This window comes from Phasianus colchicus, chromosome 14, assembly GCF_987193195.1.
Source record: "Phasianus colchicus chromosome 14, bPhaCol1.hap1.1, whole genome shotgun sequence".
NCBI classification, from domain to species: Eukaryota; Metazoa; Chordata; class Aves; order Galliformes; family Phasianidae; genus Phasianus; species Phasianus colchicus.
In genome coordinates this window covers 18,946,926-19,211,546 of record NC_143449.1, presented here as the reverse complement: position 1 = coordinate 19,211,546, position 264,621 = coordinate 18,946,926, and the positions used below count along the sequence as shown (strand labels likewise).

The 264,621-nt window shown below is 51.2% G+C and overlaps 15 protein-coding genes and 1 long non-coding RNA gene across 57 annotated transcripts; 10 read left to right on the top strand and 6 right to left on the bottom strand.

Annotated features, from left to right (window-relative positions):
- Positions 1 to 25,613: 25,613 nt before the first annotated feature.
- NALF2 (NALCN channel auxiliary factor 2) lies at positions 25,614 to 41,263 on the top strand. Its single transcript, XM_031593976.2, has 3 exons — positions 25,614 to 26,394; positions 40,320 to 40,491; positions 40,633 to 41,263. Exons 1-3 carry the CDS (start codon positions 25,636 to 25,638, stop codon positions 41,019 to 41,021), a joined length of 1,320 nt encoding a protein of 439 aa, XP_031449836.2. The 5' UTR covers positions 25,614 to 25,635; the 3' UTR covers positions 41,022 to 41,263.
- Positions 41,264 to 46,785: 5,522 nt separating this feature from the next.
- LOC149916060 (uncharacterized) lies at positions 46,786 to 56,626 on the bottom strand. 4 transcript variants are annotated; one of them, XR_016471191.1, is made up of 6 exons: positions 55,448 to 56,626; positions 52,818 to 54,605; positions 52,548 to 52,709; positions 51,906 to 52,067; positions 48,735 to 51,499; positions 46,786 to 47,918 (listed from the first exon to the last, which is right to left on the bottom strand). It is a non-coding gene; the product is annotated as an uncharacterized LOC149916060 (long non-coding RNA). The 4 variants fall into 4 exon arrangements; XR_016471189.1 differs by having other exon boundaries at positions 48,735 to 52,067; positions 52,818 to 53,554; positions 53,653 to 54,605; XR_016471188.1 differs by having other exon boundaries at positions 48,735 to 52,067.
- Positions 56,627 to 56,802: 176 nt separating this feature from the next.
- EDA (ectodysplasin A) lies at positions 56,803 to 113,431 on the top strand. Of its 4 annotated transcripts, none has more exons than XM_031593979.2 (8): positions 56,803 to 57,186; positions 89,551 to 89,653; positions 101,713 to 101,742; positions 104,557 to 104,736; positions 105,314 to 105,348; positions 105,683 to 105,734; positions 107,797 to 107,918; positions 109,838 to 113,431. In XM_031593979.2, exons 1-8 carry the CDS (start codon positions 56,908 to 56,910, stop codon positions 110,087 to 110,089), a joined length of 1,053 nt encoding a protein of 350 aa, XP_031449839.2. In that variant the 5' UTR covers positions 56,803 to 56,907; the 3' UTR covers positions 110,090 to 113,431. The 4 variants fall into 4 exon arrangements, with proteins under 4 accessions (XP_031449839.2, XP_031449841.2, XP_031449837.2 ...); XM_031593981.2 differs by having other exon boundaries at positions 107,797 to 107,912; positions 109,838 to 113,430; XM_031593977.2 differs by having other exon boundaries at positions 107,788 to 107,918; positions 109,838 to 113,430.
- Positions 113,432 to 116,441: 3,010 nt separating this feature from the next.
- Positions 116,442 to 122,166, top strand: LOC149916059 (transforming growth factor beta activator LRRC32-like). Its single transcript, XM_031593982.2, has 2 exons — positions 116,442 to 116,591; positions 117,257 to 122,166. Exons 1-2 carry the CDS (start codon positions 116,484 to 116,486, stop codon positions 119,189 to 119,191), a joined length of 2,043 nt encoding a protein of 680 aa, XP_031449842.2. The 5' UTR covers positions 116,442 to 116,483; the 3' UTR covers positions 119,192 to 122,166.
- A 25-nt stretch (positions 122,167 to 122,191) lies between these two features.
- On the top strand, positions 122,192 to 133,371 carry LOC116229496 (protein Wnt-11b-like). 5 transcript variants are annotated; one of them, XM_090150521.1, is made up of 8 exons: positions 122,306 to 123,741; positions 123,956 to 124,191; positions 124,284 to 124,561; positions 125,164 to 125,456; positions 125,563 to 125,721; positions 126,070 to 127,519; positions 129,422 to 129,506; positions 132,355 to 133,371. In XM_090150521.1, the coding sequence occupies exons 1-6, from the start codon at positions 123,668 to 123,670 to the stop codon at positions 126,089 to 126,091; spliced, it is 1,062 nt and encodes a 353-aa protein (XP_090006647.1). In that variant the 5' UTR covers positions 122,306 to 123,667; the 3' UTR covers positions 126,092 to 127,519; positions 129,422 to 129,506; positions 132,355 to 133,371. The 5 variants fall into 5 exon arrangements, with proteins under 5 accessions (XP_090006650.1, XP_090006647.1, XP_090006646.1 ...); XM_090150524.1 differs by lacking the exons at positions 122,306 to 123,741; positions 126,070 to 127,519 and adding an exon at positions 122,192 to 122,297 and having other exon boundaries at positions 132,355 to 133,364; XM_090150520.1 differs by lacking the exon at positions 126,070 to 127,519 and having other exon boundaries at positions 132,355 to 133,370.
- Positions 133,372 to 133,408: 37 nt separating this feature from the next.
- IGBP1 (immunoglobulin binding protein 1) lies at positions 133,409 to 137,867 on the top strand. Of its 2 annotated transcripts, none has more exons than XM_031593986.2 (6): positions 133,409 to 133,635; positions 133,724 to 134,008; positions 135,447 to 135,642; positions 136,645 to 136,730; positions 137,029 to 137,141; positions 137,340 to 137,867. In XM_031593986.2, the coding sequence occupies exons 1-6, from the start codon at positions 133,448 to 133,450 to the stop codon at positions 137,483 to 137,485; spliced, it is 1,014 nt and encodes a 337-aa protein (XP_031449846.2). In that variant the 5' UTR covers positions 133,409 to 133,447; the 3' UTR covers positions 137,486 to 137,867. The 2 variants fall into 2 exon arrangements, with proteins under 2 accessions (XP_031449846.2, XP_031449845.2); XM_031593985.2 differs by having other exon boundaries at positions 133,413 to 133,635; positions 137,337 to 137,867.
- A 1,290-nt stretch (positions 137,868 to 139,157) lies between these two features.
- LOC116229501 (diacylglycerol O-acyltransferase 2-like) lies at positions 139,158 to 143,149 on the top strand. Of its 4 annotated transcripts, none has more exons than XM_090150517.1 (8): positions 139,158 to 139,358; positions 140,464 to 140,592; positions 140,656 to 140,763; positions 140,929 to 140,999; positions 141,206 to 141,410; positions 142,064 to 142,238; positions 142,321 to 142,523; positions 142,632 to 143,149. In XM_090150517.1, the coding sequence occupies exons 1-8, from the start codon at positions 139,319 to 139,321 to the stop codon at positions 142,808 to 142,810; spliced, it is 1,110 nt and encodes a 369-aa protein (XP_090006643.1). In that variant the 5' UTR covers positions 139,158 to 139,318; the 3' UTR covers positions 142,811 to 143,149. The 4 variants fall into 4 exon arrangements, with proteins under 4 accessions (XP_090006643.1, XP_031449857.1, XP_090006644.1 ...); XM_031593997.2 differs by having other exon boundaries at positions 139,165 to 139,358; positions 142,656 to 143,149; XM_090150518.1 differs by having other exon boundaries at positions 139,173 to 139,358; positions 140,464 to 140,566.
- Positions 143,150 to 143,497: 348 nt separating this feature from the next.
- Positions 143,498 to 148,690, bottom strand: P2RY4 (pyrimidinergic receptor P2Y4). Of its 2 annotated transcripts, none has more exons than XM_090150516.1 (2): positions 148,502 to 148,690; positions 143,498 to 145,185 (listed from the first exon to the last, which is right to left on the bottom strand). In XM_090150516.1, exon 2 carries the CDS (start codon positions 145,167 to 145,169, stop codon positions 144,045 to 144,047), a length of 1,125 nt encoding a protein of 374 aa, XP_090006642.1. In that variant the 5' UTR covers positions 145,170 to 145,185; positions 148,502 to 148,690; the 3' UTR covers positions 143,498 to 144,044. The 2 variants fall into 2 exon arrangements, with proteins under 2 accessions (XP_090006642.1, XP_090006641.1); XM_090150515.1 differs by having other exon boundaries at positions 143,499 to 145,185; positions 148,062 to 148,690.
- Positions 148,691 to 148,813: 123 nt separating this feature from the next.
- Positions 148,814 to 157,766, bottom strand: LOC116229498 (phosphatidylinositol 3,4,5-trisphosphate 5-phosphatase 2-like). Of its 2 annotated transcripts, XM_090150507.1 has the most exons (27): positions 157,647 to 157,766; positions 157,119 to 157,497; positions 156,290 to 156,353; positions 155,752 to 155,963; positions 155,532 to 155,676; positions 155,152 to 155,292; positions 154,966 to 155,053; positions 154,663 to 154,821; positions 154,338 to 154,442; positions 154,135 to 154,249; positions 153,880 to 153,986; positions 153,510 to 153,612; positions 152,983 to 153,179; positions 152,789 to 152,906; positions 152,612 to 152,708; positions 152,343 to 152,481; positions 152,172 to 152,271; positions 151,798 to 151,886; positions 151,504 to 151,585; positions 151,332 to 151,421; positions 151,144 to 151,260; positions 150,967 to 151,055; positions 150,751 to 150,838; positions 150,528 to 150,683; positions 150,381 to 150,453; positions 149,865 to 150,303; positions 148,814 to 149,665 (listed from the first exon to the last, which is right to left on the bottom strand). In XM_090150507.1, exons 2-27 carry the CDS (start codon positions 157,384 to 157,386, stop codon positions 149,450 to 149,452), a joined length of 3,597 nt encoding a protein of 1,198 aa, XP_090006633.1. In that variant the 5' UTR covers positions 157,387 to 157,497; positions 157,647 to 157,766; the 3' UTR covers positions 148,814 to 149,449. The 2 variants fall into 2 exon arrangements, with proteins under 2 accessions (XP_090006633.1, XP_031449849.1); XM_031593989.2 differs by lacking the exon at positions 157,647 to 157,766 and having other exon boundaries at positions 154,663 to 154,749; positions 155,752 to 155,890; positions 157,119 to 157,405.
- Positions 156,021 to 166,611, top strand: ARR3 (arrestin 3). Of its 8 annotated transcripts, XM_090150514.1 has the most exons (18): positions 157,906 to 159,138; positions 159,438 to 161,308; positions 161,477 to 161,507; positions 161,822 to 161,882; positions 162,205 to 162,249; positions 162,481 to 162,680; positions 162,774 to 162,833; positions 163,012 to 163,079; positions 163,365 to 163,500; positions 163,620 to 163,704; positions 163,809 to 163,881; positions 164,347 to 164,484; positions 164,688 to 164,771; positions 165,066 to 165,089; positions 165,197 to 165,249; positions 165,585 to 165,594; positions 166,122 to 166,124; positions 166,340 to 166,611. In XM_090150514.1, exons 2-18 carry the CDS (start codon positions 161,292 to 161,294, stop codon positions 166,437 to 166,439), a joined length of 1,188 nt encoding a protein of 395 aa, XP_090006640.1. In that variant the 5' UTR covers positions 157,906 to 159,138; positions 159,438 to 161,291; the 3' UTR covers positions 166,440 to 166,611. The 8 variants fall into 8 exon arrangements, 7 of the variants coding, with proteins under 7 accessions (XP_090006636.1, XP_090006635.1, XP_090006638.1 ...); XR_016471185.1 differs by lacking the exons at positions 157,906 to 159,138; positions 166,122 to 166,124 and adding an exon at positions 156,021 to 156,420 and having other exon boundaries at positions 162,481 to 162,833; positions 165,197 to 165,594; positions 166,340 to 166,406; XM_090150510.1 differs by lacking the exons at positions 157,906 to 159,138; positions 166,122 to 166,124; positions 166,340 to 166,611 and adding an exon at positions 156,021 to 156,420 and having other exon boundaries at positions 159,438 to 160,213; positions 161,263 to 161,308; positions 162,481 to 162,833; positions 165,197 to 165,612.
- A 150-nt stretch (positions 166,612 to 166,761) lies between these two features.
- On the top strand, positions 166,762 to 183,226 carry RAB41 (RAB41, member RAS oncogene family). 9 transcript variants are annotated; one of them, XR_016471187.1, is made up of 9 exons: positions 166,767 to 166,956; positions 168,349 to 168,407; positions 170,075 to 170,128; positions 175,592 to 175,700; positions 175,975 to 176,086; positions 178,094 to 178,187; positions 178,665 to 178,758; positions 180,398 to 180,464; positions 180,807 to 180,876. XR_016471187.1 is itself a non-coding variant. In XM_031594002.2 (9 exons), exons 2-9 carry the CDS (start codon positions 168,382 to 168,384, stop codon positions 180,869 to 180,871), a joined length of 630 nt encoding a protein of 209 aa, XP_031449862.1. In that variant the 5' UTR covers positions 166,798 to 166,956; positions 168,349 to 168,381; the 3' UTR covers positions 180,872 to 183,222. The 9 variants fall into 9 exon arrangements, 8 of the variants coding, with proteins under 8 accessions (XP_031449861.1, XP_090006655.1, XP_031449866.1 ...); XM_031594002.2 differs by lacking the exon at positions 178,094 to 178,187 and adding an exon at positions 171,849 to 171,954 and having other exon boundaries at positions 166,798 to 166,956; positions 175,595 to 175,700; positions 180,807 to 183,222; XM_090150531.1 differs by lacking the exon at positions 178,094 to 178,187 and adding an exon at positions 171,849 to 171,954 and having other exon boundaries at positions 166,798 to 166,956; positions 180,807 to 183,222.
- Positions 180,904 to 186,623, top strand: LOC116229502 (START domain-containing protein 10-like). 4 transcript variants are annotated; one of them, XR_016471186.1, is made up of 6 exons: positions 183,241 to 183,504; positions 183,579 to 183,726; positions 184,052 to 184,155; positions 184,395 to 184,790; positions 185,366 to 185,891; positions 186,013 to 186,554. XR_016471186.1 is itself a non-coding variant. In XM_031593998.2 (6 exons), exons 1-6 carry the CDS (start codon positions 183,361 to 183,363, stop codon positions 185,585 to 185,587), a joined length of 789 nt encoding a protein of 262 aa, XP_031449858.1. In that variant the 5' UTR covers positions 183,241 to 183,360; the 3' UTR covers positions 185,588 to 186,541. The 4 variants fall into 4 exon arrangements, 3 of the variants coding, with proteins under 3 accessions (XP_090006653.1, XP_031449858.1, XP_090006652.1); XM_031593998.2 differs by having other exon boundaries at positions 184,395 to 184,512; positions 184,738 to 184,790; positions 185,366 to 186,541; XM_090150527.1 differs by lacking the exon at positions 183,241 to 183,504 and adding an exon at positions 180,904 to 181,037 and having other exon boundaries at positions 185,366 to 186,623.
- Positions 186,624 to 186,946: 323 nt separating this feature from the next.
- On the bottom strand, positions 186,947 to 190,438 carry PDZD11 (PDZ domain containing 11). The gene is made up of 6 exons (XM_031594007.2): positions 190,284 to 190,438; positions 190,115 to 190,198; positions 189,484 to 189,540; positions 189,062 to 189,160; positions 188,831 to 188,891; positions 186,947 to 188,044 (listed from the first exon to the last, which is right to left on the bottom strand). Exons 1-6 carry the CDS (start codon positions 190,368 to 190,370, stop codon positions 188,010 to 188,012), a joined length of 423 nt encoding a protein of 140 aa, XP_031449867.1. The 5' UTR covers positions 190,371 to 190,438; the 3' UTR covers positions 186,947 to 188,009.
- A 72-nt stretch (positions 190,439 to 190,510) lies between these two features.
- Positions 190,511 to 210,022, top strand: KIF4A (kinesin family member 4A). 2 transcript variants are annotated; one of them, XM_031594009.2, is made up of 29 exons: positions 190,511 to 190,902; positions 194,297 to 194,487; positions 194,739 to 194,831; positions 195,224 to 195,390; positions 195,619 to 195,713; positions 195,917 to 196,036; positions 196,167 to 196,342; positions 196,936 to 196,997; positions 197,496 to 197,628; positions 198,110 to 198,168; positions 198,371 to 198,476; positions 199,160 to 199,225; positions 199,527 to 199,712; positions 200,329 to 200,432; positions 200,743 to 200,887; positions 201,381 to 201,491; positions 202,216 to 202,299; positions 202,784 to 202,897; positions 203,118 to 203,273; positions 203,672 to 203,766; positions 204,187 to 204,316; positions 204,900 to 205,070; positions 205,447 to 205,554; positions 206,269 to 206,337; positions 206,430 to 206,531; positions 206,974 to 207,129; positions 207,645 to 207,764; positions 208,485 to 208,607; positions 209,240 to 210,022. In XM_031594009.2, exons 1-29 carry the CDS (start codon positions 190,668 to 190,670, stop codon positions 209,423 to 209,425), a joined length of 3,663 nt encoding a protein of 1,220 aa, XP_031449869.2. In that variant the 5' UTR covers positions 190,511 to 190,667; the 3' UTR covers positions 209,426 to 210,022. The 2 variants fall into 2 exon arrangements, with proteins under 2 accessions (XP_031449869.2, XP_031449868.2); XM_031594008.2 differs by having other exon boundaries at positions 197,493 to 197,628.
- A 3,798-nt stretch (positions 210,023 to 213,820) lies between these two features.
- Positions 213,821 to 217,051, bottom strand: TAF9B (TATA-box binding protein associated factor 9b). Of its 2 annotated transcripts, none has more exons than XM_031594011.2 (7): positions 216,917 to 217,051; positions 216,765 to 216,846; positions 216,541 to 216,677; positions 216,351 to 216,461; positions 215,161 to 215,242; positions 214,792 to 214,905; positions 213,821 to 214,400 (listed from the first exon to the last, which is right to left on the bottom strand). In XM_031594011.2, exons 1-7 carry the CDS (start codon positions 216,965 to 216,967, stop codon positions 214,234 to 214,236), a joined length of 744 nt encoding a protein of 247 aa, XP_031449871.2. In that variant the 5' UTR covers positions 216,968 to 217,051; the 3' UTR covers positions 213,821 to 214,233. The 2 variants fall into 2 exon arrangements, with proteins under 2 accessions (XP_031449871.2, XP_031449870.2); XM_031594010.2 differs by having other exon boundaries at positions 216,351 to 216,485; positions 216,917 to 217,050.
- A 4,187-nt stretch (positions 217,052 to 221,238) lies between these two features.
- LOC116229508 (fibronectin type-III domain-containing protein 3a-like) lies at positions 221,239 to 258,877 on the bottom strand. Of its 6 annotated transcripts, none has more exons than XM_031594013.2 (28): positions 258,731 to 258,877; positions 253,974 to 254,127; positions 251,265 to 251,334; positions 245,617 to 245,755; positions 242,089 to 242,164; positions 241,277 to 241,353; positions 238,105 to 238,339; positions 236,950 to 237,222; positions 235,488 to 235,543; positions 234,191 to 234,345; positions 233,867 to 233,926; positions 233,079 to 233,217; positions 232,149 to 232,202; positions 231,365 to 231,486; positions 231,105 to 231,279; positions 230,220 to 230,306; positions 229,864 to 230,002; positions 229,435 to 229,503; positions 229,085 to 229,203; positions 228,882 to 228,987; positions 228,140 to 228,315; positions 227,403 to 227,516; positions 226,925 to 227,074; positions 226,334 to 226,614; positions 225,547 to 225,759; positions 224,708 to 224,874; positions 224,378 to 224,499; positions 221,239 to 223,826 (listed from the first exon to the last, which is right to left on the bottom strand). In XM_031594013.2, exons 4-28 carry the CDS (start codon positions 245,710 to 245,712, stop codon positions 223,509 to 223,511), a joined length of 3,579 nt encoding a protein of 1,192 aa, XP_031449873.1. In that variant the 5' UTR covers positions 245,713 to 245,755; positions 251,265 to 251,334; positions 253,974 to 254,127; positions 258,731 to 258,877; the 3' UTR covers positions 221,239 to 223,508. The 6 variants fall into 6 exon arrangements, with proteins under 6 accessions (XP_031449873.1, XP_031449875.1, XP_031449872.1 ...); XM_031594015.2 differs by having other exon boundaries at positions 245,617 to 245,752; XM_031594012.2 differs by lacking the exon at positions 251,265 to 251,334.
- Positions 258,878 to 264,621: the final 5,744 nt, after the last annotated feature.

Below are 264,621 nucleotides of genomic sequence, written 5' to 3'. Positions count from 1 at the left end.
ATAATGAGTGCTTTTCCTAATGCCCTTTTCAGCACGTTCTGTTGGTACGGATCTTACGATCTGCCTCCATCCATCAGCGTGCCCATAATGCAGCCCTTCTCCTCCGACCCTCGGAGCGCACCGAGCTGAGATCCAGGGAAGGTTCCCGAAGGATTTGCCTGCTTTTTGCTCCTGGATTTCCCCCACATCACTGTGATTTCTCTCGGGTTTAGACACCCACATACACACACAGAAACCTCTAGGAGGGCTGGGGGTGGCTCTGCCTGGAAGCAGCTCCCGGCCGGAGGGCTGTGCAGCAGCACTGTGCAGTGTGAACCAGCGGCGCCCGCTCCAATTGGCTGCACATCCCCTGCTATCATTTCCACTCCATAATTGGGCAAGCGATGCTCTTCATATCAGATCTCCAGCGCAAGCACCAACGCGTACCTACAAGTCCAACGGCTCTTGGGTGAATAATGAGGAATATTCAAGGAAAATCTCGTGCTTTTTCTCATCTCATTTCTGCCAGGAAACTCATTTTTTGGGCTACCTGCAGGAAGTGAAAGCAGCAGAGGCACAGGCCTACAAGTACGGGCAGCTCCTGCATGACTATTCCTGGTCCACCTTCAGGGTGTCTGCCTGAACACCAAGAAGATTTGGGGGAGAAGAAGAAAATCCACAGCCCCAGAATGCAGCGCTGGGGGAGCAGTGCAGCCACCAGCCCTCACTGCAGCTCTGCTGTCACAGAGTGACGGCATGGAGGAGACCTCTCTGCCAGCGCATGCAGCTCATTTATACTGCATGTTGTTTTTTTTTTCCCCTGACATTATTTAAATCTTGTTCCTTAATAACTCTACAACTAAAAGCAATCAAGGAGTTCAGTGAGCAGCATCAATTTCAGCTGTTCTCTAAAGCATGTCCAGCTGAGATAAGCCCCCGCATGCGGGCGGCAGGGCAGGGGCACCCCGTGCCAGGGCTCCATCCTTAGGGCTGCGCTCACCTCCTCGGCCCCAGCAGGGACATTTCTGCCCTGTGCCCATCTTGCTGCTGCCCCTGCTGCCCACCCATACCCTGAGGATTGCTCTGAACACCCCTGTGATTTGCAGACCCCTCGGCAAGGCTGGGGGCTGTGGTGCCCCACACACCCTTAACCAGAAGGTGCTGCTTCCCTGATAAATGATGTTTAAAACAAAATATAGGGAGGAAAACCCAATATATATATATATATAAATATATAAAATTTATTTATTTATTTTGCAAATGAAGCAGGAGATCAAAAGCAGCCGTCTCTGTGAGGCAGAAGATAATTACCAGCAATAATCTCCCCGCAGCCACCGGCGGGGAAGCAGAGCTGTGCATGATAACGGATTGGAGTGATGCACACAGAGCTGAGTCAGAGATGCGAGGGACAGGCACAAACCAGGGCCTGGGCAGCACATGGGGACAGCTCACATCCTGGGGATCAACCCAAAAGGGCCAAATCTGCAGCTGGGGCGCAGCAGATGGGGGTCCCCTTGTCCATCCTTCCCTGCTCAGGGAGGGCTCAGCACTTCTTCAGCTGCACAGCCGTGTGCCCCAGCCCTCTCAGCACAGTGCAGCTGCAGGCAGATGTTCTCCTGCACTGCTGCAGGACGTGGATACAGGCATGGCCGTCCCAGCGGGTAGAGAGCGTAGCCCAACCTGCTTTGCATTCTCTCTAACAAAGGGATTTTGCTTCCATCCCAGTCGTAATAAAAACCGAGGCAGGAGAGGTAACCTCTTCCCACAGCATTTTAATGAAGAAAACACCCACTGAGATGTGAGCGTGCAGCCTGCAGTCCTCCTCACACTGCACTGAACACCGCGCTGCTCACCGAGCCCGGCCGGCACCGGCGGTGCCAAACGGTGACAGCAAAGCCCATGGCCACAGTGTGACATCCCTGAGAAAGGAGGATGCCATATGAGGGATGAGGTGGCATGGGATGGAGGCAGCAGTGCTGAGGGTGAGGGGAGGGAATCTGCATAAATCAGCTGGAGGCAATTTGGCGCTCGTGCTCTAATCACCCACTGCACACGCCGCTCCGCAGAGCTAATAACAAAGCAGGGCGGTTTTAGCCCATAAGCGTGCTTAGACAAAATGGAGACACTGAGCTTTAAAGGTCAGCACATCCTTCATTAGCAGGGAGCGGGTACTTGATCCGGAGAAGCACGTGGGGCTTTGCAGTGAGCAGGAAGTGCAAGGCAGGCAGGAGCAGCCCCGTGGCACTGCCAGCACCTGGGGCAGGTCCTGCTCTCCTCTCATGTGCTCCTTCAGACAGCACACAACTGGGCTGCAGCCTGGTTCCCAGCTGTGTTATCCTAGCGTGGAGCCTGGATGCCTCCATTTACACTGCAGCAAAGTCATCTTTATCCTCAGTGTCACCACAGATGATGGGGAAGTGTGAAGAACTTTGTTTTCCCTCCCATCCCTCAGGACATCCTGCTCCCCCACCCCATCTCCTCCAATTCCATCCCACCCCATCCCACCTCACTTCATCCCATCCCGCCTCGTCCCACTTCCACACAACATTGCCTTTTCTCCACAAGCAGCCAGCAGCTCCCATGATGTCTTTTTGTCTTTCCTGCAAAAGTAATTTTTTTTTTTTAAAAAAAAAGGCTTTTTTTTTTTGCTCTGTGCTGAGCAGCCCCACCTGCAGCACCGCACCTGGACCAGCTCTGCTCCAGCTCCATCCCCGCTGCAATTCCCAGCTCCCAGCCCGGTTCCCAGCCTTCCCCTGGCCCTGAGATGCGCTCCCGCGGGTGAGCCCAGACGGGTGAGGCTCACTTCTGTCAAAACATTTCAGAACGAGAGTCATAAAGCACAGGCAGGCTTCAAAACAAGTTAAAACGGAGCCGCTGAGGTCCGGTCACCTCATAAAGCACAGATAAAGCCAGAAAGGCCTCGCTAGAGCAGGTTTGATCTTCCTCCCTTCCTGTATCTCTTTCATAAACATTTTTGGGAGCTACAGGAGAAGAATCTTATTGATGAAGTCTGAAAATTAACATCCTATGGATGCCAGGGGAGCCCCACGCACTATCCCACACTCCTTGCCCATCCACAATGGGGCCAACCCCGCTGTGCTCTGCTTCTGCTGCTGCCCGTCCCTCTCCCTCGTCCCTCTGTTTATGTTAGGCCGGTTCCTGTCTCGCTCTTTGTTCCAAAAGAGGGGAAAATCAAAACCCAAGAGGCCCATGTGCAGCCTGACTTCGGCGGGGTGTTGGCCAAAGGCAAAGGGTAATAAGGGCAACAGGGGAGCATCTTTAGCAGTGTCTGTGTGATAGGACAGGGGGAAATGGACTCAGACTAAAAGAGGGGAGATTTAGATTGGTTATAAGGAAAACGTTTTTCACAGTAAGGGCAGTGAGGCACTGGAACAGAGTGCCCACAGAGATGGTGGGTGCCTCATTGCTGGAGACATTCATGGTCAGGCTGGAGGGGGCTGTGAGCACCTGATGGAGCTGTGGGTGGCCCTGCTCATTGCAGGGAGCAGGACTAAGTGACATTTAAGGGTCCATTCCAACTCAAACCCTTCTATCTTGAGCTTTTGCCCAGCCCCAGGTGCTTCCCCAAGCCAGCAGGATGGAACACTGAGCCACTGATCCCATACATGGCACTGTGCTCAGGCAGTCCGACCCAGTGCCCACACTGAAGGGTTGCAGACGATGCCCTGGTGATGCATAACAGGGCAGTAAAATGTCAGGTCAACGTCACTGCCTGTAATTGCAAAGTTATGGACATGAAAAGCATTGCACTCATGCCTGTGCAGAGCAGTGGGCTCCGTGTTGGCAATTACTGTTCTCTAAAGGGATCTTGGAGACATTGCAGAGAGCTTTGAAGACATCCTTTCAGCAATTAGTGGGAGTCAAAGAAGGCAAGTGAGATGTGAAGGACTCTTAGAGCCAGAGAAAGAACAAAAAAGAAACCATCATGATTCCTTCATCTGGAGCTGGGGAGCTCCAGCAGCTCGCTCCAACTGACCCATGAAACAAGCAGACAAAGCGGCGCAGAAAATCACTGCAAACACTGATCAAAGGTTTGGGATGGTGTCTGCATGGAGTTAAAGTGGATTGGGAGCTCTCTGCCTGGGAAAGGGGATGAAGAGGCAAATAACGGCAAATTATAGAGGTTTGCAAAAGTACAAACGGAAAAAGTGACAACGCAATCTTCAGATGACAGCTTTACAGTCAATGAGTAGAAATGCTTTTCTCACAAAATGACTCTATGGGAAATGGCTGGAGCCTTCTAGGGACCTGCATGGCAGCGCTGTCTTGGGCTTTATTCCAGAGCTGACTGTGAGTTTGGGCACTGGGGTGTCCTCCCATACCCTTCATGAGATCCTTTCTTGCAAAATGCTACTTTTGTTTAGGAATTTTCCAGATCTTCCTAGGAAATCCTTGTTCTGAAGCCCTCAGTGAGCATGGCGGGGATGGGTCAGTGGCTGATGACTGTCTTTTCCAACCTCAATGATTCCATGATTCTATGATTCTCATAGGTCTTCCTTGTGCCTAGAACGTTCCCAGGAATACTCAATAAATTCACAGGTCTTCCTTAATCAGGAACATGTGAAGGAATGCCCCAGAGCTTCACTCATCTTCAACCATCTAGAAACTTCCCAGGAATTTGCCAGGCTTCCAAGCACTTTTCAGGTATTTCCTTATCTGCAGCCTTCCAAGGGGCATCCCGGTGCACTTCAAGAAGCCAAGAAGTGCCCTCGAGAAATTCCTCAGTCTAGAATCTTTCTACGACATTCTCCACGTGCTTTTCAGAAGTTTCTCCACCCAGGAAATCCTCAGCCTAGGACTTTTCCAGACATTCCTCAGGTGAGGGTCATTGTTGATATTTTCCAGGTGATTTTAATGTTTTTCTCCCTGATTTCTAGGATTCATCCACCCGCACTTCTAAGAGTTTACTCCTTGCTCTGGAGGAGTCCTCTCAAGCTCCCAGCTTTTGGGGTGCCAATCACCCCACACATCCCAAGCCTCTATGGGATGAAGCTGTGGGCAGGAGCACCTCTCAGCCTGCATCCCACCTGTATGAATTGGATTCTGTAGATTGGATTCAGGTGGTGGGAGCTCACTGCTCCCCTCCTGTCCCCAGACACCTTTCCTGAGCTGCCCAGAGCACAGTGTGAGGAGGCTGATCTGTCACTGCCACGCCGAGCCGTACCCTGGGACGTGAGCTGTGCTTCCTCTCCTTCCCACATCCATCACCTCCAATTAACAGGGCACACATGGGCTGCAGGCACGGGGCACAGCCAGCAGCAGAGCTGTCACAGGGCACATGTGGCCAGATGAGAGGAGAGAAAAGAAAAGCAAAGTTGTGACAAAGGCAAGATAAATAAAGGGTCCAAGCACCCGGATCGCTGCTGGTCACTCTCCTGGTTGTTGATGCCAGGCTGGAGTTCTCCAGGAGCACACAGGGGTTTGGGGGAAAAACCAAAGGCAGCTGTGAGCGCTCAGGTCTCCTCACAAGGCTTCCACACTCAGAGTCCAGGAGCCTGATGCTGGGTTCCTACTTCTACAATCTCCTCAGCAACCTGAGCATCCCCTCCTGCAGTGTGAGCATCCCCCCAGGGGTCACTGCACCCCCCCCAGCTCAGGGCTGCTGTGGGCTCTGCACAATGCAGGGAAGAGGAGAGGGGCTGGAGGAAGCAGAGCAGCCAGGAGCTGCACAGCCTGTGTCTTTTGGGGGCTTCCTGCAGGTGCAGACAGGACCCTGCACCGTCCCCTGGGAACACCCTGCCCGGCTGCTGACTCACACCGTGCAGGATGGACATGTTTCTTCTACAAATATTTCCTGAAATGAAACAGCCCAAGCCGTATTTACTCTGTTTATCTTTCTGCCATTATTTATTTCCTACCTGTCGATTAGGGGGCGGTCAGAGCTGAGCGAGGCGCTGGGGCTGCGTTGACTTTGGCAGAGGGAAGAGAGTGCGTGTGCCAATGTGTGCAGGGCAGGATGCAGAGCACGGCTGTGGTGAGGAAGAGGAGGCAAGGAGGGGAGGGAGAACCAACTGCTGGGCTCCTGGGGCACCTGCTGGTGTGCAAGCAGCTTAGAGAGAAGCCGCAGGATTTGTGTCTTTGCTTCGTGCTTAATTCCCCTAAGATCCATTTCCTTGGGAGGAAGAGAGGTTTCCTCTGCCCCAAACACAGGGGCCTTAAAACCTGACATAGAGCACCTCAGGAGGAGCTCAGAACCTTCCCTGGCTGGGACTGAGGGTCCCCATGCAGAGCACAGCCCAGTGCTGCCCAGACCAGGGCTGATGAGGGATGGCTGCTGGTGGCCACCCAGCACTGCTGCTGTGAGAGAGAGCCATTTAGAAAAGAGGATTGCTAATGAAGCTCAGCTCACATTGCTGTTTAACTTAAACGAAGGCCGTTTTCTCTCCAAATCCTCTCTAATTCCTCGCAGATATTAATTATAGCTCATTGTACCCAGCCCTCAGGAGCAGCAGCTCTTCCCCACGTCCCGGGCCGAATGCTTTCCCGGGGGCCCCATTTGCAGCCAGCACTCGTCAGGCTAAATAAATCCCTGCCCTAATGCGCTGACTTAAATTAGATTTGGACCCTCCATCCCCTCTCCACTGCTTTCTTCTCATTTCCCTAAATATGTAATGCAGAGAAAACAGAAGGGATTTGGAGAGGCGGATTTGGCCGCATTTTCCTCGTGCCGGGGCTGCAAGATGGGAGCTGTGCTGGTGGCTGCTCTGCCAGGACCAGCCACTGGCTGCAAATACAAGCAGGAGGGATGCTGCCCATGTCCCCATCAATGGACCATGGCCTGGACTCATTCCTTAGTCCTATCCATGCTGGCTGTGGTCCTAAAGGGCCAGGAGTGCATGCACAGAACAGCAGAGCTGCTGCAGCACAAAGTGCACTTCCCACCTGCACCCATACTTCCCTCTGTCTTTGCTGGGGGATGGAGGCAGAAAGGGGCGTAGGGGTTGGGAGAGAGCTTGCAGCCACTTCTAGCACCCTGCTCAGTGCTTTTGACTCCTATGCAAAGCTCTGACTTCTGCTAAAAGCCAGCCTGGGAGCACAGAGTTTAATGAGCTCATGCCACAGCCCTGAACACAGCTCTGACCAGACTCTGCTGGGCTCCCCACACCTGCCTACGGCCCCATTTAAACTTAGGGCAAAGCTCCCAGCTTTTTCCTCACTTTGGTTCTTCTATGCCACGTCCAGTGCTGCCTTTTGGGACACACATCAGCCCTACAGGGCTGGTACTGTACCTCTGGGGAGGGCAGGAGGTGCATATCCCAGCTTGCTTGGTTGCTGGGGGGCACTGAGGCCACACTTCACACATCCCCCCCAGCCCTGGCAGTACAGAGGTCAGGCTGTGTGTGCTGAATGTACTCTGTATGTGTTAAAGGGCAGGATGGGGTGGGCTGTGCCACAGAACTCCGAGTGGGGGCTGAGAGAGGCTGAGCTCAGGAGGGTTTTGTGCTGACCTTTCAGCTGAATGCCACTTTAATGAAGCAGCAGCTCCCCAGGAAGGAGAGGAGCGAGCTTTCAGCCTGTATGCAAACAGATGGCCCTGGCAGCAGCAGCAACCAGTGCAGTCAGCTATGCAGGCAGAGCACAGGGAGTGGAGCTGGCCCAAAGCATCAGCACCCGAGGGTGCTGGAAGCACTGTGATACAGGTCACAGCTGACTGGGTCACAGGCTGCACGCCTAACTGCCGCAACAGTTCTGCACAGAAGAGTTGCAGACCCAGAGACAAGATCTCAGTGCTGCACAACAGCCCCACTTTGTGGGAGATAAGGCTCCAAAATCCCCCCACGGGCTCTGCACAGCCATCAGCCCCTCCTCAAAGCAATCCTCCCACAGCACTGGTCAGCAGGGTCCTGGGGTGCAGGAACGTGTACGGGATGTGCAAGCCCAACACAGGCTGTTATTGCAGAGCCACTTCCCAGAGCAAACAGGAAGAACCCCAGGAATGCCCTTTGCCCACAGTTGGTGACCTGTGAGCAACACCTCACTGTGACCAGGCACCGTGCTCTGCAGAGAGCTCTGGGCTGCAGACCCTCCCCAGGTGGTGATTTCCAGGTGGCCCTGCCTGCAGAGCCCTGGCTGTGCTGTGGTCAGAGCTCCAGCAGAGCTCAGGGTGGATGAGACCCAGGGTCCTGCAGAGGACTGGGGGCAGGGTGCTATGGCAATCCCCTCTGGTGCTGAGCGAGCTGAATGCTGCCCTCCCGTTGCATAGAGGCTCACTTTGCTTACATGCATTCTCACTCCCTCCCCCTGGGGAGCACTTTAATTTCAGTGGGATTTTCATTCTGTATTTTTCCTTCTGTTAATGTTTACACTGCTCAGTGCCCAGCAGGGCAGGCAGAGGCACTCCCTGTGCACTCCGGGGTGCGGGAGCCCCTTCCCCATCCTCCCTCTCCACACTCTCCCTGTGCCAGCAGGCACGGCTGACTGCTTAGAACAGCCCTCTATGCAGAGCCGGTTCCCTTTCACCCAGGTTTCCCTGGCTCCCAGCTGGTTTCAGCCAGGTTTGGACTTGGGAGAGGCTCCTGCTAGCCCATACCCCCCCCTCAACTCCCCCAGCTGCATCCTGTACCAGCTGGGCATGGCCTCACCCTGTCACCCCTAAGGGCCAAAGTCCCTTCCCATGGGCTCCAATGGGTGCACCCAGCAGCCCCTCCCCACCATTCACCACCCCCCCCCCCCCCCGACCCCTCATTGCTCATTAACCAGCTCCTTTACGAAGGAATAATGAATCGTAAATCACACCTGCAGCCTGCCCTGACTTTACCCAGCAACCCTCGGTGTGGTGCCTGGGCTGCACCCATCCACGCTGTGCTGGGAAGTCCCCGACCCGCAGCACCCGCCTGACCCTGCTCCTCAAGGCAGCCTTCCTTGGGTTTTTGCAGCCTGCAGGCTCTGCCCTAATCTTGAAGCAAACAGTCACTGCTGATAAGGCAGCCGGTGACCCACCGAGCCCCCAGACCTTTGTTTTCCTTTTGGCATGCAGGTGTTTGCTGTGGGATCAGCCCTATCGCAGCGGGATGCCACAGTGGGCAAAGTCTGCTGCGGGTGGATGGAAGCCAGGCTCAGCCCTTCACCCCACCCAGATCTGCTCAGAACCCTGCTTGTTACTCCCCGTACCCCCTTGCTGCTACTATGAGCTCTTTCCTGGCTTTGCAGCAGGCGATGGTGATGATGCAGAATTTGAGGCTGGGCAGTGAGATCACCGTGATCCCTTCCCTTACTCCACATTTGCCAATTAATGCAGCTGTGACTCCCAACCCCATGTTTCCACTGGCATCCATGGCCCAGACCAAGGAAAAGGAGTTGGAATCGGTGGTGAGGTGGCCAGTGCCTCCAGCACATGGAAGAAAAAGGGAAAACTGCATGTTTTCAACATCTCCTAAAGAAATGGGGGTGGAGAGGTGGATAATAAAATTAAATTATTCAAGTGTAGCATAAAAGAGAAAAAATCCCTGGGTGTTGCATTCAAATTCTCCCTCTGCATTCAAGGTCCTGTGTCCAGACTGGTGACCCAGCTGCTCCAACACCAGCATCACCCCCGTATGACATGGTGAGGATGAGTGTGGCTGTCCTGCAGAGGATGGACCCATTTCCCATCCCTGTCCCCCACACAGCTCACATTGCACACGCAGCTCCCGCTGCCCCTTTGAACCTCCTCCCAAGATGAGCTTCTGCTGGGACACCTGAAAGCCATTATCCCGCAGCTGCTGGTGGGATGGAGCTGTGGGTGGCTTCAGATGTGCAGCAGGAGTGACCTGGCTTTGATCAGACCTTCTTCTGCTGCTCCATGGTGGGAGAAGAACAGCCCTCAGCACTGCTCTGCAGGGGCTGTCTGCACCCGTAGTGTGTGCGTCTCCTGGAGGTGTCTCATGGGGACCATCACAGCCCTTACACAGATGGCACACACACATCCCATCCTGCCCACCAAGACAAGATGCTTTTCCAAAGAAAAGCAAGAAAAGGCTGAGAAAAATGGGTTGCAGCAGCAGGAGGACAGAGACGGGCCCTCCACCTGCCTGTGGCTGGCACTGCGTGGCGTCCCTCACCCATCGGGGTCAGGCTGTGGGTGCTCTCCCATCGCCATGCGGTAGCTGGGACCACAGCTCTGTGCTGGGTCGGTGCTGGGCAGCCGTGTCGGTCACACTGCCCAGGCAGGAGCCTGCAGAGCCCATCGGCAGTGCAGTGGGGCTGGATCCCAGCTCTGTGTTTGGGGCTTTGTGCAGGGGATGCACACAGTGAGACCTGTCAGCAGCAGGGCAGGAAGGGCGGCTGTGCTAAATGGTGCATCCCCCCACCACCCCCACCCCAGTGCGGCTGTGCGAGCGCTTCCCGACACGGTTCAGGGCACAGGGGTCTTCCCCAGCCCCCGCTGTGAAGATGGGAAAACAAGAGCTCTGCCTTGCCCCATGTTCTCAGTACTGAGCAATCCCCACAAGCCCCTGGGCTCCCCCTGTGCTTAGGACGAGTTTGTCCCATGATTGATCTTCCCAGGAACCCTCTGCAGATCCGCTTCACACCGGGGAGGGGACATTTCAGCCACTGCCCCCAGTTTCTCTGGATTAGCAATTTAGGACATCTTTTCTCACTTTATATCCAAGGGAGAGAACCTCTGCTAGAGCCATTACTGGTCTCGCACAGCCTCGCTCTTTGTATGGGAGACATTTCCTCCGCACTACTTTCTCAAATCTTTCACTGAGGTATTTTTTTAGGGACCGCAAGCTTAATTAAAACCCTCATTATAACTTTAGCACCCAGTGGTGCCTCGAAGACTTTGCAGTCCCCCACTGAAAAGCCCTGGGATGCCAAATGGCTCCAGCACTGGTTGAGAAGAGTCAGGAGAAGCATCGCAGCCCCCACCCAGCCCCAGCCCTGGCACCCACATGCTGTCCATGGACAGGACTCCACGTCTGCAGGCATGGATCAGTTTGCACCCCCATGTCCTGGTAGGTACTTCCTGATGGAAGAAGCATTGTATCTCAGTCCCTGTGGGCTCCTGCCTCGGGATTCTGCCTTTCACAAAGCACTGTGGCTCCCAGAGCTCAAAGGATGCTTTGGGAGTTCCCACCACTGGGATGCTCTGTGTGTGTGGAACTGAAAAGACCCCAGGACAGACAGAAGGAATGATGGACCAATGGTCACAAACTTCTGGGTGTTGATAAGCAAGCAGCCGCATGGCTCAGTATGTGCTTCAAAAATTCTGAGCTGGATGCTGCAAAAAATCTCCATTGGAGGCACTTCAATCTTTTGTTGCTGTGCTACACTTTGCCCATCCCCAACTTTTCTGATTGATGTTAAAAGGTTTGGGTACCCGGTGAGGCAATCAGACATCAGTCTGTTACAGCACAGTGTCTCTAATGTACTTTATCGGATTTCTTCATGGGAATAGAGCTGCACGCAACAGGGCAGATGATAAGCCAGAGATTGGTGAACCCTAAACATAACCAAGATTTGTTCCCCAGAACCAGGAGGAGTGGGAGCAGAGGACACCCTGGCCCTGCCTTTGCACCCACCCAGGGCCAGGGTGTCCTGGCTCCAGCTGCAGGATGTGCCCACAAAACCCTCTCCTCCCTCCCCCAGGCTGAGAGTGGCTGACCCAGGGCAGCATCCCAACACACAGCCCCATCCATCAGGACAGCAGAGCCCCCGGGGTCCCGGACCTTTCAGCAGCCAGATGCAAAGCACCGCTCCTGCTGCCCAGGTACTTACTCATTTCCACTTGATTGAAACATAAATACAGGTCCTCAGCCTGATGGATCGCTTCTGCCCTGCGCAGCATTTACCTTTGAGGGGGAGTAACAAGGAGAGAAAATGGTTTCCTATGTACTTTCCATACACAGCACATGGAAAACATCACTGCTCCATGGATAAGATACTGATCTGACTCCTGGACATGCTGGTGTTGTCTCAGCAAAGCCGTGCTAGCATCTCTTGCTGCCACAGGTCTCTTTTTCACCATTTGTCCTTTCTCTTCAGATCTCAAACACTTGGGGCTGCTTTTAACCATTTGCTAGTGGTCAGTGCATCTCTAAAGAGCCCCAGCACCGAGGAGACAATGAGACAATGCAGAATCCCTTGCTGGGAGCCATCACCCCTTGCTGGAAGACAACCCTGTGGTTATGCCCAGCCCCTCATCCTTTCCATCCCAACGAGCCAGGAGTGCAGCGGGGCGAGGCGAGGGGCCAGAGCTGTGATAGCAGGGCGGAATTCCCAGATAACCCCGGCAGATATATGGTGGGGCAGAGGGACCTGCCCTCCCTGCTCGGTGAATTACAGAGGACATAAATTAGTGATGGAGAGCAGAGATAGGGGGCAGCCCTGCTGCTGGGGCCGGGTGGGGGTGCAGTGGTGTGGGAATGCTCCTTGCATGTGGGGTGAGCGTGTTCCTCGCGGGCGTGAGGAGATGGTTAATCCCTGCTGACCCCACAGACACGGGTCAGCACCGCAGCGTCCCACTCGGCCGGGGAAGCGGCCTTTGCAGTGACACAGAGCGGCACGGCTCCGTGCTGGGTGCAGCGCAGGATGCAGTCCTACAGCCCAGGGGCTGTGGGGAGGATGCGCCCAGCCCACCCCATGGGGGCACAGAGGCACTTTGCACCAGGACAGGCACCGGGGATGGGATGCAGACCCCGCAGGCAAAGGCAGCCTCATGCCTCTGGGCTCTGTTTGCACCACAGGGTGACTGCCAACCTCCAGCTCAGTGACACCCCTCCTGGTGCTGGGGACCCCCCCCCCACCGCCCCACACCTTCCTGGCAGCACTAATGAGCGCTGGCGCCAAGAGTGTGGGGCACTAATGAGCCCAGCTCTCGTTAGCCCAGCAGTACTGTCAGCGGGTGAGGGTGTGTGGGTTCAATCAGAGCCCCCCAGCAGCCCCTATAGCAGAGGAGAGGTGGAACAAAGCATCCTGCCCACAGCCCTGCACCCTTCCCAGAACCCACAGTTACCTGCCTGCAGCCCAGCACTGGGCAATAGCACACAGCTGCCATTTACCTGCCCGTCGCTCTGCGCAGTGATGGATGCTGTTGTAACCAACCCGAAATGGAACGGGGCAAAGATGGAAACCAGCCCCCACCTTTCCCAGCCGCCTTCCCCGGTGTTAACATTTTCTTGAGTGCATGGAGCGCAGATAAGAAGAAGTTAAATTTATCTTCAAAGAACCCCCAAAAGCAACTCGCTCTTAACCCCCTGCTCGCCGCCTCCCTCCTCACCCTTATAAATCTTCCCCTTATCTGAACTTGCGAGGAGCGGGGCTGGGCGGGGGAAGGAGCGGGAGCACAGTGGGCTTTTTTCAGCCAAAAACATCTCTGGTTCATATTAACAAGGCAGGATAAAAGAGCGCGAAGGTCCCACTGTGAGCATAAATAAGGCAGGATGGGCCCTTTGCTGAGATTTACGTCGGAGAGGCACAAACCCCAAACAACAACAAGGGGCACAGGGGGAGCTTTGTCCCCACGTGGTTTGGGATCTATTTGCCTTAAAAGGGAAATTGTGTCTCGGGGAAATCACAGCTGGAGCGATAGGCAATGGCTAGGATGAGGTGTGGATGGGGCAGCACCCAGCGCCTGTTGCTTCCAGCCCCCCAGCCCCACACCTAGGGAGCAGAGAAGGGTGGAAAGGGAGGGAGAAAGGCAAAGAGAAGGGGAGAAGGAGGGGAATTGCACCCACACCACAGTGACCTGCGTCTCACACGAGCACAACGCACCCCTGCTGATCGGACAAAGGAAACCAGGCAGACACAGACAAATTCCAGAAAATTATTTTTTCATTTTCTCCTTTATTAGTTTTTTATTAGAGGAAAAAATAAACGTAAGCTGACTCTGCCCGAGTGCTGTCTTCACCAGAAAAGCTCCCGGCTCCTCGGAGGCTCCCCCAGGGCTCAGGGCGCTGTGGGTTGGAGCTCTGTGGGTCTGGCTGCCCCCTCCCCAGCTCTTATGCAGGGGGGCACAGGGCTGCCATTCCCATGGCATCAGCAGCGGCTCGTCCCCTGCTTATCCCCAGGGCGTCCCATCCTCAGGAAGCTTAGCACAAAGGGAATGAGCACTGATGGAAAAGGGGGACAGGATGGTGGTGTGACAACATCCACAAAGTGTGGGGCTCAAGGAGTTCTTGGGAGCCACCTGGACATACAGTGGATGGGTGACTAGACCTCAGCAGGGCTCCTAGGGGGGGAACATCACAGCCAAGGGATGAGCTCGGAGCAGGGTCAGATGCAGCAGATACCACAGTGTTGGTGTGATGAGGGAGAGGTGCAGCCTGACGGGAACCATTGGAAAAAGTCTTTGACCTTCCTTAACCCTCGGAAAGATAGAAGCAACACCTCCATCCTGGAGAGCAGGGGGAAAGAGGAGGGCATGGGCAGGTGCAAGGACCCTACGCAAGGACACCTCCAGTGGCCAGGGACATCCTCACACTGAGGCATGCATGGTCCCACTACTGCAAGTCCTGCTGAAGGGCTGCCAAGAGCCATTGCTGTCCTGCAGAAACGCCCCGATGTCTGGAACCAATTATTCTCCAGGCCCAGGAATTAGCACATTACAAAATCAAGCTGACTTCAAGGACCAGGAACGGGATCCGTTTTTGCTCAAATTGTCACCTGCAGCCCCTGATCTGCCCTGGGCGTGGGGAGGGGCGGCTGCAGGGCAGCAGTGGGGCCATGGGGGCAGAAGCCCTCATCCACACCCAGCAGCTCTGGGCTGAGGTTACCAGAGAGGTGTCGGTGCTCACTCCCCACGTCAGAGGAATTTTCCTCCTTCCCACTGAAGCTCTGCAGAGCTCAGACCGAGCTGAGCAGTGCTCTCGGTGGGCTCAGGCACAGCACCCAAACCTCCCACGTGTCATCACCGTGAGGGGGCAATGTGTCCTCCTCCTGTGCCACACACCTCAACCTGTGCCACCGCTTCTTTGGGGCGCAGTGATGAGCTGGGGGTGTCCATCCCCTGGGTGCAGCAGCTGCTTACAGCCTTGCAAACACGCTTTACCAATCCCAACAACACCAACGGGAGGTGCCAGGGGGGCACGATGCAGCCCCCATGCTCTCCTCCCAAATGGTGTAGGTAAATTGCTGGGGCTGCGATGCCTCTATGCCCCACCCCAGTGTGCACGGGGTGCAGCCCAAAGCTCCATCTGAAGTGAAATGCTTCTGCACTGCTCAAGACGGAGCAAACCAACACAGGATTTGCATTAACAGCGGTCGCTACAACACGAGCACAGCCAAGCACAATATTAGACAGGCAGCTTCCCCTCCGTCCTTAGTGCTTCCAGATGGAGCCCCTCGCACAGACCAAAGGGCCTGGCTGCTGCTCTGCTCTCAGCATGGGCAGCCCCGTGTGGGCAGTGGGACAGATCTGCCCTTTGTTGGAGGCTGCAGAGCCCTGCTGTGGCCCCGCGACCGGAGCTGCGCATTTGTTTCCGCTTCCATTGGAGAAAGTTAAAAGAAAAGAAAAGAAAAAGAGATCAGGGTGTTCTGTAGGGCCCCGGGGGGCTGTGCAGGGGAAGGCATCCCTGGGACAACACCTCCGGCCCCGTTGCTGCCCTCTGAGCCCAGCCAGGAGCGGACTCTGTGGGCACTGGGAGCACTACAACGAGGAGATGTCGGCATGGAGCAGTCAGAGGCTCCTTGGCTCACACCTGGGTGTGTGCGCCTATATTTGCCATTAGAGCCCTGAGCTCCGATGTCTCCAGGGCACGGCCAAGCCCTGACAGCTGTCCCTCTCCCAGAAGCCCCCTCCCCAGAGCTGTCAGTGTTATCTGAGCTGGGGCTCAGCCGGGCTGTTGTGATGAGGACAGACGCCCCGTGCAGATGCACGGTGCAGCACCCACAGTCCCAGCGCTCTGGTGCTGCTGTGCTCATTCCTGCCCCCCCCCCCCCCCAGGCTCTGCTCACATCCCCTCATGGTGGGAGCTCACTGCACATGCGGGCTAATTTCTGTCCATGTTATGTTGCTGTGGGCAGCGGTTCTGCCCTCCCCAGCCTTCACAACATGAAGTAGATTCAACGCTTCCCCCAGGCAGCCTGAGAGCAGGCTGGGGGTTCATCCATCAGCATTAAGCTGGCCGCCTGCTGTCCTTGGGACCGAAAGCCATGTGTAACTGCCACCCAATGCCCCCAAACCACAGCACTCCCATTAGTGCTCATGCAGGATCACAGCCCCAACCGTGGACAAAGCACCTTCAGAGCAACATGAAAATCAAATTGAAGCCACAGTGTTCTCTTTCTTCCACCGGCAGCCTGCAGCCCTTCTTGGCAATGATGTGAGGAGTCGAGGCAGCGCCCAGGATGGATGCAGCCATTCCCATCCCATTCAGTCCCTCGGCCCCTCTGCAGCTGGGAGGGTTGGGGGGGTCCTTCCGAGGGTGCTCTCTGGATCCAGGCCCACGGAATGCAGCTTGTTTATGCGGCCGTGGCTCCTCCAGCCCCACAGCTGCACTGGGCAGGATGCTCAGAGCCCCCCCAGCACTCTCTCTGCGATCATGGGGTCTGGAGGTCCTCTGCCGGATGGGAGGAGGCTGAGGGGTCCTTCAGCCGGGGAACCCAGGTGTGCTGCAAGCTGGCAGGATTCCCAGTGCCACGTCTTACCCAAGGGGCCGCATGGGGTCAGGCTGTAGGAACACACAAATGTGTAGCCCTGGGGTCAGCGCACACCTGTGATGGGAGCACTTAGCAGCTGAAGAACAAGGAGAGGACAGAACACGCAGTGCTTCCCTTCCCCACGTACCCCCCAGCCTCTCACTGCTCCCAGCCCAGCAATCCTTCTGTGAGCAGCCCCCAGAGCTTTGCAGCTCTTCCCTTGTCTCCATCCTGAAGCAACATGGGATGAGATGGGTTTGTGCCACAAGGAGGTGCAAAAAGCACACAGCCAGGAGAGGAGAGGGACACTCCATCACAGCATCTTCCCACAGCAGATGCCATTTGCCAGATGGAGCTGGGGCATTTGTGCTTGCTTTTCTAACCCAAAGGAACAGGACAAGCCATCATCCTGGGAACCATAGACCAACTTCTTCCTGCTCCTACCAAGGCCACCACTACCATGGGAGCATTCCCCCACTGCTTTGGTGGGGCCAACAGAACACTGCAGGGCAGGAGCATGGGGCAGTGTGCTGTAGCAGTCAGGGAGGCCATAATGGTTGCCTTTACACACCCAGAGATACCAAAAGCCAACTCGAGGTGGATAATTGCTCAAAAAAAAAACAAAAAAAAAAAACAACAAAGGGTGCTTCATATTTCCTGGCTCCCTGACAGAATGAGCACAGCGAGCACTCCCAGGTTCTCTTTCATTCCTCTCCAAAAACATCACTTTCCTGGAGAGGGGAGGGGGAGGAGTGAGCAAAAGGGGATGGGAAACACTGCACCCCGGGGTGCTCAGCCCCACAACCCCCGCACAGAGCTCTGGGTTCAGCCTCCACCCGCAGCAACTCCAGGCTCTGCCCTGCCATGGCTGCGTCCTGCAGTGGTGGCACTGTGCAGCAGGCAGTGTGCCCACAGCTGGACCGACCCCCACTGGCAGGCTTTTCCTCCAGCTCTGCCATGCTGTGAGGCAGCGTGGGTCTCGCCCCCGAAGCCAGGTGTCCTTTGTAATGGGGCAGCCCCAGCACTGAGCAAGTTGCAGCCGGCCCAGGGCTGTGCCCGTGGTGCCAGGGTGCGGGTGGTTGGGGGTGTGGTGGCTGCAGGTGGGGAGATGCCTCTTGCCAGCACCACTGGGCAATGGGGTATCCAGAGCCCTAACCTGCAAAACAGCCCCAGACCCACAGTGAGCATCACTGGAACCAGGCTGGCGGAGCCTCCCCGCATTAAGGCCCCTCACGTTCACCCCAGTGAAATCCCTGCTGCTTGCCAACCCCTGCAGCTGGGGGTGCTGCCACCCCCAGGGCTCCCCTCCACCCCCCCGCTGCTGGATCTCAGCCCCTCGTGGCTTTTCAGGCCTCCCCATAAAGAGTGTTATTCAGGACTGGAATTAAAAAGCTTAAGTGTAAAAGAACGCTAAAGGGAGCAGTGGAAGAACCGGATTTTCTTTTATTTGATTTTTTTTCTGTTCTGAAGGATGCTGTATTGAGCCGAACATGACAAATATGCCAGGAATGTTTGCCCTCAGGGCTCAGGAGAGCACGGAAAGGCCCAGAGAAAGGCACCGCTGGCACCTTATCAAGCACGGCCCTGCAGTTTGTGCAATACCCAGCATCAGTGGCAGGTCCCTGTGCCCTGCCCAGGATGCCACCAAGTGCCAGGTGCCATCGAGGGGCCACGTCACCGCTGCGACAATGCCAACACTGCATGGTCACCCCAGGCACAGGGCAGCGCTCTGCCTGCTCCTAGAGATGAGAAAAGCAGCAGAAAATGTCACCTCTGTTCTAGGAACCCCGATTAAATGCACCACAATAGGAGCACATTGCCCCAGCACCATGCTGGCATCCTCAACACTGCTGTCCCCACCCGCCCTTCCAGGTCCCTCTGCCCCATCCCATTAAAACCTCTCCTCCTTGAAGAGCCTTCAGTGATGCAGAGCATCCTTTGCTCACACCGTGGTCTCCCTGCACTCAGGAGAGAGCCACTGCCATGCTGTTCCACACAGCAGGCTGGGGCCGGGGCTAATTAACAGCCCTCGTTAAAATATATATTGTGGTCTGTTGAAAAGAGGTTCCCCCAAGCCAGAGGAAGCTGGGGAGGGGCTGCAGAGAGATAGCAAGGCATTAAAGGGGGGGTGGGGGGAGGGGGAGGTGGTGGCTGGGTGCATTTATTTCTTTATTTACTTCCATTTCGAAAATAAAATAAAGTGCCTCTCTGTAGCTGTAGGCGCCCTCACGTCTATTAAAGTACCACATAGGAAATTGTAAAGTACAGGAAAACAACCCAATCAGCCTGACCCCTTAACAAACTCCAGCCAGAGCCAAAGTTGCAGAGTAAACAAAGCAAATCCGCCGCCGCCGCTGCGCCTGGCTGGGTGCTGGGGCTGCAGTGCTGGCAGCTGAACAGCCCCCAGCCCCATCCCAGCCCCAAAACGGGGATGCTCTCTCCAGTGTTACCCTGGTGGCATTGTCCTGATGGCTGCAGTGGTGCTGTGGGACAACTGTGTACAGCTCAGCACAGCTCGGCATATCTGGGCACATGGCTGTCCTTGCCCAGCCCGGCAGCACCACAGCCCCTGCCCCTCTGCAGGAGGCAGCTGGAGAGCAGCACTGCCTGACCACAGGCTTCCTCAGCCCCTTTGCCAAAGGGAGGGTGTTAAATGACTCAACAGCTGGCCTGAGCACAGGGGTCGGAGGGTAATATTTCCTCCAAGTCAGATTCTTCCTCTCCTCCTGGCTGGAGACACTCAGGACCCACCTCCCCCAATGCTGCCGTGCTGCCGAGCCACAGATTTGTCCCACAGCCCTCAGACACCCGTGGTCCCACTGCCAGCCGTGGGCATTGGTCCCACCCAGGTACTGCTCCGTTTCCCTGGACACAAATAATTCCACCAGAACCCAAACTATTTTCAGTGCATAATAGCCAGAAATTTGCTCTCAGCTGCAGGCTCTGAAATCAGCGTCCCAGCAGAGGCTGCCCACATTAATCAGGCTGGCCACAGCTTGGAACAAACCCGCTGATTGAGTCTTGGAAGAGGCAGCACCTGTGCCCCCTCCCCCCTGCACAGGCACAGTGATCAGAGATGTTCACAGAGCAAAAGTCTGCAACCTGCTGCCCCCTTCATCCCTCATCCCAAAAGACCTGGGGAAACTGCTTGAGCACGGGTCCTTCTTGGTCACTGGGAGGGGACAGCACAGCCTCTGCTGCCACCTGGCCCCAGGTGTGTGCTGGGGGGGAGGCAGGACGCCTTGAGCATCCCCACAGCCCCACATCCGTGCTCCCTTCCTGGTAGAACAGCGGATGTTTACATGATGGTTTCTTGCTGGTGAAGGACACACAAAGCCTCCAAAAAGAAGGAAGAAAAAAAAAGAAGAAGAAAAGGGAATAAAACACACACACACAAAAATCCCCTGTTGTTCCCTCCAGCAGATGGAAAGTAAACACAGCTGCTCCTCTCACCCCACGCACCCCAACCCCCGCCCATGGAGGCCCCCCCAGCCCCCGTCAGGCCTTGCAGCCAGAGGCCCTTTGCCTGCAGGGTTCCTCAGCACAGCAGGCACAGGAGAGGGCACTTCTGCACAGGGTGTCTCTCACACTGTGCCTGTTGCTGTAGCGTTTTGATCCTGCCACGGTTTTGCTGGGCTGTGGGTCTGCGCCTTGGGGTCACCCCCAGGGATGCTATGGGTCCCCTCCTTGTGGGGATGTTGGGCATGAGTGCATTTGGAAGAGCCACGCTCCAGCAGTGACGTGGAGGCCCCAGGTGCACCACCACACCTGGGATTTCCCATCTCCATTTCTTCTTCCTTGATTTCAAAGCAGGCAGCAGCTCCCAGCACCAGGACCTGCTGCAGCTCCGCAGCCCGAAGGTCCCCACCCCACCCTGTCTGACCTGAAACGAAAGAGAAATGAAGCATTTCCCATATTTACTATGCAACAGCAGCAGCTTCGGGGCAGAGCCGTGAGTGGGAACCTTCTCAGCAGCTTCCTCAGAGTAACACTCCCAGTTCTGGATTTGAATAAAGCAAATCTCAACCCCACACAACATGCAGAAGCACCAAATCTCCCCCAGCCCCCCCTTTTCCATCATTCACCTGACGGTGCGTTTGCAAGCAGCCCCAGCCCATCCACCCTTGGGTCTGGGAGACGTGTGAGCCCCGCGGGGTGATCCTGGGGCTGCGTTGGTGCGCGGGGCAGCGGCGATGCTCGGGGCTGCGGGCTCCTGGCGGCCGTTCCGTGGAGCTCGGCTGTCCTCTAGCGCCCGCCCGCCTCTATGGCACGGCGGAGCCGGGCGGGGAAACAGAAACGGAAATTACAGACCCGGCCCTGCGGAGCCCGACCGCCACTTCTCAGCCTCCTGCTCCATTTCAGCCTCTGTTTTTCCTGAGCTTCAACGGTTAGGGATGATTGTGGGGTTTTTTTTTGGCCTTTCGTTACCTGCTGGCATCCCAGCCCCATTTGGACCCCACTCTTTCTGGTCTCCCGACACCTTTTAGCCTCCCACACTTCTGTGTCCTCCCCTCCTTCCCAATTTTTCAGCCTCCCTGCTTTTCGACCCTCCCCCCTTTTTTTGGGCATCTCACCCTTTTTTTTTGGCCTCCAACCTTTTTTTCAGCCTCTCCTCTCTTTCAAGCCACCCATTTATTTTTTATATTTTTTTACCTAGACATTTTTTTGCACTTTCCACTCTTTTCCAGCTCTACTCTTTTTCTGGCATCTCCACCCTTTTTTATTCTGTCCCCACATTTTCAACCTTTGCTTTCGTTCATCCTCTACCTCTGGTACTTCGGGGGGGGCGGTGCAGGACGCAGCGTTTTCATTGCACAAAAGCGAGCTGGCAGAGCTCGTATTGCTCACAGCTGCTGCCTCCCCGGGGCTCCCCTACTCACAGCGATGCAGGGGGGGGTTGGGACTGGCGGGGGCTCAGCACCGCTCACGGGGCAGCCATCAGCCCGGAAGGGTCTCGCAGCACCGCCCATACGACCCAGAGGCAATGGGTTGTTCGGGAAGAAGAGGGAAGAAAAACCAAACCGGGTGACACCCCCAGCCCCGACGGTGTCGCTGTGCAGAAGCGGAGCGCGACCACGAGGGGGAAGCAGCGGGACGGGGTTGTGCGGGGCTGCCTGGCATCTGCGGTGCGGGGCCGGGAGCATCGCCCTGCTGGGGGGCACCGACCCTGCTGGGGGGCGGCCATCCCTGCTGGATTTCGCTCTGGTAACCCTGCTGGCTCAGCATCGCTTCCGCAGAGGTTTGTCTTGGAAAAGGGCGATGCCTCCCTGCTGGGCTGCCCGCTCGGCTGGACCCAGAAAGGACCCGGAGTGCTGCTGCTGCTGCTTCCACCTGCGTTCCACCACCGCGGTGTTGCCCTGTCCCAGCCCAGCTGTGTCTGAGGTCCGGGTACGAGGAGCTCCGCCCCACGGGATGTGCGTTCCCAGCCCTGCATGCCGAACGCGATCTCCACGCACTGCCCCCCCTCACCAGCCCCTTTCCCACCCCCACCATCTTCAAAGCCAGCGACCTGGCAGCCGTTCTAAAACCCGGGCAGAGCCTCCATGCCACAGCTTGGCACGCAGCTCAAAGGCTCAATTAGCAACATCTGCTTTTGTGGGCTGTAAAACCTGCTCTCTGCTCCCCTCCCTCGCTCCCAGTGCTCACAGCTGGGAGCAGCATGGGGCTGCAGCCTGCCTGGGCCGGGAGAGCTGCACTGGGCTGCCCCGAGGGGATAGATAGTGACACAAAGGGATGCTGCCCCGATGGGATGCTGAGGGTGGTGGGGCATGTTTGAAACTAGAAACTGGACAAGGATCAGATTTCTCACCCGAGGTTTGTGTAAGGATCCTTGTGAAGTGCATTCATGCTGGTCTCTTCCAGGAGATAAGAAATGTCAGAGAAAGAATTGGAAAATGCCCAAAGTAGCTGGCAAGGCAGTGGGGTGCATGAAGAGCAGAGGGCCCTGCAGCCCTCCCCAGTCCTACTCCTCATCTGCAGCTTGGCCACACTCAGATCTATGGGCTGGTGAGAGACTGGGCTGATTGTTACAGCTGCTGCTGCTCCAGGCAGCCAAGAGCTCCAGGTGAGATGCATTTCTCTTGTGAGATACAGCCCCCCATGCATCCTACTGGTGTCTGCTCCCTGCCACCAATTGGGTAGGGTGCACAAGGGGCAGTGCAGGAATGGGCTCAAGGAGTGGGGATTCACATGTATGCAAGTGGCACAGCCTGAGCCCCCCCTGCCCATAGGAATGGGGCAGAAGTGATTCTCCTGTCCAAGTTCTCCTCTGGGGCCAAACAAAACCAGGGCTCTCACAGAAATTAGGGCATGCCCTGGCTTATGCTGTTCTCCTGGCAGTTCAGGGCCCAGAACAGCCATCTCTTAGCCAGCTGATTTTAATCAGAAATTGTTTCCCTGTGTTACAGGCAAGGGCCTATGTACCTTTGGTACACCTGCAGTAGAAACCAGTAAATCAGCATTCAAAGTTTCATCCCATCTCCTTACATGTGCCCAGATTGGCTGTGCAGGTGGTGCACAGTAAGAGGTGACTGCTAAGAAAACTCAGCCTTTGCATCTCTGCTTGGTGTAAGAGAAGTGCTGATAGTGGCCCTTGGATAACAGCATCAGCAGAGAAGTCCAAGGAAGGCTGAGCAAACTGACCCATTTGCTCACAAGGGCTGTGTGTAAACCATTATTTTTGCAATAAAAGAGCAGGGGCTGGGAGGAGCAGTTAATGTTTTCCCAGCAAGGGGAAACTCCCAGGGGAAATAGCCCTGCACCCTGGAAACGGCCCCTTCGTCAAACAGGGCCGTGTTTGTGCAGCCTTATCTCAGCTCGGTGATGCTGAGCAGGGGCAGGCTCTGCAGCAGCACTGCTCCCAGCAAGAAGTGCTGTGAGCTCCTACCAAAGCCTGAAGCAAGATGTGCCTGGGCCGAGATGTGAAGATCAGGGCTGACCTGGGTTTCTTTGCCAGGGTTTTCCTCCCCTGAAAGCCCTTCCTGCTGTTTGTCCTTCTGCTTGCATTCAGCCCACTTGCACCCAAAGTGGCAGGTGGGATGCAAAGTCTTCTGGTCTGGGAAGAAGCTGAACGCTGAAAAAAAAACACACCCACTCTGTTGACCCAAATAGCACCTAATGTGAGGGACTTTTATTGGCAGCCAGCTGACCTTAGCAGAGCCTGGGAGAACAGAGTGGGATCAGCAGGGGTGCAGGACTCTGCCTTGCCACAGCCCCTGCAGAGAGGTGCTGGGACGGGATATGCGATCCTGTTCCTCTGTGCTCCATCAGCTGCCACAGTGCCCAGAGCAAGTATGTGGAGCACTTTGCTGTCAGCAGCATCTCTTGGGGTACAAAAGCCTTCAAGGGACTCCACTACTCCATCTAATCCAGCATCTCCTGCCGAGCTGGAGGAGCAGGAAGGGAGGAGAGGGGAGAGCAAGAGGGAAGCTGTGCCATGGGCTCTGTAGTGCTCTGCAAGTGCCACAGACACTCATGCCACGGCTGGGAGATGCCCATCCTCCAGCCTGGGCTGCAGCTTTGCCTACATCACTCTCAGTGATGTTTGCCATTTGCTCGTTCCGGCTGTAAAACCTCTCTTGGCTCTTCCCCAGCTCTTTTCTCACCTCAGTGCCTCAGCTGGAGCACAGCTACCTGTAGGAGTGCACGCAGCCTGGGCACGCTGAACCTGATGGTTAATGCACACTGAGATCCAGGTGACAAGAGGCCCCGTGGAGCAGCTTTCTCCTCCTCGGTTCCCCTCCTGACACAATGCTTGTTGTCCTCCGGAGGAGGAAAGGAAAGAGTTGGAAAAAAAAAGAAGAGAGCAGCAGAAGTAGGAAAACCCAAAACCCAGAGCTTTAGAAGGGAATTTGCCTGGATTGAGCTGCTGGGTTTGGGGCAGGTGAGAGGCAGCCCTATGCTCATCCATCCCTGCAGAATCCCTCCTGCCCCAGCCAGCCGGGAGACCCCAGGCAGCCAGAAGAGAACTGCAGAATCGTAGAGTCGTCGGAATTTGAGGGGTCCTTTAAAGGTCATCTGGTCCAGCTCCCATGCAACGAACAGGGACAGCTACAGCCCCTCCGCTGCTGAAGGGCTGCTGGCGCTGCTGGGCGGCGTGCTGTGTTAGTTCATCTGGGGACAGAGCTTGATGAAAGCCCCATAAATAGGAACACTTGAACCAGTTCCCACAGCCAGGTTAGCGCCCGAGGGTGAGGATGGGTTTGTGTACAGCGGAGTCTGGGAGCAGCTCCGCCAGCGGGGCTCGTGGCACAGCGCCGTTTGCTTCCGTTCCTGGGGAAGCCGATAGCTGGCCGAACGAGCCTCGCGTTCCACCAGCCCGCAAACAGCGTGCTGGCAGGGCTGGGGGCACACCGAGTGACCCCCCCCCCCCCCCCTCCCCGTTAGCTTCGGTGCTTCTTCAGCGCTCCCCGGAAATCCAGCGCTCGGGGCTGGGCTCCTCCCAGGGCAACCAGGGGGTGCGCAGCGCTCAGCCCGTGTCACAGCCGTGTCCGCGGCCGGGCCGTGCGGGGCGGCGCGGGGCGCTCCGGGAGGGCGGGCGGGAAGCGGCGGCGCGGAGCTGTCCTTCAGCACCACGGCACCTGCCGGCCGGCGCCGCTCCGGGCGCTGCGGGGCCGTGCGGGGCCGGCGGGCAGTGAATGGGCGGCGGGCGGGCGGCGGGGGGGCCGTGCGGGCGCGCAGGCGCAGGGCTGCGCGGCTCCTCAAGGTGTTGGCGGCGCGGCCGAAGATGGCGACAGACTGAGGGCAATGGGGCCCGGCGGTGGGTGCGGCGGAGGGGCCGGCGGGCTGGCGCAGCCCACGGGGAAGCGGAAAGCCGAGTGAGAGCGGGGCCGGGGCATGCCCACGCGCGGCGGGCCGGGGCCGGGAGCGGGGCCGGGAGCGGGGCCGAGCCGGCGCCGCCTCCTCCTCCTCCTCCTCCTCCTCCTCCTCCTCCTCCTCCTCCCGCCGCACCATGCCACGGCCGGCGGCGGCCTGTAGGCGCGGGCATGGAGGCGGCGGCGGAGCGGCGGCGGCGCGGCGGCCGCAGGTGACATTGGCGGCAGCGCGGCCGCAGGACCCCCGCGCCGCCCCCGCGGCATGATCCGCGGCGCCTGGATGTACCCCCGCGGGGGCGCCGGCGGCGGGGCGGTGTGCTGCGCGCCGCGCCGCAGCGACAAACCCGTGGCCGACCCCGAGCGGGCGCAGAAATGGCGCCTCTCGTTGGCCTCCCTCCTCTTCTTCACCGTGCTCCTCTCCGACCATCTGTGGCTCTGCGCCGGGGCCAAGCTGCGCGCGCGGGAGCGGAGCGGCGCGGGGAGGCCGCGGGGCCGAACGGCCCGAGCGCTGCAGGAGCCGCCCGCCGGCAGCTGCGAGGCGTTCCTGGGCAACCTGAGCCGCGCGCCGGGCCCCGCGCCGTGCCCCGCAGCCCGCGCGGACCTGGACTCGGCGTGCGCCCGGCTGCACTCCCTGCAGCGCCTGCTGGGCTCCTTCGCCGGCGTGCCGCTGCGCTCGCCGCCCGCCACCGCCCTCTTCTCCTCGCCCTCCTCCAAGAGGAACTTCTTACAGGCGTACTTTAGGAACTTCAACCTCTCCTTTTGTGATACTTACACGATCTGGGACCTGCTGCGGGAAATGGGAGGCCCGGACAGCTTGGATTGCAGCGTGGAGAACCTGATGGTGGATCTGGTGGCGGTGGCGGCGGGCGCGCTGGGCGGGGAGGCGTGCAGCAGCTGCGTGCAGGCCTACCAGCGCCTGGACCAACACGCTCAGGAAAAATACGAGGAGTTCGACCTCTTGCTGGAGAAGTACCTGCAGTCGGACGAGTACTCGGTCAGGTCCTGCATCAGAGACTGCAAGGTAGGAGCGGGGCCCCGCCAGGGCTATCCGCGGTGTGGCTGTGAAACGGGCCGGGGTCGTGGGGAGGTTGAAGGGAAGGGATGGGGCACTGGGCAGAGGTCCTAGCCACGGCAGGATGGCGTGCCCTCGTGTCCCCATACTGGTCCCTAAGTCCATGGTGTGGGACCGGAGCCCCAGGGTGGGACTGGAGCCCTGGGACGTGGCACAGTGCTGAGCATCCCCTCGCACCCACCCACCCACATGCACTGCAGACTCCAGCAACGCACGCAGGTTGAGTAGATCAGGTGTGAGACCTCCCACCTCTGCCTCTGGCCTGCACAGAGCGCTGGGGCAGCGCAGGGCCTTCCCTGTGCACTGCTGTACAGGATGTACAGATGGTGGTGACCTGAGATGAACCACAGAGCGGAGCCCCCTCCCCAGGGGCAAGGTGGGTGCGCAGACATCTCCCAGCACCTCAGCCCCTTGTCCTGGGGGTTGGACTGGTTGGTGTCACCCAGCATCACCCGCGCCCAGCCCAGGATGCATGGTACAAGGGGCCGGGAGCTCGCTCTGGGGCAGGTATCACCAGCCCTGCCTTTGGGGCTGTACCCCAACGTGTGGCCCCATCTCCATGCCCTGCTGCACCCGTAGAAGGTGACAGAGCCCAAGTCTCGCAGGCATCGCCTTGCTGTCAGCAGAGCAGAGGTCTGCGGGGCAGCCCATGTTCCTAAAGCCACAGGACTGCTTTCCAAGCATCTCATGGACTAGATGTTGCTCCTCTTGGGCATTCCTCTCCTTTCCCCTCCCTTCAGTGCTGTCTCCAGGAAGCACAGTGGTCCCGGTAATTAAACCTGCAGCATCTGGGAGCAGCAGGAGTGCCATAGCTAGGCACTGTGTGTGTGCGTCACCACAGAGGGCTGCAGGCACAGCATCCCTGGGAGTGGGACAGGACTGCCCCTTGCCTGGAGCATGTCAGGAGACACATGGAGCTGCACAGCAGTTCCTGGAGCAGTGTTTTCTCCTGGGGAAGCACAGACCTGCTGGAGGTGGTGCCTTTCACTGTGGGCATGGCCGTGTGGTGCTGCTGGGGCTCTCAGCAGCTCCTGCATGGAGCCGTTGTTGGGAGGGAGCTGGTGTTGGCATGCTGGACTGGTGCCAAGCCAGGTAATTGCAGTCTGCATGCTGAACTTCCCCCTGTGGTTCTGCAGCTCCTTAGTACTCCACTTGCACCAAAGGGTTTGGTGCTGCTGCTCTGCTCCTGACAGCAAAGGAAGCAATGTACCTCATGCCATGTGTGTGCCAGTGGTGCCCAGTGGGCTCAGTGGAGTGCAGGAGGAGATGGGAGGGAGCCCACTCTCTGCAAGGTGCCTGCGTATGCCCAGGGGCATTGGGATGTAGGCAAGCTTGTGTACAAACAGCTGGCACCAGTGGTTCCAGTGGGTAGTTCCTTCACCCAGTGTTATCCCACTGGGATTAAAAGATGGTGAGGAGAGGTTGGCTTTTTAGGAGAGCAGAAGGAGCATGAACACCATGTATGAGGTGGGGTTTTGGCAGAGCTCCCTACGTCTACTGCTCCCCAGCATCGCCCTTCCTGGTACAGAGACCTCGAGAGCAGTGATCAGAAAGAGAAAATAGACCTTGTCTATGGTAAAGAGGTGTTCTCATTGACTCCAGAGCACTAGAAACAGAGCCTGGCTCGGATGAGTTTTCCTTCGGTGTCCGTGGGCTGAGCATCCTCGATGAGAAAGCAGGAAACGAGCTTGGGAGCTGAAGGCAGCTCCCGACTCACCCGCTGTCACACTCACACTCTCCTCCTTGCAGCATCTGCGAGCACAGCTCTGGGCAGCAACAGGAGGGTGTGAGCAGCATGTGCAACCTGTGAGCGCTCACCCGTGTGAGATGCGGGGAATTTCCCATGCCTGAATTTTCCAAGGTGTCCGTGCAATCTCTCGGCTCTCCCTCTCTTTTCAGCATCTGGTGAGCATCAGGCCGCTTGCTTGAGGTGCTTCTGTCTGCATTGAGGTGCCTGGGGGCTTTCAGCAGTGGAAAGCTCAGCCCTGCCCTTTCTGTGTGAGTCCAGACTCAGTTTGGTGCGTTCTGGCCCTGTTTCCTCATGGCTCAGCAGGGCTAGACTGGCAGCACTGTCTGGCGGGACTTTGAAACAGCCAGGCTTTGCAATCCCTGCCCAAGCACTGAATAATATTGAGTTTTCCAATGTTGCTTTTGGCTGTGTGCTGCTGGAGTGAATACCTGTGTGCAGCAACAGCAGACAGCTGCTGCCCAGCGGTGGCAAAATGCGTGGGTCAGTGACAGCAAAAAGTGAGAGGAGAAAAATACAACAGGGAGGTGGCCAACAGCCTGACCCTGCCTCCATTCATACCTTCCTGCTCCGCAGCAGGGGCTGGGAGATGAGATGCCAGCAAGGAGAGCAGCTCCGTCCTGCTCACCCGTGCGCCCCTCAGTTGCTGTCCCACTGCAGGGCCGTGTCTTCCCCAGCAGTGACGTCCCCAGGGAGCAGCACAGCTCAGAGAGCAGCACTGGGGAACTGGGAGAGAGTGAACCAGCGTGGGGATGTGGGCCGTGCTGCTTTAACACAGCAACCGAAGTGGTGCGGGTGCCGCTCAGACACTTGGATGCTCCCCGTGTTTTGGGTGAGTGTGTCAGTTCTGCTGCCCTCCTCCTGCATGTTTCGTACCCTTTGTGGCTGCAGGGCAGGAGGGGCTCTGTGCACACAGTGGCTGTGCTCAGAAGGGCTCTGGCAGCTGGATACCCACAAACACGGTGGGTGCTGTGGCCACATCTCCCTGGGGACACCTGGGGCACGGGGAGCCTTTGCGCACGCGAACGATCTGCTCCATCTTTGCAGGATGCAGTGCAGGGGGAATCCCCGCTGCTTCGAGCTGCCATCCCTTGGGATACTTCAGGCTGATTTTCTTCCCTTGTTTTCTTGTCTTTCTGGGTAGACAGAATGCAGCGCTGCCTCTCACTGAGCTGCCGTGAAATGAGATGTTTGTTGCTTTAAAGGCGGTGGCACTGCGCGTGTGCTGCCCAGCGCAGCCAATCGCCGCCCGGAGAGCACTCCGAAAAGCACGCATCCCCACCCTCGTTAGGGCAAATAAAGATCTATGGGATGGAGCCTGGTGAATTAGGGACTCATTAAGCTGCGAGAAACAAAGCTGCAGAGGGAGAAAGCCTGACAGGCGGGAGCTGCTGGGCGATGCTGGGCAGCTGCCTGGGCAGGACCTGTAGCATCTCAAGGCAGATTAGAACAGCGGGGCTTCACTGAGTGCAGGGCTGGCACTGCATCGCCCTGCAGGCCTGGCTCTGTCCCCATGCTGGTTTCCTCATCGTCTGTTAGGGAGCAGGACACAGCTTTACCTCCCCAGGTTTTTGGGCAGTGCAATGAGAGATGGAGTTTGGTCTCCATGTGAGCAGTGGAAGCAGCTGGGATACGACGTGGGGATGTCTGGCTGAGCTGCCCTTCTGCCCTGCTGTTTTCTTGCTCTGGTACAGGGGGTCAGAGAGGAGGGATGGGAGCAGGGAGAGGGGTTGCAGCACCCACCTGCAGCAGGAAGGGTCTGAGGTGCATCCGGACCACTGCCATGCCCTGAGAGGTGTGCTGATAGCCATGGCCCTGAAAACAAAAGGAAAAGTGCTGTCTTTTCCCCAGAATTGCTCTTTGCTCTTTGCTGGTGATGGCATTACTCACATTTCATGAGGTGAACAAAAAAAAAAATCCCAAATAAACAGTGGATCAATGCAGTACTTAAATTGGGAATTTTAGCAAAGACCATATGTGCGGGCTTAGCCGAGCATGCAGTGCAGCACTGCACACCCATCCCCTATAAACAGAGGTAATCTCTTTCAGCCCTGAACCACGATGTGATTAAAAAGAAGGAATCTGAACCAAAGGAGCGTGCAGTTGGTGAGCAGTCGGTGTGCAGTTGCAGCAACCATGGCACAATTCATACACCTCATGCAAGATCTTTGAAAACTCAGATCAGAGATGGGCAGGGTCTTCTGCAAGCAAAACGGGAGAGGCAGAAAGGGAATGGGCTGCTGTGTCGTGCAAAGGGGGCATTCTGCTGGTGGATCCCACAGGGCAAAAAGGAAAAAAGGAAAGAAAACCAATCCAAGTTTCTGACCTCAGCCAGACTTTGTGCAGCAACAGCCAGGTTAGCAAATGGTGCATGAGAGGGTGAGAGCTCCGTCTCCATCGGCTGTCACCGGGCAGCTACAAGTGACGCAGGTGCCAGCGCTGCTCCAGTGCCTGTGTGCTGCAGGCGCATGCCGTGGTGCCGAGCAGCTTTGTGCCTCCAAGCAGGACATATGGGGTGAGGCTGGAGCAGCTCCCCGAGCCTCCAGCAGCTGGAGGTGATGGCTTTGGAGAGCACCCAGCATGCGAGGTGCTGCTGGGCTGCGGGCAGCAGGCGGTGAGCTCAGCAGAACGTGCCCAGTGCTGGTGAGCTGCTGGGCTGGAGCAGGGCCACCTCCCGCTGGGGCTGTGTGACAGGCAGCAGGACGTGCTGTCCCTGCAGACAAGGGGACCTAGCAGTGTCACGCTGCCTTGTGCAGCCCCGATGCTCTCTAGCACCCCAAGGCACTGCGCCAGGTGCGGGAGCTCATGGCAGAGCGTGAAGCCCCAGAGGCAGCGGGGCTCCGTGGCAGCGATGCCCACGGGGTTTTCCTCTGCTGGCAGCAGGCAGGATGCACCTGGGCTGTCACCGGGATGCCATTAGGATGCGGCTCATGCGTGGCTCTGCACAGAGGAAGCAGGGCTCCGCTGTCGTTTGAAGGGCAATGACTAAGGGACAGCAAATCTGTGAATGAGACACGGAGGCTGCTTCGGTGGGAAGGAGCCGACCCTGCCTGCCCACAGGCCCTGCTCACCTTCCCCTTCTCTCTTCCCTGGGCTTTTGCCGGTGTGGCAGTGGCATCCCCTGGCAGGGTTTGGGCGTTGCAGATCCCTGCCCGGTGAGCATCGCGGTGCTGCTGGAGAAGGAAGCGCTGCCTGCCTGCCCCACGCATCCCCGAGGAGGAAGGCATGTGCTTGGCATCACAGCTGACATCTCTGCATGGCAGCCTCTCAGAGCAGCTGGTAAATGGGTGCTGGGCAGGGGCAGCTAGAAATGGGAAAATGCTGCGAGAACTTGAGTGGGGGAACAAGCCACGGCCCCCAGGTTATCTCCCAGCCCTGGGTGCTTTGGGGGATGTCTCCCGCTGGGGAGCTCCTTGCTGTGTCACTGATGCCACGTGCAGCAGTGCTTTTTTTGTGGATCCCCACCAGTTGGCAGCAACTCCTTGCTGGGCAGCATCAGTGCATGCAATTAAGGGGTGGTTCTCCTGCACGGTGATTAAGGTGCTGGAGCTGGCTGTGGTCTCGGCCTCGGTGGCATCTTGCTGGACTTCTCTCCCCAGTGCTCCCTGGGGTGGCACCGCCGTTAATCACAGGAGGTAATGAATCTTCACATGGCGCTGTGCAGTCTGGTTCTCTGCATGTGGGTGGTGTGTGCCTTAAACCCTGTCTTGCATCACAGCAAGGGGCACAGCAGTTGGGCCGTGCAGGGTGCTCAACACCCTGCTCTTGAGCAAGGCCAGGGTGAGCCCGGTGAGCCGAGGAGACCCCTCTGTGCCAGAGAGACTTCTCCTAGCTGCAGCCTGCCATGGGTAATTTATCGTGTGTGGCACTGAAGTGTCTAGCCCTTATTTTTTTATATCCTATCTAATGTAACAGGATGTTCTCATTATCTGTATAAATGTTTAATCTGCTTTTGAATCCCAGCTGCAGCAGTATCTAATGGGGGTGAATTCCTCAAGCGCTCCTAATAGACGGCGGGCACCCGATTTTTTCCATCTGTCCCGACTCTGCCATCATCATCATCTTCATCTCCATAACCGTCTTTAATCACTTTGTCACTAATCAGCCAGCCAGCAGCGAGGCTGCAGCTCCCCAGCGCTTCCCCAGCAGCTGCAGCAGGGAGAGCTGCTCAGGGAGGCTGTGTGCTGGGGTAACTTCATTGCACGTCTGGGCCTTGCTGTGACGTTGGTCTGCTCCGTCCCTGGAGTCAGGCTTTGTGGATGGTTGTTGTCAATGGGGACGGTGCCTGCTGGATGCCTGGGTGCCCAAGTGGTGGGGAATCCCAGTGAGGATCAGTGGGCTTTCACGCGTGTCCCAGTGTGTCGATGCTGATCAGCTGTGGAGCAGCCAAGGAGGGGGGGATGCAGTGATGTCCCCCCCCCGGGTGATGGTGCAGATGTGCCCAGGGAGCAGTGGTTTGGCACACCTGGTGCACGCAGTGCCATCCATCCCAGTGTTTCCATCCCTCCATCCCTACAGCCCTGAGGATGCCCTGTCGGCGTCCTGTGGCTCCAGACAGCCCAATCCCCATTTGCTGGCCACCAGCTGCACGTCCCCCCTGCTGCCCACCTCCATCCCCTTCCCACACATACCTTCACGCTCCCCAGGCCGCGCTTCCTTGCTGCCCCTCTCCCCTCTCAATCCCAGCCAAACCCCTTCTAAAAGGGGACAGAAAGCAGCTGCCAGGATTTACAGCCGCCCCTCTTGCTGCGTGGGAGCGCTGCTGCCTTCTGCCTTTGCTCTTGGGTTCATGTGCATCTGAAGTTTCTCAGGACAGCGCCTGTCTGCTCCCCGCGTCCTGCAGCACAATGGGGCCTGCTTCTATAAGACTCAGTGTGCATTTTGTTTGCGTTCAATACATTTGTTTTACAGCACTGCCTGCAGGCAGCCCACCAAGACTGGGGCCACTTTGTCCCAGACGCTGCCCCAGCGTGGGCAGAGGGGACGGAGCTGGCTGCGGGCACCAAGCGCTCTGCCGGCATCGCAGAGGCATGGCACAGACTGGGGTCTGCACTCTCAGGAGCTCTTCCACCCCATTGAGTCCCCACTGGGAGGAAGGACACGTCTACCCCAAGGTGGCATTGAGTAATTAAATGGCAATGTTGTTTCGTGGCAACTAGAGTGTCCGAAGAAGCAGGGTGGTATCAAAAGCAGCAGCACATGGCCAGACCTTGGTGGCAATGGGGCCACCGTGGCAAGGCTGCACTGGGTGAACTGGGGGCTGTGGTGGGGGAGCAGTGGTCCGAGGTCCCACACTGCCAGGTTCCTGCACCGGGCTGCCTGCTGTCAGTGCAGGGGCTGCTGCCTCTCCCATCATCCAGTGGTGATGTTATGGAGCCATACCACCGGGTTGAGGTGCCCAGGGCTGTGTCCCCAAAGTGCATACCCAGCCACATTCCCAGGGGTTGCTTCCTGTTCTGATACAGACTACAAATAAGGATGATTCCTCATTTGCTGGGATAAGCGTGGGCTGAAGTGCTGCTCTGTGCTCAGCTCATTGGTGCTGAGCTGGGGCTGAGCCAAGGGGATTTCAGAGCTGCCCTGCATGGGATGCATCCTGCAGCATCAGTGCCACATATGGCTCCAGGTCGGACCTTCTCATGTCCTTCTCTTTGGGTGAACCAAACCACCTAAGCCTCACATTTCCCCCTTTCCCAGCATCCCCACAGTGGTTAAATTTTATGTGTGTGTGTGTGTGCAGAGGTCCAGGGGCTGGTATTCCCCTGTCTGTGTGTCTGCATCTGATCTGCGGTGCGGAGGGAGGATTTGTCCGAGCAGTGGAGGTGCATGGAGGTCGTGCTGTAAAGCTGTTTTCTTTGAGTTTTGAAAGAGAAGAGCTCAGGGGGCCGCTTGTGTCTCTGACTTGCTCTGAGGAGGGTTTTTTAACTGGGGAGGCCATATAATCTATAAAAGAATGGGCTTTATGCTGGCTTCTTTATTCCAAGAACTGGGCATTCAAATGAAGATGCTAAAAGCGTGTTTCTTCCTGCAGTCACGAAGGTCAGCAGTGCTGGGAGCAGCCTGACAGTGCTGCAGGGTAATCCTGGGGTGGTGAGGCCGGGATGAGGTCTGCTCCTGGGGTGCGGATGGCTCTCCTTCATGGTGCCGCCGCTCTGGATGAGACAGAGGATGCTTGGCTCCAGCACTGTCAGCACCAGGCACGGGAAAACACCATAAAAAACAGCATGAAGAAAAAAAGAAATTGCACGAAGTTATGTTTTTAGTTCCCCCCCTCCCATCCCAAAGCAGAGCTTGTGAATATGGCAGGGCCAGGCTAACGCGGCCACGACGCAGCTCCGGGAATATCAAAGTTACCGAAAAAACAGCTGTTCCCGATATGATGTTAGCACAGCCTATAGCAGGGCTAATGAGAAAAAAATACAACGCTGCTTAAAAAGCTCGACGTCGTTAATGTCAGAATTGCAGGCAGCGGTAATTGAATACAGCGCTAATTGGACGTTGCAGGCTGTGTTTGTGACTCCTGGCCGGCCGCTAGCAAGCATTCCCTTAATCCTCTGCCATCCAGGGGGCTCTTCTCTCCCCCTGCCGAGCCCTGCTTCCCCCGCTGCAGCCTGATGTGCCAGAGCTTGGAGAGGTGCCCAAGCGGCTCATTAGCAGTACTCATTTCCCTGTGTCCAAGATTAATGAGGCGCAGCCACTCCAGATGCTCATGGCAGGCCGTGGTGGAAAGGCGAGTCCTGAGAGCGGCTCCTCAGGCGCGGGCAGCTCCATCTTCAGGATGGGGATGTGGGGCACCGTGGGCAGGACCTGCTGGCTCTGTGTGCGTGGTGGCACTGCTGCTGTGCGTGTGCGGCCACGGAGACAGAGCTGCCATGAGCTTGGTGGCACCGGCAGTGAGGAGGAGGAGGAGGAGGAAGGGCATGAGCACAGAGCGGCGTGCAGAGCAGATCCACCCCAGCACTCCTGGATTGTTCTGCAGAGCTGACCTCGGTGCCTTCTCCCAGCACTCCCCAATATTACTGTGATTAAGTGCTGCTCTGAGCAGCTTTGCCAAGCTCTAAACTCAGGCGTGGTTTCTCCAAGCCCCCAGTTTGCCTGCAGCTTGCAGAACAGCTGGTTGCAGCCAATCCGTGCCCGCCTCCTGTGCAGCAGGAGGGCAGCACCCTGCTCACCTGCACAGGGACACACTGCCTTGCTCAGGCACAGGATGGCAGCAGGTCTGCCTTGTCTTTGCAGGACAAGATAGATTTGCAGACAAAGATTCCCTGCTTCTTTCCCTGCCCTCGTTGTCTCCCTCCCCTTCTGCAAATCCCTGTATGGAGAAGCAGATTTTGAGCCACAAGCAGAATTTCCCAGGGCGCATCCCCAGCTCCGTGTCCTGCTCTGGTGGGAGAGCAGCTGCTTGTTGGGCTCATTACGGCCATTGCCCAGGTGAGAGCCAGGGATGCTCCTTCATCCCTGCATTGGTCCTCCCAAATGTAGCTGGGATAGTCCAACAGCCATCACTGCTGTTGGCAAAACACTGACATCAAAACCAATCGAATTACTTCAGAACAAACAAACAAACCATTATCTGGTTTTGTGTGGAAATTCTCAGGGCACAGGAAAGGCTGTCTTTTGGGGGGGTTCTTGTGCACCTCCAGGATTCAAGTGCAGGCAGATAGCTCACCTTCCTCACTGCCTATAAATGGGGTCAGATGCTTGCCCCTTTCCCCAGCAGCAGCAGAGCTCCATGTGCTTTCATGGTCGTCCAGGCAGTGCTCTGAACTTCTGGGAGACCAGATCACTTGTGTTCACTTGGATGGGCTGGAGATCAGCCAAAAGCAAAAGCAGAATGGAAGAAACGCCCACCACAGCCCAACTCACTGCCTACAGAAACTGTAGAGGACAGGGAAAAATGGGTGAGCTCTCCGTGGTGAGTCAAGCAGGGAATAAATCTCCACCTGTCCTAAATTCTCACAAGTCTTTTAGAAGAGCAAGAGAAAGCAGGCTGCATGAGATAAGCTCAGAGGTATCGAAAGCTGCTGAAAACCTGAGCTGTAAGCTCAGTGCTTAGCGCAGGGAGCCGTGGCTTTGATGGAAAGATGCTGGTGCCTTCTTGTTGGCATGCACAAGTCCTGGAAATGCCCGACGCTCAGCCTGGCTGGAGGTAAGTGGGGCACTGAGCACCTGGCCGACCCCACGTGCATCCCACATGGACCTCACACACCCCTCAGCTGCTCCCCAGCCCACCTGTGTGCCCTGGGTGACTCATGGCTGTGTGGAGGCTGGAGGATGGTCTGGAGGAGACCGTGGGTTTGACTGGAGCTGCTTTTCCTTCTCTCCTAGCATGGCCAGGGCTGGGGCAGTGCAACTTAGGAGGAAGTGTGGTCGGTGGGTCCTGTCTGCTCACAGCTGGGGTGGTCACTGCTTCTGAGCAGCAGCACAGGAAAGAGACACGGATGATGAAAGGGAGGGAAGAAATGCGAGAGTAAATCAGTCTGGCTCGCCTAAGTTATGACTAAACGGGGAGTATGATACATCTGCAAATATTAGAAATGTGTAAACACAGAGGAGGGAGAGGGATGATTTATGGGATGATTGAAGGGAATGAACTTTTGGATGGGAAAATGTAGGTCAAGTAGCGAGGAGAACTTGCAGGCATTGAGATAACTGTTGGCAGCAGGAGCAGCTCCTCCTCGGGAGTGGGGCTGAAATCCCATGGCGGCAGTGGGGACTCAGGGGGGGCGGGTGGCAGCACGGGGGTCCCCCTGGGAATGGCAGCAGGGTGATGTGGCCCCTCCAGAGCAGAGCAGGCCATGTGTGGGCCGTGCACTGCGTGTGCAGTTTGGTCCTTTTCCTGTTCCTGCACCGTGTGGGGGTGGAGGCGATGATTTGTTGCTGTGTGCACAGTCAGTTAGTGTTTGCAGCAGGACCTCAGTGTAACACAGCGTGCTGTATATGAACCGTGCTCTTCACTATTTGCTATTTAGTATTTGTAACCGTGGAGCGTGGAAGAGAGCATGCAAGAGAGGCTTCAGTGGCTTTCTGTGCTGTGTTGTTGGCAGGCTGGCTTCAGGGGAAAAGCCCAAAAGATCGCTCACAAAAAGCAATTGGTGGTGAGTTGTCTGGCAGCGGATCTGTGGTTTTAGTCCTGGTGTCTCAGGCTTTATCTGCTGTCTTCCAGGCTCACTTTTCATAGAATCATACAATCACAGAATGGTCTGGATTGCAAAGGACCACAATGATCATTCAGTAACAACCCTCTGCTATGTGCAGGTCGCCAACGAGCAGCCCAGGCTGCCCAGAGCCACATCCCGCCTGGCCTTGAATGCCTGCAGGGATGGGGCATCCACAGCCTCCTTGGGCAACCTGTTCCACTGCCTCACCACCCTCTTTTGCCCTGAGACATCTCATGAGCTGTACCTAACTGTGTGGGAGCTGTTGATCACAGCCTGAACCTCTGATTGACCATCTGAGGTGAGCACTGAGTCAGCCCTGGGAGCACAGGTGAAGGCAATTCTCCTGTGCTACTGGAAGGGCTGGAGCCAGGCTGCACCTCTCCTAGGCCCCATTGAAGAACTGCCTACCAGTGGGGAAGGGTCTCTTCTGGAGATTGCTCCTCTTGGAGTATTCTTAGTGAGCCCAGGACAAGGGTAAGCTTTCCATCCATTCTTCTTTAGTGTGGTAACCAGTTTGGCCTAACTTTCTTGTATATTTCTCAATTATAACATCCGCATGTTTGCTGATTATACATTAACTCATTCTGTTTGTGGTGCAGCCGGCGCATCCTGTTTATAACCCCGGAAAGACTTTGGCTTTCAGGACAACTCATCCCACCCAGCTTCAGCCATTTGAAGTATCTGATCTATGCTGGCTGTCAGGCACCAAGCCCTGGAGCTGCCCAGCGCTCACCCTGGTTGGAGGCAGAGTGGGGCACTGAGCACCTGGCCGACCCCACGTGCATCCCCATGGCCTCAGCATCCCTCAGCTGCTCCCCAGCCCACCGGTGTGCCGCTGGGTGACTCATCCTCAGCAGCCAGCAGGGAGGGAGCAGCACCTCCTATACGTGCAGCCTGTGCCGGTAGCTCAGATAACAACTGCAGTAACGAGTTCACTTAGAAGGTCAGAAATCGAGTCCCGAACGCCTAACAGAACGAAACGTTTTGACCGGGGCGCGTTTGTGGCAGGAGGTGTATTTCATAAGGCTGCTGTTCTCGCTGCCTTTTCTTCCTGTCGCTCTGACAGCCGGGCCGATGCTCGCTGCCCGCCCGGTGCCCCGGACTCGCCCGCTCCGTGCCCGCGGAGCGCAGCTGCGTGCCGCCCGTGCCCCCTAACGGGGAGAAGGGGAACGCGCCCGGCCGGGCGGCACGGCGCCGAGCCCGTCGGCGGGATGGAGCGCCGGGATCGCGCTTCTCGTGCGGGCTGAGGGGCAGAAGTGAGGACTTGCCGAGCTGTAGAAGCACAGGGTCATCGGGTGGCTTAGATGGGACCTTAGAGATCATCCGTCGCTGTCCTGTCTGGCCAGCGGATGCTTTCTCCTGGTTCTCCTTCCTGCCTAACGTAACTTATCGTTACCTGCTGAAGCGCTCAGCGGTCTGCTGTGTCTCACCGAGCTCCCGCTGAGAGCAATGGGAGGCATTTCTTTCTCTGAGCAGAACCCACGTGCCTGCTGAGCACCGTGGGGCAGCTCGGTGCTGTGTGCTTCCCTGGGTCTCGTCCTCCTGGCTTCCCAGCACCCTGAGGAATGCAGGCTGCTCAGGAGGGCCGGTGCTGGTTATCCTTACTTGCAGTCCTATAATACCTTATCTGCAGCCTTACAGAACCCCGTCTGCAGCCCTTTAAGTCCATGTCCGCGCCATGGAGAAAGAGGTTCAGGAGAAGGAGGAGGCAGTGGGGTTGGGGAAGCCATTACCCCAGGCTCGCTGCCCTTCTCCCCTCCTCCTCGGCCCCAGAGAATGAGCTCAGTCAGATGCAGATCCAGAAGCAGAGCTCTGAGCTCTCCCTCCCAGCCGTGTCCTCGTGGGCTGATTACAGTCAGTCCCTCCTCTGGAGCTGTTCCACTTTGTCTAAATAATTAACATCCAGAGGGCCAGAGAGAAAAAGCAGGGCTGCAGCTGGAGCTCCACTTCCCAGCTGAAGCCCTGGCCACAGGGCTATTGCCTGCTCCGTGTATTGCATCCTGGCCCCCAGTAAATTTGATCTGATGAAAGTTTCAGCAAAGCACGCTTCCATGAAAATTCTAGTTTTCATGAATTGGCATTTTCCAGGAAAAAAAAAAAAAGGGGGGGGGGGGGGGGTGAAAAGCAATGGAAAGAACTTGCCAAGAATTTCCCAACCAGCATTAATCCTGAGACACTACTATGGTCCAAACAGACGATGATAAGGATCTATGGAAAACATGGGGAAACAAAGAAGAGATGTTTTTAAAGCCTCCAGAAAATAAAAATCCAGCTGGAAGGAGGGGCATGGGGTTTATCCCAGCACGCTCAGGAGGGAGATTCATTCCCTTTGAATCGCAGGGAGCCCTTTCTAGTTGGTTTCAAAGGAAGTTGGATGTGGTCATTAATGTGACCTTCATTTTGTTGCTAAATGATACGTTTGTGGATGAGCTGGAAATGCTGGGGAGGTGCAGCCTGGGGAAGCTCATTGCTCAGAGCTCTTCTCCAGTGCAGTTGGGCACTGCCCCCCATGCCCAGTGCCTGGGAGATGTGGGGGTGAGCTCTGCACTGTGGCCATAGGGCTGTGCCTGGCCCCACGTCTCTGCAGCTACAGCAGGCACTGAGGTGGGGAGGTGGGCATGGTTGTGTGCTTCTGAGTGGCTTTTCCAGCAGGCAGAGAGCTCGGAGATGCCCAAAAAATGGGCGGCTCCACGGGGAGGGCACCAGCAGCTCAGCACGTCCCTGCCCATCCTATGGCTGGTGCCACGTAGTTGGTTCACTTCTGTGATGACTTTTATGTGATTCGATGAGCTCTGCAGCCTCTCAAGTTCTCCTTTAGCTGGCGGTTAGCTCAGTAAGCAGCCCAGATGTGCCGACGAGCACTTCCAAGTGAGATAGGGGCCCTCTTCCTGTTAACCCAGCTCTCTGCATCTCTGGGTCTGCCAGGTGCTGGGGAGTGACATGTCCCTCTTGGTGACTTCCCCTAGGCTGTCTACAAGGCCTGGCTGTGCTCCGAGTATTTCAACGTGACACAACAACAGTGCCAACACCGGATCCCATGCAAGCAATACTGCCTGGAGGTGCAGACCAGGTGCCCGTTTGTGTTACCGGACAACGACGAGCTGATCTATGGAGGCTTGCCTGGCTTCATCTGCACGGGTAAGGATGGCGGGGCTGCGAGGGATGGAGGTGCACCTCATAGGGGTGCTGTATGGTCTTGAAGTCTCTTTGGGAGGGAGGAGGAGGTTCCTGGGCTGGGTCCCCTCCGTGCCACCGCACTGACCCCACTCCTTCCTGCAGGGCTGCTGGAGAGCCAGCTGCCCGAGGAGGAGGCCAAGTGCTGCGAGGTGCAATGGGACTCCTGCGACCACCCCCCAGACAGCAGCTCCGACACATCCCCCAAATCCACGGCGTCAGAGTCGCTCCATTACCACCGCCACGACCCCCACCTCCATCACCAGCGGCAGAACCACTACCATCTCTACCACCACCACCAGTACCACCACTCCCCGTCCTTGCTGCCGGTCTCCGCAGGGTCTCGCCTGGGCAGCAGCAGGATCCGGCTGTGCGTGCTGGTTCTGATGCTCCTCCACACCATGGTGTCTTTCTCGAGCGTGCACAGCGGCGGCGGGGGGCTCGGCCCAGAGACCCTGCCCTCCTTGGATGAGAGCGTGGCGCGGGACGAGTGATGCAGAAGGCAGAGCCGACCTCCGAGAGGAAACGCCAGATCTTTTTCCACGAAAGGGGGCACATGCTATTCCTCCAATGGGAGGCACGGGATCGGGGGTGACGCACACAGACACACCCCCACACATACCCCCAAGAGCTGCTCGCCGCGGGGCATCCCCGTGATGAAGAGTCTCTAATGCGCACAGAGCTGCGGGACTCGGCGGTGAGAAGGGTTCAGTCAGCAGCAGCCAGGCGGATGGGGATGGGGAATGGAGGGGGTGGGACCCCTCGGGAGGTGGCCCCATGGGTACCACATGTGCCTTGGGTACCCACCAGCTATGTGCCAGGAGCGTGGAAATCAGCCTAACCCTCATTTCTCCTCTGTCCATAACGCCCAGCACCCTGTGCTCCCAAATGGGTGGGAGGGTATGGAGACAGCATCTCTCTGCAAACCCTTCTCTTTCCTTCCCATCCCTGGGGAAAACCCAGCAAGGCACGGCAGTCCCTACATGGCCTGGCCAGGCTCCTGCTGCTGGTGGTGCTGGCAGGGCTGTAGGATGCTGTCCTATGGTGCTGGTGGGGTTGGTGGGGCAGGAGGATGCTGCGCTGTGGTGCTGGTGGGATTGGTGTCACTTGGCCCAGTGCTCCTTGCTTTGCAACATGATGGTTCCATTTACCATCTCTTGTTTGCTTTCCCCATGGGAGAGGCTGCTCTCAGGGAGGTGTTAGGGAGACGTGGTGAAGCTGAGGGTGTCTTCAGCTTGCAGTGGGATCAAGGCTGGTAACAATTGGATGAAAGGCTTCAAAGGGCATCCTTCCATGCTTTGCGGCCACAAATCATCTACTGGATGGCAGAAGGACTGGGTGAAGGGCTGGAGAAATCTGGCTGGTAGGGATGGTCTCCCACACAGAGCAGAGGCGCTAATAAGGCCCAGCTGGGGAAGGGAGTTCTCCCAAATGCTTTTTATCAATAGTTGCCCCCAGATCAGAGAACATTGAGGAACCCGCCCAGAGCAGCGGCGCTCGCTCAGGCAAGGTGCAGCCTCAGTCAGTGCAGACTTTTTATACCTGAGTTCAGCATTTCTGGGCATTCGGCCCCAAACGGACACCACGTCCCTCCCTGCCATGAAGCTCCCAAATCCTCCATCCACCCACAAGGCTCTGCAGGCAGCACAGAGGAGGTGGGGAAGCAGGCTGCAGACAGCTGCGGGGGACCGTGGTCACAGTGTGGGTGCACACCTCCTGCTTCCATCCCTGCCCCTTCAGGTCAGCCCAGGGTTAGGGTCAGGGTAGCCCTGTGGAAGGAATGAGGATTGTCCTGCTCTGCCCAGACCCATGCTAGGGCCCTGTGGAGCAGTGGGGAGGTTCAGGGCTGTGAGCATCTCTGGTTCCTGATCTGGTGAGGTAAAGCAAAGCCCCACGCACAGTGGGCAGCACCAGGAACTTTGCAGGAATGGCTGCTCCCAATGTTTCCAGCCCATTCACAGACCAAAGAGGCTCTGAAAAGCAGCTGAATGTGTGACTTCTGCTTTGACTTGAACCTCAGAGCTCTGGGGAGATGTTTACACACTACCAGTTACCTGTTACCAAAGTCCTGAGGATGCAGAGCCCATGGACTTGTTGTGCAGGGCTGTCGGGTAGGAGAGCTCACGCTTGTGGGAGGTGCAGAGCATTTCCCAAGCAGATTCTATTACTGTTGCCAGCCAGGATGAATAGGTAGGGAGATTCTTGTTTGAATATTCATGGCAGCATCCCTGTATTTGCAGACTGGTTTACACCAAGCTGGGAACTCAGACGTGCAACAGCTCAGCACACAGGAGTGGGGCTGCTCCGTTTGCTGCGCTGCGGCACCACGGCGTTGTGGCGAAGAGCAAAGGCACACAGCAAGATCGAAGGAGGGAGAGCAGCCGCGTCCCATTCCTTCTTAAGGAAATGAGATTTTTCATGTACTGCCAAGAGTGAAGCTGATTCCAGGCGCCTCTCCCCGAGATAGGCTGTGTCCAATCTGGGGGAAAGCGTGGCCCCGTGTGGTGCATCAGCGCACGGCCCTGACTCAGCTCTGCTCTTTCTCTGCCCGCAGCTTGCTGGGGGTGCTGGGCCTCTGCCCCACGGCTACACAGAGTGACAGCAGCGGGGACAGCTTGGGGACACTGCATTTGGGTGCAGGGATGGGGATCCCAGGCAGGGAGCAGCCAGCTCAGGGTGCTGCTGTGAGGGGCTGCGGCATTACCTAGTGTGACTGCAAGGAAAGTGCTGAGTCTTCACAGAGCAGGGCTGTTGGAAGGAGTTCTTTTATTTAGCAAGTCTGGGCTGCTGTCAATAAGTTCTGTGGTTTTCGGGCACCATATGCTGTATTCAACACTTTGCCAATGGCGTTAAACAGATCCAGACGTGGCTGTTTGAGGAGCGGGACGGAGCAGCTGGGAGCGGTGCGTGGCGCAGTCCGACACTGTAGGGCCAACAGATAAAAATCTTCCCTCTGCCCTGGCGCTGCAACCCCGATAACCCTCCGCATCAGCCTTCCCTTTGCTAGAAGAGAGAAGCAGAAAGCAGACCGGGTGCAGGCTCAGCTGATACCCCACGGTTCCCCACTGCGCCCTTTGCACAGCATCCCCAGGGGAGCGCAGCCCCACGCAGCCCATCCTGCAGGAATTCAGCCCACGTTGCTCCTCCTTTCCCTTCCACTCACTGATCTGATTTCTCCCCCCGGTGCTGGGGGTCGGGATGGTGCTGCAGGGAGAGGTGGCCACGGCCATGGCCCGTCTGCTGCGCCAGCCCTCTGCACTGCGCTTTAATGTCGCTGCCAGTTGTACAAATTAATTAAAAATAACTGAAGAAAAATCCCAAAGAAAGGCCCCGCTTCCTCTGGTGAAGATTAATCATTAGTTGAGCCTTTTTCTTATGAAAATACAGATCCATGGTAGCCCCAGGCAAAAGATTCCCAGGGAGAGCCCTCACCATTCGTGCTCTGAGTTAGGGAAATCGCTTTGAAAGCATCTGACAACTAAAGCAGAACATGTTGAGTAACTTGGCAACACTCTGAAAACATCTTGAAATGGTTTTTGTTCAACACATTTTGCTTCGCTTCAATAGGAGATGTCAGGGCAGTTCATTCACTGCCACTCAGGGCTGCGGGCGATGCCGGGAGATGGCTCCTCTGCAAAGAACTGAAAACCCCGATATGTGCTGCTGTGAGCCAGGGGCAGGGCGGTGCTGCCACGTTGGAGTGGCCTGGAGCTCCGCATGGCTGCCTGTGCTGCGCCCTCATCCCGCATCCCATATCCTCCATCCCATGCTCTGCATCCCACATCCCGTATCTCTCATCCTCCATCCCACCCACAGCAGCTCTGCCCTGTTCCCAGCTGCCTTCTTCAGCCGCTGCCCTCTCAGCTTCCTCAGATGCCCATCCACAGCTTGCATTGGATCTGATATGTGGCCACCGCCCCAGGAAGGAACACCCCTAGAAATTAAGAGACAAATTCAAAACAGAAAAAATATCTGGAGAAAATGGCTGTGAAAATCTATGCAACATGCCCAGCAATTTTGTTTATAGATTTTTTTGAGCTGCCCTATGAATTTCCATCCATGGGAGCATAAATCATTATTCCAAGTATATTTAGAATCACAGAATGGCCTGGGTTGCAAAGGCCCACAATGCTCATCCAGTTCCAACCCCCTGCTGTGTGCAGGTCGCCAACCAGCAGCCCAGGCTGCCCAGAGCCACATCCAGCCTGGCCTTGAATGCCTGCAGGGATGGGGCATCCACAGCCTCCTTGGGCAACCTGTTCCAGTGCCTCACCACCCTCTGGCTGAAAAACTTCCTCCTAACACCCAACCTAAACCTCCCCTGTCTCACTTTAAAACCTCCTGCCCTGTGCCCTGGATCCCAGCAGCTCAGGGCCTGCAGGCTCCATCTGGGTCATTCCTCAAGGATTTTGTCACAGTTCTTTGCACAGTGTTGGATGTGTCCATAGGGTTGGGCTGCAGCTCAGCTCCAGGTACTGGAAATGGCCCTGAGTGGTTCCCACCTCCTCAGCATTCAGAACACTGGCACTTCATGGCCATCCCACTGCAGAGCAGGACAGCTCTAACTTTGCTTGCTGTAAACTGAAACTCACCCTCCACAAATGTTTAATTTATTTATTTATTTACTTTACAAATTGGCTTCAGCTTATGAAATTTGGGTTTGGTTTGGCCATTTTTAAATGTATTTATCTGGGAGCTGTCCATGCTTGAATTGCAAAACAAAAAGCCATTTTGAGCCAGATGGCTTTTTGGGTTGTTTCTTTTTCTTTTCATTTTGAAATGTATCAGGATGAGGCATATTGATAATTAGCACTAATTTTTTTTTTTTTCACATTCAGAAATGTATCCAGAACTGCCCTTTCCCACAAAACATTTCATTTTCCAAAAAAGAAAGAAAGAAAGAAAAAGACAAAAATCAATCACACTTTTTCTGCTCGCAGTTGGAACTGGTGGCGGTGGATTTGGAGAGAATAGCAATTTGTCAGGAATTCCAACCAGCTCGACTCAAAATAGCAAAACAGCACCCAGCCGTTTCTTGGGGGCAGTGGGCTGAGCAGCGCCGTGGTGAAAGCAAACTGGAGAGCTTCCTTCCTTCCTGCCTCTCTTACTTCTTTCCTTCCTCCAACCCTTCCTCCCCTTTTCCTTCCTTCTTCGTCCCTTCCTTCTTTTCTTCCCTCCCTTCCTCCATTTCTTCCTTTCTTCCTTCTTCCCGTCTCTCTTCCTTCCATTCTTTTTCTCCCTTCTTTCTTTCTCCTCTCTTCTTCCCTTCCTCTCTTCCTCCCTCACCTCTTTCCTTCCCTCTTTCCTCCTTTCCTTCCTTTTTTCCTCCCAGCCTTCCTCTCTTCCTTCTTTCTCCCTTCCTCCCTTCTTCCTTTCTTCCTTCTTTTCCTTCTTTCTCCCGTCCTTCCTCCCACCCTTCATCTTTTCCTTCTTCCTCTCTTTTTTCCTCCCTTCCTCCCTTCCTTTTTTCCTTCCTCCCATCTTCCCTCCCTGCATCCCCAGAGCTGCAGACCTGACACCCCACCAGTGGCTGCAGAGATGCTCCCATTGCAGACCCCACTGCAGTCCGGTGGCTGTGGGCTGCCCGCAGCCATCCCTCTGACCACACTCTGCTCTTTCCCAACCCGCTGCATCCCAGCTCCTCCCGGCCTGCAGAGCACTCCTCCAGCACCGATGGGAAGCCCTCAAACCAGAGCGTTTTCCCACACGCTCCTCGGAGTTTAAATAGGGAAGGAAACAGACCCGTGGGTCTGGCAGGGACACCGCATGGGGAAAAGCGAGCACTGCAAAGAGCGACCCGAGGGATGCAAAGGGGAGAGCCGGGGGTTGGGGTGGCCCGTGGTGGCTGATGGTGACCGAACCCTTCTCACGCGCTTGGAGCCGTCGGTGGATGCAGGGCCTCAACCTGCAGGGCCCTCCCAGCGCTGCGAGGTGAACCAACCATACTGCTGAAGTCAAAGTACTCTTTCTAATCCCCCTGCCCGGTTTTCTCTTTCTTTCCAGCTTTCGTCCTCTGCCTCCCCCCCCGCCCCTCCCTCTGTTCCCACCCCCCTTCTGTTTCTCTTTCTCCCTTCTGTCATAAGAAAGTGACTGTGTCCTCGAGGGGACGGTTTTCTTATGCCATTTTATACACTGTGCTTCATGTTTAGAACTTTTTTGCACTAGTTCCTATTACATTTATTTTCCAAACCGGTTTGACAAAAAACAAAACAACAACAACAAAAAAACCAACAAAAAAAAAAAAAAAAGACAAAAAAAAAACAACAACAAAACCAACCGACAAAACCAACACAAAACCATGCTATAATTCCGTTGTATTAAAAATATTATCCTACTACTCTCTGTGTTCAATAGTCTCTGTACCTGTAATGCTTTCAGTTCTGTTGTATCCGGGGCAGAGGTTTGCTCCGCTCCTTGTTTAACCCAGTACGGAAATAAAATGTTAAGAGTTGACGATCCCCTGCCGCTCTCTGTGCCTCGCTCGGGGCTCGCAGGTCCGCGCTGCGCTCCGGCCGTGGCTGCCGGCGGAGCCGGGTCCGCTTTCGTAACCTTCCTTTGTATTTCTTTTGTTTTCTCGCCTTCGCATTTCTTGCCACGGGGCTCACCTCGGAACAATAGGGGCGAGGGCTGTCACCAAGAGATTCATCACGGAGCAGTGACTAAGCCGGGGTATCCAAACGATGCCCGGCCGAAGCCCACACCCGCGTGTAGTCTGGAATTAATTCATCTGGACGACAGATCTCGGCATGCGGCGGAGCCGAGGCTCTCTGCTCCAAACGGAGCGCTGCGTGCCCGCCTGCAAAGCTCTGAAGTTACGCTTCGGCCGTCCCCACCCTGAGCTGTGAGCTCTAAGATCGGGAAGGTGGAGAGAGAGAAGGGGGGAACGAAGGATAAAATGCCGTGGGTGCAGAAAAGACAACTCCAGCGTGCTGGAGAAGCAGATGGGGAAAAGCGGGGGCATGGGGGCACTGATGGGGCATGGGGTACTAAGGGGGCACGGGCAGCTGAACGGGGCTGGCACTGTACTGCTCCCATGCCATGGAAAGCCCCTGACCCGCTGCACGGCGCCGGTGGCAGCAGTGGGCGCAGGTGTGCTAACAGCCCTCCCTCCTACAGCTGTCTGCAATTACCAGCAACGAACCTTACCACACAAATGTGCTGCTGGGGGCACCTACCCACCCTTTGGTTTGAAGGAAGCAAACCGCCTGCGTTCCTCTGGGAGGGCGCTCCAGGAGCAGCACGAGCTCTGGTTGGATTCCCAGGTAACCTCATAACTTTGGTGTGGTGTCACACGGGAGCACTGGAGGTGTGGCACAGCTTGTTGGGTCCTTAGTCCTAAAGCCCATTGCTCTGGTTTGTTCCACGCTCATCGCTTTGATCTTACCGAGAACCTGGAAAGCAGATGCTGCAGATAGAGCCCTCGCTGTGCACTTGGGTTCCCTCACCCGCCCTATCGCTCCCTTTTTGTTGAGGAGGATCTGCAGAGCCCTGGGTGAGCCTTAGGCTGTGCTGCTGGCACAGGCTGTGTGGAAGCCCACGTGGATCAGAATGAGACACGTCCTCCACCTTCCTGGCTACGTTAGGATGTGGTCACTTGTACCTGGTGCAGAACCTGCTGCTGTCTGGTGCCTGGAACAAATCAGGTGCTTAGGAAAGGGAGAAACTCTACACACAGATTGTATAAGGGGGGCGATGCCACTTTCCTTAGAGTTTCCTCCTGTAGGAGGTCGGAAGTGTAATGTGGAGCACCGCACCCTGGTGCCCCAGTGTATAAAAATAAGGCCAAATGGAAATGGTCTCCATGAGGAGAAGAGTGCAGGAGCTTCTGGTGGAGAAGCACGGCTGCCAGCAGCAGGGGGTTCTCCTACCACTTGTGTAGAGGGGACCATGCTTAGACTTACAGCAAAGTATACACAGGGGTCTATGTCCAGAGCAGCTCTCAGGTGCAGTAAATGGGCTGAGGACACAGTGCAATACATTGTGCTTCTTGGGAGATGAGCTGAGGGTCAGCACTTCCTTCAAGCCATGAGCCACCACGTAAGTCATACAAATATGGAATGGGAAGGGATATACAGGGATTCCTGTCCAACCCTTGGCCCCACACAACACCACCCAAACCCTATGGCTGAGAGCAGTGTCCCAGCACTCCCTGAGTTCTGGCAGCTTCAGGCTGTGCCCCCCGCCCTGGGGAGTTGTGCCACACTCACCACTCTGAGGCCTTCCCCTGACTCTGCAGCTCAGCTCGCCGTTCCCTCGAGCCCCGTCTCCGTGCAGTCACCCCGCAGCACCGCTCCTGAAGCGTCAGCGTGCGGTTAGTGGGATCTGCGAGCCGAGCGGCGGGGATTGCGGTCACGTCCTTATAGAGCAGCAGCTCGGGGGTGTGCGGGGCCGTGCGGGCGCTCCCAGGATGTGCGGTACCAGGCCTGGCCGCCAGGGGGCAGCACCGCGCCGCCCGTAGGTCCCACCTGCACGGGCCGGGCTGCGCGGGGCGATGCGGGGCACGGCTGGGCGCGGGGCTCGGCGCTCCCGTGTGTCACAAGGAAGCATCGAAAGGAAGCAGTGCGGTCTTCAAGCGCGGACATCATCACGCCAACATCACAGTTGTAATCCAGAACCATTTCCGAGCTCCTGAAGCTGCTTTGTCTCCTCCTCGTCCGCAGCCACTCGGAGTTGTGAGGATTGGGCTGTGTGTCACCATGGGTTCCATACTGACACCAATGCTTGGATGCAAAATGGTGAATCCCAAAGTGATGCCTGTGAGCCATTGTTGCCCACGCTCCTCGTTGCTTTGCACTGAGCAGGGAGCCCATGGCTGTTCCAGGCCCTCTGAGTACCAGCGATGCTCAGAGCAGCGTGCCCTGCTGCTGGGATGAGCCCTTCATCGTTCCTTTTCATCTCTATCTGGGTTTTGTTGAGGATCAAACAGGTACCTTGTGTTGAGTGATGGGTTCTGTGGCTGGAAAGTTGGTGTGATGCCTCCTCAGAGGACCGATGAAAATCTTGTAGCTGGAGCTGAAGAAATTATTAATGATCGTAATTTCCCACAAGTTTTGCCTGGAGGACTCCTTTGTTCTCTTCTTTGTCTGAAACTTGTGTGAAGTAAGAGCTCACAATTTATTCTGCATTAGCAGCCTCTTTGCCATAGCAGAGCAGGCACTGGATGGGCTGTAGGTGGATCCACGAGAGATGCTCTGATCCAGATGGGGCTTTGCTCTGCTCTTCCTTCCTGGGCTCTGCTTTGCTTTAGCTCATCACCCAGGCACTGCATGTGGCACTCAGCATCCCGACTGATTTCGGAAGGAAGTTTCCATCACATCGATGTTCTCAGTGAAGGCGACATCAATGCCTTTAATTCAGCCTTATCTGAATTAACTCTAACTGCTTTCTTGGGCCTGAAGTTGTCTTCCCTTTTGCAGCACAGTTCCAACCAGGGAAGGTCTGCCTCTTGTTGCCATCCTCAGCAAGCTGCTGTTCCCTGCTATGTAGGCTGTGGCACTCTGAGAAGCTCACTCCTGGTGAGGGTGATGGAGAGCCTTCAGCTGGTGAAGGTGAGAGCTCAGAATGAGATTCTGGAGGTGGATTTGGTGGTGTTGGAGGAGCGGTGGCTGTGCTGTGCTCGTGATGCCATGTGTGCCACAGGATGCTTGGTGCTGGGAGACCCAGCCCTCACACTGCCCTGGGGCAGAGTCCTGCAGGGAGAAGTGCAGGAGGTGCTCTTCCCTTTGAGGTGAGGAAGGTGAAGTGCTACTGAGGATCACAGAGCCTCTCTGACCTGCTAAACCCAAAGGATGCCAAATTGCATCGAAACCATCTTCACTGTGAACAACCAAGACAAGGCCTGAACAGGATAGCAGGAGCTGCTGTATGCCAACGCTGCGTGTGGGAGAGGTGTCTTTGTGTCGTGCTGGGCACGTTGCCACTTACACCCTGCCTCCCCTGCCCCCAGCACATATCAGTACGAAATGATGCTCCCATCCCAGGAGCATTTGCTCTTTGCAAAACCCGTTGGTGCTCCGTCCCCTCTGGGAGCACTCCTGTCCTTCACCATAGGGAGGCTGCAGGTAGCCCCGCCACGAGCCTCTGCTGCCAGCCATCCCCTCACACGTTGGCATCCATCAGCCTGTCAGCATTCAGCTTTTCTTTCCTGCTGGGGGAATGGCTACTGTTCCTCGTGACAAACAAGCCTGGCGGCAGTGCCAGATCCAGGAGCTGTGCTTGGGGTGAGCCCACGTGCAGAGCTGTTACTGCATTGGCATCGGCTGTGGTGCAGCCGGGAAGCCAACGAGAACCTCTTTATATAAACTCTAAGGTTTTTTTTTTGGTTTTTTTTGTTCATAAAAGCCCTTCTAATTTGTACCAAAGAGGCTGGAGCACGCCCTTGGGACTGGTAAAAATAATAATAGCTTAAGTGGTAGAAGACTGTGAATTTGAAACAGAAGGTTATGAGACTTAAAAGTATTACAAAAACGTCAACATTGTATATCAATAAACGTAATTTAGATATACAAAGGAGATAGCGAAGACTTAAACAAAGAACTGTCAAGTTCTACCTCTTCAGATCTCCTTGAAACGAAGCAGATGTCTTCGTCCAATTGATCCCGAGAAGCCGGCCTTCGCATCCAAAAGCATTTCATTTAAAATCACAAATGAATTACTCATTACAAAAATTACATGGTTTGCTATTTTTTCAATCATTTTTTTTTTATTCCAAGATGAAACACACATGTTTGTGTTGGCTGCTCCAGCACAGCGCTCCCCAACGCTGGGAACAGGGAGCTGCGGCTGTGCAGCGATGGGGGATGGAGACGAATGGCTCTCATTACAGCCCTATCTGTTGGCTGCTTGAAATATGCCTCCTAATAAGCGGTTTAATTGTGAGCGCTGCGTGCCATAACGAACGGCTGCCGCCTCCTTCCAAGCCCTCCACCAGCCATCCAAGTGTCCCTCATCAAACCCTGATCCAACGCGGAGTCTGAAGAGGAAATTGCTGCTTTAAGGCCGTGTTACCACGGGATATTACGTCTGAGCCCTGTGATCTTCCTACTCGCATAAATCTGTGGCTGTTGGGACACATCTAAGAACAAGCATTCGGGCTTTCCTTCCCCGGGTTATTGCTGTCACACGCTGCAGGTCCTGAGGCTGCAAATCACTGTGCCTGCGCTCAGCTGGGAGCCTCTGCCCTGAGCGCAGTGTGCAACCAGGGGCTGAGCAGCTCTGTGTGCACCTGATGGCTGCTCCTGTCTGGGCTGCGATTCCTAGGATTTGCCCTTTGCAAAGGCAATGCTTCACCTCGTCACCCTGATGCCTCAGAGCAGGAATTATCCCAGCTGCAGCTCTTTGGGCAGGGCGGTCAGCTGCTTTGCTGAGGTTCATCTCACCTCATCTAGAAGTAAGGCTGCAGCTCTGTGCGTGGTGCGCCTGGGCTGTGACCTCACTTCCAGCCTTCAGCAGTGGGGCGGTGCACCATGAAGCACCCTGGAAACCCTTCACCCTGTGGTGTGCGTGCATGTGTCAGCCCTTCTGTGCCTTTGGAGGCCACGCTGTGTGGGGAATAATTTAATTGGGATCGTACCTCTGAAGAGGTAACCTGTGCCATGCATTAACAGAGACAAACATCAAACGACCAAAGCCATTTGCAGAGGAAACCACGGTGTGAGCCCCAGCCTGAGCACTGTATGCAGGGAGATCCTGCTTGGAAGGAGCTGCTCTTTTTGCAGGGGTGAAGGTGCACCCAGGGACCTCCATCCCAGAGGCTGAGAGGTGATTTTCCTGCAACCAGCCCAGATCTGTGGCGCTGGGCAGGGTGGGGAGCGCCCATCCATCCCTCAGCCCTTCATCCGGAGCTGTGTGCTGAGCTGCTCTCACATGGGCTGCTGGGACTGAGCACGGAGCAGAGCAGGCTGTAGGCTCCCCAAAGCGTGCCTTGCACAGAGCACAACCTACACCCCTCCAGGCAAAGATCCTATCACCTCCATTCCCAAAAGTGGATCCCAATGCCGGCCCTCGAGGCCGATACTCACCAGCATCCCGCGGTCGGGAGCCCAGGGCTGGGGGTGAGCAGCAGGCGTTGTATAACACAGAGTGGAATATCACTGCTGCAGCCAGGATGAGTAAGAGAACAGCTGACGTTGGTCACCGGCTGCAGTTCCGTGCGGCTGAGGGAGGGGGAGGCTGAGAGACGGCTGCACAGTCGAAAAAATAAAGACAATGAGTCTATAAAAGTGGAAGAACTGAATAGATTCCGAACATTTGCTTTTCATTATCACCAAATAACATATAAATAAACATACGACAGAAACGAGAGCAGCGTCCCAGCCGCCCTGTCCAGAAGGAGCCGTGTTTAGGCTGAACTGAGCGTTCTGTGGCCGGACCTCCTCCCCGTGTGCTCTGTGGTGGGACTGCAGCTCCGGCTGAGCTCCCATCCCAATGCAGAGCCAGGTGTGTGGGAAGCAGAGCTGTGCTGGTAGTCCTTCGAAGGCAGGAGGGCTGGGGGGAACGGTGTGCAAATGAGCACTGCCAGTCCGTGCACTGATTTGTGTGCAAATGAGCAGACCTGAGTCTGTTGTTGTTGTTTTTCATGATGATAATTAATAATGCAGCTCAGAAATGCTACCCATAAAGAACAGCTGGTTTTGCTTTTCCTTTCCCCACGTCTCACGGTGCAAAATGAGCCCTCGAGTGACGCTCAGCACGTGGCTCAGCAAATGGCTCAGGCTGGCATTGCAGCGGGTGCTGCACCACCAGCATCACTGCACGCTCTGCTCCGGCTCTGCTGTGCACATCCCACCCATGGCAGTCCCAGGGCTCAGCCTGGCACTGCTTTGCAGTGACCATCAGCCCGGGCAGGACCGCGGGCTCAAGGAAAGGAGAGGGCAGCTCTGTAGGTGCAGATGGAAATGGCAGAATTTGGTGGAAAGAAGGAATCCCTGTGGCTGCTCTCCCCATGCAGATCCGCTGCTCAGTCCCTGCAGACGGGCACAGCCTCTGTCACTGCACAGTCAGAGCCTGCAGTGACTGGGAGTACAGCCTTAAATAAAGCAGACAACATGAGAAATGTCAGCCCTGTAGCTGCAGCAATGGCTGGAGGCTTTCAGAAAGTCAAGATGCTTTGTCCTATGGGCTTACAGATGCATCTGAGGACACAATCCCTGCACGCTGTGATCTCAGGATCCAGGAGGCTGCGTTCTATTAGGGCTGCTAACATCACTGTGTGAGCAGAGGAGATGGCTTTCCTGCAGTTCAGCGGAGTTTTCCTCAAAGGAAAGTCATGAATTCCAAAGCTTTTAGGTCACGCATGTTAAAATCCACTCTGCTGCTGCAGCAGATACAACAGCTGGTGCCAAAACGTAAATGGGAAATGGGCTCAAAACTTATTTGCAGCATGCCTCGAAGAGATTCACTTAATCTCCTAAATATGCAAAGCGCTGGCGCTGCCCCTAAGGTGCCCCTGTTGTGCTGAGGGCTTTGCCAAAGGAAGGAGACCTGAAGCAATGATCTGCTGCAGGTTCCTCCTCCCGGCTGTTGTCTGAGCTCTGCTGGGACACAGCAGCTCTGGTATGGTGGTGCTGGGAGTAATGGCACGTTGGGAGCCAGGAGGGAAAGGCCAGGGGGTGAGAGAGGTGGGCTCCTCCCCCATCAGCCCCCAGCCATCCCATCCCCTGGGCTATGTGGGCTGCAAGGAACAGCGCCTTTATTTCTGGAATGTCTCCTTTTTCCTGGGTTTCTCCCTGTTGTTCGAAGGGAAACCAAGCAGGGGCAGCTGGGCCCGATGGATTCCTGCAGATAGAGGCAAAATCCAGGCAGGGGGACCTCCTCCTTGTGCAGCAATGCTGCTTTCTGATTTAGAACTGCTCCCTGAAAGCCATGCAGTCCATGCGTGAGGGCCCCTCTCAGGTCTGGGATGGCACATTCACTGCTTCCTCAGATGGGATTTCTCATTAACTGGTGGAGTTTGTAGGAAGAGCTCCTCGGTCCTTCATTCTGAGGGTTTGATGTGTCTCCCCACGAGATCCCAACGGAGGCAGCCAACTCAGCTCTTCTGGATGGCTCATGGATGGATGCAGACCCATATGCAGGCCCTAAAAGCATGGGCACAAAGTATTTAGGGAATCACTTAACCTCCCAGATTCATCCCAAAAGGGACGTGAATGACCCTTGAAAACAGAGCCAGGTTACTGCCAGCCTGAGGAAGTCACTGTTTGTAAATAATTTGGATCTCCATCTTGAAAAACAGGACCAACCCTGAGTGTGCAAATAATTACAGATGTCCCTAAAATAATTGCAGTGTTGTGTACTGAGAGTCCGTTGGCTTTTATTTGCTTTTTGCTCTGGAGCTGTCGGGGTTGGTGCTGGTTAATGCTTCCAGTTTTTCTATACAAATATTAGGGAAACATTTCTCTCTTAAATGAAAACAGAGACTCTCATATAATTCCATGACTATGACACAGAACTTAAAGGCAAAATAATAATAATAATAATCCCTATTGCAGAAAAATAAGTCTAGAAAGGAGTACAAAGAGGTCATCTGGTTCATCTGCTCCCCAAAGGCAGCACAAACTGTGTTCTTTATGGCCCCAGCCCATGAAATACGGAGTGCTGGAGACCCCCCGTGCTCCCCATGCTCCATCCCAGTGCTTGCAAGGCATTCTCAGAGCCTCACGTCCCCCTGCCCTGCCCTGTGGGGGGCAGCCCCCTGCTGCTGCTGCACTGTGGGTCCCACAGCATTCCCCCCCCCCCACCCCCGTGCTATGGGGACTCAGGGTTGTCCCATTTGGTGTCACAGCAGATTTCTGCTGGCACCCTGTTTTGCTTTGGGCACCTCTCTGATTTGCTAAGAGCACTGCTAATGCTTTATCCCATCAATTCCCAGAGACACCCCGCAGGATTCCGACAAAACACTGCTGTTGGTAAAAGTGCTCACGGTGCCATTTCCTCCTCTGCTTTCTTTTCAGGTTGGGCATTAGGAGAAATTCCTTCTCCAACAGAGCAGTGCTGCACTGGGGCGGCTGCCCATGGAGCGGTGAGGTCACGGGCCCAGAGGTGTCCCAGAACCACGGGGGGGTGGCACTGAGGGATGTGCGTTGATTCCTTTTTCCTTATCTCACCCATTGCTGATGTTAGCAGTTCCTGAAACACCAATTTTGAACATTTCTCATTAGAATTGCCCCAAACCTTCTGTCTGCTTCAGCTCCTTGCCCAGACAGCCCCTTCACCTGCTGTCCCTGCCACGTCACACACACTGACACCTCCACGCCCCCCTTGTTCCTTGTGTTGGTGACACCTCTGTACCCCATCCCTTCCCAGTCGCTCCCCCCACTGCCTGCTCCCTGCAGCTCCGTCCCCACACCCCCGTGCTATTCTTCTCCATCAGGAAGGGCCCTGATTTATACTTTCTGTGCGTGTTCCTCATTGTCTCCGAGATGACCGAGCTGATCTCATGCTATTCTTTCTATCTTGCCTCTGCCTTGGGATGTTCTGCAGATGTGCCCTTGTGTTAATCCCTGTGAGCAGCTGGCAGCTCCCCCAGCCCTGCGTTCCCAGGCACACCGACCCCCCCTGCACCTCCCACTCAGGCCTGTTTTCTCAAAGCCTTCCCTCCCAAACCCCACACCTCTGCCTCGTGTGCTTTTGCTGTCAGTGCTCAAGAGGCATTTGGATAAAGCCCCCAGTTATACACTTTAACTTCTGGTTAGCCCTGAATTGTTACTTGGTAATCCCTGTAGGTCCCTTCTAAATGAACTCTTCTATTCCATTCCATCCCTCTCTATTCTGTTCCATTCCCACCCATTATTTAATATTCCATTCCACTCTATATACCATTTCATTCCACTACTCCCTTCTCTTTCGTTTCTTCCCTCTTCCCTTTTCCCTTCCCCTCCCATTTCCCTTCTCTTCCCTCGTCTTTTACTATTTTCCTTCCCTTTCCATTTTCCCTTCCACATCTCCTTACATCTCCTTCCATTTTCCTGTCTTTCTTCTTCCCATTTCTCTTCCCTTTCCCACTCCCCTCCGTCTCCCTTTCATTTTCCCTTTCCCCTTTTCCTACCTTTTTTTTTCCTTTTCCCTTTTCCATCCCTTTCCCCTCCCTACCCCAACAACTTCCCCCTTCCCTTCCCTACCTTTTTCCCTTCCCCATTTCCCCTTCCCTATCCCATTTCCATTTTCCCTTTCCCATTTCCCCTTCCCTCCCCGCTCCCCCCTCAACCCACACTTCCCATCCCCGCCCCCCGCCCATTCCCCGCCCGCATTCCCCGCCCCGCTCCGTTCCCCGCCCCCTGGCGTGGCGGTGGGGCGGCCCCGGCCGCTCTGCCCCCGGCGCCCCGTCGCTCCCCGGCCGAGCATGGAGCAGTAGCGGAGCCGCCGCCGCTCCGTCCCGCGGCCATGGGTGCGGAGCGCAGGGGGGAGGCGGCCCGCGGCGGCTGCTCCTGTGCCGGCGCCGGGAGCTGGCGCCTCTTCCTCGGCTTCTTCGCCCTCTCTCTGGCTCTGCACGTCCTCACCCTCGGCTGCTACCTGGAGCTGCGCTCCGAGCTCCGCCGCGACCGCGGCCCTCAACCCGCGGCCCCGCCGAGACGCGACGGAACGGCGGCGGCCGCCGCTCCCGGAGCTCCGCCCGCCGTCCGCCCGCAGCGCCCCGCGGAGAGCGGCGACCGGCGGCAGCAGGTGGGTGCGGGCCGGGCGGGGGGAGCCGGAGCCGCTTTGGAGCTCGCGCCGTCCCCGGGCTCCGTTGGCGGTCGCTCCCCGCTCCGCTCGGCCGCCCGCGGGGCCCCGCGATGGCCGGGGATGCGCCGCGTTACGCTACACCTGCTGCGGGCGGCGCGGCCCGACGTGCGGCGCTGCGGATGGAGCCGCTCGCTCCGTGCTGCGCTCCGGCCGCGGAATCACCGCTGCGACGCACGCGAGGGGAGCCCCGCAGCGCCCGGCTGTGCGCCCGCGATGGTTGCGGTGTTCGCTTTTCCCGCAGCGTAGTTTGGCCGTAGCGGATCTCCCCGCCCCGTTTTCCCGCTGGCACCCAAAGGGCCTCGAAGTCGGAGGGGCTGCGGGCAGAGCCCTGCGTGTGCCGAGGGCCGTCAGTGCGGGGGCACCGCACGGGAACGGCTGGGAAGAACCCGTGGGTTCGGAGTCTCATCCTCCTGCTCGGTGTCTGCACGCTGCTCCGGCGCCGTTTGGGTTCTGTGGCTTCTGATAACGAAGCGTAAGCAGAAATTGGATTCGGGGAAGCCGGATTATGCGGGCATCTCCCTGCAATGCGTGTTTAAGCAGTGTCAGAGCGAAGGGAGAGAGCTGCTCGGTGTTGTGGTTGAGTTTGGGTTTGCCCTGCGGCTGCACATGGCCGGAGCTCCGTGTGTGTGTTGTCACGTGAAATGCGCTCGGGCTGCAGAGCGCTGGGTCACGGAACAGCACAGCGCACAGCTGAGACGTGAGTAAGTTACAGCCTGAGATAATCTGAGTTTGTGCTGAGACCTAAACGCTGCTCTGCGCAGCTGCCGTGCTCCAGAGAAGGGTCTGCAAGTTGGTCCTTGGTTTGCTGTGCGTCCAGTGAGGGCTTTTTGGCCGTCCTGCAGCGGTTGGTTACGAGAGAAAGTTCCCTGTTCCCATGAGCAGCAGGCTTGGCACGATGGGCAGGGAGCTGCTGGCACCGCACGGCGCTCTGACAGCATGCAGCTCGTCTTATTTGGAGCATTTCTCTGCTCTTTCTCACTGCCCTCACTGGAGGAAAAAAAAAACCAACAAAAACCACCCAACCCTCAATGCTGCAGCGTTTCATTAATACACCCATTTCCGGATGGCCGCGGTGAAACAAGGTGTTTGCAAACAGCCTGCCTTAAGGAGTTAATGACGGTGTAAAACTCCTCCATGTGCTCCCAGCAGCTCCTGCAGCCTCACTGCACACAGATGTGTCCCGAGGCATCAGCGCACAGCACCCGGCTCAGTGCAGGGCTGTGATGCTGACACTGCAGGGCTGCAGCCTGGGACCCCCCCCGGGTCGCTGTGCTGCATCAGAGCGGTGACACGGGCTATGGGAAGCCCTTCCCCTCGCTGACCCCTTTGTTTTATTTTCTCCTCACTGACCCATGGAGGAGGAGGGCGGCTGCAATGGTCAGCGCTGGGATTTTGGCAGGAGCTGCGCTGGGCTCTGTGCCAGCAATGACCTCATGACAGGAGCGAGATTTGGCAGCCCGATAGCGCTCTGCTTCCCTATCTTACAGGGTATTCAAATATGTAACTAATTTAGGATACAAGGGCAATTTTTCATGGCAGAGGTTGAGGCATTGTGCTTCACATCTTTGTCCCAGAAGCTGCGGGGTGTTGCGTCAGCAGTTTGGCCTCTGGGTTAAAAGTTTGTTAACGCCGCGTTAATTGGCTGGGTTGGGGTGGTTGGTGGTGCTGGGGAGCACCGCGTGGGACGGATGCAGCCCTGGCAGTGCAATCCTTAGCAGTGGGCGCTCCCCTGGGTGCTGGCACTGCGGCACAGGGCGGGCAGAGGGGATTGAAGCAGTTTGTGTCTAACCCACAGAAAGTTACTGCTGTGCTGTTTGAGTGTTGCAGTGGCCTCACGGCACTGAGCATCCAACACGATGCTCTGACTGCAGGATGGCACTTGTGGGCTGCAGTGGGGAGGGTGCAGCCCGGCGGGGTGGTGGGGCTGGAGCTCCTCTGATGGTGATGAGCATCCTCAGCTGGGCTCAGCAGGTGGGAGGGCTGCCTTAACAGTGGGAAACGCCTGCTGTGAGCATTGCTCCTAGCATGCAGCGGGCCCCAGCCCATCCCTTTTTAGGAGCTCAAATGAGGCTTTAGGTTTGCTCCTGTTCTCAGTGCAGCCCTGAGCTGGTGCTGTGCCTCCCAGCAGCTCACAGTGGCTGAGAATGGGGGTCAGGGGGTACAGCACTGTTTCTGCACACTGCCTGCCTGCAATCTGTTCTCTCAGTAATCAGTTTGGGGCAAGCAGTGCTGTGCTGCTGCTGATGGCTGAAGATCCACACACCAGGTGTGGGCAGTGTGAGGCCAGGATGGTGCCTGTGAGCAGTGTGTGCTGCTGTAAGCACAGGGAGCACACAGGGTTGAGTTCAGCACACAGCTCAAGCATATTTGCTCCCCCTTTACTGATTGCAGAGCCACAGGGTCTATGAGTGCCCTCAGAGTACAGAGCCTGTACACAGAGGGGTTTATTCCTCAAGCTGTTGTTTGGCTGCAGCTGATGACCCAACTGCCATTAAACTGCCCCCGAAGCATCTCCCAAAAACAAAAAAGCTCCTCTTCTGATGCACCCCATCCCCACAGTGTGATGGATGCACAGAGAGCTGAGCCATGGCCGTGGGACGTGTCCTGCTGGGGGCATCTCCACGGTGTGCATCCTTCATGCTGTGCTTTGTCATCCAAACTGGGGCTCTGCTGTACAGCGTTCAGCATTGCTGAGGCTGGGTTGGTCTTTGGGTGCAGTATGCCTGGAGGGCTCATAGAGAGATATCAAATAGGAAACATATTTGTGCTCCTAAGCCTAGGGATATTCTGTGTGAAATCTGGCACCGATCCGTGTGCTGCATTTCTTTAAAGAGCAGATAGTGCACAGCATTGGAGGAGGGCTGCAGGGGGCAGGAATAACCCAATTCATCATGTAGGGATCAGTGGTGCTGCTTTGGTTCCATCTCAGGTAGGGTGGTGGGAACAATTTCTTCTCAGAGCGGTGATGCACGGCTGCCCAGGGAGCAGTGGGGTCACCGTACCCAGGGGTGTCCCAGAACTGTGGGGATGTGGCACTGAGGGATGTGGGGATGGGCATGGTGGGGTGGGCTGGGGATCTGAGAGGGCTTTTCCTGTGCCCCAATGTCCCCCCACGCCAGTGGGTCGCACAGAGGGCTTTGCTTTGAGTGGGTTGCCCATTGGCCCTTGCACCAGGGTGGCATGGAAAGCATCACAGCACCAAGTGCTCCATCAGTCCAGTGGGATTTTAACCTCTTAATGTGATTTTTCTCACTGCACAGTACTATAAATCATCTCTGCTCCTCCGTACGCATGTAGTATCTTGTAGTGCTAATTAAGCTGCACGCCATCCTAATTTTGCTCTCATACTAATCCCATATATTTTTCTTGACTCGAAGCCAAACCCTGAGAAGTTCAGAGCATGTGAAGCTCCCAATCCTGCCTTATTATATGTTAATGACTTGGTGTTTTAATGTCTTTCAACACTTTAAGAGGATGTTATTTCTAGAGGTTTCTGGCTGCAGAAGGTGACCTATGTGTGAGTGCAAAGCAGTAAATGGGCTCTGTGCAGAGCATCTCAGCACTGAGATCTGTCAGAGCTCATTGTGCACAGATACAAATTGCAGCGAGATTTGGATGTAATTTTAAAATAGTTAACTGTCTTTATAGGTTAGGAAAATAAAGCTCCTGCCTAGACTTTACATGCTGCAGTTGTAAGTGCTTTCTTGTTAAACTCTTGGGGAAATGAACTGTTTTTGTGTGCTGATGGTGCTGATGCCAGTTGGGCCTGAATGCTACTATAACAAATAATTACTAGCAGATGTGTGCATATTAAAATGAGCTCTTTCCATAAGGCCAAATAAAATTCTGTTGTAAGTGCAAAGTACTAAATATGCAAGATCGTACTGATGAAATGCCAGTGCTCTAATGCGTTCCAAATGGCAAGTGCCAGCATCCCTGGCTCAGGCTGCACCTCGACTGCAGCTCCTCCTTCTGTGGTTGCTCTGCACTTCCTCAGCGATGGCTCATGCTATGGGAGGCATGGAGCAGCACCTGGAAGTGATGTGTGTGTCTGCGAGGGATGTGGCCCTGTGCAGTGCCTCCTGCCTTTGTGTAGCAGAGAGGGCTCCATGCCAAGCCAGGCTCTGTGCCCCCCACGCCTTCTGCTTGGGCAGAAGAGCTCAGTGTGGAGCTCACCTGTGCAGGAGGTGCTGCATAGCTTTGCAGCAGTGGGCATTGCACAGAGCAGCGTTGTGCTGCATGCCCTCTCAGCAGTGTGTGTGGCGTGGTGTGGCACGTCTTCGTTGGTGCACGGCTTTGTCGTGGTGTTGCATGGCTTTGCAGCAGGGTGTGCAGAATGGCACTGCGTGGCACTGCCATGAGGTGACGTTGTGTGCATGGCTTTGCAGCAGGGTGCGTTGCGTGGTGTCGATGGCTTTGCAGTGGCACTGCATGGCTTTGCAGCAGCAGGCATTGCTTGGTGTGATGTCACCGCGGGAGTTACATTGCGTGGCACTGTGGGCACTGCATGCTGTGATGTGTGTGGCTTTGCAGCACTTTGGTGCTTAGCAGTGGCTGGTACCACGTGCTCTGTGGTGTGGCAAGGGTGCAGGAGACGTGGCCTTGATTTGGGTTAAATTCAGGCAAAGATGATGATAGATCCAGCCACAGAAGTGATAGCAAATGTCAGCTTGCAACCTCTTTCTGCTGCTCTTACCAATTCCCAACAGACAGACCGTGCCAGTAGCTCACAAAGCCTCAGCCCATCAGTCAAACGGCATTAAATGCCAAACGTGCCCCAGGCAATGGGTGCTGGTCCCCATCCATCCCTGCTGCAGCCTTTGTTCGGTGCCCATTCATCCCAGCTCTGCCATTCATTCACCTCTGTGCCTTAAATCTCTCTGGAGGCACATAACAAGGGATGGAGACAGTGGGATTGTTGCTTAAGCCGTGGCTCAGAATCAGACATACCTCCAGAGATCAGGGAAAGGCCCAGTGAGGCATCCCTGCCTGCTCAGCCTCTGATTGTGGGGTACAGTGCTGGGGATGGGGATCACAAAGGAAGCCCTGGTAGTGCCAGGGCTGAGCTCAGGGCTGTTAACCCAGCACAGGTGCTGCTGGTGGGTCCCTTCCAGCTCAGTTATTCTGTGCTTCTGATCCAGGGAGCCGTTGGGGAGCAGTTTATTTCCACCTCACACATCAGCTCTGGGGTTTCCTCAGTTTCCCATGGGACAGGAGAACAGGGTAAATCCTTTGCAGCCGATTCCTTGAGCTAATGCTGCTCGAGCTCGCTGTGACACTGAGATGAATACAGTTCACGTTTATAAAGACATGTTTGTTACTGCTGTTTTAGGATTCTGGCTGTCAGTGCATTTGATCCATTGCCTCCTTCCACTTGGACAGGAGGGTTTGGGAACTTGGGGTTACCAGAGTTTGGAAGGGTTGTTTCTGTCTGGAAAGCCTTAACTCTCATTCCTTCCCACAAAGGCAGAAAAACAAGGTTGGAATGTGAATTGCAGGTTTGCCATTGGTGTGGTGTATGGAGGCAGCACGGTGGTAACACACAAGGAAAATAGTTTCTAAGTGCAGCTGTTAGTGCCTTTTTAGTGATAATGAACTCAATTAATCCAGTGCAGCCTCTGAGCAATGGCTGTGGGGGGACATGAAGACTCTGTGCTCTGCTGCCATGGCAGTTGGGTTGGGGGTGCAGAGGAGCCTTTCTCATCTGCAGGAAACAGATGGAGCATAGAGGTGTCTGTCAGTGAGTGCTGTAAGTCCTTATCAGTGCTACGTGTAGCAGAAATGCTGAGTCACAGCCTGAAGCAGTGATGCAGCACCTGGTGGGAAGGCAGGGCCAACCCAGGGGAGCTCAGGTGCATGCAATGTACTGAGTGATGGAAGGGATGGAGGCAGGATCCACCCCTTTTCAGACCTCATTTAAGGGTTGGCAGTGGAGGTGAGGGCATCTCTTGCTGGAGATCCCTGCCTGCCTGAGGCCTTCCAAAGGTAAGCAGTTTTTCCTCCTTTGTTTCTGTGTTCGTGGCTGCTGCGTTTGGGCTCGTTCTTATTTGCTGCAGCCTGGGTTTGTGCCACCCTGCTGTTATTGCTGTGCTTTCTATCTCATTATAGCATTACACTCCATCATGGCTGGTTGGTCATCTTTGGGTCACAAACCTACGTTGTTATGTTCTGAGTTTGCATTGGTTGCAGCTGTGTTCTCCCATGGCTGTGCTCTCTCTGCTGCTGCTGGAAGTTGTGCACAATTCCCTGCGCTGGGACCGGTCCCAGCAGCAGCACGTGTGGCTGATGGTGTGGCTGATGTGACTTCCTTGTGACACAGCAGGGCACGTGGGCAGCCACAAGGCCATTTCTCTGCTCTTTCAGTAGAATTTGTTTCCTACACCCTGAGTGCTGACTCAGTTTTTACAAAGGAAAGTCACTGTATTCAGTAATAAAACGAAAGGTGAGCCGGTTGGGTGCAATGAACAATGCAGAGCTGAGCAGGAGAATTGCCTCTCAGCTGCTGTATTATCAAAGGCAGCGTCTGAACACAGGAACCACAGGAAAGCAGCCACAGAAATGAGTCTTGCAATGCATGACAGAGTGCTGTCCCATGCTGCAAGTGGGTGACAGCTGTACTCACCTGCAGCTGGAAGGGAGGGTGAGTGGGGTAGGAGCTGGTTGTGGCACAGGCTGCATTTCTGGGCCCCTGGGTGCTACTGCAGCTGCTAGGAGTCAGCGTGGGTGTGCAGGGAAGCACTGCAGTGTTGCAGAAGTCTGTTGTTGTTAAGGGTGCTGCTGAAGCCTGAGCCCATTCTTGCAGACAGATTGCATCATGTTGTAGTGACTGCTGTGATATCTCAATTGGAGAAAAAAAAAAAAAAGATGGAAAAGCAAAGGCTAATAAGCAGAAACAAAAAATCTAAGGAAAAAAAAATAATTCCCCAAACCAAAATAAAAATCTGAACCAAACTATCCATGCTGATAGCCAGGAGGCTTTGCAGTGATGCTGCCAGAGGTACCAGCCTTACAACAGTTTGATTACAGCTTGCTTAAGGTATATTGAGAATGCAGCTAAGTGCATTTAGGAGGTGTTGAAAGCAAAGGTGATGTCCTGTGCAGCCTTTGGCAGTTGGGCAGTGAAGGCCTTGGGGACTCAGCACCAATCCTGCTCATCCACGCTTGGCTTTAGGTCTGGTGGGACAGCAGGCAGTGGGAAACACCAACTCTCCTGCTGTCAGAAGCACTACTGGGCAGTGCTGTGTGGGCTCCTGGTGAGCTCGGGGCACGTCTGAGTGCCAGGTTTGTAAGGTGTGGAGCAGCTCTGCCCCATCAGCATCTGCACCAGCACCAAGGGCGGCACTGGGCTGTGCCAGGTGTGCAGGGTGCTCCAAAATCAGGTGCCTCGTGCGCTAAGGCTGGCTGCTTAGCACCCCGAAGCAGGCTGCCAGATGCCCCCGAGTCAGGTGCCCGTAGCAGGGTGCCGTGCTGTGCTCCCTCAGCCTCACGCTATCTCCAAATGCTGCAGCCGCTGTCAGAGTCACGTAGCAGGGAGCAGCAGCCCACGAGCGGCTCTGAAGCCGAAAGCAGCACGCCTGTAATAAAAGCAGGCTCCGACTTCAAACAAATGTGTACTGCACAGTCCTTGTTAGCACTCTGATGTGCGGCTGTGGAGCTTGGACAATTTATAGGCACTGCATCAAGAGCCTTAGTCAGTTCCATATGTGCTGCCTTCGTGCGTTTGCCGGTATGGAGCGGTGGGATGAGATCTCGGAAGTTGAGGTCTTCAAGTGTTAAATACAAAGCGTTGCTCCTGCAGGCTCTGCTCTGCTGATCCAAGTGTCTGGCGCACATTGCTCACAACAGGCTGAATTTGCCGAGGAGAATTGCGCTCGGTGCAGCAAAGGGCTGCCGACTCTTTCCTCCCTCACCTGCCAGGCTGCCCTTCAGAAAGCAGTGGGTGGTGCTTGAGGTGCTGACTTTGGTAGTGAGTGATGGTTGCTGGGGCTGCTCGGGGAGGTGTGTGGGCGCTCAGCTCTCAGCCCGTTGCTGCACCGCCTCCCATTGACTCGCCTGAGCCGGGCACTCAATGGTTAAACGTTCCTGCTCGTGGTCTACAAGAGCAACCACGGGTATCTCCTGCTGGATCCCTCTGCTCCATCAAATCTGGCAAATAGCGCAGATTTTTATGCTGTGAACAGAAATGACGCCCCAGGGCTACGACTGAAAGGAGAGGTTGACATACTTACCTAGCAATCTTGTTATCACTAGCCGTGCTTTCTCCAAAACCCCAAATCCCAAGAACAACAGCAGCAGAAAGCATTGCAGGTTTTGTGAGCAGATGCCTGGAGATAACAAATTACTTTGCTCTTTGTTTGACTCCTTGGCACTTAGTCGTTAATTAAAATGAGGCCAAGTGTGCTTAGATGGTTCATATGGAAGGAAAAAAAAGCAAAGCTTGCTTGCGGAATGAAGCAAAACTGCCTTTGTGAGAAATGGGGGCACCATCCCATGCAAAGTCAGCATTAATCTTTCAGACTACGAAGCAGCAGCACTAATTCTGATCCAGCTCTTCCCCTTTTCAGTATTATCTTTTGTGATAGAGAGATCTGCTGATGTTGAAGTTGGTCCAAAGTACACCTAGGGTGCTGGGGTAGCACTGCCATGTGCAGCAGCGTGTGTTTCTAAGGATGGACTTGGAGGATTTGTGTACAAAGAGGAGCCTAAGAAGCGTGGTTCTCCAGTTGTGGTTGTAGGCACAAGTGCTTTGCAGTGGGGGATGTTACATTAGGGTTGCATACGTGCCTTTCTTCTAACTGGGAGCAAATGATGCTGTTAGCATTCAGTGTTTGGATATGACTTCTTCACAAGTTGGATGCATTGCGTGCCCCAGACTGAGTTATCCCTGTGCTTTAGGGAAGGCCCAGTGAGGAAGAGTGGAATGCGGGGGTGTAGCAGAAATGGTAATTCATGGCCTGAAGCAGTGATGGAGCACCTGGTGGGAAGGCAGGGCCAGCCCAGGGGAGCTCAGGTGCATGCAGTGTACTGAGTGATGGAAGGGATGGAGGCAGGATCCACCCCTTCCCAGCCCTCATGTAAGGGTTGGCAGTGGAGGTGAGGGTTGGAGATCCTACCTGAGGCCTTCCAGAGGTGAGCTGCAGGGTGGTTGGATGCTCTGTAGTGGTGCTCGTTTGTAGTTCTACATGCATCATGTCGTACTGCCTCAGAGATAACAGGCAGCTGGTTGGGTTGGGCACAGAGCAATTCAGCTGCACGAGGACTTGTGCTCTGCAGGGCTGTTGTCTGTGCAAGGGAGAGGTGCCTGTTCATACAGTTAATGCAGACTGCTGCCTCTGCAGGGGACCAGCACAGCTGGGTGAGGAGCTCAACATGACACACTGGGCAGCAGTGCACCTTCCAGCGTTCTGCTGAGGAGAGCCGGAGCTGCATGGCTGTCAGCCAGCACCAACAGCAGGACGAGCATCTCCTCCTTCCACTGTGGGGTGAAAGCAAGTGCACGTTGTGTGTCTGCAGCAGCATCTCCTCTTCACTGTCCCTCTTGCACTGCCTGGATTCTCCCAGACCCCATGTTCAGCATCCAGCTGCATTCCCAGCCCTTGCGTGGGCTTAATGGGAGCAGTGGTTGGTGCTGGGGGAGCACAGTGCTCCTGGGTTTGGGCTCTGGAGCATTGCTGCACTCCCTCAGAGCCTGAGGTGTTACAGTAGGTAAGGGCCAGATGTGTAGAGCTGATTGCTTTAAGTCTTCCTGCTGGTGCCTGGGAGCCTGTTGCTGTGTGTGCTGCGTGCTGTGAGGATCCCTTCAGTGATTGTTTGCTGTTGCCCAGTTCCATGCTAAGAAAGAACAAGAGCAGAATACTTGCTAGCAAATGACTTCTGAAGTCTTATGAATGATTCTGTTAGTGCATAAACTACACAGGGATATTGGTTATTTCTATTTTTCCTCCCTCCTCCTTCTAAGACCTAAACTTGGGCTTTTGTGGTCCTTTTTAAATGGTCCTTTTTGAATCGGTGTGGCACACAGGTGGGTTATTTAAGGGAATGAACTGTTTAATGAACTGTTATGCTCTAATCAAATGACAGAACTCTGTTTTTAGTGCTCTAGCGACTGAATTGGCCCAAGCCAGCAACTTAGAATCAAACCAGCCAACGCCATTGTGGTGGTTTGGGAGCAGGGACGCATCCTGTGGGTATCTGGGGAGGAATCTGAGGTGTAAACTCAGTGCATTGACCTAGACCGAGTGGCTGCTGTGCCCTGCACACATCCCATGCACTGCTGGGCTGCTCCACACCACCCCTGGCTTCAGAGCTGCCTGGGCTGATGAGTCCTGGAAGCAGAGCCCTGTAGGTGGGACATGCAGTTGGATGGTACCCATCCCTCCAAGCAGAGCTGCTGATGGCAATTAAAGCTGCTCTGATGATGCTGAGCATCTTCCCTCCGTGCTGGTTCTGGAGGAGTTCTGCAGGACGGGGCCATGCAGCTGGCACAGCAAACGTGCTGCCTCCCATCTGCAGCCAGAGCGGGTCCTGGGTGTTGAACAATTGAGGGTTCAGATCCCCTTCTAATTTTGTGCCACTTCTCATTGCTTTGTGCCTACCTGAAGCTCTTCCCTGCAGCAATATCTGATAGCAGAGAATACTCCACATTAGAATTCTTAATTAAAATTAATTGTTTGGGGGGCGAGGGGAGGTTGTTTATTAAACATGATAGTTAATGAGTGTCCAGTTGGAGTCTGGTGGAGGGCTAAATGCACTGAAATCCCCTGCTGGCAGTGCTGGGGTTAGGCGGGGTGATGTGGAGCAGTGCAGCAGAGGTGGGCATTACGGTAGGAGAACGTCCTCAGCAGAGCACGTGTTGGTGCCCACAGCCATTCAGCTTCATAATCTCGCTGTCTGTATCGACTTACAAATGAAAGCTTGCAGTAATTTGGAGCAGCGTTCGAGTTGCGAGTGGTGGTGGTGATGCTGAGCTCGTCTTTTAATACCGAGTTTGGAGGCTTTGAGGTTTGGATTAAAAAAAAACTTCAATGAAACCACAAAAAAGACATTGGAAGCATAACTGAACAGGTGGAACAAATTTGTTAAATCTGTTATTGGGAAAACAGCAACTTGCTTTTAAGAAATAAATCAATCTGCAGCTCAGCGTTTCATAATGAGGAGTGGGATAGGAAAATCTAAAAATATCTACAAATGGGAGCTAATGCTCTGAAGGAACAGATCCAAACTCGAAATATTGCCCATTGTGGTGACAATAAGCATTTTAAAGTTCATTGAGATCCGTGCTGGGATGCAGATGGGGCTCTGGGAGCCGGCGTGTTTCTCTTGCCTGGGTCCGGTTTTATTTGCATAACCACTTATAATTTGCATTGCCAGTAGCTTGCAGAGCTGGGGTTGGGAAACCACGATGAGTTCATCCCACTTGCTGTGCTCAGTGCATGAAATGGCAAATCTGGAGGGCAAATCTCTGCTCCCTAATGTGAGCGGCTGGCTTCTGTTCTCTGTCACCTGGCCGTGTTTGTCCCTTGAGAGCACTGGGAGCAGCCCTTGGTCAGCACAAGGACTCGTGCTGGTGGTGTGGGACGCGTGCACCTGTGTTTGCAAAAGGGCATCACTGCATCCTGGTCTTGGCTTTTTCTTTAGATTCCACTTTGATGTTTGGGCAGCATGGCCAGCTCAGCTTCCCCGTTTCTTGGAAAGCCGTCTCACAGCCCCGTGCTTCCCAGCAGGGTTTTCCTGGCCGTGTTGCATTTCCCCTGCTCAGCTATGGCACGCGGCAGTGCTGCCTTGGCTGCCATGCTCCATCCCACCTTCCATCCCAGCCTGCTATTTGCTGATGGCTTCTCTCTTCTCCTCTTGAGCAGATACTGGAATGCACGTGGACAGCTGTTGCTCAGAGGCACACAGGGAAGTGCATCTGTACGGCTCTCGCACGGTGCTCGCCTTTTGAGGAAGCCCTGTGCCCTTCTGGCACTAAGCCCAGGAAAAGCCCTCTGCACCATCCAGTTTTGGGATGAACGGTGCTTAGTCTGGGTGTGATTGGGGCACTTGGGGCATCAGGGTGGGAAATACCCCCGTTGCTGTCCATGCAGTGGGTAGGGATGCCCTGTGCAGGGCTGCTGGCCGTGTGCTGCCCCAGGTGGGTGCCTTGCTTTGCTCTGCAGGAGGCACTGCAGGATGCCAGCAGGCCCAGAATGGCACAAACAATACTTCTGCATGGCTGGGCTTTTCTCACTGCATCACAGCCCAGCTTTTTTCCCTCAAACCCATCACACATTTCAAATACTTTTTTTTTCTTAATGGTTTACCAAAACCCAGCCAAGCTCCAACTGCCATCAACCTGAGCATCCACGCGCTGCTCCCTGCGCGCATCGCGGCCGCTGCGATCTGCCGGCTGCTGCTTTAATGAGGACTGGAGCTGTGCTTTTGGGGCCCGCGTGGCAATTGTGCTGACTCCTCCTGATGCTTTTGGAAGCACTGCTCGCCTTCTGTTGTTGCCGTGGTTTGGGAGTGTTTTCATTTGATGCTCTGTCCCTGGGAGAGCATCCCCGTGGTGCAGCTGCGCGGTGCCCGGGGCGGAGGTGGGGGTCCCACGGTGCCCATCTGTCCCCCAGCCCTCACCCATGGGTGCGGGGGCTCTCGGGATGCCCTGCAGTGCTGTTAGGTTGGCAGCTGCTGAGGTCAGGGGTTCAGGGAGGCTTTTGTGTCCCCGCTTTGAAGCTCGGGTCTGAAAGTGTTGTAATGAGGTTTTATGATGTATTCTGGCAAGGGCTTGTTATTTTGTGTGTGGATTTATTGTATAATGAACGGAGTGATTTTGAAATGTTTTGTGCAACCATTTTTTGGAAGGGACATTGTATTTTGTTTATGGGGATGTGTGAGTTTTTATGAAACTTTATTTAGCTTTTAGCAAGAATAATCTTTATTCAACAAATAGCGCAAATAAATCTTTAATTGAACAAATATGTGCCAACTTTCAAACACAGCAACAAACAATGACATGAAACGGGGCAACTTTGGAACAGCATACGACTTTAAGCATAGTAAAGAAATAAGTAATAAAAGCTAACAAAGAGCAGCTCGGGCCGTGCAGGTGGGGGTGGGCCAGGCCCCCTCCCAGTGCTGTGCTCAGCCCCACGCCTGCTTGCACTGGGCTCCAGGCTGTGCTGATGCGTGTAGCTGTGGGTGATGTGGAAACGTTCTCCAGCAAAGCTTTGTGTCCCCACGGCAGCTCCAGGAAATACTTCATATATGGCGCTGTCTTTCCTCAGCAGCAAAGACTCCTGGGCTGGGGGGAGAGCTCTCTCCTTCTGCATCGTGTCCCAGTGGCAAAGCGCTGTGGGATGGCTGTGGGGAGCAGCACCTCATCCCTGTGCGGAGCCATTGGGGTCCTGCTGCGTTGCCATGACTGAGATGGGCACAGAGTGGCTGGTGGCAGCTCTGCCCGTAGCGTTTGCTGGTTTCTCCCATAAGAGCAGTGAACCTCACGGCACCTGGAGGTGGCCAACCTGTGGCCATGCTATGCCTGGGGCTCTCTGCAGCATTATGGAGCCCCCTCCTTCAGTTCTGCACCATCTTACCCTCTGAATGCTCTGCTTGCTGAAATGTCTTTATCAGGAGCAAATATGTGGAATTAATTCTGGGTTTCCCAGAGTTTTCCATTATCTGAAGATAAATTGCAGTGCAGAATGGCTCATCCTGATCAGAGATGTTTTCTCTTTCCTTTAGCTGTCCCAGCTTTTCTGCTTTACTTCCCTTTTTGGAGTGTTCCTTGTAGGGAAGGACAGAATCTTCTTTCTGTTCATTTCCAAGGCGGTTTCGCTCTGCTTCATTCCTTGCTCCTGCACAATAGCGGGGTGATGCTCATCATTTTACATTCTGGTTGCTGTCCCCAGTTACAGAAGGAACCTATTGGTGAGGACACGTGTCCCTGCCTGGCTGCAGCTTTCCCTGAGGTGTCTGGAATTCCTGTGCTGAACTTCTGTTTGTTTCTCAGACCTTCCTGCCCAACCCTCCAGTGTTGGCCTTCACCACGTTGGTCAGGGTGTAGAACAGGAGATGAAATGCATGAGGCCACGAAGCCAAAAGAACATCGCTATCCGTGGAGGAAAGAGACCAAAGTGCTTCCAAGTGTCTTTCCTACTTTCTAACCTTGGAAATACCAGGAACACAAAGCCTGATATTACTTATTTTTGTGGGAAATCTCATGTAGGCGAATCAACTGTTGAGGGAGGAACATTTTCAGCCCTTCGTTGGCCTTTTCAGCCCCTACAAGTTTTAACAAAAAAGCTTTTCTTCTAATAGTGAGCGATGGAATTGGGTGTTAATGAAAACAAATTAATTCTGAATGGAAAATTCCTTCTCGACTGTGTTGTGCCATTCTCTTCTAATAGTGCAAACCTGCCAGATCTCTCTCCCATCACCCGTACTTTTCCAGGAAGAAAAAATGAGACTTATGTTTCCAGAACCACGCGATAGAGGCATCTCTTGGTTTGTGTCCAGCCTTCTTCAGCCCTTCACAGTGCCCTGCAACTGCACTCAGCCAAACTCTGCTCTTTTCTGTGCCACTTCATTTTGGAACATTGATTTCCATTGAGGTCTCTCCTCCAAGTTGGCTCGTTCCTCTTTCTTGCACTTTGTAATTACTTTATATACCCGAAGAATCTGGTCAGGACTCTTTGTTGTTAGCTGCAAATTCAGCTTCTCTTTTGGTTTTGGGTCCTGATGTGATGTGGATGGGTATCTTCTCTGCAGGAGCTCCGTGGGACAGAAGGATTGTGTTGGGTTTGGGGGAGCTCTACCCCCCATTTGTCACTCATGCCTTACTGGAAGCCATCAGCCTTCCCTGGACGTGTCTCAGTGGGATGTCAGGCATGGGAGTGTTTGGCAGCTGAGCTTCCTCTTGCCTTTGGATCACAGGGGAGGATGGGGCAGATGTCCTGCGAATCCCATGTAGAGGCCAGAGCCCGGTGAGCAGTCAGGGTGGGATGCAGCATGCAGCCACGTGGGCAGCGAGGTGCTGAGCTTGTCCCATGGGTGCTGTTTGGAGGGGGAGGTGGGGGCTGTGTGGCTTGGAGGATGTCCATCATTGGGACAAATAGATTATTTGCACCGAGCTCAGCGTTTCGGTGGTCACAGCTACCTGTCTGTAACAGCTCTGCTGAAGCCCAGCAATGCTCAGATGTTTTGGTCCTCAGCTCTCATTTCTGCCACTTCAGACCTTGCTTTGCTCCAGGATCTTCCTTTGGAAAGAATGCGGTGCTCTGCGTCAGAGCCCTCAGATGTAATTGTGAGCTCTGCCTTCGGGGCGAGGATTCTGATCTGAACCTGTGAGTCAGAGCACGCACTTCTGCAGCATCCCGAAAAGTTTATGGCTCAGAGCTATTTATTGCCCGTTACAACAGGTTTTTTATTACGCTGGAAAACTAATTTGCATCGCTTGTTGTAATTAACGCTGTAAAATGTTTAAACAAAAGTACAGATAGAAATTAAATTTACAGGCCTTGCAAGCAATAGCATTAGAATATAAACTTTTGCTTTGCTTTTCTCCTTTGGCAAGAAAGTGATTAGCTCAAATTGAATTTACGGAGAGCTCTCTGCTCAGACGGAGGGACGTAAAGAAAAAAGCACATGGCAGAGCTGGAGAGTCTTCCACTTGCTAATCTGCAAATGGAGCCATCCAACCAACCCATCTCTGCCCTGATTTACGTGGTGGGCAAATATTATAAGGCAGGAAAATGGACTCTTGGTCACGTTGGGATTCTCTTCTGTTGTTTTTGAGTTGTCTTTTTGTTGTTTTATGGCTGTGATTAGCGTGGTTAGAACTGATTTGTTTGTATGAGATGATGTCCCTGCGCTGCCATGGGACCACAGGATGGTCCCAGTGCTCCTTTGGCGCTGTCTGGCAGTCCTTTTGCTAGTCCAAATTCAGTTAAAAAATTGGAGTGTGTGAGCATGGCTCTGTCCTGGAGTCCTCTGAGAGGTTGAGTTGCACAGAGGGTTTGCTTTTGGAGGAGAATTTGCAGCCATGGGGAAACACAGCCAGGTTGGGTGTTAGGATCAATTCCTGCTCCAAAGAGTGATCAGACATCAGCACCAGCTGCCCAGGGAGCAGTGGGGCCACCCAGCAGAGTTGCAGGGATGTGGCACTGAGGGATGCAGTGATGGGCACCGTGGCCTTGGAGATGGCTTCTCCATCCTGAAGGACTCCGTGGTTCTGTGGCTGTGACCTGGCAGTGTGTGTTCAAAGCCTGCTGTGTTGCTGCAGGGGTGGGTTTGGCAGTGGGTTTATGCCTGATGCTCTACGAGGAGGGAAGGGTGATGTTTGTGCCAATGACTCGTGGGTGGTTAGGATGAGATTTGTGGCACTGATAAAACTCTGTGACTGCTCCACCTGTGGCAATTTGGTAGCTCTATAATAGTCATATTCCTGAATGTCTTTTTTTTTTTTTTCTTTCTGGGTGAAAACCAACAGCAAAGAGCTGTCTATAGAGAGGAGCTTTTTAATTTTTGCATCAGTCTCCCACGTCTGGGAAGGTGCAAGATGGCAGCAAGCCTAACGTGGGCTGCAGGGAGAGAGGAGAGCTCCCATGTTGTTCCTCTCAAACCCTCCTTGCCTGGCTGAGAGACAGCATTTGGGACAGTGTTTGTATGGCAGCAGTGCAGGACTGAGCCCTGGATGCTGCTGGGAGTTTGCAGCATCCCTTGGACCCACAACCCCAGCTTCATGTCCTGCCAAGCACTGCAGGTGGGAGCACTCTCACTTCTCTCCTCACGCAGTATTTTCATTTTCAGGGCCCTTTTGCACTGCTGCTCTGCTTCTTGCTGTTTCCCAAGCAGCAGCTCTTTAAAAGTCCAAGTGTTGATGTGTTATCTGTGTTCATCTGAGCAGCTCATACAAAAGCTCTTTCAAACCCTGCCAGCCTGTCTGCAACCTGTTTACTTTTTTTTTTCCACAGCCCTTTGCTCATGTAGGCACTGTGTTTATGTGCTGCTCTTTCTCCTGATTAAATTCTCTTGCACCCAGTGTGACTCCGTGCTGGCTGAGCACATCTCCAGCCCATGTGTGCGTTGCAGTAATGCTGCTCAGAGTGGTGGTTGTGTCACTCGACAGTCTGTGCTTTACCTGAGTGACAGAGCCCTCCTGCTGTAGCAGAAATGGTAATTCATGGCCTGAAGCAGTGATGCAGCACCTGGGGGGAAGGCAGGGCCAGCCCAGGGGAGCTCAGGTGCATGCAATGTACTGAGAGATGGAAGGGATGGAGGCAGGATCCACCCCTTCCCAGCCCTCATTTAAGGGTTGGCAGTGGAGGTGAGGGCATCTTGCTGGAGATCCCTGCCTACCTGAGGCCTTCCAAATGTAAGCAGCTCTTTTCCTTCATTTCTGTATCTGTGGCTGCTGCATTTGGGCTCCTTCTCATTTGCTGTAGCCAAAGAGTTTGGCACCCTGCTATTATCATCCCATTATAGCATTACACCTGCCTCACCTGGGAGATGCAGAGGGCTGGGTAATGCAGCTACAGAAAGTAAGGCTTTGGAACAAGTGGTTTCAATGGGGTAAGTGGGAAGGAGGGGTGGGCTGGGCTGTGCTTTTCTCAGTGTGAGGGTGGATCTGTCGTGCCCTAGGTGCTGATTGTGAAGAGCAATTAGAGCTTTTTTTTTTTTTTGCTGGTTGGATTTGATTTTGCTTTTCAGGGCCCTGCTCAGGATTTTATGTTTAAGCCTCTGAATCGGTTGCTAAAGAGAGCTGTGGAATTGAGGAAAATGCAGTTTGATCATCAGATTCCAGGGAGTCTCAAAAACACTGAACTGCAGGTTTGGGTTGCATGATCAGCTGATGGAGAGCATCAGAGACACAGGACTTTAGATTTGTATCTGTGTGTGTGCTGGATGTTTTGTTTGAGAAGAGTTTCTCTGCATCTACAGTGAGGTGCTCAGACCTCGTTTAGCAGCACTACTGTTGGGAAGCTGGGCTCTGGGAGAGGTTTGGTCAGGTCCTGCTGGTGGTTTGCTGGGATGTGGGGGGAGTTCCTGTGTTGCTTTGTTTTGGCTCAGGTGTTGGGCTGCCATCTTTGGACCTCAGGCAGCCTCACAGCTGCTCTGACACACAGGGATTCCATAGCATCACCATGAGAGAGTGTGCACTGCTGCCTGGCTGGGCAGATGGGGAGCAGAACAGCTCTGCAGGGCGTTCACTCTTTACAAGCTGACCGTGCACGTGGATGGCTAGTCCTCAAACTTCTTGGGAAGCAGGGGGGGATCAGGGCACCCTCATGCACCCAGACCCCCAGCAGTGCCTGCAGTGGGGCAGGCAGCCCTCCGTGCATGGCTGAGCTGCAGGTGGTGGCTTTTCCATGCAGCCCTCCTCCTCCTCAGCCCATCAGGGCTGTCCCTGGTGCACAGAGCTTCCCCCACCGCCTTCATGGGAACACTCCACTATCAGGTAACGATGTGCTTGGAAGTCTGCTTGCTAGCAAATAACCTCTCTTTAAAAAGAAAATCTGGTGTTAGCAGTATGAAGGGGTGCTGGGAAGTGGAAGAGTGAGGCTGTGTCCCATTGCAGACTGTGGACGCCTGGGGAGGTGCTCTGGACCGGGCTTGGCGGTGGTGAATTAGAGCAGAGTGGAGGAGCAGCTCCCACCTCTGCCTTCTGCTCCTTCTGCTGTTCTGTTATCCAGGAGTGAAATGGGGTTGCTTTCTCTTTCACTTCAAGCTGAGCATTTCCAATTTGAGAAGCTCCGTGCGTCGCCTCAGTCACAGGGGCGAGAGCAGCTGTGCTGCTTTCAACTCTTGCTGCCTTTCATTTGGTATTCTGCCTAATGCACGTGTAAGGGAATTACAGTGCTGCTCCTGGCTAGGAGGAGAGCAGCTCATCCACAGAAACATGTGCAGCCCAACCTTTGTGGCTTTCCATTTTGCATAATTCTGCAGAACAGGATGTGTCAACACTCAGGTGTTTGACAGAGAGCCACTGAAGGGTGTGTGGATGAAGCGATAAGCTGAGACTGAAGGGTAGGTGTTGGGACATGCTGCTGGGTATCAAGTCTGCACAGAAACAGCTGTTCTATAAACCCCTGCTCTCCTTGTTAATGGAAAACTGACAGCATCCCAGAAGTGAAGTGAGTTCAGGAGGTGTGGGCTGGTCTGTGCCTCTGGCTGTGCTGTGTGTCCCAGCAGTTAGCTGACATTATTTTGGTTTTATGTTTGTGCTGCTGGGACACAGCACGTGCTTCATCCCTTTCAGATGTCCTTTCGCTGCTTTTCTTTCGCTCCCCCCACCCCCCAACTAGAAAAGTTGAAAGAGGGATTTTGTTTCTTCTGCCTTGAAATGCTGACCTTGTTGCATCACTTCTGCTCTTCCATCCAAGCAATTAATGTCTGCACCTGGCAATGAGGTGGTGGGGACTTTGTTTTGCTGCATTTCCATACCTGTGGTGCCCATCCTTTAGGTTCTCCTGCCAGTCTGGGTACAGCACAGTTTGTGCTGCTGATGGCACTGTGCATCTGCGCCATCCCAGCCCCAGTGGTCACTGCAGGGCCCTCCCAGCAGCTGCTGTGGAGTACAGCTGTGGCTCAGGACCCACAGCTTGCTTTGCCTTCCCATGGAGACTTCGTGGTTCTGCACCACCGCTGGGCCAGAACTCACCCTGCTGTTGTGATGTAGCACTTATGGTGCTGTACTTTCTGCAGCAGAAATGCTCTCTTGGTGACCAGCAGTGGTGAGCTGTTTGTGTCCAGCATCACAGAGCTCTGGTCTTGTGCCTCCTGCCATCTGGGTTAGGTTGTGTTTGGACTCCTGAGCATCCAGAAGTGTCTCTGTGTATTAAAGCTGCCCTTGTAACAACTCAGTGACCCCATTCTTGCACAGGGCACCTGTAGGTCGCTTGCTTCTGAGGGATGTGATTCAAATTAAGTGTTGGCTGAGCTCTGCGGCGAGGTGTTGACGTGCTGAGTTCATGGGAAGAAGCACGGTTACACTTGGCAGAGGTTAACCCCCGTCTGGGTAAATGTTTACTTTGCTGAGTGCTTCAGCACTTGTTCTGAGTGTCTTTGGAAGATGGATGTTGTGGGATTCCGGGGAGGAAGATGAGCATGAGGGGCTGAGCGCTGCCTTACAGCCTCAGTGCTGTACGGAGCTGTCAGCAGCAGCCCGCTGCTGGGAGCTGCTGCCCAGAGGAGTGCACAGCAGCTGCAGGAGGTCCCCAAAGCACGGGGCTCCTGTGCCTTCCTCCTCTTCCTCCTCCTCCTCCTTACTGTCTTCAAAAGGAGCTGCTGGAACCAGGACAAAACCCATCCTGAGCAGCTGAAGTTATTGCCTTTCCTTCCCATTATTTTCCTCCATTGTCAAATACCTTTGTTGTCTTCTCCAGTAATTATAACAGTATTTAATGTCAATGTTGGCTTATTCTGAGTAACAGGAAGTACTTACAAGCCATAGCATGGTCTGGCTGTCTCCTGGTGTGTGTTGTTTTGTACCCCAAGCAGTCAGCTCTTCAGGGCTGTGTTAACAGGTACAGATTTTCATAGAACATAGAATGGCCTGGATTGAAAAGGACCACAATAATCATCCAGTTTCAACCTCCTGCTGTGTGCAGGTCACCAACCAGCAGCCCAGGCTGCCCAGAGCCACATCCAGCCTGGCCTTGAATGCCTGCAGGGATGGGGCATCCACAGCCTCCTTGGGCAACCTGTTCCAGTGCCTCACCACCCTCTTTTTCAACATGCTTGAGTTATAAAATCCCATGAAAAGCCAGTGGACTCTTAATTAACGTGTAGGGCAATGAGTGTTGCCAGGCTGAGCTCCTTGTGGGAAACAGCCTCCCAAGTAAACCTGTGGGAGAAGGTGGTTCAGGGAGAGCCTCCTGGAGGTGCAGGCTATTGCTGCCATAGCTGCCAACAATGTAAATATTGGTGCCATTCCAAAACAATCCATTTTATAAGGCTTTTTTTTCTGGGTAGTTTCTATTCTTTGTTACTCTGTGGGTTTTTCTTTCTTTGAAGTGAGCACAATGAGATGTAGCACAAGAGGCTCGTTTCTCACACTGCCTGCGTGTCCATCACCACACAGCAGTTCTTTGGTTTGCTCATGCAGAAAGAAACAGCAGAAAAAACAACCTCAACCAAAGGCAAATTGCACTCTATGTGCACGAGATGCTAAGGAGGACCAGGAGGTTAACATGTAGGTCTCACCCAGACCTGCAGCAGATGGAGCTGCACAGCAGCCCCTCTCTGACAGTAGCTGCAGGATGAGGAGCAGACAGGACAACTGCTGGGACCCAAGTGTGTGAGCCGTGCTCTGCCCTTGCTGCCAGGGAGAAGCTCCTGAGAACCTCCTTCCAACAGGGGATGTTGCTTATTAAGGACTTGGATTGTTGCAGTGTGACTCTATGGACCCAAAGTGAGTGAGAAGGGGGGATTTTGAGGGGAAACCTGTGCTAGGAACCAGACCTGTGGTGTAATCCAGGCTGACTGTGTCCTTTTGGCTGTTCAGTGTCAGATCTTTGTGTTACTGATGACACCAGAAGTGTTTCTCGCCTCCAGAATCTGAAGATCTAAGCATGTGTGTTTGGGCATACATGTCCCAGTGATGTCCCAAATCCTTCTGGTTGCCCATTGCAACGCTGGGTTTCTGCTGTCCTGGGTGTCCATCGTGGGCTTCTCCAGGATATGCATGTAGTCTTGAGATTTGAGCATCTCATGTCCTTTGGTTGGTCCCATAGAAGAACCTCTCCCCCCGAAACGTCAGCACACAGCAAACCCCATTGTTGGCTTGGGTGCAGTTTTCACTCTTCTGCTCCTTTGTCTCCAGTGTTGCTGGAGCTGGGATTTTGTTTTCTGGAGGCAGAGCCTTTCTGCTCTGCTCCCTTGGAAGTGGCAAATGCACACTTTGGGCTGCATCAGGTCCTTCCTAGCGGGTGTGGGGCCATGTCCCCTATTTTTTTCTCTCATTTTCCAACACAAACAACTGTCTGAGACGTCCTTCTGCTTTATCTATCTTTTCAGTTGCTTTTTGCAGTTCCCAGCAGCATCTCGCCTCCTCTGCTGCTCGTTTATGTACAGTTCTGGTAAAACATCCCTTTCATTTGGGAGCCTTTCCCAGTCTGGCTGCTCCCAGGGGTCAAGGGAATAAAAGCTCACGGCACAGAGATCGTCTGACAGTGCAATGCCTGTAAGCAGGCTGGCTGCCCAGCTGATGCTGCAGGAATGGGGTTGTGGCCAGGGAGTGCCTCACCTGTGCTGGGTGCTGTCTGGTGTGAAATAAAGGCTGTGCTAGGCTGAACTTGGAGTGAAACGTGCCCAGCAGAACGTTTCTTTGTTTGGGTATCTGGTCAGTGCGCTCTTCCTCTTTGTCTGTTTAGGATGATTTAGAAAGCCAGCTTCAGAAACAAACAAACCCAAGCAAAGCTGCCTGAAAAAAAAAAAAAAAAAACCAACCCTGTGAGGATACATTTGATACTTTTTCCTGGCAAAAAGTAAACAGTTTCCATCCTCCTTCAGTTTCCAGCCTGCTAAGGTCTCCCGGAGCCCCTCGGTGTGCGTTGCCCACCCATGGCCGTGCTGGGGGTTGTGGGGCTGCGGGCTGCCCCCGCTGCAGGTGGGGCTGCACATTGCCCGGGGCTCTGCTCCATTCCACGTCCCCAGCACGGCCAGGAGGTGACCTGGGATGACACTGGGAGCAGTTGCAAAATTCTGTCTTTAAACAGTAACTTTTCTTACGCTCAGCCCGGAGCCATGGAGCTGTTGGTCTCACCCAGAAAAGCAGGAAAAAGCTTCCTGGCTGCAGGAGTGAGGGCTTTTTTTCCTAATTTTCTTTGCTGCAGCAGTGTTTCTCATTAAGCAAAGGCATGCAGAGTGCCTGGATGAGACCTCTCTAGCACGTGTGCCATACCGAGGTGCATGCCTACATATACATATATGAGATGCATCCGTGTGTGTACAGATAGGTACAAGGGCACACTTAGATGTCTAGGAAGCTTCGCAGCTGCCATAAAGCAGTCCGTAGCAGCACTTGCTTTTCCACGTCTGCTTCCCAGCAGTTTGCTGGGTAAAGAGGAAGAAAGGATAACGATAAAATGTATTGTTAAAAAGACAGAGCAGCACACTGAGGCTTCCTGGGCAGGAGCAGTGCGGGGGGTGCTGGGCTGTGTTGGAGGAGCAGCTCAGGGGCGCTGTGCTGTGCTGGGGCTGTGCTGGTGGAACTGCTATCACAGAAGGCTTCAGAGCCAGCTTGCAGCTGATGTGAGCCTGTTTAGTTGTCGTTTCAGGAATTTGGCACGGGCCGTGTTTATGAAATTTTTATTTCCTGGCTTGTTTTTTCTTTTATTTTTAACCTTCAGAAAGTCGCTTAACCTTTCCGTGCCTCGCTCTGCTGCTCTGCAGAAAGCAGCTCCCAAAGCAGCAGAAGCCCCTTTGCAAGCTCAGCATCACACCCCGATATCTAAATTCGCTTTGACAAACTCTCAGGACCCTACAAAGGCTCTGTGTGTCTGCATCCCTAAGTGCAAACCTGGGAGCAGCTCCCGGCAGCTGTGCCGCAGCTGGGCTGGCGCACGAGATGGGAACATCTGGCCGGCCTGACGTCCCGCAGCCCCGGTGTCGTGAAAGCTGCGCCGCTGCGTTGTGCACAGCATCTTTCTGCTGCTCTGCTCGCCTCTTTAGAAGGCGTGCTCTCTCTGTTTCAGCACATCAAAGCTGGAAGCAGAAAGGCTTGGCTTGCAGAAAGCAGAACGAACCAACGCCTCTCCTTTCTTGTATAGCTTTGCTGCATCTCTCGCGCACAGCCGGAGATTGAGCCTCGTACGTGAGCTTTATTAGCCCAGAGGAGAATGCAGTTCCTCTGTTAGCTCCAGATTGCACTTGCTAGTGCTCTGGTGGCTGCTGCCCAGGCTGCTGGGCCGTGGGAGGCTCTTTTCTCCTGATTACACACTCCTTGGCCTTCATGCGGAGAGTGAATGGGGGATGTTTTTCTGCTTACGGATCCATGTGGAGCTGACGCAGCAGGCGCAGGGCAGCCCCGGGGCTCAGCCTCTGCACATTGTGGATGCCTGGGACCAACTGTGCACCATCACAGAATCGTAATGGATTGCGTGCATTGTATGGAAAATTGAGGTGTGGATGAAGTCCCCAAAGGATTCCCAGCATTTTTCTCATGGGTTCCATAGTGTCATCACATCTCCTTTCCCAGACCATATCTGTACAGAGCTGTGGATCTGGGCAGGGCACAGTGACCACCGTGGTGCCCTCAGCCACCCCAACCCCTCCAGAACCAGCAGGTCTCAACAGTACAGCCTCGGCTTGGCGTAGGGCCATGCTAAGGGGATGCTGGATTCCCCCTGGTGCTGAGGTCCGGTGTGCTCCAGGACATCACTCCTTCCAGCAGGGCGCAGGCAGCCGGGGAAACCAAACAAACACAGCTCCGTTTGGATTTTTGGCAAGAATCGCCTTGATCTGTGGATGAGGTAATTGGTTTCCCAGGTGCCGTGCGCTGAGGAGAACCTTGGAGCTCTCTGCTCTCATGAGCGGGGCCTCCAGGGCCATTCCCTTTCCCCAGCCCTGTACCCCAGCTGAGTGCATGCCAGGTGATCCTCCAACTGATCATCCTCCCCGCATCTTCCCACTGGGAAGTGCTTTCCCCCTCCTCTCCGTGATGCACAAACCTCAGCCCTGTGGTGAGAGAGCTGCCAAAAGCACGAGACCTTCTGCTTCCAAAGCAATGCAGTTTGTGCTGGGGTTTCACTTTGTTGGCACTGCTGTGCCCCATGGCAGTGAGTGCTTTCAGAGCTCTTGGTCATGTTTGCATGCAGTTTGACAGTAATTGCAATGGATCTGATTAATTAAGCAACAAAGCATGATTTATTTAGCAGGTTAATTTGATAGAATTGAACTGGCAGTCGCTGCCTTGCACCACAATACCCTGAGTGGGTGTTCACCTTCCCTGCTGAAATAGGTGTCTCATAAAGGAATGAAGGATGTGCTGAGCAGCTGTGTGCCCCTCGGGGGTCAGAAGCAGCAGCCGACACCAGTGGCTCTGCAGCCATCCCAGTGCAGAGGTGTGTGGGCAGTGGTGCCACTGAGGCTGATGGCAGCCCCAGCTGCTGTGCTGCTGCTGGGCTGTGTGGTGGTTGTCACACATACAGTGCGCTTGGTTTTGTTTTATGGTGACGCTGTTTGGCTTGGACTACTTGAAGTCCTCCTCCTGTTTCCTTCCCTTCTGCCTTTCCTTCCAATGAAATGTCATAGAATTAATCACGGCCAAAGGCCTGGTTGAGCATCCAGATTTAGAAAATAGGGTTTGAAAGCCCTCGTGCTGAAAGTAAAGATGCGCTCCAACAGGAAGTCTTTGTTTTGTTACAGAGCAACAAAGGGAAAAAATAAAAGTTTTAAAAGTTGACAGCAAAAAAAAAAAAAAAAGTTGTTGAGGCATTGAAGATGTCCAAAGTTTGTGAGGAGCTGATGTGGCTCCGGGCTGTGCTGGGCTGCTGTGGTAGGAAGGCAGAACAGGGAAGGTCTGCATGGCGTTGGGTTGGTGGCACTGCGCTGTGCTCTGCAGCCTGTGAGGGCTTTGGTGGGAGGATGAGGGAAGCTTTGCTATTGATATGCAAGAGGAGAAAGGTGACCTCCATATGGAGGGGGACACAGCCCAGCTGGCTGAAAATGGGACTGAAAAAGGCTATGAAGGCTAATTAAAATGTGAAAAACTGAGAATTCGTGCTAATAGACAGCAGATCTCCGTCTGGCACTGGTTCACAGCTAAATCTGATTTCCTTGGGAGAGGAAAGGAACTGATTTAAGGCCCATACCTTGCACTGACACTGATTCTTCTCAGCCCTTTTACCAGCGTGTTCCCAGAGCGGGGTTGGGTTTCTGCAGGTCTGCCTGCAGCAGGAACCTCTTAGTGCCGCTACCATTAAGAAATTCAGCACAGGTGTCTTCCTGCATGGTGTTAAACTCAGCTTTGACCTCGTTCTCCCCCAACATCTGGGTTGTGTTTTTAGCTTTCCCTTCCCGTGCCAACAGGTGCAGTCAATTGAAGAACCCAACCATTGCAGTGTGCCGTGGGGCTGGAGCATCAGCACGTGTGGACAGCCAGCCTGCACTGAGCACGAGAGGCAGTGATGGAGATGCTAACCAGAACAGCTCCTGTCCTCGTAGGGATGGAGTTCCTATAGTCACAGCCACCATCACCCCACCACCACCTGTAGGGCAGCCCTTGAGACTGGGAGCTGTTGTTCTCTGCAGCTGGCATGGGTCTGTTTCCGTCTCCACTTGGCAGCTCTCAAGGTCCGTTCCCTTCAGCAGTGTGTGTTGGAGCTCGTGGTTACAACGCTGAGGCTTCCATATGGCTTTCACTCCCCCTCTGGGCTGAAGCTGTGTAAAAACAACTGCTGGTATGGATGAGCAGTCATAGCTGTATTCCCCCAGGCCAAGAAGGGGCTATCATAGGAGGAGGGCTGGACTTCTTTCCTAAGCCAGCAGAGATCAAGTCCCACTGCTGATCCCAGTGGCACCTCTGCACCCAGGGCTGCACAGATGTTGCTCTCCAGCAGGCTGCTCAGGCGTTCAGCCTGAAATATCTTAAGCAAGCTGCTAAGAAATCTCCCTCTCTGGTCTGTGATTAACATGCAAACTGCTGGGCTGAGGTGTCCAGTGCACGGAAGCATCTTGCCCTGCTCCATCCCCACCGTGCCACCATTGAGGGGTTCTGCAGCATGATGAGCAGCTCTGAGTCACCCAGAAGGCATTCATCTGTTCTTTCTTCTGTAACGTGAGCGTGTCGTTGACTGCGAGCAGTTAGCTGTGTTTGCAAAGTAGAAATGAGTTAATGGTAGAAATATAAATACTTGGGACGTTGCACGTTAAACTCAGCTAAATTTACGGGATGTGCAGGAGTCACTTGGTTAGCTGTGCAAAGCTGAAATAGGTGTGAAAGCACCAGGAGCCAGCACCACGCTGTGTAGGGAGAAGTGCTTTTGTTTTGAAGATAGGGATGCTTGTGGCTTGGAGAGCTGTGGGTGCCCCATCCCTGCAGGCATTCAGGGCCAGGTTGGATGTGGCCCTGGCATCCTGATCTGGTGGGTGGCAGCCAGCCCAGGGCAGCAGGTTGGAGTGAGATGATCTTTAAGGTCCCCTCCAACCGAAGCCATTCTATGAAGTGCTGTCAGGATCCCTTTGGGGATGCCCCTCTGCACCAAGCAGGCTCCTACCACAGATCCCCTCACTGAGCAGTAAGTGCTGCCCTGAGGAGGGGGAGGAGCAGGGTCAGGCTGCTTGGTCCTAGCTCAGCTCTGCAGGAGAGTTTACCAGCTGCGTGGTAGCCTCTAATGACCGTTAATTGTGTGTGAGTATTGGTTGGTAACGAGCCTTGAATTGATAACTGGCAATTGGGTTGAATGCTCTGCGCTGAAAAACACAGCGGCTTTCCCAAATAATGAAGTTAAAATACCAATAAAATCTTAGGAAAATATGCTCCCTCCCTCTTTTATTGTTGTCTGATCACTTTATGTTACCGCAGTGCCTCGAAGACCCAAGAGCAGGACTTGCTGGGGTCGTGTTTAAAGCCATGATTGCGCAGTGCTGCGCTGAGAGGCTGCTCAGCCATGGGCAGGAATGCTCCATCCCTCCGTCAGTACAGTCTGCCTGGATCACTTGGTCTGAGCTCAGTGGCATCTCTGGAGCTTTCATCTCCTGAAGTGGTTGTGGAGTGTGTCAAAGTGGAAGGGACCCACAGGGGTAGTGAAGTGCAGTTCCAAGGAGGTTGTGGATGCCCCATCCCTGCAGGCATTCAAGGCCAGGCTGGATGTGGCTCTGGGCAGCCTGGGCTGCTGGTTGGCGACCTGCACATAGCAGGGGGTTGGAACTGGATGAGCATTGTGCTCCTTTGCAAGCCAGGCCATTCTATGATTCCAGGCCCCACACAGAACATCTCAGAATGGGTAGGAAACGTCCCTGCTTATTGCAGGGCAGTTGGGCTAGATGACCTTTAAAACTCCCTCCTAACTCAATACTAGAAAATGTTGTTTGTAGAATTCCTTTGCCTCGTGGCTTTGAGAGGTGAAGTGTTTGAAGATGACTGTCCAGTCTAACAACCTCAGTGAGGATCCTTATGTGCAGATTAGAATGAGAGGGAATTGTGTTTTCCTTCGCCTTTTTTCCCCCTATCAATTCAAGAGCCACTGTTCTGTGCCTGTGGGACCTCAGGCTGCAGTGTGAATAGCTGGCATGAGCAACCCAGCTGCCATGCAGGGGGAAGGATGGCAGGCAGTGCTGAGAGATGGAGCAATAAGGCAAGAAGGGTTTTGGGTAAAGGAGGCTGGTGACTGAGCCTTTGTGAAGGAGGTAAGAGCCACAGAACGGATGACATGGGAAGGGACCCCAAAACCCATCTCCTGCAGTGGGCCAGCAGCTCTCAGGCTGCCCAGGACGCAGCCGTGACCTCGGGCAGCTGCAGGGATGGAGCACCCTGCTGTGGGCAGCCTGCAGGGAAGGGTCTGAGCCCCCAGGACGAGTCGGGGTGCAGCTGTGGGCTCGTGGCAGCTCAGCTCTGCCCAGGCGTAGGCTCGCAGCAGAGCTCACGTTTCAGGAACTTTGCATTCAGAGCCTGGGCTCACAAACACGGCGTGTGTAAATTCTTGTCGTGTTTTGTCATGTTGAAATGCGAATTGTTTACTCTTCCGCTCCTTGCGTTTTTATAAGAACAAGTCACGATGACAAAAAACAAGGCTGAAAATATGTTGAATGGCTTCTTTGGTATTAAAAAAAAAGCAAAAAAAAAAACCAACAAAGCTACTCCCCAAACTTCTTTTTTTTTTCCAGCCTGTTTGAAAATAAATAATCTCCTTCGGGTTTGACACCACGCGTCACCACGGGCGAATTCCTGCTGTAGGACAATGGGCTGCGATTCAGGGAGCTGCTGCTGGAACCGCAGGCTGTGCCTGCTGACCTCCGGAGCCAAAAAGCAGCAGCAGTGCTCGCAGGGAACGGCTCCGAGGAGCTCCGCTTGGCTCCGGGTCCTCTCACACTGCTGATCTGCAAAGCTGCAAATGAAAGCGTGAATTTAATTAGAAGGGCAGCTTTTGGTGGGAAGGATGGCTTGGTGCCTTCTTGCTGGTGGTCACGGCTTCCCCCCTGGGAGCAGTCGGACCCTTTGGGTCGTGGTGCCCAGTGGGTCTTTGTTCTGCTGTGATGCGTTGCCAAGGGCTGCGTGGTGTTGCAGAGGGGTGCAATTAAAGCCCCAAACCTTTGCTATTACTTATATATCCCAGCTCTGCTTTTCTTTTTCTTATTGCTTGTAGTTTATATATCCAGCCCTAACTATGCTCCATCTGGGTCTCATATCCTGAAGAAAGATTCCAATTTATGGCACCTTTAAAATGTATTTATATATATATCTATGTATATATATATAATATACAATAAAATGTCTTTATTCTTCCTTTTGCAGAGTCCTTTCTTACAAACCAGCCTGGCTTCTGAGCAACTGCAGGCGACGTTATTTTGGTAATTCCTATTGTATTCTCATGGCATTCCAGAGTGTTATTGTTTGGTGTTTCCAGAGAGGTTCTGCATGTTGCTGCAGAGCAAACCAGTGCTTTTGTGTGCACGCCTTTGTGTTTGCTTTATTCTGCTGACAGAAAGCAAGGTATCACTGATTCATTGCAGCAAGGCGTGCTTTGGGCTATTGTTCCACAGGTTATTTTGAGGTATGTTTTCCCCTGGGGGTTTTTCCTCTTTGCTGTTTGACCTTTCAGCGGCCCATGGAGATCTGTGTGATTAAACATAGGGAGTCATAATGGGTTTACACGGTGTTGGCAATTTGAGGCCTTTGGGTGGGAGGCTGATTGCTCCAGCTCTGTGTGTAGCTGTAGTGGAAGTGCAGCAGGAGCTGCTGCTGCTTTGGCTGCAGGTGTGTTTGCAGGGCTGCCTCAGTCTGTTTTTTGGGTGGTCCTGTGTGGAGCCAAGGGTTGGACTCTGATCCTTGTGGTCCCTTCCAACGCTGGATATTCTATGGTTCGATGGTGGGAAGGGTTGTTTGCAGTGCATCTGTGCTGTGACGCCGTCCTGGTGAGTGTTCTGCCTGGAGATGATGTCTCTCCCTGCATCTGTCCCAGTGGCTGCTCTGTGTTTTGCAAGCTGGGTGGCAAACACCTGCACTGGTACAGCCTCTGCTGTTGGAGAGAAGTGAAAAACAAGAGGGTAGGTGAGGTTAACTCGAGGCAGCGTGCGGCCCAACGGCCAGACTGAGAGCTGCAGACCCGTGAGCTGTGTGCTGCTGTTAGTCACATCTCAGGGGTGGTGGATGGGAGGAGCATCTCTGACTCTTCAGCCCCACACAGCTGTGCTGGACCCAAGCGCTGTTTCCGCCCGTGTGGGTGTGAGTTCTGTGTCTGAGAGCCCTATGGCCGGGTAGGGGCAATGGGGAGCATCGCTCTGGGCAGCTTTTTTGGCAGAGCTTTTGTGGCTGTGCCATGCTGTGTGTGCTGCTGGGAGCACAGCTCCGTACAACCACAGCATCGCTGAGGCTGGAAAACCCTCTCAGGTCCTCACCTCCCTACCACATCCGTGCCCACATCCCTCAGTGCCCATCCCCAGGGTTCTGGACTCCCCTGGGACGGTGACCCCACTGCTCCCTGGGCAGCTGTGTCAATGCCTGACTGCTCTATGGAGAAGAAATTGTTCTAATGTTCAGTGTGACCCTCTCCTGAAAGTAGTGCTGATGTTCCTCCTCCGTCCCGAGGAAAACCTCTCTCAGCCCATGTGTGTCACTTCCCGTAGGCTCGGTGCTGCTGTTTGCACTAATAAACATTGCAGAAGCAGTCCCAGGCCAGGCTCCTCTGTACGTCTTTTTTCCCCACACCACTTGTGTCAGTTTACAGTCCAGGCTGCAGTCAGTTCTGCCAGACAGCTTTCTTTCATTGGAACTGTTCTCAGACTGCTCACAGCTGCTGTGGTTGCCATCACTGCCATAAGCAATAAGCTCTGTTATTTTCCTAAGGCTGACTTTGTACGGTGACAGTGAGAGGGCAAGGGATCTGCAGGGTTAGCTGTTCCACCTCCTTGTCCTTCAGTCCCCTTTTGTGTGGTGTTCCCTGGAGATCACACGCTTACAAAAGAGGGGGAAGGAGTGGGGCAGTGAAAACTTTGAATGGGTTTTACAATCACCAGTTTTCCTTTTTTTTGCTCTTGTAGCTGGGTGAGCACAGTGAGCTGCACCCAAGCCTGTGTGGGCAGCAGGGGTCCCAAACTGACCCTAGCAGGGGCTTTTATGTCCTGTAGCTTCACATACTGCCCTTGTAACTGCTCATCCATGAAAGGGTTTGTTTCTTCCCTGCTATTTAAAGGCTGCTTTTGATGCGCTGGGTTTTGTTCTCTGTGCTGCTAAGCTTTGGTGCTGCTTTTGGAAGCCTCTTCGTTCCTTCCTTAGATGGATGCACGCTCGTTTGGTGTGGGTGTGTATTTATGGATCAATAAATGCAACCGAGTTCCTTCAGTGTGAGGAAGAAAACCCCACCCAGCTCACCAGCAATGCAGTGCAGGCTGAAGGAGGTGGCTGCCGTAGAATCATAAAATGCTTTGGCTTGGAAGGGACCTTTAAGATCACCCAGTTCCAACCCCCTGCTGTAGGCAGGGACGCCTCCCTGTAGCCCAGGTTGCTCACAGCCCCATCCAGCCTGGCCTTGACATGCAGTCTCCTGTTTTGTGGAGCAGGAGTGCATGGAGGAATGCCCCCAGCAATGGGCTGCTGCCACAGCTGTGCTGCTGGGCTGTGCACTGCTAACCACCACGGGGTCCCGATGGCAGTGAATGTTCTCCACCAATAGGAGATTGCTGCAGAGAAACGTTTCCCTCTTGGCAAAAGCTGTGTCATAACGATGTACTTGTTCTAGGTTTAAAGTGTTAATGATGTGGTATGCTGAATTGGATTTAAAGGTCCCTGAAGACCTCTGAATCTCAGTAGCTAATGAGGCTTACAGAAGGGAGCTCGAGAGAGGAAAACTTACTGGCAGTGAGCAGTACTGGTGAGAGCCCCAGGATTGAGCAAGTTTTGCAGAGGATAATTAAAAGTGATTGCATCAGCGTTTGGGGCTTTTGCTTATTTCCAGCTCGACCCTCCACGATCTGTGTGTTGGCTGCGGGCAGCAAGGTGGTTTTTACTGGGTTACCAAATAGGGAACAGAAATAACTCTTCTGGTGCAGCTCAGCCCTGTTGCGAAATGCCCAGCTTCATCTTCTGCCTCGTGCTGTGCATCGATGTGTCCATCTGGTTGGATGCCCAGGCTCTCCAGCAGCCTTAACCTTGTCCTTGTCTTGCAGCTGGCCTTGCTGAACTTCTTTCACCCTGAAGAAAAGCTGCATGTTGGAGAAGGCAGACGTGTGCGCCGGAACAAGAGGAGTAAGGGCAGCGAGGGGCCAGATGGTGAGTCCTGCTGTGTTCCTTGTCCTCTCCCCAGCAAGCAGGAGGACCTTTTCATTCTTATCATGGTTACATGCAGAATTCTGTTTGTAAAGGAGAAAACAAACAGCATTCGTGGTATATTGTAGTTTCTGCATGATTTTGATTGCCTTCCAGGGTGTTAATTCCAGCAGTCCTTATTTCTACATCCATAGGCTTAGTGAACTTGTGCAAAGTAGTGCTACTGGGTAGCCTTGTCCATTCCACCTATTCTTTCACAATACTCGAAGCTCTGTGCTCATTCCAGGTAACTGTTTGTACTTGTATGCCCATATTTGTTGCTCTGTTGGTCTGTTAGCTGTAGATCATCAAGTAGCTCTTCACTGCCTATCAAATGACTGCGAACATCTGCATCACAGAACGTTAGCTGTGCTCTAATAGGGTTTCAGGCACACTGGAGGATCTCAGGTGGCTTCAAAGCGTATGTTTATCTTTGAAAGCACACGTTTAATCTTTAACCTGGAAGCCACGGGCGGTGGAGCCCATTGCTGACATCTGTGATGGAGCTGGGCTGGTGCACGGGACACGGGGTGATACAGGAGCAGCTTCCACTATATGTGAGCTGCCTGCACGGTGCTGCCAGCAGATGTTTGGGGGATGAGTCTGGTCCACGAGGCTGTCGGAACGCCGGCTTCATGCTGACAGATGTGCTGAGAGCTGTGCGGTGAGCAGGAGCTGCTGAAAGCCAGTGGGCTGATGGAGGCTTTTCCCTCACTCTTGTGCCAAAGTGAGAGCATGCCCCTCTCCATAGCGCTGCTGCAGCCTTCCCACGTGTGCTGCAGGGCTCCCTGCTGTGCAGCGTGCTCCCACCGTGTCTGTTTGGAAGTTATATTTTGACTGTGCGAGGTGATGGGGATGGGCAGAATTGCCATAGCGATGGGTTGTTTCCTGGTGAGCTTAGCAGAAGGGGTTATGTTAGCAAGCAGTTACCTGGTGTTTGGCTATCGCGGTTTTATTGGGTAGAGAGGCATTTAACAAGTGTCAGCTGCCAGGGAAGGGACTGTTCTGCTAACAGTTGTGAAGTCAATAAAAAAACAAAACTGCATTCTACCCCATGTGATTGCTGGAGTTTGCTTTAGGTTTGCGTGCAGGAATCTGTTTTTCACAGAAGGAAAATGACTCATTTAAAAATATACAAACCAATGATACTGGTATGGTACCACTGTTTTCTCCATGAGTTTTGCAAAGCTGGTCAAACCTTTGATCTCCAAAGAGCCCCCAGAAGATAAAAGTGGATGCACTGCAGATCCCAGGAGGAAAGGGGTGTGCCTTCCATTGAAGCCCTGAGAATATTTGTCCAAAATTGATCTGGGGACCCTCTGAGCCCCTTGCCACGTGCAGCCCGAAGTGCTGGGCAGGGTGGCACGCAGCTGCTGCCCTTCCCACTGCGCCAGCACTGCGCTGGGCAGGGAGATGGGAACACGGGATGTGACACTGGGAAGAGAGTGTGGCTCCTTTCCTAAAAGTTGTTCTTTTTCTTTTAGGAAAATGAGTTTCCAAAGCTTTGACAGTGAGCAGGGCATTTGGAGGAGGGGTCAGAGTTGGTCCCATCCCCTCCGTGGGGCAGGAGGCTGGGATGCTCAGGAGGCTGGGATGCTCATGGCTGATGAGTGCATGGGCTTAATGCTGGTTGGTGCCCTGGAAGTGTCTGAACAAAGCCAGGGTCGTGTCCTGGGAGGAGGAGGAGGATGATTAGGGAGGAGGCTGCCATGGGCTGCCTTGCAGTACTGTGAGACCTGATGCCCATCCACACGCTGCCAAAATCAAGCTTGCACCACTGAGAGCTGCAGCTGCTTCTCTCTGCTCTTCAAGGAGCCCACCACTCTCCTCGCAGTGCCCTATGGTACCAACTCCACCTGCCTTAGCCTGCTCCACCCTGACCCTCTGCAGCATCTCTTTTCCCCTCCATCCTTTCCATCTTGGTGTATTTATGCTGCTGTGGAACTGCTGCAGCTCCCAGATGGACAAATCATTCTGGAGCTGGTAATTAGCAACAGTTGTGCTAAAAGGAACCATCAAGAATGTTAAATTAGTCCACTTTTAAATAAACTGTGTATGAAATGTTAGATCTCTATTCCCAGAGCTGCAGTAAAAGCGCTGCTGGCTCTTTGCTAACAAAGCCAGAATATGGGAGTAGCATGGTTGTAAGTACAGAGACAATTCCGTGCTCTTGAGGTTATAAATAATGACAGAACATTTACAAAGCAGATGTCAATAGGACTCTTTAAAAAACACTGCTTAAAAAAAAAAAAAAAAAAAAGCCAACAAAAAACTAGTCTCTTTTTCTCCTACTTTCATCTCTGTTCCCAGTGAGATCCCTGCAGTGCTGCTTTCCTGGTTCGGTTGGTTTGTGCTGTTTGGTTTGGGGTTGGCCTTTCTGTGTTTTTTAATCCCTTTCCTAGGTTTGTTCCTAGTGTGCTTGGTGAGAAACGCAGCTAATTGTTCCCTGCCCTTTGATGGGAGCATGGCAGCTGGGCACCGTCCTTAGCTGACAACACTTGGGTTCCTACTGCTTTGGCAATCATTGCCACCAGGGGAAGTCCTCAATGAGCACACATCGGTTTCAGTGCTGCTGGTGGGTTTTGCTGGGGTGGAAATACCAAGGACTCTTCGGCTGCTGCCCTCACACCCAGGGCTGCGCAGCGCGGGGTCAGCAGGGTGCCCACCATCCCTGCGTTGTGGCTCAGGTCGGTGCATGGCGCAGCGCTCTGTTGTGCACGGGTCACAAAGGGACTTTTCCTGCTCGCTTCCTCTCCGTTGGAAGGGGAAGATGCAGCCCTCCGACTGCAGAGCCCAGAACAATCAGTTCCTTTGTGCCGGCCCCGTGCAATTCCCTGCAGCCCAGGAATTCTCAGAAACGCAGATGGATGAAGGGCGATAGAGCCTTATTGTGCTCGGAAACCATGGTGATGAGCTCTCCATAAATAAAGAGCATTTCCTGGATACTGGAGCAGAGGAGACAGTCCCAGAAGAACCACCTCACCAGAACACACTTGGTCTTCTCTGGTTTCCCCCGAATTTCTCTGCGATTTCCCCCGGACCAGGAGGAGTTAAGATATGCCAGAGCAGATGTTGAGTTACCTCACATGTGAGGCCCATCACCTCCCCATGCTGACACTGTCAGTACTTTTATTACCACGGCTAAAACTGAGCCCACAGATCCTTACAGCCCTGTGCCTATGGTACACCTGCACTTGTTGTGATGAGGCAGGCTACCTGTGTGGCTCACCCAGCTCAGGCACTGCTCTGCCAGGACAATTCGTGGCTACAAATACAGCAATCTGATCGTAGAGCACAGCCTGGTGTCTGTGCTGTTCTAACTGCTGTTTCCACAGAGACGCATCCAGAGAAGCTTAACAGCTGTTGGAACATCCAGTGTGACATCCAGGTGGTGGTTCTCAGCTCTCTTGCAGCAGTGGCAGACAAACACCGACCCGTTGCTGCAAACAAACGGAGGTGGAAGTTGTGTTCAAGGAATCCTCTCGCTCCAGGTGTGACATGTAAGGCAGTGCACAGACAGCAGGAACATTTTTAGCTCATCCTCGGCTCAGACTGCTTGGAGCTCAGTTCTTCTGAAATTACTCGTTAATTCTGGAACCACTTTGAGGCCAAATCCGTCACAGTATCCATTAATAACCTTTGCTGAAGCCTCCCTTGGGCAGCCCTGGCCATCCTGCAGCAGAGGCATCATCTCAGGGATGCTCCACGTGACTCTGAGAGAGCAGAGATGCTGGCATCGTGGCTCAAGCCTCGCTGTTATTGCAGCTCAAAGGGTTTGGAGTCACTTTCTGCAGCAGGGAGGTGCATTCCAGCAGTGTGTGTTGGTGGTGTTTGGGTGAGGCTGTACTGCATCGGATGGTGAGGAGGGACTGGGGTCTGCAAACCAAAGGAGCCAAGAACTGCTCATTGAACTCTGATGGTTCATGGCTACCTCGGTAGCATCCCTTCCAGCTGTGACCTGCACTGTTCCAAAAGAAGCCTTGCTTCTTCAATATTCGTAAAGCTGTGATGGGATGCAGCTCTGTGTGTGTGTGTCCCTGCATTGGTCCCTTCCCATTCATCTCCCGTCCAGTGTGGGTAAGATGGGAGGACACCGTGCAAAGATTCAGAGATGCAGAGAAAACTTGGAAGGCTTGAGAGAGGTTTCTGTGCTCAGAACTCCATCCAGGCCGTGCTTTCAGGTCCTTGTGCTGATTCAGCTTTTGGATGGGTTTCAGTCCTGTCCTGCCTGGATCCTCAGCCCCGTATGCTGCAGCAGGCTGTGCTGGAACTTGAACTACTCTTTTAAACTTCTTTTAAAGCTGCGTGTTGAGCAGGGACCAATATCATTAGAAGTAATTGGTGACTCCATCTGAACTCCACTTGTGAAAACTGGGGCTTTTCATAACGCCTCTGGTCAAATGCTGACGTTTGAGAATCTCAGTTTCTTCTGTTACAAAGCATGGCCTGGGCTAATGAGAAGAGAACAGATGTTACAGCAGGGTGGGAATGTGATTGCATCTGAGCTATGTATGGATCTGGACTGTGAATGCCACGCACCAGGCTTTGTAAAGGCTGACTTGGACTGGTGGTTGGCAATTCCTTCCGCACAGTGTGCCAGTGGCTCTATTGTCTGTCCTTGGGAAGTGTTTGCAGCTGAGCTCTGATTTCTGTGCACGCTCTGCTCGCTGGCCCTGCAGCGCTCTGCAGGCGGATGGTGCTCAGCACGCGCTGTGGTCCATCTGCTCGCTGAGCTGTGCTGCTGTAAGAGCTGCTGGTGGGTGCACGCCTCTCCAAATGGATGCTGCTCAGGGTCTGTTTGGTGACAGCACGCTCTGCCTTCTGCAGATTTGGGATAGAATAGTATTTATCTGGTTTGCTGGCAGCGCTGCCTGTGGCAGAGGGCTTGGCAGTCGCTGATCCTCAAGGTCCCTTCCAGCCTGAGCCATTCTGTCATTCTATGAATGCACTTATTTTCAGTCCGTGGCAACCAGGGTGGGACTGAATGGCCAAACACAGAGCTGCAGCTCTGGTGATGGAATTGTGGAGTTGCCTTCAGTCATGGCCTGTCTGTGCGCTCATTAAAAACCCACTCAGTCATATGAGACCAGATACATTCACCATAAAAAAAGGAAAAGTTGCACAAAGCTGCAGAACAGCACCAGCGAGGAGCTCTTTGGGGAAAAAGTTGTGAATGAGGCATGGCAATTCCATGTTTTCATTAGGGCTTTGTTAGCCATGATGTATAGCTATTATTGGGTTTGTAGCTGGTGCTGTTAATGTGAGCAGGGCTCAGTTCAGTGCTCATTCATCTGTCTGCAGTGATGTGAATGGATGGAGTGGGGCAGAGCCAGGTAGCGCTGTGCTGGGTCAGAATGCTGTCAGTGAGGTCATGCAAAAGGTTCAGGCTTCCCGAAAAGTGGTCTCTGTTTCTCCCTTGGGTTTCTTTCAGCTCCTTTTCAGATACCTCCAAACATGAGCTCACGTGCATATTTATCTTCAGCAACAGGGCCTGTGCAACTCTGCATCATTAAAACCATCAGAACAGCTCAGAACACTGCAGAGGATTGCAATGTGATTAGATTGCAGGCAGGAGGAAGGAGAACCATGTCAGCTTGTGCAGAGGGAGGAGGGCTGGGTGGGTTTCCTCCCGCCTGCACTGGTTCCTCAGGCCTGGCTGTCTTAGAGTGCATTGGAAATAACCCATTGCAGAGCATCTTCCCTCTGCTCTGCTCCAACCTTGCAGCAGCACTGCTGGGGAATCGCTCCTGCAGGAATTCAGGACATATGTTACTTGTTTATCTTAGTGGGATGTGACTTAAAATGTCAGAATGTTTTGTGTTAAGCAACAACCGAATAAAACAAACAAAATAAAAACACAGCTGTAATACCACGCTTTAAATAGTTGCATTCAAATATGTGGTATTGATAAAGTAAGCAATAGGGTGCAGCAGTGTATAGAAAACAAGCGTTGCAAGGCCGGCCGGCCAAAAAGCAGCCTTGAGATACTCGAATTGGGAATAGTAATGCTGTTTGTCAGCTCTGCTCAGAGATCCAGCTCTTGGAATCCACCCGCAGCGCCCGAAGGGAAACAAAAGCACATCATATTCTTCCATAGCCAGCGAGAGCGCGGAGAAATGAAATCTGACGGCCGCAGGTTCTGCTGCGAGCCCCAGGAACTTGGCTGGGACTGGTGATGTGGGAACGGAGCTACGAGGGGCGGAGATCTGCGTGTGATTGGGTTTGTGTTGTTCTGAGAAGGCAGCGCGGCGATGTTCTGCCAGCAGCAGTGGCTGTAGCAGCAGCTAACTGGGAGCAGGACGGTGTCTGTGCCGGTGAGCGCAGTGCTGTGCTCACACCTGGGTGGGGTCAGGAACCCGCACAGCCCCCCGTGCTGGCAGTGCTGTGCTGATGCTGTCGGTGCACACAGAGGGCTGAGCCTGCTGCCACCTCAGCTCTTCCCTGCTGCCAGCCGTGGGGCCCCTCTTGCCTCAAATCCTTCAACGCTTCGGTTTGCTGAAGTTTTTCTGTTTTTTTTTTTTTTTGAGGCAGCGGTGCGAATGAGAACCTCCGGTGTGATGAAAGCTTTGAGTTTCAGCTGTTCTCCCAGCATGGTTTCGAGGGCTGTTGCAAAGTGCTTGCTGGGTTACCACGGCCAGAAGGGACAGCTGGAGCTGCCTGCAGGCTTCCTGCTGAACCTGTTGCTGCACTGGGGTGCTTACACCTGGAAATGTGGCACACGCTGTGCCTGCTGCTCTCCTAGGTCTGTCTGTTGTACTCCTGCTTCGCTTCGACTCAGCTGAACAGCTCTAACTGATGATTTTTTCCCTTTAATCTGATTAAGGACCATTGTAAAGTGCATCACAGCTGCCTGTCGCTGTTAGCCAGCATCTCTGCATTCCTGCCTTTCACTCATGATCTCGAGCAAGTTATTTCCATTGTGGAGAGCCTTGCTTTCTTAATCGTCAAGCCGGGTGGAAATCTCTCTGAAGCACTAGTAGGAGAGAGAAACAATGGTGACAGCACCAAACCTGCGAGGTGATGAGCTGTCATGCAGCCCAAGGCTGTCTGAGGAGAAGCACAGCGTGGCTCCGGGGAGCACAAGAGCAGCAGCAAGGAGCTGGGGCTGCTCCCACAGCAGTGCATGGGCTCACAGCAGCAGAGAGGGAGCAGGCTGCTACCCGTGGGGCTCCCGGAGCAAAACGATCATCTGGATGGCACATGGGTGTGGGTTTGTCCTCTGATAGATTGCTCAGAGGAGAGCAGTGAGGCAGCAGAAAGCTGCTCTGGTACCGAATTCACCAGCAGATAAATGATCTTCAGCCTTTGGCGCTGGTGCAGAAGCTCTCAAAGCCTCGTGGCTGAGCACGCAGCGACCCAGAAGTGCCAGAGGAGACCTCAGCATGGGATGCTTCCCCTGGAGATGTGTGGGGAAAGTCCTCTAGGGAGATGAAGAATGGCCTTAAAAATGGCTGGAGCCGAGGGAGTGCCTTGAAAGAGCACGGAGAGCTGCAAAATCCTCATCATCTTGAGGAAACTGGTTTTGAGTGTTAGTTCAGTTCAGCACAGGGGTGGGGGTTCAGAGCTGTGACAGATCTGAGTTGGGGCTGAGGCTGGGCTGGGCACTGAGCAACGTGTGGCTCAGCAGCGTGGCTGCGGTGGCACTGTCTTGTAAGCAGAGACCCCTGAAGTGAAGGACGTGGGGCCTATGGTGTGTGGGGGGCCATCGTGGAGCATCTCAGACAATGAAGGGTGACTGTGTCCATGTGTGAGTTTAAAAAAATAATCGGAACAAAAGCAGAGAGAGGCAACAATGGTGGCTGAGAATAACCGAATGGCCCAGGGCTCTGCCCTCTGTGCTTATACATCAAACAGCACCATTTCATCCTTTTCCCCCACTTTGTACAGTGAGCTCCCATTTCCGTCCTGTAATGTATTCACTGCATTTGGATTTACTGAAGTTACTCCAGCCTTGTACCTGGGACATCCCATCCCACGCTTGGGTTCACCCCTTCCTCCTGCCATTGCTGACAGCATCTTTCCTCTGCTCTCAGCAGAAGACCGCCCTTCCTCTTCCCACCCCTAAACCCCACTTTGCCAAAGCGTACCAGACGTTTGGAGCAGTGCATGGTATGTTTTATGTCTTGGATGCTTTCCTACATCCATAATTCATCCTATTTTCTGGAGTGATAATAGCAAATAAGAGCTGCTCCTCGAGAGCTGCTGCCTGGCTCTTTGGAATTGGTGAAGAAGCACTTTCTTTTTAGGGGAAAGGGAAAATTCATCCTGCTTCAGTATTTGTATTGCTGATATTTCAGCAGAGTCCAAGAAGCTTTCATCTGGCTAGACCAAATTTCCTGAAAATGTTGAAAACATATTGGTTCAAAACCTCCCCAAACCCACGTGTTCTGGATTAAGCATGTGTTGGGAGCTAACATCCTTCTTTCCCCAGCTCCGCCATAGTCTGGCATTAATAACACAGCACTTAGAAATGTTTGAAAAGCCTCACATATCTCATAGTCCCGTGAGTGGAGTGAACATCAGTGCACCAATTCTGCAAAGGAAATGATGGAGTTGTAGAGGTTGAAGTGGACCTTTCCATCTCATCCGCTGGGACAGCGTGTCAAAGCATGTCATAGATCTGTCATTGCTTGAAAACTTTATCTCTGGAGTAACAATTGAGCTTTTCTTGGTCTCTTCCCCACTCCCCCAGCATTAGTCAGAGAGGGATACAGGGCTCGATGGGAAGCTTACTGGGCAGGACTTCATTAATCCTTGGTTATCATCATGGTTCCTTCTGGTCTCACCTGCTGTGAAATGACAGTGTCCACCATGTGAGGTTACACCGACTGCCACAGCCTTCTCTTTGGGACACCTCAAGTGGCAGAAGGACTTTGACCAGTTGGTTGCTTCTCTAGTGATGCTTTCCCCACCACGGCCAGGTGGGACGTTGGGTTCTGCAAAACATCTCCAGGGGCCTCTGGTGGAGTCAGGCAGCATTCAGAGCTCCCTCTGGGATCCAGCAAGCGATCTCTTTGTTAAACCAGATGGTTACCAGGATTTGGAAAAGTGCTTTGCACAAATTCCCATCGCAGTTGAGACAGGCGGTTGATAAACCTGGCGTTCCTCTTGCAACCACAGCCAGAAGCTCCCGCTTCAAAGACAAGGCTGCAGGTTTTTGGGAGTGCACAACGTTGGGAAGATGTGCCTGCTGGATAAGTCACATGGAGCTCCTGCTTCTGTTCTCATCTTCAGATTGCAACTGTGCTGGAAGTGAAGTGTCTGCAAGATGGACAGGGAATCACTGGGTTTGGGTTCTGCCTGTCCCTGGGGTGAGGGTGGCTCAGCAGTCTCCCTTGGGACAGCTTCCTGCAATGGCCTTTTGCAGGTTTTACTCAAACCAGCGTGATTATAAAGATCTGTTCCTGTCAGTAAGACCAGTTTGAACCATTCTGAAAGAATTCAAGCTATTTCTCGTTAATCCACACACACAACTAATAAGTGAACGCAGGTTGGTTTGTGTTCTTTGTTATTTTAAATATGCTATTTATATCAGCACGTGACCTAAAGAGGTTTGGGGTATTTTTGTATTTATAGCAAATCACAGCAGCATGTAGCACACAGAAAGTAAAATCAAGGGGGGGAAAAAGTAAACTCTCTTAATCTTTCTAAGCGAAAACATGTCACGTGTAATATCCTCGAGTTGCATCACCATCTGGTTTCTCTGCAGCCCGTGGTGGTTATGCAGCAGATGTTGGGGCCGACTCCATCCCTGCAGCACTGTGCAGTGTCCTCTGCATTGCCACAGGTGCTGCCCTGCACAGCACTGACCCACCTGCTGCAGATCCCTCCCTTGGCGTTGGGAAGTGGCCACAGGGATTCTGCTGGTGCTGCCCCACACCTCCTCCCATGTTTGCCCCGCTGTGCCAAACCTCTGCAGGGTGGGGGCCGTGTTTGGGTTGGGGGTTATGAAGGATATTGTGAGTGGGAGAAGCAGCTCAGCTTGCTGAGCTTCGGTGCCTTGAGCCAGGTTAGCAGCCTGCTTCGTGGTTCTGTGCTAACAGCCTGCGGTGCCCATAGGGAAGAATTGTTTCCAAAAGGTCTGATGTTCTGTTGAGCCTTTCTGGCAGTGCCCTACGGGGCTGAAGGCTCACGCTAAGCCAGCAGACCCCTCCAGGCTCGTGCTGCTCCTCCTGGAGGTTTGGAATAGCCCCTCATTTCCAGCTTGGTTGCCTTTGGGCAGGAGCCCGTCTATGAAAACGTTCTCATTTGAATTCAGCTCTGCTCACAGGAGCTCCACCACACAGCAGCAATCTTCGTTCCGTGCGTGTGGGTCATTTGTAGGACTGTGCATCCTGTATGAGTGAACCCCATCCCATGCTGTGACCTTCAAGGCCTTCCTTCTGCTGCCCCTCTTCTCTGTCTCGGTGCTCCTTGACAGCTTTGCTGAAGCAAAGGGTTCCACAGAACTGCGAGCTCTTTTGAGGAAGGATCGCAGCATAAGAGCAGATTTCATTTCAGCTGAAGGGAAACAGAGAGGAGGATAAACTTCCCTCAGTTTGGTTTGGCCTCAAGCATGAACAGAAAGCTTGCAGGGGGGAATATGGGTGGAATATGGGAAGAGTGGAAGTCGAACACAATTACAAATGCAGAAGAGCCCTGTGCTGTGGCAGGAATTGGGGTGGAACTGTGCTTCCCAAACTCAGTGAGAGGCTGTTGCTGCATCACAGTCAGTTCAGAGCTATCTGATGAGCTCTGAGCAAAACCAAGCAAAGCTTTGGCTGCTGGTGCATCCCGTGAGCCCCAGGGCTCCCCGTGCAATTAAACTATCCATCCCTCCCTGTTGGGAGACGAACAGATGCAAACCCCAGAGGCTCAGAAGCTCCCAAGGCTAATAATATTGTGTTTTTTTTCATGTCAGAAGTATTTTTGTGTTTGTCAAAAGATTCACTCGCACAGCCGTAACATCTCTCTCTGCCGTGCCTGGAACAGATGCGTGTGTTGTAATATAGACTGCGAACATCCCCATCGCATGTGGTTCTCATTCCTCCCATTCATCTTTGAAGCTAATTGGTTCCATCCATCCCCAGTGTGTTTGGCTCGCCGCAGCTATTTGTACTTTCACTCTGGTTATGGCGCTAATGGTGTGATATATATAACATGAAATAAACTCTCGTGACTCCGAGGTCTGGAGAGGCACAGAGGCAGCGCTCGCCTCGTGCTGCCCGCCCTGGGTTGTTCTCTGGGTGATGTTCCCTGCAGCGTTTGCTTTCCCTGAGCACGGTGTTGCAGTGCTTGGCAGGTGTGGGCAGCATGGCGGTGGGCACCAGGTGTGTTGCCTGGCAGCTCGTCTCTGCTGGGCTGATAGGAAGGTGTATGTCTGTACATATGTATAAGAAATAATTTTTTAAAAGAGCAAATCAATAGAGGTAGTAAGTCTGATGATACCCTACATTTCCTGCAGTGCAATGTGTGTACTTGGGCTCCGGGGGTTCTGCAGGCACGTGGCAGGGTGGCACCTGGGGGTCTCGTTCTCATCCATCATTAATTGTGGGGGAAGCAGTGGGTTTCACACTCGTGCTCAAGAACTGTGCTCTGTCACAGCTTCTCTAGGAATGTTTCAGCCAGGAGCTGAGCTGGGTTCCCTTCCAACCTGCCCTCCCCAGGATGTTTGCTGTGCCACCAAGGCAGCAGGGTTCTGCACAACTTCCCAGCAGTGGCTGCACAGCATTCTGTGTTAAGGGATTGTGTTGAGGCTCAGGATTTCTGCTGTCCAAAAGCTCAATGTGCCCTATTGCATTGGAGAACCTCAGCAGATACACGCAGCACATCTGTGTGCAAAAGTCAGGCAGTGCTGCAGCAGAGCTGTGCACAGAGCATCTGCACAGAGCTGGGGGCTCTCGGCCTTGGCTGACAGCTTCTGTTCCCAGTTTTGTTCCAGCCAGAATCCTCTTCCCAAGTGCTACGGGTGGCAGTGGGGATTTTTGGGGATTAATTGATTACTGAATCTTACTGGCTTTCTTTTTTGTTTTTTTTCTTTGTAGGTCCAAGCTCAGTTAAAAACAAGAAAAAGGGTAAGTTTGATTTTTAACTTAATTTGACTTCCGCTAGCCCTTGGTGCACCTGTGTTAGTGCTCTGGCTACAAGTTCTCCAAATGACATGAATGGGAAAACCATTCGTTCACATCCCAGCAGTGGGCACAGCATCCAATGCAGCACTCTGGGGCTGCTCTCCATGCCTCCAACATTGCTGTGGCACAGCTGCATCCCCCAGCAGCGCTGTGGGGCTGGAGATGCTTACTGAAGTCTTCCTTAAAAACAAAGGGAACTTAATTGCATTGTATAGAAGTGATTCCCATAACAAACAGCTGTGCTGCCATGTGCCAGCTGTGGCGAGCTGCCTGCTCTCTGCAGCTCCAGCTTCCCTCTGCTCTGCCATGGGTCCTGCTGCAGTTTGGTGCCTCCTTCAGATTCTCTCCGAATACACTCTGCAGCTTCTGGTTGTGCACCAAATGCAGAAGTACTGCCTTGTGTTTCCATGCTGAGTGTGGGTTGGCCCACAGGTGTTGCCTGGCTTTCTCACCACGTTCCTCGAGCTGTTTGCAATGTGCACTTACTTCCCAAAATGCAGATTGGGGAGCTGTAGTGTTTTGTGTTTTGGGCACATGATTCCGTGCTTTGTGGGGTATCTGGTGCCATCTGTGTTTGTGCCTGGCTCCTTGGCACATGCAGCAGATGTACGTTGATCTGCTACCAGAACACAATCTAAAGATCTGGGTTGCTTTGTAGGCTTGTTCTCAAAACCAAGCAACAGCCATGGTTTAGGGGAGTGCAGTCATTGGCCCCACGCTGCTCCTCGCACCCATCAGAGCACCCATCAGAGCACCCACCCAGCTCACACCCAGCACACACCCACAGTGCCCTGCAGGAAGGTGCCAGCTGCGTGCAACTCAGGGGCTCCCCCAGACGTCTCTGCAGCACTCAGTGCTGACACAGGGCTGCACCCTGCTGGGGCTGTGACAGCACCTGGGGATGAGGCACCCAGGATCCCACACTGCACTGCTGCATGGCCCTGGCACTGAGCTGCTGCAGCTGCTGCACAGCACAGCGCTCTGCTCCTCTGCTCTTGCTCCTTGCATGCAGCCTCACAAACTGATGGCTGCCGCGTTCAGAAACTTGGGCTGTTGTTTGTGCTCCAGAGCTGCGTCACGTTTCGTGTTTGTCCTAACAGAACTCTGAAACCCCAAACCCTGCTAAATCAGCTGAGCTAACAGCAAACGATGGCTGCGGGATTCGTGCAGTCCTGGAGCAGCTGAGGGATCTCGCAGTGCTGTATTACATACAGCTGTAGTGCTGCATGGAATATTTTTGTGTTATGGTGTTGTCACTTTTTTTTTAATTTATTTTCGTTTTTTGGAGTTAGAGCTTATTATTTGTCAAATGGCAATTAGGGAAAGCACACGCTGACTGTGCTGCGCTTGGGTCGTGCTGTCTGTGCAATGCATGTGGCTCCTGGGAGCAGGGCTCCACCAGCAGCTCTGCCACACTGAGGGGCTCTAAAAAAAGTCCAGAGAGGAGAAAGGGGAAGCAGCAGCAGCAGCAGCATCTCATTCCTTTATATCCATGCAATGGAAATGTCTGCGGGCGCTGAGGGCTGCACTCCTTGCTCTGTGCTGCAACCCACCCAGCAGTGGTCTCAGCTGGAAGATGAATTGAGCTTTATGTTTTAGTGAATAACCACTTTTTCCCTTGTGATGTCAGTGAACGGGATTCCATTACAATGGAGGGGTAGTTGAAATTGCTCAAAGGAGCAAGAATGCCCAGAATGCAGCTCCAGAATGATGTGTGGCTGTTTTGCTGCTGAACGAGCAGCACGTCGAGCTGCAGACCCCCCTTCTGAGATGAATTGGTTGAAACAGCTGGCATGTGTATCCCCTTGGGAATGAAAGCAGGGGAGCCAGCCATGGAACAGCTGGCCCCACGTGTGTGAGCCTTCCTCAGCGTTGTCTAGGTTGAAGGAAAGGAATTTGCAATGTGCTGTAGGGGAGATAGGTGAGAGCTGGGACTCGAGCTGCTCATTTCCAAGAGCTGTCACCATCCTGGAGCATTGCTGGCGTAGACTGGTGCATGGCCAACACAGGTGTGAAGGCACAGCTGCTGATCTGGGCAGAAATATTGCAGGTCACAATTTGTCCCCCTGTTTTTATGAGATACTGGCATTACTGCCATATTATTTTGGTTATGCATAGCTGGTTTAACTTACTTCTCTGATTCAGAAGGTAACATTCTGCTTCCTTTAGCCCTAGACTTTACAGGGCTGGAGGTGAGTTGTATGCAGGGAGCAGCAATGTAGGGAAGGGCCATGAGGCACCGAGCAGCACAGACTGTCTCTCATCCCTGGTTCATGGCCATGTTGCACCAGGTTATATCCCACCAGTTCTGTGTGAGCTGAAATTTCCTGTGGTGTGCTGTGATGTGATGGTGATGCTGAAGGTTTATATATAACGCATCAGTATACAGCAGGTGGGAAAGACTGCAACTGTTTTCTATCAAAAAGCCTCAGTCACATCCCTGGGGCAGATGCTCCATCCCTCAGGTGGCCCTGAGCTGTGCTCCTTGTTGATCTGTGCTCCCTGTTTAGGTGTAATTGCAGTGCAGGTGATGACCTGTGGTGATGCACCAACACAGCTGCCCGGGGAGCAGTGTGTTCCCCTCAGAGGAGCTCCAGAGCCATGGGGATGTGGCACTGAGGGATGTGGCACTGAGGGATGTGGCACTGAGGGATGTGGTGATGGCATGCTGGGGTGGGCTGGGTGGGGTTGGGATCAGAGGGGGCTCTTCCAACATGAGTGATGCTGTGTGCTAACACTCGGCCTTGTGTTTTCCAGGTAAGAAGGCCGGTCCTCCAGGACCCAACGGTCCCCAAGGGCCACCAGGCCCCCCGGGACCCCAGGGCCCCCCTGGCATTCCCGGCATCCCCGGGATTCCTGGGACCACTGTGATGGGACCACCCGGCCCCCCGGGCCCACCCGGCCCTCAGGGTCCCCCGGGGCTGCAGGGCCCCTCAGGTGAGCGCTGCTATTAGAAAATGCTTCTTCAGAGAAACCAGGGCCGTCCGCCCACAGCTCACACAGCTACCAAGGGAAAGCTTGGCTGACGTCAGCCTCTCTCAGAAGCACAGGCCAGCAGCTGTGCAAGGTGCTGTGGTCCTCAGTGCTGCAGCGTGGTGCCCACGAGCAGCTCCCCTCTCACAGAGCTTTGGCTCGTGGAGAAGTTTCAGCACAGAGCGTGAGTGCAGCCAATGGCTGCGTTGCTGCCATCACACCGGTGTTGTTTGCATCCCAGAGCCTCCACTGCCAGAGCTGCCAGGAGCAGAGTGCTGCAGTTTGTCCTTCCGAGCTGGCTGATGATCTGAGGATGCTTCAGTGGTGCTGGGCAGAAATACAGGATTAAGACAGGAAAAAAGCAGGATGAGGCCTTTTCTTATTTCGGTGCTTTCTGACACAGCTGCTGGTGTCCTCCTGTTAAAAATGTGTCTTTTATGCTTATTATGGGGTAAGAGCAGGTTTGTGGGGTTTCTCTGAAGGAATGGTTACTGCAGCTCTTTCAGGCTTACCCTGCAACGATGTGAATTGCATTTTGCAGGTGCCACAGACAAGGCCGGCTCCCGAGACACCCAGGTTGGTTGGCTTCCTTCCCAGTTACCAGCTCTGTGGACTAACCTTATCAGCTGTGTTTACTAACACGTAAATCCCACCCTTCCTGTGTGTGCTGTGTTGTAGCTACCCCAAAAGGACCGGCTGAGCTGCCTCTTCTCATGGCTCAGAAGCAGGCTGTGTTAATCTGCCTCGGGTTTCTCACTCCTTGTGCAGTGCTGATGCTGTTCTTGGCTGCTCTGCTCTTTTGTGCTTGTGGGGAGCAGTAATGATCTCAGGGCTGTGGAGCTATGCCCGGTTACTGTAAAATGACACGGTGTTTCTGACCAACTTTAAATCCCTGTAATCTCGTTTGCAGCCAGCTGTGGTCCACCTTCAAGGCCAAGGCTCAGCCATCCAAGTGAAGAATGGTAAGGATCTCATGCTATTGGCACTTACTGGGCCCATCCTGCAGCCCCAGGCATATATGTGGAGCTAAGACCTCCCTGTGATGTGGGTCGGTGCTGGCTGACCATAACAGACTCATTCCCATTGCCCAAACCCCACAGAGGAGCCCGCTGCTCAGTGTCCTCCCATTTCTCCTGCAGGCAAAGTAATCCCCATGTGACAAAACATGGTTTGTCTCTGTGCATCTCCCACTAGTTCTGTCCTATTGGATCTCACTTTCCCTTCACTCCTCCCACCTGCCGTGAAGTCATCAGTTTTTCCTGAGTCCCCTCTGGCAGTCTCCTTTCCCAGTCTGTTTCTTCTCCTATTCTAAGCCTGCAGTGTGTCCTTTTCCCACCTCTGCCCCATTAGTCTGCGCTTTTCTCCATTTTCCCCATTAATTTATGTCAGGAGAAAATGCAGCTGTAATGGGAGCTGCGAGCACACAGAGATGCACAACCACCAGTTCCTGCTTTGCCGTGCTGCAGGCACGCAGCATGCAGCCCCTGAGCATCCCTACCCATCCATACCCACCCCAAGTCCTGCCGAGCCATCTCACATCCACCAGCACTTCTTTGCTCTTTTCCTTCCTCCCCAAACCCATCTCCGATTTCTGCTCTCATTCCCTTTGCCAACAGCTGGCTCTCATTCATGAGCTGCTGCCTCTCGGCTGGCGATATCTTGCTGTACTGGAGAGGAGCTGCCTCATCCCCTGCCCAGACCCAGGGAGCTCTGGTTCAGGGCTGCAAGAATGGGACAGGGCTGCAGGAATGGGTTCAGCAACCGTTGCCCCATGTGGGATGGTGAGGGCTGGCCATTCTCCTGTAGGAAGGCTTGGTTTGTCTCTCGCCAGACGTGAGCTGTGGGAGCTGACATTTCTCACGATTCTCTCTTCGAGCTGAATGTGTTTGCTATAGCAGGGTGGGGGGAAGCTCCCAGCAGCAAAAAGGAAATCTGCTGTTTCCAACAACAGCACAGGGGAAAAGATGCTGTCGTGCTTACATTTAAAAAGCAGTTATTCCATTATCAACAGGACCCTTCTATGTTTACAGAGCGTACGCTGCTCTCTAAGAGTGGGAATTACCCTGTAAGTGTCCTTCCCTGCTGCTTGGGAACAATCTGCTGTGCTGAGCCTGCCTTCCTCGGGCACTCTGACATTAATGCTGTCCAGCTGACAGAGAGCAGAAAGCACAGCCTGGCTGGCTCACAGCTGGGGGCAGGGAGCAGAACAGCAGATAAAGGCTGGGAAGGGGAAGAATGCATTTGATACAACCTGCAGACTGCAAGCTGTCCTCAGCATGTAGCAGAGCATGCCCTCGGATGTGTCTGCTGATGCTTCCAGTTGGCCCAGTGACAGAGGAGTGTGGGTGGTGGGTCTACAGACCCCTAATTGTGCTGAGGATCTATCCCAGCACAGGTTCATGTGGTGGGACGTGATGCCATTTCATGCAGGCAGGTTTGCCATGTTTAGTCCCGTTCCCACAAGGACAGGGATCACAGTTCTCCCCTAGTCTAGTTTAGAAAACATAGCAAATAGTTTGGAAATACTGGCACTGGTCTCTGTGTGCCAGAGTGTCCCTGCTGTGCAGCAGGGATGATGGCAGTCACTTTTGAAGAGAGCATCTTACTGGGGCTGGGAATCACTCAGGTACTCGGTTGTATCAGGAGAAGACAAGTCAGTCTGCACCCAGCCCGGGGGATGAGTGTGCAAAGGGCTGTGCGCTGCATCCCAAGGATGAGAATTACTCTTAACCAAAAGTGAGCAGAGATGCGGATCGCTCATCCTGTGTGCACAGAGCAAAGTGGGTGTCCCGTTCAAACAGCAGCAAGAGATGGTGCAGGTAGAGCTGTTGCCATGGGAAGGAGCCAGAGCTAACACAACACAGTGCTTAACTGTGGGGTTTTCTTACTGAGTTCCCCTGGCTTTCCCACGTGGGGCTGTGTCAGCTGCTGTGTATTGCAATGTGACTGTATTTGTGTGCTCCCGCGCTTCTCATCCTGACGGGTACTGAGTGACTGCCGTTTTCTCATACTGAGATCTTTCAGGTGGAGTCCTCAATGACTGGTCTCGCATCACTATGAACCCCAAGGTGTTTAAGCTGCATGCCCGCAGTGGGGAGCTGGAGGTACTGGTGGACGGCACATACTTCATCTATAGTCAGGTAGAAGTGAGTACGGTCCTAGGCCTAACTCCTATTTCTTGTGTTCCAATGGAAGCCTTGCATGAACCACGAGAGGGCCCCAGACAACTAGCGAATGCCAAGAACTTGTATGTGCTTTTAACCACTTCGTGCTCTAGGAGATGTGTGTCAGATGAAGAAGTTAATAGAGTTGGGAAGTGCGAGGTCGCACGTTCTGCCACAACACCAGCTGCAAGAGCCTAGTCACTGCGACACATGCACAGAAGCCCAACCAAATCCCATGTGCCACCAGTGCCTTTTTTTTTTCCCCTCTGCATTGTCTGTGCAGTCACTCACCCGCAAATCTAAACCTTATTGCAGAGCAAGAGTCCCAGCGGGAAGCTGGGCTCAGTGCTTTGAGAGGGATGTCATGCCAAAACCCTCATGACTTGGGATGTTTGGGCAACCGTGGCACTCTTTGTAAGCATAGATCTCCCAGCCCAGGTAATTCCATTTTGCCTCCACGTTCTGTGTGTAGCTTCAGACTGATGCTGTGCACCAGCAGCCTTGCTGTGCGGCGGGATGGCTCAGCGCCTGGCACCGGGGATGGGTGTACAGACCTGCTTATGCAGAAAGGACTGAACAAAGTAACAATTGCTTGTGTTATGATTTAGGACAGAGCTAATTAAGACACAATTTCTGTAATTTTCCCATTCAAAACAAAAAAAAGAAAAAAAGCAGGAGGTGCGCTGTCATTTAATGCAGTGCTGCTGGTTTCTTGCAAGTCTCTGACATGGAGCCTGAACTGCCACATTCTGCCCTTCCACAGCAGCCGGGGTGTTCAGACACCTGAGGGCTGAAAAACTGTCCGGGCTGTGGGACAGATCTCAGCACTCCTGCTCACGGTTTGGCTGCATTCAGTGGGCAGCCCCACTGGGATGGTACCTGCAGGACGGGCTGTGGGTGTCAGGTTAGACAGGGCTCTTCTGTGGGCATGGTTATGTGTCCGCTTTGGATGGTGACAGGGAAAATAACTCTACCTGGGCCAAAGTGTAATTGTTTCCCAAGTGCTTCGTGCTAATTGCTGGCCACCGAAGCCGTTGTCATTTGTAGTCCATCAAGGAAAATGGGGACTCGGCCTTGTTTAGCTTCTGTGGTCACACAGTGTAGGCTGAGAAGAACTGGCAGACGCATCCAAACTGAGTAGTTTCCTTCTATCAGGAAGAAGCAGCTCCCTGGGATGGACTTCTCTCTGTGCAGGCCTTTCTCAGGCATCCTGGAGTTCTTCAGAATCAGTACGTGGGAGATGGTTAAGTTCCAGCAAGCTGCACAGTCCTGGGGGCTTTGTCACCAGATCTAAGAGTTAAATCAGTACAGATACTATGAGGTCATTTGCTTCCAAGCTGTGGAGGTTGGGACAGTGTCTTCCCTGTAACAGCTTATGCCTTTGAGAGCACCTCAAGTCCAGTTACAAAGAAGGCAGCTCCCAGTACATCTTAGGGCATTGTTGATGTCAACTAAAGGAGGCTCAAGGGACCCAGAAAGCAGGACTTGCCAGGTAAGTGCAAGAGGACTTCAGTTAACAACTTTGTGTGTTTGTTGGATGAAAAGCTGTTTGTGGCAGGTAGATTTGTTCTCAGATTGCTGTAACTAGGCCTGCACAGGTTTGTACGTTCCCTATAATAGCAGGGTCTGGCATGAGGCTTCCTAGCTCAGCCGTAGAGATGCTTGGATTCACAGGCACTTGCATGCTTTTATTAGGATGAAATGAAATACGGAGTTTCCTTATGTCTCATTGGTTTGAGGGGCATTCAGACAAGTCAGCCTCCCATGAATGTGTGTGGCTGGGGGCTGAGGAGAGGATCGTTAGCAGGGGGAACATACGTATGCACCGAGAGGAGCGTGGGCTTGGTCCTGCTTCACAAACACACTGCCTAATAATCTTTCTTCTTCCTGCTTCACATCAGGTATACTACATAAACTTCACAGATTTTGCCAGCTACGAGGTGGTGGTGGATGAAAAACCCTTTCTGCAATGCACTCGGAGTATTGAGACCGGCAAGACCAACTTCAATACCTGCTACACAGCCGGGGTCTGCCTCCTCAAAGCCAGGCAGAAGATTGCTGTGAAAATGGTCCACGCTGACATCTCCATCAACATGAGCAAGCACACAACTTTCTTTGGGGCCATCCGCCTAGGAGATGCGCCAGCATCCTAGATGAACTTGGCACATCCAAGGAGACTCACAGAACTGCACCGTGCTGCTGTTCATAAGCGTATCAGTATTTCAGGGGGTTCTGTAATCCGGCCATAAGGAAAACTGATCCAGAGCTATTTATTCCTATATGTGAATGCAGGAAGCACAATGTCTTCTGTGACTTGCACGGAGACTTGGATCAAAAAGCTAGCTGAAAAAGCGTGGTGAGGAAGAAAGGCTGTTGTGTCCGCCTTGTCTCAGTATTTCAAGTATTACTGCACTGATATTCTGCTCTGTGATCTTCACGTGGGGCTTGTTGGGAGTGACGTGGCTCTCTGCTTTTATGTTGCACTAAGCACGAGCATCATCCCAGGCAGGAGCAGGAGAGAGCCCTGCCAGGCGGCCCTACCTGGCGCTCCTGCTTCTGCCCGCTGATGAGAGCAAGGAATGGGGTTTCTGCTTTCCTGCCTTCTCAGTTCTAACTGGAGCGGTGCACGGCGCGGGAGGAGGTGGGTGAGAGTCAGTGGTGTTTACATTCATCCTCAGGAGTGGGAGAAAGGAGAAGCAAAGTGCCTCAGGCAGAGCTGGGAAGCAGGCTGTGAGAGCAGTGCGGTGGAGGGGAAGGTGGATGCTGAATAGAGCAGGCTTAGCACATGGAGAACTGCCTCTGCATTCCAGAAATCACAAAGTCCCAAAGATAAAGACAATCCTGGTTCCAGAGCCTCTGCTACTTCCAGCTCCTGCCGTTACCCCGGAGCTGTGCGCTGCCCACCGGGGGCTGCCATCACCCACTGCTGCTGTCGCAGCTGTCGGTGGTTTTTGTTTGGGGGTTGGGCTTTTTTAATGTGTGTCTTTTTAATTAATATTTTGCAAACCAGAACACTTTTCTACAGGCTTCCCAGAGGCACGCAGAGCAGACACAAGTACTTGTGAGAACACTCTGAAGAAGTTTGTCATGTTTAAGAATAAAATATTCCAACAGGAAATTATTTTTTCTGTTTTAATAGCAGCTGCCCTGCTCTTAGATGTGGTTTTCATCCTTCCTCCCCACACCCCGTCCCTGTTGGCACCCTCCTACCTAAATTGCTCCAATGAGCAGTGATGGAGTCTCTAGCAAAAATGTGTGTTTAAAAAGCCTGGTCTAGCATGAAGTCACCGCTTTTCTTTGCTCTGAGCCCTGCTGGGTCTAGTCCTAACTCGATTTCTGGTGACTAATAGCAGAGCGAGGACGCTATTGTTTCTTTTGGCTTCTTGAGCAACTCTCTCCCGTCACCTCCCCTCAACTGCTGGTGAGATCTGAAGCTGGAAGTTGTGCTGGAGCTGAGGAGGAGGCCGGAGCACTCATTGCCCCGTCGTGCTCCTGGTTGTGTCCTTGGCTAAGCGGCCTTCACGAAGCAGAGGGGGCGGTGAGATTTCAGCCCCTGTGGCAAACACAAACAGCTGGATGGGGAGCAGAAGTCCGGGTGACGGCCAGGGCTGCCCCAGCAGCGCTCACCTGCAGTGTAAGCCAGCACTGCTGTGCCCCTGCAGGGTCCGCCTGCCCGCAGTGCTCCTGGCTCCGCTGCTTTCCGCGGCCGTGGCGAGTGATCTCACTTGCCAAGTATTGCAGTTATTGGGAGATAAATATTTCTTGGGGGCACCCGGCTTTGGCTTCAGCCTTGCTATTCACAGGAGGCGTGCAGTTTATAAAATAACTGCATGAAAAATTGCCTGCTATTTCTTTTTCAATATGTTCTCCTCCTTTCTAGCCTTAACATGTTGGGCTAGCGAGAGCCTTAGGGGCACTGAAGCAGCCTTTGTTGTTTATTTCCTTTAAAATCAATTAAGAAGGAGATGTTCCTCTGACAAGAATGAATCGGGACAACTTCTTATAGTGAGAACATGAAGCAAATCATTAACAGGATTGCTTTAGAATACAGTCTGAGCAGCGAGGCTTAGGGGCAAGCATAAATAACACGATGGCTTGGGAGAGCGCGATGGATGTCGCTGGCATTCCTCATCCCCCGCTGGCAGGAGCTGTGGTTCACTTCTGAATGTTCCTGTGAGCAGTAGGAGGCAAAGGGAGAATCCCTTTTGCTGTGAGCATCCCGGCACTGCTGCCATGGTCCCCTTGGCATGTGTGCAGGGAGCAGGGCAGCAGGAGGTGTTTGCTGCTGGCTGCAGGTGGCCATCCTTCCTCGCTGCCCCACGCCTGGCAGCCATGGACCCTTTGTATTTGAAACCCTGTGGCTGCTGCAGCACAGTTCTCATGGATGCAGTATTGTGGCACAGTTACCCAGGCTGTAGTATAGCTGCTTTTGTTTGATTCTGCTCTGTGCCACCGCTTCTGGTGCCTCTACACGTTTCCATCATTGGAGCCAAATGGCCTGGAAGCAGCTCAGGACAGCTGGAGGGGGTTCATTTGTGTGGAAGATTGTAAGCTCCAGCAGGAACAGGGCTTCACTCCATCCTTCCCTCTGGTGTCTCTCCTGCAGAACTCCCAGCAGTCCTTCAGCTCGCCCTCACCCACGTGCCTCAGCTCTGCTGCTCAGCCTTTGGCTGGACTCCAGTTGCAGAAATGTAGCAAGCAGCCAATTGGTATCTAACTCAGCATCTGAAATCCTTCTCCCTCTGAAGATCCCCAGTACAGAGACAGCCCGTATGGAAGCCAGCTCTGCTTTTGTGTTCGGGGTGCCTTTGTAGGAGGGATGCTCCCCAGCACACCCTTCAGGTCGTGGCTCTGCACCCACACATGCTGGCTGTGCTTCCTCCAGCACCTTCCTCAGCCAGGGTGGGGAATGAGGGGCTCCTGCCATCACCAGCAGCCCATCGGTGCTGCAGCACTGTCCTCTCAGCACTGAGCGTATTTCCCAGGCTGAGAGGTACAGGGCAGGTGCTACCCAGGGGCTGCTCTCAGGTGAGCTCTTTCCACGGCCCAACGAAATCCAGAGGTGCTGTCCCAGCTCAGCGCATGGGAGCAGGAAGGCAGCGGTCCCAGCACTCAGCACTGCAGGCTGAGCCCCTCGTGCTGGAGTTTGTCCCATTTCTTGGGCTCTCCCCTGCCCAAGCACAGCTGTGTGTGGGTGCTGCACCCTCTGGCCTGGCCCCACGCAATGCCCAGCCTCATCGCTTCCAGGGGTGGAAGGAAGCCCCTCCTCACCCCCCCAACCAAAAAGGAATGGGAGAGGAGTTGTGGGAAAAGATGCCCAACTCCACGCCCGTTTATCTGAGCTGCACAGAGATATACCAATGCTGTTTTGTGCTTCGACATCTTTATTCAAGACACTATCTGTATATAAAATATACATAATGTATATAAATTAGGATGTAAGTTTATGTAAATTGTCAATATTTTCTTTGCAAATAAAGCTTTTTCCTGATCTCTGGGCGTCCCTGGATATCAGCTGGGTGGTGGGCACAGAGGGGCTGGGCCCTGTGGTGTGGCAGCCCCAGCTCAGACAGGAGCAGGGCAGGCAGTGCCCTAAAACAGTGCCCCAAAAGAGAGGGGACAGGACGTGGGGAGTTCACAGGCGTAGGATGCAAATGGCCGGGGGTTCTCCACAGCAGTCCCTGCCTTTGATCAGGGACTTTTGGCTCATTTCTTCTTCCTGTGTGCTCTGCAGACCCGTACCCAGAGCTTGGGTGATGGCTGCTGCTCCCTAGGATGCACGGTGCAGAGGGATGAGGATGAATGAGTTCTTTGCCTCGGTCTTCACTGGCGGCCAGGACTCCAGTACTTCTCCCGTCCCTGAGCCCTGCATCCCTACACCTCTGGGTGGGGACTGGGGTGGTAAATCCCCCCTGCTGTGAGGACAGAGCAGGTCCCAGACCGCCTCATGAGACTGAATGTGTACAAGTCTATGGGGCCGGATGGTGTGCATCCCAGGTTCTGAAGAAGCTGGCTGAGGTGGTTGCCGAGCTGCTCTCCATCATATTTGAGAAGTCGTGGCTGTCTGGTGTGGTCCCGGATGACTGGAGGAAGGGTCACGTCACTCCCATTTACAAGAAAGGGAGCAAGGAGGACCCTGGGAACTACAGGTGGTGAGTCTCACCTCTGTGCCTGGGAAGATCATGGAACAGATCCTCCTGGATGACATGCTTGATCACATGAGGAAAGGGCGTGTGATCCGTGACAGCCAGCACGGCTTCACCAGAGGAAGGTCATGCTTGACCAATCTGGTGGCCTTTTATGATGGAGTGACGGCATCGGTGGACAAGGGAAAGGCGACCGATGTCATTTACCTGGACTTGAGCAAGGCCTTGACATGGTCCCCCACCACATCCTTCTCTCCAAATTGGAGGGATGTGGATTTGATGGGTGGACCACTCGATGGATAAGAAACTGGTTGAAAGGCCGCAGACAGAGGGTGGTCATCAATGGCTCTATGTCCAGGTGGAGGCTGGTAACGAGCGGCATCCCCCAGGGGTCTGTCTTGGGACCGGTGCTCTTCTACATCTTTATCAATGACATCGATGACGGAATCGAGTGCACCCTCAGCAAGTTTGCTGACAACACCAAGCTGAGTGGTGTGGTCGACATGGTTGAAGGAAGGGATGCCATTCAGAGGGACCTCAAGAGGCTGGAAAGGTGGGCTGGGTGAACCTGATGAGGTTCAACACGGCAAAGTGCAGAGTTTTGCACTTGGGCCAGAGGAATCCCAGGCATCCCTACAGACTGGAAGGAGCGGTCCTTGAGAGCAGCCCTGTGGAGAAGGACCTGGGGGTCCTGATAGATGAAAAACTTAACATGAGCCAGCAGTGTGCCCTTGCGGCTCGGAAGGCAAATGGGATCCTGGGCTCCATCAAAAGAGGGGTGGCCAGCAGGGACAGGGAGGTGATTGTTCCCCTCTACTCTGCTCTTGTGAGGCCCCATCTGGAATACTGCGTCCAAGTGTGGAGCCCCCAGTACAAGAAAGACAGGGAGCTGTTGGAAAGGGTCCAGAGGAGAGCCACGAAGATGATCAGGGGACTGGAGCACCTCCCCTATGAGGACAGGCTGAGGGAGCTGGGCTTGTTCAGTCTGGAGAAAAGAAGGCTGCGGGGTGACCTCATTGCAGCCTTTCAGTACCTAAAGGGAGCCTACAAAGAGGAGGGGAATCAACTCTTTGAAAGGGTGAGTGATAGCAGGACAAGGGGAAATGGTTTTAAGTTGAGGGAAGGGAGATTTAGGTTGGACGTCAGGGGGAAATTCTTTACGGAGAGAGCGGTGAGGTGCTGGAACAGCTGCCCAGAGAGGCTGTGGATGCCCCATCCCTGGAGGTGTTCAAGGCCAGATTGGATGGGGCCCTGGGCAGCCTGGTCTAGCATTAGGTGGGATGGTTGGTGGCCCTGCGTGTGGCAGGGGGTTGGAGATTCATGATCCTTGAGGTCCCTTCCAACCCTGGCCATTCTGTGATTCTGTGATTCTGAGGATGATTGGGGTCAGCCAGAGGCCTGTGGCTCCCGGGTGGAGCTGCCTGGTTCCACATCTGGACAGATGTGCTCTGAGAACAATCAGGGGTTGTTCTGCTGCAGCTGCCCTTGGCCCAAGTGCATCCACTGTGGGCGGTGGGAAGGGCTCAGCCCCCAGCACTGCATGGGTTCAGAGCCACTGTCTGTTTGTCCAGGAGGAACCACAGCCCAGAGGCAACAAAATGCTCTCCATGGTATGAGCTGACAAAGGGCAACCCCAGGAAAAGTCAGGCTGCTGTGTCTTTAGATATAATCACATGTGGAATGTGCAAGTAGGGGAAAAATGTTATTATCTATCAGTCTGCCAGGCACATCTGGGAACAAAGCAACCGCTCTACTGCTGCACCCATAACAGCCAGCCCAGCTTGGGCTGAGTCACAGCAGCTCTCTTCCAGGCCCACTGGGGATGTGTCACTGAGGAGCACAGCTCTGTGTCCCTTCTGGGGACAAAGGAAGGGCTGCGTCCACCCCGGCTCCCACCCAGAGCTTTGCTTTGTGCTCCCCCACCCAAGAGCTGAGCAGTGAGAGCACAGTGGTTGTGTCTCAGGGTGCACAGGAGGGGGATTTATGCCTCACTTGTGGTCCTGGGGTCCCCAGTGGGAGTTGGGGTGTCCAGGCTGTGGGCACATCCATGGCACAGGGCAGGGGAAGAGCAGCTCTATGTGGGAAACTCCTGCAGAGCCCTCTGCTCTCCCAAGCACAGCATTCCTTCCTGATGCTTCATTTCCACGGTGGTTTCTGTGGATCACCTGAGCCCTCATGCAGCCCTGCCTCCTCCCACTCCAGCGGTTTCTCTTTCCCTTCCTTGTAGTTTTGTGCAGTTTTTCCCCTCCATGGCCGTATATGTCTCCTTTCCCACTTCCGCAGCTGCTGACACCCCCTCTCACTATCTCCTTCCCCCATCCATGCCACAGCCTATTTATGGGGCTCTGTGCAGGGGCTGGAGCAGAGCGGCAGAGCTGCGAGCAGGGCTGGCGGTGCCACCATGCGGTGTGTCCCTGGGGCAGGACGCCTGCTGTTCTGCCTGCTTCCGGCCATCCTCAGGACCCAGGCTGGTGGGGAGGCGAAGTCCAGGCCTCCACCGTGCCAGCAGGTAAGGCTGCTGCTTCCCAAGGCTGTCACAGCACTCTGCGCTGGTTCACAGCACCCAACCCTCTGTGCAGCAAAGGCAGATCTCACATGCCTCTCCCCCACGGCACTTATCTCATCCAGCCTCCAATTCTACCCATCCTGTCTCCCCACCTTCCTGCTTCCCTCTGCTCTCCTGGCTTCAAGCTGTTTGCCCATAGCCTTTCCCAGCTACTCCCCATCACTTTCAAACCAATGAGAACAGTTCCAGGGATAGGATGGGACGGAGATGCTCTGCAGGGCAGCGCTGTCAGTGATGCCATTAACTTTTCATTCATTGCATGAAAGGACAGCCTACGGGGTCAGAGTGTGGGGCTTCTCACATCTCCAGGAGCACCATCAGGCAGACATCGCCTTCCTCTCCCTCACTTATCCTCCAGGGCTTAAGGCTAAGGAGTGCCGGTGATGACCTGCACCCAAACCAGCAAATTGCACCAGCACAAAAACAGATGTAAAAAGCAACATCCCTCACTGCCGAAAGCCCACCCTATGCAGAAGCTGCTGGTCTCCTGAGCAGCTTCTGGTAGCCTCGCCCCTTCCCATTGCAGGCACAGAGCAGATGGCAAAGAGCAGCTCCTCTGCCTGGAGCCGTGCCAGCTGGTGCTGATGGGTTTCCCTGTTTCTCTGTAGAGCCCCACAAAGGTGTCCTGCAGGGCTGCTGGGCTGCACAGTTTTCCCAAGGACCTTCCCCAAGGAGTGAAGCACCTCGATCTGTCCCACAACTTCCTTCAGAACCTGTCGGAGAGCCGCCTGCCTGCACTGGGGCAGCTCGAGCACCTGGACCTGCGCTCCAACCGCCTGGAGGCCATCTCGGGGTCAGTGCTGGCCCAGCTGCCACGGCTGCACTCACTGCTGCTGGGCTCCAACCGCCTGCACCAAAACCATCAGGACAATGCAGTGGCTTTCAGTGCACTGCAGGGTATAGAGGTGCTGGACCTGTCGGCCAATGGCTTGGAGAGCCACATGGTGAGGGGGTTTCTGAGTGGCCTCACTACACTGCGGGTGCTGCACCTGCACAGAAACAGGCTGAGCCAGCTGCCAGCGGGCATCTTCCAGGGCTCCCCATGGCTGAGTGAGCTGGATCTCAGCAACAACTACATCATGGACATCGAGGAGGGAGCGTTCGAGGCATTGCGGGAGCTGGTAGTGCTCAGCCTGGCCCTGAACTCCCTGCACTGCCTCTCCAGCTTCAGCCTGCGGCAGCTGCAAGTCCTGAACCTGAGCCACAACGCCCTGGAGCTGTTTGGCTGGGAGGAGGGACGGGGTCCCTACCTGCTCCAGGTGCTCGACCTGAGCCACAACCGACTGCTCTCCTTCCCACAGCTCCCAGCCGCGCACCGCCTTGTGCACCTCAACCTCTCCCACAACTTCATCACTTCGCTGGACCCCAGCTCACATCACCCAGCCCAGTTTGTGCTGCACTACGAGGAGATGGTGAGCTTCAGCACCTCGCTGGGCACCGCAGTCAGCCTGACCCGCCTGGCCGAGCTGGACCTCAGCTACAACTGCCTGCAGCTGCTTCCGCTGCTGTTCTTCCATGCCATGCGCTCCCTGTTCACTCTCAGCGTGGCCATGAACTGCCTCCAGGACATCACCATGGAGCTGATGACCAGAGATGGGGATGGGGACAGGAATGGCACAGCTGCGTGGCAGGAGGATGCAGCGCTCTCCTTGCGCTCCATGGACCTCCATGGCAATGCTATCCGTGCTCTGCCTCGTTGGTTCTTTGATGCCCTGCCCCAGCTGGAAGCCATTGACCTGGGCTCCAACAGCCTTCAGCCCTGCGGGAGTGACATGGGGGAGATACCAGGAGGGGGCTCTCCAAGGTCAGAACCCTGCACCGCCTTCCACAGCATCCCCCACCTGCAGCACCTCAGCCTTCGCAGGAACAGCCTCACCCAGCTGCTGCCCCGCACCTTCAGCCGAACCCCACTGCTCTCCTTGGACCTGTCTGAGAACCAGGGCCTGGCTGTGCCACGGGTGGCACTGGAGGGTTTGGAGCACTCCCTGCAGCAGCTCTGGCTGCGGGGGAACCACATGGACAACAGCAGGGCTGAGATCCCCTGCTTGGATGAGCTCAGGGTGTTGGACCTCTCGGGCAACCGCCTGAGCCTTCTGCCCACAGGTTTGTCCTGCTCCCCGCTGCAAACTCTGGATGTCAGCGGTAACGAGCTGCCAGCACTGCCCAAGCAGGCACTGATGGGGTGGACCCACAGCCTGCAGGCACTGTGCCTAGCAGGGAACCCCTTCCATTGCTGCGAGCTGGGCTGGCTGGATGCTCTGCAGGCAGCTGGTGTGCAACTGCCTGACCTGCACCGCGCACGCTGCATCCACCACAGGGTCACAAACAGGACAGCACCGCTCAGCAGCCGCCCGCCGTGGCCGTGCCCACAGCCCTGGGATGGCAGCTCAGTGCTGGTGCTGACAACCCTGCTGGGTGTCCTGCTGTGTGCAGGCTGCAGGGTGTGCTGGCTGCGGGGCCACGGGATGGGCATCCTGCTGCCCCAGCCCCAGACAGACAGAGTGGCCGAGGGGGGGCCAGCACAGAGCGACACTGAAGTATAGCCAGGGGAACCAACTGCAGCTCTGTGTTGTCAATAATACTATTAGTATTATGTTTCAGGCACCTCTCCCAACACGCTGCATGTTCTGCAGATGTGACTGCAGACACCCAGCGCTGGGCAGGCACCGGGCAGAGCTGAGTCCCTGCAGCCCATTCGTTGCTGGGAGGAAGGTGCCCCATCCTCAGGGCCATGAGCAGTGCCAGGAGAGGTTCTGCCCTCTGCTCATGGGAAGGGAATTGTCCCTGCAGCCAGGAGCGTGGTGCCACCACCATGAGTTCAGCAGCCCGGCTTCCAGCTGGCACCCATAGGGTCAGCAAGAGATGGACAGGGCAGCAGATGGGCGCTGGCTTTGCCAAGGGGCTGAGAAATCAAGGAGAGCAACCAAAGGAGGACAAAGAGGGACTGAGGTGTGGAAATCAACCCAGGGAAATGGTGCATGGTCCTCTGCATCTGTGTCTGATTCAACAAGCAGTTCTCCAGGCTGCATCCCATGGTTGCTCCCAGCAGAGCCCCATGGTTTTGGTGTTAGGAGCTTTCTCTTGGTTGAACATGAGGTTGAGAGATCCAAAGAACGTTGATGCCAAACTGAAATGATTGTGTCAAAATGCTGCGATTTGTGCCCAGCTGTGGGACAGTGCAATTCCTGGTCTGAGAGGAGTGCTGTGGCTGACAAACCCTGAGCATTACAGATTTTCTAGAGAATCAGTTGAGAAATCCAGCAAAACTAATTATTTCCAGTGGAAACCTTTCACATGTGACTGAATCACTCCATTTTCAAAGTAAAACAAATTTTATCAGAAGTTCCCAACTGGCTGCTCTGCTAACTTACGTGGAAATCGCCTTGCCTGCAACTAACTCGAGTTAAGGCATAGTTGAGCTTTACCCCCCTTTTCTCCATAGGATCAGGAGCCTGGCTGGGGGCTGTGGGATGCAGTGGGCAGAGTTCCCCTCGTGCTGTCCTCTGATGGGCACAGCTCAGCTCACACGTCCCCCAGCTCTGCTGTAGGGCTTGCTTGGGGCTGCTGTTCTCCCACTCTGTGTTGCACCCAACTCTCACAGCCACGATAGCAGAGCTGCTGCTGGAGCTGTCCCTACTTTTGAGTTTTTGCTGCTTCTGATCTTAAAGCCACCACCCCCGTACTGCATGCAGGTGGGATTTATGTTTCCAGCAGCTGTGGTGTTCGCTCTGTGGCTTCGGGATGGAACCGGGGCTGATGGCAGTGCCTCTTCCCAGCCCCAGCCCCATCTGCACGTCCTCCAGGACCTCTGCCCGGTGCCCTCCCTTCCGCAGGACGGTGCCACCGCTGCTTCCCATTATCGCTCCGTACCACCGCCTCTGCTGCGTGACTCAGTGCTACCCCCGCCAGCCACTCCTGCCTCATTGGTGAGGTCGAGCGTGTCATGCATGACAGTCTTTTCGTCTTTGCTGGGGCTCCGGCCAGACGGGGACCTGCACCGCCCTCCAGCAGCCGCAGAGCTGCTGGCAGCGAGAGGAGAGGGAAGGCAGCTCCCAGGCATCCCCTGCCTTGTTCTCAGGGGCAGCAGTGCGGATGCAGACAGCTGTTGTGCAGCTGGGTGCCCCCACCCCGACGCCTTCTATCCCCCGGTGCCCTGGGGACAGGGCGTGCAGCAGAGCCCAGTCTGTGCTGGGACACTTCTGTCACAGTCACCCCATGGCAATGTCCCCACGTGCTCTGTTCCCTTTGAGCCCGCACCCACAGCAGCTGCACGCCTGTGGTCTCTGTCCCCAGCTGAAAGATGCTGCTGACCCAGGCAGAGCTGAGCGAGCGCCGTGGGAAGTGGGGACGGACCATCACTGTGTGTCAGCATCCCAACAGCTCAGTTGATGGCACCTCGGGAAGTTCGCTGCCTCCCGCAGCCCTGTGAGCATCCGTCCTGCGCTGAGGTCACCGACACCTCAGAAAGAGGAAGGTGGTGGTTTGGCTCAAGTCAATTGTCACAACCACCACCACAGGGGCACCTCTGGTACCACCCACACCCCAAGACATGACAGAGGTGGGCATGGGGGCTGGGGCCACACTTCACAGGTGTCCCCCCTCTCCTCTCACCCGTACCTGTCCCCAGTTGTGCATCACTGCACTTTCTCCCAGGCAGAGAAGGGGACACCTTTCCCAGGCTGGGAATCCCCTTCCTTGCCTCCTCCTGCATCAAGGCAGCCCCACATGGAAGTGGAAGAGGTATTTTTAGCACTTGCCCTGTGCTCGCTTCATGGATGAGGCTAGAAAGAGGAAGTGACATCAAACGAAGGGCGGCTTTGGCTTTAAAAGGAATCCTTTCTTTCCTACTACTCAGTCGTCGCAAAACTTCTGTGAAGAGGAGTTGGTAGAAATCACCTGGTGGGAGGCAGCGAGTGGGAGGCAGGAGGTTGATGTCAGACATGGATGCTCAGGGCCCAACCGATGCCATCCCACTGCCACCTGTCACCCCTCCAGATCCCAGACAACGACACCATCTGCACCCCGAGCAGTTTTCCTGGCAGTGACACAGCCAATGGGTGCACGAAGAAGAGTGCTGAGGGTGGGACCTGCTGGCCCCCAGGAGGGAGAAGGCAGAGACCCCGAGGGGAAGGGGTGGCCCTAACAGCAAAGCCACTGGCCAGAAGGTGGCAATGTGCCCCCTCCGGCTGGGGCTGGCACTGAGCACCCCGCTAGGATATCACTTTGCCCATCTCTGTGGGCGCTGCTGCCCTTCCTGCCCCTCCTGCCCAAATCCCATCATGGCACAGCTGTGCTGACAGGTGTTTGTGAGGGGCAGCTGCTGGCCTTTCTGAGTGATTGCTGCCCCGTGTGCTTGGTGGGATGCTGCAGGCTGAGCACGTGGTGCACAGAAAGCACCCGAGCACCTCCCAGCACTGACAAAAGCTTCTTTTCCTCCTCAAGGAACTCCTCATTCCTCCAGAAGCTGCTCAGATTTCCCCCCGATGTCCCCCTCCAGGCACAAGGCAATTCTCCATTCCTTAAGGTTGAAAAAAGGGGATTTACGGAGAGAAAAATTTCATGACACCAGAATCTTTGGGGTTGGAGTGAAAGGCTCATTTGGGCTCACAGGAGGGAGAAGTGTGGACATTGCATCTGGTTCTGGCCAAGGTAAGAGAAGGATCTGCAAAAGTCGTGGTGTGAAGGTGGGAAGACAAGAAATATCAGGGACTTCCAGAGACCCTTGTGTGCAGTGGTGTCTATACGGCAAACCCATCACAGCAGGGGCTGCAGGGGGAAAGTGTCCCTTCACAGCCCTTGGCAGAGGTGGGTGGGATTCACAGATTGGTTCCTCTCTGCCACTCAGCACCTGGGATTTGATTTGATGGCCCAGAGTGGGTTTGCTTTACAGAGGATGGCAGTGCTGAGCCTGAGGTGTGGAAGGAGCAAAGCAAGCAGCTGCTGCCCCAGACAGCAGGGATGCTGCAGGAGGTGCTGAGCTGGTGAGGAGCAGCTGAGCTGGAGCTGAGGAATAGCCTCTGGCCTACAGTGCTTCTCTGCTCTGACCATGGAGGCTGTGCCTGGCAGGCTCTCTCTGCCTTCCTTTTTTTCTCTTTTTGTTCAGCCCTTTGTGCTTACACTCGGGATTTGTGACCCCAGCCTTTTCCTAGCAGGACCCCTCCTCATGGGCACAAAGCACTGTGGCCTTTCCATCCCAATAGAGCACTCTGGGGAGGTCAGCCATTCATGCTGTGCATCCCAGCTCTGGCTCACATGACAGCGAGTCAGTGGGAGGTCAGGGGGTGCTCACCAGACAGCAGCAACATCCTGCAAAGGGAAAGCACCTCCTGCTAGAAGGGAAGTGGCACAGCAAGGGAGAAAGCACAATTCCAAAGGAGAAGTCCCAGACATGAGCCCAGCTGCTGCCCTGCAGTGCATCCAGGCAGACCCACAGCGGCTCCTCTGCAGCTGAGAGCTGCATGCAGGCAACCTGCAGTACCAGGCTGTGAGGTTTCCAGGGCCCTGCTGGCTGGGAAGCTGGCTGTGCTGTGTTTAGGAGGAGTTAACAGCAAGCAAAAAAAGAAAAAAAATCCGGAAATAAGTATCATTCCTTGCCATCCCTTTTGTCCCTTACTAATGTCATCACTGCCTGATTCCCACTAGCCTACATTTCCTGCTTATGGGGACAAGTTTTTATCTGCTGAGAAAATAAGCGTGTGCTTGCTTTGCAAACAAATGGCTCTCCTTGAGCAGCTGAAGGTGAAACTCCCTTGCACCAAGCTGCTCTGTGCTCCCCGAGGAGCAGCTGTTTCAGGGCTGACTGCAGCAGTAGTGGGGTACTTGACCAGTGAGATCCTGCTCCAAGAGCACCCAGGCTGGGGACCAGAGCCAGTCAGTGGGGATGGCCACTCCATCCTCCCCCAACAGCTGTGAGCTGTGAATGGCACCAAAACTGCCTTTGTTCCCCTCCCCAGTGGGCAGGACGAAGGCCAGAGGGTATAAAGGGAGCTGAGGCCCTGCTCCCAGCCCCATCCCCAGCCATGGGCCGATTCACTGTGCCCACTGCTGCAGTGCTGCTCTGCCAGCTGGGGCTCGCCATGGCCATCCAGTGGCTGTGAGTAATGGAGAGCAATTGGGGAACAGGCGGAGGCTCCCTTGGGTGTCCCCTGCAGCAGCTCCCTGGGGTCTGCCCATCTCTCATTCCCTGGGTCCCCATCCCACTGCCTGCAGACCCCAACCTCTCATCCCCATCCCAGTGCCCATCATCCCTGTCTGCTCACCCCCATCCCGTGCTTGTGGTCCCCTCACAACACAACCTCTCTCAACAGAGCACTGGCAGAGAACGGCAGCAGAGCGTCCTGGGACAGAATCCACCACTGCCGGCTGCTGGCTGGGCTCGTGCCTGACCAGGTCCAGATATGCCGCAGGAACCTGGAGGTCATGAACAGCATCGTTCAGGCTGCCAGCGAGATCAAGAGCATCTGCCAGAAGACCTTTTCAGGCATGAGGTGGAACTGCTCCTCCATCCAGCGTGCCCCCAGCTTCGGTCCTGACCTGCTGAAAGGTAAAGAAGAAAAAACTTGCTGCTATTACACTGGTGTTAATCGTGTGCCATTCGATCTGCAGGAGATGAGACATCTCCCCCTTTCTTTCCAGGGACCAGGGAATCTGCCTTTGTCCATGCGCTCTCTGCCGCCGCCATTGCACACTCCATTGCCCAAGCCTGTGCCTCAGGGTCACTTCCGCTCTGCTCCTGCGGCTCCGTCCCCTCCGAACTCCCCGGACCTGACTTCAGATGGGGTGGCTGCGGGGACAACCTGCACTACGGCCTCCAGCTGGGTGCTGCTTTTGCTGACAGCCCCCTAAAATCCAACAAGCTGGGATCGCAGGCTCTCAGGGCCATGAATTGGCATAACAACGTGGCAGGAAGGCAGGTGGGTACGGCCCATGGCCCCATGAGGTTGGATATTAGGAAAAATTTCTTCTTGGAAAGAGTGGGATGCACAGCTGCACAGGGAGTGATGGGGCCACTGTCCCTGGAGGTGTCCCAGAACATGGAGGATGTGGCACTGAGGGATGCAGTGATGGGCATGGTGGGGTGGGCTGGAGCTGGGGATCTGAGAGGGCCCTTCTAACCTCAGTGATTCGATGATTCTGTGATGCAGGGTGCAGTGGTGCCTGAGGTAAGGAGGTAGGCTCCAGAGGAGGACATAGTGTTCCTGAGCCTTTGTGAGAGCTGGGGAAGCTGCCACTCCACTACAAGCTCCACCAGGGCACTTCCCAAAGGTCAGGTTCTTATCACAAGGGGAACAAAGCAGGATGAGTCCTCGATTGCTCCACTGAAAGAAGGCACTCTCTGGCTGTCCCAACAGCACCATGGTCTTTCGCCTCTAAATGAGAGAGAAGAAGTCTCTCTGGTGGCAGTAAGCAGCTCAGCTCTTCCATCTCTTGGAAATGACCATGGATGTTCTTACAAATCTGTCAGTGGAGTGGGAACCAGGAGCGGACACTAAATTCATATTTCCACCCTCTGCAGGTGCTGAGTGAGTCCCTGGATACCAAGTGCAAATGCCACGGTGTTTCAGGCTCCTGTTCGGTGAAGACGTGTTGGAAGGCACTGCTGAGTCTGGGTGAAATTGCCTCCGAGCTCAAATCCAAGTACCTGGCAGCCATCAGGGTGAGCCACCGCCTCGTGGGGCACAGGAAGCAGCTGAAGCCCACAGAAACAGACATCAGGGTGATGAGAGACACGGACCTGGTTTATCTGATCAACTCCCCCGACTACTGCACGCCCAATGTCCACCTGGGGTCTGTGGGGACACAGGATAGGTAAGGACCAGCTGCAAATATGCTCTAAGAGCCGCCCAGGTGGGCACCAGCACTGTGGGTGGGAGGCACGCTGCTTCGCTCTGACCTGTGCATCCCCCCTTGGCAGGCAGTGCAACAAGACATCTGCAGGCAGTGATGGCTGCAACCTGCTGTGCTGTGGCCGTGGCTACAACGCTTACATGGAGGAGGTGGTGGAGAGGTGTCACTGCAAGTACCGCTGGTGCTGCTACGTGGTGTGCAAGAGATGCCGGCGGCTGGTGGAGAGGTACGTCTGTAAATAGTGTGGGGCATCACAGCAGGCAGCAGGACTTGTGTTGAGTCTTCCAGTGTGCAGCCGCAGAACGGGCACCATCTGCAAACAGTGCTCTGAAGGGGATTATGCTGTAAGCCTGGACTCTGGAACTACAACAGAGGACCTCAAACTGGGTGATGATGGGAAGCCTCAAACTAGAGGACGACCTCTGTCCTGTCTCACCAGAGTGAGACAAAGGGCTGCCCTCCCGCAGTGGATCAGCATCTGGCCCTCTGTCTCCAGCTGGGGACAACCATTTATCACCCGGCCCTGTTCTCCAGGGGTGAACAAGGACTCTGCACTGCCATTGTCCTTTTGCAGGAGGCTTTTGACAGTGGCCTGAAAGCCAGGAGTGATGGATGAGAAGATGGGTAAAGAGTTCTACGGGGGGAAGGCTGCAGGAAAGAAAACTGCTGAGGTTGAGGGGGTCTTGGTAGAGCCTCTGGAGCCAGATTTCTGCTGTGGGTTCACCCAACACCACTGAATGTTCCTCCTCACGGGCAAACACTTCCAGAGCTCTTTGCAGCATCTGTAATAAAGAGCAAAGGCAGAGTCAGTTATGGCTCCAGGAAACAGAACTCATCTCTTTCCTCCACGACCCGCATGGAGGTGGCTGCAGGTCTCACAGTTAGAAGACTTCAGCTGTGGCTGATGGAAGTTGCTCCTTCCACCCCCTGACCCCAGGTGTGCTGGCACTGGCCTGGGGGGAGGACAGGATTCCAGAGTCCTGAAGAAATAAGCATGACTCTTTAGACTCAATGTAAGTGGGATTCCGGTGTGTATTGCTTAAATAAATGTACCATACCATGCCTCTGTGACAGACCTGCGTGTCACCTCCTCCCACAGCCACCTTGGCATTCAGCTGGCCCCAGAGAGAACAAGGCTGGAAGGAGAGTTTGAAGCACAGTGCATAAGGTTCTGGTAGCTGGAAACAGAGGCAGCTGGGGCTCATTTTCTGATCTGCGTGTATTGGGTTGGAACACAGTGTGTATCATAGATAGGGTCCTGATTCAGCTCATCCTTCCCTCAGTTGCCATGACTGCTTTTAGCAGGAGAGTTGGAGAAGCACTTGCATAGAATGAGATTCCAGTTTGCGCAGCCTTTGGAGAGAAGGGATGAACTTAAATGTGTGTGTGCCGAGGAGAACCCACAGCACGAGGAGTGCAGGTAGATGTGCCCAAGATCCCAGGATGGCTTCCTGCAGCTCCACCACAACCTAGAGGCTCTGGCAGCCTTGCGTGCGCCTTGTGTAATTTGTGGTTTGCACTGAACGGAGCTGGTTGTGCTCAGCCCTGAGTCCAGCTGTAAGATTACTCATTTCCATATTCATTCAATCATTTTTAACAGCCTCAGCTGGGTCACAGAATCAATTCACAAGCTTTTGTTGTAAACTATCCCCTCCATTTAATGTGCTCCAGGTTTCTCTATTAACAATGAGTAAGAGCTGAGAGTCCAAGGTGGCTCAAAACAAGGCTGGGAGCTGGAAGCCCAAATCCTCAGGGGTGAAGCACATGCTCACATGGCTAACCAAGTGAGTTAACCATCATTATCAGTTGTTAATGCAGCATTGACTCGGTCTGGCTGCTGACATACAGCTTTCCCAGAGCTACAGGAAGGCCACAGCTGGGAGGCTTCCGCTGCAGCTGCGAGGGCAGAGGAGCTATCTCCAGTTTGTCTTTTAAAATGCAATTAGGAGTTAGTCACCAGCATTCCTCAGAAAGGGAGGCTTCAGCTGCAACCCAGGGCCAGGCCGAGTACGGAGGTGATGCAGGTACTTAATTAGGAGGACTGCTTAAATACCTTCCCCATAACCACACCCACACTGCAAGATCACAGGGAGGTGAAACTGGGAGGGGCTGTGAACTCCTCAGAGCATTGCAAAACGAGCCGGGCAGAAGAAAAGAGGGGAAGGATACTGAGAAGGGAGAGATTCCACCAGGAGGGTGGGAAATGTGATTTGCATTTGGTAACTGCAAACACACATTGCCTGGGGTGGAGGAGAGGAGCCACAATAGCTAGGAGCGCCCTGGGGAGATGTCCTGATTCCCCTCCTAGAGAGGTCCTGTTTGAATTTCCGCCTGGGAAAAGGCAGGGTGAAGGGTGGAATATGCAGAGCCCTCTCCTCCTCTTGCTGCTTGCATTCTCGCTGCAGGCCCAGCAGGGAAGGGCTGGAGGGGCGGTCAGCAGTGGGATGCTGGGCTCCATCTGTCTCCTGCAGGAGATGGGGGAAGTGCTGTAATTAGCTGAAGGGTGCAAAGGGGTCAGGCTGGCAGGAGGGGCTGCGGTGGGGTGGTGGCAGTTCACTGACAATGTTTAGAATGGGAAGTGCTGCAGTCTGAGTTTGCAGCTGGAATTTCCAGTCTTGTGAGATTTGCTAGGCTGGAGGAGGCTCCTCAGGACTGGGAGCCAGAGCAAAATCCAGCAAAGGACCCAGAGGGAATAAACTATCTGCTTGGCTCCAAGGTCTGCTGGGTGTATCTTCTCTCTCTAACCCTGCCAAGGCAGGAAAGCCAGCAGAAAGCTGATAAGGGCACACAGAGCCCTGTTTCCCCAGGCCAGCGCAGGCACCCTCCAAGGTAAAAGATAGGAAACCTTGGTCCCTGACATCACCCTCAGGTGGCTTCCAGCACCCATCAGTGAGATGCTGCCAGAGAAATCGGTGCAGGAGGGCTTTACCTTAGCTGCCTACAACTTCACTGCCATCACAAACTCCTCAAGATGTGGAAGGTGCCACTTCATGACCTGAATTATATGGACAACAGTGGCAGCAGTGTCCCTGATGCTCTGTAAGGATTATGGCTTTGCAGCCCTTCAGACACATCCTGCCTTATTTCTTCTGCCCCATTTTCACAATCAGTCCTCTCCACACTGTGGCAGGCTGCTGTCATTACCCTCTGCTTCACAAACCCTCATTGGGCTCAACGCTAATGTGACAGATCTACCTCTTTGACTCCTCTGTCATTACCCATTTTCCACATGTCTTGTGGCTTTTTGTTTATCTCTGTTTGTCTCTGGAAATGAGACTCCCGGAGCTGAATGGTCATGGCAGAAGCTCTTCACTTTGCAGTGCTGTGAACTGACATGGGAGAGATGGCTCTGAATGTAGCTCGTGCACAGAAGAAAACCATCCCTCTGCATGCAATTTGATGAGAATCAGGCAAAGGGTTTGCTCTGAAAAGCCTCCTCTCTGTTATTGCTTGGCTTTTGTGTTTGAAAAGAGTAAAACAGGTGTGCACACGACTGTTCCCTGCTGGTTAAGGATGCTGCTTAACTAATTCTAGGCAGACAATCCAGGCAAGGGCAACAAGCTTTTGGTAAATAAGTAAAATCTATGGGAAAGAATGGCACTGCCTTCAAGGATGCTTTGGGATATTCCTTCCCTACAGCCCCAGAATGCAACTCTGAGGGGGGAGTGTTTGAAGACCTCCATCTGCACCAGCACAGCTCCTTCCTTCTGCTGGCCCCATGGATGGCTGAGCCAGAATAAAGGGAAGGCAGAACTGAGGTCACTGTTTGGAGCTCAGCTGTTGATCAATGCCTGTTCTGTTGTAAGGTTCTGGGGAATGTTACCTTGACCTTTGGTGTTTACAGTATCACACCACCAGATACAAACATGAGCAAAGACTTGTATTTAAGGAAAAACCCTTGCCTCTTTGTTCTCCTTTATTTCTAGGGTGTTCAGCAATGTCATGAAGTCTTGAGGATGACAAGTAACAACAGGGATTGCCCTTGTGGGGATCTTCAACTGAGAGATGTAGGTGAGTAACAGACATAAGACCAGAGGGGGAACTGGTCTGCAGTCTGAGGGCCCTTGAGCATAGCTTAAAGGGCAGCTGCAGCAATGGCTGTGCTGGATTCAGAGAGGAAGGAGACTTCCATCCCTTCCTTGAGGCTCAGCAGGCTGGAAACCCTACCAGCTCTGCACCCCTCAGTTCACCAAGTTGCAGGGTGAAAAAGGCTTCTACAGAGAACAGCACTCCTGCAGTGGAAATGCTAACTTATGGCCTGAAGCACTGATGGAGCACCTGGGGGGAAGGCAGGGTCAACCTAGGGGAGCTCAGGTGCATGCAATGTACTGAGTGACGGAAGGGATGGAGGCAGGATCCACCCCTTTTCAGACCTCATTTAAGGGTTGGCAGTGGAGGTGAGGGCATCTCTTGCTGGAGATCCCTGCCCACCTGAGACCTTCCAAATGTGAGGAGCTCTTTTCCTTCATTTCTGTATCTGGCTGCTGCATTTGGGCTCCTTCTCATTTGCTGTAGCCAAAGAGTTTGTCACCCTGCTATTATCATCCCATTACATCATTGTAACTCCGAAGTTAAAATCTCTCTTGGTGCTTGCTTGTTGCTCTCCAGAGCAAAACTAACATGTCAGAGAGCTCAGGAGCATGATGCCACCTGCTTCTGTTCTAGCACTCTGTGGCCTTTTCTAACTGTCTTTCTGCCAGTACAGAAAAGATGCCGTGGTTCTCCTTTTGAATGATGAAATTGTACCACCCTCCTTCTGTTTATCTATGGAGAAACTGCCTCTGAAGGCAGTCAGAAAGTGAGATAAGGTGGAATGAGAGCTGCAGAACAGCCTCCTCTACAAAGCAGAAGCAGACACAGGCTCATGAGCTGCCCAGGGTCTCTATGCCATGGGGCTTTTCCAGGCATGCCCTAAGAGTGCAGCCAGACGGATTTTGAGGACTTTCTCAGTTTGCATATGTGTCAGCCTTGACCACTGTGCAGTGGAGCAAGGGATTTCCAGACATGCTTCTCTCTGGCTGGAGCACTAATAGTGTGTAATACTAGTAATGCTGCAGGGGATAGCAGGAGCTCTGACACCTTCCAGGGTGGCTGGATGCATTTGTAATATGCATCCCCCCAAAGTGGGCCCTCCGGTTGTGCGCTGTCAGATGCTCTGCACATGTGCCTTAAATGCAATACACCACAGCAGTTCTAGGTTTGCTACATGTGTAGTGGAAAGCACGAGGGCATGTTTCATGGCTGAGAAACATAAGAGCTGTCCAGAACCTGTGGCTGGGCCCTGGATATTGCCTTCATGCTGACAACCTACTACGCTGAGACACACAGGAGAATGGGAGAGCAAGAAAAATCAATCCTACTTGTCAAAGCTGGGACACTCCTCCTTTTCACACGTAGCAGGACTAATCACAGCCACCATCCCTATAGTCAGGGTCTTGCTGGGTAATTACACCTCCCAGAGAATCATTTATTTTTCCCGAGTGTTAATGAATGCTACCTTTGTAATTGGAAGAGGCAGCTCAAAAGAATGCACGTCCTGCCAGTCTGTAAGAGGACACCATGCACGGGTAGGCGCACCTCATTATATTGAGGCTGGAGAGTAGATAGACCAAGGGCAATTTGGTCACTAGCCCTTAATGACTTCATTCTCTGCGGTGTAAGTGAAGCCTGTTCTTGACCATATGGGACAGCAGACAAAACCAGGGGTAGTTAACTGCTAGCAAGGAGCTTTAGGAGCCTCCAACTAGCAAACAAGTTTGCCCACTTGGCTCTTCCTTCTGCATCTTAGAGGAAACAGGGCTTTATGTAGGTTTCCTGCTCTCTCAGTCCAGCTTGTGTGGTGAGCAGTGATAAAGTGCTGCTCGAGGCCAGTCTTGTGCTGCCACTGATAGTCTGGTCAAAACTGACCCCTCCCTCCTTCCCGATTTTAAAGAGAGGGAAAGCAGGCTGAGGTCCCGTGCTCCATCATCAGCCTCTGCACAGCTATTTGGAGAGCAAGCAGATAGCTCCTCGTGAACCTGTCTGGCTTGTTCTGAAGGCCTCCAAGAAGAATGCCCAAAGGAGATGTTTAATCTTTAACAAACAGAGATATTCTATAAGCAATGTGATCTCTGAACTGCTTCGAGGCTATCTTGATAACACAAAGGTGAAGGCGTTCACTCCAGATTCTCTATTGCTCTGATCCTCAAAATGTTGTTGAAATTTAGAACCTTGGGGAGGGTGACGATATGATAGGTTTACTGTGGATTTTAAGTAATGCACACAAAGGTGAAAGATGCTGCATCAAGAGCATTGCTGCCTCTCTAATGAAAGTGAACTGGCTGTAATTATTGGGGATTTCACAGTTTCTTCTGCTAGTGAGCAACAAACGGCTGTAGATTCCTGGCCCTGTTCTACTTCCAGTTATTACATTAATTAGGTTTCCCACTGCTGGACATACTGTTTTTTACTTCCTGCCTCGTGTGCAGGATTACCACAGAATGATGTGTTAAGCTGTTGACATAGCTCACACCACTGGTGTCTGTGTTTTCAGTCAAAAAATGGTCACGCAGAGGGAGGATGAGAGAAAAGTACAACCATGGAGATGCACTCAGGACACAGCATGCAGGATCCTAAACCCACAGCTCTTCAGCTTTTATGATTAACTTTTTATCAAGCTATCTCATGCACGCACAAATAAAGCAAACAGAGCAAATCATAAACTGACTCATCTGTGGAAACTGAGTGCTTCCAGCCTGCCCCGAATTATTGTCACACCATATAAATTTTTCACATCTAGGTCAGTGACTTGTATCATGTTTCTGTGTTTGTAAAAGTCCAGCTTTAACCCTTACCTGTCTTACTCCTGTTTTAATTTCAGGGGTACAGAAGGGACTCAGGAGCCAACCAAAGAAAAGAACGTGTGGAGAAAAATTGGCAGCAGGCGCTGCAGCTGAACAGCAAAACACAGCGCTGTGCTGCGAGTGCCCACGGATGCTGTGTCACATTCCAGACCCAGGCTGCGCAGTGATGGCTGCGTGCAGAACAAGCCCCCTCGACGTCCCCAGGTGCCATCAAGGCTCTTCCAAGAGCAGGACAGGACCACGTGAAGCACCCCCTGTCCCTGGGGCAGGGCGTGCTGACTTTCTGACCACACGCTTCTGCAGCAGCGGTGATTCGGGGGCCCATTGAGGGACCCAGGCAGTGCCTGGTGTGTGGGTGCCACAGCGATGGCTTGGCTCCCTCTGGTGCAGCCACACGAGCAGAACACAGCTGGCGGCACCCAGCCGAGGGAGCTGAGCCCTGCAGGGCCCATGGGGTCCTTGGGCACCGCGTCTCGTTACCCCGATCTTTGATTGGTTTTGGCAGCATTGATGACGGTGACGATTCCCGATTCTGGAATGAGCGCGTCCAGCTCCAGCTTGGCTCTGCGCCGTGCGGGGGAACCCCGGCCTGCTGCTGCGTTTTTTGTTTAATTAACAGAAACCAGTGGAGGTAACAGAAAGACTCGCACCATTGGTGAGAACAGCGAGCAGTCATCTGCAGCAGGGTGGGTATTGGAGCGGTGGCCAAACAGCAGGGAGCTGGCGGGGCTCGGTGGGCCTGGGGTGGATGTGTGTGAGCCCCGTCTGCGTCGCTGCGTCGCTGCACGGCGCGGAGCTGCGGCTGTGTGGGGGAAACTGGGGCTGAGGGGTGAGCGGATCCAGATGGGTGCATCCCTAACTTTGATCTGCCCTCTGATTTGTTTCCTGATGCAACGTCCTGCTGTTAGTTACACTCAGGGCTCGGTTCGGAGCCATCCTGTGACCGCAGTTCCGTACGAGCGCGCTCACGGCCCGCGACGGCCCGGCCCTCACCAAGATGGCGGCGCCACTCTCACCAAGATGGCGCCCCGCCCTCACCAAGATGGCGGCGGAAGGGGCGTCGCCGCCGTAACCGGAAGCGGGCGGCAGGCGGTTCCTTCCCGGCCCAGCATGGCGGAGGCGCCGGGCGAAGGCCCGCGGCTGCCGGAGCTGCTGGAGAGGGGCTGGCGGCTGCTGGAGGAGGTGGAGGCCAGCACCGAGCCGTCCTCCGGAGCGCCGTCCGTGCAGGCCAAGGTGCGGCAGGGGCTGGGCGCGCTGCAGCGGGCGGCCGCCATGGTGGAGGAGCTGCAGCTGTTCAGGTGAGGCCGCGGGGCCGCGGGGCCGCAGCGCCGGGCGGGGTGGGAGGCGCGAGGCGCGAGGTGCGAGGCCGGTCTGTTCCGTCCGCAGTGAGAACGAGGAGCTGGAGGAGATCGCCTCGGCCGACCTGAAGTACCTGCTGGTGCCCGCGCTGCTGGGCGCGCTGACGCTGCGGCAGGTGGAGCCGAGCCGGCGGCGGGAGCACCTGGAGAGCGGCCGGAGGCACCTGTGCCGCTTCCTGGAGCTGTGCCGCTCCTACGGGCTGAGCGGAGCCCCGCCGCCCCCCGCCGCCCCGCGGGAGGACAGCGAGCCCGGGAGCGCTGTGCCGAGCAGCCTGCTGGGCATGGCCTCCAGCCGGCAGGCCAAGATCGAGAGGTGAGGGCCGCGGGCGGGGCTCTGGGGGCTCAGCCTTCCTGCGTGTGTCTGTGTGCGTGTGTCTGTGTGTGTCAGTGCGTGTGTCTGAGCTCCACCACAGCTGGCCCCACCTCAGCTGTGAGCTGAGCCTAAGCCCTGCTGTGAGCAGGTTCGTGCTTGACCTGCTTGGAGGACCAGCCGTTGCAGTTACAGCAGCAGCGACAAAACTTCCCAGAGCTCTGTGTCACCACGCGGAGCTGTCCCGTCCCAGGTGCCGTTGTCATTAGTTGACTACAGGGAGCTTGTCCTGCTGCAGACAAACCAGAGAGGGGCGGATTGCTTTGCCTCCCTGCAGCACAGGGCTGGGCAGGCAGGTGCTCAACTTCTTAAAATGTGTTTTTCAGGGTTTTCTGTAGAGCGTTTTATAGAACAGCTCGTAGGTTCTGTGTCCTTTCAGCTCCCATAGGCTGCTAATCTTTGGTTCTTACTGTTCATTCTGTGGTGATCCTGTATCTGAAGGATTTGCCCAGAGAGGCTGTGGATGCCCTGTCCGTTCCTGGAAGTGTTGAAGGCCAGACTGGATGGGGCCTTGGGCAGCCTGGTTTGATATTGAATGTGGAGGTTGGTGACCCTGCATGTGGCAGGGGGGTTGGAGATTCATGATCCTTGAGGTCCCTTCCAACCCTGGCCATTCTGTGATTTACCCTGGAAGTACGTTAGATAGGTAGTCCTCCTCCCTGCCCCCTGCTTCTCTTAAACAGACCAAGAAAATCCAGAAAGCCAAAAGCATAGTAGCTCATCTGCAGGCATATAACCATCTGAGACAGAAATTGGAAATGTGCTCAGTTGTCCTTTTAACCTCTGGCAAAGACTAGTAAAAATCCATTGCAGTGCCCAAGTTGGAGTTGAGAGTAGGACAGAATGGGGAAGGTGGGTGGAGAAGATCTGGACGCTGCAGGTATGTATATGGTCATGCATTTTCAAAGCCTTTGTAAGCACAGTGGAACTCTTCTGGTTTCTGTAGTTTTCATTCGTCAAAAACTTGTGTTGTCACTCACACTGAGGTGGAGTTGCATCCTCATGCTTGGTGTTCTGCCTCTTCCTTGTGCTTCTTTAGAGATCATCAGGAAATGACAGCTGGTATGATCTGCTGCTATGTTCCTGAAAGTCATTGCTTTAGCTCTATGGGAATGTTGGTCCCTTGCTATATGAGTGGGTCCTGCTCTCACCAGTACTTTCCTCAGCAATATGAGGCTCTTTATGAATATCTGGGATTTGTTTACCCTTGTGAACAGTGATCAGAAACTGGCACTTCTGTGAAAAGCAATTAACATGGGGCAGGAGATAGCTCTCTAACTAAATTTTATTCATGTTCAAGAAATAGTTTATTTTGGAAGACATGGTGGGCTATGCTAGAGAAAGTTTATTGGAATTAATTATTATTTTCTCTTTGAGCCAGATATAAGCAGAAAAAGGAACTGGAGAACAAGTTGGCCTCTCTGAGAACCTTTGTGGAGAGTGGGCAGGCAGATGAGGAGCAAGTACGGGAGCTGTATCTACTGCAGGTCAAGAAATGGGTCAACATCAGCTTTGAGGAAATTGAGAGCATCGACCAGGAAATGGTCATCTTGAAGAGCAGAGATACGATGAAGCAGGTATGAAGTCTCTCTTGATCTGCAGGTCCTGCAAACTCTGCTGTTAGATCTCATGATAAAAGCTGTTGTGGGTAAATGAACCTTGGAGGAATTCATCAGAGTTTCCTAAATTTTGTTCTTTGGATCCTAGATTAGAGTCTTAGCTCATGCACAACATGAATGGATGGGGCTTGGTTTAATTCTGAATGGCCAGTGGTGATTTTTGCATTAGTGCCTGTCTGGTGCTGCCACGTATCCTAGACAGTCGTGGATTGTTAAATGCTGGAGCACTGAATATCAGAGCATAGCTGGTCTGCACACAGAGGCTTTTTTCCACTTGGCTGGATTGTACCAGACCTTTAGTTCTAAAGAAGTAAATACATTTTTTAATTAAAACAAGACCTTCGTGGCTTTTATTTTTTTCAAGACTGCACTTCTAAGCCTATAGGAAATACTGATGTTAGAGTAAAACACGTCCATTCCATGTGAAGAAAGCTGCTTAGGCACCTGCTAATCATGTGTAGGACAGTTTTTCTAGACTTCATGCTACTCACCTCAAATGTCTGTCTAGAATTTAAAAATCTGAGTGTACCATAGTCCAGCTTTGGCACAGCTGGTTTGTGCAATTCTTTATTGCAGAGCTCTGCTGTTCTGTAGTGCCCTGGGTGATATCTTCATGAATGATGAGCCTGATTAGCTTTATAATGTACTATGTTTGATCCATGGAAAAAATAAGCTGTATTTCATGCTTTGATCTGAGCTGATCTGGTTTAGCTCTGTTGACTTTCTGCTTTGATCAGAATGAGTATAACAAAGGCACAAAGAGAAGTGATTTGTGGAAGCTCACAGATGGAGTTCATGATTTAAACTGGATTAAGGGCTGAATGGTCCGACTTGGGATGTTGCACTGACAGCAGAGGCATTTCTTTTCTACAAGACTCTTAGTAACTTGCTTGGGGTGGGAGGTAAAGAAGGGAACTCTTCTCTGCATGATTGATTTATGACTCTTGTTTGCAATTTCAGTCTTCAGCACCACCACACGGTCCTTCTCGACAAGTCAGGACTCCATTGAAACCTTTCATTCTTACCCGGGATGCAGTTCAGGCTAAGTATGTTGGTTTTTGACTATTTAAACACAGTGTGATGCAGTGTTGTGTTTTCATGGTGAGTCTAAGATACTTTTTTCAAATGCAGAAAAGCAGTCATTGTCTTCAGGCAGCGTTGTCACATCAAGATTGCATGTATTGTACATCTGGGTGAGGGATGGGGAAACTTCTGATACGTTTCTGTTGTCAGCATACTTCAGTGTCTCAGCTATCAGTACAAGTTGGGGTACAGAGTAGTTCCATGCATTGATATTGGTTCAGTCGTATAGAACGTTCCTTGACCATCTCTCTCTTCCTGTAGAGTGTTTGGTGCTGGATATCCTGGCCTGCCAACTATGACTGTAAACGACTGGTATGATCAGAAGAGAAGGGAAGAAGCAGCACGTGGTCAGAGTGCACCTCAGAGGCCACCAAGTAAGGCAGAATAGAGCTAAAATGGGAATAGAGAATTTGGTAACCCTTGTAAGGGGAAGGGCAAATGGGAATGTATTCAGGATGTAAAACACCCTCTAGCTTTCTCCATTAGGTTTGAGAACAAATGGGTTGCTAGGCTGCTCTGTGACATTTCCTGCTTTCTGTCTGGACCTCACCCTTGTTCTCGGCCTTTAGCAGACACAAATGATGAAGAGTTGCAGAAGGAGCAGCAGGAGAAAATAAAGGAGGAGGATGATGAGGAAGCTCTACAAAAAGCTCGGGACTGGGATGACTGGAAAGATACACACCCCAGAGGCTATGGCAACCGGCAGAACATGGGCTGATGCTTCAGCGGCAGAGAGAGCAGGGCCTGGAAATCCTGTAAGAGTTGCCTATGTCTTGCAGACGTAGGAATAAATACACTGTACATATGCAGAGGTATCCTTGGCTTCTCTGGGAGTCACTGGAATCAGAGGAGTGAATGTGACAGTTTGCTTTGGTTTACATGAAACATCAGGCTGAGAGTGTGCTTGTCCTGTGCATTGACACCGCAGAGCTCCTGACAGTGGGCACTGCGTGATGGGTCAGGCTGCCTCTGCCCTCCCAGTCAGAGGAAGGCCTTGAAAGAAAAGCAGCTGAGTTTGGAAACCACTCTTTGTATTGTTGGTGGATGTATTTATTTTTTCCTCTATATTTTAAACAAAATAAAATCTCTTGTGTTGCCTAGTTCTCCTTGTGAAAATCCCTTGCTTTTCATCCTGGTCTCTTCCAGGGCACGTGTGTCAGCAGGTGGGAAGTGTCAGCTGGACAGTTATTTTGGCCAAGGGTACTGTTGGCCCTTTCCACTGCCTCATCACTCTGTTCCTCCCCAGGTGGGCAGGACAAAGCAGTACCATATGCAGAGGAGTAATGCATTGATGGTCAGCATGCTCTGAAATATCCTTACAGAAATAGCCCTGAAGGATCTGGATTCCTCTAAAGCAAGCTAGTGGGAGCTCTGGCCTTGCCAGCTGTGGGCCAGCAGCTGCCATCAAGGTAGTTATAAATCTGTTAAAATGCAAAATATGCTACAAATGTCAGGATTAAAAAAAAACAACCAAAAAACCAAAAAACTAAGCACCTTTGCTGCTTGTGTGATAGCACGTTTCCCAGAGCAGTTTCAGTCTTTTATTTGGCCTCAGCAGAGGCTTCGTCAGCGGGCTGCTCCCTCACCTTTAGGAACAATGGGATTTTAGAAGAATTCAGCTCTTTTTTCTTCTTATGAGCATGATTCATGCACACCTGAGCAGCCAGCTGGGCTGCACAATTGCTCAGACATAGCAATCTCAGCACCTCTTGGTATGCTGTGGAGCTCTTTTTCCAGGTTTTTTTTTTTTATGATTTACCAGATCAGATTCAGATTGTGGATTTCTGTGGGTTCTGTACCTTCCAAAACTTTTTTTTGTTGTTTTAACAACGTGCACAATCTTGAATATGAATTAAATCCTCTTCTGTGTTGCTGTCAGCCTGCTGCTCCTGGCAAGTCCTTCTGGAAAGACATGGCTTCACTGGATGAAGTCCTGCAGGTTTTCTGTCCCTTTCACTGCTGGCCTGGGGCCCACTCTTTGGGCTGCTTCCATGCTGCTTTTGTTTCCTCCTTTTTTCATGCATTTGGAAGGCAACCTTTCCCATTTTTATTTTGTGAAGTTACACCCAATCTTTTTGGTCTTCCACACCTGTCCTTTAGCAAGCCAGGATTACATGCCAGCATGAAGGCTTCTTCTGGTGGAAGAAGTCTGGATGCCAGGCACCACCCTGGCCATCCTCCTGGTTTGCTGAGGAGGGAACCACTTGGCTGTGGCAGCTCACCAAGCTGCATCCCACCCCATTGAGCATCAGGGTGACATTTTCAGGCGACTCAAGGGGATCGCACCGGCAGAGCAGGACAGCAGGTTGTGAAATACCCACTGCCATTCCTGGGGGGCAACGGCCGCTGGTGCTGACAAGGAGGAGTTGTCACTGTGTGACTTCTCCCAAGGAGCTCCAGCACCCATCCTGGCCCTGCTCCTCTCACGCGTCCCCCTCGCATCGGCTGGGGCGGTCACCGAGGCTGGCTGAGCGATCAATCGCCGCCCAGGATTTCCAAACCTGCCTTTTAACCCGCTGAGCCGGGCTCCAAAGCAGAGCTTCCTGCCACCATGAAAACTATCATTGCAGCCTGTTCCCAAAATCTGAGTGGTAAGGAATATCCAAATGTTTGAATGGTTCCTAACTCTCCGGCGCTGTATGGGCTCGGGCAATTAGTGTTTGCTGTCACTTATTGTCTGTTTGCTTTAAGACTGCTCAGGGGAAAGGGAGGTGTTGGGAACAATTTGGGGTTAGCGGCACCAGAGGAAAACATAAAGTTGCTCAACAGGAATGGGATTTCTTAAGTTAATGCTGACCAGGCATTAGGAAACGCTCCTCCTGTGAGATGCTGCAAAGTGATGCCAGTTCTGCTCTCATCTCTGCGCTGCCCGGAGCTGTGGAGGCTGAGCTCCTCAGGGGAGGCTCCCACCACGACTGGGGAGCAGTGTGGGCACAGCACTGGGCATCGCCCATTGCTCCGCTGATGGTTTTCATTGTGCAGTCTGGAAACCAACAGAGTGCTCCAGGGGCTGTAAAAAGAGCTAAAAAAAGCAACTTTGGGGTAGGCACAGATGGGCTGTGTGTCTTTGCTGGAAAAGTCAGCAGGCATTGGGAAAGCTGAGAGCCACGGGGCTGGAGGATTTCTGGGAATGTGGCAGAGCAGGGGGGTGTTTGGAATGGGGACAGCACTGAGGGGGAGAGGGGGCAGAATCCTTCTGCCAGGGTGTCACATCAAGCACTCTGTTTTTCCCTATTGCTCTGTTCTTCCCAATTGCGCTGTTCCTGGTTTGGATTGAGGTGGGAAGAGCTGAGCTCCCCTCCGGGACTGCTGCTGGTCCTCAATGGGCACAGCTCCATCCCCTCTCTCACTGCAGATTTCAGGTTGTTTTTACAGGCCCTGCTGTGTCTCAGACCTTTGGCCGATGGCTCAGGTCCGTTTTGGGGAGGAGGGATGGGGCTACTTGTGGAGTTTGGATCCTGGCACTGTCTGGGGTGGTTAATGGTTCACCAGGTGGAGAGTGGGACCAGACTGTCCCTCAGGGACAGTGGGGGCAGCCACCCCTACTGCTGTCCTTGGCACTGCCGGGGGGGCAGACATCGAGCATCCCCAGCGCATCCAGCTCACGTCCCAGCATCAGCCAAACAGGGCTACTCCTAGCACGGTGGTGGCTCTGTGGATGGGAACGCTGAGCCCACCGTGTCTGTGTCCCCGCAGGCAGCCGTGCCAGCCTCCATGCCGCCCTGCGCACACTGCTGGCCGTGCCATGGCCCTCACAGAGGGATGTCCGTGCCTGGCTGCAGCTCCTTGCCGTGCTCCAGTGGGTGCTCAGCTTCCTGCTGCTGGGTGAGTGGGGCCATGGGGGCTGTAGGGCCGGGCTTGCGCTCACTCACCCACCCCATCCCACAGGCCCCGTCACCCTGGTGCTGCTCCTCTACCTGGTGTTCACCCGCTTCTGGCCCATCTCTGCTCTCTACCTGGCCTGGGTCATCTTTGATTGGGACACACCAGAGAAAGGTATGATGGAATGGGATGGGGCACCCTATGGACGCTCCATTTCTCTGGGTCTGCCCAGGGCAATGCCAAATCTTCCTCCTCCTGCCTACAAATGGCAGCAAAAGGGACGCAGTGCTCTGTCTGCTGGGATGGACTCTCCTGACCCCATTCCTGTCCCACTTGCAGGTGGCAGGAGGCTGCCATGCTTGAGGAGGTGGTCTGTGTGGAGGCATTTTCGGGATTATTTTCCTGTGAAGGTGAGGAGCAGGGTATGGTGTGGGGGTGACAATACAAATAGCTGTGGCACCATCCCAAAGGATGCTGTGCTCTCCAAGCAGTTCCCATGAACCAGATGGGAGCAGTGCTGTTATTCCAGGTGTCCCCAAGCCCTTGCCTGCAGCACACACTGCTACCACAGAGCACTGTCAGTCCCCTCTGTGCCCACAGCCCTCTGTCCCTGCAGTTGGTGAAGACACACGACCTGTCCCCCGGCCACAACTACATCATTGGCTCCCACCCCCACGGCATCCTCTGCGTCGGTGCCTTCTGCAACTTCATCACTGGCTCCACTGGCTTCTCTGAGCTGTTCCCAGGCATCCGGCCCTTCCTCACCACACTGGCTGGCAACTTCCGCCTGCCCCTCTTCAGGGAGTACCTCATGAGTGGGGGTGAGTGGGGTGGGGTCTGGGTGGGGGTCCGGTGCCTGCATCCCTGCTTCCAGCCATGACCTCTGGTCCCCAGCTGTGCCCACTGGCTGTGCTCCCAAGGAGCGGGCAGGGCATGGGCTGAGACTGCCTGCACCTGTGCACACTTTGCCTGCACCCTTTGAGCACCTTGTTTGCATCCTGCACATATCTTTTTTGCAGTGTTTACATCCTCTGCGCATCTCGCTTGCATTCTGATTGCACCTGTGTGCATCCTATGCTTACCTCCTCTTGTGTTGTTTGCACCATCTGCACACCTTGCTTACATCCTGCTCGCATCCTGTGTGTTCCTGATCTGTGCTGTCTGCACCTTATGCACACCCTGTGCACACCTGTGGGCACCTTGTTTGCATGCTCTGCACACCCTGCTTGCACTCATGCCCAGATTTTTGCACTCTTTTGACCCCCTACATGTCTTCCTTGCACCCGTGCACACCCTGCCTGCACCCCACGCCCGCCTTTTTTGCACTATGTGCACTCCTTCACTCTATGTGCACTGTGCTCACATCCCACCTGCAGCCCTGCTGTCCCCTTGTTTTGTCCCCTCCAGACATGATCCCTAGTGGGGTCCTTTTCACAGTTCCCCCCCACCCTACAGACTGTTTCTCTTGCCATAGGCCTGTGCCCAGTGACACGCCGTGCCATCGGCCACCTGCTCTCCAAGAACGGCACCGGCAACGCCGTGGCCATCGTCATTGGTGGAGCAGCTGAGTCCCTCTCCTGCAGCCCCGGTGTCACCACACTCATCCTGAAGAACCGTAAAGGCTTTGTCCGCATGGCCCTGCAGCACGGGTGAGTGTGGGAGCACTGGGAGGGCACTGGGTGAGGGGCATGGGGGTCCCAGCACACCCCTGAAAATGTGTGTCATCTGCAGCGCCTTCCTCGTGCCCTCCTTCTCCTTTGGAGAGAATGAGCTGTTCCGCCAGGTGGTGTTTGAGGAGGGCAGCTGGATGCGGGCCGTGCAGCAGCGCTTCCAGAAGATGATGGGCTTTGCTCCCTGCGTTTTCTATGGCCGTGGCATCACCTCGGTGCGCTCGCGGGGCTTCCTGCCCTACGCCCGGCCCATCACCACTGTAGGTGAGCGGCTACAAGAGGTCTGTGGGGAGGAGGAGGGTGTCTATTTGATGCCGGGAGGTGGAACTCAGCTCACGTCCCACCAAGCTGAGTGCTGCCCTGCGCCCACAGAGCTGATGGCTTCCCTTCCCGCAGTGGGGGAGCCGGTGACGGTGCCCAAGATCGAGGAGCCGAGCAGCGAGGAGGTGGATCTGTACCATGGCATGTATGTGCGCTCCCTGCTCAAGCTCTTCAATGACAACAAGACCAAGTATGGGCTGTCAGAAGGGGATGAGCTGCGCATCGTGTGAGTGCTGTGGGTGTGGGGACGTGTGGCTGACGAGGCCCTGCCGCTCCCCCTCCTCCTCTTCCTCTCCTGGCACCCAAAGGCTGGTGGATGCCCCAGAGGTACCACCCCAGGATTGCAGTGATGGGCACGGCCCCATACAGTGACCATGAGCGGAGGGAGGGCGTGGGGTGTCGTGAGGAAGAGGAGGGAGGTGGTAGGTTTGCATCCCCATGGCCGGGCTGCAGAGGTGTTCCCCCTTGGAGCAAAGGGAGGGACACTCAAGCACAGGGACCAGTGACAGTGGCCTCGATGTGGTTGTTGGGTGATATCTCTCATACAAAATTTCTACCCCCTCATCGTGTCCTGAGTGTGCTTTGGGGTGCTGGATGGATCAGGGCAGAGCATGGGGGTGGGTGGATGGGGTTTGGTGGCGCTGCAAGTAATGGTGACACACTGACGGTGCTCTGGGACCTCCTTCCCCAGGCATGGGCTGGGTGTGCGCTGAGGGGCAGGGACAGCCCCATTTATGGGCTGACGTGGGATGCAGCTGATAAGCATCTCCAGGCTGCTTGTCTTTACGCAGATCCTCAGTTAAACATAACTCTGGGTAAACATTTAGAGAGCAAACACCCATAAAGGCAGATTCTCCTGCAGGCCTTCACCACCCATCTCTTGTCACCCTCCTCATCCCATAGCCCCAAGCTTGCCCCACATTATGCCATGGTATGAAGGGACTACGCTACTGTCCCCTCACCACAGATATGTCCTACCTCTTCCTCCTGATACGGGGGGACCACGTGGAGAAGGGGAAGGTGCTTTATTGGGGTCCATTAGCAGCACAGCCCCTCATCACCTCCCCCAGGACGATGCTTTGGGGGACATCTCTGAAATGTGGCTCCATGCCCATCCCCCAAGTGTCCCCACCCTGAAGACAGTGCAGGGCATTGCAGCAGAAGGCTGAGCCCTGTCGAAGTGAGTGACAAAGTCTCAGGAGAGACCGTGGCCAGAACCATGACCATTCCTGCTGTCCCCACATGTCACCACCTGACACAGGGCTGCTCCTCCACTGTCCCTAATGTCAGTCTGTTTACTGCACTCTATGGTCAAGTACTCTGTGCGTGCCTGGGGAGGGACAAATGACTTGTTTTCTTGGTGACCTGGGATGCACCCCATGGCCACCCTCCCTCAGACCCATGGTCAGTGCTTCAGACAGGTTTGTGGGACCAGGGCTTCTGTGCTGTATCCCACTTCACTTCTCACTGCCCGCCTCTGCTCCACGCTGTCCCCATCCCTCGACTCTCACTGTTGCAGCAACTGCCGACCATGCTGCTGTCCACAGAGGGGGACACGAGGGCCAGCAGGGAAGTGGGCACAGGCCGGGGCCGCTGGGCTGCCCCCCGGCGCAGCCGTCCCCGGTACTTGTCCCCAGCCATGAAGTACAGGATGGGGTCCAGGCAGCTGTTGATGCTGGCCAGGGGTCGTGTGATCTTGTAGGTGAAGTTGATGATGTTGAGGGTCTGACAGTCAGCTTGGAAGTAGCGAGAGGTGTAGTAGAGGGTCCGGGTGATGTGGAAGGGCACGAAGCAAACGGCGAAGACGGTGAGCACGATGATGATCATCTTGATGGAGCGCTTCCTGTAGGAGGGCACGCGGGGGCTTGGGCTGGGGAAGCTGCGCTTACAGAGCCTCTTGGCCATCAGGCAGTAGCACACAACAATCACCAGGAAGGGAATACCGAAGAGGAGGGCCATGACAGAGGAGCTGTAGTGCACGTAATGGTCAAACTCCTCGGGTTTGGTGGTGTCATGGCAAAGGGTGCTGTTGTCCTTGGAGCTGGTGGTGACGAAGATGAGGTTGGGGATGAGGCAGATGGTGACAACCAGCCAGACGCCCACGCAGATGAGTCGTGCGTGTTTGGTCTTCACCCACTTGAGGGAGCGGATGGGGTGGCAGATGCCCATGTAGCGGTGGACGCTGATGCATGTCAGGAAGAGGATGCTGCTGTAGAGGTTGGCGTAGAAGAGGAAGCGCACGATCTTGCAGAACGCTTTCCCGAAGGGCCAGTTGTTGCGGTCAGCATAATAGTAGACCAGGGTTGGGAGGGAGAAGACATAGAGTGTGTCAGAGATAGCCAGGTTGAACATGTAAGTGGTGGTGGCATTCCAAGGCCTCATCCTGGAGACAAAAATCCACATGGCCCAAGAATTGAGGGGCAGACCCACCACGAAGACGATGCCATAGGAGATGGGCAGCAGGATGAACTTGAACTCCTCGTTGAAGACGCACTTCGCCTCTGCAGCAGCGGTTGTATTCCCTCCCAGCCAGGGGGTCGGCGTCGGCGTCCACGGGGCAAGTGAGAACATCCTCACCGGAGCGTCCATGTTCTCCCAGCCAGAGCTGCGGGAGCAGTTAATAAAAACACATTAGCTGTTGATCCCGACCATTGTCAGGCACAAAGCGGGGCAGGCGGCCAAAGATGCCAGATTTTCCCTCCCTCCAGGAGCTCCGGCCACTTTGATGCTTCTCTGTTTTTTCTCAGCTCTTGGGTTTGGGCTTGACACGTCCTCCCCTCCGGAGCCCTCCCAGTGACACCCGCGGATCGTAGCTCGGAGCAGCGCGCCGTGACACCGCGTGGAGCCGGGCAGGGTGCCCAGGGACAGCCAGCAGACCCGCGGCGCGGCGAACAATGAAACCTTGATCAGCAACAGCAGCTCCCGCACGGTGCCAGCGCAGCCTCTTGGAAGCCGGCTCAGCCTAATTGGCACCACCGTGACAATGCCGCCAGTCCCGGAGGGGTCCTCCCCAGAAGAAAGGCAGGAGGAGAAGAAAGGATTGTCTGGAGGGGTACGATGACCCTGAGAAATCCTCGGGGGGCTGTTAGAGGAGCCTTTGGGAGAGCATTCCTGGGAGCGAGTGGCCTCTAGCTGCCGGCTCTCCTCCCCAGGAGAGCAGTGAGTTCAGCTACACAGAGAGGAGCTGTTCCCGTGCCAAACCCCAGCCCGACACAGCGCGAGTTCGAAGCCATCGGGACATTTCCCCCTTTGCGCATTGTTCGGATCAAAGACCGGGATTCTCATCGTCCCAGCAAATTGGTCCCCGGGGGTGAAAAGCGAGGGCAAGCTGTAAAACGGCTGCACTCGCCTTTGGAGATGTCTAAAGTTCAGCGCCCGCTGCTCCAGCAGACACGGGGCAGCCGCCCTGGGCAGGGGTTGGCTGTGCCAAAAGCCTCCCCTGTCAGCACAGGCTGCTGGTGGTGGGAAGGGCTCAGGGAAGGCAGTGCTGATCCACAGGTGGGCACTGTGATGGAGCAGAGCTCAGCTCGGGGAGGGGATTCAGGATGCTGGTTTGGGAGAGGTGAGTAGAAAGCTGTGCCACCCCACGCTCCTGTCCCCCCCATCCCCTTTACCGCTTTCCTTTGCAGGGAGCACAGCTGGCAGGGATCTCCCCAGGGCACATCCGTGGCTCTCTTAAGCCATCATCCCACAGAGACACCCCACTGTTTGCAGAGATGATCATAAACTAACTAATGGCACCAGGACCAGCCCCCAGCTCCGCACGCAGCCCAGCAATCTGTTTGAGTTCTGGGCTGAGCTCAGCTTTGGGCCCAAACCCAGCACCCCTTCCTGCTGTGAACGGCTTAATGACGGGATGAGTTCAGAGAGCAAGAGGCAGGCCCTGATCAAACATTAACAGCGGGACCTCGCTCTGCTCTCCTTGTAGAGACTGGGAATGCCAATGGGGGCAGCAGGAACCAGGGGGTCCGTTCTTCTCTCCCACCCTCTGAGGATGGCAGAGGGCAGAGCAGCACAGCACAAAGCCCTGTAAGAGTAGCGGTGCTTCAGGTTGCGGCCACCACGGCCAATCTCTGCAAAGCTGCTGACAAACGAGGATGATCTGAATAATCCAATTAAAAAAAAAAAAAAAAAGACATTTGATGTAAGAAACGCACGAAGAAAATGTGGTGCCGGGTGGCTCAGTGCAGAGGGCAGGTGATAAGACAGGTGAAGCCTGAGGCCAGCTGCAAGCAGGCTGCAAGTAATTTGGCTGCTCCTGAGCAAGCTGCCTTCAGGAAAACCACTGACAAACCAAAATGCAAAAGAAGATGGCATCTGACAGTCTTGATCTCAGCAGTCGAGGTTTCCTACTTCCTCATCTTAGTCATGATCAAAGGCAGCGGTTTAAAGGGCTCTGATTTACGCCCATCCACCCTGAGGACACGTCACTGCTGTTCGTGTTCCTCGAGCACGGCCCCAGTGAGGCTCTTCCAGCCATTGCTTTCTCTGTGCTCTTTTCTGGATGGACCCCCTGCAGCAGTGAGGCTCTGAGCCCAGCTGGGAGCTGGCAGGGGATGATGCAGGGCCAGGGAAGTGATGCTCAGTTCTGCCCTGCCCCTTTTGTGGTTGCGCAGGGCTGTGGTAGGGGGATGAAGCTTTTTCCTCTTGCTGAGGGTGCAGCTGGTGGCACACAGGGATGATGGCCAGAGACAGAAGGGGGCTGGGGACAACCTCAGGGCATGTATCTGGACCATGTGCTGCCCTTTGGAGATGGGGCACAGAATAGACTGCAGAGGGGAGCTTGGGTGGGTGAGCCAAAGGGGCTCGGGGAAAACACAGGGCTTTTCTTCTCTCTTAAGCCCTCGGAAATTGCAAAACAAGGGGAAATTGTGCAAAACATCCTGCAGAAGGACCCTTGTCCCTAATCACCACGCGGTGAGCCCAGCCAAAGCCCTGGCACCAGGGGAGCGTGACCTGATTTCTCTGAGCTCCCTTTTGCTTGCCTGAGCTCCGTCCTCCCTGGGGCTGGTAGTGGTGCTGGGGCTGTGCATTACCCCACTGCTGCCTGCCCAGGTGCCCACAGGTGTCAGCAGGATGAAGGTGACAGCCTTTTCATCCTCAAGTGGGCTGTTCCAGCCCTTCCACCTCGCCAGGTTTGCAGCACTGAGCAGAGCTGCAGCAGCCCCAGGGCCAGCTTTGTCTTCAAAGGAGATGGCATTTGGGGGCTGAAGAGGAAGATGAAAGAGAGGAGGTGGCTGCCCCATGACATACAAAGGTTTTTGGTGATAGAGGATCACAGTGGTGTGATTGGAAGGAGAGATTTAGGGATGGGCTGATCCCACCCTCCTCCCCCCCCAGCCCTACACCCCCTGGATGTCACTGCCATTCTTCTCAGGGCCAAAGCTGCATCTCCAGCAGCCTGGCTAGGTCTGTATAGCCATGGTACCATCACAGTGGGACCATCCCAGCTGCTGCCCTCCCCAAGACCCCCCACCTCACCTCCACTCCAGGGATGGGGTGACTCTCATCTGCGGGGCACCCCCAGGAAACACCTGTCCCCCACAGGGCCCCGGGCCATGCTGCTGTGCGGGCCGGGCCGTGTCGTGCCTGCTCGTGCTCTCCCACGCTGGGAGCAAAGTGCCCGGGAGAGGCAGGGCTGGAGGTGGGCGGAGGCGGGGGCAGGAACCGGCGGTTCGCTACCCGCCGTGCCAGCGTCCCTGCCTGCCCCGCGGGCTGCTGCGGGGCTCAGCGCTGCTGCGCTCCCGTCCTGTCCCGCCCTGCGCCCGTGCAGCTTTCGGACTGGATGCAGCCCCCAAGATGTGAGATGTGTGCGTTTCCCTCTCGGTTACCGGGGACCTCAGCCCCACACCTACGGCGGCTGCGGTCTGCCACTCACGGGCACCGCGTCCCATTTATCCGTGGGTGCCGCATGCTCTCACCCACGGGATCACGGCGCCTTGAAGATGGGAACCAGCCGCGGCCCTTCTTCTCCCTTGGGGACCACGCGCCCTCAACCCTGGAGACTCCGTCCTCTCTCCGTCGGGGACAGGATGGTACCGCAGCCCTGCCAGGCTCTCCTGGGGAGAAAGGCGGCCACTGCCACCTTGAGGCCGGCCCGGGCATCGTGTCCCCAAAGCGGGCAGCAGCAGCAGCAGCCTGCGGTTCGGGAGCACGCAGATGCGTGCCGGGGCTCCCCGTGGCTTGGCAGAGCAGACGTGTGTCCTCAGCGTGTGTACGTGCACACTTCAGCGTCCTCCAAACCCTGAGACTTTATTCTGGGTGATAACAGCGCGGTGCACCCCATAGGACGCAGCCTCAGGAGCAGCTGCTGCAGCTTTCCTTGGGGAACTCGGCCCCAGCTAGGGTGTGCAGGGCCTCAAGGTCCAAACATCCAGTGGTTCCTTGTCCTGAGGGGCCTCAATATGTCCTCCTCCCCCCCCCCCTCTCCCCTGCTGGTAGGGCTCAGCATGGTCTTGGATTTCTTTGGGGAGGGCGATGGCGATGTACAGTGACACCCCGAGAGCATCCATCTGACGTCCATAGGAACCTCCTGAGACTCCCCAGCAGAGGCACAGCAGTCACTTACTGCTTGGCCAGGTCCACATCTGGGTGCTGGCCATGGTCAGGTGAGATGCCAACAGTGCTGGCAAGGGAAAACTATGGCACATCTCCAGTCCCACATGCCCAGGTTTAGGTGTTGGGTTTGGGGTGGGCTCCCCAAGGGGCTCCCATGCACTTTTCCATGGTGCAGAGATGTGTGCAGGGCTGAGCACACAGAGAGTGGACCCTTTTCCCACTTAAGTGAGGACCCTCTGAGTGTCCATGAAGATCTGGGGACACACAGTGGGTCTGTCTCCCCAGCCTCCTGCACCCTTCCTGGAGGGGGTTCACCTCTCATCCTCCTCCAGGCGCAGGGCTCTACTGGGGACCCTGGGGACAGCAGTGCTGCCCTGCTCCGTGCCTGCTGCTGCCAGCTCCAGGGCTGGGGGGTACCTGAAGACCTCAGTGCTGTCCCAGCCATGTGCACACAGTCCCTCCTCACGCTGCTGCGCTCCAATGTGGTCTGGCCCAGCGCTAGTGCTGCAGGACCTGTCACAGCACCACTGGGGAAAGAAAAACAAAGGAAGGTTTCAGCCCTGTCACAGCAGAAATGCCCACCTTTGTGTCCCCACAATGCATGAACTGTGCACCCCAGCACTGCCACCCCTCCAGCCGTCCATTTCCCATTGGTGGCTCTACAAAGGGACAGCACCCTGCTTCTGGGGATGGCTCCTTAGCCAGAAGCACATCCCATGGTTGTACCTCTCTGTGGTGGCCATCCTGGTAAGAGCTCACCCCATGCCCTGGCACCCGTTGGCAGCGTGGTGGGGGTGGCTGAGGGGCACTGTGGCTCTGGTGCAGCAGCATTTGGTGGCCATCCCTTTCACCCCTGGGGGCCATGTGGTCCAGCTGGCTCAGGTAGGTGGCCATGTGCAGCGCTGTCAGAGAGCAATCGCCCCTCTCTGGCACATCCCTCACCAGGATGGCCGATTTGGGGCGCTTCTGCCTGCCCACACCAGGAGGGCTCAGCAGGGACCTGCAGGGTGAGGGCAAAGGGGTCCGTGTCTGGGGGGGATGCCGCATGGGGCTGTCCTCCTGTGTGTCAGCACCCAATGCCCACGTGGCAGGCAGTCCCTCAAAGATGAAGTAGGCCGGGTTGGTGTAGCTGCTGGTCGCCTCTGGGAGGCTGCGGGGTCGGCTCCTGCAGGGCACAGCAACACCAGGCTCAGCGACACCTGGGGATGGGGCACGAGGATGGACCCCAGCCTGAAGGGGTACCTGAGGAGCGGCTTGGGGCACAGAGGGGAGTCTTCTGCTGGAGCACCCTCCTCCTCCTCAAAGCTGATCCACTCTGCAGAGCACAGAAGTGTCACTTCTCCCCACATGGGCACATGGCAGCAGTGGGGTGGCACGGTGCCACCTTACCATAGAGCCTCTCGCGGGTGCTGCGCCTGTCCTTGGGGACGCAGACCTTCATCCAGCCCCGCATGGAGCCCGTCTCCTCGCCGTGGTGGAAGAGGAAGGTCTCAAACTGCTGGGCCATGCTGCCGATCATCGATCGCATCGCAATGCAGCACTCGCCTGCACACGAAGCACAGTGAGCCCCACACCCAGCAGCACCCTGCCCGTGTCCCCATCCCGTGCGCACCATACGACTCGCAGCTCTCCACGCCCTTGATGCTGAGGAGCAGGTGCTGGTCACCCAGGTACTCCAGGTCGGGCAGGATGGGGTTCAGCTGCATGAAGTGAGAGGGGCAGGGTGGTAAGGAGTGCCTCTGTCCTCAGGGAGTGATCACACCATGCAGGGTTGGAGGGATGGGAACAAGGAGGTGGGAGGATGCTGAGCCCTCCCCGCCGTGCATACCACGGGCAGCTGCTTTGCTGACCAGCACATCCTGAGGAAGCCAGGGATGTCGCAGCTCTGCGAGGTGTTCTCCCCACTGCGCTGTGCCTCTGCCAGGGGAGAGCCATGGGGACAGCTCCAGCCCCACGCCGGGCACCGACCCCCCCTGCCCAGCACTGCAGCCGCAGGGCACCTCACCCTCCAGGCAGTAGGAGTGGAACTCGATGTAGCACTTGCTGCGGCTGGCAGTTTTGACGATCACCTCGATGCTGTCCCACTCGATGTAGGCCAGGGGCTCAGGGCCAGTGCCAGGAGCTGCAGGACATGGGGGTTCTCAATGGGGGCCGTGTCCCAGTGGGGGACAGACCCCGTCCCCTTGTCCTTACCCTTCTTAGGCACAAACTGCGACGTCACACCCACCTCAAAGGTGGCAAAGACGGGCGAGTGGTCACTGGTGACGATGTCATCAGTGCAGCCTGGCATGGGGAGAGGCAGCTGGTGGGCTGCCAGAGCCGTGGGACTGCACTGGGCTCAGCCCCATCCCTAGGTGCCACTCACCATAGGAGCTGCAGACCAGGTGGGTCTCTGGGAGAGACTTCCAGAGGATGCGGTCACACCACGAGGGGACATTGATCCTCATCTAGGAAGGAGAAAAACAACCACTATAGGTGTCCTCTTAGGATCAGAATGCTTTCTCCCAGCCTGCTTCTTCCTCACCACCAAGAAAATGTAAAGAGTGGCCCTAAAGCTTCACCTTCCCCCAGGGGAAGGCTGAGCACCCCATCTAGCACCGTCTGTCCCACTGTCCCCATCCCCCATCTGTGTCCACATCCCATTGATGTAGGAACTCACCCCTGTGGTCTTGAACTTCTGCCACATGTAGTTGTCCCGGGAGCCCCGCTCGTACCGGTAGGTGGGTGGGAAGGAGATGTCACCCTCACCTGGGAACCAAGACACACGGGTGACATGAGACCAGCATCTCCAACTATCCCGAGGTGCAAACTGCTCCTATGGAGTCAGGCCCTGAGTTTCCCCATGCCCACATGCTCCCAGCTGTGGGGGCACTGCCCAGGAGGGGTTCATGATGCACATGACTTTTCCCAGGTTTTTAGCACCTCGCACAGAGCCGTGCAGAGAGACAGTGCTGGAGGTGGCACTGGCAGAGAGCTGGAAGTGCCTGGGTACCACTGGGAAGGCAGCAAGCAGCCAAGCAGCCCCACACTCACGGAACTGCAGGAACACCTTATTCTTCTCCCGCTCCAGGTTGAGTTGGTCCATGGCTAGGAGGATGTCAAACTCCTTCTTAGTGACATGGGTCAGGACGTCCTGAGCAGGCATAGGAGGAGCAGTGAGCACCAGTGCTGGCACCCTGAGCCCAGCTCCCCACGGACACACACCTGCACATCCATGTCCAGGCGGTAGTTGAGGTCCCCGAACCAGAAGAGGTGGGTGAAGCGCAGCGTGAGGTCGAAGGCGCTGAGCCGTTTGTCACCCAGTGCCAGTGAGCGCAGGATGTCACTGTAGTTCTGATTCCGCCTGTGCCGTGCGGAAGGGATGGCAGCCACATGTCAACCACTGTGGGGTATCATGGGGCCACCCCTTGCACCTGAGGCAGGAGGAGGACGGGGTAACCCCACACCAGTCCACCCCACAGTGTCCCCATCACCTGTGGGTCTTCTCGCTGCCCGAGGCCAAATGGCAGTTGACAAAACCAAAGGAAGTCCCATTGAAAAGAAAGGAGACACCCACAGCCCCCTTGTTCCCTGTGGGGACACTGAGCTCAGGGGGCATGGAGGTGCCGTGGGGCAGCCCCCCCAGCTCAGTATCCCCACCTCTTCCCTACCCAGAGTGTTGGCAATCCCTGTTTTGACGCTGGAGGTGTGGACATGGCTGATGCGCCGCTCGTGCTCTGGCTTCACCAACACCACCATCTTGATGCTCCAGAGGCACTGCAGGGCCACCTGCGGGACGAGGCAGTCAGCCCGCCCACCTCCCACACTGCAGGAAGACAAAGCATCTCCAGAAGTTGGTCATTACCACTCGGTAGTCGATGGCCATCAGCGTCTTCAGGGACGCACGCAGGAACTCGACCCACTCGCGGTCACCCAGGGAGTTCTCCTGTGTGCCGATGACGTAGATGTCGTGTGGGATGCAGGCAGTGGTCTCGTCCTGTGTGTGTCCCAGGCCCCTCGAGGTCAGCCAGGAGGCGAGGGAGCGGGGTGGTGGTGTGCTGCCTGGGGATGGGGACAGCGAGTGACTGCTTCGCACCCTCCTGCACCCCAGTACCTACTGGGGATGGGAAGCATCACACCAGCACCGTTGTCCACCCATGCACATCTCAGACCTGCAAAGCCCTCCAGGTATTCGTGTCTCCAATAGCAACCAGGCAAGCAAATTCCAAACCCCAAATGGCCATGATGGGGTTTTCTACAGCCTCTCCCTCCCACTGAGGGAGGACCAGTTCACACCTCGCCTGCTCCCTGCAGACCCTTCCCAACCGTTCCAGGTTTGCAGTGGGCTGTGAAGATCCCCCAAGATGACATGACCTCAGCCAGGTCACTTACCCATGTTCCACGTCCCAACATAAACTGAGATGAGGTCAGGTTCATCCAGGTTGGAGTGTTGGATCTTCATCAGCTGCAGCAGCTGGCAGAAGGCTTCTCGCTTCTGGGGGCAATAAAGGGGTCTCAGGGCATACAGGGCTCAGGGGCTGGACCCAGGTGTAGGGGAGCACAGAAGCCTCAAAGGCAGACAGGGTCAGTGAGACAACAGCACTCAGGTGCCAGAGTTGACAGAGGGCTGGCCTTGACCTCAAGAGCACCTATTCCCTGCATGGCTAAATAATGGCTCTATGTTTCCAAAACAGCCTCTCTGGGGAGGTGGGGGGAGAGAGGCTGGTGGGCATCCCCCCACAAAGCCACCCGCATTGCTCACCTTTGCACTGGGAAAGATGAAGTCCTTGCTCAGGCTCCTCTGCAGGTCACGATTGTACACCAGCCTCACCTTGCTCTGCACGCTCTGGTACTTGATCAGCTGCAGGACTGAATGTGGGGCATGAGGGGTACAGGGGGACCTCCTGTCCGACAGCACATGGCATGGGACAGAGCTCGGTATGCAGCCCATCCCACGGAGCCAGGCCCAGCCCAGCAAATGCCTCGTGCAGAGAACTGGGGGGCAGCATCCCCTTACTTTTGTCCTGCGGGATGATCTCCTCTGGGGACCCACTGCCCCTCTTAGTGATGCGCACTGCGCCCTCCTCCACATCCACTGCCAGGGCTGCGCGCTGCGACTTGCCCACCTTCACCTGCAGCATGGACAGGGGGGGTTCCTGGGTCAGCCCCCACCCACGGGTGACAAAGACACCAGGGCCATATTGTGTCCCCTGTCCTCACCTCGAAGCACTGCGTGGCCATGGGCTTGGTGACTAGAGGCAGGGCTGCAGGGCTGGGCAGTGCCAGGTTGTGCCGTGACACCGTGTCCTGCAGTGACATCAGCACCTGCCAGCAGGAGGAGTGAAAGATGGGGACATGGTGGGTGACAGCCTGGGGGTGGCTGAGGTGCCCAGACTTGGGAGATGCTGTCACTGGGAGTATGGGGTAAGGGGCCCTAAGTACGGGGAAAGGTGCATGGCTGTGCAGCTGAGCAGCAATTTGCTGGAGGGATTAATTAGCTGAGGAGTTGGCCAAGCACAGCAAGGAGCTGGCAGCATGTGGGCACCTTCTTCTCCAGTGATGAGAGCAGGTGGTTGACAGCTGAGATCTTGCTGAGGAGCAGCTCCAGGTCAGGATTGCCAGCCAGGAAACCCTGGAGAGGAGGACTGGTGCTGGGGTTGTGTTCAGGATGTGCCCAAGGCTGGCAGGGACCTGCAGCCCCCTCCTGCACTGGGAGCACATAACTCCTTGTCCCCAGCAGGGACCTCATCCCCTCCTTTGTGCTCAGAGAGCATCACAGGGCACGCAGCACCCTCAGGCACCAAAACAACCCACATCCCCTGAAGTGGGATGAGCCTGCAGGGCTCACCTGCTCTCTGGCCGGGCTGCGTGGGGACACAGGGGGCTCAAACACTCTGGCCAGGGTCTCCAGCCCCGCCAGCGTGAAGTCGATCTCACTGCAGAGAGACAGAGGAGCACGAGAGCTGGAGATGGACAGGGACAAGCAGGCGGCTCCTCAGCCCTGCCCTCCTCCTGCCATCCCTGTGCCACTCACCTGTGCAGCTCCCGGCAGGCGGTGACGAGAGCAGCACTGAGATGACGCAGCTGTGGGTGCCCACTGCGCAGTGCAGCCAGGTCCAGCGGTAGGTGCTGTGTCAGGTAGTCAGCCATGAAGCCCATGAAGTCACTGGATGGGCTGTAAGGGGGAGCAGTGGCTGGGAGCGGAGGTACCCAGGCTCGGAGAGGTGCCAGCCTCAGCTCAGGATTTGCAAACCACAGGGAAAGGCATCTTGTGCCCTGCTCCAGCTCCAGCATGAGCAGGGCTGGATGTGGGCAGCACCCTTAAGAGCATCCTCTTGGTCTCGTGTTTTTGGGACGTGCCACTTCCATCCTGCTGTGCTGTGCCCACCCCAGTGCCCCCGAGGAGCGCATTACCTGCTGTGGATCTGCTCCTGAAGCCTCAGCTGCAGCTGCTGTGAGATGTGGGGACGTGTGGGGGGAGCACCAGGCCCTGTGCTCTCCCCATTAACCCTGGTGGGCACCATGCTGCCAACATGGCCACCTCTTCCATCTTCCCCATCTGCAGGCACAGATCCCAGCTCAGCACCATCGCCTCTCTGCCAGCAGCCCCAACCCTTTGCCCCCATGCCCTCACCAGAGTCCTCATCAGCTGCTTCCCGGAGCTGATGCACAGGGTAGAGCAGTGGTGTCACCAACCCATTGTTGGGCTGCTGGTAGGCGCTGATCAGCTCAGGGAGGCTGCGGAAGTGCTTGGCCTGGATACCCTTTATGGTCTGGGGGGGCAGAGGGGATGGTGGCCACCATGTACCGCATCCACAAGCCAGATGCCTCCAGCCAGGTTCATAGCTAGGGTGGGCAATGGGGGATGCGCTGCACGCTTCTCACAGCAGGGATAGTGACAGAGAGGAGACAACATTTTCACAAAGCCTCCCCCAGGTGCAGCAGCAGTGGGTGGCCGTGGGGCTACCCAAGTGGCATCGTTCCCAGGCGGCTGCGCTGCAGAAAGGGTTGGTGCAAAGCTCGCACATCCTGTGCTGCTGCACTCATGCAAAAAGCAAACCACACCGCTCACCACGTGCGGGAAGCTGCAGGCTGCACCTTGCTGTGTGCAGTGCAGAAGTTGGAGGTGGGAGTGAATGCCCCCTTCCCTGTGCACTGCTTCCTGCACTCACCTGGACGGAAAGCAGCCCCTCATCGTCAGGCAGGATGCGGTAGGTGTGGACGTGCCGCTGGAACCTACAGGAGAGCGGAGCATCTGCACCCTGTGCACTTTGCAGGTAGAGGAACTGAGCTCCTGCTTCAGGTAATGAAGCTGTCACCTTGTGCCTGCCTCAGGGTGCCCCGTGTGCCATGCTCCCCAGCACCATGTGTTTGCCATTTGCATCATGCACCTGGCCAGGAAAGCCACAGGGAACTGGGGGGCATCCTTCCAAACCCGCAGAAGCATTGTCTGTGCATCTCCAACACATCTGTGCAGTATGTCCCTCAGTTGTAGTGGGGGTCCACCTCAGCCAGCCCCAACCCTGTGCCTCCGCCAGCAGCAGTGATTTAGGTGCTGGGGCTGCTCAAACTGGCAGCTGAGAAGTTAATAGCAGGCACTGTGGTCCGGATGCTGGCGCGCCAGAGGCTGGACGCAGAGGGGATGTTTGTATTCACACAGAGAGCTGTGCTGGCCGCTTCCTCCACCCCACGCAAGGGCCAAGCAAGCACACAGATGCACCTGAATGTGGGCAGCCCCATAGGGCACAGCATGCTGCCCCATGGATGTGGGGTGGAAGCTGTGCACGGCCCCCCCACCCCAGACTGGCATCACCAAAAAAGCCCCATCACTGAGAGCTGAGCAAAGCAGAAGTGGTGGCTGCACCCTGCACACATCCTTTTTGCTGCCGAATGATTTGCAGCCCCAACCCTGCCTTGCTGTCGCTCTGCTCCATCCCCCCACCCTGCTGCAGGGACTGGGGACAAGAAAGAAGCCAAGAGCAGAAACGAGGCAGAACTCACAGGAGGCACAGGGCGTACGCCCCTGCGATGGACTCACTGTCCCGCACCAGGAAGCAGCCGTCCCGCCCAGCCTTGGCCAGCAGCTCCTCGGCCACCACCCTGCTGATGTCCCGGTGGTACCAGCTTGCTCCTGGCATCCTCGTGGGTGACACAATGTCAGCTGCACTGCGTTGTGTCTCCCACCCCACATGGGCTGACTGCCGAGGAAGGGGAAGGTGAGGGCCCAGAGGCTGGGGATCCTGATGGGTGATGTGCAGCTCCTGCTCATAGGGTGCCCTGCACTGATCTCCCCAGCTGGGCAGTGCAGTGGGAGTGGGTCTGGGGGGGCTGTGGGGTGAAGCTGGGGGTCCAGATGCTCCTCATCACGGGTGGCTGCAGCCTGCAGAGTGAAGGGGAGCAGAGAGGGGCAGATCAGGGACCCGTGGCAGCACCACCCCACCAGCATCCTGCCCCGCTGCACAACAAGCATGAGGCCACACGGACATCCTGGTGGCACATGGGACCCCGTATGTCACCAGAGGTACTCACCCTCTCTCGCAGACATGGCACTGCACCCCCTGTGCCCCCACCGCCCGTCCCCTGCAGCCAGGCCCACTTCTCGCCGTCCCCGCTCTGCACTGCTGCGCCTGCCCACACTCTTCCTCCTTTACGCTCTGCTCACTCCACATCTGGGACAGCCTCCTCGTTCCTCCTCCCACTCCAGCCCTACTGGCAGGAGGAAGCCGGCAGCCATGCAGGGCCCCGAGCACAGTGGGGGCTGCCCAAGCACCACCACCCCGCTGCCATGCAAGCCCAGAGCCCCACCCCACAGTTGTACCCAGCGGAAGGGATGGAGGGCTGCATGGCATCACTGCGCTGTGCCGGGGCTGGCAGTGATGGGGATGCCTGCACGCGGGGATATGGCTGCAGCGTGGGGCTGAGCTCCAGCCATGCAGAGATGGTGATGCTGTGGGCATTGGGTGGGTGAGAAAAGTAGGTACTCAGACAGAATCACAGAATTGCCAGGGTTGGAAGGGACCTCAAGGATCATGAATCTCCAACCCCCCTGCCACATACAGGGCCACCAACCTTCCCACCTAATGCTAGACCAGGCTGCCCAGGGCCCCACTGCTGCATTCACTAATTCTATGCAGGGGTGCCCTAGCTTCAGGGAGAGGGGAAGCGAGGGGCTCAGGGAGGGCATGGGGACCATCACACTGAGGTTTTGCTCCTCGTGGCTTGCAGTAAGCAGACCCCACGTGCCAAGAGCTGCGTGGGGCAGCTGCCAACAAGGCTGCGTTAGGGTGATTAGCACCACGGCACTGTTAATTACAGACAAGCTGCAGCCACCATCTGCTGCAGGAGAGATGGGATGGGGGCTTCACCACCCACGCCAGCCTGGTTCCTCCCTGCTCTTTTTGCACGATTTGCTCCGGGCAGTTTACAACACCAGCACGTGGGTACCCCCTGCAGCAAGCAGCACCAGGCACAAGGACATCCCCACCACCCTCTGCACAAACCTCTCCAAGGCATCCCCTGAGCTCCTGGCACTGACGAAGAACCTGGGCACCTCGAGGGGCCACCACCTGGTTTGGGGCTATCAGCTATGGGCTGGTGGCGTTCCCATCTCTCAGCCCATCCCAAGCACAGCTGCATGGCATGGGGCAGTGACTGGGGATTTCACCACCTGGAGACCCTCTCCCACCAGTCCTGCTTTCAGCTGTTACTTAACCATTCCTGTGGCCACGGGTCTGGCGGCGGGCAGGATTAGTGCTGACCACAGAACCTAATCCAGCTCAGGGCAGGAAGGCACAACGCTGCCAGGGGCTTTGGGAAATCATTGCTGTCTGTCTGTCAGCCCGCCCTGCAGCAGTGCGTGAGTGGAGCAGCACAGTGTGGGGACCTGCAGGTGAGGCTTCATGCCATTTATCCAGCAGGAGCAGGGCAAAGCCCAGCAATCCAAACACAGAGACAGGTGGGCTGCAGACCCTGGTGTCCCATTGCCTGTGCTGCAGCCGCACCGACGCGAGCAGGAACCCAGGTAAGGCTGCAGCCAGACCTCCACCACTGGGAAGGTCACAGTTCACGTGGCCCCTGCCCTTGGCAGAAATAGTGCCTGCTAATCTGCAGCGTAAGCAGCTCTGTGTGTGCAATTAAAGAGATCACAAGTCCTGGACCCGGTCAGCACGTGCTGGCAGCCGCAGCCCCGCACTGCCGTGTGCTCAGTGGGGTGGTTGTGGGGTGTTCCATCCCCACCACCTGTGTGTGTGTCCCCACACTGCGGGACAGCAGCCCCCAATATGGACCCACTTGGTACTTTCACAGTTTTCTTATTTGCAGATGTGCACCCTGAATTAACAACACGTTAACCAGGAAAGGTGAGGCCAGCCTGCAGCGTTATGAAATGACCACAGGACGGAGCCTGGTGATGGAGCAGCCCTCATGGGCGTGTTCACACCATCATCTTGTGAACCACTGTCCCTGGGCCTTCTCTCTTTGGTTTCTATTCTCCCTCCACCATCTGTCTGTGCGCTGAGGGCAGGATGGGGGTCAGGGATGCACACACCGCTCACTGCCCAGGGATTGATTCTGGGTCCTGAGGGGCTCAAGGTCCTTCCCAAGGTGGCACAGCTGTCCCAATACCTATAGCAGGATTTAGGAGGTGCCTGGCCTCATCATGGCAGCCCCACAGGGTGCACAAGGAAGGAACCCAACCAGGAAGCCCCTTCCTTCCCTTCTGCTGTCCCCATCCACCACCATGTGAGGACCTGCACCCTGCCTGCCAGGCGCTTCCACCCCAATTACCATCACTTCACCCCTAAGCTTTACCAATCTCCATAATCTGCTTTCCCAGGGCTCCAGCCACCACCCCATTTATAGCCCACTCTTACTCACAAAGTATCTCCCTGGTTAAGAAACTAATAGGATTCCAGCCCCAAAATACCTCTCCCATAGTGCACGCACACACATGGCACACCCCCAGCCAAAGCCTGGTGGGCGAGATTCGGGGAGGGAGCGGGTGGCTATAAGAGGGCACAGAGCTGGGAGCAGCCGTGCTGAGCAGGTGGCAGCAGGACAAGCAGGAGAGGAAGAGAAGAACGTGCATCCGACCCCAGGTGAGTGCTGCTGTGCTGAACGGGCAAGGATGTCCATGGCAGAGTGGTGGCTGGAAGGAGGGCAGCCTGCAGCTGGGTGGGTTTCAGTACGGGTGTAGGCATCCTTAGTGCAGGAGGGCTTGGCCAAGCCAGGAATCCCAGAGCCCATTCTTGGAGCTCTGGCACCCAAAGGAAGACGTCGGCTCTTCTCTTTCTCCTTTCATCCTCCTTTTCCCCATCACACAAATCCTGCTCTCTCAGCGCCTCAACCTGCTGCTCCCAAGGAATCCTGTGGATTAGGATGTCCAAGACCCACAGCCCACCTGAGGCCATTCCAGAGCCCATGTTTGGGACTGACCCTTTGTTTTCCCATGGGGAAGAGCATCATCATCTTCCCTCCACTTCCTCCCTATCGCTTTTTCCCTTCTCTCCACCATCACTGGTTACATAAAGGGGTGATTCTGCCCACGCGCCCCTGGGGCTTAAAATCTTGCCTGGCCTTAAGCCCGGCTAATGTCAGAGCTGCCTAAGTTTAAGAAGCAGAGCTCATCCCTTCTGATCTCCCCACAAATCAGCCAACAATCAGCAAGATATTTTAATGGTTTAATTCTGGACGCTGGTGTTGATCAAGCAAAAAGCAACAGCCCCCCCTCGGTCCTGTCCCACTGCGGCTCTGGGGCTGTCGGTGAGTGTGGGATGGGGCTCTGAATGGCACTGGGGTCCCCCGCCCGTGGTTTCCTTACTCCCCTGTGAGTGAGGACAATGAGTATGCTTCTCCTGGTAGGTGATGGCAGCAAATTTCCAGCAGCTGCAGTCTCCAGCAGCTCCACCACTGGGGTGTACCCCCAACCCCATAAGGTCCTGAGGAAGCATGGCAGCTTGGGATGCAAATAGAGCATCTGAGCCCTGCTGAGCCTCCAGCCATGCTGCTCACAGTGCCAACCCCCAGGAGGGCCATTGCCAGTGGCTCTGCAGAGCATTGGCACACGAACCATTGAGTCCCCATTGCTGGTGATGGCCAATGGGTCTCCTGTTCCCACCTCCAGCATTTCCCCCATCTCTCCCTGCAGGTTCCTGGCTGTGTGGCACCTGACTTACAATGGCAGAAGGATCAAAGTAAGTGTAAGGCCACATGCTGAGGGTCTGTGCTGTGAGCCTGTAGGACACCGAATCCCAAGGCTGGGACATATCTGCCTGCCTGGGCACAGCTCCTGGGGATGCTCCTCTCTGGGAAGAGAGCAGCGCTGCCCCCAGCCTCACCACTGCTGTGTGCTTTTCCTGCAGGGTATTCAAGAAGACCAGCCCCAACGGGAAGGTGAGTCCATCGGGCACGTGTGGGTCCGTTCCCAGTGCAGATGAACTGGTGGTGCCCGATGATAAGGCTGCAGGGGCCTCATTTGGGGGGACAGAGGACGCAGCCCAGGTTGCCATTCCCTCTGCAACCTCCTGATTCCCCTATGCCTGCTATGGTGCCATCGCTGGGGTCACTTTTCAAAACAAGTGTTTTAAAAAACACACACAATTCCTACAATGCGATGCCTGCTCCTTCACACCAAACACCTGCAGCATCACAAAGCTCAGCACCCACTAACCTGATGTGTTGTTTCCATTTGCCATGGGCTCCTCCAGCTGTCCATCTACCTGGGGAAGAGGGACTTTGTGGACCACGTGGAGTCGGTGGATGCTGTGGGTGAGTGGGGTTCCCAAGGTGCAGAAGGCAGTGAGTGGCCTCAAACGCTGCTCTGTGTGGAGGGAGGAGAGAGGGCAACTCCAGAGGAGCAAACATCTCATTTTCCTACAAATATCTTGGAGCAATACTAATAAAGCAAAATCCCTTTGCAAGTAAGCCCTGGGGGTGGAGATGCTGAAGGAAGGGTCACCATCCCCATGCAGGCAGGTTCCCTGGAGGCAGCTCTCCTGGCTGAGCATTTTGACTTCAGAGTATTCTCACAAGGACCTTCCCTCTCTCCAGCACACCCAGTTCACCACCTCTTCTCTCCTGTTATTTGCAGATGGTGTCTGCCTCATCGACCCGGAGTACCTAAAGGACAGAAAAGGTAAGAAGGCACAAAAGCCCACGTTACACAGGGCAGGGACGCAACCCCTGTGGGTAGCCATGCCTTGAAGAGATCTGATGAATCTCATTAACTTTCTACTTGGCGTCTGAGATCTGCTTTTAATGCCAGTAAGCTATAAACACAGCTTGTCTTTCTTTCCTCCTTTCCCAACCCTTCCCCTGCTCCTTTCCCTCCTCGCTGCCCTCCATTCTCACCCCACGCTGGCCCCAGTGTACGTGACACTCACATGCGCCTTCCGCTACGGCCGAGATGACCTGGATGTCATTGGACTGACCTTCAGGAAGGACCTCTACGTCCTGACCACGCAGATCTTCCCACCGGTGCCTGAGCAGGTGCCCAAAACCCTCACCTCTCTGCAGGAGAAGCTTCTGAAGAAGCTCGGCGAGAACGCCTACCCCTTCACCTTTGAGGTAAGGGTTGCTTGGTGCTTCCCAACCACGCATCTCTATGGGGATCACCCTTGGGCACACTCTCTGTCTGCTCTCTGTCTCTGTTCTGCCCAGATTGCCACCAACTTGCCCTGCTCAGTCACTCTCCAGCCGGGACCGGATGATGTGGGAAAGGTCAGGTGCTGTCCCAGCCTGTCCCCCAGGTTGTTTCTCTCTCATGGGGAAGAGGTTGGAAGGGATGGACAGCTGGAAGCAGGGCTGGGATCTGCAGGGATGTGGTGGGGGAAGGAGGGGAACAAATCAGAACCTCGTGCAGCTCAGAGCCTCTTTGTAACCCAACATGTCCTCCCAGGCCTGCGGCGTGGACTTCGAGGTCAAAGGGTTTTGTGCTGAAAACCTGGAGGAGAAGATTCACAAGCGGTATTTGAGGGGAACCCTTATCCTTTTCCTCTGCCCTGAAACTGAACAACTGCACCATTTGGGGGTGATCACCTCCGGAGCTGAGACAAGGCTGCAATGCCTGCTCGTGTCATGCTTGGGCTGGGGACTTTGCCTAAAGGAAGGGTGACAGTCCCTATGCCCGTGTCCACCCCATCCTCAGAGCAGCCTGTAGACTGCACTGTTTGAATGGAGGAATTGAGGTGCTCCATAGACAAGCCATGTGTGCCCGGGGAGGCCAAGGGGTGACAGCTTCTCGCCCTGCAGGAACTCCGTGCGCCTTGTCATCCGCAAGATCCAGTTTGCACCTTTGAAGACAGGCCCAGGGCCCAAGTCAGAGACCACCCGGCAGTTCATGATGTCTGACAAGCCCCTGCACCTCGAGGCCACCCTGGAAAAGGAGGTCAGTGGGGGGCTGCTCCCAGCTCCAGCTACCATGTGTGCTCCCAGGGATGGGGACCAGGACTTCTTTGTCCCCAACCTCACTTGCCGGCCACGTGACTGAGCTTCTTCTGACTGCAGATCTACTACCATGGAGAACCCATCAACGTGACTGTCAATATCAACAACACTACCAACAAGATCGTGAAAAAAATTAAGATTGCAGGTGAGAGGAGTTGTCCCAGAACCACTGTGTTGGGTTGGAGATGGGGAATGTGGGCCTGGGTCTCTGCCGCCATGCCAATGCTGCTCCCTCCTGTCTGCCTCCAGTTGATCAGATCACAGATGTGGTTCTCTACTCTCTGGACAAATACTCAAAGACTGTGTGCATGGAGGAGATCAAGTGAGTAAAAAAGAGCTGGCAAACAGCTGAGGGAGAGGAGGGAGGGAGAGTAAGAGAAGCTGGTGGTGGTAATGGTTTTACACTGAGTAAGATCAAGGTTAGAAGTGCAGATGCGAGGAAGCGGAGGAGAGGGAAGGCTGCAGACACTGAGGGCCCAGCTTGAGCCTGGGGACGTCCCTGGGGAAAGGTGCACAGCTGCCCCTAGGCTGCTTCCTCTCCTCGTTTTGCATCTTGAGCCCAGCCGCAGCCTGACGAGGTCTCTGTGCTCCTCAGAAAGAAGAGTGACAGAGCAAAGGTGGGAAGGCAGAAAAAAAGAAGTGGTTGTGGGAAGGAGCAAAAGGAGGAAATGAGCCCAGGCAGCTGCGCGGGGAGGGGAGGACGGGGCGGGAAGGACGTCACACTGCACGGCGCTGAGCACCGATCGGGGGGTGCTGGCTCTGAGCTCTCCTCTCCTGACCCTTCTAGTGAGAATGTGGCAGCCAACTCCACCTTCTCCAAAACATACTCTGTCACCCCCACGCTCTCGGCCAACCGGGAGAAGCGAGGCCTGGCTCTTGATGGCAAGCTCAAGCACGAGGACACCAACCTGGCCTCCACCACCATGTAAGAGCCTCTGCATCAGAGCAAATCTCAGCTCAGGCACCTCAAGTGGCCTCCAGAAGCTGTGGCCTCAGCCACTGATCATCCCTTGTGTCTGTCTGCCACACTGCTTTGCACTACAACCTAGTGCACCCCACATCAGTACAATTGCTGTAGGGGTCATGAGGTTGGCTGCGTGTCACAGCTCCGCTCTGCCTCTCTCCTAGCCTGAGACCTGGCATGGACAAGGAGGTGCTGGGGATCCTGGTGTCCTATAAAGTGAAGGTCAACCTGGTGGTGTCCCGAGGAGGGTGAGCTCTGTGGGCATGGTGGCAGGGACCCCCTCTTGGGTCATGCCATGGGGTCTTGTTCCACTGGGCTGGTGACGAGGGGATGGATGCAATGAGAAGGAGCTCATGCTGTGGGCTCCTTTCTCCCTGCCCATTTCCAAGGACTGTGGAGGCAGCTGGGGTCCACATCATCCTCTCCGTCTCCATCACTACTGCCCCTCACCTATTATAAAGCATTTTATTTCAAAGCAAAAAAAACTGAAACCCTTCTCTTCTTCCTTTGCTGATTTCTTTCCTTTCTCTCCATGGCCACAGCATCCTGGGGGATCTCACTTCCAGGTAAGGAGGGAGCTGCCCACAGTGCTCAGTGCCAGCACAGTGCAGAGCCAGAGCCAGCGTTGTGCAGCACTGGGTGGGTTCACTGAGGGAAGTGCTTCTGCTTCCAGTGATGTCGGTGTTGAGCTGCCCGTCATCCTGATGCACCCGAAGCCTGTGGATGGTGAGTAGCACCTGACATGCTGCAGAAACACCAGGGAAGAAAATGTAGTTCCTGTTCATGGGGGAACTGATAGGACTGATGGCTCTGGAAAGTCCCAATGGTTGGATGACGTGCTCCAGAAAATGAGACACATGTGACTCATCAGCCACGTGCTGCTCAGGACCAGACAGCGTGCTGGAGGAGCTCTGCTCCCTGCTGCCACCCACCCATGGCTGGCTGCCCAGAAAAGCACCTGAGCATTGAGATGTCTGTTGAATGTCATTTCTGTACTAACTATAAACATCTCTATTTCAATCCCTGCCTTCCCATGCCGTGCTTATAAACGGACTACACAGATAAACCAAGGTAAGTTTACTTACACCTCAGACTGCGTTTCCTCCAACACGCAAATCACACAAACCCATCACAGACAGTGAGCTGCTCCATTCCGCTTTGGGTGATGGAGGTGTTCTTAAATTAGAAGATCCACGCCAGAAGCCTTGTGCACGTGTCACAGCAGACAGCACAGCGTCCCCTACAATAGCACAGCCGACAGGATGGGGGTTGTGGGCCTATTGATGGCAGCCATGGCTACCAGCTCCCAGAGACTGGTTCTGTGTTTGGTAACACCCTGCACTGGGGCACAAATATGGGGGTTTGTGGCCTGGAAGCTCAGTCTGCAGCTGTGGGGCTCTCGTGCTGCAGACCAGCACCGCCTCAGCTCAGCAAGGACACGGAGGCTAACAGAGAAGAAAAGCTCCCGCTTTGCCCCCACGTCACACCCCGCAGATTTCACCGGGTCATTTCATATTCACACGCTCTTGGATTTGCTTTTGCTGACTCTTCGTTTCCATCTTTTCCTTTTGTGGCTCTCCCTGGCTGCCTTTTGCAAGGAGGTAACGAATCCCTTTGTCACCACTTCAGCTCCCTTCCCTTCCTTTTTCCCCTTGACACTGCAAAACGCTGCCTTGAATGAAACCCCCCGAAGCTGCCGGCCCTCCCCCGGCTCCTGAGCCGCCCCACCTGGGGCCGCACGGCCGCAGGGTGTCTGCGGGGGGAGCCGGGTTTGGGGTGGGATTCAATCGCTGCAACTGCACCGCGCTCCTTGCAGCGAGGAGGACATCGTCATCGAGGAGTTCGCCCGCCAGAAGCTCAAGGGAGAAAAAGACGATGAAGACGAGAAGGAGGAAGGCGAGAAGGAGGAGAGCTGAGCTGCCCGCAGACGGAGGCGCGGGGGGCTGTACCCCATAGCACCCGCAGCCCTGCCCGCGCTCAGCCCCGCGTGCCCCGTAGCTGCCCTGCCGTGCCCTGCCGTGCCCTCCTGCCCCGGCGCTGCTATCGGGCTGTCCGTTCTCGTCCGTCACCGGTCTGAATTACGCGATGTTTTCGGTGCGTTTATAAATAAACCGACACGAAACGAGAAACGGAGCCGCTTTGTAGGACCGCTACAACGGGGGCGGGTTCGACGCCGCCGCCGCCAGGGGGCGCTGTGCCGCGCCGGTGACGCCATCGCGGCGGCAGCGGAAGTGACGCCATCGCGGCGGCGGAAGTGACGCGCGGCGCGGCGGGCGGGGGGGCGGTGCCGGTGTGTGCTCGGCGGCCTCCTCTTCTCCTCAGTCACGGCTCCGGCTCGGCCTCTCCGCGCCGCCATGTCCGCCCCAGGCAGCGGCGGCGAGTTCGGCAACCCGCTGCGGAAGTTCAAGCTCGTCTTCCTGGGCGAGCAGAGCGGTGAGCGGGGCGGGGGTTGGGCCCGGCGCTGAGGTGCCGTTAGGCGGGGCGGGGCCGGCGGGGCGGCGGCCGGAGCGGGGGGGGGGAACCGAGGGCGGCGGGGTGGGTCGGGCCGGGGGTCGGTGAGCCGGGGGGTGGGGGGGCTCCGCATCGCCTCGCCGCCCGCGGCTGCGCTGTGCCCCCGGAGGCGGCGGCTGCCTCCCGCATCCCGCACTGCCGTCGGTTTCCTTTCAGCCGGACGCCGGATCCGTTCCGTGCCCCTTCCCTCACGGTGCCTGGATGAATTGCGTCATTTTCTTGAAATCGGGGTGTTCTGTCTGTGTTGCTCTGCCGTATTTATCATCTCCTCGACCGCAGGGCTGCGTCTTACAGGAATTTCCAGAAGTTTTCAGGTTGAGCTGCCTCAGCGAGGCGGGATCCATGTTGCTGCTGACAATTGCTTGCCTTGTTCGTTGCTGGCACTCACCATTTCGCTGCTTTCTGCAGTTGTTTATTCCTTTCCTTTCCTCCCAAGAGGAATTGGGGATCTTTGGTTCCCATTCTCATCAGTTCTGCACTTTGTCTCTTGGTAACATTTGGATATGTGCATTTTCTTAAGCAAGCCATCAAAGTTCACGGAATCACAGAACAGCTCGGGTTGGAAGGGACCTCAAGGATCACAAACCTCCAACCCCCTGCCACAAGCAGGCCACCAACCTCCACATTTCATGCCAGCCCAGGCTGCCCAGGGCCCCATCCAGCCTGGCCTTGAACACCTCCAGGGATGGACAGGGCATCCACAGCCTCTCTGGGCAGCTGTTCCAGCACCTCACCACTCTCTCTGTCAAGAACTTCCCCCGACATCCAACATAAATCTTCCCTCCCTTAACTTCAAACCATTTCCCCTTGCCCTGCTATTATCTACCCTTTCAAAGAGTTTATCTTATATCTAAAATCACTTTATGGACAAATTATCTCAGTATTAAATGCTGCTTTTCTGTGGAGCCAGTGACAGCTAATTAGTGTCCAAGGCATCACTGTGTCAGCTTTTGATGCTTGCATCTGCGAGTCCCAGACTTGGTGATTACATAAGTGCCCAAATATGAATAACAAAGCAGATTTACCGCTTGCTCAAAGCAAACAGGCAGCTCTGTGTTGTTCTCATCATAACGTACCTAAATTGAGGGTCACGTTTCCATAGTGATTAATTTTTTTCTTAGATTCATTTGACTTAGTGCTCACCTATTATCTTATGAATGAATTTCTCAGCTGGTTATTTCCCAAGTGGGAGTAGCTGGGAAGTAGACTTATGTTGGCAACATCATTCTGGTGATCAGTGGTAGCAGCGTGTCAGTCCTGAACAGCAGATTCTTCCACTGCTCTTTGGAAGTAATTTTGCCTCTTCTTTTATAGTTGGGAAGACGTCTCTGATCACCAGGTTTATGTATGACAGTTTCGACAATACTTACCAGGTATGTGGTAGACACTTCTCTATGAACACATCTACTTTCCACTACTAAAATGCATTCCTGTTGTGCACATCTCCATGAGATATCAATTGAGTATCATACACAAGTTTGTAGTGTGATTTGAAATGTAGATCAAACTGGGATTAAGTCCCAGTGTGCTGTCAGGCTGTGCAGTGTATAGAAGAGCTGTGAGGTTTCGATCCTGTTTGAGTATTGGAGAACTTTGAGGAAAAGAAGCATTGGTTTATGAGATCAGTGAACAAAAAAGACAATGGTGAGGATGAGCGAAGGTCAATATGGAGCATCAGGAAATAGGAAATAAGGTACACATGTGCTTCTGATAGTTCTTGATCTCTGGTATCTCTATAAACTTCCTGTTGAAATAGGAGTAGTTGAGTCCAGACTACATGGATAGACCCCCAAGAAGTCAACGTGGTATATTTTCTCTCTGTGTCACTCTCTTTTTAATTTTTAAATGTATTTTTTGTTTTTTAGCTGAAAGGCTATAGATAGAAAAAGTCAGGGAAATTTTGGCAAGGCGAGAGTAGGGTAGGGATGGAGAGACTTCAGACTGAAAAGCTCAAGATGTGTAGGAGGCGCAGAGATCTTGGGAAGAGTTAGCTGAAATAAAATGACTTAGTGGTATTTCAAAGGAATACTGAGTATCTTTAAGGAAAATGAGACTGGGGTGGCCTCTTTTAATGCAGGCCAGAAAGAGTTATTGGTTTCAGTTGGAGTAATTTCAAGCTGGAAGATAACAGAGAAGATGGTTTTTTCGAGGACGAGTCATTTACTGAAACTGGATCCACTTGTGCTTTGTGTGCTTTTCTTTTATTCCTAACTCTTGTTAGATGCTCTAGAGGGTTTATCTTGTTGTAAGCTGTCTTGGCTGCAGAAAACAGGGCTCCTAGAAAAGAGGTAATGACTACAGAAATTGACAGTTGTGGTTTGATCCGATATCAGCTGGTTCGTGTTCTAATGGATTCTTCCAGAACACATGATGCTGCCTGTGTTTAAGTCTGGAGATTGTATTAAAATCTGTTTAGTAATCAATAACTTGTTTCCTGGTGTTGCGATGGGCAAGGATACCTGCTTGATTTAAATGCCTGCAAATATTTAACACCTCTAATTTAGTAAGTTACTTTGGGTTTTCTGTACTGGAAAGTCTGTGCAGCAATGGAAACGTGAATGGAAGGAGGTAGGTGGAAAGAATCGCTTGGGAAATGAAGCTTCTGATTGTCCTTGAAAAGGAAGAGCATTCTCTGTTTTTGGATAGCCTTGAATCAACGTTATTTTTTAGGTTTCAGCACAGTTGCTCACAATTTATTTGCTCTACCTTCTGGTTATTTCTAATAAGAGTAATGTTACCAGAATTAATTGCAGTAAAGCAGAGGGAGATGACAGGACAGATACGATCTGTGCTGAGATGCATGAATGTCAAGGAGGTAAAATTAGAATTTGGAGGATCTTGTGAGTTGAGAAGTGTTGGAAGAATAGTGTGAAGTAAAGATAGTGGAGATACCCAGATTGCTTTGTTTTTATCAGCTTTTTTGAAGGCAGATGACTTCAACAGCTAAGTTACAAGTTAGTGAACGTTTTTTAGAGATTGTGTAGAAAGATTTGATTTGCAGATACTGGGAGGCAGTTACTAATGCTTTTCTTCTTTTCAGGCAACCATTGGAATTGATTTCCTGTCAAAAACAATGTATCTTGAAGATCGCACGGTAAGTGAGGCATCTGTGTGATAGTGTGGCAACTGTGCTCATGGCAGCAGCAGCTGCTGTGCGTGCTGTTTGCCTGGCCAGTCCTCCAGTGGCTGCTGAAATCCCGCAGCAGCCTTCAGAGGGACAGCCTTCGTTGAATGAAATCACTGAGCCATACTCTTTCTGGTACCCACTTGTATGTAAGACCTCTAGCACTAAGCCTAATCCTTTCATGCAAAATTGGAGCAAGCTCATGTCCATGTCCTGGGGGAATGGCTGTCTGCTCTGCTTGATAGGCATGGTTTGCTCCCAGAATTTGCAGCTCTGTCTGTAGGGATTGTCAGTGTGAATGGATGTGGACAGACCGCAGGTAGCAAGTCCAAGTTTTGAAGTCATTCAGGATTAACAATAATGGCACGGTTCCCCTTTGCAGAAAGATCTATTTGTAACACAATGCTGACTTTCTGTTAATAGAGCATTTTTGAATTTAGCTTGCAAGAGACTCCTTTTTGTATAAAGAGATCCCTTGTATCTCTCTCCTGTCTTTCAGCATCTGTCCATTTGTTCATGTTTTGCTAGTAGTTGCCTTTTTGCTCATTTTATTACTGGCCAAGAAGTACAAAACTGCTGGCAGGAGGGAGGGGTCACTGGAAGCCTTTTGTATTGTTTTGGGTCTGTTGCTTTTGAAGAAATCTCATCCCTGTGTGTGGCGAGATTCTCCTGAGTGCTTCTCTGCCATCTTACCAGCAACTGATTGTTAGAAAAGACCTTACTGAATCTTTGGGAGAACTACTTGGAGAATGTTCTTCAGTGTTGTTAGCAGATATTGAGAATGCAGCTTGACACCCGTTAAGGTGGAAGAACCTCAGAACATGAGGTTAATCGTAGCAAATAAGCCTGTGTCTTGTTTACAGCAGTCTGTAGTTCTCAAGTGTAGTTGTGGTTCCTTATGGCTGTGTAGGTCACGATGCCATGCACCTCCTGGCCTGCTACCCAGAAAAATGGCTGGTATACTGTTAGCTTTCTTAATTATTTATCCTGTTAAAATAATGAGAGGTGCCGAGTGAAAGTCAGGAGGGAGAAATACTAGCACACCAAGCTAGGCAATGAAATTGTTTCTCAGATATGGCTCATCCTGTATTTTGCTGTAGGCTTTGTCTGCTTGCTGTACTTGAAGAATGTGAAGCCTCCAACTGCAACTTATGGTTTGACATACATGTCTTTATGCCAAATAATATGTCCTGTATGTAGTGGATTGTACCCCACTACTGTTCCTAAGCACTTCACATCAGAATTTCCAGTGGATTAATCAAAACTGTATCTGGATGATGCACTCCTTAGGATTTGGAGTGACCACATCTAGCTAGCTGTAGGCTACAATCTGTATGACTTTTGTACCTGGAGTCCCCATCTGGCAGAATGCACTGAGGTATGTATGCATATTTCCCTCCTTAGCAGACAGGTTTGAAAGGTATTGTAGGGATATTTGGGAAATGGAAGAATGTGCCTGTGTACAAGTTCCTGATGGTCGTGTGGAGGGGGAGAAGTTTCTCTGATGTGTCAGGTTACAGTTAGAGATATCACTGGCTCTTTTCACGCTTCTGTTCCATTTTAACTTTCCTTTTGTTGCATTTTTTTAACCTTGCAGTTTTTTTTCTTTTTATTTCACTTGAGTTTCGGTTTTGTTTTCCATTTTCCTGCCCTTTCCTTTCCCTCTTCCCTGCACTTTTCCGTTTCCCAGATCAGGCTGCAGCTGTGGGATACAGCCGGCCAGGAGAGGTTCCGCAGCCTCATTCCCAGCTACATCCGTGACTCTGCTGTGGCTGTCATTGTCTTTGACATTACAAGTAGGTATTGAGCCTGAGTGTCTGCAGAGGCCTTGCTTGTAACGTGTGCCTTTTATGCTTTGGAGGCAGTGGTGGTTTCTGAAAGTAGTTAAGTGCAGCGTCTGATGCACGGACTCAGATGTGAATGATCCAAATTGTTTATTACACGTTCTCACATCACTTACATACCTTCACAAGTTTTCTAGCTTTCCCATCCACCCCTACAACTTTCCCATTTACCTTTCCATGTCAGCAGAGCATTCTACAAAACACTCTTCAACCATTCACATGGGCGCTTTTCCAATCAGAGCCACGAGACATTTTTTCTTCTTCTAGAGGTGTCCTTGGTTCTCATGCTGTTTATCTCGCTCCACAGCTTCTGCTCTGAACAGTTTTTCTTCTATTCCCACAGTTAAGATAGAACATCAGCCCCAGAACTGCAGGTGTTTTCTGGGCTGAGGGGGAAATAGGTGAGCATCTAACCCCCAAACCAATGTAAACTCCATCTCGTGACACCTAAACTGGGCAGACATTTAACCCTTGTCTGCTCAGAAATCAAACTGTGGAGATGATACAGAAAACTGCCCTGGCAGGTGGGTAAATAGGGATTGTGACTGTGTGTGACTTCATGGAATAAAAGGTGGCTGTAGCCTTTAGAAAACTTCTTAGCTTTTCTGTTTTTTTTTGTTTTTTTTGGTTTTTTTTGGTGGGTTTGTTGTTGTTTTTGCTGTTGTTTTCATGCTTTCTTCCTGTTTGGTGGTTTTTTGTTTCATTTTTCAAATCTTCATATGTTTTTTCCACTCTGGATAACTAGAGAGGTAATAGAGGTGACAATTTCAGAGGCCAAACCAGTGAATTACTGCCAGACTAGGTAAAACACTCATTTAAATAGAAGCAACGTGGTGACTTGTGAGTATTCAAGACTCCCATTTCATTGAAGAACAGAACTGACAATTCATGTGAGTCACCAGAGAGCTTTTGAGAAGGAATTCCTCTCGCCACAATTTCTAAAGAATAAATGAGTTTATATGGAAACTGTCTATAACTCTTGGCATAAGCATTTTAGTACATGAAAATAATTATTTCATGATAACTCTGTTATCGTTTCCACTTGCTCTGGCTTTTTCGGCTAAGTGAGCTACAGTATCAGCTAGACAGGGTTCATATCCCCTGAATTAAGCCGAAGTGAAGAAAGTACCACAGATTTAAACAAATAAAACACCACTCCTTTGGCTTGCCTTCCTTCTGTCACAGACTGTAGCTTATTGTGAGTCCTTATGGATCAGGAGTTTGTTTCACTTTGGAAAATGGAAGTGCTTAACAGATGATAACAAACTGCCCTCAGAACATGAGGTTAATTGTAGCAAAAAATAATTACAGTGTTTCAATTCTGTAGCTTAAGTATTTAGGGAGGATTTCTGGTTTGGTGTAAAATATTGTAAAGCTGATCTTTTGGGGTTTGAGGGGTGCTGAGATGTGCACGTGATGACATGCTGGGAATTGATTTACATGAGCAGAGTTCCAGGCTGCATAGGCTGGCATCTTTTCCTCCCAGCTGTTGTGACAGGTTCAGGAGGTTGTTTATCCAGGCAGGTGGAACAATCTTGCCACAGTCCAGGTTGTTATTAACAACTTCCAGACATGTCAGAAATAATTAAATGATAGCTGATCTCAGCATGCCTCAGTAATGGTCTGATCTTTTCAGATAACATCATTTTTTTTCCTGTTAGTGCTCTTTGTTCTGTTCTTAGCAACTAAGAAGCTTTTAGTTTTCTCATGATAGTGAAGGAATACGCTTATGTACTCTTGAGGGCATAATACTGGTGACTGAGGGGATTACAGAAATAGTTTCCAGTCTGAAGAGCTGTGCATTTGCACTGTCTTTAGTAGCAACTGTATTTGGGAACCTCAGTCTTCTCTAAGTTAATGCTGATCACAGTTGTGTAAAACGAGGACAGTCCCGTGAGTACCTGCCAGGATGCTCTTACAAGTACAGGAAGAACTGCTGGCTCCACTAGTTTTTCCTTTTCAACAAGATTAGCAAGGCCAGCTAGTCACCTTTAGTGGCTTTTTTGATTGTGAATCTGCAGTCTAGAGCATTTAAATCACCACCTTGGTAAATTTTGTGGGTGAAAAAAGCTGGCGTAGCAATAATGTTTTGGACACTCTATAATGAATTCATTGTGGAGTTCAAAGCCCAGAGCCTGAAAGTCATTACTATCAGTCTGATCTGCCAGCAGAGGTGTGATATTGTCCAAGTGCTCGGAGTTCATCACCCTGAGTTTCCAGGGGTAGTGAGGAGCCCTGATTTTTGCTACTGTAACAACAGCTGCCATTAGGAGGAGAATGCTTCAGCTGTAAAGCCCTAATCTTCCTGAAGTCCTTGGGCAGCCATGTGGGTATTCTGATATAGATGTGTCTTGTTTAATCTGTTTTATCAAGACATTTTGCAGACACGTGCATCTATTTAATTTTTTCTTATAAACAAACCAACCATCAGACCTTCAGAAACCGTTTTCTCCCTTGTAGCCTATCTCCTGCCAGCTCCTTACCCAGCAGCATTCTGTCCATAAGGAGCCACTAGCCCTCATCACTGCACAAGTGGTTTTGTGAGCACATCTTACCAATTCCTGTAACTCAGCTGGGATCCAGTATCTGCCTGCCTATGGAAGTCGTGGCTGCTGAGGATGCAGTGTGCTCCTTTTCTGGCAGCCTGGCACTGCTTGTACAGCTAGCTACGTGGGGTGATAACTTGGGAGGAGATGGTATCACTACCAATTGCTATAAGCTTTTGTTTAGCATTCCTTGTGATAGTCAGGCATTTTTTGGCTGTTGTGGGTCCCAGCATCATGTGGGCAAAGTGGTGGTTAGGACTGCATGCACCACATATTCATACATACTAAGAGGGAAAAAGGATGGTAGTAAACGAGATGCTAGTGCTGTCATATAACTTGGTTTGTGTTTGGAAATCACTGTGGTTCTGGAGATCAAGCTGTATCTTATAGCATTTGGTACTTGGTTCTGACTCTTGTGCTTATTATAAGGGGAGAGCCCAGTGCCCTTTTTGCACATCAAGCCTGTATTGTAGCATTTGCTTTTTCTTCTGCTGGAACTTAAGTTATCAGTTGCCCTGATATTGCATGAAAATCTCCATTACCATCTTCTGGCTGCATAATGCTGGGAGAATGGATGCTGTTGCACTACTTAGTGTCAGACTTGAGGTAGTTACGTGTCTGCCATGTGGTAAATGCCCAAAGAGTTTTAACTGGGTCATGGTGGGCCAGGAGCACCACGGAGATCTTGCATAAATAACCCTGGGTACAGTAGGAAGGTAGCTCTGTTATGTACCTGCTGCCTTTAGCAGCAGTGGCTGGAGGTGGCAGCTGTAACCTGGAGCTCCTTGGGATGTGGTGGCCATGGGAGTAGGAGAATCTCTAGGCAAGCAAAGGAGGTAATGAAAGCACATTATGTGCAATCAAAATCTGAAAAGCCAAATTCTGTGGTGTGTGGGTGTTTGGAGCTGGATTACAAGGTCACTATCAGCTTCTGAGACTGAGCTGCATATAGTCGGTTCTAGAAATGGCCTTTTCTCTAAAGGACAGTTTCCTCCTTTCTTTTCTCTCCTGCGTTCTCTCTGCTCTCCCTGGCCTGGTACCAGCAGGTTCGGCTGCAGCTCTGGGACACAGCAGGCCAGGAGCGGTTCCGCAGCCTCATTCCCAGCTACATCCGCGACTCCACTATTGCTGTGGTAGTCTATGACATTACAAGTGAGTGATGCTTTGGTGTCTCGTTATTTGAAATACTGCATGTGAGCAGAACTGCTTCCACAAGTTCTGCGTAAAGATGATTAACTGTAGAAATGTTTCCCCCCCACCCCTGCTGGTTTTTCTGTTCAGGCAGAAAACAATTTGTGGGTCATTTGTATGTGATGTGGGGAGACTTGGAGAGCATCTGGATACAGGCATACCCAGATTCATATGTTTTCTTTCTTGCTTAAAAGTAGTTTTATCCTTAGTGTTCCCATTTGTTTCTTCCTTACAGACTTGAATTCCTTCCAGCAGACCTCCAAGTGGATTGATGATGTTCGGACAGAGAGGGGAAGTGATGTCATCATCATGTTGGTGGGGAACAAAACTGATCTGGCAGACAAGAGGTAATAGAGAGGAGCTGGTGGCCTTGCTGCCCGACCAGGAAAAGCAGGGAACTGGCTGACTTAGACTCTTAAAGTCCCGTGGATTTCACATCTTAGGGCATGTTGTAAAATGTTTGCCTTTAAAATTCTTAATTCTGTGATGCTGCTTCAACTAACAGCCACCATAATAGCTTTTCAGAGGACCATGTTCTGCATTTCTATTTCAAATTCATCTCCTTATTGTTGAATTAAGAAAACATATTTAATGTTTTCAGAGATTTTCCTTTATGAATGCATTACAAATAGTGTAGATAATGAAAAATCGTTTATTTCAGTGGTCGACTTCACAATTAGTTGACAAAAAGAAAATGGAGTAAGCAGCTCCTGACAATCCCAGTACTTTAACCTAACACATGCATGTATATGGGTACTCTAAGATGTGTTCATTGCCTTTCAAAGGGTATATGAGACCTTGAAGTTACAAGGAATTTTTATTTGGTGTAAAAGAATCTCAGAAAAAAAACAAAACTGGGCAGTGCCTGGATCTCACAGTAAAATAGAGTCATATGAAATTGAAACCTGGCTGTTCATGAGACGCTTCCAATCAAAAGATAACATCTTCAGAAGCTGTTTTCTCAGAAAAGAAATCCTGCACTATTATCTGAGTTGCCTGTTTGTTTACTTTTCTTCTCAGTATGATGTGCCTAACAGCAGTCTGACTGTTCCATTATTGGATGTTGCTATGTTTTAAATTATAAATTTTGCTTTATTCACTCCTGAGATGTAAATAGTGCTATGGGAAATATTGTGATGCTTTTGTTTTTTTCCTTCCCCTTACATTTTTTGTGTTGTACAAATGCTCATGTGAGACAAGAGCCAGCATCCCTGGCTGTACAAGGATGCTTTTTGCCTTTTGTCTCTGTGCAAATCATGCTATTAGTTTTTAGTTTGCTGTGCCTAGCAGGAAAAGCATAGTACTAAAACTCATGATAAGTTTTCCTGAGTGCTGCATGGGCTTCTGTACTGATGATACTTGTGGAAATGTTTCCTCTGCCCTTCACACCTTCTTATCAATTGTTTCACTTTTCCCAGCTCCATTGGAGGCCAGTGCAAGTAACCTATGCCTTACACTTCAGAAATGTTGGAAGCTTGGTGCCCCAGAGCTTCAGAAATGTGATTGATGTATAGAGCTGACTTAGATTAAGAAATCCAGGTAGCAAGAACTCAGAATGGTCTGGCCTCTGATTTCAACTCCTAAAAGCATCTGAACAAAATCTAATGGGTTATACTTCATTCATCAGCTCTGTATGCTGACCAGCTGCTATCACTTATGCCCTCCCAGGAGCTGGAAATATCTGCAGCTCTCTAACTGAAAAATCTGGAGTTCAGATTTGAGGCTAATTTGTATTAATTTCCATTTTTTTGTAGAACTGTAAAACCCAGTGGGATAATTCCTGTCTTGTATTATTTTCTGGTGGTGCAGAAGAGTATGTGCAGAACAGCTGTTTCATCTCTGCCATACAAATATAAAAACCAGGAACATAGCTGTGGTTGGAGTTGATGTAGCACTGAAAATCAGAAGCTTAATTAAGTGTCAGCAGTCCTGGCCTAGGCTTGAATTTGCCATTTCATGTAAATCCTGATATCAGTAAAAGAAGCCCCATTGTCTTGACCAGAACTGTAAAATAAAAGCAGCTTTGTGGCAAGCTGAAATGCTGGGCCTCTCAATGCTGGAAAAACAGTGTCAGTCTGAATCTTATCACATTATTTTTTTGTTTTAAATACTGTACAGCATATTGGAACCCATTCCCCCTGTGGTAAAATCAGTGATGATTCAGGTTGAGTTCTAGTGCCAAAAAGCTGAACTTAGGATAGCAGTGGTTTTATTTGCTGCAGCCTGTTAATTTTTCTTTCCTGTCAGTGTTGCTTCAGTTGGTGGCTGTTTTTTGCAGTTTTCTTTTTATCAGTTTTGGACTATTTTTCTTTGTTTTGGTTTTTCTTTTCTGTGATTTGTTCTCATTGCTGTAGACAGGTTTCTATAGAGGAGGGTGAGAGAAAAGCCCGAGAACTGAATATGATGTATATTGAAACCAGTGCTAAATCAGGATATAATGTGAAACAGGTATGTACAGGGCATTGGTCAGAGATGCATTTGCAGGTGCTTGCACACAAGCTGTAGCTGCTGCTGGAGCCTTTCTGATTTCTTTCTGTAATCTTGTGGAGTTCCCTTCTGTTGGCTTTTGGGAAATGGCTTTTTTGCAGCAGGTGTAGCTAATGGGGATTCTTCTTCCCTTGAGAGTGCTGTGAATGAGACTCAAATGTACTGCATAAAACTTCATCCTGTGCTGATCATCTTTTAGTAATGGTCTTAAGTCCAGGTGTTTTCTGAATAACTTACCTGACATTGTCTCCTTAGCTGGAGAACTCAGGGGTCTTAATTACCCAGAGGTTCTGAGCTCTCCGTTTCTGGACTCTGCACTCTGGTAATGGGCAGTGAACGGGTCCTTTCATTGACGAGTGTCTCACTCACAGATGTCTCTAATTCCTCTTGACTGTTTTTCCTTTCTGTCTTTCTGCTTCTGTTTGCACCTTTGTCCAGGCAAATCACTACAGAAGAAGGGGAACAGAGAGCCAAAGAGCTGAATGTGATGTTTATTGAGACCAGTGCAAAGACTGGATACAATGTGAAACAGGTAGATCAATCTTCTGTTCTCAAGGCAGGAAATTTGTACTTTCCTTTTGCTTTGTGGGAGAATTAAGCTTCTTCTTAGGGTTCGTGTTCTGTCTGATACTTGCTTGTATTTACTCTCAGCCTCTGAAATGGTCCTTGCCCAGTGGTCACTGCTGCTGCTTTATCTAGTGAAAGCTTCCTTCGTGTCAAATCGGTGAATCCCTGTTAAAGCTAAGGAAACTTAACTTACCTTGAAAGATAAGAGGATCTAAAAATAAAATATGCTGAGGAATAGAAATGGCAGTACTTAGTGCAGCCTGTCAAACATCATTTTGTCCATTCCCTTTGCTGCTGTTAACCATTAACGCACTGTTTTCTAAAATCAATTTTGACACGTCAAGATAGTAGCATATGCTGATGCTTAAAGTGGAAATTTCTGGTTCTGTTGACAAGCCACAAGAAAAAAAATCGCAGAATGATTGAGGTTGGAAGGGAGCTCTGGAGATCTTGTCCAGCCCTCATGCTCAAATCATAGGCAGCTAAAGCAGGCTGCCCAGATCTGACTCCAGTTGGATTTTGAGTATGCCAAAGAATAGAGACTCCATCTCTTCAGGCAACCTGCCCCAGTGTTCAGCTACCTTATAGCTAAGGTAAAGGATCTGCAGAGAGCATAAGCATGATTAGTGTTGGGAAGCTGCCAGCTGGGAAACCTGCTTAAGTTTGCTGCACACCAGCTGGCTGGAAGAGCCTGGTGATAGGATTAGGGGATGATTTTTGTTTCTGTAGCTGTTTTGGTGCTCAGTGGCTTGATTTTTTTTTTTTTTTTTTTTTTCCAAGTAACATGTTTTGAAAGTGTGGATGAGAACCGCTGCCAAGCTACTGTGAAGAAAAATCATTGTCAGCTGATGATTCCTTTAGTTCTTTAAATGAGAAGCTTTTACACAGCATCTTTCACTTGACTGTAGCAGTGTCTGCATTGTTTGCTGCTTCATTAATGGTGGCAGGAGGAGCCCTAAGCACTGGTTTAAAATTATGCACAACCATTTTCTGTCTTCATGAGCATATGCTAGTCCTTCCCAGCTCTTGTACATCCTTAATAGCTTAAAGCAGCTCACCCAAGCTGGCCATTCTGCTCAGAGGTGGCTGTTTCACAGCAGGACTGAACTGAAAGGTTTAGCTGTAGAACCTTGGTTATTCCATAGACTTTTGGAGCACACCTCTCAACAAACTGAAGGTTTGTTAGAGGTCCTGAGCCAAGCATTGTAATGTAGCTGTGTGTAAAAGCAGTTGAGGCTGGAAATAGTAAATTGTAGCCTCTAGCACGCTTACCTGTATGCAGGGGGGGTTTGTTTTTATACATCCCTAGATGAACAATTTATAATGAGAATGAACTCCATGTTCAGCTCAAGTAGAAGCAGATAAAAGCAAGCCACCTGTTTGGTAGGCATTCAGTAGCTTCATTTCCTTAAGCAAGCTTGTTAAATTGTTTGTGGAAAAAAGTCTTGTGGCATTTGATTGTTGCTTTGCTTGCTAAAATACCCACATAACAAACCTGTAAAATGCTCAGATCTGCCATAGAGCAGCGGGTTTTGTGTTGTTTTTAGTTTTTGACATGGATTTCTTTCTGACAAGCTTTCAGTTCACCTGTTGCTACCTTTCAGCTATTCCGTCGTGTGGCTGCTGCCTTACCCGGGATGGACAGCACACCAGAGAAGAGCAAAGAAGACAGTATCCTTGTTTTTTCAACAATAATTTTCTGGATATCGTAGGATTTGGCAATTAACACTTTGTGAGTTTGGGCTTACTGTCTTGTTGATACATCTGGGGAATAGGCCTCAGTGGGGTTTTTCAGATACCTGGCTGAAAACAGTGCAGTGTGGTGCACTGCACCGGCAGCCATGAAGTGTGGCCCCTGCTTGTGGTCTCTGTGTAAATATACATAACTACTTGTACATGTGCTCTGCTCTTACCAAGAAGGGCTGCTGACAACTCTTTAAGATGCTGATCATGTTCTCTAGGTATTTTTTCTTTTCCCTGGGACAGGTGATTTCCTTAACTTACCTCCTGCAGTGATTGACATCAAACTAGAGAAGCCTCCTGAGCAGCCAGTAACGGAGAGCGGTTGCTCCTGCTAACAGGCCCGTTCTGTAGCAGCACATTCCCCAGCTGGCCAGTCTCACTGAAGAACATCACTGCTCATTGGCTAGGCAACCCTACTTTGGGCTGAAAAAACAACCTACTAAGCGAGCGAACTCCCTGTTTATGGTGGGGAGCAGCCCTGGCCGCCCCTCTTACTGCATGGTATGAGCCTTGAGTGCAGAATGAGTGTCCTGTCTTTTATTTTATTTTTTTATGTTGTTGCACTTTGGCACCGTGGTGCCCTTTACACTCCCTCTTTCTCTCTCTTCCTCTCCTCCCCTTTCCCACCTTGAGCCGGTCTGCTCAGATGTATCATGTGAATGCAATGGAAAAGCCACCAAGTTAGGGAAAAGAAAAAAAAAAAAAAATAAAGCTTGGGGGTGGGTTTTCCACTTTCCTTTACTGCCTTGCATATTAACTAGCTCCTGTCCACTCCAGTCTTGTCTGTTCTGCATCCCCACTTCCTCTGTTTAAAGGCTGCTCCTTTTACACCAGTCAGTTTGACTTGGCCTTGCTGTTTTGGGCAGTACAGGTTATCTGTTTGTAGGCTTTTGCTTCCTGCGAGGCACACACACAGTATTAGCTCTTCAGTTTCTCCTTTTTGTGGATGATCTTGGCTAAGTTTTGCTTATGACTTCTGGGTTTTGTCCTATACTCTGACCCTCATGTGATGCAAAACTGGAAACTCCCAAACTCTTAGCTTTGACCTTGTTGCTCCCATCTGTGTAGCAGAGACATCCCACAGATTGCTCCTTGTGGTGTATCTTCCTGCGTGGAGGATGCTTGGTGAGTGTTGGCAGTAAGATGTGGGGAAGGAAATGGGTACAGAGACTTTGCAGCATGGAGGTGGGTGGGGAGAAATCCTCAGGGTGATTTGTAGGGACCTTGGTCTTATCTGTCAACAGCAAATGCAGACAGCTCTGTGGAGCTCATCACTGCAGGAGCAATACCTGGGAATTGTGTGTGGTGATTAGGTTCCTTCGCTAGTCTCCATCCTTCTGTTTGTAGTCACATGGACTAGGAGCTGCTTCCTCGAGAGCAGGTGGGCTACAGCAAATTGAAGGCCAGTGATAGCTGTTCTGGCTTCATATCTAGGTTGCTGCTTAATGAAATCACACACAGCTGCTTCTGCTTTTGCTGTGGTCTCACAGAGAGTGAGGGCTAGTACCCTGTTGCTTTTGGTGGTAAGCTGTAACAGAGATAAGTGCTAGCAGGGATTTATTATCATATGTGAGTGGGGAAATGTACACTGCTAAAGTGCATTTTATTGTCACTTCTGGATGCCTGAGGTTGGGAAATACCTCGCTTTTCCCTCGGCTCTCTGCCCTTGATTTCTAACAGTGTTAGTAGAGCTCTTTGTAAACTTTCATTGGGATTTTTTGTGTGTGTGTGTGTGTGTGTGTGTGTATGTTTGTGTGTCCATCTGACCAATCCAGAAGTCAGGAGGTCTGTTGACAGAGAGGAGAATAGAACAGCCAGGTGGTTTTAAGCCATTCACCAGTTCTTTCATCACCCAACCTATGTATCGCCACTGGGATGCTGGTGGGGAGGAGCACAGCATGCCACAGTGTTAAGGGTACAAACAGGGACAGTGATGTTTGGGTTAGTGAGGCTCTCCTAGCAGGATGCCTTGTCGGTCACTGACATAGTGTGTGCACTTTGAAACCTGTGGGCTGGGGAAGGAGGGGAGGGGGTGGCCTTGGGCTGGGTGCTGGTGGCCTTGTTGGAGAAGCGCCTGGTCAGAGTGCCATGGCTGCTTCCTGGTCATGTTGGCTTACTGGCATCTGGTGACCAAGCTGCAGGTGGCTGCCCTTGTTCTCAGAGAGCTTTGTCCCTTCCCCTCCACATGAGCTGGCCTGCAGGAGGAAGCTGGGATGTCATTTCCCCATTTCATTCTGGAGTGTCCCTACCCCTTACCCACACTTCCAGCTGGCGTGGCTGGGTCCTCTGTGCCCAGCCCCAGCAGTAAGTCAGCCCCCTCCTCTGTACATACTCCTGTCATGTGGGAATTGCTGATATTTGTTGGTGTGTGTGCGCGTGTCTGCTGTAGAACAGGTTTTGCTGTCCCTTTCTCATGGGCAGGTGTGCACTGTGCCTGCTCTTGTATTGTTCTGAGTCACGGGCCTGGGGGGGGAAGGGGAGAACCATAAGTAATGGGGGGAGGGGTAACTAGTGAAATAAAATAGTTCACTTCCCACTGTCTTCTCTATGGATGTGTATAATATTGAGTGTGTGTCTGGCCCTGCTGTCTCCTAGCTGTTAGCCAAGTAAGTGTGACTATTACTATGAATATGGACTGTCTGACCACAGCCGTGTATCACACTAAATAAAGTTATTTCACCAACACCTCCTCTGTCCTGCTTCAGCAGCAAGCCAGTGTCCTACTGGCAGCTTTGACGTGGCTGTAGGGGGCGGGAGCTGCTCTGCCCGGCCCCGGGGTGGTGACAGAGTGGGGCTGGGAGGCTCTGTCCTGGTGCAGGGCTGCATGGAGCGGGCACAGGTGCCCGACGCCGCTGCTTTCCGTGCCTTCAGGCAGCGCTGTCAGGATGGCAGCTGGCAGCGGGACCGCGGTGGGCTCGCTGTCTGCCTCCAACTGCCGCCGCCTGGCTGTGCCGTACACCAGCTCAAGGTGAGGGCTGGGGGCAGCACCAGGCTGGTGGTCGGGTTCAGAAACCTGTTCTGAGCTCCCGGTACTCCCTGCAGTGCCGCATCGATGTCCCGGACGTGCCAGCAGAGACGATGTACGACGTGCTGCATGACAGCGAGTATCGCCGGGAGTGGGACAGCAACGTCATCGACACGCACGACATAGCCCAGGTGGCTGCCAACGCTGATGTGGGCTACTACGCCTGTGAGTGCAGGGGGCCAAGGGGTGGGGTGGTGCTGGCCTTCTTTTGTCAAAGCCTTGGTCTGTGTTCAGCAAGGTACACCCCTAACACCCCTACCCAGCCTGCCTGGCAGGAGGGACGTGATTTGGCATGGAGGATGCAGCTCAGAACTGCTGTTATGTGATGTGAGGTGGGCTACTGAGGGATAGGAGTGGTGCTGTGTGGAGATACTGAGATAGCAAAGCAAGGTTGGGTGGATGCTTGGGCACGGCAGGAGCCTCTTGAGGGGCTGCTGACCTCCGTGTGGTGCTTGGGCAGGGGAAGCAACTTTCTCCTTTCCTCATCCAGGGCGATGTCCAAAGCCCTTAAAGAACAGGGATGTGGTGATGCTGCGAGCCTGGCAGGTGGAGGATGGGTATCACACCATTATCAACTTCTCTGTCAAACACCCGGTGAGTGAGGAGCAGGCTGGGCTGGAAGGCTGTCCTCTTACAGGATCCCACCTATGTCTGGGATAAACTGGAACTCCTAGAGCCCGTCACAATTAGCTTCCTAATTCCTGGACGAGACCCCAGCTGGAGGCAGCTGATCTAGCCTGGTCGTTGCTCTGTGTATTTAGTGCCAGACCTGAGAGAGGGAGAGGGCAGGGAGCGTGGAAGCCAGCATCTGACTGCCTGGTGTGTCTGCACAGAAATACCCTCCGCGCAAGGACCTGGTAAGGGCGGTCTGTCTCCTAACGGGATACCTGGTGCATTCAACTGGGCCCAACAGCTGCAGCCTCACCTACCTGGCACAGGTGGATCCAAAAGGTAACTGGTGCTGCTGGACTTGTGTGGTAATGCAAATTCTGGTCAGAGTGGAAATCTGGCTTATAAGCCAAGAGTGCATCTACATTACATGGCACTACGCTCTGGTTCTGGACGCTCTGGTTAATGCTAATGCCACAGCTTGCTATCAGGGCTGTTGGATACTTGGCAGGAATAAAGTCATTTTCTGGTGCAATAACTTCTGGTTTTCTCCCCAAAATTTACTAGGGTCACTGCCAAAGTGGGTTGTGAATAAAGCCTCGCAGTACCTGGTGCCGCAGGTGAGTGGAGCATTCCTATGGTGTGTATGCCAAGTGCCACCCCACTGGCTGGAGCACAGGGCTGGAGAGTGGGTGTCCCTGGGCAGTGGAGCTGCACTAGGAATGTGCATCGTGGCTCACCTCAATGTGACATTACATTCTGTCAGCCTTACCAGTCCCGACAGCTGACTGATTCATTTCCGAAGCCAGAGGGAGGTGAATAATGCCACTATTCCGGTTTCCAGTTGTGCAGTGTTCTCCCTCACCTCTGCTGTTCATGCAACATCTGAACAGGACCTCAAGGCTCAGGAGCTTTTGGAGGTCCTGAACCACACAGTAGAGCAGGACAGACACAGAGGATTTCTGTGCCTTGATGGTTTATAGAAAGTTTGATTTGACTTTCCTAAGGCAGCTGATGTCATCAAGGGATCTGAGCAATTCGAAAATGGTCCTACAAGGGAGTTAAAAACTGGCCTTTCCTGAGCTCCTATGCAGCCAGAAAAGAAGTGCAGTAGCTGTCAGTAGTGGGCAGATCGCCAAGAGTTTTTATAAGCTGCCATAGTTGTTTCCCTCTGTGCTTCCCTGCTTTTGATCAGATGTTAAAGAAACTGCACAAGGCCTGTGTGCAGTACCCTGCGTGGAAGCAGCAGCACAACATAAACGTGAAGCCCTGGCTGTACCCTGAGCAGAACAAGCTTCCCGTGCTGGCGCTGTCAGAGCTGGCACTGCAGCGTGCTGCGTCGCTGGAGAACATCGACGAGAGCAGCCTGGCTGAAGAGAAGGATGAGAGCAGTGACCACAGTGGCTTGGAGAACTGATGTTGCTCAGGCTTGTCTAGTGTTTTACAAGAAGGGGGGAAAGAGTTTTTTACTGAAAAAAGAAATCTTCATGTTTGTAGCCTTTTCTCATGAGCCAGCTGCATGGCTCCTGGCTTGCTGGCTCTGCTTAGTGCAAGGCGCTTGGGATGATAGTCCTGACCTGGTAATGTTATGCTCTGGGAGAATTCATACCACCTATTTCTCAGGTGAAACCTACCCTCACAGAATACAGCTTGTTCTGGACCTGTTGCTCCCAAGAGGTCAAGTTACCTGTGGTAGCTCTGCCAGGCTGCTCTACCAGCTGGTGAGTTACTCATTGACAAACTGCTCTTTGCCTCTGTTTTGTGAGTGGCTGAAAGATCTTGTGTTGCTGGAGCTGTTGTTTTCCCAAAGGGAATCAATAACTACCTGGTGTTTCCCTCCAGCTCTGAACGATGAAACAGACTGGTGACAAGTACAAGTGACAAGTACTGCTCTGTCCATTAAAGATACTTAAGCCATGAATGGTCCTTGAGAAGAATCCACTCTTTCCTTGTTAGCCCACAGCCAGTTGTGGGGGCTGCAGAAGCACCTGAGCAATTCTGAGTATTAGCAGAGGAAGCTGCCCTAGGCAGGGCTGATTTTTTCTGGTGCTCCTGAGAGGCTCTGATATAGGATTAACAGGTGGGAGTTGTATTTGCGTCCTCTGTGCAGTGAGGTCAAAGCCCTCTTTGCTCCTGGGCAGTGTGGTTGTGCCAGAAGCCTGATGTGTGCAGTGTTTGCTGTGCTTTCCACCAGGCAGAGCACAGGGGTGGCTTTGGAGCCAGGGATCAGCCCTTGAAACTTCAGCTTGGCAAGCCTGAACACAACACCAGGGGAAAACAGAGCAACATGAAATGTCATCTTGTAATTTGTAAAGCTGGTGTGAGACTGGAAGCATATCTGCTCTGCATTTCCATAGAAGACCTCTTACTTTGCTTCTCAGGGTATCACAGTGGGAAAGCCTGGATTTCTCTCGTAGAAAAACTGACTTCTTTATCTGATAGTCTTTTTCCTAGCACTTTTAATTCTACTTCATCTAAGGCAAATCTAGCAGGCAGAGCTGAAGCTGCATTAGGGCTGCTGCTCCTAGCTGTCTCAAGTGAGGTAACACAGACAGATCCTTCTGTTGCAGCCCTTCCTCTTCCTGGCAGCACTGAAATGCCACTCCAAACTAATCACAGGCTGACTTCCATCACAGTCAGAGGAAAAACACCCTTATAATAAGGCTGCACCTGTATGGGTTCCCTGCATTTTTCCTGCAGGCTGAAAAGGTAATTGGGGCATGCTGAGGGTGGCAACAAACCCTTCAGAGACCTCCTGAGTGAGAATAAGACAAAGTCTGGTTGCTGTACTAGTTTTATTATTTCAGTTATTACAGTAAGTGGAAAACACTGTAGAAAGCCAGAGCAAGGCCTGTCCTAAAACCATTTACAGTATGATACTATCCTACACTTGTGCCCATCTTTGCTGATAAACTGTAGTGTTTTCATCTGTGCCCTCCCAGCACAAGGCACAGCAGGCTTTGTCCACCTTCTCAGTAGAAGAGCTACCATATCACCATTTCAGCAGCAGGAGAGTGAATTGTCCCAGCAGGAGAGAACATACCCAAGGTAGAGGAAGAGGGGAGAAGTTTACCTCAAAGTGGCAGGGAGCTCTGAGGGGAGCACCTGAAAGGGATGGGGCTGTGCCAAGTGAAGGAAGCAAGTTCAGCAAGTGAAACTTTAACAGTGGAAGCACTGCATGTGAGGGAACCTGACTATGTGCTACTGCAGATTAGAAACATGCTCCAAGCATCTTTGTTCTGTATCTCAGGGGTGGATAAGCAGCAACAAGGTACGCACGTGCCTTGGCAGACTAGCACAGCTAGAGTTGTGCATTGAGTTTGACTGGATTTTACTCTTGTTTGAGTACCAAGCAAACCCGGTAGTGTAGAGCAGAGGTAGAATAGTGGAGAAGGAAAAGACTTCATGTCACCAGAGAAGTGAACAGGTTGATCTCTTAGAGAAGGCCACGCTCTGCTGAAGTGCACTCAGGCACTCCTGGAGTTACATCCTAGTAACAGGGGCTAGATCCAGAACCAGCAGTACATTCCTTTAAAGTACTATCCTACTAGAACAGAAGCATAGGTCTAGCAGGACAAGCTGCCCCCCCCATACCCATTTTCATGCCAGCACTGCCAACTTGTTTAATCATCCAGTTCCAGAACAGACTGAAGCCCCATTCATCTTCCAGCTAAATAGACTGTGGTGTTCCTTCAAAGAGGAAGCAGAGCTGACAACTGTGCAGTTGTGCCTCCAGTGACAACTGAAACTTAATACGTCATCTCAGATGTTGAGGAAAGGTAGTGGAGAGTTTCTTGCAGGACAGTTCCTCCAGAGAGGATGCCGCAGACAGCTGCCTACTAGTGAACAGTTCTTTCTTTCTGTCTCTGGTAATCTGGACAGGAAAAAGAAGGCAAGGCTGAAGGGGCACAAGAGCAGTTGCTGATGGTGAGGAGAAACTAGCCAAGATGTTACAAGAAAACAAATTCTGCTTATACTTCATTAATAGAAACTGTTTACTGCCTTCATAGATAGCAGCTGGTTTTAAAATAGCACATTTGCATCTCAGCTAGTTGTTGAAAATAAGCATTGAAATAACTTGAAAGTCCTCTCTTCCCTTGCTGCTTATTTTTCTATACTTACATTTAAGGGTCAGTTTCCAATTTAATAAGAATCCTTGTTTGGCTTCATCTGACCTTTGCCCATTCCTTCTTTCTTCCTGTGAGTATTTCTGGACATTATGGGTTCAGAAATCAATAGCTAAGAAGTTTTTTCCCTCTTGGCAATATTCAAACATCCTTATAGAGATGGACTGAAAACACAGGCAGTGTTTATCTATATCAGCACAGGTCCGCTAGCAACAGAACTAGTTCCTGTGTTAGTCAAGGATAAGCAGGTTCTTGTACACTTCCATGAGAAACCATCTCAGCTTTTAGCACTGCTTTCTTAAGACCTGCTCTACAAGATTCTATGCATGAGCAGTTGAAGCTAATCCCTGCTGTTTTGATTTGATAACTTTTCTGATCCCCAAATCAAAGACCAGTGTTGTCTAAAATGAAGACTGCTTGTGTGACAACACCTACGATTTCAGACTCATCACTGCTAAGCCCAGGTGAATCAGCAGGGATGCAGAACAGTCTGCTGCCCAAGGAGAAGTGATTTGGAGCTAGCAGGCACTTACTGTAAGGGAAGTAACGCACACGCATGGTGATTTCACGGGCTGTCTTCAGGATCTCCACAGCCTGAAAGCAGAAAGAGTTGATCAATGCTCAAACTGTTTTGGAGGATAGGAAACAGCAGTGCATCAGTTACGCAGTGCCCCCAGCTGAGCTAGTGAAGGAGAAGGTGCGTGCACCACTTCCCCTCCTCCTGCTTGGGAGGAGAGCACATGCTGGGGAGCAGAAGTACTCACCTTGCTGTGCTCGATGTCCTGGAAATCCACATCATTTACAGACAGCACCTGATCTCCTTCCTGCAGCCCAGCTCTGTGTGCATCTGAGTCAGGGATCACCTGCAAAGGACAGAGTGGATACAGCACTGCTGACACACTATGGTCAATACTGCAGGTCCAAGAGCTTGCATAGCATGCTTATGCAGTGTGTTTACACAGGGTGGGGGATGACGTGGAGAACAGGGACTGCAGTGCTCCCTGCAGGCTAGGGAGGGGTAAGCAAATGGTGCAGCATTGCCTGCGTGCTACCTGGAAAGTGGCAGATTACAGCTCTGAGTCTGGAGATTCATATAAAGGCAGATGACAGCCTCCACACACACCCAGCTGGCTCAGCAACACCCAAGGGAACAGACAGAACAGAACACAGAGAAGCATGAACACACCTTAGAGATGAAGATCCCCAGCTGTGAGGCCTTTCCTCCCCGGATGTTGAAGCCCAGCTGTAAGACAAACCAGATAAGCAGTGAAACATCACTTCTATGGCAATCCCACCCCCAGCGCCTACAGGGTTGTTCTCTCATGCTTCTCCTTTACCAGCTCCTCTCACAAGACGCTGCCATTCCCTATGGCTGTCTCCCTCCTCCATACACAGCACTCCCAGCAGGGCAGCAGTCCCTCCCCCCCAGGCCCAGCACCACAGAATCACAGAATGGTCCGGGTTGGAAGGGACCTCAAGGATCACAAAGCTCCAACCCCCTGCCACACGCAGGGCCACCAACCTCCACATTTCACAGCAGCCCAGGCTGCCCAGGGCCCCATCCAACCTGGCCCTGAACACCTCCAGGGATGGACGGGGCATCCACAGCCTCTCTGGGCAGCTGTTCCAGCACCTCACCACTCTGTGCTGACCATCCAGGCTTCACCTCCACGTGCTCTCTGGCACTCAGTCAAAGCTTATCGCTCCCTTACAGCTTTGCCAATTTAGGGAAAACAACGTGAATTCAACAGGAAAAAAGGCCACACCGAGGTCAAGAGTGACCCGGTCAGTGCCGCAGCGGGGTCCCACAGCCTCACCTGCGCCCCGGGCGGCTTCTTGAGCACGACGGTGCGGGGCAGGAACTGGGTGAGCTCGTTGTTGTAGTCGGGGTGATAAACCCTCTGCAAAACAAAGCGGCGGGCCTGAGGCGCTGCCCCGAAGCCGAGACCCGCCGAGCCGGACCCCCCCCTCGGAGCCTCCCCTCACCTCGTGCGGCGGCACCCACGCGGGCGGGCTCTCGTAGGGCGGCAGGAAGACCACCGGGAAATCATCGTAGGGCAGCCGGCCCTCCATGCCGCGCCGCGCCCTTTCGGCCTCTCTCGGCCCCGCCTCTCGCGCGGCGCGGCGCGCGGTGATGACGTCGAGTTCCATGATTGGCGGAGCGGTGCGCGGTGATGACGTTTAGCTCCGTGATTGGAGGAGCGGCGCGCGGCACCGGTTTGAAAGCGGGCGGTTGGGAGCGCCGCCATTTGCGATCCGGTGGGGCGGCACTGAGGGCTGCGGGCCGCTCTGCGCTGTGGGGCCTGCTTGCAGCCTCACGGGCTCGGCTCTTTCCGCGCCTCTCAGCCCGCTCCGAGCCTGCCCGAAACGATGCAGGAGGACGAGAAGGGGATCCCGGTGCGCGTGGCGCTGCGCTGCCGCCCGCTGGTGCCGAAGGAGACGAGCGAGGGCTGCCAGATGTGCCTGAGCTTCGTGCCCGGGGAGCCGCAGGTGATCGTGGGGAGCAACAAGGCCTTCACTTACGACTACGTGTTCGACCCGTCGGTTGAGCAGGAGGAGGTCTTCAACACCGCCGTCGCTCCGCTCGTACGGGACATCTTCAAAGGTCTGGCTCTCGCCCTCCGCTCGCGGCCGCTGCCTCGGTTCAGAAGATAAAACGCACTGCTGAGAAGGGCCGAACCGTGGCTGGTATCGCAGAACGATCGAATCGTGGAATGGCTGGGTTGGAAGGGGCCTTAAAGCCCGGCCGGCCCCGAGCCCTGCGCTGCAGGCTGGGTGCTCGCTGCTCAGGTTGCTCAGAGCCCACGTGTGGCCACGGGCACCCAGCTGTGGGCAGCGGGCAGGCTGCCCTCAGAATTACCCCCGAGTTTCTAATACAGATCTACCTTCTTTTTGTTCTGAGCCCCTTGTCCCCCCTTGTCCTCTGAATTCGTGAATTCATAAGCATCCTGAACTGCTGCTGATGCTGCAGTGCAGTTAGAATGACAGAGAACTCATGAAAGGTGAGAAGGGCCCCACAAGTGAAAGTAAAAAGGCAAGAAGGCTTCACAGTGACTGAGAATAAGGAGAATGAAGGGGAATAGTTAGAGAGAGTTTATAGAAGCAAGAATGTAGAGCTTGTTAGAAAGTAAGAAATAGCAGACACTGTGTCTGGGATAGTGAGGGTGATGAAGGCCATAAAGATAAGGGTTTGAGAACAGCCCGAGGGCTTTTGGCCGGGAGGTGATTAGATGTCCACAGGGCAAGAAGAAACCAGTTTAGGGGTTGCCCCCCAAACGGTCAGAAGTTTACAGCGAGAAAGGTCAGAAGCCTTCACAAGGAAAACAGCGAATCTTCATCCCACGACCCACTATGCACACGCAAGAGGGGAGGGTCTGCATGCTAACTCTCAGGGGTGTAATAAATATGTATCTGAATTCCAGGAAAATCATTGATTATGTTTTAGCTCAGCCTATATCTGTAGCACGATTTTTCCAGATGGTGTGCAAGTTAGGCAGATCTATCTCCCTTGCAGCCGGTGTCTGCTCAGCACTGAATAAACCATGCCTGCTTTGTAATCTTACTTGGGTTACAGAGTTTGATTCCACACGTCAGTTTGGCACCCCAGATGGGACACCCTCTGCTCGGCTGCAGGACCGGTTGAGAAGAGGGATGCCTTAGGTGCGCCCCGAGATTTCTTAGAAGGACTCCCCTTCCTCATCTGATCACTGCGGGAGCAGACAAGGACCATCCCTCAGCAGATGGGCTATGTGTATGGAATGAGGGGACCCGTAAGTCGTATGGAAATGTCCTACGCTGGGTATAGCCTTTGTGCTGCCCCTGGGTTGGTTAGTGAGCTCACAGGTTTGGTAGGTTGCCAGCTGGGCTGGGCAGGCTCTGGTGAGCAGCTCCTTGGGGGAGCACCCACAAACGGACCTTGTAAGCCTTACACGGGGTAAGGGGACAGGACATAGTGGGTATCCTGTCAGATGGCTATCTGGGTTCTTCTGGTTGTGATAACAGGAGTTATAGGTTATATAATTGCTATTACCATCTGCTGTGATATTCGGTACCGTGTATCTGAATCAATACCATCAGAATATTTGGGATATCCTCTGAGGAAATTAGAACTACAAACTAAGAAATTTTGAACTTATGTTTTGACTAAGCTGGCATTGTGTGAGTGGTGAGAGTGAATTGTAGCTGAGCTATGGAATGAGAGTGGAGTACAGATCCACCGTTTTGTTCTCCTGTGAGGGAAATGGCCAGAGACAGATGAAGCAAAAGTTGTTTTTATTCTCTGTGTTATTTGTTCATGCGTATGTATTTCCTCAGTTTAAATGATTGGGATGATGATGGAAATACATGTTATAGATCATAGGAAAGGAATATAGAGGGAAGGTTGGGCCCTGGAGGGAGGCAGAGGCAGGAAGGAAGGATCCTGAGAATAAATTGTAGTGATTATTGTCACTGTCTTTGTGATTGTTAAATGTTTATGTCATGAAAATGTTATCTATGAGGCTGTTATGGAACAAGGGTTGTCTAAAGTGATACCGAGAAGACCTCCTGGGTTGTATTTTGGCTCACTGGAGAAACATTGCTGGTGAGCCAGGAGGAATATTGAATAAGAAACCAGGAAAAAATGGAATAATGGGACCAGTTTTATAATTGAGTACCCTAATGATGAGACCAAGTGCTGGGTGTTTGTGGAAGTTGAAGAACTGTAGTGTTTGATTTGTGGATTTTGAAGGGAATGGGACAAACTGTTTTGATGGTATAAGAAAGTGTAATTGTTAATGGTATACAGAAGTAGAATTGAGGGTATGTGGAAGTGTAACTGAGGGTACGAATAGTGGAATAACGTACAAAGGGAAAATGGGTTAAAGAGAAAGTGAGTTTATCTGTGCTGGCATGAGAGCATCCCCCCTGCAAGCAGGACTTGGTGTGAGAGAGAGAGCTGGGGATGGAGACTGATGCTGTAAACAGCATTACTTGTGAAGGGGGAGGTGGAGAGGATGGGGCAGTGGAAGTGAGAATAGGCTCTGCAGAGATCTAGGAAACCCAAAATCCCAGTGTTAGCACTGGACGTGTCTGGAGAGGAGGAGGTAAAACTGAAATATGATGTTAGTAGTTTATGTAATGAGAGTATGGAAAGTGAAAAGTTTGGAAAGGACACAGGCTGAGGAAGGCAAAGATGAGCAGGGTGTAATGGGGATGTCAGAACTGAAGGGAGCAGGATAAAGAGGTTTATCTTTTGGTGGATACGGATGTCTCTTAGCACTGTAGATGATTTGTAAGAGTAATAGGAGCTAATGCCCAATAAGAAAAGGCTTACTTTTGGGATCAATTAAATATAGGCTGAGAAAACAAGTAGGAATACATAAATTCTTGTATGTGCCAGGTTACATTGGCAAGAAATTGAATAAAACTGGAGCTAAGGATCAAACAATATTAACTGATTGAGAATTGTAAGTCTGCCTTTAACACAAGCTGGGAAAAACAGGGTTGTAGCCCCAGAAGTTACAGAAATCTTGAATAAGATTTGATTCTGCATGTCACTCATACTGGCTCTAGTGAAGCAACAGAGCAAGCAAGTTTCTTTGTTTTTAAAGAACTGACATACTGATTACTTAAAATACTTTTCATTCAATCTACTTCTTAATGTTGTTAAGTTCTTTGCTATGAGAGTGGTGAGGTGCTGGAACAGCTGCCCAGAGAGGCTGTGGATGCGCTGTCCATCCCTGGAGGTGTTCAAGGCCAGGTTGGATGGGGCCCTGGGCAGCTTGGACTGGTATTAAATGCTGAGGTTGGTGGCCCTGAATGCAGCACAGGATTTGGAGCTTCATGATCCTTGAGGTCTCTTCCAACCCGGGCCATTCTGTGATTCTGTAAATATAATCTGTGAATAAAAGTTGTATAAACCAACAGTGAGTTGCTTTTCCTGGAGTGCTGCTTTTCTTGTTGAAGTTTCTTCTGGTTTCTGCTTCAGCATCTGATCTGGGCGTCCTTTGTTCCCTCAGGGTACAATGCCACAGTCCTGGCCTATGGACAGACAGGATCTGGAAAAACATACTCCATGGGAGGTACTTACACTGCCAGTCAGGAACATGATCCCAGCATGGGGGTCATCCCTCGTGTAATCAAGCTGCTGTTTAAGGAGAAAGAGCAGAGGCAGGATTGGGAATTTGTCCTCAAAGTCTCCTATTTGGAGGTAAATGTGGTTTTGATTATCAAACTGTTATAAATGTATGAACTGCAGAGAAGGTGATTTTTTAACAAGGCCAGGTCTATGGCAGACTGCATAAGATCTTGTCTGAGTGCTCGATATCTTCCTCTAAAAGTAAGATGAGCACACCATCATGTGAATTTAGCCCCGATTTCAGTGTAGTTGTACATCATTCTTTATGCAAATTGCTTTCTCAAAAAGCTGCTAATTCTCAACTGCTGTTCTGATGCTTTCAGATCTACAACGAGGATATTCTAGACCTACTGTGTTCATCGAGAGAACGGTCTTCTCAGATCAGTATACGGGAGGATCCTAAGGAAGGCATAAAGGTCTGTTGGGCTGTCAGAAGCAGTTTGGGGGCAGTGTCTCTGCAGACAAATGTTTCAATGAAACCAGTCAGCCTGCTTGAGCACCACTTCATATTAGTGCATAGGAAATCGCTGGGCTTCTCCTTCCAATTGAACTCTTGATGCTCCTTATATTTACTTAAAACATAACACCAGTAGGGTTACACTTGCATGTAGAAATGTGATGGGTGAGGGGTAAGGGACTTAAACCCCTGATACAAACTTTCTCTGGGGGGTCCATACCAAATCTCTGTTTTGAACTGGGACTGTGATGCTTGTGAATGCACGTGTACACTGAAGATAATTTTTGTGATGCAGAAAGTTAGAGGTGAAGAGGAAGGAGAAGATAAATGATGCTTTCTTTCTGGATGCAGATTGTAGGGTTAACAGAAAGAAATGTCGCCTGTGCACAAGATACTGTATCCTGTCTAGAGCAAGGGAACAATTCCAGAACTGTGGCCTCCACAGCAATGAACTCCCAGTCCTCTCGGTCCCATGCAATATTCACCATTTGCATTGATCAGAAAAAGAAAAATGACAAGTAAGTCATCCCACAGCTTCTGGGAGCCATACTTATAAAATTGCATTCTCTTGGTATTCTCTCTTGGTAGCTCAGCTGAGCTATTCTTGAGGCAGTTCTTTTATTTAAACTGCCTCAGATAACAGGTACATTTCTAAGCCCTGTAGCTCAAGTGTAGTAATTGCTGGACTGCTTCTTTCCCAACTGTATGTTTACTTCAGCAAGTAAGATAGTCTGTTTCTGCCATAGGAACAGCAGTTTTCACTCCAAGCTACACCTGGTTGATCTTGCTGGATCTGAGAGGCAAAAGAAAACCAAAGCTGAAGGAGACCGGCTGAAAGAAGGTCTGTAGGAAAATGAAATAGCTTGGCTTCTAAAATTCAACTTCATAAATTGAGTCCTTGTCAGGGAAAGAAAACACTTCTTAAATATTTTTTAATGCATGCACTTTTTGAGTAAACCTTCTGGTGCTTTGTAAGAAAGGCAGGAACTGAGTGGTTTGTAGCTACTGAGGTGGCTCGACTCACCATCATTTGTTTGTGCACAGGTATCAACATTAACAGAGGTCTCCTCTGCTTGGGGAACGTAATTAGTGCTCTTGGTGAAGAAAATAAAAAGGGTGGTTTTGTCCCCTACAGAGACTCAAAGTTAACAAGATTACTGCAAGGTAAGAGACAGATAATGACAGAGCCTAAATCTACAGGTGCAATTTAAATAACAAAGTACCAAAAGAAATAATTTACTAATTATTTTTGCTTTTTCTCAGAGCATTGATCATGTCCTGTTTTCCTTCTCAGATTCTCTGGGTGGTAACAGCCACACTCTCATGATTGCCTGTGTAAGCCCAGCAGATTCCAATCTAGAAGAAACTCTAAATACTCTGCGCTATGCTGACAGGGCAAGAAAAATAAAAAACAAACCAATTGTCAATGTTGATCCCCAGGCTGCTGAGCTGCATCATCTAAAGCAGCAGGTATTGGTTGCTTTCTTCATGTGGCAAGAATAGATCTATCTTTTTGGTAATCAGCTCAGTAAATAGCAGGCACAGAGATAGGACACCTGCACAAAGTATGGGAAATATTCAGTATGTGTTTACCATCTCTTGAGATGGCTGTGTAAGTGCTGTAGGGAGAGTATGTGAAAGCTGCTCATAATTCTGCAGCAACTGTTCCACGTGATAGAAAAACAGTAACAGTGATTGACATCTTGCTTGCCTGCCCATTAGCCTAGAGTTTCTCATGTAATGGAGCAACAGCATTGGTTCAGCAAAGTGTGAGACCTTCCCTTTGGTTCACCAGTGGGACACCAGTGCATGACCTGATCATGACACCATGCTCAGGACAGCCTGCAGGTGACTTAGCATGCTGTGATCTGAGCACTCCTGGTAGGCGAGGGAAGAAAATTACTTTGCATGCTAGAGAGACATGATCCCTTCCCTCAGGAAGCAGTGAAAGCACAGTAGTGGAGCACATGACTCATATTAGGTCAGAGGTTCTTAGTTATTTTCCTTCAGCCATCTAGCTACTGTAAGAGAGACTTGAAAGCACTGTTTGTTTGTATTTCTAGGTGCAACAGCTACAGGTATTATTGCTGCAGGCCCACGGAGGGACTCTCCCAGTGTCTATCAAGTAAGCTTTGTAGATAAATTCTCAGTGTAAACGATGGCCAAAATCAGCTGTGGGAAATAAAAAGAAACTAGGCACTGTATTCCTGTATGCCTTTCTCGGGCCCATCCATTCTTCCTCCCCCTTTCAGCACTAAGAATTAGGAATCTCCATCTCCACTGTTTGTAAAAGCACAAAATAAAAGGAGGAGTTTGGACTGTGTGGGTGTTTTCTCCTGAATATATTTTAAAATCCAAATGCAGTTTACAGACTTAGCATTGGTTAAGCAACATTACTATGTTAAAAAGATGTTTTCTTTTCTTGCAAATGTCTGCTTTCAGTAGCCTGAATTCCTCAGAGACTTTGAATTCAGATTAGTCTTCCTCCAGTTTTTCTATTCATCTGCAATAATATGTATTTACTGTAAGTTATTTAAGAAACTTGGAGGCGGTTTCAGTGCTATTACAAAACCTCTGGTGAAGTCATGCTCACAAACAAAATGGTTCCTTGATATTTCAGTAGCATGGCACCTTCAGAGAACCTGCAGTCTCTGATGGAGAAGAACCAGTCACTAAAGGAAGAGAATGAAAAGCTGAGCAGAGGGCTGAGTGAAGCTGCTTGTCAGACAGCACAGATGTTGGAAAGGATCATTCTGGTAAGGCTCAGTTTCCTTAGTAGAGCTTTAATTTGTGTGATTTTTCCCTTTAGCTGAAGATTGATCAATAATAACTCCTGCACTGATGACATGTTAGCAGTCTCTTCAGAGTTCCACGCACATTTATCTCAGATCTTTAGCTATTGGGTAGTCAGAACCAAAAGTCTTCTGGAGTCTGTCAAGGCCTGAAGATCTGGAGACTACAGGAGAAGAAGGAAACTGGACTCTTTCAGCTCTCCTGTTGCTTTAATGTTTTAAAGATGCTTTTGAACTTCTGCTCTCTCCTGTTTTTCCTTCCTCTCTGTTAATTCACTGCTGTGTATACACCTGCCAAAATAGATATTGGATCAAGGTAATCAAAGTAATTGTGGAAAACATTTCAGCGTTTCAGACTGGCAGTATGTCTTTTGCTACAAATTGATTGGCTTCTTACTTTTACATTGCACTTCCTACAATTCACTGTAATTCTGTTTTCTCTTAGACAGAACAAGAAAATGAGAAGATGAGTGCCAAACTAGAGCAACTTCAGCAACATGCTGTGTAAGTCTGTTACCACAGCCTACTTGTTCTGAGGAAATGTCTTACAGCAATAAATATCATTTTTGGGATAAGCAGAATGCCATCAATTTGTTGATCCAGAACTCATTTGTTTATTCTATGGGAAAATTTGTTACTTACTGGTGTGTGTGACACGAACTTGCCAAATAAAACTTGTGGACTTATTCCTGTGTCTGCTTTGCAGATGCAAGCTTGACCTCCAGAAGCTGGTGGAGACTGTGGAAGATGAGGAACTGAAAGAAAACGTGGAGGTGATCCGTAATCTGCAGCAAGTGTTGGCTCAGTTCCAGGTAAGACCAAATTCAAGGAGAGAAGTGTGTTTGTCAGGCAGCTTCACTAACAAAACCCAATTCCCACCTGGTCAACCTGTTGCAGCAGAAACCTCCCTTAAGGAGCCCACATATTAAAGCTATTCAATGACTCTATATGTCCACTTCCAAACAAAGCTGCCATTCTGTGCTTTTAGTGCAACAGAAGGGCCACTTGTGCTCAAGTGTCTGCATGTACTGGCAGAATGGAAGGGCGGTAAAGGGAAATGGGAGCCTCCATTAAAGAATCTAATGACTGGGAGAGCAGTGTGGATTTCCAATCCAAAAACTGAAAGCTGAATTAAAAATCTGGTAGCTGAATGGGCAGCCCCAATTGCAGAAACCTGGAATTGTTTTATAGAAGTTGCCAGATCTTTGTCTAATTGAGAACTTCTCTGTACTACCTTACTAGATATTTTCCCTCCTCCCTCCTGCCCCACATTCCTTGCTCTTGTGTCTGGGGAACACAGGCAGAATGCCTTGTCAGGAGGGGGAGGCTGCTCACTGTACAAAAGAAGAAAGTCAATGACATCCTCTTCCCAGAGATAGCTTTCTGGGCAGAGGAGGGTAACTGACTTTGCTGTTATAGACCAAAAGGCTGCTATTAACTTCATCTTAATTTTCCACTTTTATACTTTTTTTTCCTCCCTTTTTTTCTTATATAGAGTGAAAGTGCTGCCTCAGTGGAAGCTGCTACAGAGATGGCAAACTCTGAACAGGATGCTACAGGAGTAAGTGAGGGGAGTCCTCAGTCTGTAGCACAGTCCTACCAGTGGCATATCTTTGCTCTATTGCTCTTCTCTAATCTGTCTTTTTTTGCTACTTTTCTGATTCAGGTAACTGTGAATAATGTGTCACTTTTGTGTGTACTGCTTTTCTTCATCCTTCTACACTCAATTCAAGTTCAGTAACCTGTTCTAATTAATGAATACCTATTTTTCTTAATGTAAAAATGAATTTGTTCTGTAGAAACTAATTGTTATCCAAGAGCTTTAGGTTGGCCATTCCAACTCATTGCTGTGTCTTCTCCAGGAAGGAGAAACAGGCCAGGTTACCAAGAGGTCCTCAGATGACTTTACCACACAGCATGCCCTCCGTCAGGCACAGATGTCCAAAGAATTGGCTGAACTGAATAAAGCCCTGGCTCTGAAAGAAGCACTTGCAAAAAAAATGACACAGAATGACAGTCAGTTGGAGCCCATTCAGTCCCAGAACCAGGTAAATTCTTTCACAAGTAGCTCCTTTAAGGGTGTATAAGTTTTGTTTTTGTTATTAACGTATCCATTGTGCATTGAAGATCTACCCTTTCATGAGCATGGTTTTTTTTGAGTCTCTTTCCTTAAGTTTTGGCCATTGCCCTCTTGGGCGTGGGAGGATGTTGACTATAGGTCAGCAGAGGATGGGGAGAAATCATGTCTGATTATCTAGAAGCAGACCAGCAGAAGATGATCTTTTCCCTGAAATAAATTATTAGCCACTGGATGTTTAATGTGAAGTAGGTTCCTTATTTTTTCTTCAAGATTTACTTGACCATACTAAGCTAACGTGCAATACTTTATTATTAAACATCCTAGTGTAGCTAGCTGATCTGACTTTCCTTGTCACAAGCTGTGTTGGGATCTCCCTTCTCTGAAACTGTTCATTTTTAACTTTTAGTTGATGTTACAATGGCTTTGTGCACTGACTATAGTTTCAGATGTGCTGGTTTTAGAAAATGTCCTACAGTCTGTTCGGAAGAAACATGGTTCCCCAGGGTGTCCTGCCTTAAAGCTTTATCTCTAGGAGGGGGGTTTTTAGGTTGTTACTGGGAGGTTGACTGCTTCTGTCTTTGTAGGCTAACGTCAAGGATCTGGAATTAGAAGTCAGCAATTTGCAAAAAGAAAAGGAGGAGCTGATGCTTGCCCTGAGCATGGCAAAGAAGGATGTCAACCAAGCCAAGTACGTGTGACTGTACAAGCTGCATGCCTTATAGCACTGAAATTTGTGTTAATGCATCTGAGAAAATTCATTGTCTTAGCCTTACTTTAGCTACGTGGCAAAGCTCTTATAAGCACAGGATTAAGTGCACCTCTCATCCATGGTAGTGTGACATGCTAGTGAGTGATTGCAAACACTGCAGACATCTTTGGTAGGGTATGTTTTGAGGCTTTGGGAGGAGAAAAATCTGTTTGCTAGAATATTTTTGAGAATACTTGTTTAAGAATAACGGTAGTCAGAGGTCTGTTATTGAATTGTGGCTTCTTTACAGGCTGAGTGAACAGCGTCGGAAAAGACTTCAGGAGTTGGAAGGGCAAATTAATGAGCTAAAGAAAAAGCTGAATGAACAAGCAAAGCTCCTAAAGCTGAAAGAATCAACAGAATGCACAGTCTCCAAACTGAACCAGGAGATCAGGGTAACTAACCCTAACAGTTCTCGGGCTTGCCCCTGTTTAGATAAAGTAAAGTGGCTTCCAGACAGAAGATGCTGATGTTCTCAGTGTAATAAAGCAGAAAATGCCAGTCTTTTGGCAAAGTTATTTTGGCTACATGATCTCTGTTGCTGGTGCAGTGCAATAGGGAGGGAGGTGACTGTGAGATGGAGGAATAGAAGAAGACAGAAATGTCTTCTACCTATTCTGATAGTTTGCTGGCTTAGTCAAGTTTGATTTCTGTGTCACATCATGCATGCTTTTTTTTTTCCCTTTATGGCTTGAAAATGAATTCCTGGGGTTTAGCACTTTGAAAGCATCCTTAGGCATGTACTCCAAAAGAGCAGTATATTATAATGCTTTCTGTCCACCACCACTTCTGGTAATCGCATCTATCAACCCACAGCATGGGAATGCGGGTTGAAACTACCCAGAGTTGAAATATTGGACAATTCTTCCAGCCCTCTGTATTTTCTAGGAAATGAAAAACCAAAGGGTGCAGCTGATGCGCCAGATGAAAGAGGCTGCTGAGAAATTTAGACAGTGGAAACAACAGAAGGACAAGGAAGTGATCCAGCTGAAAGAACGGGTGAGCAAACAACAAGCTTCCAAACTGTACCTCTTCGGAGTAAAACAAATCATTGATGCCTTTGCTGTAAGGCTTTGCTGAATTTACAAGCATCTGGAAAAACATCTGGGGAATGCTTTGAAGATAACAAAACAGTTCATATGGTTGCCACCTTTTACCAGTTGTAAAAGGACTCTCGTGCTTATGTCTGGAGAACTTAAAGCTATGAACAGCTATCATTCAGCTCTAAAGCAAAAGACAAAAATATTTATATTTTTAAGTATTTCAAGTCATAAGGTTTGGCTGTAAAATAGGAGTATTCAACCTTTCAAAGAAATATTCAGTCTGCAGGTGAATAGTGAGTCAGTTAAATCCATCTGGCTTGTACTATTCAAGTCTAATAAAGAGCATCCTTATATACCATTTGATTTCTGGTCTCACAGGAGATCTTAATACAAAAAGTTTAGCCCCCAGTGCTTAGGGATGCTACATTTTAAGCTTGTGATTTGCAGTCTCTTACAAGCTTCAGGCTCCTAAAGCTTCTTGGTAAGAAGTGTGGAGCCCTTCTACTCTAAGCCTAACAGCCAACTGTTAACAACAGTGCATGACTTTAAGCTTGCAGTGATCAATGAAATCACTGTCACGAAGCACTTATATATGTTGTTCTCTATCAAAAAGTGTGAAATTGGCCACTGCTATTAAGATGAGAGACAATTTCCTGCATCTTGGATGTATTTCTTTGCAGGATCGCAAAAGGCAATATGAGCTACTGAAGCTTGAGCGAGACTTTCAGAAGCAGGCTGGTGTTCTTCGGCGCAAAACAGAAGAGGTAAGGAGCCATTATCTGCTAGAAACTGCTGACTGGTTCCAAATGTCTGCACAGGGTGTTTGGAGGTTGTGATGGGATGTGCAGAAACATCCAAACAGCAGTTTGGTGGTATATAAGTAGGGAGAAAGAGTGGCAGCCCATAGGGAAAATGCTGTGCTTCTGTACAGTGAGCTTTGGATACACTGGATTGCAATTCAAAATTCCTTTACAATGCCTGAATAGAAGAAATGAATCATGAAACCATTTTTTGGTTCTTCTACCTTCTTGCATAGAAGCAAGTTGTCTTTAAAGCAAGACTTGTAGCAAATGAAAATATGTCAGGGACTCTATAGTCTGTGCTTAGGTCTGAAGTTGTTTCAGTTTTATTATCCTACTTTCTCATTGTGTCACAGAGCCTGGCTTGCACTGTGAATACCCCATGTTTTCAGCCATTAGATATTAAATAATAAACCAGCGTTTTGCTCCTGTGTAAATTCTTTTGCAGGCTGCAGCTGCTAACAAACGCCTGAAGGATGCTCTGCAGAAGCAACGGGAGGCTGCAGATAAACGGAAGGAGAGTCAGAGTAGAGGAATGGAAGGAGTTGCTGCACGAGTGAAGGTGTGTAAAACAGGTTGTGCATCCCAAGGAATAACAGCAAACCTAGTTCTGCCAACTTATGAAGTGCTGCTGGGGTTGATGAGTGGTTATTGACGTAGTTATTGATTCCTGTTAATGGGAGGTAACTTAATCCAGAGGATTAGCTGTGAAGGCATTTCAGATAAGGAACCACTCCTGAAGCTGAGACTGCCATCAACTGCTGTACTGTTTTTTCCTCCAGAGCTGGCTGGCAAATGAAATAGAGGTACTGGTTAGTACTGAAGAGGCTCGCTGGCACCTTGCAGACCTTCTGGAGGACAGAAAGATCTTGGCACAGGAGCTCCTTCAGCTTAAAGAGAAGAAAGAGTCTGGGGAAAACCCACCCTCAAAGCTCCGGGTAAGAAAAGGAAATGCCACATTGCCAGTCCCACACCAATGGCTGATTAGCAAGTGCCATAACTTACTCCTACTTGAGCATTATTACAGGAAAGGGTTAATGTTCTTATTTAATGCCACAGACTCTCTTGAATTGGATGGTACTCTTAAAAGTTGTCTAGTCCAACTCTCCTGCCGTGCACAGGGGTATCTACAGCTAGATAAGGTTGCTCAGAGCCTGGTCCAGTCTGACCTTAAATGTCCTCTATGTGTTGGGTTTAAGCTTGGAAGAAATGCTTGGAGGCTTTCGCAGTAATATCTCTACTTTTTGCTGAAATGCAAAAAGTAAATAAATGAAAGCTCAGCCTTGCATGCATTACTAAAACTACTGCTCTCTTCTGTCTTGTTGCAATTCTCTAGAGGCGAACCTACTCCATCACAGATTTGCAGGCATCAGAGATGGACATTTCTTTATCAAAGCAGATAGAAAGCCTGGAGACTGAGATGGAGCTCAGGTAGGGTAGTATCATAAAGCTGATTTCCACAGCCTAAGGGTGCTTTTTTCTGCTTTATGTCTACAACTGTTCTGTGAAACAGAAGAGCAATTAAATATTTTCCTTGTCGGTGTTTGAAATTATGAAACAAAAAGAAACTGTTTTTCCTGGTTTAATTTTTTTCTAAAATGCAGGTGTTTGAGGATACTGCTCAGTCACTGAGATTTTGTCCCTCACTGTTTGCAAGCATTTTTGACAGTTGCAAACTTATTTTAAGTGGAGGTGTGGATGGGAGGGGAGGAGAGAATCCCTGTTGTAGTGCATAGCAGCTGTAATCTGCATTTCTACGTAGTAAAAATATTAACTTCATCTAACTTGTCTAAAATTCTGATAAGTTTTTTAACCTGTGTTGTGACCTCAAATATATGTGCTCTTCCAAAGGAGTGCCCAAATAGCAGACCTGCAGCAGAAACTCTTAGATGCAGACAATGGAGACCGTGTGAAACAACGCTGGGACAATATTGTAACCATCCTAGAGGCTAAATGTGCTTTGAAGTATCTCTCTGGGGAGGTAAACTGAATCTTCCTATTTTAGAGCCTTTATTTTTAGTGGTGAAGTCTAATTATCCAGGAATGAAAGAAAGTGAGTAATAGATAGTAATCTGAATGGAGTAAAGGGCAGTGTTATCTGAGACCAGGCTGGAAGCAGTACAGTGAATGTTGGGGCAGCAGACCCTTAAACAAGACTGGAAGTAGAAGACAGTAAGAATTGGGCTGACACTAAATCAGGGAAAAAATCAACTGAATGACAGAAACAAACTGCAGTTCCTGAAACCTGAAGGCTAAAGGAAGAGAATGAAGGTAGTTATACTGGAGAGCATTTGTTTTTGGGTTCTTTCTCCACTTAAATATTGAGGAGAGGATATTAGAACTGGCTAATAATATTTCCTGTTACCTGTTCTTCACTTCCGTACTGGCTTTCAGATGCTAGCTCAGGATGTCTCATCTATTCCCTTTGTTGCTCAAGGGGCTGTTCTACTACTTAGAGTGGTTGGCTGTTAAGCAGAAATGCTCCGCATTCAGACTCCATTATTTCTGTCCCAAGTACACTGTGAAATGTGGAACCAAGCAACCATCTTACATTTGTCTTTCAGCTGGTTTCCTCCAAAGTCCAGGAAAGCAAACTGAAGAGCAACCTCCAGCAGAGTAAGGCCAGCCGTTCAGACATACAGAAGATGCTGATTGAAGAGCAAAACCATGCAATAGAAATGGAGGCTGAATTCCAGAATCAGCTTCTGCAGCAGGAAAAACAACACCAGGAAAAGGTGAAGCACAAATTAGAAGTCTTGAGAGCCCCTATGTTTAGGGTCCTCTGGTTCCCAGATCTACTTATAAAGGCAGTAGTCAGGACATGCTGAAGCTGATCTATTGCTATATGATAAAAATTTGTTAGGCTCTTGCAGGTAAGGTAGCAAAAGCCCAAGAAATCTTCTGTCTCTTAAAGTTATTTTATTCAATAACTTGCAAGTGAGGATGTTGGACTTGAGCACATAATAACTTACATAGTGGATCAGGACAGAATAATACTGGAAGTAGCAGAGAGCTTCTTTCTCAAATTGTTCAGGCCTTTAATGGCTGAGATGCCGGGTGTCACTTTAGGAATTCACACCTGTTTTGTCTTTGGTATTAATTTGCTTGTAGATGCTGTACCTGGTCAACAAATTTCAGCAAAAAGAAGCAGCAGTGAAAAGATTGGAAGATTCCCTAAGTGATCAGGAGAAGCAGATGCAGGAGAAACTCAAGTTTCAGGTAGTCTTTGTGTATGGCAAGGTTCACCTGTTAATTGGAATAGTATCCTTAGAGTGAGGAACATGCAGAGGGATTTGTTGAGGGTGTTTGCATTTATAGCTAAGATTAATGCTGTTACTATTATTTTAATGTAAAAAGAGACATAAGAGGAATGATGCAGGCTTACTGGAGCTTGAATAGCAATTGTTCTTCAAGATCAGCAGTGTCTGACCAGCTCATGCAAGCATCTGTGCTCAGAGCACCTTTTGTTAGGATAGTCAAAATGCTATTACAAATTCTTTGCTGGGAACATCTCCACTGTGATATCTGAAGCAGAGCAGCTTTAACTTAATCATATGTGCATGGTACAAACTGCATCTTGTCTTCTTGCTTCCTTCAGAAGGGCCTACTTGGTGATGCATTGAAGTAAAACTAGTCCTAGGTGCACCCCATTTGCCAGTAAGCCTTGGAAACAGAGGGAGCTTTAGATCCTCAGTGGTCACTTTAAGAGAATTGACTTCTTTCTGTTATGTTGATAATGTTATGCATGAAATGAGATAGCAGTGCTAATGATTTTCCTGACCTAGAATGCGGAGCTGATATCCTGTTGTAGAGTATATGGGAAACCCCTCTGACACTGCAAGAAAGTTGGAAACACAAAAACATTTCCCAAACTCCTATTTGTGTGTGTCACCCCTGTGTAAGCCTGCTGACTTCATCTTGTCTTGCAAACAGGAGGAAGAGCTGGAGAAAATGAGGGAGAAGAACCAAGAACTTCTCCAGGAAAATGATATTCTTAAACAGGTAGAGATCTGTACAGACATAAGTGATGTAAGGGCATCTTGGCAGTTGGGTTAATACATTTTAACAAAGCTAATTTTTGTCCTTCTTAACAGAAACTGCTGCTTGTCCAAGTTGCCAGTGGACAGAAGCTCCATCGCATTCAGCAAGTGTCACCTGAGTCCCCAGACTCTCCTTTTGATTACATTCCACCCAAAGTAAAGCTGCTGCATAGCAATTTTCTTCTATTGTCCAAAACTGCATGTTGCTTAGTAATCCAGCTGTTTTCTCTGTAGCACTCTGTCGAATCCTGGAGCAAGGCATCTGTTGTGGCAAATGTAATCATGGCCCTGCAGAAGATCCAAATCTTAGTGCTGAGAAGATTAAATGATACAAAGCTATTTTGCCAAGACTATGACACAGATCAGTTAATTTTTCTGATGATTTGTCAACTGCATTTTTACAGATTCTCTAGCAGTTTAAGCTGACTTTGAATGAATTTTTAATCCTCACCACTATGATCATTGGTCTCTAACCCTGTAATTCCATCAGCTGAGAGGAATGAGGATGTGGTAGTGGGACTTAATTGTAAAACCTTAAAAGGTGTAAAACTGCTCTTGTGTGTTCTGAGACTTAAACTTGTGTGATTTCTGTGTGCAGCCAAAGACTCGCTGGCAAACAGTGGCAAAACCATGTGCATCAACCCCAGAAATGAATGTGGAAGAGCTGTTTTCTGACTCAGAGTCTGGAGAGGAGGATGATGCAGAGTGGGTTCCAGTAAAAGCAGTCAAAGGAACAAAGAGGAGTGTAACAGGGGTAAAGTCACTTTTGTCACTTGATTATCTATGAGGGACTTGCATCCCTGAGCATTTAGTAGGTGTACAGCAAAGCAGTGAGATTGTAGTGTCTGCTGGGCATCTGAGCTGTGCAGTCTGCTATTGCTTCATGTACCCAAGCTAGCAAAGAAATGTTCCTCAAATATGCCATGAAACAGCTAAATTGTCTCTTCCATTTAGATAGAGGGCTCAGGGTATGGTGGTAGTGGTTTGCCTCTTATTGTCTTCTTGTTAGCTTGTTCAACTGGAACTGGATTCCTTTGGGGTTACTTGAAGTCAAGTTCTTCAGAACCAAAGATTTTTATTTTCCATACTGAAGGTGAAGAGAATATTATTTTTCCCAAGGTGTCAGACTAGCAATGAAATAATGAAAGGTTTGTGGTAGTTTGGGGTTACTGTCCTTCAAATTACTCCAGGTGTTGACAGCTGTAGCAATCTAGATACAGCCTATAAAACACTGAAGCCTTTTCTCTACAAAACTCTTCCTTTACTCAGTGCTCCTGCAAGGGCCGATGTGGGAACAGACAGTGTGGCTGCAGAAAGCAGAAGGTGGGCTGCACTGCGGGCTGCAGCTGTGACTCAACCAAGTGCAGAAACAGAGACCCTGGCTTTCAGGTGAGACCTGCCTGTGCCCAACACTATTCAGTGTATTAAAGCAAGGTTGGATGGATAGATGAGCAGTTTCTGGACCAGCCCACGTGCACAGTTCCTCAGTCTTCCCGAGGCGTTTGTAAATGTTACTGTAATTTATGGTTTTATCCATGGTAGAGTTCAGAGTCTTCCACTGCAATATAGAAATTCTCACACCACAATACAAAAATCTGGGCAGTGTCCAAAGACACTTATATACACCCAGTGCTGTCAGCCACAAATCTGAGAACAATTTGTCTTTTTTTCTTTAATCCTTCTCAGTAAATGAAACTTTTATATCTTGCACTTCAGATTGTACAACAGCTTACCCCTTCTAAGTGCATATGTACTCACTCAGTGCTTTATTTAAGGAAGGAGTAGAAGGGATAATTAAGGCTTCTAGCAATAATTGTGGCATCAGGATGGTCTGTGAACAACTGATGTTTGTGAGAACTGCTAGAAATCTCTGCCTTACTCCTGGATCTTAAAGATTTGAAAGATGATGATGAGACCTCCATAGTAACTCCTTAATTACTTACTATTTCATGAAACTAGTTGGCTGATGGAGGCATCTGCATTCTGTAATATGAATGACTTGGGAACTGGAGAAAAGATGACTTAGGGAGCTGTAGTATTTCCTCAGCTGTTGGTGGGGAAGGGGGAGGGCTGGGTAGAAGAAGTATTCAAAAGAGCACTGCCCCACAGGATGCCACAGTGTGTGAGGACCAAACAAAGGACTCAGAAGGTTCCTTCAAACTGGAAGGCCTCCCTGATGTAACTGCAGGAGAGACCTTCTTTCAGCCTGTGTATATCTCTCCAACTATGAAGGTACTGGCTAAGGTTTTTTATAATTATTTTCTTCTAAACAAATGAAAGAGCACCAAAATGCTGTAGTGTGCACGCATTCAGAAACATCTGTTAGATTTAGTGATGAATCTGGGGAAGAAGGGGAAAAGGGGTTGGACATGGAGAAGTTGATGTGTGCTAGAATACTGAACAGACTACAGCTGTCAAGCCAGTTTGTATTTCATTTTTAAGTCTGCTGAATTCTTTAGTTTTTGTAGTAAAGCTGCCATTCAAGCTTTCCATGAAAGGAGCTAGAGGCAACATGCTGAACTCACCTATACACACTCATGTTGCCATGCTGTCCTTTCCAGCAGTAAAAGGCTGGGAATGGAGGAATGAGGACTAAGTCCCATTTGTGTCCAAATGTAACTGCACTTAAGTTGGTATGTGCTCTGCCTTGGCAGCTGTAGTTTTGCCTCAGATAAACTGCGTTGTTTACTTATGTGTATTCTCTGTACTTTATTCTTTGGAGGTTTGACCTTGAAAAATAAATTAGGCAACTTCTGATGCAGATCAGGCAACTTTACGTGCTGCCCCCAAAATCCAATGCAAGCAGGTTGGCTTCCTCAGGTCTGTGACAAACTCCAAAATTGTCGTCTTTGCTTTCCTGATAGGTCCTGAAAGATATCACAGACCAAGGTGTACTCATGAAGAAGCCCAGCACTGCTGCTTCCCTGCTGGTGAGGGATGAGGAGTCCCAGGAGAACCAGCTTCCATTTGTAAAGAAAAAGAAGAGAATGCTGAATAGCAATACCAGCTTCTTCTCAGGTTGTACCCCAATCAAAGAGGAGATTGACTGATGAGCCACGTGTCTTTTTTTTTTTTTAAGTGTTGGAAACTCCTGCTGAAGAATAGTCCTGTGGACTGTCCTGCCTGACAGCTGGCTTCAACAAGGGAGTCAAACACTAATTCCTACTAGAACTAGATTGCGTCCAATTGTATGTAAATAATTTGATGTGTAGGACTTGAGTAAATGTCTTCTACCAGGACCACGGTGAGAAACTTTCCTCTTCAAAAATTCTGGAGCAAGTGCAGGTGACTTATCCAGGTTGCTCATTACAGCTGCCTTCCTCATGCTGAGCTGTGAACATGTTGGGTACAGATTAATCCGTGATCTTGAAATAACTTTGTGCACTGGAAATCTAGGCATTGCCTTCCAATGCAATTTGAGAAACTGTTCCGAGCTGCCACATGAGATCTAATGGTGCTTGATGGGGAGGAGGTGCTGGCAGAAGTCTTAAAGTAGCTAACAGATGAGAAAAGCCAGTGTTCCTGTACTTGCTGGGGCACTGGCATATCCTTGTTCAATTAAACTAGAAATTTGCTAGAATTGTGAATTTCATAGTGGTTTTTAACTTGTTGAAGCTTTAATAAAGGAAATACTAAAAATCTGAAAATGGCCTCTGTGGTTCTCTGTAGCATCTCTTGTTAAAATTGGTCTCAGAATGGTTCTGGCAGTTTCTGTGCTCACTGCTAGTAGGCCAGCTCTAGGTCTGTAATGCTGCTTTCCTTTCCTACTGCACTGAGAGCAGCTTGACCTGCTAAGAGAACTGAGGGTGAAGAAAGGGGTGTACAAGCTCTGGAAACAAGGCTGTGTCACCTGGGAAGAATACAGGGATGCCGTCCGGACTTGCAGACGTGGGATCAGGAAAGCCAAGGCGCAGGCAGAACTGAACTTGGCCAGGGACGTGAAAAACAATAAGAAAACCTTCTACAGGTACATTGGCCAGAAGAGACAGGCCAAAACGGGCGTACCTACTTTGGTAAATTTAAAAGGAGAAATGGCTTCAACAGATGAAGAGAAAGCTGAGGTGCTGAATGAGTTCTTCACCTCGGTCTTCACTGGTGGCCAGGATTCTAGTCTTTTTCACGTCCCTAAGTCTTGCACCCCCATACCTCTATGTGGGGACAAAGGAGGTAAATCCCTCCCCACTGTAAGGGTTGAGCAAGTCCGAGAGTGCCTCCTTAGACTGAATGAGTATAAGTCTATGGGGCCAGATGGCGTGCATCCCAGGGTCCTGAAGGAGCTGGCTGAGGTGGTTGCTGAGCCGCTCTCCATCATATTTGAGAAGTCGTGGCTGTCAGGTGAGGTCCCGGACGATTGGAGGAAGGGTCACGTCACTCCCATTTACAAGAAGGGGAGCAGGGAGGACCCGGGTAACTACAGGCCGGTGAGTCTCACCTCCGTGCCTGGGAAGATTATGGAACAGATCCTCCTGGACAATATGCTTGATCACATAAAGAACGAGCACGTGATCCTAGATAGCCAGCATGGCTTCACCAGGGGAAGGTCATGCTTAACCAATCTTGTGGCCTTCTATGATGGAGTGACGGCATTGGTGGACGAAGGGAAGGCAACTGATGTCATTTACCTGGACCTGAGCAAGGCCTTTGACATGGTCCCCCATCACATCCTCATCTCCAAACTGGAGGGAAGTGGATTTGACGGGTGGACAACTAGATGGATAAGCAATTGGTTGAAAGGCCGCAGACAGAGGGTGGTGGTCAATGGCTCTATGTCCAGGTGGAGGCCGGTAACGAGCGGTGTCCCTCAAGGGTCTGTCTTGGGACCGGTGCTCTTTAACATCTTTATTAATGACATCGATGAGGGAATGGAGTGCACCCTCAGCAAGTTTGCTGATGACACCAAGCTGAGTGGTGCAGTCGATACGGTGGAGGGAATGGAGGCCATTCAGAGGGACCTTGACAGGCTGGAAAGCTGGGCTCGGGTGAACCTAATGAGGTTCAATAAGGCAAAGTGCAAGGTTTTGCACTTGGGCCGGAAGAACCCCAGGCACCTGTACAGGCTGGGGGGAGTTGTCCTTGAGAGCAGCTCGGCAGAGAAAGACCTAGGGGTCCTGATAGATGAGAAACTTAACATGAGCCAGCAGTGCGCTCTGGCAGCCCGGAAAGCAAATGGGATCCTGGGCTCCATCAGGAGAGGGGTGGTCAGCAGGGATAGGGAGGTGATTGTCCCTCTCTACTCTGCTCTTGTGAGGCCCCATCTGGAGTACTGTGTTCAGGTGTGGAGCCCTCAGTACAAAAAAGACATGGAGATTTTGGAAAGGGTCCAGAGGAGGGCCACGAAGATGATCAGGGGGCTGGAGCACCTCCCCTATGAGGACAGGCTGGGGGAGTTGGGTTTGTTCAGCCTGGAGAAGAGAAGGTTGCGGGGCGACCTCATTGCAGCCTTTCAATATCTGAAGGGAACTTACTCCCAGGAGGGGAGTAAACTCTTCATAAGGGCTGATAATAGCAGGACACGGGGAAATGGTTTTAAGTTAAAAGAGGGAGGATTTAGGTTGGATGTTAGGGGGAAGTTTTTTACTAGGAGGGTGGTTAGGTCCTGGAACAGGCTGCCCAGGGATGTTGTGGATGCCCCGTCCTTGGAGGTGTTCAAGACCAGGTTGGACGAGGCTCTGGGCAACCTGATCTAGTAAAGGTGTATGTTTGGTGGCCCTGCTAGGCAGGGGGGTTGGAACTGCATGATCCTTGAGGTCCCCTCCAACCCAGGTCATTCTGTGATTCTGTGATTCTGTGAGAATGCTGACAAGGTGAGAGAGGGTTCCTGTTAGTAACAATGCAAGCTGTAGTCTGTCTGACTGGCTGGGTGTTAGCATTGTGCCTGAGCTGTAAGAGCAGGTTAGGTTTATTTTCTCTGGCTGTGTGGCTCTTTGGTTGGTGCAAGGTGAGTGTGGTTCTTAACATGGAGCTGTTCAAACACGTCTTTGTAAACATCAAAGGGTGAGAGGACAGTTTTTTTTCTGTGTGAAATTGGTACTGTGCCTCTTCCCTTTGCTCTCCATCACCTCACAAACCTTATCTGCTGTGGAAGGGGATGTGGGGTGAGTCAGGCCTGATTCATCACTGCAAAATGAAGATGGCACAAAGGAAAAAAAAAACTCCAGGTAAAGTAGCTGGGGCTTCATGCCTCTGGCTGCAGGGAACCTGTCCTACCTGCTGTGCTGGGTGTGCCATGCCTCCCTGGGCATGAGAGCACAGCAGATGGGTAGGATAGGTATACAGGTATACAGGTATACCTACATACAGGGGTGGGAGGGTGAACAGAGACCCACAGGCAATGGGGGTGGGGAAACTGATGTGTATAGAAAGTATGGCATGATAATGCATATGTTACCTCTCATATCATGTGCTTTGTGTTCATCATATGTTATAGCTTCTCATATAGCAAAGATTGGGTACCTGATTGTATGCAGGCATATAAACAAGGCAGTGTTTGTGAGAGTGTGTGGTTTTGTCCATTACATAGGGCTATATTCTGTTACATGTATTGTGTGACTGTGAAATTCCATGTAGATACATACATACATGCATATATTACACAAAAATGAAGTGTATGCATGTAGTGTGAGTCTAAAATGTATATAAAAATGAGCTTTGTGGGAGAGATGCTTTACATATACACATAAAACTATATTATCTAAATATGTATTGCATCACATGCAAGGCAGTGTGAGTACAGCTTAGTACACACAGTTGCTGTACAGCTAATGATTAACTATTATACTTTCTATTGTAGGTATGAAAAATGGTATCTGATGTGGCAGAGCATATAAATGTACTCATGCATTTATATGGAAAGTGAGAGGGCTTTCAGAAACACACAATCAACTATATAGTGTATATACATGTATGTATCTCACAATTATATGACAACATATAATACAGTGTGTAACACAAACTGTAATTATAACCATTGCAATTAAGCATTATGTAGTGCCACCTATTACTATTTTATACAACACTTGTATTGCTGAGACCATTTTGTTCCTTTGGTCTTTAAACACAGAGAAACAAGTTGAACTTGTTCTTCTGTTTGTTTATTAGAGCATTCCTGGGACCTTAAGACACAACAGAAACATCTTCCAGTACAAAAAGCCACCAGCTGATCCTCATCAGCTTCACCTGCTTTGCCATGAGGACAGAAATGGTTTCCACAATGCACATGTAAAATACAAGCTTGAGGAAGTGCCCACTGCTGCAGAGCTCTTTGGAAACACAGAACAAGGAATCTGGGAGCTGTTACCTCTTCCCTACCTGTTCCTGTCTGTATTTCTCCTGTTAAAGAGAGCACTGGAACAGCACATGGAGAATAATGTATTGAACCTGTGCAATCAAGAAGCTTTAAATGCTTTTGGGGGAAAGGGCGGAAAGTAACCAAGACACTTCCCTCATCCAAGACTTGATTTTTTATTATTTGATATGAAATGAATTAGCTGTTGTATTCTATATCACCCCATTCTCTAAAAGTTGTGGGGGTTTTGGCACAGAACAGCACTTTGAGCATTCAGCTCACCAAGCTGCAGGGAGGACTCTTTTCTGTGTGAAACAAGGCAAAAGAAGAGATGTGAGGGCTGCACTCCTCTGTGACAGTCACCACTGCTGTAAAGTCCAAAAGCCTTCAAAGACCAGATGAAAATGCAAATTGCTTTGTAATTCTTCCACAGTTCAACCATCTGTATACCCAACTGCATACTAACAGAGTCCTGACATGCTATTGAGTAGCTTACAAAGAACACCTGGGGGGAAAATACCCTTTCAGACTCAATATGAATCACTGAAGAACAGGAGGGATGGGGCAGCTTCCTCACAAATTATCATAATCATCATCATCCTCGTGCTTCCTTTTCAAGGGATTCGATTCATTCGCTGCATTCTGTGATGATACCATATTTGTAGTAATAAGAATGTTCTTTGGTCCAATTAATGATGGATTAATTAGCACATTCTGAACTGTTGGAGTAGTTGGTGTGGCTGCAAAGATGAAAGAAAGAAGTCAGTAACTGAACATGTGGAAAAATGATTTTCCTACACTGAAACCCAATTTCCACTCTGAAGCTGTCAGGGGAGAGAGCAGAACTGTGAGGGAATGCAGAAGGGACAGTGAAGGGATAAGGGAAACCTGTGCAACAGTGCATGCTCTGATTGACATCCCTGTTCTACAGATGGGAACTAAAAGTAGGAGTTACCAGAATGACTGACGAGATTGTCTCACATGAGGAGATTAAGGAGATTTCTAATACCTAACACTGGAAGTGAAATAATTTCCCACACTATTACTACAAATTAATTTCTTTTCTGCTACAAAGAACACCGGGAAGTTGTGCAGAACTGAGGAATCATTGCTTGGTAGTTTGTCTCTTACCTGTCTTGACTGCTGCCTGAGAAGAGGGGATCTGCACAGTGAACCTCTGCCCCGTGAGCGACACCGGAGTGCCCACTTTTGTTGAAACAGACACTGTTTGTGCTGAAGGTGTTCCTAAATTCAAAACGATTCACTCAGAATACACAGGAACACACTGACACACACAGTGATGTAGACTTACCACAGGTTACAACAGTCGTTTTAAAATAAACTTACTTGGTTTTTTTGATGCTGTCAGTTCAGGTGCCAAATGCTAAGTTCGTGTGGCACCCACCATTACCAGCTCCCTAAGCATGCTTTAAAAACACTTCTCAAGACTTTTTCCTTCACCAAATCACCATGGGAAACCCCCACCGAGCTGCTGCTTACCTAAGGTGGGTGTGCTGGGCCTGCTGCTCACAGCTCCGACGCTCAGGCGAGGGACTGTGATCCTTCCTGCAGAGGAGGCCACCTGGCAAGAGAAAATGCTCAGTTTAACATCGCATTTGGAATGAATTAACAGCTCTTCACATGCAAGTGGGAAGTGGTTCCTCCCACAAGGCCACAGACAGCAATATTTTGTTAGACTGCAATCTCTGTTCCAGTACTGAAGTTCTCAGACTCTGATGTGAATCCATGAGCTGGAGAGCTTGTGGACAAAGACCTGCATAGAGCTGATCTGCCAGCAGCACATAGGTCAATCAAGTTAGCTTCTACAGGGGAGAATAACTACAACACTGATCAACAATGACACTTCTACCCCTCATCCAGCACCAAGTCACATCCCTTGTTGATACCAGCAATCTAACCTTAAGCCCAGTGTTTACAGTTCTTTCTTTAAAATGAACAGAGGCATTCGATACTATTCAGTAAGCAAAGTGAATCTTCTCCCTCTAAAACAGATTAAAAACTAAAACATAAGTAAGTAAGTTCAAAACACCTTTTAGTATCTGTGCTACCAAACACCTTACCTTATTTTTGCCTTTTCCAAGCAGAATGATAAGGCTTGTAAATTTTGCTGTAAGACTAAGAAAACTCACAGATGCTCTTTTTATACTATTTGTATTTGAAGTTAATCAGCAGTTAGCATACCTAGAAATCCTTAGAGACAATAACCACTTACTTCCAGCATGCACAGGTCGGTATTCATAGAATCACACCATACCACAGCCTGAGTTGGAAGGGATCTTAAAGATCAGGCTGCCCAGAGCCCCTTGGGCACCTCCAGGGATGGGCACCCCCAGCTCTGGGCAGCAGTGCAGGTCACTGCAGTGCAGGGTAAGTGATTTTCCCCTCACATACGATATAAATCTCTCCCCTTTTAATTTAAAGCCATTCCCCTCTTGTCCTGTCACCATCAGACTGTGTGAAAGTCACCCTCCCTCTGCTTATCAGCACCCTTTAGGCAGAGGAAGGGCACAACAATGCCTCCCAAGGGCTCTCCCTCCCCAGGCCAAACACACCCAGCTCTCAGCCTGTCTCCAGGGGAAAGGAGCCGCAGCCATCACACCCCCCTTTCAGCAGCACTCCCTGCAAACACAGCGTGCTCTCCGTGCAGCCAGCCCTGCCCAGCCCCTCACCTTCTTCTGCAGGGACTTCAGGCGGTAGTTGGGTGCCGTCAGGCAGTATCTGTCAGGGGGCAGCCTGGGCCCGGAGTAAGGTTTGATCAGCGGCAGCGGCGTCTGGTTCTTCTGCCTGGCGATGTCCAACAGGAACTGAACGCAGGGCGTTACGCACCCGCCCGCCCCGCCGCCCCCGGCCGTAACTCACATCGCGGGGCGGCGGGGACGTGAAGGACTGATCGGTGCGGCACTGGATCGCCAACCTCACGTCGTCCGCGTCCACGCTGGTCTTCTTGGCGTGGCTGGAGTAAATCTTCGCGTCCTCCAGGATCGTGGTCACGTACCCTGGGGAAAGAGGAGGCTGGGCTCAAACCGTCCCCGTCCCCCCCCCCCCGGCCGGGCCCGGCCGACCCGCAGCGCCGCCCCGCTCACTGTAGGCGAACTCCAGCATCTGGTTGATGACGCGCGGCTCGTACTCCGTGATGCCCATATCCTTCAGGATCTGCGCCATCACCTGCGGGGAAACGCGCACCGTCACCTCGGCCCGGCCCGGCCCGATTCGGCCCCGCGGTCTCGCTCCGTACCTGCGCGTCTTTCGGAGCGCTCTTGGGGGACGCCATCTTGGCCGGCTCCATCGCTTCCGCCTCCGCAGGTCGGCCACTTCCGGTTGCGTCATCAGGGGGCGGGAGCGCCGCTGCGGCGGCCGGAAGTGCAGGAGGCGTTGCCATGGAGACGCGGCTTCGTTGTTGGGGGAAGGGAGGGAGCGGCGGGGCGCGCGGCCTGCCCGCATCGCAGCGGCCGCTGCCTTCTTTCCGTTTAACACGCAGCGTAGTGGCGCGGGATCAGTGCTTTTAACATAAATACATCGGTGGGGAAAACGACAGCCACGGCAGCACCCCCTTCGGGCCCGTGCTGAGCACAGAACGATAGAACCACAAGATCACCCAGTCCCACCACACTGTTACCACAAGCACTAAAGCACATCTCGCAGCCCCTCATCCAGGCGCCTCCTGAACACTGCAGGGACGGCGACTCCACCACCTCCCTGAGCAGCCATCCCAGTGCCTGGCCTCTGGCTGGGAGAAAAAGTTCTTCCTCACGTCCAACCCAAACCTCCGCTGGTACAACTTGCAGCCATGCCCTGTTCGTTGCCTGGGAGAAGAAGCCAAACCCCTCCTCACCACAGCCTCCCTTCAGGAAGTTGCAGAGTGCAGTGAGGTCTCCTCTTGCGGGAATGGATATTAAAGAGAGCAGTCGGTTTGAAGAAGTAGAACATCATGCATTTGTATTCTGTAACTCATCCTTAGAGATAGTTGATCTAAGAAGTAAAATACCATATACGTTAGCGGCGTGTTTTAGGAACATTATTCCTGAATTATGTGATTAATTCTTTCTTGCAAAACTGGAATAGTTGTTACATGTTCCAAACAATGCGAGTAGAGTGTTAGGGATTAGCAAACATATCGTAGAGCTGTTCTGTTAGCATAAGCAACTGCCAGCAAAAGAAAAACATCAGAGAAGCTATGGCCTCTACACAAGGCTGGACTGTCTCAGTCCGTGAGAAGGTTGGGGGTGAAGGCAGGCACCAAGATACTCCCGTCTTTCTCCCGAGCTGATCTTTGTGGAAGGAAGGACAAGCAGATATCTGCAAAATAATCACAGAATGGCCAGGGTTGGAAGGAACCTCAAGGATCACAAATCTCCAACCCCCTGCCACATGCAGGGCCACCAACCACCCCATGTAATGCTCGACCAGGCTGCCCAGGGCCCCATCCAACCTGGCCTTGTACAGGTGTGGAATAAGTTAATTAATTAACTGGAGATTTACACCTATGCAGCAAAAATTTATGTTTGTCCAGTGTTTCCATGTTTAGTGAAGCATCGAGAAGATTGTGAACCTAAAACACTCAGCCAATGAGGAACCAGGGGAGAAAGAGATCAGCGTCGGGGAATAGGGAATAAAAGATGTAATTCTGTTTTCTGGGTGCTCTCCTGCCTGCAGGAGGCCCGCCATTGCAATTGCAAATAAAATCTGCTTTATCAGAGATACCGTCCTGGAAAATTATTTGGATATTTCCTACACTCTGAGCCTCCTCTTCTCCAGACTAAACAATCCCAGCTCCCTCAGCTGCTCCTCATAAGCCTCGTGCTCCAGACAGCAACTGATCCCCGCAGCCTGAAGGAGCCCAAGGACGGCCCTTCCCACACAGATTCCAACTGAGCCCCACATCTGAATAGAGACAAACAGCCGCTGTGACCCCGCTGTAATGCCACAGCTCCGCGCTGCCACGCACTGCAAAGCCTTCCTCAGGTTCTCATTCCCACAGAGAACATTTCATAGAACCACAGAACCGTTAAGGCTGGGAAAAGACCTCTGAGATCACCACGTCCAATTAAGTGCCAACCTGTCCCCATCGTGCCCACCACACCTGGAAGCTGCAAACGCAACCTACACAGAGATGCAGGCACAGCTCTCAGCACCGTCCTGCAGTGAAACAACGCCAGCTGTGGGGCTGCAGCAGGAGGGGTTCCCCATCCCGGGGTTATTGCCTGCACTGCAGAGCATTGCAGAGGGCAGAGGTGGCCCCGTGGGGCTCGAGGCGCTGGGAGCAGCACGTGTTGGTGCTGGACGTGCAGACAGCCAAGTGCTGCTGCTGAGCTCTTTGGCTGGAAGTGCTGCAGTGCTTTGGTCCAAGTCATTTGACTTTCATGAGTCATAGAATATTACACAAAAACATCCTGCAAGGAGGGAACGGAGGATGAATTCCAGACACTGACCTTAGACAACAAACAAAACCCACTTTTTCCTCTCATCTTAGCATAGAGGAGGAGGGGAGCTTTTCCTCCGTGAGCAGGACACAGGCTGGGGATTAGGGTGAGACTCGGCCTCAGCAAGCCATCTGCCAACAGCGCCTTTTATAAGAGGCAAGGCACTTCATATGGGTTTACCTCAGAGAGCAGCCAGAGGCCCTTTTGGACCCAGAGGCTCCATCCCTCCGCTTGGCCTCAGAAGCTTCCTCCTCGGCTCCTGTCCCCTGGCCGTGCCATGAATGTCGGCGTTCAGCTCTCCGTGAGCACTCTGCCTGCTGCCCGAATAAAAGAGCAGTTGCTTCTCATCTCTGCCCAGACACTGAGGTTTCTTTCAGAGTTAGAAAGCAGGAAATCAGGTCACAGTGAGGCCAGGCTGAGCACTGCCTCCTCCGATTGCCTCCACTGAACCAGTGACATTCATCAGAGGTGACTCCCCAGGCTGGGAGCTATCTGCTTAGACACTGTGCAGCCCACAGCCCACCCCACCTCACCAGCACAGCATCAGGTGTTGAGATTTCTGAAGGATTTTTAGAAGTGCTTAAGGAGCAGCAAAAAAGTGCAGCCTTCACACTTGGGCAGCTTGTCTTGTCTTGAGGCACTGGGATACCTCGATCTCTTGAAAAAACAGCCAGTGCTTCAACCTCTTGGAAATGACAGCAGAAATCCTGCTAATGTTAAAAGCAAGGCTCTGTCAACATAATGCAGTGACTGTGTTCAGCACTGACCTTTCAAGCCCAAATCCCACACTGTTTGGCTCTGCAAAATGCTGGGTTTGGGACAGTCTTTCAGACAGAAGAGCTGTAAAGAGTACAGCTCCAAGGAGGAGGTTTCTTTCCTACCAGGCATCCTGCTCACTTCATTCAGGGTTAGGGAGGAATTCCTGAAGAGCGTGGCAGGACTCACCCTGCTGCAAGCTGAGCAGTGAGAGCAGCATCTCAGATGCTGAGTTGAGTGCCATTAACCCACTGCTCCCTGGAGGCTTCCCTTGTTTTCTCTGGAATGATCCCATTTCCCTTCGCCTCCCCCAACCTGGTGCTTCCAGCTCGCAATCTCTGATCTTTTCTGAAGTGGAAAGTAAATCAGGGCTCAATGTCAGGCTGTCTCATCCTGAAGACTGATGTTCAAATAAAGGCTTTTCCATCCTAACTTAATACAGCCACTAGCAATTTATCACCCCATGGCATCTGCTGGGGAAGAGCTCAAGTGGGAAAGGCCCTAAATAAACACAGAATGATGGAAAACTGTGAAACTGGTCCAAACGGGCTTGTTAATTTTCTACTATCAAAGGATAAAACAGTTCTATCTGTGACTGCAGGTACCCTTTGCAGGGTAAGAAGGAAAGCAGAATGAAGGGTGTGATTTAGTGCAGCACCATTAGCAGCACACAGGGAGGAAAGGATGGATCGCTGCACAATAGGCAGCATGGGAAACAGCTACAAAAACTCAGACAGCTCTGGCTGCTGTCCTCAGAAACTGTGCTCACAAATCTGGTCAGCTGCCCTCCCCTTATGGGACGAATGTGGGTGGCAGTGGCCTTCTGGGAGTGCCATCTGCTTACAAAGCCACAGAGCTCCTGTTCTACCCTTCCCAAGGGCCGAGGTGCAGCCTGTCCTCAACCACCTGCTGCTCAGCACCGGCTCTGGTCCATGCCCTGCCACAGCCCCCAAGGAAGAGGGTCTGCAAAGTTCTGAACTCATCTGCTGGACAGGACTTACTGCCACAGGATCACCAGAGCACCGCTGGCTGCGTCACGTCATGGAGCCCAGAGCCCAGGTTCTGTACCCAGCGCCTCTGCAGCCTGAAGGCAGTCACTCTGAGTCCTGAAGGCAGAACAAAAAGCCAAGCATTAAGGAACAAACTGAAACCTTTGATGGCACGAGACAAAACGTAAGCAGTGATAGAAGGGTAAGGGCACAACTCCTTCCCTAATGGCCCTCCAGGACACCTACCTTTAACTTTTCTTCCAGAAAGAGCTGCATAGATTCAGCTGTGATGCTTCGCATGATACTACGCTCCTCCAGTTCAATTACACGCTTCAGAAGCGACTGCTCCCAGATAAGGACAAAGCCCACAAGAAACACACAACAACCCTGTGTTCAAATCTGAATACATTCGTATTATTTATTGGCTGTATTAAATATATTATCTATTTGATAGTTACAATTTAGTAATACAATGCATGGCAGCTTTAACATAGAGATACCTCAAAATTACAATACAGAAGAAATGAAGATACCTAACACATTAATGCCACTAGGGTGTATCGTTCTGGAATGGATAAGAGCTGATGTCCATCTGCACTGCGGGAGGCTCTCCGGTACATCTGCAAACATTGAGTACTTTGTGGCAATTACAGAAGAACTTTTACTTTTTTTTTTTAGGAGCTGTCCCTTGTTAGTATTTACTTTGCAATCCTAATTTACCTTTTAAAATCATCAGAAATAGTATTGTGAATTAACCTCTACAAACTTCGTTCTAAGAGTTAAAAGAAATAACCCTTTGGCAACAGAGATTTGCTGAAGGCGGTCGTATTTGCTAAAAGTAGACTATAAAGAGGAACAGAGACAGACTGTAAACTCTTCTGCAAACTAAAGACACTAAGATCTGTATAAAACTCTTTCCAAAAGCGGAGGGAGAGATTTCTATGATATAATAAATGATTAACTTAAAGTTCTGCTACAAGTAGAACAATACATTCAAACATACATTTTTCCAGGACTTTTAATCAAAATAAATAGAGTACAAAATGAAGAGTACATTTTGAAAAGATTAATTTCAGATTGCACCATAAATCTACTTTTACGAGTATTAAGCGATACTATGTCATAATTTAGGTTCTCCACATCTGAAATACAACACAATGCCTCGAACTACAACGCAACATTATTCATCAACTGCCATAGGAGAAAGACCCTTAAAGTGATTAATTACTGGCAATCCCTAGCCTGCAGCACTAGCACATCCAGCACTCCACGTACAAGTGCCTCGTTCTGGTGGGTATAGTGTGATAACCCTCACTCGAGCTTTCTATGCCACGCTCCCATGCTGTTAGGAAGACCCATTCTAAATGCTTTCTAAACTTGCGAGCTCCAGCTTTCAAAGCCTTTGGCACGGAGAAGACAGCTGTCAGATTCACCCGCAGGTATTCGCAAGCAGAAGTAACGAGAAGGGCAGATGTAGTGCACAGCGCCCACCCAAAATCCCCCCTGACAAACAGGACACGTCTCAGAGAAGCTCATAGCAGGCTGAACATTCCCATCTAGGAAACAACGGAATGTGAAGCTGCTACCACCGGGATAGCAGGTCGGTTAAAACATTGTACAAATGTTAGCTAAAAAGAGTTCTTTCACGTACAATTTGATCATTCGGGTTACGTAAGAAGGGCATCCAAAAGCAGTCTGAAGTTTTATTTTTTAGGTTAATAATAGTACAAAAAACATTTGCTCAGTTTGAGCCAAATAGTGTAACATTTATCATAAATGCACTCTTTCTCCTTAAAGACAATACCTGTGCTTTTCTGGAAACGCTGCAAAGATTTCATCCAAAGCACAGGAAATTACTTTTCTCTCAGGCACTGAGAGTGAAATGTGGATTGGGCCAACAGCTGCTCACCACCAGCAGGAAGCACTGCGTTCACAGGTGTGCAATGCAAAGGGGCCTTTCCTGCACTGCCATATCCGAACGCGGCTGCTGCATGGACATGGCATCCTGCTAACATTGTGTCTAAGCATCTCGATTCAAACCCTACAAATGCTGGCACCCGCTACTTTAAACGCTCGAAATGATTATTACTGAATCCAAACTTAAAATAACTGTAAAGTAGTAATATCACTAAGTCAAAGTCAATATTCTGCTTTCCTTCTACAGTATATTAAATGTGGTATGCTCGAGTAATGTTCTGCAATACAGTACTGCTCTAAGCTTAAGCATTTGTGCTGCTGTATGTCACGTATACCGAACTGCGACGATGCCTGGTTACACACTGCTGATGGGCTACCACTGCTCTAGCTGTACTTGGAAAGGACTTGCTCTAATAACGCCGTCCCTCTCTGACTGCCCAAGGGGCCTCGTGTGAATTCAGAGAGAGCAGAGCGTGCACACACACACACCAGTGTGCACAATAAGGCAGTTTGTGCTGTTTTCTTAACAGCTAACCCTGATTATAGAGGACAAAGGATTACCCTTTCTACAAGAAATCTGTGTTCAGTATTTGGAAAGGATCTGCCGACCCAGCCTCGCTGTCAGCCAGCAGCAGGGCGGAAATGCGCATATCCACACATTACCAGCTAGGATTTCAATTAGAACTAACCATAAATACCCGAAATAGCTTCTGTACAAAAAGCTGAGCACTGAGTAGGTTCTTGTCTACTTGATCACAAAGTATTGAATAACGACAGCAAATAAAATAGCAACCACTGCGAACCCGCAGAGAAGAACGATGGCGATGAAGCGCTCCTCATGCAACGTCTTCTTACTGTCTGCCAGCTCCGTGGGCACGGCGGCACACTGCGACTCCAGCTCCTGCTTCTGAGATGAGAACACTGCACTGGGGCTGTAAGGTCCATACAGTTCTTGGGATCCAGCAGCGTCCTGGGACTGACGGCCAGCGCAGACTCTGATCCGGTATTCACAGTTTGTCTGCAGGCCCGTGAGACGGAAGGAAGTCTCTGGTCCCTTGTATACCTGGTCAGCACAAGAAGAAAGAGAACCACTCTAAACAGGATTCGTCTTACAAACTGCCTTTGCAGCCATTTGCTCTGACAGTACAAGCAAAGTGTCAACACAGATCTGAAACACTGTGTTTGCTTAACAGATTATTTCCACATAAGTGCTTCTACTTGAAAGGAAGAGCAGAAGCAGCAGGAATTTGCCTGCTGACAAAAACAACAAGCTGAAGAAAACATACAGTTGTGCAATCTGTGTTAGGCTTGAGAACAGCACTCCAAAAAGCCTGCCCACCCTTCCCTGCCAGGACATACATCTGCAGTGATGCTGCTTCCATGCAGTGTGACTAACAGCAAACAACTGGTATGAAACATTCAAACTAGTGCTGCTACTTGGAGAGCTACTGCTCTCACGTGAGCTGAGCAAAGGAGGATGTGCTTTGGAATAACTTAAGAATTTAAAACGTTATCAGATTCGTAAAAAAAACCCTGAACAATTGAAGAGGAAAATGTTGGCAATCCTTTTTATAGGTAAAAAGCCTTGAGTTCATTTTGTGAAACAGAAAGTACCTGATCAAACTCTCTCCCAGCAGCAAGCTGGAGGATGTAAACAATGGAATCTCCTTTCATCGGCTGTAAAGGTTCCCATGTGATTTCATAAGTGTTTTCTTCCAGCTGATTTGCTTTGGGTGCTAGAATAGAAGCAATTTGTTGGTAGATTAGAAAATCGTCTGTAAGGAACCGGAAGGAATAAGCCAAAATCACCAGTGACAGTCATTCATATTCAGTTTCCTTGCTTACAATAATCCCTTAGTTTGCACATGTTCCATTTTACTGGGAAAGTGGGTTTTTAGCATCCACCCTACCACATACGTGCTCACTGAGATCTCTAATGCTCACCTTTAAGAGATGCAGGGGGAGACTTGGTTGTAGTGAAAGCGTAAACGTCAGAAAACTCTCCCTCTCCAGCATCATTGTATGCCTGGATTTTGAAATAGTACGTGGTGGATTCACTGAGCCGCTGTACTTTGTATGTATGACATGGACCACTATAAACTGTAACAAACCTGGAAGAAAAAACAGACAAGTCAGAAGTATTCAGGGATCACTAATTGGTATGTGTGACGTTAGCACAACAATGCTGACAATGCATTCCTTGTGCCCCAGCATCACACACACACGTGCTGTGCACAGCAGGCAGCTCAGCACTGCTATTGTGACCAGTGGTTCCTTATGTGCACTCCTCAGCAGCACGCACCATCCATGCTGCTTCCAGACTTCATTTATATTCCCCAGACAGTCATTAAACTGGCAGGGCACTGAGCTACAGCACCCCACAGAAAATACACGGCCAAACTCTGGGTTTCAATGAAGAGAACCACCCCTGTGTATGCTAGGTTTGTTTGTAACTGCAAGTCAAGAACAGCTGTGTGCCTGTATGCAAACTGGACTTCATTTCAGGATTTTCAAGAAATACAAAAACTGACAAGGCTGTCAGACAGTAACGTGTTATTATCTGAGCAGTAAATAGGATTTACTTTTTACAAGTACATACAAGCACAGCAGCTATTCACAGCACTTCTATAGTTGAAAGATGGGATGCCAAAATTGCAGGAACATTTGGGAGGTCCGAGCAACTCACTGGTGCAAACATAGGTGAGAATAGTTAAAAGGTCTTAAAAAACCTGACACAAAGTTTTAATGCGTCAAGAATATCCTCAGTGTTCCACTTATCTTACCTGCCAAACCTGTCCTCCATCTGCAAGTTGAACTGTGTAGGGTTGGTAATTAAAGCTCTGCTAGGACCTTCACCCCATTTAAGTTTAAGGCTCTGGTAGCTGAAGACCACACATTCAAGGTGAGGAGGGTCAGGAGGTAGTGGTTTCGTTTTGGCTTTAATGGAATGACTGAAAGGACCAACTCCAAAGCTGTTTATGGCCTGTATTCTCACCCTAGAAACATGAGAAGAGCTATATGGTTATTATCGGGCCCTGAAAAATGCTAGGTAATCAGTTAACATCTGTAAAGAATATAACTACGAACAATAAAGGAATTAAAATGCAGTTAAAAGTTAAAAATAATCTATTTCAAAACAAGTGAAAATAATTGTAATTTCAACCTAATAACATTTCAGCATTTCTCAGCATTGTTCAGGTTTACACTGTGAACCAGCACCCAGCTTCTCCAAGGCGATGATCAGCCAAGAGAGGGGCTCTACCCCTCTGCACACACAGACTCTCTTTTGGTGAAGTACCAATCATACCAAATAAGCCATCAGGAATTAAAAGAAGCCCAGAGCAAAGCCTTGGCTTTGAGAACCAAACGACAGTCTTAGTGCAGCAACCTTCCTGCTAAATGTCAAGGCTTAAAGTCTTGATATGATGATTTGATTTGTTCAGAGTTGCAGAGTGAACCAAGCATATTCTGTAAGCTGAAAGACATTACTACAGAGTTTAAAAAAACTGCCCTTACAGCTAGTGAATGAAAGCTGCTACAGATGCAGCTTTAAAAGAAAACTGATATTACCTGTAGAGAGTATCAGGCAGCAAATTCTCAAGAATGTGGCTTGTATTCCTTCCAACAGTTACAAGCTGCTTTTCCCCATATTCTATATTATATCCAGTGATCTCTGCCCCATGACAACACGGTTCTTCCCATTGAATTGCAAGGCACGTTGATAAAGGAAGAGAAACTTCCATTTGGTCTTCCTCCAGCAGCTGCAGTGCGGACACGGCCGCAGGCACTGATGCAGGGGTTGTCACCACTCCAGTCTCTCCAAACAGCCCAACCCCAGCCATGTTCACAGCCTGGAAGGGACACCATGGATTGTTAACTGAATCCACACTTTTCTACTCAGTACATTTACCATGCTTCCTTCTGCATGCCATCACCAACATGGAAGAGCAAGGGAAACTGCCCAAATACATTGCAAACATGACACCTGGTATTTAATGCAATATCTTATTTTTAGATACATGTAGTTAGGAGGGACTGGGGGGGAAGGAAAGCCTTAATAGATGGCAGTATATAATTGCATTGATCCAGAACTGAAGTTTTTCTTCCACCTGTATCTACCTGCTCATTTGGTTACTAACACAAAAAAAAGGCTTTTCATACCTGTACACGACAGTAATATGTGGTTGCAGGTGTGAGACCCTTTACTTCATAGCTCTGGCAAGGGCCTGTGTAAATGACATGCATTGATCCTTCCACCTGTCCCCACTCCAGTCTGTATTCACTGATTTCTGCACCATTGCACGCAGGACTCTGCAGGTTTCAAGCAACAAATTACATGTTCATCATACAAATATGGTCTCTCACTACACTGAACAAAGACATCAAAACAAGCACTGGGGTTGAAAAGCTGAGCTTGAGAGAACAGTCTGTCTTCTCAGATATGACACTCTGGCACTTTACTACTGCTAGTACAGTGCACCAAATCTACAACAATAACATATGCCTCTACACAGAGATGTCCAAAATACTGCACCCATACACTTATCACTTCTTCCATTTCCATGCCAGTGTGTATGCTAGCATGATTCTAAGAGCCACACAGTAATTTCTGTCTTACTGAACACCTGTTAGCACCTACCTCCCAGGAAACTGCAACACAAGTTGCATTTTTACAAGTGATTGCAGGTTTGCAGCACTGATCAGGGGGGCCTGGAGCAGTAGAGATTTCTGCTCTGTCCGAGTGAGGACCAAACTGCAAAAAAAAAGTACAACTTCATGAATATAGAAACAGTCAAGCAAAAACTAACAGGCATGCGAGCTGAAGAAAACAAATGATTTCTAACAATAAGGAAGCAAATAGAAGATTTCCATGCTCATTTTCAGGCACCATTTTCAATTCCTTTCAGGCAGTTTAGAAGCTGGCTCTGTGCCTACATGAACCAAAACCCTCCCACTACGTCCCACTTCAGCAGTTGTGCCACTCCTCCTTTCCCCACGGTCAGAATCTCGCTTCCAGAAGCAGCTGGGTGGTGTTTCAGAAAGGCTTTTACACAACTAACATTTACCCTAACCTCATTCAAACCTTGCATTGTTTGAACACACCCTCTCTGCACAATGCTATTCGCACTGCACCAATCCGTAACTGTAAAATACAGGGCAATTTCTTAAGGCACAAACACCAGGTGATTATCTACTGCCAGAAACGTAGGGTTTACTTTTTTTTTTTCTAATATATATATACACACACATGAGAAATTCTGCTCTGCTCATGAAAATCTGACAGAACACAAGCTACAAGTTACCATCAGGCTCTGAACCGGATAGCACCACCACCATCCTGTGTGTAAAACCTGGCCTTGTTAGCAGGGCACTCACCCCAACCCTGTTTGCTGCCCGCAGCCAGAAGCAGTATGCTCTCCCAGGGAGCAGGTTGCTCACAGTGCACTCGGGTGCAGCACCCTGGTACACCTGTCTGCGCTCCTCCTGCTCTGAGTTTGCCATCTCTATAACGTATTCTGTTATGTCAGATCCTCCATCTACAGGTGGTGGGCCTGCAAAATAAAAAGGGATTTTTTTCTATTAATTTCACTAAGCACTTTTTTTTTCTTCTAACTAGTTTCTACTTCTCAAGCCTTCTCATGCTACAAGTCAAGCTAGACGCATGCTAAAAATCAGGGTGCAGGTGTTCACTGCAGCTGAGCAGAACAACATCAAGTTTTTCTTCCCCCCTCAGGAACTGGTATGTTAGCTTAAGATAGCCTTTATCAGGTTCCTTCATAAATGTCCTTCAAAAAACAGTCTATCTTCATCGCTGCTCACTTATCTCCTTTACTGAGATAAAAGTAATAAATAAAAATAAATAAAAGGAGGGTTGATTCTTAAGTTGCCAATAGTAATAATGAATGCATCAGTAACAAGGCAGCCAGAGAGCCCTCCTCAATGAAAGACACTCATTTAACACACTCTATACCATTGCAGACATGCATATCACAGCTGGTTTTTCAAGCTTTTTTTTTTTTAAATAAAAGTATCAACATGGGCAATATTACTCATATTCCTTTGATATTAAAACACTTATTTTATTTAAATAGATATATAAGATTTTTCAGGAGCTTACCCCACTGCAATGTGATCTCCTTGGGCTTCGCCTTGCCTGCCAGGCATGGAGTGGGACAGGGCCCCGGAGGAACAGCCGACGTTGTAACAGTCAGAATATCAGAAGCCTGGCAGTAACACACATCATTTCAGAGCGGAAGCAAACATTGCAGTGAAACAGACCAAAATGACTTTCCAAAGCAAATTCATTCTCCTTGCTCTCACCTGGCTCTCCCCACCTCTGCTGACACAATGAACTCTCATTCTGTACGAAGTACCAGGCTTGAGATGATCACACACGTGCTCTCTCTGGGAACCGCTGTAGATGGTGTCCCATTTACTCCCTGCAGCAAAAAAGAAAACATCCTATATACTGCAAAGCTTTTGCAAAAATCAACCTTGACAATTCCTGTACAGTTATTAATGATGAAGATAAAGCACGAGACTCAATTTGAAGGATGAATTAGACAAGGAGCAAAAACACGTGTGAGAAAAGAACAGCAATCGCTGCAGCGACAGTGGTGAATCACAAGTTAGTACACAAGCTCAAACAGTACTTAATGGCAACTGCTTACCAATTACTGCTTCTGAGATCTCCAAAAAGTATTTAACGATGTCTGATCCTCCATTATCTTTGGGTGGCTCTGAAAGAAAACATCACCTTAAAATAACTTACTGAAGATGTAAAGACAATGCGTTACGTTGTTATCGACTGTCTTCAGACAACATTTTAATCTGCTGTAGAATTAATTCAAGTAAAAAAGTCAGTTCAGAAAGAAAACTGTGTACATACATATAGTCACAGTACATTTTACAGAAAAATGTTTTTTTTCTGTTTTTAATCATGAGGAAGAGGAGTACTGTGCATTTCTCCTGCAATACCATTCCCTGCAGAGACAAGTGTTCAGCCTACGGGTTTGTCTCTGTGTTTTAATCTGCATTACCAGGTGACTGCACATACACAATGTGTGAGAACAACTCGAACACAGTACTAACAAACCTACCCCATGCTACTTTCACACTGTGGGAATGGATCTTCCCCTTTGCACTTGGTTTACTTGGTGGCCCAGGTTTGTCAGGGTTGGTGCTGTGTTCCACTACCTCACTTGGGCTGCTTTTTCCTTCGCTGTTGTAGGCAAAGAGCTGTTCAGGAACAAACAGAACATGTAAGTGACTGGAAAGATTGATTTAATGATGGGTAACACACTGATGATTTACAAAACTCTTCCATGCAAAACCAACAACAATTGCAGGTAAATTTCTCTAGTTTCCATAGAAAGGGTCTTAGCTATAAGAAAATGCTAAAATCCCAGAAATGCATATGGTCATAATTAAATTAGTAACAAAACATAGTACAAACCCTAAACTTATAGGATGTACTCCTTCTAAGATTTCTTAAAGTGCACGAGAGTTCGTCTCCGTTGTATTGTGGCTGGAAACCATAACCCTACAAAGAAGGAAAAACAAGGACAAAATGCAGTCACTAGTTTTCCATGATAAAATGAGAAAGTGATTGGACAGTGAAGGAAAGACAACAATAACGTCCTTGCAAAATAAGATCTGGGAGGAGCAGAGGAAGGATAGGGGATCCCTACAAAACAAGATAAAAGATAAAGCTGAGAAGAAGAGTTTCAAGTCCCAAGGATCTGGTTAAACAAACTTATCTTGCAAGTACATGGCAGGAGATGCTGGCTTAGCCCCTTGTGCACATCTTGTTTGTTGGGCAGAACGAAGAGTGACAGACAGTTTCAGTTGGACAAAACAACCAACTCTGAATCCAGAGTACAAAGTATGTGTCAACAAAGGAAACGAAGGGCTGTACCACAGGGGGATGGCTGACAGGAGAATGGAGAAAATGTGAACCTCAAGTACCTCAGCCAATGGGGAAAGGACTCACTAGTGTCAGGGTACAGGGATAACAGAGGGGCTGTGTGTCCCCCAGAAATGTGAGAGACCCCATAGGGGTACAGCCCAGTGGATTCTCTCTTTATTCAAATTAAGGAAGATGAAGACTGTCCTGTCTTTTCTTGGGTAAAGATGGTTGAGCAAGCTTATTGGAGCAGAAATTTTTCTAACAGACAGATTGTTTTGCATTGTTGTTGTTGTTGTTCTAGCTGGAACTTCATCTTTGTTTCATAAATGCATGCAGTGCTTGCCAATTTGGAAATAAAATACTGGTTGAAATGTTTATTTATGCCCAACCATGTATCGAGCTTTTATAGATATGAAAGAAAGCTGCACTTACAGAACCTTCTTCTTCCACGTCTAAAGTATAAGTGAGGGAGTCCTCTGAGGACACGCCGCTGGGTGGGCTCCACTGCAGGGCCAGCCAGGTCACTCCAGCTTCAACGAGCACCGGGGGAGGTGGGGCTGGGGGGACCATCCCTGCTGTGTAGTACGTCACCGTCTCGCTAAACCCACTGCAAAAATGGTTTTTTGGGAAGTTAGCAATGGCACTGGGCAGCTGATGAGAAAATGGATGATACCACAAATTGAGTTCCTTACCTCATTCCAATATCGTTTTTAGCAGCCAGTCTAAGCGAGTATTTTGTGGAAGGAGAGAGTTTGGTGAGCTTGTACTGCTTCAGGTGCCCGTAGTAGCATTCTTTGAAGGGTCCGTTCTTCCCCTTTAAAAAAGTGAGAACGACCTGAGCAACTTCTTGCACTGAGACTGTGCACTCCCTGCTAAGGTCATTTTCTTAACCTCTAACTTTTCCTAAATTTCACTGCACTAATTTAATAAAAACTAGATTAAAAGAAACAGTAAGTCCAAAGAATTAGAAAGCTACAGTCACCCACACCACGCTGAGCATGCCTGACAGCAATCCTGAGCACTCCAGGTGCCAGAATCACATCTGATAGAGGTGAGATGATTTTTTGGTACTGGAGTTGTGACAAAATTGTAATAAATCACTGCAACTGAAAATAAACCACAAATTTGCAGTTTTTACCACTTTGGGATATATTTCTTTAAGAAGTTCAGACTGGGGCAGTATTTTTGACAGCTACTGAAGGGAGAAGCCAAACACTTGATAAACAAAGGCCAGGAATTGATGCTGCTCTGACTGACAAGGACCACGTGAGGACACTGAGCACGGCTCTCAGAGGACCTGAACTGATGGTCTGCTCCAATGCTTCACTACTACCAATGGCATTCAAGATCTCTAACTGACTTAACTGCCTAAGCAGTTGCACTGAAAATAGTGGATGAACCAAAGCAGAAAAGTATTTTTAAAGTATAATTGGTCATTACATTGCTGGGTATTTTTTCCACTAGAAAAGGGCTTACCTCATCCCATTCTAAAAGAAAATTAGTTATTTTGGAACCGTTGTCATTTGAAGACTGAAAATAAAGAAACAGTGAAAAAAGTTAAAATCAAACAGTTGAATGATTGCATTTTTTCCATATTAAGACAACAATTGAGTGGTCAAATATATTTATAAATTCCAACTGCCTTTTAAAATGAAAAGAGCTGAAAAAGTCTGCAGTAAGCACACACAACAGCTTCTCTTCTTCCACAAACACTTTTGATAACCTGCAGCTCTGAGCATGTGCTCTGTAAAGTGAGCCAGAGAGGAGTGGGTAAAAGCCAACAGCTCATTCCATCCCTCACTCCTGATGGCTCTCTGAACTGCTACATTAATATTTTGAATTAATTTGCTTTCTAGGAAATTCAAGAAATTAGGAACTTCCTAAGTGCAGATTATACAGATAATTTAACTGATATTATTCATCTATTAACCATTTTTTCCAGGTGTAAACATAGCTGTTAGAAAAACATGGAATGATAATAAAACACACTGACTGAATCTTCAGATTATACTGCATGTATTCAAAAGTCAGATTCAAAGGGCAATGTACAAATTAGAGAAAGAAATTCACTATGAGCTGGTACAAGTAACTACCAGAATTACAGAATTATAACGTTATCATCTAGAAACTCCACTTCAGTGCTCTCTCTCCTTTCTTACAGTGCCATTTCAGAAGAGAACTTTCCCACCAGACAGTCCATACTTAAGAGAGTGCTGCTTCCAACTCCATCATGCTAAAGCCATGTGCAAGAAGTAAGCAAGCAACAAAGGAAGCAGGAAGAAGCGATCATGATTTCAGCCACCAGCCTTAACTGAGCAAAAGCTAACATCTAAAACAAACACTACATTACAGGCAAAGCTAACGTAAGCACACTGGTACGAATACATCAGTCTGCTTTCTGCTTACCTTCCACTGCAAACTCAGGCTGTTTTTGGTTCTATTAATTAGCTTCGGTGCAGCTGGACAATCTGGCTCACAACTTTCCGTAGTGAAACTCACTAATTCTGAAACAGATTCCTTTATGGAACTGCTGGTTGCTGAAACTCTAAACAAAAGGACAAGAAATTATGTTATCACATTGGCACCTCAGAATTTAAGGAAAGATTTATCAGCTTGAGAAATGCATTTAATTGTAAGTTGTCATAACAGCAGCAGGACCAGAGCCTTTTGTTACTGCAGATCACTGGTTCCAAAGCATTGCTCAGGAATGAAGAAACAAAACCTCATTTCATGATCTCACTCCAGGTTTCAGTAACTGATGTTCACGTAACAAACACCAGCATCCAAAAGAATTCTAAAATCACAGAAACACAGAATGGCCTGGGTTGCAAAGGACCACAACGCTCATCTAGTTTCAACCCCCTGCTATGTGCAGGGTCGCCAACCAGCAGAGCAGGCTGCCCAGAGCCACATCCAGCCTGGCCTTGAATGCCTCTAGCCAGAAGATAACCCGATGTTTATATTTTGGAGAAACAAGAGGGGAGAGGAGATAGCAGAGCGCTGGACAAAGCGAGGCGACATTTTTAGGGAGTTAGAAGATATGTGGAAACCAGCCACAGTAACATCCACAGCTGTGATGCTTCACGCACAGTATTCCTCAAGTTTTCTGCAACCACACCCTTCTGATGAAGCCATGACGACTTTATAATTAGCCCAAAAACAACAGCATGAAGCATTCTGTTGCAGCAACATACCTGGCATGGTAATCAGTTGCTGGTCTGAGATCAGGAAGGGTAATTGTTAATTCCTCCCCACTATAAAAAGGGAAAAGAAGAAAAGTTACAGCTCTTCCTTATACTGTCAGGGATAAAAGCTTATTGAAAAGCAAAACCAAGTAGCGCACATTTAACTTTCAAGTTTTCCATTGTCCATGTAAGTCATACTGAAATTACTTAAACTTTATTGCATGTGAAGTAGGTAGGTCTGCAAGTCAACAAACAGCTCCTGATAAAGAGATTGCTGCTCGGTTAATGGTTTTAAACATCAGTATTGTGCTTAAAGGAAGAAACTAAACTTACACATAGACAGATTTAAATTTTCCATTTTTACCACTGTTGGATATTGCTACTTCAAATGTAAATGCTGCTGGACTATGACTATGGCTCTCTCCATTCTGTGAACTAACTGGGAGATTCCAGGACAGAACGGCTGATCTTGCTTGTATATCAGAAACCTATTAAAAGCATAAATAATGCAAGTAAGTTTGCTTTCTGTAATAAAAGGTATGTTAGTCAATAACACGGTGTTGCTAGTTTGCCCTTGAAGTTCCTCACGGGAGGAATTCTTTACCTTTGTAGTGGAAATATCAAGTCATCGTTTGAATTTAACATTATTTTGTTTTCACTTCTAAAATCACATTAAAGGATTTCCCTTACTTATAGGCACATTACATCATCTCAGTGTATGAAGAGGAGCTCTGTATTTCACCTGCACTGTTTGCATCACTCATTTAGAGCAAATTTTCAGATCTGGAATCTTCAGCACTGGCAGCAGGTCTGTGTTTAGGCACAGTCAGATGACCTCACTTTCTAAAGGCACTGCAACTTCACCACTTAATCTTAACATTCAACCAATAACCTGGCCGACAGCGAGAGGCTCTGATTTTAACTGCTCAAGACTAAACATCTTCTGTCTAAGCAAAATGTCTCTGACAAAATTCAATACAGCCTTCTGATGACATTAAGTACAGATGTCAGAGGCATCAGTGAAAAAAAGACTGTAGAAAAGAATGGCTGGACAGCTAGAGCAGAAAAAACACAACCCATGCTTAACGTATCCATAGCACAAGGAAGAGTTCACTGAATGTGCTTGTGACCACAAATCAGTGCAGTCTTAGCCTCTAGATATTCAAATTCATGTTAGCAGATTCCAGTATCTTGAGCAGTCTGTAAATACTCAAATATTTGCTCCAATTTCTTAGCATAAAAAGATGAGCTGTTTCTGTAACTTCCATTCCCAGTACCTTACATCCTCCTTGCTAAATGAAGGCCACTTCAAAGAGCTAACAGGTTATCACTACGTCAGCAGGCTCTCTGCTCTCCAGGCACTTAAGTCCTCATGTACACACACCACAACTCCACCAGCAGGTACAGCCCTGCCTTACAGGCTGGGAAGAGGAATCACTCAGCCTGCTTCAGTAAAAGCAGGCTTCTATATCTCCATTGCCCTTTCCCAGACATAAACCCTGGCAAGTAAAATACATTTTCTCTACTACAGAAATTAACAATGATAGAAAAGGAGATTGATGAGAAAGCTGTGTTATTTAACACCAAGCACGTGCCCAGAAAATAATGGTATTTTAAAGGTAATACTTACTACTGGCTTGCCAATGCTCAAGTGAGTATCATACTTCTTGGATTCTGTGTCAGATTCTGAAATTTCAAATACAAAACAGATTACAGAAAACCCCCAGAGTAAAAACCAGTCTGTTACAGAAGTGCCACCACAAGATGGAGTGTGTTTCATTAAGAGCTTAACAATAGCACTTATTGTGCAAAGTTAGCTTCTCCTGTTTGTTTTGGCTGCGTGACGGTTAGAAACATGAACTATCCAAAACTAACAGCGTTACAAAAACCCTTTTAGTCCATCCTGCACAAAGGGTATATTTTCCCAATCTGAGCAGAAGCGGGTTTTCTTTGATAACACAAAAACATTCCTCCAAAAACGAAAGGTGTTAAAAAATGACAGTAAGATCTTATCTTGCTATCATATGTGCTGGTCCCTGAATTTCCACTGTAAGCCACATAGTTTGAAAGAATCCTGATCATCAAAATTGCATACTGGCAATACCTATGGGTATCAAAAGGTTTACACCTGCAGAATGGATCCTGACTTGAAAATTGTCCACAACAAACAATTCTGGATATTTTTCTCAAAAATTTCTTGTTTTTTTTTTTTTTCTGGAAGTAAGTTTGCATTAAGACAAATCTCTAATCAAGTATCTCTCTAGTCCCTGAAACAAGCTGGATAAGAACTTCCACTTCTGTTTACTTCCCCAGTCACAGAGTAAGATATTTGTTTTATTTCTCTCAGCAAAGAGCTCAGTACAACAGTGACGCAGATGAGGACTGTCCCTTGCTGCCTAAAAAGATCATTTCCTTGTAAGATATACACACACGGCACTGAAGAGATGCAATTAATTTATAGACCCTTGATAAGAAACCAGGTGCACACTGGTGACAGTGTTCCAAACCAGCACAAAAGACACTGACACAAGGTATTTTAGTACATGCAAGTAAATAGCCATGAGCTATTAAAAAGCTCAAACGTTCATTTCAGCAAAATAATGTACTGCTCTGAAATTGCAGCTGATCAAACAGCAACCTGTGAAGGCAGTTGCTCAAACCATCCTATTTCTTCGAGTCTCACATAACTCCTGTTTATCCAAACACTTAGGAAAGAACGACACCAGAAGTCACTTATGTGAGTACAACAATTCATCCTCACTTGGAACACGGAGCAGAGTCCCAGGTCAGAAAAGGAAGAAGAGCCATGAGAGGCTCAGACTCAAATCTTCCTAAACATCTCATTTGGTAAAACCTCAGATGATCGAAGTTGATACAACTAGTATTTCTACAGGATCACAGATAAATAAATGAACGACTAAAAATCCAAACACAGAAAAGCTACATCAGGCTTTATTCAACCCCACGCAAATGGAGAAAATTCACTAATCCAATTTTTTGCAGAAACCACTTTGCAATGAATGCATAGCAGCTTCTAATGACCAAAGATGTACTGCGTTGGTTTTTTTGTTAACCTTTTTGATGCAACCTACCTCCCATCTCTGCATCTGGACAGCCCTTTGTTTTTCCTATCTGCTTCTGCTTTAGCGGCCCTCCTGTCCCTTGCTGTCCTTTTCCATTTCCGTTCTGAACTGCTGCACTGGAAGAATTATTAACTTTATGTGGTGAAGATGGAGGACTGTTAAGCTTATTGTTAGTGTGACCGCTCGCTTGTCTGTCTTTTAGTCTTTTCTTCAGGTGCTCTTGCATTTTGAGACTCCTTTCATCTCGCTGAATAAAGTTTGTCCTTCCATGAGAACGAGGTTCTAGAAAGCAAAGGAAACACTGTTTTTGATCCCAAATTGACTTCACATTTGTTGTTGCTTTTTTCTGATTTAATTCAGAAAACCATCTTCTGTTAGTTGCCTCGGATCAGGCCTTAAAGTCGCCCTCCTTCCCTGATAGATATTCATATTTTCAAAGAAATGTACACAAGCACAGGACCCGAGCTAACTTTTAAAAATGTAGCTGAAGTGCTTCTATTTTATGCTAGACATTAGCTGAAATAGCTTAATTAATGATTTAAACTTGATAGAAAGAGAATGATCTTCCGCAGTCTAATTTCTTCCTGCATTAAATGCCAGTTTTCAGAAGCAGCTTATAGGCTGTCTCAGGTCAGCAGGGATCCTCCCCTGAAATACTGCTTCAGTCAGCTATTAAATATAGAGCAGACTTGCATTTCAATCTCCAACATGGATGACTATGATTTTTGATGCATGTGTCATTACTTTTTATTTTCTTTCCAGTTCCATTTGGATTCTGTCTAGCAAAAAATACATTCACATATTAACATTAACCACGTTTTCAAAAGCTGTATGCCAAGGCTGCAACCAAACACAGCAGCTCTTGAGAGCACAAGTTTAGGGGAAGGCAGATGCAATCATAAACAGCAACAAAAATAAAGATCCATTTAAAAAGCCACATGCAGCATCATAACATTTCAAAGCTGTTGCTTTCGCATAAATCCTTACAAACAGAAGTTTCAGCTTTATATACTGATGCTTTGCACACGCAGTGCCACAGGCTGGGCTATGGGTTTCAGGGAAGCTGGAAACACGAGAAGGAGCTACCAGCAGAACTCAGGTGTCCCAGCCCACACACTGAGCAGAAAGACTCCTCTTGTATTTCAGCACTGCCTGCACGCTCACCTTGCTCCTGGAAAACGTGTGGCGGTGGATGCTGGTGGATGAACTGCGGCGGCAGCTCTCCTGTCCCAGGAACAGGGGGGTACACTGGGTGTGGGGGGTGGGGGAGCAGAGCGTGGTGGTGATGCATGTAATGGGGCACGTGGGGGGGAGGATGAGGCGGAGGATGCATGGAAGGATGGAATTCAGCCGAGTGTGGCAACACCACCACTTTGCGAACTCCATTTTCTTCCACCACCTGTCAAGCAATGTAAGAAATGGAAAGTCAGTACAGACACAAGCTTTAATAAGGAATCTCCCTGCCTAAGTCTTCACCCAGCAATCTGACAGGCAGGGGTATACAAACAGAAGTGAATCCCAGTGGAAATCCAGCACGTGTTATTAGAAGGAACTGGAGTTTCAGGCTGTCAGATTTAAGAAGCTGAGCCTCGCACATTGAAACGTTAAGCAATCTAAAATCTATGAATTATTTATATTTCTCTGAAGAAAACCAAGTAGCATGGACTGACCAGGGTGCAGTGCCCCCTGTAGCTGCAACTACAGCCTGCTTTAGACCAGATCCAATCTGACAGCATGAGCCACGTGCAAGTCACTGCACAGCGTGCCATCCTCAGAGCATGGCTGCACACACATCCACAGCCCGTGGCAAGCACACAGCACTGCACGTCAGCTCTGCTGCCTCGTGCTGTGATCCAACCCAACTCAGATGTCGGGATAGTTCATGTCAGCCATGGGCTAAGGGAGCTCAGACAGGGAACCTCCCTGCACGGCTCAGCTCTGGGATCAAAAGGTGCCGGTGCTCCAACACACAGAAAAGAGACTGCATGTGTATGGACAGGTGCACACACACTGTGAGCATGTCCTAAAATGGCAATGTGCCAGATCAGCTAGACTGTATTAAATCCTCTTTAAAGGTAGACAGTAAATGAATTGTCTTCTGTTCTCCCTCACTCAAAAAAAATAATCAGGGATGAAAAATGCAATTGGAAAAAAAAAAATCACTACCAGAAAGATGCTTGATTTTTAGGGCAAATGGACACTTTCAAATTAATCATCTTGGCAGGAAAACAGGGCATTTTTCTTAGATTGGTTTAAAATTGCTCTGCAGCTTTATGCTTCCTTCTCCTGTGAGCTGCATCAAAAGCACAGATCACATCTGTGGGTGGGAAGGGCCTTCAGTGCTGCAGCACTGATGCAATGCTGGGTCCCAGAGCAGCTCTGGGCTGAGGCTGTGGGGAGGCACTCCAGCTGCAGGCTGGCAAACAAACAGGAGATGCAAACCCTTTTTCTGTAAAGTAAATTATATAAAATAAATCCTGCTCTTAGATAAGTTCAAATCTTCTACATAGCACTCTGTTACTAAAACATACAAAACTTATATTTTCGGGCATTTATAAAAAGCACTTTCCTCAAAGCAGACCATATTCTTTATCCTGTTAGTTCCTTCGAGATCCTCTCTTAAAGCATGTTTGGTTTGGCTGTAAGAAATCACTCCAGCATTTCCTAGTTGGCAAAGAAGGCATTACGGATGTTGAAATACTGCTCATGCCAAAAGTACATTTTGAAAAGCTCCTCAGCAAAAGATAGAGCAAACGAAGCACAAGTATTCTGCAGAAGGGAAATAGGACGTGTCCAGTCCCAAACTGCTATGACAGAGTTCAGCTGCACAATGACCTCGGAGCCAGCTGTGCTACCAGGAATTCTTAACAGACCTCACGAAGAAGAAAAAAATGGTATGAGTTCACTTAAGACCAAGTCTGTGTTACATTGAATGTGGTTTGTTCTCGAAGCAACGTGGGGGGGTTCAGTTATCAATGGAACTGAACACTCCACTTCACCTACATGACTGTACACAGCACTGTAACACATGCATTCACACATGCAAGCCAAAGCTCATAGCAGAGGCTGTGGGTTACACTTACTCTATGCATACAGTAACCGAGCAAGCACAAGAAGTCTATGTTCTGCCAGAAGGGATGCACTGCTATGATAAAGTTTTCATATGATTTTACTGTTTGAAGCTGCTGCATCTCCACTAAGCACTACTAAATCTCTTCATTGCAGTTTGGAAGAAAGCAGCATAAATACTTCTGGGTTCCTTCAGACAGTTCTGAGAACAACAAGTTCAAGTCTCACACGTTGATGAGTTTTTACACATGTGGCTACATGGTTCTCAGTCCTACTTGGAAAACTCCAGATTCTGAGCATTACCAGAAACCAAGAAATCCAGCTTAGCCCATTGGGGAAAAAAAGTTTTTCATTACTTTCCTTTAAAAATGCATTAATTCAAAAGTAAATCAAACTGAACTTCGAGTATGTCTGATAGGAGCTCAAGTACCACACACTGCTCTGATCTGCCATGACTTAACAGCACAGCAGAGTGGAAAATCAGTGAGAATGGAAAAATTAAGGCAGGAGAGAAGCCCAGAGCCTGCTGTTTTCCTAGGCACGTGTCACCAGCATTAACACTCCTGCTCACACTTCTGCTATAACAGTAGAGTCTTTTGCTGAATGCTAAGCAGATCAGAGCTGGGAGATGAACAGAGTTATGCTATGATAGAAAAATCTGAATTATGAGAAAATGTTAAAAAGAAATAACTAATGCAGTCTTGGAAAAAAAAAAGAAGACCTGAGAGATGAAAGAGCTTAGTAAAGATCTGTGGTCCATATAACCTCAATGTAAGAAACTCGAGTCTCATACCCAGAGTGGAGATGAGTTCACCTGCTGCCAAGCAGCTGTGCTCCCAGAGGCTGTTCTAACACAGCCAAGCTCCAGTACACCCATCAGCCCTCTGGTACTTTGTGGTCTGCAGTCCACGTAGATATGCCCTAAGCACTTACTTTCGCCCTGAAAACCGGGCTGAATCAAAATCAGGATGTGCATCGTGTCAATGGAACTCAATGGCCAATTCAGTCATTCATTGTCTTGCAAAAAGGAATCTTTTTTGGCCACCTAACTATCGAAGAAAAAAATAATAGCCCTGAGAACTGGCTCAAGTTTTACCAAGCAAACTGTGAGAGCGCCTGCAGCAAAGTCAGTTAAATATTTGGTAAGTTCAGTGGAAAAAATGAGAAATGCTTTTAACAGTTGTTGCAAATAAAACAATCGATATCTTCCTTGTTAAACAGCCATACCCACAAACACACTTCAACACAAGAACAAATTAACGTTTACCTGAGATACATAACCGGGAGGCACAAAAATAGGTGGCATAGAACCATTTGGTGACATCATAGGAACATGGGCTGGACCTGGGAAGGAAAGAGGTGCCACTTCAGAACAGGTATGGCTCTGGGACACCAGTTTTCAAGAGTGATCAGCACCAACATCATTTGCATTACAGTAATGCTGATAAAGAGTCTACCAACATTTATAAAAAGTAAATGTATACTATTTTTCACATCAAGCTGCAAGATTGTATTCCTCTCTGGGATGTGATGGAAGCAGAATAGACATTTTTGTATAATATTGTTTGAGATATTTTTACAATGGAAGTACTGATAAATTCAACTTGACTTACAGGAGATATTTTGAACCAGCAGCAGATTTGCAGCTCGGTCACCTACCCACAAGCCAAACAGTGGTTTGTAACCACACAGAGGGCAGTGACTCTTCCCTCAGCACTAACACACTGCTAATGCCACTGCCTTGCATTGCAGCAAGGTCACACAGCACCCATTAAAGTTGTTTAGATGGAACTAAATCTCACAAGTTCATGTGCTGTGAATCTGAGAAGATAGATGCTTGAGGACCACTGGAAGAGCAGCTGAGATGCTGACCTCTTAAAAGCTATCAGCAAAGCGTGCAGGGCTGCAGGGAAGCCTGCCAGTTTCCCAGCACTGTCTTATTTGTGCTTTAAGTACAAACTGAAAAAATCTGGTTTATTGCATTGCAGAGCACATAAAAACGTCTGATGTAAAAGAAAGAAATTGCAGTAATTTTATGATATTTTGTTATTTGATTTAGTACTCCAGTCTTTCCCTTACCTTGAATACACTGAATGTGTCCATCTTCAGTTGTAATTGTAAATGTTTCACCTGGGTTCACCTGCACAAGAATAACCTGTTTAAAAAAAAAAACCAACAATTTAAAAATAGTTAGCTTTTTACTTATTTATTTTAAAGATTGCTTAATCTATACACACACATCTCACTTCATGTAATTTTATGCATTCCTGAGAAGTATCCTCCATTGCTCAGAACAGGAAGTTTGCACAGATCTGTTACATTTAAGCAATGTGTGTAAAACAAGACCCAAAGGAACAGCTTGTTAAATGCTGGTCAACGCCAACTCTGCAGCTTCTGCATACTGCCATACTCATCTTTTTTTAACTTATAACATGGGATGTGGAAGCATAACCGAACACAGACCTGACCCCAGTGAGCTCACAGGACAGGAAACAATTCTGCTCTGGATAGGTGAGCTGCTTCTGGACATGAGCACAGCACCTGGAGAAGTCAGGCAGCCACTCAGCAATACTTACTGCAGTTCCAACAAGGGGTCAGGGGCAGACAGCACTGTTCAAAAAGGTGTAATTTGAACACTGAACTGTAACTAAGTCTGTCACTTCAGTACATCAGTAAACGTGTAGCTTTAACTCTGCTACATTTCTAGCAGTAGAGAAAGCGATGCAATGTTTCTTATTGGTTTGTTGAACAACATACCAAACAGACAATAATAGGCTGGGGATTTGCCAGAGCACAAAGGAAATACAAAGTCTGCAGTGAAGAACTGCTGCTGGGACAGACCCCACAGGCAGGTGTTTAAGCTCACAACTCACCTCCGAGGACAAGAGAAATCAGAGGCAGGGAAGGGATGCTTTAAAAATTCAGAGCCTTTGAACAGGACTGATTTTCAGAAGTTCCAATTAACTGAAGTTAAGGAAACTATTAACTGAACTGAGTGAAAAGGATCCCAAGTGGTGTAAGCACAGGACTGCAGAGCAACACTGAGACTGGAATGTCAGGAATGCACGGGGCAATGTCTCAGAGGAATGACTCACTATAATTAATGAAGCAAATGCAATTCCATCTACCTTCCATCAAGGAAAACTTCCAGGAAGCCTGAATGCTCCTCAGGAGTCAGCCTAAGCCTGGTAAGGGGCAGCACAGAGCACTCACAATAAGGCTGACACCTCCAGGTGCCCCACAGAACCATTTTGGAACTAATGGGATCAGCACAGTTTGAGAGCTATTTCAAAGCACCATTCAGCATTTTGCTGCTATGCACTTTCTATTGCTGAAGTTTTGTTGTTGTTGTTTTTTTGAAACAAGAAACCCTTCCAGAAAACTTCTGAGTTCCTCTCTGTGAAATGGAACTGACGAGCTGGAAGCTGCATCTGACTGACAGGACTTGCCAAACAGCACACATTTTACTTCTACAAACCACTGTGTAATATTTTATAATTAGCCCATCCTCTTTGGCACTGGCAGCAAAATGATTAAAACTCATCTGCCTTAATAAAGCTTTCAAGTTAATACTCCGCTTAACAGCGAGCTTGCAAATGTGGCTCAGAAGCTTCTACTCCCTGCAAGTGAGAGCAGCAGAGGAGAGCAGAGCTTTGCGTGTCCTGTGACTGCAGGATGGCTGTTTATAAACAGTGAGAAATGCTGGCACAGTGACATGAAGTGACATTCTCACCCCATGAAGACAGACACACCTATTTTCACTAGACAGACTTACTCGTTATTTCCAAAATAACTCAGCTTAGAGACTATCTGCTTTCAAGTCTGCTCTTAAAAGGCCATTTTCCCGTGCATCTCCAAGACTCAACTCTTTTAAGCCCTACCCGACTGCAAACAGCCTCCACTGGGCTCCCCAGACTCCAATGACAGTCACCTTTTGGTCACTCACTGCTCACTGATATTCTACACACTGGTCTGTACAAGGACATGTTACACAAACACAGCGACAGAGCTGGTCTCCAGTGAGACCCACTCATCTCTTTTCCTCGTGTAACAAGAACACCAGCAAATGAATAACCTCACAGCTGGCCAGTGTCTAAAATTTCATGTTGCTAATGCTAGAACTGCAGAACGAGCTGAGATATTCTATAGCTTTGTTTATTTCAAGTCGTCTTATCTCCAGAGTAAGAGAAAAAAACGCAGAGTACAATTACTCATCACTTTTTTTTATAGTAAGGGCTATCATTTCTACACGGAAGTGCCCTACAACTGAAGTAATGCAGGTCTCTCCTCTTTCCCACCTGTAACGTTTACAAAATAAAAGAGATTTAATTTTAAATCTTCCAGCATACACTGCTTCCCAGGTCCTCAGCAGCTCACGATGCTGCTGTACCCTATTTATTTGCTGTGCATTCAAACACACCAACGTCTTCACAGTCACCCTTCCCCACCATTTTACAGGAGAGTTATCCTACAGAAACTCCTATGCAATTTTCCCTTCTGAATGAACCCCCTAATTCCTATTTTAATTACTGCCAGATACTCAAAGCTACATACTGACCAGAATAAAGGAATGGACAACCCTGTTCCTCACTTCAACAGACAATTATTTGACTTCAGGCACATAATGCCTCCAGATTTATCTTTTGTTATTCCTGCAATTCAGTTATGTCAACAAACCAAACACCCTTTTCTTTCCTACAAGGACCAGTTACGTTTGTAGCTTCTTAAATTAAGATCCCAAGTTAAAACAACAGGATGTCTGTGAGATTTCAGTGGTTGTTCAGCAATGCATCTCCCAACGATGGGAATTTATAGTAGAAGGCACTTCACTTTTACTGCTAAGTACTAAATTTACTTCAAATTTAGCGACAATCTGTGCAAGCTTGTACTGTTATCTGTATTTCTACTCATAGTAAGTGCTTCTGAAGGGTTGTGTCCCCCAAAATTCTAACGTTTCAGCTCTACTAAGGTTTCATTAGCATGCTGTAATTATTAATGAAGATTCCTAGCATCAGGGAACTGAAGGTCTTTCCTCTCCTCTACATTTTCCTGCAATAGGTTTCTCAGTTTAAAGCATTGCAGCTTCTCTCTAATCTGTATCGACTTGTTTTATTATGTATTAAATCCACACATTTTCCCCTTTCCTATTTGATTTTTTTTTTAAGTTTAATATTAAAGACTTACGTGTGTATAAAACACTGCAAATTAAAAGCAATCTTTTCATATTTCCACTGCAGTAATATTGAATGATTTTCTTCCTCTTTAGATTTGCACTGACAGTATCAGTGCTGAGAACCATACACTTGCAGAGTCATAGAACAAGATGGAAGGGACTCACATTCACCTACTTCCAGCCCCCCACTGCATCAGATTGCTCGAGGTCCCATCCAGCCTGGCCATGAACACTTCCTTGGAGGGAGTAACTGCAAATCAGTACCACAGTTGCTTTCTTTGGAGCCTTCTTTCAGCCATCACAAAAGCTGGCCAGCAAATATTTTGTTTGAATCAGTTCTGTCTTCTACAGTACACCTGAATGCCAGCCTCCCTGCAAGCCCTGCAGGCACAGTTTGACAGGGACCCAGATGGAAGCATGAGGGATGGACTTGCCTGTTGGATGCTGTCTCCATTAACCATGTGAGGTAGAAGTGGCACTTCGTTCAATAGAGGCGTAGCTTCTAACGGAGGTGGCTGGTCGGCCATCATGTCTGAAAACCATTCATTGACAGCTGCTCACAGTAATCGCCTGCTGAAACAAAAAGACAGCACCAGTGTTATGTTTCAGCCACTCCCCTTTCCCAAATAATTCTCCACTTTGTTTGCCAAACATGGTACCAGTAATTCAGAAGAAAAACACAGCATTCAATGCCTTCAGCATACCACAACTCTGCCCCAAAGATACGCAAATAAACTGACCTTAATTGGAGCCTAAAGCTGGTATGAAGCATTCCCTTCTGCCCTCATTGCACATTTAAGAACTCGTGCAAACGGACAGCCTTGACAGCATGGAGGGCATCACCTCAGATGTCCGTGTTCTTTCCAATGGTGCTCTCAAGGAGTACAAGTTATTATCCTGTTCTCAAGTACTGTGTATCAGCAATGCATATCCTCTTTCCAAAAATACATCCTTCAAAATAGCACACGCACCCCACTCCACATACCACAAGGGCTGACATCGCTACGTAAGCGATGCGATCACACGGCAGCATCATGTATGCTCACGTAGCATTTTATTCTTAAAATCTGGAGTTTTCTGAGTTTCTGAACTCGCTGTAAATAAAGTCTTACACCAAATAATTCATAGAACATACACACACTTCAATCTCTGCGGTGATCAAAACCCCTTCATTCTCCCCAGTGTTGCAACGTGCCATTAGTACAGAATTCTGGCACGGTGAAAACAACGCCTAAGGCAGTGTGAGACAGAGCAGAGTGCTTCGTATAGGAGTCTTTAAATGAGTACCATGGAGAACTGCAACTGGAAAAGCACTGCATAGCTGTGAGCTTCCCGTGAACGATCCGTAATTACAACAAAGCAAAATGCAGGGCAACTCTTCATGAATTTTTGATGAACAGTTAATTCAGCATCCATACAACGCACAAGGTAACAGGATACAGGAAATGCTGCCATTTCCTTCTCCTTTCCCATTACCTCCCATAACCCAGACAGAAGACCAAAATGCATTTAAGACAGACCAATTTATTACATTAAAAAAGCAAAACAGGAACAGAGTGCAAAAACACCAACTCACCTATGCGTGAACCAAGCCAGCCTACGAACAACTGCTAAACCAATATGGAAATAGCAGTGTTCAGAAAAACATCACAGCTGCACTCTCAGAATCTCTTCTGACGTTAAGTTCAGGTTGCCCAGAAATGGCCTGCAATAAAGGCCAACATTACAAGGTCCTCCTGCACTGCTGCTGCCAGATGAGAAGGCTGGGAGAGCACAGAGGCACAAACACACTCATTCTTGTTTGCAAAAGCATCTCAAAAGAACGGATACAATCACACAGCCACAAAACACAGCACAAAGGAACAGCCCATAGTGCCACAGATAGCCCTGGCTCTGCACACCAGCCACCCCCTGGCCCTGCTCCTGCCTTGGGATCTTAGGAGACCAAAGCAGGCTGCAGGGGTGGGAGGGCTACACAGGACTTCAAAGCACCGATTTGTATCAGGATTGCCCTAAATATACCCAGCTACCTTAGAGTGCCATTTATTTCCTGCAGAAAATCACCTTCCCTTCTGTTTGTCAAATTTTGAATGACTACTGCCAAGGAAACAAGCTCATCTGATTGTACACAACTATTTCACTTAAAAATAACTGCTAACGCTGCCGGTCCATGGGCTAAAATTACAGCTGCAGTTTCTTCTACTACAACCCTCCTATTTTTAGAGGTTTCTAGCTAAGACTTCAGAGAAACTGCTTCCATAATAGGAATTCAGTACACACGAGCAGATTAAAAATACATTGTTTTATACATATGAATAAATACATAAAACACACGTGTCTGCATGCACAGTCTCAGTTTCATTCATCTAAGAACCTCAACAATGATAGAAATTAGCAATTAACATGAAGGGGAAAACCACTCACCAAAAAGCGACCAGATCCGCATTCAGCAGTTCAGCTGAGCACACAGAAATGCTGTGACATTTTGTCATTTTGATTAAAACAAGAGGCTAAAATCTGACGTACAGCAGAGTGCACATCCAGCAAAGCATTCACACGGCTATCTCAGCATGGGGCACAAATAAGTAAAAAAGAAATAATGACTGTGAGCCTCAGGAATTGAATCCGTCTCAGTACTTCAGACGTTCTGAAAATGAAATCTCAAATGGTTTCAGCCCAAAAGAGAAAGAAATACGTTATTCCTACGTATGGCTGTAGCTATTAACAAAAGTTGACTGAAATGAATAGAAGAGATGCTCACTGCACACTGGGTTTGCAAAGCCCCACTGAGCTACATGTCAGCGTGCAGAACAGGACGAGGTGCCACTCTCAACCTCACACTGATACACAGCCAGATAAACCTTCTCCACTTATTACACTGATGTTGGTTTCCACATGAGGCTTCCCTGTTCTAACACCCATAACTAACATTTTTCAGACTTTCATTTATACGACAGTTTACCGACAGTTGTGAAATACGGGTTTCAAATTACTCGATCAGTGTTAACAGATCCTAAGGGTTAGGTTTTGCTGTATCTGCTGTGCCAAAATAGGGTATAAAGGATCTTTAGAGCAAAGAAATCAGCTCAGATGTTAGAAGTGCTCTCTGAGAAGCACTGAGCGATCCAAAAGCACACCAACGTAACGCGGTTCATCACGCTAACCGTATTAAAAGAGGCAATATTTTCCACTGACAGACTCACACTACAAAGGCTTCTAAGAAAAACAGAAAACCTTAATGACCAGCCTTCCAGAAAACAATGACAGCACACAGCGCCGGGTCTGACCTCACTTCCTGACACAGAAAAACGCACAGCCTACACCGCTGCAATGTGGGCCTTCCCCTTCCCAGCCCCGATGCTCCTCCAGCAGCACTGCAGTCATCTTGGAGCTGCTCCAGCTCTGAGCTCCCACCGAGCACAGTGCTCATGGATTCCACCCGCCCGCAGCTGAACTCAGTACCTCCAGGATGGAGCAGGCCTGCTTCATGCCACCAGCTCCGCTGTCCATCAGGGAAACCTCACTGACTTGAGATGTTCTGAAAATGAAATCTCAAATGGTTTCAGTCCAAAAGAGAAAGAAATACGTTATTCCTATGTATGCATGTAGCTATTAACAAAAGTTGACTGAAATGAATAGAAGAGGTGCTCACTGCACACTGGGTTTGCAAAGCCCCACTGAGCTACGTGTCAGCGTGCAGAACAGGGCGAGGTGCCACTCTCAATCTCAGCTCACACCAGCACTGCTGTGTGCACGACAACAGGAAACTTCCAGCTGTGCCAGCAGTCCCCCTAAGGACAAGCCACGGCTGTAAGCACCCTTCTGTACACAGGCACTGCTTCTGCCTCACCCAGAGCTCTGCAACAGCAACCAGCAGCAGCATGTCACCATGCCTGCAGGCATGCTTTGCTTCTGGCAGTGACCACAATCTGATTGGATTGGACTGGAATCTCCTGAGGTCCCTTCCAACCTCTGCAATTCCGTGGTTCATAGAATATCCCAAGTTGGAAGGGACCCCTGGCTCCAGAGAGAACCACCATGCAGTTATTTATATACACAGTGCAAAACAACAAAGAGTTGTGCGTTCTTTAAGTGTGTTCTACCATACTACACAAAATTAGGAACATTTCACAGACTGAAAGATAGCGTTCCTATTGAAATTATATCCTCATATTAATGGCATGAGATTATTTACTGTGCAAATGTGCAGCAATGTCATACACTCACATAAGTTGCAGGCATCCTGCTATTTCATATTGAAGTGTTTTCCCAACGTATTGAAAACATCTCTTCAAAAGGCTTCATACTTATCCTAAAAGGGGGATAGGCTGTAGGCAGAAATGGATCAGCCTCATTCTACTGTCCAGAACAAAAACTGAACCTATTCCATAAACAGTCAACATGCATTTCTAGTCCCACACAGAAAGGGATGTAAACACTTTTCATTATAGTAAGTGCTGGGTTTAATATGAGAAAGCTGCTGTTTTAAGGAGCTCATTATTTAAATGGAGATGCTTTTATTTAAGCGGAGTGAGGCTGAGGTAGGGAGTACAACCTGCCCAGGGCCACAGAGGGATTCTGATGGGAAGACGGGCGCTCAGCTCACGGAGGTGTTTCCATGCCTTCAACTCTTTCAAACCTTGAAATATTTTGAGATAAAGTTTGCACCAAAGGCTGTTAAACAAGAGTAACAGATGAACAAAATGCCTCTACAGCATCGGGGTAAGGAACTGCCTCATCAAAAGATCAGACCTTCCTAGGGATTTCAGAAAAGTTTCACCTCCCCCACCCAAAATGCACCCCATGTGATTTTGAGGTAGGAAACATTTAGGTTTAAAGACACAAGTTACCTTCTCCCAGTGTTTTTCAAATAAACAGCCCTAACAAAGTGTTTAAGATATCATCCTGATCCCAAAATAGTTCCCCTCAGCCACAGGACCACACGTGAGCCATGGAGAGCACTGGTTTACTTTCAGTGAGATTAAGGGAGCGAGAGCCCCAACAGAACCACACTTAACAGAGGCTCAGTTACAATTTTAGCTCTGAAGAGACCACCATCGCTCCATAACAGTCATCTGTTCAAAACTAAATATATGTTTTGATTAAAATGTTGGAAATAATTCATAATGACACCCGAGTGGATTTGGCTGCAGCACCTTGCCCGGAGCCTGGCTCCCAGCCAGGGGGCACCGCAGCCCTGATACTGAGAACACTCTTCATGACTTGTCCAACAGACGTGCTCAGTCACACATTTAACGCCTACAGCTGTGAAAAACCCCATATAATGGATCTAAGTGTACCCTGTGTCATTTTGACCTAGGTATTGCTAGAGCTTAGAGGTCCCTTCCAACCCAGGCCGTTCCAATCGCTAGCAATTTGGCTCCAGGTACGCTTTGTGATGTTAAACCTGCCAACTTGTGTTGCAGAACAGTATGAAACCCCAACAAAATGCTCACTGCACAGACATGCAGTACGTGGTTTTAGCACACTGCACCAGGTGCTTTCTTTGAGGTACCACGAAGTGATAACACCTCAACCCCAGCAGTAGTGCAGATGCACCGGTGCAGAACAACTCGTGTCCCTGCTTTGCACCATGATGAAAATAACAGCTACAAAAATGGCAGAGCTAGAAGCCTCCAAAGGCAGGGCAGGACAACCTGAAGTAACTACAGACGTGGCAACACTACAGAGATGCACACATTTTCCTGTATTTTCCAGAAAGCCTTACTGACACTGAAATGTTGATTCCATCACAGAACACGGAAGCCAGCACCACGTGTTAATCAGCCTGGCTCATCCGAAGACCTGACTGCCCACAGAAATTCTCCCCACAGGAAAATTCAGATTGAGATGGGAAGCCCTCATGTCACAGCCACCAAATTAAAAAAATCCCTAAAACCACAGAAACAGCAGATCAACAGGGTAGGACACACGGGAACTCTGCCACAAGTGATAGCATCACCTTCCAGCCTCCCCTACCAATCCGGATCAGGTTCCTGACGTGACTGTGCCAGGAAAGCAATAAAAAGAAATCCTCCACCCGCTAATAAAAACTATACAAGCAACTGTCCTCAGCACTTACAGACTGCTTTGTGTTCTGGTGTGACGTCCCTTAAGGTCTCAGAGCAATGGTGGGAAAGCAGATGCACCACCTGAAGGGAAGGGATGTAAAATATAAAACAGTCAATCGAAAAACAAACTCGTGATCCAAGAAAGCTTTCCATCAGAGCCACAAAAATAGAGCGCATCTTTGAAATGAAAAATTGATTTAAAAAAAGAAAGAGAAAGGAAAATCCTGCAAAGGGAACAAATGCAATGACAGCATCCTGACAGGGATTGCGGTACAGTCATGTAGCAGTGGTGAAGAACAGCTGGAAAACTAAAGGTGTACTTCCCTGCAAACAAAACACACAGCTGTAGAAAGATAACACTCTGCTCCTAAGACCACGGGCTGTGATGTGCCAGAGAACAGGCATCTGTTCCACACCGTGGTGACAAGCAGCAAGAGCCCCGGAGAAACCCTCCCCAGTCACCCCAAAGCAAACCAGGCTTCACAACTAAATAACCACTGAGCTCAACAGATGAAGCAAAATGTTTAAATCGGTGCCAAGAATGACAAGATGGGAAGTGCAAGTTTCTACAGGAGCTGCATGTGCTCTGAGTTCTGAATTTCAGGTTAAGTATCTGGAAAAATAAGTATGATTCTTCCCCATAGGACAAATTTGGTCTTGAGGTGCAGCGTAAAGCTGAATCTCTTTTACAGTAACATTTTATTTACCAATCATCTTCATGGCGAAAAAGCATTGTTTCACAGAACAGAAAAAAAACCCAAAGCTTTTGTGTGTGCAGACAGCCCCACCACAACAGGAACAGACATATTCCACAGCATCATCCAAGTCTCCTCCGTGAAGAGAGGCATACCTACATCACAGAGGGCACGAGCATGCTCCCACTTCCAAGTGCTGTGTTTTGGTTTCCCATGGAGGGCAGGTGGAGGCTGCCCTGCCCTGTCCTACATACTGCATTTCCAGACACTGAAGTGCCCCTGGGTGCCTTGCAGCCATGGGTGCCAGCATGCTGTGCCCACAGAACCTCCTGTGCCTACAGCACGGCAGCACCAAAGCACAGACCTCTGCAGCGCCAGAAGGTAACCGAGTGAGCACTGTGGGATGGCAGACACACACACAGTCAGACAGATGGTGTGATACAAACACCAGCTGATCCAAAAGTTATTTCCCAAACGTTCTGCATTCCTAATCCTGACTTTTTTTTTTTCTTTTTTTTTTTTTTTTCCAGACTTGACTGAGAGGAAGCAATCATTCAGATTACTAGAAACAACAGCCCTGCTTCCAGGAAAGGCTCTCTACCACAGCGCAGGTCAGAGCAGCCAGTTGTCATCTAATCCAACAAGAGAGAACAAAAGCAGGACTTAAGTCTTCGAGAACAAGGAGGATGAGAAACACTTTGCTTTTGCTACATGACGGTTTAAAAGTTTGACACACAAACCAAAAACTTTCTTGCACAAGAGAAGAAGTTCAGGCTGTAGTGCTTTAGATACAGAGCAGATCAGACCAGCCTCGTTTAAACAGGTTATACTTAAACCTAGTGCTAAAACACACCAAGAAATTGCTTACATTACCACATCTGAGCAGTCTCGTGGTCACTGACCACGTGCATTTCTTCAGTTTGTGAAAAATGTGAGGCAAAATGCAAATATGACATCATGCACGTGAGGTTTAAGCAAACGCCCATCACCCAGCACTTGTGACAGGTGAGCAGCACGCAGAAAGCCTCCAGCACAGCTCACCTGATGCATGCTAGCACTGAAATCAGCTGCTCCTGTACCTGAATTTATTGGTAGATCAGTTGAATTGCAACACCTCTATGTAAGAGAATGAGTGGAGCCTAGCACAGTTTTGAAGACTCCAGGAATTACTGTTTACATCTATGCTTATTAAGGTTTTTTTTCCCAAGAAATCTAGGCGCTAAAAATCAAAATGACAGATTAAAATATACCACAAGGTTGTCTATGTAGTATCTTCCTGAAAACCTGCTTTGTATTTAATTATATTGTTTCCCATCACACCCTATTCTGTACTGGTCAGCTACCATTCAAGTCTTTCCTTGATCTCTTCTACTGCTTTAGACAACCATGAACCAAACCAGAAAATGGTTCAACTGCTCTTCACAAAGCTGAAAATACCATTCTACGAGCAAACGTAATCCACAGGAATCTTCATTAAAAGAAGAAAGTGGTAGAATTCTGGCCTTCAAGACAAAACAAACATCACACTACTGATAATTTATTGTGCCAGGTTTCTCCCCACCCCAAAAAAGGTCAATCCCATGACCTGTCAGTTCCGTGAGCTCCGACTCAAACCAACATACCTAAGCAGTGCCATCCAGTCGGTCACTTATTGGTATGCTACCACTCTCTTGAACTGTTTTCTCTACAGGAAATGCCTTTGCTAAAAACAGAATTTACTTTCTTTATACGAAGGCTGATTATGCAAGTCTCATTAAGACGAAAATTCCAGCTGGGGGAAGGAAAGTGAGATTAATGCCAAAATAAAGATAAGGTTGCTACATTATAAAACCAATAACGTTTACCTGGAAATACCGAGCTTCTTCCTACTTCAAGAACCCTATCAGTTCTTTCTTCTCTAACCCGTTTTTCATTTGACAGTAAGTTTCAAACAAAACAAAAGCAGAGAAGAAAAAAGAGAGTCCTAAGCTTAGAAGTTTCTCAAATATTTATATACTATTTCACCTTAACACATGAGAGACTTACCGAAAAAACGTCTCAGAAGATCTGGGAGAACAGCAAATTATGGCTAATTACCGCTGACACTCTCCTGACTTGAAGCTGCTCCTGCTGATAGATGTGTACGGTCACTGCCTGCTGTAGTAGGAGCAACGTGCTGTGCTGTCCGTCAGCCTTCCTTCTGTGGACAAGGAAAAAGAAATAGTGACTTTCTTCTTAGAAACTGGCAAGCACAGTCTTAAGGAAAAAAAAAAAAAAATCATGCAGAAAATAGCTTGTATTGAATAAGCTGCTGGAAAACAGCCAGAGAGATAAACTCCACCAGGATCTGCAAATAAGACTCAAGGAAGACTCCAGTGTCAGAATACCTCACGCAGCCTTCTTGCATCCATTCAGCACATGCAGAATGCAAAGCCTGACAACTGTGTAAACACACTCCACATACATTTATTACAGTATCAGCCACAGCTGTGATCTCATTAGTGAAAAGGAACTTGAATGCAGTGAAGACAGCTCTCATACATGGTATGTTCTCTGCAACTAAGTTGTCCGCTCACTGCTCTATTCTTCTATATGACAGTAATGAAGGGAAAATCAATTTCCTAACAGTACATAAACATATCCAGGTTGAAATTACCAGGAACATACTTGTCCTCTGATAAGGAACAGTGAAAGCAGAGCAGTTATGCAGCCTGAGGAAGGTGGTCATAGCTCTGTGTGATGGGCAGCACGGCTTCGTTCCAGGAACTGTCCCATCAAAGATGCTCCACCAGAAGATGCTAAGAAGACCTTCAGCATGCACCAAAGCCGTTCAAGAAGTGACATTTAACAACGTGAAAGCCATCACACCTTTCTCAAGGCACTGGACTGAGTACCAAATTCCAGTTCTGTCTGCACACTGATGAATAAGAATTGCCCTGTTTTGGCTCTCCACAATTACAACAACCCCAAACCATCGATCAGTTCCCAATATGTTTTTCCTAAAGTCAGGGCACAGGCCCCTGCTTTCTGGCTAGCTTTGCAGGAAGCAGACAGAAGCCCCTCCTGCAGACACAGCAGCTCCTTTGTTGCTCCCACCAGAAAGGTGATCTTGACTCAAAGCCGCAGACGTCGCTGAGGTCGCAGCCTCATCATGTCCTCCTGAACTACTTTTCGTGAGATATGGGCATAAAAGCACAAAGCGCCAGGTCTCAGTGCTGGAAAAGCCTATCTTGAGCAAACCGAGGCATTTTTCCACATCAATCAGATATTGGGAACAATAGCAGATTTACATTAAGATTGAAACGGACGAAGGGCGCTGCGCCAGTGGTCTGTCCCTGCCGGTCGATACACAGAAAGGATTGTGTTAGCACCACTGAAAGAATAAATTATCGCTGCTTTTACAATAAGCTCTTCAAGAATGCAATAAAGAGTTCAGTGTGTGCTCCTCACTCAGGAATCCAAAACTTTTCAGTGAAGGTCTGGCGTGCAGCAAAGATAACAGCTGAAAACCAACCATCTTGACTTTGGTAAGCTTCATGACAACTTGCTAAAAACAGGTGAAAAAAATTAAAAGGTTACTTCTGTGATGTTCACCAGCCTTGAAACGGGAGCAGCGAGCAGCCACGGTTCTGAATACCAACAGCTCAGAGTGGATCATTCTGAGATGCAGCACAGTTAGAAGTGAGAGACACTGCTTTCACTTCAGCTCTCCTGACTGTTGCAGTATTACTAATATTGAGGTTTTCTCAACTGCTTTCAAAGGTGAATTTAAAATTTTTCCGTGTTCAAATGAAATCGTGATGGGAAAATAAGAGAATGTACAACTAAGGCACTCTTACAATGCTCTGCATCAAAGTCACGAGCCAATATGATGCCTTGCAGAATCACAGCATTGCTCAGGTTGGAGAAGTCTTCTCAGATCCCAATTCCAGCCCACCCCACCATGCCCATCCCCACAGCTCTGGGACACCTCAGAGACTGTGACCCACTGCTCCCTGTGCAGCTGTGCTGTGCACCACTGCTGTAGGAACGTCTTCCCAGCTGTTTGTTTTGTTAAAAGCAACAAGTGTACGTCTGGAGTTTGATGAGAGGCCTTTGAAGTTGGGCAAATCACAGGTCATCAAACACAAGCACTGGCTCCAGCCTCCCAACCTTGAACACGTATTTCAATTTGCACAAAACTCACCCGAAGGCATTTCCAAAAGGTTTTCCACCACAGGTGTACAAACATACATAGACACAAACGCACACGCAGTGCTGGTGCAGCTGTGCTGGGGCTCACCAACATCAGGTGCGTGCTGTGAGCAGAGAGCTACAACTTCCACCGGCCACACAATACAAGTGAAGTCTTATTTTACGGATCAAACCTTTTCTAAAATTAAATATAAAAGATAAAAGAGCCTTGGCATGGGTGTGACAACTCGCACAAGTCAACAAGATGCAAACACTGGCCTCCAAAAACACCCAAAGAACCACTTAAATGTTACATGGAACGTTTGTGTTCAACTTGGCTGCAAATTTGGTTTGTGCACAACATCAAAGCAGGATGCACTTTGTGACAGAGGGCTGTGGCAGGAAGCAGATTTGTGCAGATCAATTATCGTTGTTCTCTGAAGGCGAACACACCAGGAATTATGGCTTTACACCATTCTAACAGGTGATTCTTCAAAGCTGCTGGCAGCTGTAACGCTCCAGTAATATTAACTACTGTGTTTTACGAACAGAAGTGACCCATCCCAGAGTAACAGCATGCATCTGTGTGGACACACCTGAGAAGCTGAAATGATTCTGTTCCATTGCCTGCGTGATGTTTAATTAGAGGTAAGGCAAGTTTATCCGAAATCTGCAGCAGCACTCCTGAGCCTATCAGTGATCAATAGGCACCTCGCTCCAGGAGCCTCCCAAGGCAGACAGCACAAGCCCTGTTTGCTCACAGACCACTGCGTTAAAAATCCCAAACGAAGACCCAACAAACAGCAGGTTGCTTTCAACTCAGCTGCACGGAACACGAGATTTATTTGATCCTGGCTAACAATAAATTATTCCCAGACAACAACAGCATTCTGAAACTTTCAGGGGTTTGGAGCACAGTAAAGTAACCAGACCCAGGAGAGAGGACAGCGTAACAGCTGGCTGCTTTTCAGCACGCATCATTACACACTGAGCCTTGAGAAAGTCAACATCTTTCCTACTTTACCACCTTATCCTTTTTCACATATAAACTACGTAAGAGAGGAAAAAAGAACACAAGCGTGGCGTTTTCCTTTTTCCTCACAAGGATCCTGACCGAAACACAGCGTATTCTCTTCTATGCTGGATGCTAACTCCAAGGACAGCTTATTGGCTTAAAACACAGAGAGGATGCTTCCCTGGTTAAAATGCTAATCTGAGTCTCAGGAAATCTAGATTCAATTCCCTGCCTGACCACACACTTCCTGCGTGACCTTGGGCCATAAATATTTCTCTGCCTCAGTCTTTCCATCTGGGACTGAGGTAGGATTTCCCTATCGAACTAAGCTTTGTAATGATAAATACATTAAAAGGGCACAAGGAACTGGACGGTATGGACGCACATAGCGGGCTGTTACCTGCAGAAGCACTGTGGTGATGCTCACAAGGAGATATTTGGTGAAGCACGGAAGGACCGACAGCATTATAAACCACCACGGGACAGAAGAGGTACGAAACACTCAAGGAACGGACAGAAACCAAAGCAGTACAACAGGGCTTACGGCACACCAGGTAGGAAAGCAACTTCGTGGAAAGTTTCCACCATTCTAACGCAAGGTCTGAGCAGCAAGCTTTAAACACGAGGCTCGAAAAGCAGCACGGACGGGAGCAGATCCACCTGCCAGCTTCTGTGCAGAGGTGACGGCAACGTGCCGCGCTCGGAGGGGCAGAGCAGGGCTGCGGGGTCCCGCGTGCTTCCAAACAGCCCGCACAGCCCTCGGGAGGCGGCACTCAGCGGGACGGCGTCGATGGCAGGATGGTCCCCGCCGCCCCCAGAGCCGAGAGGGGCAAAGCGGGACGGGGGGAGGGAGCGGGACGGGCACCGGCACGGAGCGGTGACAGCGCTGACCTCCCACTGCCCCGACCCCGCCGCGCTGGGGGAGGTGTCTGTGCCGGAGCAGCGAAGGGGAACAGGCAGAAGGCGACGTGGCATTCGCAGGCAGCGGCTCCGCTGCGGGGAGGGAGAACGGGAAGGAGGGGGGGAGTAAAGAGGGGGGGGGGGGAAGGGAGAACGGCTTCAGCGCTGCCCGAGGAAATAATAGGGAAGAAATAAATAAAAAATAAAAAGATGGAAAAGGAAGGGGGGGGGGAGGAAAGGGAGGATTTGCGGCGGGAGGGGGGGGGGGGGAGAAGAGAAAGTGCGGGGAGCACGTTGGCAACGGCACCACCCGGGGGGCACCGCGGGGCGCCCGAGAGGCACAAAGCCGGCGCTGCGGGGCGCTGCGGGGCACGGCCGGGCGCTGCGGGCACTGCTGGGCTCCGCTGGGCTCCGCTGCCCCCGCCCGCCCCACACCTGCCCCAGTCCTTCTCTCCCCCCGGGTCTCCAACCTCACACCGCGCTCCCCACCCCCCAGTATCGACCGACAGACAGACAGACAGACAGACGGACACCGAGCCCCCCCACCACGCGCTCCCCCTGCCCGCCCCGCACGGCCGCCGGCCCTGGCACTGCCCACCGCGCCCTGGCTGGGAAGCGCCGCTCGCCCCCGTCCCGGCCTCGCCCGACCGCCGGCCCCGCGGAGCGAAGGGAGCCCTCGGGAGCGGAGCCCGAACCGCGCCGCCGTGGCACTGACCGTGAGCGGCGCCGCTGCCCCCGCCTCAGCCTCGGCGCTGCCGACCGCCAACGGACCGCTCCGCCATGATGGAATGCGGGCACTGCGCCTGCGCCGCAGCCGGCCGGCCAGGGGCGGGCGGGCGGGCGCGCGAAACGAAGGCCGGGCCGAGCGCGGGGCAGATCTCGGGCTGCGGCCGCCCGCGAAAAGCGGCGCGGGGGGGCGGCGGGTGGCGGCCGGGCTCGGCTCGGCTCGGCTCGGCGCGGGGCCGGGAGGTGACGGAGCCCTGCGTGAAGCGACGGCGGGAAAAGCCGGCCGGGGCGGTCGCTGTCCCGCCGTAAGCAGGCCCGGGCCGCAGTGCGAGCCCCGCGGGCTGAGGGGAGGCCGCCGCGCCATCTTGGCCCCCGGCTGCTGCCCTCGGGGTTCCTCGCTCGAACCTCCCGGCCCCGTGCTGCCGGCACGACGTGCGGCGGCGAAAGCCCCGCAGTGCGGTGTTTCAGTGCGGTTTGGGTTTTTCAGCCGTGGTTCAAGGAAGGCGTGGAGCCCGTCTGTGTGTGGGGGCAAAAGCAAAGCGTGGGCTGCGATGTGGGCCAGCCGTGTGTGTGTGAGCTGTGTGTGAGCTGTGTGTGTGTGTGAGCTGTGTGTGTGTGTGAGCTGTGTGTGTGTGTGAGCTGTGTGTGAGCTGTGTGTGAGCTGTGTGTGAGCTGTGTGTGTGAGCGCAGGTCTGAGGGAGAAGGGGAAATGCTGCACGCGCTGCATCACACAGATTCAAAGAAAACCCTTCAAAGCTAACCACAACGTGTGTAACACAAAGAAAGTAACCCTAAAAAAGCAGCTGACAGCGGCTGGCACCCCTCCCCCCCAGATATCAGAAGGGTTGGATGGGACGTCCCGTGCTGAACTGGGCTGAAATAAAGCCCCTTCCTAATTTGAAATAAGCTGTGTTAAGGAAGGCCTGGGGGGAGGAGCTGCTCAGCTTCTGGATCCTCATAACCCGTCCGGTTAATTAATACCACCAAACTATCAATAAGGGCTTCGCTCCTTCATCCCTGCAGGCATCCAAGGCCAGGCTGGATGTGGCTCTGGGCAGCCTGGGCTGCTGGTTGGTGACCTGCACACAGCAGTTATGGAACTGGATGAGCATTGTGCTCCTTTGCAACCCAGGCTATTCTGTGATCCTGTGATTCTATGATTCACAGTAATTTTTCTTAGACTGGCCCTTTCAAATATGCTCTCAGTGTACCACCAAAGAACAGATCGCTTCATCCTCGGGGTGTGTGTCTGTGCACTGGGCACTCACTAAAGCGTTATCCCTTTTTTTTATTGTGTTTGATCTTTGACAGGACTGATGTTTTATAACAAAGGCTTTTTAAGTTTGTTTTGGGGAGAAAACAGGCCAACACTATTGTTCTGCTTTAGCATAATTCCACTGAAAACATCCATATGGTGAAAGCAGCACCATGGGTACAGTAAAAGATGGCTCTTGCAAGGAGCCCATTACCTTCTCATTGTGCTCTTTGCTGTCAGCTCCATTTATTCAAGCTCCAAACGATGCATGAGAGCTTCTTCATCTAAGCAGCTCATTGTACTGTTGCACTGTCCTTCGTGATCTGAAAACCAGACTCTGGCAGCTGGCTCAGTGGCTGGTTCCAGGTGGAGAAGACACAGGCATCCTTTTCCTCCTGGAGAGCAAAAGCTATGCCATGGTCCCTGCCCTGAATTCTCCTGTTCTTCTACCTCTTCCAAAAATGTTACTGCACACATGACTCTTGCCCTGATTCTGTAATAGAAAAGGAATAGTGCTTTTGCTCTGTGGAACAGCATATCAGGAAAAGAAATTAATAATTCTTTATGCCTATGAAGTAGATTGAAATCTCCAGAAGGGGATTGAGAGAGAAAAAAGAAGCTGCTGCTCGAAGTCATATCTTGCTTTTGTCACTAATATTTAGTTCTTTACTTCTCTGATAATTCTGAGATGAGATTCTTTAATTCCAGCTCAGACTTAGGGCTCGTGAACATTTCAGATGTGGTACAAAACAAGGCCAGCACAAGTGGCAGTGAATGCAGACCTGCTCTCTGCATTGTTGTGCTCCAGGAACAAAAGGCTGGTTAATCATTTCACCTTTGAGAGAATTCCTGGAATCTTCAGCACTCCATCTCAGGAATCTTATAACTCCACAGGCTCTGGCTAATCTGCAGTGAAGCGTATCTAGTGCCCTGGGGATTTCATTTCTGAAGTGAAATATTTGTTCTTACTTTTGGGGAGATCTCTGAAAGAGACTCATCAGGATGTAATTTGGAAATCTGAATTCAAGGCAGTATTTCAAGGACTGTTTTGAACTTGCAGGCTCAATGTTTATTCATTGTCAGCTAAACCCTTAAAGTTATGGCTAGTGGTGTTGTGTGATATACAGAGGTCTGATGCCCTCCCATCATGAGCATACTGTGTCTGATATCCCAAGTAAAGAAGGTCCTTAGGGGTGAATACTGAGCATTCTTTGCACTGACAGCTACTGGACCTCCCAGCTTTGATTATTACAAGAATTCCTTTGTAGGTAATAATGCAGTATTTTAGCATTCAGGAAAAAAAAAAAAAAAAAAAAAAAAAAAAAGCTTTCCCTTTCCCTCCTGCCTTTCATTAAATCATTTTTCTTCCTTAATTTACCCTTCTAAATATATTTTGTGTCAGTGCAAATTCACTGGCAATTCCAGCAAATAGGATGTCTGGTGGAAAAGCCTTCAGAAACTGTAGCCAGTTGCTAGTGAGTCTGAGGATGAAAGATCTAAGAACTGCCCGCATTCCACAAGCTCCAGGGCTCCTTTAAAACTGAAATTGCTTCGAGTACGAGAACTATTCCCACACCGCAGAAAATAAATGACTGAATGTTTGCTGCCTACATCCGACATTCAGATTGCAGACAGCAAAGGAAAATTCTTTTCACTGAAACTGGAAACTATATGGCCAGTCGGTGAGGCTGAAGGCATACAGGCTGTTCCAGATGGCAAAACTGACAGAAGAAATATTTGGCATGAGTAGTACAGTGACCAAACTGCCTGGAAAGAAGGCCATGGTTAGATGGGTCAGAAATTACAGAACAGAATGGAACAAGACAAGGGGAGGGAGCTTTAACTAGATTTTGAAATTCCTGGAGAGCCTAAGGACTGTGCGAGGATATTGGTGATGGCAGAGGTCACACACAAAGGCAAACAGTGCTCCTCTCAAGTCTCCGGGTTAGAAGAAGCCGGGTTTTGAGGAGACTGCTGTCCAGGCAGTGCCTTCAGTCCAGAGCAGAGGGCAGAGAGGCACACAAGCTAAGGATGGAGAAAGAATTTAAAATAGCAGAATAAGATCAGAGGACGTTTGGAAGAAGGAAAAGGAAAGAGAAAAGAAATAGCCAAAATGAGAAGTGGAAATGAGTCAGGAGGGAGGGAAGAGAGAGCACAAGTGGGAAGAAATCTGGATTTAGAAAGGAAGGGTAGTCACCAGGATGGAAAAGGAGAGTTAAGGAGAGTCTGTCTTAGCGAAACAATGGGGAGAAGAAGTGCCAAAAATATGCCCATTCTTCCATTAGAAACCTTAGAATTACAATTTATTTTCTTCTTTGTTAATTTGACCGCTCTAGGTGAGCTAAGAAAAAAAAAAATAGGGAGGGGAATAGTAACATAGAAAACAAATAGAAAAGGAAAGCCTTCAACGGGAAAGGGGTGAAAAAATAGGTAGGAGACACAACATATTCTGTTGTGCACTGCACATCAGGAAGGACTGGGGGCTGCCGGGAGGTTACTGAGCACCTTGGCTGACCAACACCTCTGCCTGCAGTTGGGTGCAGTAAATACCTGAACACACAAAGCCCCTGCAAACCAACAGCTCGCTTATCATGATGATTAGCACCTGCTCTGGGCTTCTGCTGCCAGCCCATAACAAAAACCTTTTTTCCTCTGTACTTGCAGGATAATAATAAATATGATTATGGTTATTTTAACAAGTGTCTAGCAAACCTTCCCATCTCTTGAGTTTGTTAGGACCTGCAAGTGAGGTCTTGGAACACATTTGCTTCATTTTCTCTTGTTATGTACAAATACTGTTGTGTACACTTTCAGGAGGGACCGAGGCAAGGCAACCTGGCAAACAAACTTTTATCAAGCAGAACTTTGTTTGAAGCGATCGTGCTTAGATCCTCAGGAGTAAACACTGTACACTGGAGCAGGTTTCCAGCCAGCATGCATTGGCACAGCTCCATCCACCCCAATGGGATTAGGAGTGTTTTCTCCAGGTGAAGATCTGGTCCATCAAGAGCAACGCAGCACTCTGTGCTGTGTATCTGGAAAAGAGCAGAGTGCGACAAGCCTGTGGAGCACTGGGAGCAGGAGTTTCCCTTAAAGGTGGATGAAACCTTTCTGCTGTTCTGTGTGCGTGGGTGCAGCCATATCTCTTCCAGAGAATTTGCCATTTCTTTGCCATTCAACTCTAGAAGTAAGTCATTAGTAGCAGAATTAATTAACACTGTCTAAATAAATGGGAGTTACCATCAGAAGCGCTCCATTCCACACTGTGTAGTTATGTCCACAGTATCCTTACCAAACGATGTTGCGTTAAGTGAAGAAATTAAGCTTAGAGACTTTGAGTCCATCCTCCATTTCAGTGGGCACAGTGCTGTGTGCTCCTGGTAGAACTGGAACTGATGGTCTTAGAAAAAGAGAAATCAGAGGAAGCAAGAGGACAGCCAGGCAGGTGGTGCAGATGCATGCTGCATTTGGCTGTGCTGCTTTCTCCAAGCAGGGCACAGAAACGTGTGGCACCACTGCTCCAGACCAACAACATGTTGCAGAGAAGTTATCACACACAGAATCCTGGAACGTCATTATTCTATCAACATTGCTATTGTTATAAAGCCATGATAAAGGTGCACAACAAAACCTGAATCCCTTTGTAATCCACAACAAACATACTACGCACTAACAGCTGTTATAAGTGGAAAGGAATGAGGTTCAGTGCCTGGCTAATTTGCACTTTGTACAGAACATCTGTTTTATGATTCCTTCTCTCACTTATTATATGGAGCAGACTGTGTGTAAACACTGTGTGTCCTGGCCCCAGGCTACACCCTGTATCTTCATTTGTCCCAGCCTTCAGATTTGACTAAGTTCCTTGGAAACCCAGCAGCGCCTGCAAGGAAAAGCGGTTGATTCTATGATTCAACACAGGCTCTGTGCTGCAGCCCCTCTGCTGACATCTCTGCCTGCAAGCTGCTGTGACATGAGGGCAGTGGCTCTTCTACAGCAAAATAGACTTCTAACCATTCCAACCCAGCAGCTTATGAAAAAAAAGGGGGAAGGCAGCTGGCAGTGCCTCTCTGAAGGCTGAAGATGCAGAGCGGTGTTTGTTTTTGGAAGCCTGGTGACTGGCTGTGTGCATTTAGCAGCAGCTGAACTCAGCCCTGTAATTAACACCTTCGCTTCTGCTCTTTGCTGAAGGGAGAAGCCAAGGGAAAAGTGCAGCCCCTTGGCCCAGGTTGCTGCAACTGTGATAATGCACTCAGGGTTAATCATATCCTGTGGCAGGAGAAACAAGCATGGGGTACCCATGTATCTCCCCCTCCTGCAAGGTCTCCCTGCTCAGTTTCTCCTCAAATTATCCAACCGGGGCCCAGGTAGCTATGAAACATCCCAATTTAGTCTTAATTCCAGACACTGTCTGAGTTTACCCTTCATTTTACAATTCTCCCCCAAGCCAAAAGCCAAAACAAAAAAATCCCAAGGAGTCTGCAGTGCTCCGCAGAGTGCAGGCAGTAGGCAGGCCTAAGTAAACACTGGGTAAGGGCATGTTAACGTGGCACTGTTACCTTTTGCTTTGCAGGAAAAGCACCCAGCTGAGCAAATAAAGCTGGCTGTGCCTGCGGGAGGGAGCTCCA

Excerpts from the sequence above, each read along its gene's own strand:
- PDZD11 (XM_031594007.2), bottom strand. The coding sequence starts at position 190,370 with ATGGAGGGCCGGCTGCCCTACGATGATTTCCCGGTGGTCTTCCTGCCG. Across the intron at positions 190,199-190,283 it reads CGTGGGTGCCGCCGCACGAG|AGGGTTTATCACCCCGACTA; the intron begins GTGAGGGGAGGC and ends TTTGTTTTGCAG. Across the intron at positions 188,045-188,830 it reads TGTGCGTTACTTCCCTTACA|ATTACCAGAGACAGAAAGAA; the intron begins GTAAGTGCCTGC and ends TTTCCTGTCCAG.
- LOC116229496 (XM_090150520.1), top strand. The coding sequence starts at position 123,668 with ATGGGCCGATTCACTGTGCCCACTGCTGCAGTGCTGCTCTGCCAGCTG. Across the intron at positions 124,192-124,283 it reads CGGTCCTGACCTGCTGAAAG|GGACCAGGGAATCTGCCTTT; the intron begins GTAAAGAAGAAA and ends CTTTCTTTCCAG. Across the intron at positions 125,457-125,562 it reads TCTGTGGGGACACAGGATAG|GCAGTGCAACAAGACATCTG; the intron begins GTAAGGACCAGC and ends CCCCCTTGGCAG.
- LOC116229501 (XM_090150517.1), top strand. The coding sequence starts at position 139,319 with ATGAAAACTATCATTGCAGCCTGTTCCCAAAATCTGAGTG. Across the intron at positions 141,000-141,205 it reads GGGATTATTTTCCTGTGAAG|TTGGTGAAGACACACGACCT; the intron begins GTGAGGAGCAGG and ends CTGTCCCTGCAG. Across the intron at positions 141,411-142,063 it reads GGAGTACCTCATGAGTGGGG|GCCTGTGCCCAGTGACACGC; the intron begins GTGAGTGGGGTG and ends CTCTTGCCATAG.
- LOC116229502 (XM_090150526.1), top strand. The coding sequence starts at position 183,361 with ATGGAGCGGGCACAGGTGCCCGACGCCGCTGCTTTCCGTGCCTTCAGG. Across the intron at positions 183,727-184,051 it reads TGATGTGGGCTACTACGCCT|GGCGATGTCCAAAGCCCTTA; the intron begins GTGAGTGCAGGG and ends TTCCTCATCCAG. Across the intron at positions 184,156-184,394 it reads ACTTCTCTGTCAAACACCCG|AAATACCCTCCGCGCAAGGA; the intron begins GTGAGTGAGGAG and ends GTGTCTGCACAG.
- NALF2 (XM_031593976.2), top strand. The coding sequence starts at position 25,636 with ATGATCCGCGGCGCCTGGATGTACCCCCGCGGGGGCGCCGGCGGCGGG. Across the intron at positions 26,395-40,319 it reads CCTGCATCAGAGACTGCAAG|GCTGTCTACAAGGCCTGGCT; the intron begins GTAGGAGCGGGG and ends GACTTCCCCTAG. Across the intron at positions 40,492-40,632 it reads GCCTGGCTTCATCTGCACGG|GGCTGCTGGAGAGCCAGCTG; the intron begins GTAAGGATGGCG and ends TCCTTCCTGCAG.
- TAF9B (XM_031594010.2), bottom strand. The coding sequence starts at position 216,967 with ATGGAGCCGGCCAAGATGGCGTCCCCCAAGAGCGCTCCGAAAGACGCG. Across the intron at positions 215,243-216,350 it reads TGAAGTCCCTGCAGAAGAAG|GTGGCCTCCTCTGCAGGAAG; the intron begins GTGAGGGGCTGG and ends TTCTCTTGCCAG. Across the intron at positions 214,401-214,791 it reads TCAGGCAGCAGTCAAGACAG|CCACACCAACTACTCCAACA; the intron begins GTAAGAGACAAA and ends TCATCTTTGCAG.
- EDA (XM_031593977.2), top strand. The coding sequence starts at position 56,908 with ATGGGTGCGGAGCGCAGGGGGGAGGCGGCCCGCGGCGGCTGCTCCTGT. Across the intron at positions 101,743-104,556 it reads AGTTAAAAACAAGAAAAAGG|GTAAGAAGGCCGGTCCTCCA; the intron begins GTAAGTTTGATT and ends TGTGTTTTCCAG. Across the intron at positions 105,349-105,682 it reads CCGGCTCCCGAGACACCCAG|CCAGCTGTGGTCCACCTTCA; the intron begins GTTGGTTGGCTT and ends TCTCGTTTGCAG.
- ARR3 (XM_090150514.1), top strand. Across the intron at positions 162,250-162,480 it reads GTACCTAAAGGACAGAAAAG|TGTACGTGACACTCACATGC; the intron begins GTAAGAAGGCAC and ends CGCTGGCCCCAG. Across the intron at positions 163,705-163,808 it reads GAAAAAAATTAAGATTGCAG|TTGATCAGATCACAGATGTG; the intron begins GTGAGAGGAGTT and ends GTCTGCCTCCAG.
- KIF4A (XM_031594008.2), top strand. The coding sequence starts at position 190,668 with ATGCAGGAGGACGAGAAGGGGATCCCGGTGCGCGTGGCGCTGCGCTGC. Across the intron at positions 204,317-204,899 it reads TGAAGTATCTCTCTGGGGAG|CTGGTTTCCTCCAAAGTCCA; the intron begins GTAAACTGAATC and ends TTTGTCTTTCAG. Across the intron at positions 207,765-208,484 it reads ACAGAGACCCTGGCTTTCAG|GATGCCACAGTGTGTGAGGA; the intron begins GTGAGACCTGCC and ends ACTGCCCCACAG.
- P2RY4 (XM_090150515.1), bottom strand. The coding sequence starts at position 148,090 with ATGAGAGTCACCCCATCCCTGGAGTGGAG. Across the intron at positions 145,186-148,061 it reads ACCCCATCCCTGGAGTGGAG|CTCTGGCTGGGAGAACATGG; the intron begins GTGAGGTGGGGG and ends CTGCTCCCGCAG.
- LOC116229498 (XM_090150507.1), bottom strand. The coding sequence starts at position 157,386 with ATGAGCAGGAGCTGCACATCACCCATCAGGATCCCCAGCCTCTGGGCC. Across the intron at positions 155,677-155,751 it reads AGCAGCTGATGAGGACTCTG|ATGGGGAAGATGGAAGAGGT; the intron begins GTGAGGGCATGG and ends CTGTGCCTGCAG. Across the intron at positions 155,293-155,531 it reads CAGGAGCAGATCCACAGCAG|CCCATCCAGTGACTTCATGG; the intron begins GTAATGCGCTCC and ends TCCCCCTTACAG.
- RAB41 (XM_090150528.1), top strand. The coding sequence starts at position 166,878 with ATGTCCGCCCCAGGCAGCGGCGGCGAGTTCGGCAACCCGCTGCGGAAG. Across the intron at positions 166,957-168,348 it reads CTTCCTGGGCGAGCAGAGCG|TTGGGAAGACGTCTCTGATC; the intron begins GTGAGCGGGGCG and ends CTTCTTTTATAG. Across the intron at positions 178,759-180,397 it reads CTGGATACAATGTGAAACAG|CTATTCCGTCGTGTGGCTGC; the intron begins GTAGATCAATCT and ends GCTACCTTTCAG.
- LOC149916059 (XM_031593982.2), top strand. The coding sequence starts at position 116,484 with ATGCGGTGTGTCCCTGGGGCAGGACGCCTGCTGTTCTGCCTGCTTCCG. Across the intron at positions 116,592-117,256 it reads GGCCTCCACCGTGCCAGCAG|AGCCCCACAAAGGTGTCCTG; the intron begins GTAAGGCTGCTG and ends GTTTCTCTGTAG.
- LOC116229508 (XM_031594013.2), bottom strand. The coding sequence starts at position 245,712 with ATGATGGCCGACCAGCCACCTCCGTTAGAAGCTACGCCTCTATTGAAC. Across the intron at positions 230,003-230,219 it reads GTACATCCTATAAGTTTAGG|CTCTTTGCCTACAACAGCGA; the intron begins GTTTGTACTATG and ends GTTCCTGAACAG. Across the intron at positions 228,316-228,881 it reads GGAGATCACATTGCAGTGGG|GCCCACCACCTGTAGATGGA; the intron begins GTAAGCTCCTGA and ends TTTATTTTGCAG.
- IGBP1 (XM_031593985.2), top strand. The coding sequence starts at position 133,448 with ATGGCGGAGGCGCCGGGCGAAGGCCCGCGGCTGCCGGAGCTGCTGGAG. Across the intron at positions 134,009-135,446 it reads CGGCAGGCCAAGATCGAGAG|ATATAAGCAGAAAAAGGAAC; the intron begins GTGAGGGCCGCG and ends TCTTTGAGCCAG. Across the intron at positions 137,142-137,336 it reads TGCACCTCAGAGGCCACCAA|CAGACACAAATGATGAAGAG; the intron begins GTAAGGCAGAAT and ends CTCGGCCTTTAG.